Source organism: Stomoxys calcitrans, chromosome 2 (genome assembly GCF_963082655.1).
Source record: "Stomoxys calcitrans chromosome 2, idStoCalc2.1, whole genome shotgun sequence".
Lineage (NCBI taxonomy): Eukaryota > Metazoa > Arthropoda > Insecta > Diptera > Muscidae > Stomoxys > Stomoxys calcitrans.
The window spans coordinates 225,981,055-226,269,412 of record NC_081553.1 but is presented as its reverse complement, the minus strand read 5'-3'; the positions used below and the strand labels follow the sequence as shown (position 1 = coordinate 226,269,412).

General features: G+C 37.6%; 7 protein-coding genes and 1 long non-coding RNA gene across 17 annotated transcripts; 4 read left to right on the top strand and 4 right to left on the bottom strand.

Annotated features, from left to right (window-relative positions):
* Nucleotides 1-27,214: 27,214 nt before the first annotated feature.
* LOC106083215 (enhancer of split mgamma protein) lies at nucleotides 27,215-28,210 on the bottom strand. The gene has a single exon (XM_013246108.2). The coding sequence runs from the start codon at nucleotides 28,094-28,096 to the stop codon at nucleotides 27,452-27,454; it is 645 nt and encodes a 214-aa protein (XP_013101562.1). The 5' UTR covers nucleotides 28,097-28,210; the 3' UTR covers nucleotides 27,215-27,451.
* A 4,728-nt stretch (nucleotides 28,211-32,938) lies between these two features.
* LOC106083257 (enhancer of split mdelta protein) lies at nucleotides 32,939-34,169 on the bottom strand. The gene has a single exon (XM_013246171.2). It carries the CDS (start codon nucleotides 33,788-33,790, stop codon nucleotides 33,281-33,283), a length of 510 nt encoding a protein of 169 aa, XP_013101625.2. The 5' UTR covers nucleotides 33,791-34,169; the 3' UTR covers nucleotides 32,939-33,280.
* Nucleotides 34,170-50,867: 16,698 nt separating this feature from the next.
* LOC106083493 (neurofibromin) lies at nucleotides 50,868-142,010 on the bottom strand. Of its 5 annotated transcripts, none has more exons than XM_013246598.2 (25): nucleotides 82,776-82,879; nucleotides 81,815-82,036; nucleotides 79,815-79,961; nucleotides 79,217-79,743; nucleotides 79,048-79,153; nucleotides 76,169-76,635; nucleotides 75,782-76,103; nucleotides 75,161-75,713; nucleotides 74,843-74,990; nucleotides 74,328-74,774; nucleotides 73,710-74,261; nucleotides 72,998-73,132; nucleotides 71,404-72,072; nucleotides 68,886-69,112; nucleotides 68,406-68,820; nucleotides 68,154-68,345; nucleotides 67,827-68,088; nucleotides 64,784-66,607; nucleotides 64,458-64,724; nucleotides 64,074-64,343; nucleotides 63,914-64,012; nucleotides 61,820-61,909; nucleotides 57,329-57,531; nucleotides 56,911-57,266; nucleotides 50,868-52,004 (listed from the first exon to the last, which is right to left on the bottom strand). In XM_013246598.2, the coding sequence occupies exons 2-25, from the start codon at nucleotides 81,872-81,874 to the stop codon at nucleotides 51,997-51,999; spliced, it is 8,346 nt and encodes a 2,781-aa protein (XP_013102052.1). In that variant the 5' UTR covers nucleotides 81,875-82,036; nucleotides 82,776-82,879; the 3' UTR covers nucleotides 50,868-51,996. The 5 variants fall into 5 exon arrangements, with proteins under 5 accessions (XP_013102052.1, XP_013102036.1, XP_013102023.1 ...); XM_013246582.2 differs by lacking the exons at nucleotides 50,868-52,004; nucleotides 82,776-82,879 and adding exons at nucleotides 56,140-56,471; nucleotides 141,944-142,010; XM_013246569.2 differs by lacking the exon at nucleotides 50,868-52,004 and adding an exon at nucleotides 56,140-56,471.
* On the top strand, nucleotides 66,850-68,412 carry LOC106083547 (uncharacterized). Its single transcript, XR_009397407.1, has 4 exons — nucleotides 66,850-66,936; nucleotides 67,043-67,704; nucleotides 67,834-68,040; nucleotides 68,093-68,412. It is a non-coding gene; the product is annotated as an uncharacterized LOC106083547 (long non-coding RNA).
* On the top strand, nucleotides 86,048-86,524 carry LOC106083150 (enhancer of split m4 protein-like). The gene has a single exon (XM_013246010.2). The coding sequence runs from the start codon at nucleotides 86,048-86,050 to the stop codon at nucleotides 86,522-86,524; it is 477 nt and encodes a 158-aa protein (XP_013101464.2).
* LOC106083526 (uncharacterized) lies at nucleotides 97,760-122,842 on the top strand. Of its 3 annotated transcripts, none has more exons than XM_013246614.2 (5): nucleotides 97,760-97,881; nucleotides 118,174-118,555; nucleotides 119,611-119,787; nucleotides 119,935-120,049; nucleotides 120,961-122,842. In XM_013246614.2, the coding sequence occupies exons 2-5, from the start codon at nucleotides 118,429-118,431 to the stop codon at nucleotides 121,124-121,126; spliced, it is 585 nt and encodes a 194-aa protein (XP_013102068.2). In that variant the 5' UTR covers nucleotides 97,760-97,881; nucleotides 118,174-118,428; the 3' UTR covers nucleotides 121,127-122,842. The 3 variants fall into 3 exon arrangements, with proteins under 3 accessions (XP_013102068.2, XP_013102077.2, XP_013102084.2); XM_013246623.2 differs by lacking the exon at nucleotides 97,760-97,881 and adding an exon at nucleotides 98,219-98,465; XM_013246630.2 differs by lacking the exon at nucleotides 97,760-97,881 and adding an exon at nucleotides 106,700-106,760.
* Nucleotides 132,261-154,716, top strand: LOC106083516 (serine protease inhibitor 88Ea). Of its 3 annotated transcripts, none has more exons than XM_059364009.1 (3): nucleotides 132,261-132,652; nucleotides 151,261-152,237; nucleotides 154,072-154,716. In XM_059364009.1, exons 2-3 carry the CDS (start codon nucleotides 151,263-151,265, stop codon nucleotides 154,363-154,365), a joined length of 1,269 nt encoding a protein of 422 aa, XP_059219992.1. In that variant the 5' UTR covers nucleotides 132,261-132,652; nucleotides 151,261-151,262; the 3' UTR covers nucleotides 154,366-154,716. The 3 variants fall into 3 exon arrangements, with proteins under 3 accessions (XP_059219992.1, XP_059219995.1, XP_059219993.1); XM_059364012.1 differs by lacking the exon at nucleotides 132,261-132,652 and adding an exon at nucleotides 138,158-138,163; XM_059364010.1 differs by lacking the exon at nucleotides 132,261-132,652 and adding an exon at nucleotides 138,163-138,211.
* Nucleotides 154,717-162,690: 7,974 nt separating this feature from the next.
* On the bottom strand, nucleotides 162,691-187,953 carry LOC106083652 (transmembrane protein 165). 2 transcript variants are annotated; one of them, XM_013246801.2, is made up of 6 exons: nucleotides 187,893-187,953; nucleotides 177,260-177,599; nucleotides 175,646-176,083; nucleotides 169,275-169,967; nucleotides 163,329-163,511; nucleotides 162,691-163,260 (listed from the first exon to the last, which is right to left on the bottom strand). In XM_013246801.2, exons 2-6 carry the CDS (start codon nucleotides 177,440-177,442, stop codon nucleotides 163,081-163,083), a joined length of 1,677 nt encoding a protein of 558 aa, XP_013102255.2. In that variant the 5' UTR covers nucleotides 177,443-177,599; nucleotides 187,893-187,953; the 3' UTR covers nucleotides 162,691-163,080. The 2 variants fall into 2 exon arrangements, with proteins under 2 accessions (XP_013102255.2, XP_059218446.1); XM_059362463.1 differs by lacking the exons at nucleotides 169,275-169,967; nucleotides 187,893-187,953.
* Between the last annotated feature and the right edge of the window lie 100,405 nt (nucleotides 187,954-288,358).

Genomic DNA, 288,358 nt, shown 5'->3' with positions numbered 1-288,358 from the left:
ATCCAGATTTCCCTCCATAGAATTTTTTATTGTTCTACCGACTGTTTTACTGTTCAACGATTGTGTTATCCTCAAAGAAGGCGAAAATCTCCACACACCCAACAGGTTTGGGTTTGTGTCCTATGTGTCCCTGTAGTCCTATGTGTCCCGTTATGATACCGAGAGCTATACTGACCTCCTTATTACTTCCTTTCTGTAATAGCCTCGTCTTCTCACGATCTGGAACCCCCCACAGGATTTTCGCCGTCCTACCGACTATTTCGCTGTTCCAATGGTTGCATGCGCATTCGTCGCCCACGCCCTTACCTCGAACTGCGTCGACCCGAAAGGCTTCGGGTTAACCAAGTTTATTGACGGCAGTCCTCTGACCTTCACCGCCAAATCGTCTGCCCTTTCATTTCCCCTTACTCCGTTATGGCCCGGCACCCAAACGATGCGGATTGTGCCATCCTCAGGGAAGGTGTTAATCTCCTTTTTACACTGCAAGACTGTTTGTGGCCTTAACCTCCTGGTTGTTATTGCCCTTATGGTAATTTTACTGTCCCTAAAGAATGTTAACACTCGACGTCCTCGCATTAGCACCACACCACTTCAGGCATTCCGTGATCGCTCGGATCTCCTTCTGCAGGACCGTATTATGGTCAGGCAGTCTACAACAGATCTCAGTCCCTGGGTTCTCAATGTAGACCCCCAGGTCCACTCTGTCCCCTAGCTTTGATTCATCCGCGTAACATGATCTTCCAGATGGTAATACTAGGGTTCAGTCAATCCAAGACTGTGCCGCTGGCTGCAGTGCCTCGCACTCGATCTCAAGGTTCAACTCAGGCATCCAATCGGAAAATTCTTCCCTTCCTTCCAGGTTTCCCATAGTCGCCTCGATTATACCGCGATGATATGAGCTGCTCCCATCCTCAATCCATTCCCCCATCGCCCCATAGCCGCAGTGCCAATGGGTCGGATATCGAGAAAAGTCTCCATAGCCCTAGGGGGCATGGTCCTCATCGCTCCGCCTATGCCAAGACAACATGTTCTCTGAACCTGTTGTATGATCCTTATGTTGTACCTTTTATCCATAGCAGTCCACCAAACTACTGAGACATATGTTAGTATTGGTCTAATCACGCTCCTGAAGAGCCAGTGGATTATCCTCGGATTCGGGCACCATTTCGAGCCTACGGCCCGTCTACATAGTGCCCAACATCTGTGAGCCTTCTCAGTACTCTCCTAAATGTGACACTTTCAATTCAGTTTCCTGTCCAAGATCACACCTAAGTATTTGACCTTGTCAGATATCGAAATCGTGGTGCGTTAAATTGGTCCACCTTCGTCTTCCTCGTGAACAGGCATATTTTAGTCTTCTCTGGGTTAACATTGAGACCTCTGGGTCCAGCCCAGTCACATGCCATATGCAAAACCCTTTCGGCCCTTTTGCATAGCTCGGATCTTTACATAGTTGGGATCTTTACCCCTTAGAAGTATTATAACATCGCCTATGGGGTAAGGATCCGAACGAGCTATACAGAAGGGCCGAATAGGTGGTGCATATGGCATATGACTGGGCTAGACCCAGAGGTCTCAATATTAACCCAGAGAAGACTAAAATATGCCTGTTCACGAGGGAGATGAAGGTAAAGCAATTTAACGCACCACGATTCCTCAATAAGCCGATTTCGATATCTGACAAGGTCAAATACTTAGATGTGATCCTATGACATTAAATCGGGTAATAAATGTGCCTTTTATGGGCCCAAGAACTTAAATCGGAAGATTTAATGGGCCCAATATTGACCGATCTAGGCCATATTGAAAAAATTAATGTTGAAGAGCCTAGTTCAGCTCACTGTGCCAAATTTCAGCGAAATCGGTTATTAAATGCTCCCTTAATGGGACCAAGAATTGAAACTAGGAGATCAATATGGGGGCTATATCAAGATATAGTGTGATATAGTCCATCTTCCAACTTATCCTGCCTATGAACATAAAAAGAATGTGTGCAAAGTTTCAGCACAACATCTTCATTTATAAAGACTGTTGAGTGATTTCAACAGATAGACGGAGGGAACGATTTAGATTTTTACGACGACCAAAAAGTTATATACTTGAAAGGACCGGAAATGCAAACGGAATGACAAAATGAGTAAACCCCCATCTTTCGGAAGTGGGCATAAAATGTAAATACTTGTCACACATTGTGATCTACATATGTATATCCGCTGGATAAGACAATATCGTGTAATAATAAAAAAGATTCTGATTTACAATAAAATGATATCAGTTTTGTGGTTAATCAGCTCTGCAACAAGTCAAGAGTGTGGTCAAAAAATCCATAAACGATAACAAGTTCTTTAGCTATTTTAGATCGCGCTATCAAGAAAAATATTATAAAATTTCTAAAAATTCTGCATCGGTATAAACCTTATTTTTAGACATTTAAATTGCCTGCAAATAGATTCAATGCTATAAGTCACACCATTAAAAAGGCATTCCCTGTAATGAGTGTAAAATTAAACGGAATCAACTTGTGGTTAGTCAATCCTATAGATAAGTCATTTTAAGCTTGTGGCAAAGAAATACGTAATTGGTGATAAGTTTGTTTGTCATTTTATATTTAAAACTGCTTCATAATCGTGTATTTAGGAAGAATCTTTAAAGGTTTAACTTACTTTTATCTAAGAAATATAAAATGCCTGCATATGGATTAATGGGTTTGGAAAATATGATCTAAGAGGTATGTTAAGCCAAAGTTCTATCGGTAAGTGACAAGGTGGAGTAATACCTCGTATTTCTTTAAGATATGAACCTAGGAGTGCATTCAGTGATTTACACAAAGCTTAAAAAGACATATTTTAGACTTATAAACTGGTATCACAGAAGTCCAATGAGAGGACTTTATCTATTTAATCGAGTAGCTGTCCAGCAAAAAATATACTTTAAGACTGCGGAAGCTAATGCCCAAGTATTCTAAAGAACGGGTATACGGGTAACCTATATTAACCGCATGGGTAGGAAGGCGTAACCTTTGGTGAGACAATATATACATTTTTCAGGCCGTGGACTTACAAAATGGCCGGACTAGGCCCAATGATCATAGAAAACGCAGAAGCAAATAAAACACAAAACAGACTACTGGTCTTCGTCAGACCATATATAATTTACATTGGTATAACTCCCCTGGAGGCCTTTGCAGATTTGGTTCCAATAGTTCTTCTCTTATTCTAGGTGATACCAACATCCTAAGTTAAGAGTTAGTGTTTATTATATGGCCTGCCAATTCATTACCAACAGAGGCTTTGCTCTGTTGCTGTGTAACTGTGATATCATCATGACCTAAAAATTGCCTAATAGAGTCCAACTCTCACTTACAGTACAATTTGGACCAAGGATGGCCAAGACCAACCTCATAGCTCCCCTTTCTACTTTTGCAAGGATTTCTTAATGAAGGTGATACATGCATTTTAAGTTAAAGAATGACATTTTGAGGAGTGGATGAGATTTTCATTTCATTTAACCCTCCGGCGGTTGGGAAGGTCTTTGGGGACTTTTTCGAGGTCCCTGGGGACTTTTTCAAGATGGAGGTGGAGTAGAGGATAGCTCGAGGTTAAACAGTCCCAGAGATATTACCCCGTCTTGGGGAACAACCCTGTTTTAGTATACGGGCTTTCGATTTCCTATCCCTAAATTCCACAAATGACTGGCGACCACACAGATAGTTCGCGACTCAGCGTTATAGGCCTGGCTGGAAGGACATGGCCTGAAATAGTTTTGCATAGCTGATCATGTCAGTTGGCTTCCATAGGTCAAGTGACATGAGGACCGTCCTATCACATGGCCTGGGCTGATTGAAGACGCGGCTAAGGTGTGCGATGATGGCATGCAAAGCAGTTGCTGTGCTAAACAGTCTTCGAAATCAATGCTGATGCTCGGCGAATGAAAATTTTCCAACGAGGCTGGGGGGGAGTCGTCCCTTAAGCGTCTTGGCTACTGGTGAGAGAAGGGAGATCGGTCTGTACGACTCGGGTGCTTTGAAGGCGGGATCTCTCTCTGCCCACCTTCCAGACATCGGCTACTATAAGAGTGTTCAGAGACAGGTTGAGGACAGTTGTAAGGTACTTGAGTCTAGGTAGATCCAGATTAAGCATAAGTGTAGAGATTCTTTTGGGATCCAACGCCTTGGATGACTTGGAGCCAAGGATGAAATAACTTCATTCACGGTAAATTGTGATTGCTGTCCATCGGTTTGGAGAATGACTCTACTATTCTTGTCACTATCGGGATGCTCAATAAATTGACGGCTGAAGAAACTGGCGCATCTCTTCGGGTCTGTCACAGTTACGTTGTCAAAAGTGACTGAGGTCCTGTCATCCCTACGGAGGTGACTTAGCGGTACATCACAGCTTGCCTAAACTGGTACCTAAGCTACTTTACTAAGTGTTCCAACCACAAATTCAGCTTATGTTCGTTGACTGCCCTTCTTGAGACTTCTTGAGCCTCTAGAGGGCGCAATTCTTTTCCAATTTGGGCGAAATTTTGCATGAAGTGTTTTATTTTGACTTCCAAAAACTATTTCAAGTATGGTCTAAATCAATCCATATCCTGATGTAGCCGCCATATAAACCTGGTTGCCCAAAAAGTAATTGCGGATTTTTCATATAGTCGGCGTTGAAAAATTTTTTCACAGCTTGTGACTCTGTAATTGCATTCTTTCTTCTGTCAGTTATCAGCTGTTACTTTTAGCTTGCTTTAGAAAAAAAGTGTAAAAAAGTATATTTGATTAAAGTTTATTCTAAGTTTTATTAAAAATGCATTTACTTTCCTTTAAAAAATCCGCAATTACTTTTTGGGCAACCCAATAGAAGGCGCAATTCTTATCCAATATGGTTGAAATTTTGCGCATGACGTTTTGGTATGACTTCCAACAACTGTTCCAAATAGGGTCTAAATCGGTATACAAACCGATCTCCCAGTTTGTCTTTTGAGCCTCTGGAGGGCGCAATTAGTACTCGATTTTCCTGAAATTTTTGAGGTGGTGATTTTCTATGACTGGTGTTTTCTATTTGAAAAAAGTCATTCGAAGAACTTGACAAATGCGATCCATAATGGAGGGTATATACGCTTCGGCCCGATCGAACTTAGCACGCTTTTATTTGTTTCCAGACTCAGCTCGCTTATTCTGGGGTAAGTGGGGTCCGTGCAACGAATCCCATTACGCTCGCCGCGAAATTGGCCCGCAATTGTGGTATTCGACTGGCTGGCATAAAGCAAGCGACTGCTGCGTTAATTGTGTTAATGATTTCCTCTCGGCAACTAACACATTCGAGGGGGGTGTCAGTTCACTGAAGCGGCGACTGGTGGACTCTGTGAAGCCAGCCCAATCGGTCTTCTTCAGATTGATAAACGTCCGGCTCACAGAGGTTATGAAGTCGGGTGGTCGTTCAAAGTTGATTATTATGGGGAGGTGGTCTAATCACAAGAAATGACACCATGTCAGGATACGTCACTCAGGAAATCAGGGGATGCAATGGAAATGTCTGGCAAGCTGCTGCACTTCCTCGTCAACCTAGTAAGGTCATCCTCATTCAACGTGCAGAACGTAGAGCCTTCAATCTGCTGTGGCAAAGCTTTGCCTAGGGGAGAATGCCATTAAACTTGATGCGCATTAAAGTCTATCAGAATCTGGCGATTATGTGTCCAGACAGTAGGCCACAAATGTCTTATAAACTTGGCCATTAACTTGGTCACAGCTGCCAACCGACGGTATGTACACGTTGTGTAGCTCCATCTCGGCAGTACTGGACTTGACTGCTATCCCAATACATTGCATGTAGTAAAGGTCACTAGCGCCAAGGGCAGGCGGACTATACTTCACGGAATGGTGTATTACGAAGACCACAGACCCACCTCCTTACGTAGCACATTGTATCCGTGACAACTGGACAGGCTGCAGATGTTGGTGTCAACATTATTTCGTGGACCAATATGTCATTCCATTTCCAACACATCGAAATATCCATTTCCGACCCAATAAAGTATATATATTCTTGATCAGAGTAAAAATCTAAGATGTCTGTCTGTTGAAATCACGCAACAGTCTTTAAAAATAGAGATATTGAGCTGAAACTTTGCACAGATTCTTTTTTGTTAATAAGCAGGTTAAGTTCGAAGATGGGCTATATCGGACTATATCTTGATATAGACCCCATATAGACCTATCCGTCGATTTAGAGCCTTAGGCCCATAAAAGCCACATTTATTATTCGATTTTGGTAAAATTTCGGAAAGTGAGTTGTGCTAGACTTGTCGACTTCCTTCTTCAATTTGGCCCCGATCGGTCCAGGTTTGGATATAGCTGGTATATAGACCGATCTCCCGATTTAAGGTCTTGGGCCCATAAAAGACGCATTTATTGTCCAATTTCGCCGAAATTTGGGGCAGTGAGTTGTGTTAGGCCCTTCGACATCCTTCTTCAATTTGGCCCAGATCGGTCCAGATTTGGATATAGCCGCAATATAGACGGATCTCTCTATTTCTGATTTTGGGCCTATAAAAGGCGCATTTATTGTCCCATATCGTCTAAATTTGGGACAGTGAGTTTAGCCCCTCGACATCATTCTGCAATATGGCCCAGATTAGTCTAAATTTGGATAAAGCTGCCAAATAGACCGATCTCTCGTTTTAAGGTCGTGGGCCCATAAAAGGTGCACTTTTTGTCCGATTTCGCCGAATTTTGGGACAATGAGTTGTGTTAGGCTCTTGGATAACTTTCTGCAATTTGGCCCAGATCGGTCTAGATTTGGATATAGCTGTCATATAGACCTATCTCTCGATTTAAGGTCGTGGGCCCATAAAAGACGCATTTATCGTCCAATTTCGCCGAAATTTAGAACAGTGAGTTGTGTTAGGCCCTTCAACGTTCTTCCTTAATTTGGCTGAGATCGATTAAAGGTTTTGGGCCCATAAAAGACGCATTTATTGTCCCATGTCGTCGAAATTTGGGACAGTGAGTTAAGTTAGGCCCCTCGACATCTTTCTGCGATATGGGCCAGATCGGTCCAGGTTTTCATATATCTGTCATATATCCCGATCTCTCGAGTTAATGGCTGGGCCCATAAAAGACGCATTAATTGTCCGATTTCGCCGAAATTTGGGACAGTAAGTTGTGTTAGGCCTTTCAACGTTCTTCCTTAATTTGACTTCGATCGGTCCAGATTTGGATATAGCTGCCATATCGATCGATCTCTCGATTTAAGGTTTTGGGCCCATAAAAGACGCATTTATTGTCCGATTTCGCCGAAATTTGGGACAGTAAGTTGTGTTAGGCCCTTCAACGCTCTTCCTTAATTTGGCTGAGATCGGTCTTGATTTGGATATAGCTGTCATATAGACCTATCTCTCGATTTAAGGTCGTGGGCCCATAAAAGACGCATTTATCGTCCAATTTCGCCGAAATTTGGGACTGAGTTTTGTTAGGCCCTTCAACGTTCTTCCTTAATTTGGCTGAGATCGGTCTAGATTTGGATATAGCTGCCATATAGACCGATGTCTCGATTAAAGGTTTTGGGCCCATAAAAGGCTTATTAATTGTCCGATTTCGTCGAAATTTGGGACATTGAGTTAAGTTAAGCCCCACGACATATTTCTGCGATATGGCCCAGATCGGTCCAGATTTTAATATATCTGTCATATATCCCGATCTCTCGAGTTAATGGCTGGGCCCATAAAAGGCGCATTAATTGTCCGATTTCGCCATAATTTAGGACAGTTAGTTGTGTTAGGCCAGTCGACTTTCTTTTAATCTTGACTTCGATCGGTCCAGATTTGGATATAGCTGCCATATAGACCAATCTCTAGATTTAAGGTTTTGGGCCCATAAAAGGCGCATTTATTGTCCGATTTCGCCGATATTTGGGCCAATGAGTGTTAGAACTTAACGCCTTTTTACTTGTTATGTTAAAAGGTTTACTAAAATCTGATTTATTTTGTAACAAATCCTTGATCTTATCCTTATTGGATAACCTTAAATGTATAATCCTTCCTACCAACATTATTCAGTGGCTTTTCGTTGGATCATATTTTACAATAATGAATATTTTAGCTTCAACTCCATATCCTCTGCCTTTCTTAGATGATTGAAATCATCAATTTGTCGTACCTTTCAAAGGAGTAGCCCCCACACTACTCCAATCCATATACAATTTAGGAATTTGATCATAATGTCGATCATGGGCGGCAATTTAAACTGTTCTCGTCTAAGTTAGGTTTAGCTGGTTGCTAGCTAGAGTACTGTCATACTATATACCGGATACCATTCCCAAAGATTACCAACAACAACACATACTAGATCACAACACCGTCTGATTAGCCATTTGAATAATGTGTTTGAGTTCCCATGATTGTGATTCTACCGGCACGGTGGTTGATGACGATGATCATAATCATTGATCATCTTAATTACGGCCGTTAGTGTTAACGTCTCTAAATTATGTGAACAACGAGGTAGAGTGCAAGCCGCCACTGACAACAACACAAACCAAAAGTAAGCTCGGCCAAAGATACCCAAAACCCCTTGAACCTAGACCATGCTGCTTTCTTTATGGAAATTCCCTCATTCAAAGATTTTAGGCAACAGCAACTGCAGCATAGCCATAACAATAAAAGCAAAATCAACAGCAAAGCCCACAGAGAGCGCAAGCCCAACCACTCCATCTCATCTCACATCCCAGGCCATGCGGCCAAGCCAACCCAATCCAATCCCAGTGGCATATTGAGCGTGTGCCATTCATTGTCATGTAACAGCATCCCATATTTACAAAACGTAGCAGGCCAGCAACTGTGAGGCGCATCCCCTCCAAACAAAGTCATATTGACTTCCATTAAAGTCATGCGCTTAAGAGAACTAAGGCCAAGAGGTTTGCGGGGTGGCAGTGGAAATAATGCATGCATATGCTTATGATGATGATGGAGAAAAAGAAGAAGAAGAAGCAGAACACACACACACACACCAATAAACCGGATTTAATAAAAAGCCAAAGACTTTGTACATCCCGAACGGCAGTTTATCTGTCTGTCTGTCCGCTAGCCTGAATGACCGTGTGACCGTTCAACTGCTCGATCAGGCAACCAGCCGTCTGTCTGTCTGTCTTGGGGTTTCTTTGGCAATGGCTACAGTGGCTTAAAAAGAGGAAAAGAATAAATCAAAGCTGTAATACTCAAGGCTAAAGAGCATTGATATGGAGAAAAAAATCCATGCAAAATGCAAATTTGCCCATGAACATTCCATTAAGGAACAGGGGCAAACTTCTCACATATTAATTAGTGCTGTCCGATTCAAGTTTAAGCTCAATGATAAGGCGCCTACTTTTAACAGCCGAGTCCGAACGGCGTACCGCAGTGCGACACCTCTTTTGGGGAGAAGTTTTTACATGGCTGCCATACCAAATGGTACATTACCTCACAAATGTCGCCAGCATTAGAAGGGGATAACCACCGCTGACATTTTTTCGGATATTCTCACCAGCATTCGAACCAAACATTCAGTGTCATAGGCGGACGGTGAAAAACAACGAGAAAAACGAGCATGCCGAGTTCTCGCCAGGATTCGAACCCAAACTTTCAGTGTCATAGGCGGACGGTAAAAAAAACTAGAAAAACAAGCATGCGCGAGTTCCCAGCTTCTAAGTACAAACTTGGCAGCATAGTTTCGGATAAAGACCTCAATAGGCTATACATTCAGCATCGCCTCCAATTCAGCCAGCGATTACGGATTTTCCATTTCAGTCCCTACTCTATCTTGAAGTCATCTGTGAAGATGGGATATTGAACTTGACCTCCTCAAACACAGTAAGCAACCTTCTCTGCTGAAAATACGAATCCTGAAGAACCTATTTTAAATCGGTTCCGGTGCTAGGCGGTCCAAAGCCCTTTTTATCCTTCCCGGACCACTTATCATACCAAAAATGAAACTGTGACCATACACTTCCTTTTTTGCCATGGCCTGTTCCCTCGCTGGAAGCACAACCTTAGCGGTACAGGTTGAATATAGACCTTATTAGGCGCTTAAGAGAACTAAAAAACGCTTAAGAGAACGAAAAACGAGCATGCCGAGTTCTCGCCAGGATTCGAACCCAAACTTTCAGTGTCATAGGCGGACGGTAAAAAAAACTAGAAAAACAAGCATGCGCGAGTTCCCAGCTTCTAAGTACAAACTTGGCAGCATAGTTTCGGATAAAGACCTCAATAGGCTATACATTCAGCATCGCCTCCAATTCAGCCAGCGATTAACGATTTTCCATTTCAGTCCCTACTCTATCTTGAAGTCATCTGTGAAGATGGGATATTGAACTTGACCTCCTCAAACACAGTAAGCAACCTTCTCTGCTGAAAATACGAATCCTGAAGAACCTATTTTAAATCGGTTCCGGTGCTAGGCGGTCCAAAGCCCTTTTTATCCTTCCCGGACCACTTATCATACCAAAAATGAAACTGTGACCATACACTTCCTTTTTTGCCATGGCCTGTTCCCTCGCTGGAAGCACAACCTTAGCGGTACAGGTTGAATATAGACCTTATTAGGCTGTACATTCAGCATCGTCTCCATACCATACAGGTATATAGATATCAACGGTTTTCCATTCCGTTCCTGACTCTTTCATGGAGCGAATCATCCTCCAACACGGTAACCGGCAGCAAATTTTCCTTATTGGATATGCGTAGTCTGATAATTCTATCTTTTGTAGGTCTTGGTACAAATCACCTGGTACCAAGCCCTATTCAAGATACGATCACCAGAAGAACCAATTATCCTTCAACATTTATTGTATCCAAACTGAAACCATGACCATAGATTTCTCATACCATTTCCGACATTATATTGGAGCCTATATCAGCATCCGACGCCACATCTTCCTTGTTGGGAATGCTTATTCTGAAGAACCTATCTTGCATAGGTCGCGGCACCAAAAAAATCTTAGACCCTCCACAGCTTTCTTCGAGAACGGTGGCATTCTTGAGCCCTTTAAGCATCTTGAGTTCTCTCAGCCTAAGCTCAACCTAGGCAGAACCATATCCACTATACCCCTTAAAATGATGTACATTCAGCATTGCTTTCAATCCAGCCAGCCATTCTGCATCTCTTCCAATCCATTTCAGACTGTGAGTTCAGACGAGTTCCCTTAAATCTTTGAATATTTTTATACCCACCACCGTAGGAGGGAGGGGTCGCAGAAATCTAAGTCGATCTAGCCATGTCCGTCCGTCTGTCTGTTGAAATCACGCTACAGTCTTTAAAAATAGAGATATTGAAACTTTGTACAGATTCTTTTTTCGTCCATAAGCAGGTTAAGTTCGAAGATGGGCTATATCGGACTATATCTTGATATAGACCCATCCGCCGATTTAGGGTCTTAGGGCCATAAAAGCCACATTTATTATCTGATTTTGCTGAAATTTGGGACAGTGACTTGTGTTAGACCATTCGACATCCTTCTTCGATCCAGATTTGGATGTAGCTGCCATATGGACCGATCTTTCGATTTGAGACCTTGGGCCCATAAAAGGCGTATTTATTGTCCGATTTTACCAAAATGGGGAACTGTGAGTTGTGTTAGACCTTTCGACACTCTTCTTCAATTTGGTTTCGATAGGTCCAGATTTGGATATAGGTGCCATATAGACCCATCCGCCGATTTAGGGTCTTAGGCCCATAAAAGCTACATTTATTATCCGATTTTGCTGAAATTTGGGACAGTGAGTTGTGTTAGACCATTCGACATCCTTCGTCAATTTAGCCCCTATCGGTCCAGATTTGGATGTAGCTGCCATATAGACCGATCTCTCGATTTGAGACCTTGGGCCCATAAAAGGCGTATTAATTGTCCGATTTTATCAAAATGTGGTACAGTGAGTTGTGTTAGACCTTTCGACATCCTTCTTCATCTTGGCCCCGATAGGTCCAGATTTGGATATTACTGCCATATAGACCGATTCGCCGATTTAGGGTCTTAGACCCATAAAAGCCACATTTACTATCCGATTTTGCTGAAATTTGGGAAAGAGAGTTCTGTTAGGCTCTTAGACAACTTTCTGCAATTTGGCTCAGATCGGTCTAAATTTGGATAAAACTGCCATATAGACCGATCTCTCGATTTTAGGTCTTGGGCTCATAAAAGGCGCACTAATTGTCCGACATCGCCGAAATTTGGGACAATGTGTTATGCCCCTCGACATCTTTCTGCAATTTAGCCCAAAACGGTCCAGATTTGGATATAGATGCCATATAGACCGATCTCTCGATTTAAGGTTTTGGGCCCATAAAAGGCACATTTATTGTCGGATTTCGCCGAAATTTGGGACAGTGAGTTTTGTTAGGCCCTTCGTCATTCCTCTTCAATTTGGCTCAGATCGGTTCAGAATTGGATATAGCTTCCATATAGACCGATCCGCCGATTTAGTGTCTTAGACCCATAAAAGCCACATTTATTATCCGATTTTGCTGAAATTTGGGACAGTGAGTTGTGTTAGGCCCTTCGACATCCTTTTTTAATTTGTCCCAGATCGGTCCTGATTTTGATATAGCTGCCATATAGACCGATCTCTCGATTTAAGGTTTTGGGCCCATAAAAAACGCATTTATTGTTCGATGTCGCCCAAATTTAGAATAGTGAGTTGTGTTAGGCCCTTCATCATTCCTCTTCAATTTTGCCCAGATTGGGTGCAGATTTGGTTATAGCTGCCATATAGACTAATCTCTCGACTTAAAGTCTTGGCCCCATAAAAGGCGCACTTATCATCCAATTTCGCTGAAACTTGACGCAGTAACTTATGTTAGGCTTTTCGGCATCCGTGTCGTGTATGGTTCAGATCGGTCTATATTTGGATATAGCTACCAAAAATACCGAACTTAACGCCTTTTTACTTGTAAGACTCTCAGACTCCCTGCTATCCGCAGCTTTCCACCTTTGACCATCCTCAGCCGTCTACGATACGATACGATAAACTATTTACGATGGGACTGGCCGTAGTAGAGCTGGCAATATCGATATTTTAGTTTTTGACAGAATATCGTTTAATATTTTTCCTATCAAAGCTATCGATAAGTTCCACTATTTGAAAAATTGAAAAAAAAAAAATTAGCAACCTATCCTTTTCAATCATCCTTCGAGTTGAGTATTTCAAGTATCGTTCGTTTCGGCCCATAATGTGTTATAGCTTCCTTATTTAATCTGCCGATTTTACTACTTGAGCCTATAGAGGGCGCAATTTTCATCCGATTGTGCTAAAATTTTGTACAATGATTTCTCTCATGATTTTCAACTGTCTTTATTAAACTTGGGTTTTAATCGTCCTATGCATTGATATTGTTTCTATATAAACCGAACCCCTAATTTTTGTACCCTCCACCATAGGATGGGGGTAAACTAATTTCGTCATTCCGTTTGTAATACCTCGAAATATTCCTCTAAGACCCCATATGGTATATATATTCCTGATCACCATGACATTTTTAGTCGGTCTAGTCCGTCCGTCTGTCGATAGCACGCTTACCTTCGGAGGAGTAAAGCTAGGCGCTTGAAATTTTGCACAAATACTTCCCTTCAGTGTAGATCGGTTGGAATTGTGAATGGGCCATATCGGTCCATGTTTTAATATAGCTGCCATATGAACCGATCTTGGATCTTGGCTTCTGGAGCCACTAGAGGCGTAATTCTTATCCGATTTTCCTGAAATTTGGCATAAGGTGTTATGTTATGAGTTCCAACAAATGTGCTAAGTATGGTTAAAATCGGTCAATAAACTGATATAGCTGCCACATAAACTGATCTTGGATCTTGAATTCTTGAGCCACTAGAGGGCGCAATTCTTATCCGATTTTCCTGAAATTTGGCATAAGGTGTTTTGTTATGAGTTCCAACAAATGTGCTAAGTATTGTTAAAATCGGTCCATATACCCATATAGCATATGAACTGATCTTGAATCTTGACTTCTTGAGCCACTAGAGGGCGCAATTCTTATCCGATTGGGCTGAAATTGTCCATGAAATGTTTTGTTATGACTTTCAAAAACTGTGCTAAGCATGGTTCAAATCGGTGCATAATCTGATACAGCTGTCATATAAACCGATCTGGCATCTTGACTTTATAAGCCTCTAGAGCGCGCATTTCTTATTCGATATGGCTAAAATATTGTACAAAGGCTTCTCCCATGACCTTCAACACACGTGTCCAATATGGTCTGAATCGATCTATAGAATGATACAGCCAATAGCATAACAATTCGTATCCGTTATTCTTTGTATGCCTTAAAAGAGATACCGCGCAAAAAAGTCGACAAATGCGATCCATGGTGGAGGGTATATGAGATTCGGCCCGGCCGATCTTTGCACGCTCTTACTTGTTACTCTTCATTTTCGTTTTAATATAGGGGATACGAAATTAACGATAGTATTGGTGCTAGGGCTATTTCTTATTAGAAATATCGAAAGTTGCAAAAAATCGATAGTTTACCAGCTCTAGGAAGTACCCGGCCTGCTTAAGAATGAAAAGTTTCCTCGGCTTCAGGCTGTATTTTCAACATCGCTTTGAATCCAGTCTTTAGTTAAAAGATCCTGTGCGAGGGTGGGCCAGTCTTGGAACCTTTTCGATTCTTTCATGTACAGCTTTCCACTTGCGATGGACTCACTTCATACTGATCATCCTCTTTGGGGCAATAGAAGCACAGTGTCATAGGGGTTCCTTTGTCTGCATGCAATTTCCAAACCACATTTTAATTCCTTGTTTAACAAATTCCACTTCTCTCTCTCGCCGATGAAGTGCAACTTGCGTTAAGATCTGTTGTGCAGATCATATCTTAATATAACTCATTGGTAATCATCTTCTTCATCCAGTTTGTGTCTAGCACCCCACCCTATTCTCACTTTTAAAATCACTGTCTTGTGGTTTTGGCGTATGGCTATTTACCTTTATTACGTTACCCAAGTTGGCTAAGTGAGAGCGGAACTCGACATAGATCGTGTCCATAATCATTGTAATGTTAGCCCATCAACTCTTCCGTTCGAAGTTGACGATGATGCCGTCGCGGTCACCGCCGTTTTCGTTCTTCTCACCATTAGCAATCACAGCACTGTGACTTTTGGGGGAATGATGTTGTTGTTGTTGGTTGATTGGTTGGTTGGTTGGTGGCAAAGGGGTTTTCGGGAATAGAGGTAGACGACTTTGTTGTAGTGTTTCTCTACATGAGATAGCCCGTTTTCATGGGAGCGATCTAAGAGCCATTGTTCACAATATCATTCCAAGTGACTTTGTTCGCCTGTCTGTCCTTCCAAGTGTCTGTGTTGTGCGTTGGTACTCGTATACGGTAGGTTTAGCTTGCGTCTGCACGTCTTGTGTTGACTGTCGGTGTACTTTCTTGCCGCTTTAATGGGCAAAGCACAAACCACCAAGCACTACATGCGCCGCCAAGCCATAGTGGCACGGTTATGCCTGGCGATGATAGCAAACCAAACCAAACCAAACCCCAGCCAACAGCAAGCCAACCAGCCAGCCAGCCAGCAAGCAGGCAAGCAAACAACGGCAAACCAACAGCCAGCCAACAGTCAGTCATTCAGTCAACAACAATACACGGTCGTGATCTTGCCGTAAGTAGTCTTGAATCTTGAAATTAAAATTAAAAAAGGGCAGGTGTGTCGATCGTGTGAGAACCACGTTCCAAACCATTTTCTCACGATCGTCGTTTTGATATCACAACGTGGTTGTTGTTGTTGTTGCCTTTACTGCTGCCATACTTATCGAGCGGCCTTAAATGCATTATGTGGTGGTGCTGTCGACGTCTTCAATGTGTTCGTCGTCGTCGTCGTTGTCGTTGCCTTTGTTATTGTTGTTGTTACGGTTTTTATGGTTGTTGCTGGCGTTCCTTGTTGTTATTTGAATGGCTACAACAACAACACGTTCACTCGTCTTATTGAGAATACATAGGTAGATGATGATATGATGGGGTAGAGTGAGGTCGAGTGACGAACGACCTGGATTGTATATTTCGTACTCTACTCGTGTTCATGCAACAACAACAAGGGTGATTTCCTTGGAGTCTTGTTTTTTGTTGTTGTTTTTTTTCCATGTATTAAGGGGATAAAAGTTGGGTTAAACTAGAATAGACCCCGCTTTGTTGTCTTCGATTAACTGAGAACACCAAGAAATTTGTCTTGTCGCATTGTTCATTTCCTTTCAAACATTTTAGGCATCAATAATTGCCAGCAGACAATTGAGGCTTAACTCGTTTGAAATTGTGAAGAGAGTTAGAGGAGGGGAAGTTTAATGCCTAAGGGAAGTTATAGTTATAGTGGAAAGAACCTGAATTAAGAATTCATCATATAGAACAAAACCCTATAGGGCGTAGCTTTTCCATGGCCAGGCTGGGACAAAAGTCCCAGGCGTTGTAGACTTCAACGTTTCGAAGGTAACATGGATAAGTGGCTCGGAAGCCAGCACATACTACCATTGATGATAATTAGGGGAACCATAATGGTTCATATTCGGAACTGTATCGCCAAGGTTGTGTCGATTTGCATTGCGGCCCTCAATTTTTTCTTGAAGCCATAAGCCGCCTAATCTTTCTTGTTGGAAGTGCGGTTCCGGAAGATCGTTTTTCGAAACGGTGTCGGTGCCAGGTAGTCTATGACACTCCACAGCTTTCCCTGATCATTCAAATTCAGCATGTGGAGAATGCCCTGTCTAAGCTTAACATTTAGGGCTCAGTGTCAAATACAGACTTCAAAAGGCTGTGCATTCCGCATCTCTTCCAAAGGCATTGGATATAGGCGATTTCCTATCCCGTTTCTGACTCTTTGTTGAAGTCATCTGCAATGATAGAGGTCTAATCATGCTCAAAAACAGCACCTAGTGTCCAAGCTGTCTTTAAATGCGGCATAGTATGGTGGAGGGCCATGGATAAGAGGACTCGTACGAGGGAGTTCGAAAAGGTCCAGAGACTGGCCTTCGTTGGAGTCTCAGGGGCACTAAGATCCGCAAGGCAGGCAGGCCTGGAGGCGATGCAGGATATCCAGCCCATTAAGGCCTTTATTCGGAAATGCGCCACCAAGATCGCGCTTAGGCTGAGGGAGCTCAGCATGATGTTCCATCCTGGATACTATCGATGCGAAGGGTAAACTGAGGAGATCTCCGAATATCTGGCACCGGTAACGATTGGGATTAGATCATCCAGGTTTCGTTTTCCCGGTAGGGACGAATGGAGGGCGAATGCTGTGTTTGAGACCTCGATCATCACTGATGGCTCCAAGATGGAGTCAGGGACTGGATTGGGATCTACTCCGACGCACTCAATATCGGTATATCTCTGAGACTACTAGACGAGTGAACGGTCTTTCAGGCAGAGGTCTCTGCCATTACAGTAGCCGCAAGAGAAATTTTGGTAAGAGATCACTGCTCTCAAAACTTAGGATATATGTGGATAGTATAGCGTCGCTCAAGGCCTTGGGTTCGAAGACGGTGAGGTCGAGGTGTGTGGCTAACTGTTTGAAGTCCCTTGATAGGCTCCGACCTCACGATGTGCCGCTGATATGTCACAGGGGCACTGAGATCCGCAAGGCAGGCATGTCGAATGCTGTGTTTGAGAACTCGATCATCACTGATAGCTCCAATATGGAGTCAGAGACTGGATTCGGGTCTACTCCGACGCATTTAACATCGGTATATCTCTGAGACTACTGGACGAGTATACGGTCTTTCAGGCAGAGGTCTGTGCCATTACAGTAGCCGCAAGAGAAATTCTGATAAGAGATCACCACTCTCAAAACTTAGAATGCATGTAGGTGCTCAAGGGGCTCGGTGCTTGGGTTCCAACCTCCGGTGAGGTCGAGGTGTGTACCGTATTTTTTGGAGTCCCCAGACACGGAGGGATACTGGGCAGGGTGTAGGAATGCGCCAGGTGGGGTTCGTCAGCAGCGGGCGAACCAGTAACCGATCTCGCCTACGTGTTATTTGTCGAACTATTGAACATAGTAAAGAAGATAGCCAGAGGGTGTTGGTACGAGAGATGGGACTCTGCGGATAGTTGCCGGACCGCTAAGGTGATCTGGCCTGACCGGAGCAGAACAAAGGAGTTACTGGCGTTCGATAAACGGTCGCTGAACACATTTACAAGGGTCATAACCCGACACTGTGCCATAGCCCCAATGGAGTTTCACATGACTTCTGCAGGAGTTGCCTTGATGAGGATGAGGTTATCGAGCAATTGCTCTGTTAATGTCCGGGTCTGCTGTAACGTAGGCTCTCCTTTCTGGGGAAACTGTTGTTCTGCGATCTGGGTGGTATTGCGGACGTAACTTTGGGAGGTCTCCTGAGATTTTTGAATGAAACTGAATTATTCCGACAGAGGGTGCGATGAGATCCGGCGAAGGTACATAAGTGCTAGCGTGAGGGAGATGCTATTTTGCATCGGTCTCGGTACCAAGTAGACGGAGAACCTTCTCACTTTCATCGAGCATCTACAGTTGCCAAAACGAAACTGTTCTTAGTAAACAACCTTGGAAAAGTAATTTTGAATATAGATCTCAAAAGGCTGTATATTCAGCATTGATTCCAGTCCAGACCGCAATATAGATATCAAAGATAGTTATAGGTTTTCATTCCTTTAAAACCCTATTTTGATATGGTGCAGTTCCCAGGTGGTCTAAGGATCTCCTTAGCCTTCCCTGAGCGTCTGAGGGTTATTTCATGCAAATGTTGACCGTAACTGCGCCTCCAGTGGTCCATCCGCTTTGTCCAATTTTGGCATACTCTTTTCAACATTTTGGCCGGTATCTTACGAATAAATGCAATGCGTCAATTGAAGTGGGCTTGTCTGTATAGACATGAGCTTTAACATAGCCCCAAAAAAATAGTCTTAAGGCGTTAAATCGCACGATCTAGGCGGCTAATTGACGGGTCCCGATCGTGAAATAAAATGTTCCCGAAATCGTCTCTCAATAAGTCCATTGTTATGCGTGCTGTGTGGCATGTGACACGGTCTTGTTGAAACCACAGAAGTATGAAGAAGTACGATCCAATGATGCCACCAGCCCATAAACCGCACAAAACTGAGACTTTTTTTGGATGCATTGATAGCTCTTGCAATGCTTCTGGCTGATCTTCACTCCAAAATCGACAATTCTGCTTATGTACGTACCCATTGAACCAAGAAGGAGCTTAGTCGATGGAATGGAAGAAGAGCGCTTCTGCTTTCTTAGCAGAGCATGCATTTTGATTATAAAATTCAATAATTTGCAAGCGTTATTCGTTTGTCAAACTATTCAAGGTTAAATTATAGACCAAACTGGAGATGTTTGACAGTGAAACAAAACACGAAACGTGCGTGAGCTGTTTAAACCAGTAATAGTTAAAAAAATCACCCTTTTTAAGTAAGAACCTTTTGATATATGATCATATAACATCACTTTACTAACTATATAAGTGCACACTAACTTTAAATACCCGCTGTACCCTGTTAAACTTGTATTGATTTTTAGTCAAACGAAGATCCAAAAATTGAGATACCATCGATTTTCATTCATTTAATCAACTCGAATTTTGTTTGTACGATCTACTTAAACCGTATCCCTAGTTTTATCACACATTTTGTTTGTTTTTGTTGTTGTTCGTTTTGTTGTCCCCCAGCTACAAAGTAAAAGATATTACAAAAGGGTCCCTCATTGTTTCATTCATTCCTCTTCTTCGATATTTTTTTATGAGCGCCGTTTTTGCCTTTGATCACTTTTTTGTGATTATCAAAGTTGTTGATTAAACCAAAGGGGAGAGACGACATATTGACGATCACGATGGCAATGGTTTCTGGGCGATAAACTATTTCAACTATGAGTTATGCCATTGACACTTAATGTCCTTTACGTGGTATTATGCTGGAGTTGATCTTATCATGTTTTTATCGTTGATTTAAAACCTGTTACAAAAACAAAGCTATCAGTAAGCTGAACAAGGGGGAAATTTTTAACAATAAATCTAATTGTAAACATTTAATGAAATCATAGCTTTAATATAAGGGAACACATGGGGTCAATTTAAAGTAGAATGAGTCGATTCATATAGACTAATATTCCAGAGATTATAGAAGGAGCGCAGAAGATCGAGGCGCTTGGAACGCTGTTCTATGTTTGGCTATTGGTACAAGTGTTCTGTCATAGCCAATTGAAGTAAGATATTCAATAAAATACATTTACACTTCAGCAACAATTTTGTCTTCTGTTCTCACCGGCCTCATCTAATCTATGAAAACTCAATGGTTTAAACAGGATCTCCTGATGATAAAAATGGATTCATTAAATTTTGCAGTCGCAATGGCAAATGTTATCATTAAAGTTTTTAGTAATGGCAAATGTTATCATTAAAGTTTGGCCGAAAAGCCATGTCAAGAGAATTCGAAATAACATCGAATTCTTTTCACAATATGAAAGAAAAACTTAAAATGCTTATATGTCCTCAAAACGCAGGAGCAACACTGAGGTGCATGGATTGTTTTATCCTCAAGGTCCGAATTAGTACTTCTCGTCGAACAAGTCGCTTTAGGTCTAGCGAAGCCTGACGCAACCTCTCCACCAGTGAGGTTTCACTAGCAAACAACAGGCTACGGTCTGATACCACCATCGCAGCTGATGGGTGTTTAGAGTCCATTCCATATCTACTCTGTGGGGATAGAAATCTGTCCCATAACTGAGGAGCAGATGCAGACCATCAGCCACTTAAAGAAACTTTATATATGAAACTCTCCTAAATAGCTGGAATAAGTAAAGCGTGCCAAGTTTGGCCGGGCCGAATCTAATATACTCTCCACCATGGATCGCATTTGTCGAGTTCTAAAACAAAGGATAATGGATAGGAATTGCTATGCTATTGGGGCTATGTCAAGTTATGGTCCGATTCGGACCATTAATGAATTGAAGACCATAGTAGAAGCCATTGTGTAAAATTTCAGCCAAATCGGAAAAGCAATGCGCCCTCCAGAGGCTTAAGAAGTACAAACGGGAGATCGGTTTATGCGGGAGCTATATCAGGTTATGAATCGATTCAGACCATATTTAGCGTAGTTGTTGGAAGTCGGAACAAAACACCTCATCCAAAATGCCAGCCAAATGAGATAAGGATTGCGCCCTCTAGTGGCTCAAGAAGTCTAGATCTAAGATCGCTTTATATGGCAGCTACATCAAAACGATATGACCCATTTACAATCGCAAGCGACCTACACAAATAAGAGGTATTTGTGCAAAACATCAAGCACTTAGCTCTACTCCTTCGAAAGTTAGCGTGCTTTAGACAGACAGACGGACCGGCGGACATATGGACGAACATTGCTAGATCGACTAAAAATGTCGTGACGATCAAGAACATATAAATATATACTTTATGGGGTCTTAGACGAATATTTCGAGGTGTTGTTAACGGATTAACGAAATTAGTATACTCTCATCCTTTGGTGGAGGGTATGAGAACTGTCACGAAGAAATGTAACCTATTACGCGTAAATACCATGAAAAAAAGTAGAACACCAAGCAACCGTTTTAACAAGATCACCTGAACGTGGACCCATCAAATTTTGTAGGCGCAATGACAAATTTTGTCCAAATGTTTTTATATGAAGATGTTTGACCGAAATGACGTTAAGATGATTTTATGTAAGATTGAATTTCTTTCAAAATATGAAACAAAAACTTAAAATGCTTGTATATCCTCAGAATACATGTGCACCACTGTAGTTATTTTGGTCCTCACCGCCTAGTATTCTTCGTCAAAGCCTTTGCTGACGAGTCGCCTTAGGGCTAGTGATGCTTGGCACAGCCTCTACAGAGGTCATGGTTTCAGTAGTACAGAACCGGCATCTTGATTCAATAACATGAGGATGTGTGGCAGAAGCGCCAAGTAGCGATTATTTAATATAAAATCGAAATTCTTTTAACTTTTAAAACAGAAACTTAAAATGCTTGTATTTCCTAGAAACGAATGGCCATCATGGTGGTGTGTAGGTTATTTTTATGATCAAGGTCCGAACAAGCAGTCTTTCTTAGAATAATTTCCTGATCAGTCACTTTTGAGCTATTGAAGCCTGGCGCAGGGATCACGGTTTCATTAGCACAGAACGGCATCGTAATTCAAGAATGTGAGGATGTGTCACAGAAACGCCATGGCGAGGTGATTTAATGTAAAATTCTTTTAAATTATGGAACCAAAACTTAAAATGTTTGTATTTACTCAAAACGGTGGGCCATAACTATAGTTCGTAGATGTTTTTGATCCTTAAGGGCCGAACTTGCAGTCTTCGGTCAACAAAGGCAGAAGCTTTCGCTTTAGGGCTAGTCAAGCCCGGCACAGCCCTTACACCAGCCACTGCAGATAAGTAGTCTTTGCAGTCAACTCTTTGCCTACTCTTGAGCTTTAGATCTGCCTCTCCACTGGAGAACAGAAGTAGATCATTAACTACTTAGGGCATACAACTATCCGTAGCTAACTTGACAGGCAAGAAAAACTATCATAAAAAAAGTTTACGAATTGCGGGAAACTGCCACGAAAAAATTTACCTATTACGAAGTGAAGAAATATTATTGCGCAGAGAATTAAAAATACGTTTACTCTACTCAATCGTTTCAACAAGATTTCCCGATGCTGTACATAGACTCATTAAATTTTGATGAATAGCAAATATTATCCAAAAGGTTCTTGATCCAAGAATATGAAGATGTGGGGCCAAAATGCCTTGTTGAGATGATTCAAAACTTAAAATGCCTGTATTTCCTTAGTCCATTCTATATCTACTTTCGGGGGTTTGAAGTTGCTGTTTACCGAAGAACAGACGCAGACCATTATTAATTTGAAGCTAAATACTTGCTGTAGCTATACTCACCAGTTGGAAAACTGTTACGAATAAATGTACCTATTACGGGGAAAAGTAATGAAACACGTGTAAAAATATTGTTGCTTAGGGAATTAAGCATATTTCCACTCCTCCCAACGGTTTAAACAAAATCTCCCGATACTGAACATAGGCACATTTAATCCAACATTTTTTAGATCGCACACTCAAGTAGCAGTCTTTGTAAGTTGTGTTTTTAGTCGTCAAAGTTAAAAAAAGTTAAATTTTTGCGAGTTGATTTTTTGACATTTGTTTGCAGATCTACATTTCACTGCGGAGCTTCTCAACGCGCTCATTCTGTTTAGGCCTTAAGGGTTGATACTTTATTGGGCTTTTCACGTGAACCTGGTTAAGCATACACTTGAGTTTTTGAACTGTTGTTTGACTGGAAACACTAAAAAATTCACCTATTACGGTAAACTGTCATGAAAAAAGTACCTATTACAGGAAATTGTCACGAAAAATTTGTCTATTATGAGAAACTGTCGGTCAACAATGTACCTACTACTAGGTTAATTTTATAATTGGCAAAGATTAGTTAATTTAAGGCAGTAGTAGGAGAAATAATGAAATAAACTATCACACAAAAAATTTCAGCAGGTTGAACTGGCTTGCGCACGTAGTCTTATGATACCGAACGTCATCTCAATATCCGGATCCCCCCATAGGATTTTCGTCGGCCTGCCGATAGTTGCACTGTTGGTAACCCACGCCCTCAACTCGTACTGTGTATCCCTGAAAATCTTCGCGTTCTCCAAAATAACAGATAGCAGTCCGCTAACTACTACGGCTAATTTAATATACCTTTTACGAGATGGAGAACATAAACTCCTTACATTTTGTCGTTGGCAAAGTTTTGTAGTTAATTTGAGGCAGTAGTTGGAGTGCTAATAGAAATAAATCATCAGAAGTTGGATCGGGCTTGCGCCGGTAGTGTTATGGCGATGGCCTTTAGTTATTTAAAGGCACCAATAATTCGTCTTGTGTTACCGAGTATAATAGGCACACAGTATTTAACCCAGCCCCGGTGCCGTTCGGTTTCTCACGGCGTGTAAAACACACTGCTACAACAACAATCGTGGAACAGTGAAACGGTCGTTAGGACAACGGGGATTATGTTCGAGAGAAAAGAGATTAGTATTGAGAAGAAATGGGAAGGAGGTCAGTATGGGTTTCGGTATCATAACGCTATGTGGACTGGGCTTTAAAAGGAAAGTCCCTTATCATTGAACTTAAACTTGAATCGGACAGCACTCATTTAAATGTGATATGTTTGCCTTGGTTCCTTAACTGAATGAGCATGAGCAAATTTGCATTTTTACCACACATTCCATGCACTCCCATTTCACCGCCAGCAGGACGGCACAGGCAATCGGAAACAGATCTCGGTCCCTGGTTCCTCCTTGTAGACCCCAAGACAAACTCTGTCCTCTAGATTTGATCCATTCGTATAGCACGAACCCAATACCATACGTTATCCGATCCGAAACCTTTTCCTTTCCATTCAGGTTTCCTATCGCCACTTCGATTAAGCCTGGATGGTGTTACCTGCTCTTATTCTCTATCCGTTCTCCCATTGCCTTATTTAAGGGCCGGATCTATAGAATATTATACCCCTGCCCTTGTAGGCTAGTTTCCCTAAACTTGTTGGAATGTCATTTTGTTTAACTTTCCTACTCACCTGGAAATGGCACTTTCATTTAAATTTCGTATCTAGATCACTCCTAAGTATTTGACCTTGTGGGATATCGAAAAGTGCGGCCTGGAAATCTGCCCACCTTCGTCTTTCTCATAAACAGTGAGATCTCAATCTTTTTTGGATTTACATTCAGTTTTGGGCTAGATGTTTTTGAAGGTCCATTCGGCCATTACCGGGAGAAATTTAAAAATTTTTTCTACGGTGGTTATGCCTTTCTAGTGCTGGCGACACTTGTTAGGGATTTGTCTTAAGTAATCAGCCATCTAAACTTCTCTACTAATGGTGACACTCTGTGGCAAGCCTTTTGAACTCGGCAATAAAAAGGAGTTTCATTATCATTGAGCTTTAACTTGATCGCACAGGGTTCATTGATAGGACAGAAGAATTTTCCTTAAAGAATGTTCATAGGTAAATTTGCAATTTTACCCCCAAAAGGGGCCATAAAATGACTACTGTACCACTTTCTTCTTTATCTTTATGTCATGGGACCCACAATTTATCCAACGAAATCCTTAGCATTTGGTTTATCCAGCCTCTATGAAACCGATGCTGATTTAAGGATTGGATGAGTGTTGCGGTCCTCACATTGTTAAAAGCCATTTCGATGCCAATGCATACCGCCAAAGTGTACACCTTGGCATCGAAGGATTGTATTTGAGTTATTCACTTGGTATCCTACTCTTTACAATGACTTGATTGATTCTTTACGATTTGGCTGAAATTTAGAACCATGACTTGTGGTATGATTTCCAACATCCTTAAAAGGTATGGTCCGAATCGGTCTATAAACAGATATCACCCCTATATAAACCCATCCCCAGATTTTACTTCTTGAGCCTCTAGAAGCCTCAATATTCATCCGATTTGGTTGAAATTTGGAACAATGACTTGATTTATGACCAACATCCACGCCAAGAATGATCTAAATCGATTTATAAACAGATATAGCCCCATATATGAAACTATCACCCGATTTGAATTGTTGAGCCCAAAGAAGCCTCAATTTCCATCCGATTTAGTTAAAATTTGGAACAAAAACTTGATTTATGACTTTCAGTATCCATGCCAAGTATGATCCGAATCAGTCAATAAATATATAAACCGATCCTCCGATTTGACTTCTTGAACCCATGAAGCTTCTATTTTTATCCGATTTGGAACAAGGACTTGATTTATGACCTCCAACATCCACGCCAAGTGTGATCCGAATCGGCCTATAAACAGATGTTCGATCCCCGGACTTGACTTTTTCAACTCCTAAAAACCAAGATTTTTACCTGATTCGTCTGAAATTTGGCCGAAAAACTATGTTATGACTTAAAATATTAGCGCCAAGTTTTATCCAAATCGGTCAATATGGTGATATAAGCCCTCTAAGTACCGATATCCCAATATGACTTCTCGAGGCCAGCCCAGCTTTCACTTGTTGTTTCATACTCTCCCAAAAATTCAATAATTCCCTGCATTTTTAAGGAGTTATATGCATTTTAAGTTATTGTTGCAAATGAAGGATTTCTTGATCTTTTTAAGGAGTTACAGCCGTTTTAAGTTTTCTGAACAAAATTTAACTTCTTCGTTGGAGATAAGCTTTAGTCTTTTCAAGCCCTGGTCCCCATTAAATTTTCCCGAAATTTCTTTTTTGTTGCCCAGCGCCCTCTACATAATCGTCTGCCATTAACAGTCGGCCACAAAACACTGATTGGACACACCACTGCTGTTGCTGATGATCTTATCTTAAAGTTTTGTTTTTATTGTCTCCATAATTCAAATGCCTTGATGCCTTGCCATAATAAAAAGGGAAAATAAGATCCCTACCATGGTATATGGGACATTTTAGTATGGTACAACTTGGTACACACATGCATCTTATTGTTATCGGCTTTCGTCTCCTTGATATCAGATTTTTATATTCCCTTGTTTTTGTTTTTGTCTTCGGAGTTCTCTTGTGATCCTCTCTGCTTGGGTTTAGTATTGAGAAATGATTCTTCATTGTTGTTGGACAGTGATTGCAACATTTTCTTATGGATGCGAATGCATTTCAGGCATTGAGGGAGAGTAAAGAAGGAGCAGAGCATTGTGTGCACACGTGTTCAAGGGACAGGATGATGATGATGCCACATTTACTTGTTGTTTTTATTGTGGCCGCTGACCCTCAAGGCCTATGAATTGTGTGTGCAAAGGCATTTTTTTTGCCTTTTTTATCCCTCTAACTATGCCTTGGGAAATCAAATCAACAAAAGAAAATCAGGGGCACAAAATTAATCACCATGAAAATAAGATTTTCTCGTAAGAAACAAAAAAAGGGAAAACAATAGCAAAATGACTTTGAGGGAGAGAGAGGAAGGGAGAACTAGGGATTGATCTGTTGCTGTATTACAATGCAATGCCTTTGGAATTTCAAATTGTTTGGTCACTGCATGACGTAGCTGGTTTCTGGTTTTCCAGTTATGAGTCTTACTTTTTTTCTTTCTTTGGCCCCCACAGGAAGTTGTACCTTTTTAATTATATGAAATAAGAAAAGATCAGGGGGTTTTGTTTTAAATATGATATTAATTTAATTTTTTGTTAAAAAACATTTCTTAAAACTAAATAAATTAACAATGTTGGTTTAGGGTGAGGGTGTTTGTTTTTACTAAATTCTATCACATGATAATGGTCTTAAACACTAAAAATCCTAAATTTAAGAATGAGTGGGTTTTGAAAGTTTGGACCGGCTTTCATCATTCAATGCTCTCTCATTTATTTAAAGCTTTTTTTGGGGGCTGCTGTCCATTCAACCTGTCTTAGGTTTCTGGGTTGGCAACATTTCTGGAAGACTTGTACAAAGGTGCTGTGCTGGCAGGGCTGATTTACCAAGGACGCCATACATTTTCCTCATCCTCTTCGTCCACATCAATGCTGGTCACATCAATGCTGGGAGTGCTGGGGCAAGTGGTCAACAGCGAGTGGGCATGCTTCTCACTGCTTACACTGGAGTTGGGACTGCTGCTGTAGCTGGACACTGGAGAAATGGGCACAGTGTATTGCTGGCCTTTGAAGCTGGGGGCTGCTATCTGCACTGACAGAGGTGTGCTCAAAGGCAATGCAGGCTTTACAGGTGGCTGCAGTTGGTTAAGTCTTTGGCCCAAGTGAGTCATTAATTGAGTGCCTAGGCTGACATTTACTCCTGGCAATTCCGATAAGGAGCGGGAAACTTCATTTACTGCATGAATGTAGCCAGAGCGGAAACCTTCCGATTGCGACATGGTATTGGAGGCACCCTTGGCCTGGCGTTGTTGCTTCATCTTTTGCAAATGGGTTACAGTCAGCTCCAAGATGTCAGCCTTCTCCAAACGTGTCACATGTTCACCTTCTGATTCCAAAGTGGCCACCATCAAATCTTTCAGCTCATCCAGGCACTTGTTGATGCGGGCCCGACGTTTGCGCTCCAACATGGGTTTCATTACTTTGCGGTATTGATAGGTTTTGGACATTTCCGACATTTGCAAAGACATTTTGTCTGTATATGTGTGTGTGTGTGTTTGGTTAACAAAATAAAAATTAAATTTATAAAAAAACCAAGTTATCGCTTGAAGAGCATAAGACGTTGTGTGAGTACCACCAACCAAACTCAGACTTTTATACTGAGGCGCTCTCTAGATAAGCAATATGCACCCCTAGTGGCAAACACTCTCTTCTTATGCTCTGGTGTGGAGAGCCAGCCTCGAAACAATGAGAGTGTGCTGTGCTGCAAGACATTCAACAACCCCTATAACGCTATGTCTTTGCGCTTGGCTGTGGTGTGTCTTGGCATTTCTTATTGTCCCCCTTGGACTTTCTGATTGTCTGTAAAAATGCACCCTTATTGTGTTGCGTTGTGTTTTGTGTGCTGTGCTATTTTATCCTGGCTTGTGCGCCTGCTTAGGTATGTGTGTTGTTTACCTTTAAGGAAGGAAATTAATGCAAAGGCATGTCATGGCAGTCAGGACCTTTGCTAACCGTGGGAAACACTTTCGTTTCAACATTCTCACGCGAGTTTAGTTCGATCATTTGCTCACCTGGCCACGAGTAAGCAGAAATCCTTACTACCCTTCTTACTCTGCCACTCATTGTCTCATCAGACCATGGGAATATTTTTCTGCTCGTTCAACTTGAATCTCGGTTGCTTGGATATTAAAATAGACAGCTGTCGCCTTTTTGTGTTTTCCTGGGGAGGTATGCATGCATGCATCCATCGGAATCTAATTGTTTCCTGCCTGAATGCAACGGCACTTTTGCCATAGGTGATCCTTGGCCAAGGCATGCGTTCGGTCGTTGGTATGGATGCAAGGAAAAGTTGCGCTTGTGTGTATGAAGCAAAGTCCTGATGATGCTCTGCTGTGTTGCACTTGTTCCAGCCAACTCCTTAGTGCTGACAAGGGTTCAGCAAAAGATTCTTACATAGTTTTTTTTTGTTTTTGGGATTGCTTCGTTTTGGGCATAGAGCTTACACTCGTGTTTTGCGTGTGACCTTATGTATTCGCATCCAATAAGGGAATGCAAGTTTTTTTACATGATGATGATATGATGACCCATTGGGTGTTATAGTTATGGGCTATATCACTGGCACGTTATCGACCTTCGGCCTATGAAATGGGAAGATAGGCAAAAGTAAGACCCTAACTTTGGTGATCTAAACTGATAGATAATAGCCGATTTTAAGTGAAAATTATTCACTCACTACTTTAAATTTTGGACTTATTATTAATGAGCGAAAACTTTTTGGACAGCACTCAATGATGTCAGAAAAATCTCCCCACTGCAACTCCATGGGAGTTTAGTTCAACGAAATGCATAAATTACTCTACTACTTAGGGAGCAATGTTAAGAATCGTCAGACAAAGTCATTTGTTTTCAATTCAAATTTCTCCTATCCATAGTCCAATTTTTTATTAAACTCATATTTAGGGATATACAAGAATTTTAAGTTAAAAACAACTAAAAAGGCGTTTAGTTCGGCCGGTCCGAACTTTAGATACCCACCACCTCGGGTATATATATATATGTAAACCACCTTTCGTCAAAATCCGGTGAAAAATGCATATCTTATGGCCCATAGCAGCTATTTCGAAATATGTTCCGATTTGGACCAAATACTAATAAGTACAAGTCATTGATCAATTGTGTATAACAAAATATTGGTCTTTTTAGTAGCTATATCTAAAAATAAACCGATCTGAACCATATGCGACACGAAAGTGTCGAAAATCCTAATATAAGTCACTGTGTCAAATTTCAGTGAAATCGGATTATAAATCCGCCTTTTATGGGGACAAGACTTTAAATCGAGATATCGGTCTATATGGCAGCTATATCCAAAACTGGACCGATTTGGGCCAAATTGCAGAAAAATGTCGAAGAGCCTAACACAACTCCCTGTCCCAAATTTCGACGAAATCGGACAATAAATGCGCATTTTATGGCCCCAAAACCCTAAGTCGAGAGTTCAGTCTATATGGCAGCCATATCCAAAACTGGACCGATCTAAGCGAAATGGAAGAATAATGTCGAAGGGCCCAACACAACTCACAGTCCAAAATTTATGCGACATTGGACAAGAAATGCGCCTTTTATTGGCCCAAAACCTTAAACCTAGAGATCGGTCCATATGACAGCTATATTCAAATCTGGACCGATCTGTGCCATATTGCAGAAGTATATCGAGGGGCTTCACTTAACTCACAGTCCCAAAATCGGATAATAAATGTGCCTTTTATGGGCCTAAGACCCTTAATCGGCGGATCGGTCTATATGGCAGCTATATCCAAATATGGACCGATCTGGGCCAAATTGAAGAAGGATGTCGAAGGTCCTAACACAACTTACTGTCCCAAATTTCGGCGAAATCTGTCGATAAATGCGCCTTTTATGCCGCCAAAACCTTAGATCGAGAGATCGGTCTATATGGTAGCTATATCCAAATCTAGACCGATCTGTGCTCACTGTCCCAATTTCAGAAAAATCGGATAATAAATGTAGCTTTAATGGGCCTAAGTCCCTAAATCGGCGGATCGGTCTATATGGCAGCTATATCCAAATCTGGACCGATCTGGGCCAAATTGAAGAAGGATATCGAAGGGCCTAACACAACTCACTGTCCCAAATATCAGCAAAATCGGATAATAAATGTGGCTTTTATGGGCCTAAGCCCCTAAATCGGAGAATCGGTCGGAGATCGGTCTATATGAGGGCTATATCAAGATATAGTCCGATATAGCCCATCGTCGAATTTAACCTGCTTATGGTCAAAAAAAGAATCTGTGCAAAATTTCAGTTCAATATCTCTATTTTTAAAGACTGTTGCATGATTTCAACAGACAGACGGACGGGCATGGCTAGATCGTCTTAGATTTTTACACTGATCTAGAATATATATGGGGTGGGAAATGGATATTTCGATGTGTTGCAAACGGAATGACAAAATGAATATACCCCCATCCTTCGGGGGGTGGGTATAATTAGCGATCCGACACTTAATGTTTCCTATAAGATACATTGCACCTACAGAGGGCACAATTTTCATCCGTTGGGCTTCAATTTTGTACAATGATTTCTCACTTGACTTCCAACGGACATTATTAAATTTGGTTTTAATCGGTATGTGCATTGGTATTACTTCTACATAAATCAATTTCCTGATCTTTATACCCTACAGCACTACTGTGGTATTATAACTTAGTGCATTTGTTTGTAACACCCAAAAGGAAGACAGCTAGACCCATTGATAAGTATACCGGTCGACTCAGAATTGGTATCTTGTTCGATTTAGCTATGTCCGTCTGTCCATGTTGATTTCTGTACAAACTTCACTTCGCACTTTTCATCCGATCGTCTCCACATTTGGTACAGGCATGTTTTTCGGCCTAGAGACGAAGCCTATTGAAATTGGAAAAAAATCGGTTCAGATTTGGCTATAGCTCCCATATATATATTCGTCCGATTTGCAGTAATAATGCAATAAAATGGTAATTTGTTAACCGATTCCCTTAAAATTCGGCAGGAATGATTTCCTTTCGACTCTCGACATTACTGGTGAATTTCATAGAAACCGGTTCAGGTTTAGATATAGCTCTCATATATACATATAGCCCGATTTTCACTCCTAGAGCCACTGCAAGCTCATTTATTGACCAATCTTCCCAAAATGTTGTACAACGCTTTCCTCGACTACTTCCATAATATCTATAAAGTTTAGTCGAAATCGGTTCAGATTTAGATATAGCTTCCATATATATGTTCGTCCGATTTGCAGTAATAATGCAATAAAATGGCCATTTTTTAACCGATTCTCTTGAAATTTTGTGGGAGGGATTTTCTCTTGACTCTCGACGTTCTTGGTGACGTTCAGAGAAATCGGTTCAGATTTAGATGTAGCTGCCATATAAAAATATATATCGCCCAATTTTCACTCCTAGATCCACTGCAAGCGCATTTATTGACCAATCCTTCCAAATTTTTGTACAACGCTTTCCTCAACGACTAACACAATAAATGAGAAGTTTGCTTGAAATCGGTTCATATTTAGATATAGCTCCCTTCGGCATCCCTCTTCAATTTGACCCAGATCGTTCCAGATTTGAATATAGCTGCCATATAGACCGATCTCTCCAATTTAAGGTCTTGGGCCCATAAAAGGCGCATTTGTTGTCCGATTTCGCTGAAATTTGGGACAGCGAGTTGTGTTAGGTCCTTCGACATCCTTCTTCAATTTGGCCCAGATCGGTTCAGATTTGAATATAGCTGCCATATAGATCGATCTCTCGATTTAAGGTCTTGGGCCCATAAATGGCACATTTTTTGTCCGATTATGCTGAAATTTGGTACAGTGTGTTGTGCTAGGCCCTTCGACATCCTTCTTAAATTTGACCCAGATCGTTCCAGATTTGAATATAGCTGCCATATAGATCGATCTCTCGATTTAAGGTCTTGGGCCCATAAATTTCGCATTTGTTGTCCGATGTCGCCGAAATTTGGGACAGTAAGTTGTGTTAGGCCCTTCGCCATCCTTCTTAAATTTGGCCCAGATCGGTCCAGATTTGGATATAGCTGCCATATAGACCCATCTCACGATTCAAAGTCTTGGGCCCATAAAAAGCGCATTTATTGTCCGATTTCGCCGAAATTTGGGACAGTGCGTTGTGTTAGGCTCTAGGCCCTATTTTTTAATATAAAGTCTTTTGGTTTTTTATTTATGATTTTATTATTCTTATTATCCATAAAAAAACGATTTTATTTTTTTTTTTATATAAAATCACTTGGAAGAGCATGTGGGTTAATAACTACATATTGTATTTGTAGGTTCATAATTATTCCTGACATATAAAACTTATCCAAAAAACAAAACATTAAAGCCTTAGAGTTAAACAAAAAAAAATACTTGTCATTTGTATGGAGATCCTTAGAGTTGTACCATATCCAGAGCATCTTAAAACTATCACAGAATATCACAAACAAAAATAATAATGGAAGAGAAGAAATAACTAAAACTAAGTCCTTGAACACAACTGACATACATACATACATACGCACATGCGGAACACTCTCACACACACTCTCTCATATATCTCGTGAATGACTTATAAACTAATAAAGCTTCTTAATTATGAGATAGCAATAGTAAATTCGTACTTTCATGGATTTTTTTTCCTCCTTCCTTAGCTCTACCAAGGGCGCCATACATCTTCATCCTTGGAGGGTAATCCATTTTGATGGTGATTTTCCAAATCGCGCACCAATGGTTGGCCAGAGGTGCCATTGGTAAATAGGTGCTGCTTCAAATCCTTTAGCTGATAACCCAAATGCTTCATGAGACGGGTGCCAAAGCCACGATCAATGCCCGGCACTGAGGAGAATATTTTGGATACCTCATAGGCAGCCTGCGTATAGCCTTCACGAAACTTCTCCACATTCAAAGTTTTTTTGGCCAGAGGTTGGGCATACCCATCAGCCTTCTGCTGATTTCTGAGGTAAGTCACCGTCATTTCTAGTATATCGGCCTTTTCCAGCTTGTTGATGTGTTCTCCCTGCTCCTCCATGGTGTCCACTATTAATTCCTTTAACTCCTCCAAATAGAGATTCATGCGGGCTCTGCGTTTCCTTTCCAGCAATGGCTTGGTCACCTTGCGGTAATGTTGAGTTTTGGTCATAAATTTTTGCCCATCCACAGCCATGTTGTTTATATGACGATGACGACGACGACGAGTATGAGGTAGAATTATAACAAAATATTAGCAAGTGCTGTTTACTGTACGGTAGCTGAATTGTAAATGATGTTGCCCCTAAGCTAAGCGATCCTTTATGTACCACTTGCAACATACTCCATGGTTCCGCACATCCAGAGAGTAAAAGCAAGAGAGCAAAGTCGGCATCGTATGAATCGTAGCAAATCACTGTTGTGTGTGCCTGATTTGTGGCAAAGTGCACGAGACCTACATGTACGCGTTGGTTGCATGCACCAGCAGCAGCAGCAGACAGTACCTGCTTAGGTTCAATCCACCCTTAACATTTTAGCCAAAACAAAACACCAAGCCGGCTTGCAACCTGTCTGGTTTGTATGCTGCTTCATAGGAGCCTCTTCCGTTTGTTTTGAGCCCTTAGGGGGAAAATTTTCCTTAGCACTTTGCTCTGATTAAATGAGCAAGTGAATGTGACTGAGGAACTATCCAACTGTACATGCCGATAGTTCATAATCACCAGCATGCATGCAATGTTATAAATGTGAGGGATGGACGGACAGTGATTACCTTGCATGATTGATATGCAACAAATCCGTACAGGTCGAAGGTTTTTGCAGAGTTCACAGCGCAGGTATTTATATCAAGATCGCACAGTATTCCAAAATCATGGAAAGAGATCAAAGTCCCAAAATATGGAAACAAAAAATAAACCAAAATTCCTTATAGGGGTAAATCTGTTTTGAAAAATTTGAATTTTAAAGGATTTTCCATGGGTAAAGAATTGCTATCGTCGAATTCCAAAAAAAAAAATCCAAATCTTCTTATATAACAAGTAAAAGCGTGCTAAGTTCGGCCTGGCCGAACCTTATATACCCTCCACCATGGATCGCATTTGTCGAGTTCTTTTCCCGGTATCTCTTCTAAGGCAAAACATCTCTTCTTAGGCAAAAAAGGGTACAAGAAGAGATTTGCTCTGCTTTTAGAGCGATATCAAATTATGGTCCGATTCGGACCCGCTATATCAGGTTATTGGCTAATTTGAACCATATTCGGCACAGTTGTTGACAGTCATGACAAAACACGTCATGCAAAATTTCAGCCAAATCGGATAAAAATTGCGCCCTCTAGAGGCTCAAGAAGTCAAGACCCCAGATCGGTTTATATGACAGCTATATCACCTTATGGACCGATTTGAACCATACTAAACACAGTTATTGGAAATCATAATAAAACATGCATAATTTCAGCTAAATCGGATAGGAATTGCGCCCTCTAGAAGTCAAGACCCCAGGTCGGTTTATATGACAGATATTTCACCTTATGGACCGATTTGAACCATACTAAACACAGTTGATGAAAATCATAACAAAACACCTCATGCAAAATTTCAGCCAAATCGGATAAGAATTGCGCGCTCTAGAAGCTCAAGGAGTCAAGATCCCAAATCGTTTATATGACAGCTATATCAGGTTATGGACCGATTCGAACCATACTTAGCACAGTTGTTGAAAGTCATAGCAAAACACGTCGTGCAAAATTTCAGGCAAATCGGATGAGAATTGCGCCTTCTAGTGGCTCAAGAACTCAAGACCCTAGATCGGTTTATATGACAGATATATCAGGTTATGGTCTGATTTGAACCCAACTAACCACAGTTGATGGAAATCATAACAAAACACCTCATGCAAAATTTCAGACAAATCGGATAGGAGTTGCGCCCTCTAGAAGTCAAGACCCCAGATCGGTTTATATGACAGCTATATCAGGTTATGGACTGATTTGAACCCAACTAACCACAGTTGATGGAAATCATAACAAAACACCTCATGCAAAATTTCAGCCAAATCGGAAAAGGATTGCGCGCGCTAGAAGCTCAAGAAGTCAAGTTCCCAAATCGTTTATATGACAGCTATATCAGGTTATGGACCGATTCGAACCATACTTAGCACAGTTGTTGGAAGTCATAGCAAAACACGTCGTGCAAAATTTCAGGCAAATCGGATAAGAATTGCTCTCTCTATTGGCTCAAGAAGTCAAGATCCAAGATCGGTCGATTAGCAGTTATGTCAAAATATGGACCGATATGGACCCAACCGACCTACCCTAATAGGAAGTATTTTGTGCAAAATTTCAAGCGGCTAGCTTTACTCCTTCGAAAGTTAGCACGCTTTCGACAGACAGACGGACGGACATGGCTAGATCAGCATAAAATGTCATGACGATCAAGAATATTTATACTTTTTGGGGTCTCAGACGAATATTTAAAGTAGTTACAAACATAATGACGAAATTAGTATACCCCCATCCTATGGTAGAGGGTATAAAAATCAATTTTTGTTTGTGGTTTTGTCTGTTCCGTATTGACTCAAAAACGACTAAACCGATTTTTTTTGAAATTTTCACAGATGATGCATTATGTTCCCGTGGTGAAAATAGGGTACTTAATTTTTTGATATTTGAAGGGGGAGCGGACCTTCCCCCTTACACTAATATTCAGAAATGCCAGATCTCGAAGATAGGTGGTGTGATTTTAGCAAAATTTTTTGTGCTCTCTTATAGTAATCTAAAAACAAAAATTTGGTATCCAAATCTCGGATGGGGCACCTAGGGGGGCCGCCCCACCCCCAAAACCTACCAAATATATATATAGACCAATCACGACAATAGAGTCCTATATTGTCGTGATAGTGTATGAAATGGAAGGTATTTTAGATTAGGAAACGTATGTGATATCCAATTGTCAGACCAAGTGTTTGGGGGACCACCCCAAACCCCAAAACGCCTCTAAATCCGAAATTTTTATTGGCCATAGCAATATGGGACTCAAATAAAAGGTATTTGAGTGTAGAATATGAATTGGAATCTGATATCCAAATATGGGACCAAGTATCGGGGGGTCAATCCCCCAAACGGACCATCCCCCATTTATCGACCATAGAAATATGGGATTCAAATAAAAGGTATTTGAGTGTAGAATATGAATCTGATATCCAACTGTGGAAACAAGTGTTTGGGGGGCTGCCCCTTCCCAAAAACACCGCCAAAAAGGAAAACTTTACGACCTTAGCAATATGGGAAAAGGTGTCTATGGGGTCACCCACAAAATTTCCTTAAATGGGGAAAATAGGTTTAAAAAGTGGGATTTTATGTAAATGTCCAAATGTCCAATGTCCAAAATTTTGTTAAAAATCCCTTAAACACCCTCAAATGAGGAAATATGTGAGGAAGCCAGTAGAGCAAGGAGCTAGCGTGTTCGCCTATCACGCTGAACGCCTGGGTTCGAATCCTGGCGAGAACATCGGAAAAAAACTTTCTGCTGTTTTTTTTCCCTCCAATGCTGGCGACATCCCCAAAAAGGTATCGCACTGCGACACGCCGTTCAAATTGGACTTTAAAAAGGAGATCCCTAATCATTGAACTTAAACTTTAATCGGACAGTCCTAATTAAAATGTGAGAAGTTGTTCCTTAATGAAATGTACATGGACAAATTTGCATTTTACAACGCATGATTGAGAAGCTAAGATTTTGTAGTTTTTTTTTTAATTTCTATGTTTTTCCCAAAATTCCCTAAAATTATGAATTATGTTTGAAAAATAATTATGTTTGAAAAAGTGTAATATTTTAGTACTTATTTTCGATATTTTTCTGGCAAAAACTTCCTTCTGTCGAATTCCCAAAAATTAGGCGAAAATCCCCAATCCCCTGATATGGGGAAATAAGTTTGAATATGTGGAATTTTATAATATTTTCCTTATTTTTCGGATGTTTATGATTAAAAACTTGCTAAAATCAAATTTCTAAAATTTTGATAAAAATCCCCAAAATTCCCTTAAAAGTGGAAATATTTTTGAAAAAGTGATATTTTATAGGTCTCTCCACATTTCTCTGTTGCTTGTAATAAAAAAAAACTTTAAAATTTTTACAAATACTCCCCAATATTCCCTTAAATTTAAAAAATTTTTTATTTTATTAAGTTAGGATAGGAAGAGTGGCAGTCCTTTACAGAATCACTTAGACAATTTAAGTCCATTGTGGTAATACAGTAGCGACAGACCGAGGACTATGGTGGGAATCGAACCCACGATCCCCGCACTGTTATTCGAGCACGCTATCAACTCGGCTGCCGGGTCGCCTTTTTATTTTGTTGTACTTGGAAAATTTTTTTAACTTAACGGTACCAAACGTACGTTTCTCCGTTTCCAGTAATATTTTTCATATTTTTTTTTTATCTACCTCCTTTATTTCGCACCAACAATTATTTAAGCCAAATTTCAAAGTTCTAGCTCTACCCGATCGTCCTATGAAAATTCCATCTATTTCGTACCTTTTTTGGTACTTTTTAGTACTTAAATGTCTAAAAGTTCAAAAACTCATTTTGCCCCCCCCCCCCCCCCCCAATTTAGGCTGCCAAATTGTACCTAAGTACCAAAATTCAAAGCTCCAAAATTCAATTTAAAAAAAAAGCGACCAATTGCGGTACTAAACGTACTATTTCTTCCACTACCAGTACGATTTTGGGAAATGTTTGTCTTAGTTTTTCGATACGCTCTTTAATTGGAGCCCAAAATCATAATTTTAGCCTTATCCGTTCGTACTTTTTGGTACTTTTTAGTACCTAAACGCCCCGGGGAATTCCGGTAACAGAGTTGGTAGCATGCTTTGATTACCAGTGCAGGGGTCGTGGGTTCGATTCCCGCCAGAAGCCTTGGTCTGTCGCTACTATGGTATCACAATGGACTTAAAATTGTCTAAGTGAGCCTACCTTAGTACCTAAACGTACGAATATCACAAAATCACGCGCCTCCGACCTTTAACCGTTTGGGCTGGGCGTTGATAAATCAGTCAGTCAGTCACGGAGCTCTTTTATATATATAGATATATGGCCCCCATATAAACTATATATATGGCCCATTTGCAATCCCCAACGACCTACATCTCAACCATCCTATGGTGGAGAGTATAAAAATGCAAAACTCTTAATCTCCATATTTTGAAAAAAAAAATCCCCAACTGTGGAAAAAATTTTACAAACATTTCCAAATATTTGACAACTACCCTGAAAGTAAAAATTTTTTAAATGTAATTTTTTAGGAAAAGTCCTTAAATTCCCTTACTACAAAAATAAAGTTATGTTGACAAAATTTCTTCGAAATTCCTTTAAAATGAAATTTTTCAACCTAGCTCTTAATTTTAGTATCAGATTTAATGATAATCTTAAGATATTTCTAGGGGTGAAAAAAAAGTAAAATTAACATACCTGGTTGACTTAAATACCTTTAAAAATTTAATATGCCATTTGCCATAACCAAAGGTGTCTGTCTGATATAAGTACGTCCCCAACCCATTATGTATGCATGTAGATCCGATATGTAAACACCCTGAAAATCAAAACACTCCCATTTGATGAAAATCCAACTTCAAATACTGTGCTGCACACCCTAACAATAACAAATACTCTGCCAGAGCCATTCTCGTGCTTTTCTTACTTCAAGATCAATAAAGTCGTCGATGACGTCTTTCGTTCGTTGTTGGTGCTGCTGTTGTTGTTGTTGTTGGATGTAATGTCATTGTCGTCTCGTGTTAAACTGCATGTCTACCCGAACCGAACGAGGTGAGCGCACACTAAAAACTCATACAATGCAACGTAATATTGAATGTGCGTGTGTGTCTTACTTCCTCCCCAAAAACTGTAAATTGCAAATATCCCCGAGCAAGCGAGGTCGGCTTAACATACGAACGACACACGCATGGCTTGATCTCACAACAGCACAACGAACGAACGAACGAGCTCAGAACACAATGGAGTATGAATGAATGAATACATGAATGAGAGAGTACAATCAGCGCTGCTCACCCAAAGCCCCAGCCAAACGGACACACCACACCGCCGCATGCAATAAATGTAACCCAAACGGCAAGCAAGCAATATGCAGCAGTTATAATATCTATGAAAAAATAAAACAACAGCAGACTGATCGATTTTTATAAAGGAAATCACTTGTCGTTCTTACTGCGAGAGAGGGTCACCAACATTACTACCACCACCGGAGACGACTACTACGACGAAAGTAAGTTGGGATCGTGAGAAAGTGTGCACCCCAAATTCCCACACTTTGAATTTTGTTGGGTTTTCTGTTTGCGTTTTGGAAGGAACCAAACAACCGAGTGACATACGGAAGATTTTTGTGATTTTAACTATTTGCGCCGAGTTAATCACCTGCTTCAGCAACCTTTGTTGTTTTCCTCATTCTTATTGTTCTAAATAGTAGATTTCACTTCTTATAGGTGTGTGCGTATAGTGAACGCATGCGCATCACCAGCCGTTTGGTGCAACAGAGATTATAAGATCATTTTACATGACAGCACCAGGATAAAGGATGTCAGAATGATGTTTTTTTTAATTCAAAAGGCTGGAAATGCGTGGGAAGTTTCTTTTTGGCTTCTAGAAGTTTTAAAGTGACAATAAGAAGAGGAAATTGTAGGCGAATTTTGTATCCACTGTATTTTCAAAAAGAAAATTTACAAAAAAATGCATTTTCTATTTTAAATATGAGGGGACTGCTATATAAGTTTCTGTTGCCAGAACGTTTTGACGTACGACCTTTTTTTTAAAGTAAAAAAAGTTCGGCCGAGTTTGACAAGTACAGTTTGACAAGGCAAAGGGTAGTTTTAGTACACATTGAAAAGGCAAAAGGTAGTTTTAGTACACTTTGAAAAGTCAAAGGGTAGTTTTAATACACTTTGGAAAGGCAAAGGGTAGTTTTAGTACACCTTGAAAAGGCAAAGATTAGTTTTAGTACACTTTGAAAAGGCAACGGGTAGTTTTAGTACACTTTGAAAAGGCAAAGGGTAGTTTTAGCACACTTTGAAAAGGCAAAGGATAGTTTTAGTACACTTTGAGTAGGCAAAGGGTAGTTTTAGTACACTTTGAAAAGGCAAAGATTAGTTTTAGTACACTTTGAAAAGGCAAAGGCTAGTTTTAATACACTTTGGAAAGGCAAAGTCTAGTTTTAGTATACCTTGAAAAGGCAAAGGCTAGTTTTAGTACACTTTAAAAAGGCAATGGGTAGTTTTAGTACACTTTGAAAAGGCAATGGGTAGTTTTAATACACTTTGAAAAGGGAAAGGGTACACTCAATGTTCAATTTTAGCCAACTGAAAAGGCAATGGGTAGTTTTAATACACTTTGAAAAGGGAAAGGGTACACTCAATGCTCAATTTTAGCCAACTGGACAAAAATTGCAGCTTATAAGAGCTCAAGAAGTCAAATCAGGAGATCGGTTTATATGGAAGCTATATCAGGTTATAGACCGATTTGGACCGTACTTGGCAGAGTTGTTGAAAGTCATAACGGAACACCACGTGCAAAATTTCAGACAAATCGGACAAAAATGGTGGCTTGTAAAGGCTCAAGATGTCAAATCGGGAGATCGATTTATATGGGAACTATACCAGGTTATAGATCGATTTAAACCATACTAGGCACAGCTGTTGGAAAACATGACAGAACGATACATGCTAAATTTCAGCCAAATCGGACAAAAACTGTTGCTCCCACGGGCTCAAGAAGTCAAATCGGGAGATCGTACTTGAATGCTAGAAGTCATAACACAAGTCTTTCGTACAAATTTCAGCCAAATCGGATAAAAATTAAGGCTCCTGGGGGCTCAAGAAGTCAAATTATGGGATCGGTTTATATGGGGGCTATATCTGTTTATAGACCGACTAGGATCGTACTTGGCATGGATGTTGAGTCATAACACAAGTCTTTGTTCCAAATTTCAGACAAATCGGATGAAAATTTGAGGCATCTAGGGGCTCAAAAAGGCAACTAGGATCGTACTTGGCATGGCAGTTGTAAGTCATCACACAAGACTCCGTTACAAAGTTCTGGCAAATCGGATGAAAATTAAGGCTCCTAGGGGCTCAAGAAGTCAAATCGTGGGACCGGTTTATATGGGGGCTATATCTGCTTATAGACCAATTCGGATCATACTTTTCATGGATGGCGGAAGTCATAACACAAGTCTTGTTCTAAAGTTCAGCCAAATCGGATGAAAATTTTGGCTCCTAGGGGGTTCAAGAAATCAAATTGGAAAATCGGTTTATATGGGAGCTTATCCAAATCTGACCGGATATGACCCATTTGCCATACCCAACGATCTACATCAATTTCAAGCGGCTAACTTTACACGTTCGACCGCTATGGTGATTTCGACAAATGGACGGACGGACAGGGCTAGATCGACTCGGACGATCAAGAATATATATACTTTATGGGGTCTAAGACGAATATTTGGAGGTGTTACAAACGGAATGACTAGATTAGTATACCCTCATCCTATAGTGGTGGGTATAAAAAAGCTCATATCGATTAGTCCGAAAAATGTTGAAAAGATACAACAGCGGTGCTTCAAAATACGTTTTTAAGATCTGACATTCATTGGTCTCTGTCTTCGAGGGATTATCAAACCATGACTCTTGCTTTCTACCCCCATATTGCAAATTTTGCTCGTGAACATTCCACTAAGGAACAGGGACAAACTTCTCACATATCAATGAGTGCAGTCCGATTCAAGTTTTTAAGCTCAATGATAAGGGGCCTCCTTTTTAAAGCCGAGTCCGAACGGCGAGCCGCAGTGCGACACCTCTTTGGAGAGAAGTTTTACATGGCATAGTACCTCACAAATGTCGCCAGCATTAGGAGGCGAAAACCACCGCTGAAAATTTTTTCTAATGGTCTCGCCAGGATTCGAACCTAGGCGTTCAGCGTCATAGGCGTTCAGCGTCATGCTAACCTCTGCGCTACGGTTGCTTTCTATTCGTATCGTTGTTTTTTTTTTATAAAAACAGAAAAACAAAATGTTTCTTACATTTTCTTAAGATTTTGTTTTTTTTTCTTTTTTTATTTAACAAACATTCTTCTTATTTTCACCTGCCATCATTGGCTCGTCATCTTTGATAACATAAATAAATCGAAACATTTAACGAACATATGAAGCTCGGTGTTCGCCATTGGCCTGCATTATTCATAATAAACATATAATTCTGGTAAGATACTTTGCGTTACGTTACGTTACGTTACAGATTCAACACTTATATTACACATACATAAAATGATTACATAAAGACATTTATAGTACACGCACACAAACATAAGTGTTGTGCATAGAGAGCTTTTCTATAGAAAAATGATATACATACATAAAAGGATTTAAAGGATTACAAGGTAAAATTTAAAGTAATATAAATTCCACCAAGGATTTACATAGAATGAAGTGAACTTCAGTTTTGACATCTTAAGCTGCTAGAAGGGTTCACTAATAGAAGTTTACGTCACTTGTGTGCCTCTCCCATGACGAAAAAAGAACGAACCCGTACACTCTGGCGGCAGCCCTTGCCACTGAAGGATTCCATCGGGTCAATCCGCTACGTACAACCGGCTGCCATGGGATCGCTTTTGTAGGCTCATTTAGGCTAATCCTGGAAATCAAATATTTTTACATGGGAACTGTTTATGGGGTCTTTTAACTTTTTGTTTTCGGCAAGTATGGTAACCAGGATTTACTAAATAAAGTTACGGAAAGCAAAAAGGTGACATTAAATTTTTTGAATTATTGATAGTACTTGCCATTGAGGATGTCAACTTGTTCCGATTTTAAGTTCAGACCTTTCCAAGTTTGTTTTCGGGAAGTGACTTTACGTAGTCTCCCATCCAGGATTCACTAATAGAAGGTTAGGTCACATGCAAAAACACAAAGTGGATAGGCCCCATAAACATCATTAAGGATGTCAAATCTGACGATTGAAAATGTCATCATATAGGAGAAAACGTAAACAAAGAATGAATGTAAAAAGAGAACAAGTTGACATCCTCAATGCCAAGTACTGCCAAATATTAAAAAAAATCGCTTGGCTTAACCTTATTCAGTGAATCCTGTCTCCCATCTGTGACATTCTTAAATCGGCATATATTTGACATTCTCAATGTTCATGTGGCCTTTTCACTATTTGTTTTCGGCAGGTTACTTATATGGAACCATGGTAACCTGTTGTTAATGGGTTCTGTCTAACAATCCTTGGTGATCATTTTATAAACTTTAGTTTGGCTTTCGGTGAAATAACGCAAAAATACGGTCTAATAAAAACAAAAAAGGGGAGTTTAAGTGTTAACTCATAATCACTTAAAAATTTATCTAAAAATTAAACATTTCGCCATCATTCATTCATTTGCTCTGCCTCAAAGCCAGTTTGTTGATAGAATGATACGAGTACATAGAGATTAGTAACTATTTGGTTTGTTAGAATTTCATGTTCGTTAGTTTTTTTTTTTTTTAATTTTTTACTATAAATTAAAACTTAAATTAATTTGCAGAATGATGAGATTGGTGTTTGTTGACATTTTCTTTTGCAGTTTTTGTTATGTTTTTGATTTTTCTTGTATTCGTTTTTGTGACAATTAATTTCTATTGGCCATATACATATAATAGACTCTTTCAAGATTGAAATGTAGTAAAGGGATTAAGTATGACAAAACACTTTAATGAAAAAATATGTTTTCATTGCATTTAATTGTAACATGAACTCAATTGTCTATGTTAAGATGCTAATAGACGACATGTATTTGTTGTATGGCATGTCACTTCCATGTGAATTTCCTTAGGAATGACAGATACGAGTAGAGGGCGCTCTAATCGGCATGTATTTGCCATATGTAATGAAGTTTTTTATCTTCTTGCTTGTTTGCTTTAATTAAAAAAAAAAGGATTTTATATTTATTCCGATTACCGTTTTTCACATAAAATGTTTCACACACAGAAAAAAAAATAAAATCGGTTTTAATCACGAAATTAATTGATTAAATTAATTTTTTTAGTATGTCTGGGGGTTTAACTTAACTCACTGTCCCAAATTTCAGCGAAATCGGACAACAAATGCGCCATTTATGGGCCCAAGACCTCAAATCGAGAGATCGGTCGATATGCCAGCTATATCCAAATCTGAACCGATCTGGGCCAAATTGAAGAAGGATGTCGAAGGGCCTAACCCCACTCACTGTCCCAAATTTCAGCAAAATCGGATAATAAATGTGGCTTTTATGGGCCTAAAATCCTAACTAGGCGGATCGGTCTATATGGGGGCTATATCAAGATATAGTCCCATAAAGCCCATTTTCGAACTTAACCTGCTAATGGAAAAAAAAGAATCTGTGCAAAGTTTCATCTCAATATCTCTCTTTCTAAAGACTGTAGCGCGATTTCAACAGACAGACGGACGGACATGGCTAGATCGTCTTAGATTTCTACGACGATCAAGAATATACATACTTGATAGGGTCGGAAATGAATATTTCGATGTGTTGCAAACGGAATGACAAAATTAATATACCCCCACTCTTTGCTGGTGTGTATAAAAACATAAAGTGGATAGGCCCCATGAATATCATAAAGATTGTCAAAATCTGCCTATTGTGAATGTTAACAAATGTCAGTAAACATTTTTTGCTCTTACAAAATTCAGCATATTGCACATCCACACATTATTTTCTCTTTTTATTTCGCATCTTTTCCAAATACCCATTATTTCGGCTAATCGCTTGGCTTAACCCTGTTAAGTGAATCCTGCTTCTACATGTAAGTCCAATGAAAATAGATTTCGCTTGAATTAAAAACAAGTAAAAGCAGATTCGGGCGGGCCGAATCTTATATACATATCCTCCATCATAGATCGCATTTGTCGAGTTCTTTTCCCGATAACTCCTTTTAGGCAAACAAAGGATAAAAAAATAATTGATTTAATATTGGAGCTATATCAAGTTATAGTCCGATTCGGACCATAATTGAATTGAATGTTGGAGACCATAGTAAAGACATTGTGTAAAATTTCAGCTCCTTTAGGGGCTCAAGAAGTAAAATAGAGAGATCGATTGATATAGGAGCTGTATCAGGCTATAGACCGATTCGGGAGAAGCCGTTGTACAAAATTTCAGCTAAATCGGATAATAATTACGCCCTCTGAAGATTCAAGAAGTCAAGACCCAGATCGGTTTATATGGCAGCTATATCAGGTTATGGATCAATTTGAACCATATTTAACGCAGTTGTTAGAAATCATAACAAAACACCTCATGCAAAATTTTAGCTAAATCGGATAAGAATTGCCCCATCAAGTGCCTCAAGAAGTCAAGACCCCAGATAGGTTTATATGGCAGCTATATCAGGTTATGAACCTATTTTAACCATGCTCAGCACTGTTGTTGGAAGTCATATCGAAACACGTTGTGCAAAATTTCAGCCAAATTGGATAAGAATTGTGCCCTCTAGTGGCTCAAGAAGTCAAGATCCAAGATCGGTTTATATGGCAGCTATATCAAAACATGGACCGATATGGCCCATTTACAATCCTAACCGACCTACACTAATAAGAAATAAAAATTGCAAATTTTGCCCATGAACATTCCAATAAGGAACAGGGGAAAACTTCTCACATATCAATGAGTGCAGTCCGATTCAAGTTTAAGCTCAATGATAAGGGGCCTCCTTTTTATAGCCGAGTCGGAATGGCGTGCCGCAGCGCGACATAGTACCTAACAAATGTTGCCAGCATTAGGGGGCGAAAGCCACCGCTGATGGTCTCGCCAGGATTCGAATCCAGGCGTTCAGCGTCATAGGCGGACATGCTAACCTCTGCGCTACGGTGGCCTCCGCAGTATAAGAAGTATTTGTGCAAAATTTCAAGCGACTAGCTTTACTCCTTCGAAAGTTTGCGTGCTTTCGACAGACAGACGGACGTACGGAGATGGCTAGATCGACTTAAAATGACGATCAAGAATGTATATACTTTATGGGTTCTCATACGTACATTTTGAGATGTAAAAAACAGAATGACAAAATTAGTATACCCCCATCCAATGGTGGAGGGTATACAAAAAATAAACATTTATTCCGACCTCCTTTTTTCATAAAATGTTTTATATGTATCAGACTATGTGTACAACTTTTACTTGTTCAAATTTTGACAAATTTTGTTCAGCGATGAGGCTCATTTCTGGTTGAATGGCTACGTAAATAAGCAAAATTGTCGCATTTGGAGTGAAGAGCAACCAGAAGCCGTTCAAGAACTGCCCATGCATCCCGAAAAATGCACTGTTTGGTGTGGTTTGTACGCTGGTGGAATCATTGGACCGTATTTTTTCAAAGATGCTGTTGGACGCAACGTTACGGTGAATGAACACATTTCGAACCGAACACTGATTTTGGTAATAAAATTCAATGATTTGCAAGCGTTGCTCGTTAGTAAGTCTATTCATTATGAAATGTCAAAGCATACTGAGCATCTTTCTCTTTGACACCATGTCTGAAATCCCACGTGATCTGTCAAATACTAATGCATGAAAAACCTAACCTCAAAAAAATCACCCTTTAACTCTTAAACAGATCTAGAATGCTTAGCAGTCTATGGCACAAATAATCAATTAGACATGTGCTAAAAATAAAACATGAAATGAACATTTGCGTAACAATTCTGTGGTGGTTTGATATAATGGTTATCATTTCATACGAATCAAATCATATGCTTCTTCTTCTTTTGACCATTCACAATAATAGCTGCCGTAAACTTTTGATAACATTTTCTTTAAATTCATATATCAATGATTAATGCATAGCGTAGAAGAAAGAGTCTATTATTCAAGTCGATTTATACCGACTTTGCATTTTTCTTAGGTGTTTTGAGTAGTACATACATACATACATAGATATTCATTTGTTTAGTTTGTTTTTTTTTTTATTTAAATATTAGTTTTGTCTTTCGTAATTCTTATTTCAATATAGTTGGTATATATATATATATAGATCGCAAAATATTTCTATATTTGTTTTTTTTTTTTGTGTTTCTTTTGTTCGTTTTATTTTTGGTGCTTTGTTTCTTTGTACGAGATTTTTTTTGTTTCTGTTGTTTTTTTCTATTAAACTTAAATATTCGTCATCGATTTTTCTATATAAGGTTTTTCTTTTATTTTGGTTTTTTTTGTGCATTAGTTTAAAACTTACAATATCAGAAATAAAATAACATTTAAAGGAATAAGAGTAAAAATTTAAGTTTGCATTTACCTTGAGCTTGGTTTTAGTTTATCGTAATGGTCTAAATATTTTACAATTACTTTTTTGTAAAAGTGAAAAAAAGACGTTAAACACTGGCAAAAAATTCACATAATAATTATTAAAACAAAAATAAATAAAAAAAAAATAATAAATAAAAAAAAAATAATAAATAAAAATAAATAAAAAAATTAAAATGAAAATAAATAAAAAATTCTAATAAAAATAAATAATAAAAATAAAAAAAAAAAAAAACAAAATAAAAAAATTAAAAACAAAAAAAACAAAAAAAATAAAAAAGAACAAAAAAATAAAAATATATATATAAAATAAATAAAAAATTCTAATAAAAATAAATAATAAAAATAAAAAAAAAAAACAAAATAAAAAAATTAACAACAAAAAAAATATATCAAAAATTAAAATTAAATATAATACCTCTATTGGGAGTTCATTGAAAAAAAAATGATATCATCCGAAATCGATTAACCTCGATTTTTTTGTGAATGCAGTACCGTATGGTATGCAAATTTTGCCCATGAACATTCCACTAAAGAACTAAGGCAAACTTCTCACATATCAATGAGTTCAGTCCGATTCAAGTTAAAACTCAATGATAAGGGGCCACCTTTTTATAGCCGAGTTCGAACGGCGTGCCTCAGCGCGACACCTCTTTGCAGAGAAGTTTTACACGGCATAGTACCTCACAAATGTTGCCAGCATTAGGAGGGAAAACCACCGCTGAAAACTTTTTTTTTAATAGTCTCGCCAGTATTCGAACCCAGGCGTTCAGCATCATTGGCGGACATGCTAACCTCTGCGCTACGGTGTCTTCCTTATGGTATGGATGATGTAAAGCATTTATGGGTCGATTATGCATTGCAACCCAACTTCAGTTGCCCGTTGGCACTTGGCAAATTGTTTTAGAAATTTCCATTTCGGCATTGCATTACATATTTTTTTTTACAATTTATTTAGTAGCTGGATGTTCAATACACGAATGAAACTGGCAAACATTTTCAACTTTATACTAATTTTTATTTCATGATTTTATTTGCTGGCAACGCAACTATAGTTGAGTTACCAGCCTTAATCGGCTTCTTAATCCATATCGTACGGTAGTATTTTCACAAAAACATGAACTTAGTTCACTATCAATACCTATGATATCGATTTTTCGTTTGGCATAGAATTAAACTCTTGAAACCTATTCTTCATTCCAACTTTCAGGTAATATGCAGATCTCAACAATCTATCATTTGGTCGCTTTCTACAAATCGGACCCTTTTTATACCATCTACTCCAAAAAGTTTTTATATTAATTTCTTTATTCCGTTTGGCATTGTGTTATAGCCTCCAACAGCTCTCTCAATCGTTTCACATTCTTACCAAGGGATACCCTCAAAGCCAAATATATGTTGAACACTGTCTTCCAATTTTTTTCATAGATACAAATTTTTCCAAAATGTATTTCTATTTTGTCTAATTTTATTTTTGTCGAAAATTTTGTCAACATTTTATGGAACATTTTGCCGAAATTTTATTTTTATGTAAAATTTTGTCAAAATTTAATTTTATAAAAAACTAGCCGAACCGGGCCCGCTCCCCTGCGTTTTCTTTAACCCTCTAAAAGCTTCGCCCTGAATGCGGATATCGAATTCGTGCCATTGTAGCCTTTGACGCTGAACACGTTCGAATCCTGGCGAGAACATCGGACAAAGCGGTGTTTATCCCCTCTTAATGTTGGCGACATTTGCAAGGTAGAAGGCCATGCATGGTCATTCAAAAAATTTTCCCCAAGGAGGTTCGGATTCGGCTATACAAAAAGGTCCCTTATCATTGAGGTTAAACTTGAATCGGAAAGCACACTTTGATGTGTGAGGAGTTTGTCCCTTCTCGATTCCTGGTGGTAATGTTCTTCCTTAGGGTAATGTTCTCATTAGGGGAGGTATGGCACCTCAGACATTTCGACTCAAATATGGATATCAAATTCGTTCTTTATTCCCAACGGAAATGAAGTTCAGTTTAGGGGGTGCTTTAGGGCGTTCCCCAAAACACTTGGCTCCGAAATTGAATATCAAATTCGTTTTCTACTCTCAAATACCTTTCATTTGAGTCCCATATTGTCATAATGGGTCATATAACCCATTTGATGTATCTTTAGGAGGAAAAGCGCCACATAGACTTGAACGAAAATTTTATTTTATATTTTCAATATGGGACTCAAATAAAAGGTCTTTGTAAGTAAGGTACTAATCTGATATAAAAATTTGACCACAGGTGACAGTTGGCCGACCAGCAACCCAAAAATACCCTAAACGGACATGAAATATTGGGAGAAACGCCCCACTCGAACGGGCATGGTTTCAAATGAAAGGTATTATGTAGCTTAGAGGGGGAACGCCCCACCCAAACGGGCGTGTTTACCGATTGGAACAATATGGGTATCAAACGCAAGGTACTTGGAAGTAGAGTACGAATCTGCTAAAAATTTGGCTTCAAGTGTCAAAAAAAAACTAATGTATGTGGGGGCTACCCAATCCTCCAAACAGATAGGTGTGTCGATCGAGACAATACGGGTAGGTGTGTCGATCGAGACAATATGGTACTCAAAGGTAAAAGGTCTTTGGGAGTAGAGTAGAAAGTTCAGAAATTTAAAATAGGTCGACTTAGATTGTAAAGTAAGACCGATGGGAACAATATGGGATTCAAATAAAATATCTTTGAAAGTAGAGTACCAATCTGACATAAAAATTGCCCGACCAGCAACCCAAAAACACCTTAACGGTCATGAAGTTTAGGGAGGAACGACCCACTCGAACGGGCATGTTAACCGGTTGGGACAAAATGGTTTCAAATGAAAGGTATTTTGTAGCATAGAGGGGGAACGCCCCACCCAAACGGGCGTGTTTACCGATTGGAACTATATGGGTATTAAACGAAAGGTATTTGGAAATAGAGTTCGAATCTGCTTCAAGTGTATGTGGGGGCTACCCAATTCCCCAAACGGATAGGTGTGTCACAATCGAGACAATATAGGTAGGTGTGTCGATCGAGACTGTATGGGTAGGTGTGTCGATCGTGACAATATGGGTAGGTGTGTCGATCGTGACAATATGGGTAGGTGTGTCGATCGAGACAATATGGGTAGGTGTGTCGATCGAGACAATATGGGTAGGAGTGTCGATCGAGACAATATGTGTAGGTGTGTCGATCGTGACAATATGGGTAGGTGTGTCGATCGAGACAATATGGGTAGGTGTGTCGATCAAGACAATATGTTACTCAAATAAAAGGTCTTTGGGAGTAGGGTAGCGAGTTCAGAAATTTAAAATAGGCCGACATAGTTTGTTAGGCAGTTAAGATTTTTTCATTATTTTCTTAACATTTTCTGCATTATTTCAAACCAATTTAGCCAAACTTCCCAATATTTAATACATAAAAATATTTTAAAAAAATCATAGCTTTTATACAAGAGAGAAAAAAAACAATTAACATAAAAGTATGCAAAATATAAATAAATTTTAAAAAAATAAGTCATCATAGTACATTTAATTTACCTAAATTACAATTATATATTATAACAGCAATAAATAACAGTATTTGTCATAGTATCTTTTAAAAATACATACATACATACATTACATAAATTCCTTGAATCGATTGGCACAGTTAGTATATAAATTTTGAGATTCCAAGTTGTGGGGGTCGAAATGGAGATGGATTGGGGGGTAGGGGAGGAAATTAAAATGTGTGCCATTATTTATTTATTGTATTGTTCTTTGGTTGTTGTTGCCGTTGCAGGTTTGTCTAATAAATGAACCAAAATTTTGGGAATTTTGAGTTCATTTATACCAACGCATTTTGACGTGCTTAAGATTGATTAGGATAAGAGGATTTTTGGTTTTTGAAAAGTTAGGTTTTTAGATCGCCAATCACTATTTAGTAAAGGGTAGTTGTAAAGGGTTTTGCGTTTCGTTGTATGCCCTCTAGTTCAAGTTGAAACTTTTCAAAATTTAAAAACATTTTTTAAACAAATTGAGAAAACGTAGAAAATTTCTGAACATTGTACGTCTAGTGCGTGGCTGGTTGGTTGTTATTCATGCAGCTGAAATTAGATTGTAAAAAAGATGAGGATAGAGACAAATAATAATCAATCTTATACAACAAATTTTTAATTTCAAAAAATAAATTTTTTAATCTGTTTGTTTGTTTTTGTTTTGCTCTGATTAAAGCTTTTTGAAAATTCCCAAATCTTTTTTCTGTTAAATTAAATTTACTCCATTTTTATTTTAAAATGGTACAGTTGTATTTAGTTTGTTGTACATAAATGGATGGATATATTGCGCGCGCTTATGTTTTGTAATTGTGGGTGTAAGTGTTTGGGTTCTAAAACCTTTTCTTTCAAGCATCATAAAAAGCCAAAAATTCAATAACATTTATATTATATTACTTTTATATATAATAACAACTACATAGATTCGTTTTTAAATTGTTCTTTACACAAAAGCCGTTTTTTTTTTATATATAAAATTTTTGGTTCTTATTTTTGCTATTGTTGTTATTAAACACCATGCATTATTTGTATTAAAAAAGGTGTTTAAAATAGAAAGCTATAAGTATTAGTTTTTAATATTTCCATGTAAAGGAAATCTTTTCTAGAGCTACCAAGTAAATAAAATTTTGCGCAATTTTTTTGTGTTTTTCCTTAAATGCTATAAAAAAAGGTTGACAAAAAAAAATAAAATAAATGCATTTTAATTTTTTTTAAGTTACATCTTCTTTGAATATTTAGTTTTTGTTTAGTTTTTAAAATAATATGTGAGCATTAACCGTCTTAAGAAATGATTAAGGATCTAAAATAAATTTCCCTCGGCCACCACAAGTATGTGTAGAGTAAAATCGGGAGAACGTCCCCCCCAAACGGACATGTAGATCGATCGGCACAATATGGGACCTAAATCAAAGGTCTTTGGTAGTAGAGTAAAAAAAAAAAAAATACAGATAGAAAAGGGTCTGGGGACCGCCCCACTCTAAAAACCCCTAAAATGATATTTGGCTTAAGGGGAACGCCCTACCCAAACGGACATTCAGACCCATCGCTACAATATGGGTCTCAAATAATTGGTCTTTGAAAGTAGTTTACAAATCTGGTACCCAATTTGGGTCCAAGTGTCTGTGTAGCCGCCCGAACGCTAAAAACCTCCAAAATTGGCATATAGCCTAAGGGCAAACGCCTCACCCAAACACGGAACAATTTGGGAGAGCTGTGAGCACCACACACAAGCTGGAACATTGAGGTCCGATCTGGTGTGATGTTCATTGCTGTCATGAGAAGCTTAGCTGCGAGCTACCGGGCGCGTCCGCAGATTGCGGATAGTGGAATGCTCCATACGGAGTAGCTGTAACTGCAGTCGCGGACAATCAGCGATATCGAGCGGAGAGTCTCAGTGAGAGGTCGGGTGTCACCGGCTCTTGCACAAATACTGAGTGCCTATGAGGCTCGATATGACAAAGCGAGTTATTGGCGCCTTTAAATAGCCAATGGCCACCATGTTTTCGCGACGATCGGTGCTTTGGACCGCAACGAGCTTGCTCACCTATAGGAGCTTGGCGAGGATCGCCATCTCCACATGACAATGTGGTTACAACAACATCATAATTTTAACTGATAAGTTTGCCTCTGTTTTTTAAAGGAATGTTCATGGGCAAATTTTAACTGAGCTAATAATACTATGAAACAGTTTCTGGGTCATGATCTTCGAAATTCGAACTTTGTGTGATAGTATAAGGTCAGAAGGGCAAAACTCAAAAAGGGTTAGAAGGTCTCAAACCAAATATTTGTAAGGAGCTTCTAATGTAGCATTAATCGAAGATGGGTCAACCAATCTCTCACATATAACTTGAGTATAGTGGATTGGAAGTGTTGAAGGTATCCAGGAAAGTAGAGCGCATTCAAAGTTGGACCCGTATTTTACGAGTTTTCTTTGATTCAAATTTTATAACATATTTAAAAAATTTATTGATACTATACTCCACTCGACTGACCCAACTGCTTGATGAAAGCACTCCTTGTTCCGATGATATAATGGCGCAGTGGCAAACTATTGCCCATCCCATGGAAAATGCTTGGCTACCGGAAGCCTCCTCCAAGAAACTCATGGTACGACCAAGAGTATCGAGATGTTACTGAAGCCAAGAATGCGGCATATAGAGCAACCCTGCGATCAGTAGCAACGCGCCTGTTGAAGGAGGGTATCAGGAGAAAAGGAGAGAGGAGAAACGTCTATTCCGCAGAAAGAAAAAGGAAATGGAAAAACGTGAGTGTGAGCGAATTGAGAAAGAACATTTTACTCAACTGTTGGTGTCCGGTGTTGGCGGCGAAGAGGATACCGCAGAACCAATCCCGGATGATGGTAAAGAATGTTTACCTTCTAGTCAGAATGAGGCCCAAGTAGCAGTGACCCGACTAAAGAACAACAAGGCAGCAGGAGCCGACGGGTTACCTGCTGAACTATTTAAGACCGGAAGCGATACGCTGATAAGGCGTATGCATCAGCTTATCTTCGCAATCTGGCTAGAAGAACACATACCTGATGATTGTAACCTTAGCATACTATGTCCCGTACACAAGAAAGGAGACAAGACGGAATGTGCCAACTACAGAGAAATAAGAACCATCCCCATCGCATACACGATACTCTCGAGCGTACTGTGTGAAAGATTAAAACCTAAAGTCAACGAGATAATTGGGCCCTATCAATGCGGCTTTAGATCTGCTAAATCCACCCTGGACGAGATATTCGCACTGCACCAAATCCTGGAAAAGACCCAAGAAGGACAAATCAACACCTACCATCTCTTTGTTGACTGAAAAACCGCCTTCGATACTCCTTTACGTTCAAAGGTATTTCAAGCCATGTCTGAGTTTGGCATCCCTGCAAAATTACTAAGACTCTGCAGGATGACACTTGCTGATACACGTTCCTCAGAGAGAATAGGAAAGAAACTCTCTTCAAACCATTTAATACCAAACGAGGTTTTAGACAAGGAGACAGCCTATCGTGTGATCTCTTTTATATTCTGCTGGAGATGATTATACGATATGATATATCTGACAAGAGATATATCATATCATAGGTCGGTAACCGGAAGTAGTAACAGCTGCCTTTGAAATAATCGAAAGAGAGTCAATGAAAATGGGTCTGGCAGTAAATGGAGATAAGACGAAATGGATGGTTTCAACTTCTAAAACGCCTTGTACAACCGAGCAGATAAAGAAAATGGAGAAAGTTCCGTACCACAACTTTGAGATAGTCAATAACTTTATCTACCTAGGCACCGCCGTAACCGAAACGAATGACACCAGTTTTGAGATAAAGCGAAAAAGAATACTGGCAAACAGATGCTACTTTGGACTAAGTTTAGAGCAGTTTAGAAACAAGGTCACCTCTCGACTGACGAAGATTACCCTATACAAGAGACTGACACTACCCGTTTTGTTATATGGTTCTGAGGCATGTGTACTTGTGAAAGCAGATGAGGCAGTGCTTGGAGTATTTGAGAGAAAGATTCTTCGTAATATATATGGACCAGTTTGCGTTAATGTAGAATATAGGCGACGTATGAACCACGAGCTGTATGACGATGATAGCATAGTTACATGCATCAAAATACAACGGCTGCGTTGGTTAGGTCATGTTGTCAGAATGGATGAAGAAGCTTCAGCACAGAAGTCTTTTGAAGGCAAACATGGTCGTACACGCAAACCGGGAAGACCAAAAGCCGAGATCAAGTGGTGGAAGACACTTCGAAACTTAGAGCCAGAGGTTTTTGGAATGAGCGCACAAGATCGAGGCGCACGGAACGCTATTCAACGTTCGGCTAGTGGAACATATATTCTGTCATAGCCAATTAAAGTAAAGTAAGTTGATGTTATCGATATTTAAGAAGAAATACTATCGAATGGAGCGAATATCGATGATTTGTCAGCTCTACTTGAAGTGTTAAGACCAAATTTTTATCATTTCAAAACTAAACAAAAAAAATAAATATTCAAAATAATCTAAAAAATTTGCTAAAATTATAAATAGTTGTTTCTTTAACAAAGCAGCATAACAATAGTAGTGTTTTTGTTTTATTTTCTATATATAAACATTTGAACTATCAAAACTACGAATCAATTAATTTTCAAAATACATATGATGGTGGTTTCTGAAGGTTAGTAGCAAATTGTTTGTTGTTTTATGTTTTACGTTTTTTTTTTTCTTAATTTTTTTTGGTATATGGCAGTAGGTGGTATATGGTGGAGTTGGTGGTGGTGGTGGTAGTTTAGGTGGTGGGCATGATGTGATATCTATTTTGTTAGTACTCAATTAGTTGGTTAGTAGCAGTTTGTTAGACTAGTTAAGGATTTAGAGAGCGTGTGTCTATTATCCAGAGTTGGTTCATTGTTAATTGTTATGTGATGGACTTTCGGTGAGACGGTGCTTGGCGCGTGCTTTGCTGTGTGATGCACGGCGGAGAGAGCTTACACTGCCCCCAAATTCATGATCTAATGATTCCGATGAGAAAGCTACAGATACAGAAATAAGAAACGAAAAAAAGATAAAGAAACAACTTTACAACAATCTCAACAACACAAACACTATGATGATGAAGGTGAAGGTAGTGGCGGTGGTGGTGGTAGGCCACCCCTTAACTGAGGCATTAGTACAACATTATGATTGTGGATGTTTTGATAAGTTAGGTCAAGGTTAGGTTTGCAGGATAACTTTGGGCAGCTTAAGGGTTATGATGTTTTTGCTTGGCTCTGGGATTGTGGGGTTTTTGTGCTGTATTTACAATAAAAGCTTCGAAATTTCTTTAAAAATTTTTGGTGGCATATGCAACTACTTTTTTTTAACCCAAGCGTATGCATAAACAATCCAATGGATAAATCAACAATAAAACGAACCAAACATATATAGGCATGAGAATTTGTGCTTTTCGTTAGGGGTTTCTTGGATATTAACCTTTATCCGTTGGTGAGCCCAGCGTTAGACTGCTGAGGCTGGAACTGAGATTGTAGGGCCTTACTAAAGGAACTATGGGTGTTTGTTGTTCATCGCCTGGCAGGCAAGTCTCCACCATGGCCTCCAGGCAATTGACAAACAATTCCGAGGATTCACCCATTACATTGTATTTGGTAAAGGGTCCGGCAAAACGCCATAAACCACCAAAACCACAACTTTGTAGAAAATGTAGTTGCTGCTGTGAAGGATCCTCGCTGGCCAACATATTCTGTATGATATTTTGTACTGAATTCAAGACCACCTGATCATGAGACACCGAGAGAATGTTGTTGATTTTTTGGTCCAATAAGGAGTGGCTGTAATAAAAAAAAAAGATTCATAAAAAAAGGATTACCAAGAAAAAAGAATTCCAACTTACATGACAGGAAAGACTTTTGGAAACACCACCGAACCCTCCGCCAGATATTGGTAGAGTACTCGAGTCTCATTCTCATCGGAGGTATATTTGACCAATGTTGCCAATACGGTAAGTACCAAGGCTTGTATGGATAGATCGGGCAATACTTCTGGATCCAGCAAAACATTCGATTCATTTGAGACCGAGGTGCGTGAGCCACGTTCCTGCATGGTAGAAAATAAATTTTGTTTAACAATCTCTTGACTACTAATCATGACAACTACTTCACTACTTAAAATGAATATTGAAAATTGGCAATCATTTTAAAGGTTCTCTTCTTGGCCAAGGAATTTGTTATTCTTTATAGTTTTTTTTGTTTTCATGCAAGATAGTGCCTATTTTTGGTTACATAAACTTAAAAAAACAATAAAACTTTTATGTGCTTACTAAATTATTTAATGCAATTGCAGTTGAATGTAATGCTGTGAGTATGAGTGATTAATGTGTGCGACAGTGATTGAAGTGTAGGAAGTATGGATTTGATCCTTTAAAACTGGGGAAGAGTCTTCATTTTCAATCATCTATAGGGAACTACAGCTTTTGATGTGCTTGTGGTTTTAGGTGGAATAGAAACGTGAACGTGTGCTTAATAGAATCCTAACATAAATAAATCCCTTACATTTCCCTAATAATGCCACTATTTTAGGTTAGTTAGATTAGGTTAGGCTGAATGCGTAGCCCATCACTCTGAGTTCACTCAAAGGCCAGTCTAGTGAGAAGAAGTATAATGGATCAAGAGACGCGAGAATGATGGTGGTACATTGAACCGCACCCCCAACACCAATTGCGCATTTATTTATTCAGAACTGTTTTCTGTCACATCTATGCACCACTCTCTCTAGTAACCACTTACTGTTTTATACTTCTTGGCAGATTTATTTTTTTATATCCTTTTTCTTAAATAGTCTATTCACCACATTTGCAAAAGTTTCCGTTTAGTTGCCTTACCATTGACGATACCCTCGTGTAGACTGCACGATTGGGATTGTAAATGGGCCAGATCGGTGCATGTTTTGATATAGCTGCCATATAAACCGATTTAGGGTCTTGACTTCTTGAGCCCCTAGAGGGCGCAATTCTCGTCCGATTTGACTGAAATTTTGCACGTGGTGTTTTGGTATCACTTTCAACAACTGTGCTAATTATAGTTGAAATCGGTTCATAACCTCATTGATTTCTTGAGCCGCTAGAGGGCGTAATTCTCATCCGATTTGGCTAAAATTTAGCATGAGGTGTTTTGATATGACTTCCAAAAACTGTAATAAGTGTGGCGCAAATCGGTACATAACCTGATATAGCTGCCATATAAACCAATCTGGGATCTTGACTTCTAGAGCCTCTAGAGAGAACTATTCTTATCCGATTTGGCACAAATTTTGTACAACGGCTTCTCCCATGGCCTTCAACAAACGTATGCAATATGGTCTGAATTGATCTATAGCTTGATACAACTCCTATATAAACCGATATCCTGATTTTGCTGCTTGAGCCTCTCATCCGAATGGACTGAAATATTACACAATGACTACTAGCATGTTCAGCATTCAATTCATTTATGGTCCGAATCGGAGTATAACTTCATATAGGTCCAATAGCATAACAGTCCTTATTCATTATTCATTGTTTGCCTGAAAAAAAGATACTGCGCAAACAACTCAACAAATGCGCTCCATGGTGGTATATAAGATTCGGCCCGGCCGAACTTAGCACGCTCTTAGTTATTTTCTTTTATTTCTTTCTTTTTGCTGTGACTTTTGACTTTTCCGGCAGAGCTGCTAGCTTTGAAGAAAAATAAATAGCTTGACATTTGTTATCAAATTTTGAGAGCACAAAAATTTCTCTGTAATTTCAATCCTCTTTATGTAAGTGCCATACAGTAAGCAGTCTCAGTCTCTCTCTCTCTCTCCTGCATATAGTTTATCTTAGTTTTCTCTGCACGTGTGTGGGGGTTACACGTGCAGAGAAAACTGCACAAGATGTACAAGCCATTTTGCCAACTAATTTTACTGTAAGTGGCTAGTCGGCAAATTTGTCAGTGTATATTTGTGGATGCCCCAATTATTTCACTGACTGTTGTGTTTTTTATTTCGTCAAACCAAAAACACAAGGCCAAACATCTAGACAGACAATGTATGTACGAGTTTTGTGTCCTTATCATCGTTGTTGTTGTTTATAGATACATTTTCATACATTTTCAAGTGGAGTCAAGCCTGTAGGTGAGCAAGCTCGTTCTGGTCCAAATAACAAATCGCGCCGGAATAAGGTGGTGATTGATAATTAAAAGTATTAAATGTCGCCAATAACTCGCCTAGTCATTTCAGGCACTCAGTATATGTGCAAGTGCAGGTGCCGACCGGCCACACACTTAGACTCTCCGCTTGATACCGCTGATTGTCCGCGACTGCCGTTGCAGCTTCTTCGTATGGAGCCTTCCACTATCAGCAACCTTTAGACGCGCCCGGTAGTCCGCAGCTAAGCTTCTCGTGACAGCAATGAACACCACACAAATCGGTACTCATGGCTCTAGCCTGTGAACACATTTTTACACATATCATCAAACTGTCACTGCCAAGTTATTTAGTAAACTCAATATTTTCTTCATGGTAAAGTAACAAACAACGTCTGCAAATCATATAAATATACTACCAAAATTCGGAATCAGTGACCGCTACTTTTAGAACAAAATTATCTACAGTGACGAAACTCATTTTTGGCTAAACGGGCTCGACAATAATCAAAATATGCGTTTTTGGTCAGGTGAAAATCCACATGTGCTTCACGAATCAACACTTCATCCACAAAAAATAACTGTTTGATGCAGTTTGCATGCGGGCGGTGTCATTGGGCCATACTTCTTAATCGACGGTGCTAATCTTCACGTTACCGTGATTAGATAAGTTTAACTAACACACCATGCTCCCCGATTATTTTGGACCTGAATTGGAAGATATGGACCTGTACTGCATGTGGTTTCAACAGGAGGGTGCCAAAAGCCATACAGCACACGTTACAATCGATTTATCTAAAAGCAAATTAGATGAGCGTGTTATCTCAAGAAATAGCACAGTCGATTGGCCGCTGCTTTCGTGTGATTTGACGCCTCTAGTCTAATTCCTTTGTAAGATCAGCCGTAACTCTCTTCTGCCATTTATTTGAATTAAACAGCTGCTCAATGCTGCGAATTTCTGCTAGGGAAAAAAACCTCCAGTAGAAATTTTCAGGCTCTCAATTACCAAACTCTCAAAACCTTGCTTGTTCTCACGCACTCTCCCGCTCTCTTCTGCTGGCAAATAAAGTATGCGAACGACTTCCAGTAACAATTTGTGCAAATTTGCACAAATTTTTGAGTACACAAACACATTTAATGCAATCACACTATTGCCCTTGAACTCTACCACGAATAAAATCCAAATGCTTTTGGTGGCTTGTAAACAATAGAGTGTGCTGTCTATAAAATATATATACCAACTCTTGGTAACACTTCGTTACCCTGTAGTCTAACAGCCTTCTCTGATTTAGCTTGAGTTCAGTTTACCGCTATCGATAACATCATTGATTGCACTGCCACTATCATACGTGGAACAAACTCTCTATCACTCTCTCGTTAAACACATGAATACATTTTTATGTATGTACCTGCAAACATTTTCTTTAGCGTGAGCCGCCAAATTAGCACACAAGGAAGTTGAGTACCCAAGTGCAGATGATAAAAAATTATTTAACGAAGCATGAATGAAAGAATGGCGATACTAATGTGTTTTGTTGTTCTCAATCATGAAATCTCTATAGACTATCGTCCAGAAGTACTCAAAAAGTGACAATTCAGCGAGGTAGCCCCAAATGTTTGTAGAGCATCTCCCTAACTGCGACTGCTTTAATCGTATATACGATTAAACGAATTTTGTATTCTCTTCACTGAAGTTTTACTTTGTAGTCAATCACATTTTTTTACAACTTCGTTATAGCATACTCTCTTTCTCAAAAAAAGTCTTTCAATCACATTTGCATTAGTTTACCGCTATCGATAACATAGTAAACTGCACTGCCACCAATATGCGTAGCTTAAGCTTCATTTAATTTAATAACTATCGATACCATCGCAGACTGCGCTGCCGCCATCATGCGTGGGCATCGTACAGCAAACGTATATCACGGTCTCTCTCGCAGATGTTTGTATGTATTTACGTAACTGTGATTTGTTTGAATAATAGAAATGAATCTGCTCTCACATTTTTATCTAAGAGAGAGAGAGGGAGAGAGAACTTAAAACTCTCCGAGAACCTTAAACTAAACAAAATGATTTTTTAAACCTCATTTAAAGTGTCTTTCAATTAAAGTGCACACATATGTTATTAGTGTAAACACAAAACTAGAAGATCAATAAATAATACGCCATAAAAATGTAATAGAATTTGAAAAAAGAAAGAAAGTAATAAATAAAACGTTGTATACCTGACGATCTTCGATTCCACTCGCATTATTTGGATCTTTGGTGGTTGGTACCGAAAAGGAGCGTTGAGTTTTGAATAAAACTCTCGCATTCTTCAGTCACAGTTTTTTTTTTAGTTTTAATTTTTTGTATTTCATTCAATAACACAAAACGCCAATAAGAGATAGATTATATTTTGCATGCAAATAAAACAAAAAATAAATAAAAATAAAAACATTTTCAATTTAGAAATTATTTCAAAATTCAGAGAGAACACAAACACGCAGGATTATGGATTCATATAAATATATGAGGGCATGATGATACAAGGAGACATATGCATTAGAGAAATAGAGTTAGAGATCGGAAAGAGAGATTGAGAAGAAAATAAAATGCATGAGGTTAAATTATAGCGCAAAAGCCAAAAACACCAATTTTAGCAAGCACAGAAGATATACAATTTTATGATCAAATTATAATTTGAAGTTTATTTAAAATTAAAAAAGAAAGAAATGAAATAATTGGATATTATATTATTGTAGAAAAATTTATTTTAAGTTTATTGTATATAAATTATGGGATTTATGGAACAAAATCGATAGTATATTGCAGCAGATAGTACTTTTAAAAAGGAACTACAATGTTGCCTTATTTGGGGGCTATCGGTCAAATAATTCAAGAACCAAAGATGAATTTTTAAAAGGAAAGCAACTAGCTGTTATCCCATACATACCTAACCAGGTTTAACCAGAATATTAACCTTTTCGTAATGCAACCTGCGTCCGCCACCCTTAACACCTGAACAAGGTAAAGTACTAAAATGTGCAGAGGAATCTCCTGACATCTTCAAAAATATGGATTAGGATCCAACGTTTGAAGTACCTAACATATCGTCTCCCTATAAATAATGTGATCCTAAAGTACAAGTCGATTTACTTGATAGATACCGAAATGACAAGTTTTAATCTGGTTGGTGAAAGCACAGCTCACCGGGGCAGGGCCTGCCACAGAATTTTTTTGAAAGTTTCCTACAGAAATGAATTTTTGGTAAAATTCCTATAGAAATGAAGTTTTGGTAAAATTTCCTATAGAAATGAAATTTTGACAAAATTTCCTATAAAAATGAAATTTTGACAAAATTTCCTATAAAAATGAAATTTTGACAAAATTTCCTATAAAAATGAAATTTTGACAAAATTTCCTATAAAAATGAAATTTTGACAAAATTTCCTATAGAAATGAAATTTTGACAAAATTTCCTATAGAAATGAAATTTTGACAAAATTTCCTATAGAAATGAAATTTTGACAAAATTTCCTATAGAAATGAAATTTTGACAAAATTTCCTATAGAAATGAAATTTTGACAAAATTTCCTATAGAAATGAAATTTTGACAAAATTTCCTATAGAAATGAAATTTTGACAAAATTTCCTATAGAAATGAAATTTTGACAAAATTTCCTATAGAAATGAAATTTTGACAAAATTTCCTATAGAAATGAAATTTTGACAAAATTTCCTATAGAAATGAAATTTTGACAAAATTTCCTATAGAAATGAAATTTTGACAAAATTTCCTATAGAAATGAAATTTTGACAAAATTTCCTATAGAAATGAAATTTTGACAAAATTTCCTATAGAAATGAAATTTTGACAAAATTTCCTATAGAAATGAAATTTTGACAAAATTTCCTATAGAAATGAAATTTTGACAAAATTCCCTATAGAAGTGAAATTTTGACAAAATTTCCTATAGAAATGAAATTTTGACAAAATTTCCTATAGAAATGAAATTTTGATAAAATTTTTAATCTTCTTATCAAGGATTTGGGGCTGTTAGCAATAGATACTAATATACAAAATTAAATTCTCATCTATGGTTCTTGAATTGTTTGGCCTATATAAAAACTTCTCCCAATTATATAATTGAAGTTATATGGAGTTATAGACATTCATTATTACGACACTAAAATATTGATTTTTAAGAGGTTTAGATTATAATCAGACATAATAATACATAATAATAACTTCAAAGTTTTAAAGTAGGTTGGTTATATGTGTATAACTGAAGGGAAAGAATAAGGAGTATATGCCCATTTTTGATATGCTACTTACCGGAGGAGCAGGTACTTTATGATGGCGGGCATAGTTCAAAGCCGATTGATCCAATATGTCCCATGATTTTTGACGTCTTGATAAGGCCATGCCAAATTGCTGCAAAGGCAAAACCACAAAATTATTCGTAGTGTAAACCAAGCGGGCTTGAACTACTTACATTTTGAGTTCCACCATTAGTGGCAGCAGCTTCACCACCACCACCACCATTCTCTGCGGGAAATTCGGCAGGCCAACGAGGTAGGGCATGTTTGACATGACATCTGGATCTCACTTCTTCGGATACCGCAACCAAAGCAGTTAGATAAGCCACACTATCTGGGGTTACCTCGAATTTATCTCGCCTCAAAGGTTTGGCTATAATACCCAGCAACATGGTGAGAATGCGGGAGGTTCTCGATACTGTGGTGGGTGTGGGATGTCGAAAACCCTGGAAAAACAAACATATCTCAATGAATTTCCAAGTTTTCATCTTTCTGATGTTTTAAGTTTGCCTCTTTAGTTTTTTTCTTTTTACGTTTTTTTTTTGTTCTTCATTTTTTACCTTTATCAAATGTCCGGCCAAAGCAAAATGGAAATTGCTGCGGAACGATAGACCCACTGCATGATCCAACTGTTTGAAATGCCATTCCAGTTTTTCTCGCGTACACATCATGACCTCGGCAATGTTGGCATTGTCAAAACATCCCTGCGACTTAAGGGTATGCAAATTCTGTTCCAATAAAGCCAAACCGGCTCCATATAGATTACCCTCATCCAATTGCAGCACAGATATGGCCACCCAAAAGAGATTTCGATGTATAGGAGATTCCTAAAACAAAAATTGTATTTCCTTTTTTTGTGCAATTTCTCCTCTTTTGTGCTACTTACCGGCCTCAGCAGCGGCTGTATTCTGGTCAGACACATTACAATAGCCTCTATTAGTGTTATGTCGTTGAACGACTCCACCGCTTTTACCAGAATCCTTAGCAACTGCTTAACCTCTTGGTCGGTAACACTTTTACTTATGCAACCAAAAACTATTAGCGCTCTGGGCTGCAGTGCTGGATTATAGCAAAAGGCAAAACTACGCGCCAATGAATTCCAGGTTTGCAACCATTGACAATCGGGAACATCACGCATGCAAGACTCCATTATTTCTAGCAAAGCATCGGTAATAACTTCTAGGGACGGCAATGATAGACGTTCTCTATCCGGCGGCAAGGGTTGTGAGACGCGTTCATTTCCCAGCCACTTGTCGGGGGGATGGCGACAACTCGAACGGAATGCTGTTACAGCAGCCGATTTTACCTTGCTAATGCCAAATAGCAAATAGAACTTGGGCAAGGAGAATTCGTCCAGCGATAGGCGCAAAACTCGCTGAGCCTCTTCGGAAAATATCGGCTTGGTGCAGGTACATAGCGAATGTATGATATTTATAACTAAACCATGAGTGGAAGCCCTCATCGACAGCGATCCGGAACAAACGAGGAAGGTGATGGTGTGGAAAAGATAGGGCAAATGGTTGGCCACATCTAGACAATTGTTGAAGGACAACATGAGTAAGTAGCGTCCCAAGATGGCAATGTCATCCCACATGACATGTTGCTCCAGGTACGGGGTGGGGTTGGTACAGGTCTTGTCCATGACACGACACATGCGGGTAATAACCTTTTTCGAGACCAATTGCACATTGGCCGAGGCCAATGCTACAGCGGTGTCAGCCATAATTTCCACTTGGGGTGACCCCAAACCATAGATTATGGACTTGTGCAAGAAATTATCCAAAACCATGTCTATGAGCTCGGGTATTTGACCCACAGAACCCCATATTTTGGCTTGCACTGAGGGATACATTTCTTTTTGTTCGATGGTCAGACATATCAGCTTATCCAAAATCTGCGACACCTTCAGTTTCTTGGCATCATCATTGGATTTGCAAAATTTCACCAAATTCTTTAACCAGGGCGTCATGTATTCCAAGCATAAATGCTTTAGCTCTATAGTACTGCGTTGAAAGCCCTGTATGCACTCCTCTAGGAATTCCAAAGTCAAATGAGGTTCATTGGTGGCCAATTTTTCGCTGACTGATTTAATGAATATGGTATTGTTGGAGGGTATACACAAGCCCTGGGTCTCTAACAACTGACCTTCAATTTTCAAATCGAAGGTGGCTGTCAAAGCACATAGCAAATTGTAAGCTGCGGTACGCAAATTGGGATCCGCTGAGCCTAAATTGAGTAAGGCCATATTTAACAAAGTTCCAGGAACATCTTTGGGCCTGATTTTCTGATGCACAGTCACCGAATCTGGTTGACTTAGCTCCCAGCGATTACGTATGTGTATGATGGCTTGCACAATATTATCGCAGTCGTTGTGTATGAAACTTAATTGGCCACTTTCGTTGGCTATGGACAAAGTGAATTGATTATCATCGACCAGACACACCTCCTCAATCTCAGAGGCATAGTAGACATCGTTGAGTAAGACGGAATGGGCCAAAACTTTGGTCTTCTCGGCCGAAGTTATTTGCAAAGCTGTGGGACCCACTTTAATGGCAACTTTGGTATCTTTGTGACTTAGTTTCAGAGCATTGGTAAACACTTTGAGATCTTCATCTAGGGATAGAGTGGCACCGGGTAACTTCTGTTGATCTGCTTCGATGTAGTCATTCAATTTGTTTGGTGAATCCAAAAACATTAGTTTGCGATTACCCTGTAGTAGTAGTAGTAAGAGAGAGAGAGAGAGAAAAGTGCAGCGGTGGAATACGCCGGTTAAATCATTTTGGCAAATGTGTTTGTTTTTTTCTAATTTTTGCTGATTTCAGGCTTAAAAATAAGTTTTGGACCTTGACGTTTTCAGACATTTATTGCAAATATTTTTGTAGAATACTGGGAACAACTTTAATGCAGTTTTAATTGAATTTTCACTTGAGTTGAGACCAAAAAGTCTGCTTTGCAAAGACTCTTGAGGGTTAAAATGTTACACAAAAATATCCCACCAGATGGCAGCAGTAATAGTTGAATACACTTTAAGTCGCAAATGTAAGTAAATAACCTTGGAACCTATTTCTACTGGACGAAATTTTTATTTTCCCTAAAAGAGCATCGAAATTAAAAAAAAAAAAAAACTATTCTTTATTGATTACAGTTCTTTGCTTTTCAATGTTGGTTGACAAGCACGGCTAAATTATTTAAAGGTTGTCTCATCAACATAATAACCATATGGTAAACGCGCCATCTTGTCATCAAGCTGAACGATGTTTTGCCACCACGCACAAAGCATTTTGTGTACGTGTGTGTGTACCTGTGCAGAAAGATTGCGTACATGAGCGGGAAATATGCGAGAAAGAAGATAACACCAAAGAGAATGCAAACAAAAATCTGAAATCTTAATAAGTGTGTTCGTATACTCAAAAATTTGTGTAAATTTGTACAAATTGTCACTGAAAGTCGTTCGCGTACTTTATTTGCCAGCAGAAGAGAGCGTTACAGTGCGTGAGAGCAAACTAAATGCTGAGAGTTTGGCAATTGAGAGCTTACAAATTACTACTGGACTTTTTATCCCAGCAGAAATTTAATTCAAAGAGAGTAAAGATTATTCTCCTCCATTACTGGAGAAGTACGAGAACAGACTTAATACCGTCAAATCTGGCCAACTATTAACCGCCTTGGCTGACAAGGATCAAACTAACAACAAAAACCAAATATCATATTGGTCAATTGACAGCGATCATTCACAATAGATCGTGTGGAAAGTGTTTGTTATCAACGAGCTGTATTTTATATACATATGCATAAATAGTTAGGATTGTAAGTAATCTTGTTCTAAAACCCCCAAATGTTGGAAAAATCGCCTTAAATTGGAACATTTCTCGATTAAAAGTGATTTTGTCCAAGTTTTACACTATGTTGAGGTTTCTTCTTATTCTTACCTTTAAGGGAGCCAATATGCGGTCATGAAATTTCGTATATTCCCTTACCCAGGAATTACAATTGTAAATATAAACGGCATGCACATTTTCATAGGCCACAGCAGGCAGGACATAGAACCATTTCTGAAGAAATTCTGTGCGGAAGCGATTATCGGAGTTAACATGGGTAAAATCGATGACCACCTCAAAAGTGGAGTGGCAGAAAGGTTTCAAGGTAAGTATGACATGATAAATCAAAAGATCGCCATTAGTTTCACCAATTCTAGAGGGAAGAAAAAAAACAGTTGCTTAGAAAATGCATAGAAACCTTAACAGAGCTTCACTTACTTGTATCTGCGCGCAATGTAATAGAACACCGGATATCCAGATTTACTGCTGCCAGCCTGATAGAAAATATTCATGGCTTTTAAGGCTTTAAACTCTTCCTTTTCATGCATTTGATGTTTGACCATAATCTCTTCGAAATTGGTAGAAGACATATCAATGGAGCTCCAACGTGGATAGGAGGAAAACATCATGCTATCAAAAAAAATCACAATTAATAACTTTTCTTTGGAGTAATGTATCATGGAAGCATACTGTGAATCCACTGGCTTGTGTTCTGGCGGCCCTAAATATGCCAATAATGTTGCCATCTTATCAAATGGCCTTCTTCCCACTGCCTTATGATCCCGACTGCTGGATAAATAATCCCCAATTTTCTCTTGATGTGTCCACAGCAGACGATGCAAAGCCAAAACATTGGCATCCGATATAAAACTCATGCTATGCGATGTTTGATCCACTGTCTCACAATCGGAGGCTATTTGTATGAAAAATCTACGACCGCTCTCAAAGTGATCACGCAGAAAATCATTGAAACACAACATGTGCTGCTCTTTGGAAAACTCCACATGATTGGCTATGTTTTGCAGAATTTTTGACATTAACATAAGGCCACGTTTCACAGAGCTGGGCACTTGTTTGCCCACTATGCCCAATTCTTGGGGAGAAACTAAAAGAATAAAAGGAAATTAATCAAAATGAACTTTAGGAGAATTTTTATTTTGGTTTACTCACCTATGGCAGGATTTATGAAACGCAAAAATATAACCGTACCCACTGCCCCTATATTATTTTGCAATAAATTTGGAAATCGTTTACTCAAAACCTGATAAAGACAATGACACATTGATCTCAGTTGAGGAGGAAAACGATCTGCTGAATTTGTTATGGCATCAAAGACTTTTTTTGTCAAAGCTATTAGATTGCGACGATTAACGTCCAAGTCATCTCCTGGATCAAGCCTGCAAAAAAATTAAAATATCATAGTGTGGAATAAGTTAAGGGTCATCATTTGGGTGGTGGATAACTATAAGTTAGTATAAAGATACTTGGTCAGTAGAGCAGTATTCCTAGAGGGTTTTTGCTTTGCTTTAAAGTCTACTTCGATTTCGGTAGCGGCCCAAGTATATCTAAAACTCATCGATTAAAAAGATTTCTGCCCATTTCCGATGTTGGGACCATTCTTTATATCGGCAAACTGTAAACTACGCCACCCAGTAGACTGGGTGCAGACTTTCGTAATTTGTACAGGCTCACGGGCCCTATCGAGCGTTCACAACATCAACGTTGTCTAATGTCCATCGACGACCAAATCCACGTTAACTGACACTTTTGCCACTTTTCCAAGGATGGCAGCTACTTTTTGCGATGACCAGACGATGTTATCTATGTCCTCGATGTAGAGAAGCAACATGTGCTTTTTTGTGCAGCCAGATAGCGTAGCTGATGTATGCGCCTAATCGGATTGTCGTCTCCAGTCGTAAATAGTTTTGCTGGTAACCCAAATGAAATGCCTTGTTGTTCTTCAGATGGGTTAGTGGTAGGCTTACCTATTTTGACTAGGCGATATAGGCAGATTGACCAGACAAGCTGATGCATATGCCCAACAGTGTGACGACTCCGGTCTAAATTATTTCGTCTAAAATAGTCCTTCTTTAGATGGTTTAGTGCACCGCTTAACTTATTTTAACTACAAACTTTTCCCCAAAGAGGTGTCGCACTGCGGCACACCTCTCGGACTAATCTATAAAAAGGAGATCCCTTATCATTGAGCTTAAACTTAAATCGGACTGCACTCATTGATATGTGAGAAATTTGTTTCTGTTCCTTAATGGAATGATCATGGGCTCATTTGCGTTAGGTATAGCCGGATTGGCTGCTGGCCGCAGAGGCTGGTATGACCTTATGACGCAGAACGCCTGAGTTCGAATCGTCGCGAGAACATCAGAAAAAAATGTTTCGCGGTGGTTATCCCCTCCTAATGCTGGCAACGTTTGTGAGGCACTTCGCCATGTAAAAACTTCTCCCCAAAGAGGTGGCGCTCTGCGGCACGCCGTTGGAACTCGGTTATTAAGAGGTCTCTTACCATTGAGCTTAAATTTGAATTGCACATCACTCAGTGATTTGTGAGAAGTTTTCCCCTGTTCCTTAATGGCATGTTGTTGGGGAAAATTTTAAATTTTCAATAGCCTCCTTTCCAGACGACTCCGGTCTAAAAAAGTTTAGCTGGCAACCCATCGACTCCTAATGCCTTGTTATTTTTAAGCCGGGCTAATGCTATGCTGTCCTTATACTGACTCAAAGTTATAAATTATATACCGTCATCAGGAATTTTTCTAGGGTATCCTCGCCGCTGCCTCTATCGGTTACTAACAGCTGGAGAAAATGTTCTTTCCTTATCAGATATTCCTAAGCACTATGAATATCTATATCTGTTACCTGATTTCCTTTCTTGTATCTGCTAGAGGATGCGCCTAAATCAAAGCTATGGTTTTGACGTTTGGTAGGTTTTCGGGACAAAATTCTGAATATCTGGATTCGCTCGCACTGCGGCCTATATACTTCTCTCTCCATTTCTGCCGTTATCCGCCAGGCGTGTTAATACTGACTGGAGAGTTCTGTCTGCCGCGTTCTTTTCTTCAGTAATATTTCGCTTCTCCTTGTCTTAACAAGGGATAGGTTAGGAGGTTGGAGCCAAGACCTTAGTCTAGACATACATGTAGCCAAGGATAAGGTCCATTGTGATTTCTCAACTTGCCTCATCTTTTACCGTTTAGCTCCTCTTCGAACAGTCTGTTAGCGTATTTTCTGGTGCCACCAGGATGCAAGGCAAACGCCTCAGGGAGGCTTTCTCTGAGGCAGACTTGGCGATTTTGACGATGTTTTCCACGGTGTGTGCATATTATAGCGGAGGTGAAGGTCCATTTGGAGTTTTCAACTTGCCTCATCTATTTCCGTTTATTTCTTCTACGAACAATCTGTTAGCGTATTTTCTGTTGCCACCAGGATGCAAGGCAAACGCCTCAGGGGAGCTTTTTTCGAGGGAGACTCTTGGTATCCAAGTACGGTTTGACGATATTTTCCATGGAGTGTGCATATTTTAGCGGTGTCTTCATCTACGATGGAGGTTGAGAGAATCGGAGAACTTTCAACCCTCCGGTGTACAGCTCTGCTAACCTAGTACCTTTTTTCTAATTTCGTTATAATCCCAAGTTCCCTTCCCTTTCCCCAAATTTAAAAAAAAAACTCTTACCTGGCAGGATCCACTTCAAAACAGGTATTGGGATTATCCAATAATGGTCGTATTAAGGGCTCCAACAACAATTGCAAATAGGCAGAACCATAAATTTTGAAGCAAAATGCCATTATCTTACTGCCCAGGGAATTGCCACGGAATAGGGTCTGCATGCAATCCGAAACCTCCACTTCTCTATAGAACATATTCCACAATAAAGGTGATAGTAAATGCTTGGCATCGAATAGAGTGACCAGCACCCTAGCCAATTCATCCATTTGTGAGCCATTTGTTACATTTGCCAAAGCCATGGCTATAGGCAATTCTCCTTTATCGCTGATCATGGTAACCAATTGCACAAGCTGTTCAAAACGATCAGCCAATACAGTCTCAGCCAAAGTATCAAACTCAGTGCCTTGTTGCAGAATTTGTGTTAGTACTTCCATAAAGGCAGCCCTCGTTTGCAAATCAGGATTGTAGCCCAAATCAATGGAGTGCATAAGTCCTGAGTCAATATTGGCACCCAAAAGATTTGACATGGCTTGTATGGTGGCATTGCGTAAAGCCGTTAGCTTGCCAGCAGCTAAACGGGGGCGAGGTGGCAACAAAGGGGGATTGTTGAGTTCCTTTTCAGCTTCAGAGCTATCAATGCAATCGTTTAGGAGATTCATAAACAAGGTAAAGTATCTGGAAATAAATGTATACAAATCAATATCAGTATATTTTAAACTCTTGAAGCATGTTACACTGATTAAAATCTTTTTTAATGGCACAATCATATGTTTTTCCTTTATAAAATCAGCTGACCTTTGCCATTAATACGGATTTAATGAGCAGTGGAAATGGATTATAATAAATAAATAATAAATGTGTTCGTATTTGAATTTGTGCAAATTTGCATAAAGTGTTACTGGATGTCGTTCGCGTACTATATTTGCCAGCAGAAGAGAGCAGGATTATGAGCGAGCAAAATTTTCATGGTATGTTAATTATGATCTGGCAAATTGATACTGGAGTTTTTTTCCCAACAGAAATTCGCGGCATCGAACAGCTGTTTTTATAAAAACCAGCTGTTTAATTCAAATAAATAAAAAAAAGAGAGTAAAGGCTGTGCCTAATCTCCTGCAAACTTTTACTGGCAAATTTTTAGTAGAAAAGTACCCGAATAGACCTAATAAGTGTGTTCATGTACTCAAATTTGCACAAATTGTTACTGGAAGTCGTCCGCATACTTTATTTGCCAGCAGAAGAGAGCGGGAGAGTGCTTGAGAGCGAGTAAAATTTTGAGAGTTTGGTAACTGACAGCTGGCAAATTGCAACTGGAGTTTTTTTCCACCAGAAATTTGCAGCACTGAAGAGCATTATTATGAAAACCTGCTGTTTTGTTTAAATAAATAGAAAGAGCGTAAAGACCGTTCTTGTTCCCCTGCAAATTTTAACTGGAAAATTACGCGAACAGACCTAATGCCAAAACATTTTGTCACTTCATCGGAATCAGCTGTTTTCTCTATAGGAAATCAGCTGATTTCGATTAATTGACAAAAGCAGAGATTCCCAAACCCCTGGACAAATGGAGAGTGGTTTCGAAACTTAACAAAATTCCTTTACTTACTTGAGAAACAAAGCACTTTTGGCATCCATCAAGTCGCCACGATCAGATTCCTCAGGTTGCAAGGGTAGTCCTCTCAGCAAAGCAGCCACAGCTTCCATGCAAGCTTGATCCAGATCACGGAAAATCAAAGAAGTGCTAGAATTGAAAAGAAAACTTTTGAGAATATGTTTTTATTTTGTTAGACCTTTAAGGTTTTAAACCCAAAAGAGGTCAATGAAAGTGATTGGACAGCAGAATGTTAAAAGGAGACATTGGTATTTTTAGTTCATCTGACATCATAACCGTGTAAAACTGTTGCATGGGGGATGCCCCAGATACTAGTAGTCTTATAAGGTAATGCATGACAGTTCATAGCCAGGATGCACTTATAAGGCGAGGTCATGCGAACAGCTGAATACAATTGTACCGTACCAGGGTTCATAGCTATAGGTATGTATACAAGGTAAACTTATACAAGGTAAAGTCACTAGCCCAACAACAAAAATAAATCAACGATACAATTCTGTGGAGATGGTGGTACAAATTCACACTATGCTGTGAAGTTTCTGTCTACTGTACCACACCGCAACGAAAATAGCAAATTTTATCATATGGGCTATGACTTTTTGATAGATAACATTCTTTAGCGTGTCCCAGCTATGACTTCCCCACATGCAAGTATGTTGGTTCAACAACAACAATTCCTCATTATTTATGTCATTACAAAACTTACTTGGTTATCATCGAAGGATCTGTGGAGCTGGGTGGAGCTATCTGATGTGAGGTACCCATTACCCAATCTGACAAATATTCCACCAATTTATTGCGAAATTTCATTTCTTGTCTAAAGGCCAAATCATCTCGACGTTTCATCATAACTTCAACCAATTGGCACAATTTTGTTTTAATACGTATGGCATACACGGTCATATCCAGGTGACGTACATAACGCACTATACCCAACATCATGCCTTCAATGCTGGTTACACCCAGATTCTCAGAAGTTGAAGGCTGCTCATTATTGGGATCTTTATTGGGTTTGGGATCCAAAATCGATTTCATTATATAGATAATGTGTTCAATGAACTGAGTGTTAATGTCAGTGACACTAACTTGACCATGTTGATCGAAGAAGGTCTCCACAATGGCGCGTATCTGATCGAATAAAATGGGATAGAGATAGGTGGACATTTCTTCACCCACCAGTTCTTTGACATTTTTTTGTATATTCAAGCCGATTTTTTCATTGCTGCAAACTAATAAACGCAATAACTGGCCTATGAATCTGGAAAAGAAAGAGATAGAAGATGTTATATACCATTAAAAAGCCTCGAACTCCAAAAACACTCACTGTGTCACTGGACAATATTGCACTTCCTGCTGTGGCCCTTGAGGCACTGCTGCCAATGATATAGAGTTGGGGTTGAGTGAACCCCTGCCAGAACTTGAAGAACTCGATAGGGAATGTAAAGAGTTTTGAGCCAATGAAGGCAATGGCTGCTGAAATGAACCCAAGCTTTGTGAATATTGATGAAATGGCGCCTGATTGGCCAAGGCCTGCAGTGAGGCCTGTGCCGCCACCACTTGCTGTCGTCGCTTTATCAAACAAACACCGCCCAAGGCCAATAGAAACCATGTCATATTGGCCCATTCGGTTATTTGTTCCTCTATATCATGTTCAGAACTTTGATGACTGGCTCGTCGTTTTCCCACACCTCGATGAAACAGTTCGGCCTGGCCATCCTCAGTTTTACACTTGGGATAGGTTTGTAACATTTTGCTCATAATTTCCCAATTTCTGTATGAGAGAAAAGAATAAGGGATTAGTCAAAACAATCAAATTATTTGAAGAGACTAAAGGCATACCTAAAGGTCTCTTCCCATGCCGGCTGCACACCATGCACACAGTGTTCAATCTTCCTTAAGAGCTGCATGATACGTTTCTGCAAGTGTAGCCGGTTCAAAACATTTCCATGGCTATTATCATAGAAACAGATGCGTGAATCGGTGGCGGCTAAGGAAAAACACAATAAAAGACGTTAAAACATTTAAATTTTTGTACAAAAGACCCATTAATGAACAACAGGGAGTTTTCTCTCACATCAGGGAAAGCTGTTCAATCATAAGTCATTCATTTTCTGAGTTTTCAAACTCTTATTCTTTACTTTTGCATAAAGTTCCTACCTGATGATAGTTGAGCCAATTCCTGATAGATCATATAGTTGGGCACCAACATGGCCACTGTCAGCTCATCCGAACCACAGCATATTTCAGCCTCTTCGCACAACAAACCAAAACAGGAGAGTGATGTTAGTACAGCATCCAAATCCACCGACCATAGATACATGAAAAATACCACTTCCAGTTTGATATGAGCCTGTTTACATATGGCTATTTGGCTGCCAACATGAGCATAATCTTTGTGGCGCTGCAAAAAGGTGTTGCGGCATATAAGTATCTCACGCAGCCATTTTAAAACATCCGTATAATTGGCTATTTGATGTTGTATGAGTTTTTGTGATATGGAGAATAAAACTTGAGAGCTCACATCCCAAAATGTATTAATGGGAGCTTCGGGATTCCAAACTTCAATCTTTTCGGGAGCATGCAAAGCCAAAAGAGCTTCCATGGCCTCTTGGGCCACATCTGGCATGGAGGGTTGGTGGACCAAACTAACCAGACCATTAATGAGCTCCAGAGTGGAACTTTGTACTTCAAGTGCTACTTTGCCTTGGGTCTGTGGAAAGAAGAAAAACAAAATGGAATTACTTAGTAATAAAATGTAAGTGGGAAACTCATACTCACATTCAATAACAAGGTGGGATCAGCATGTATTAAACGTACTAACAATAACAATAACATTTTGTGTGCCGGCCCTTCTTCCGACCTGGCCAGGCCCTTTTGCGTATCCTTTGTTTTCAGGGTTAGCGAGGTAATCATTCTCAATGGGGTATGGGCTATATAACCTTGTGTGGCTTTATTTAAAGTATCGGTGAATAAGGCTCTCATCTCGGCAGAACGATAATGCACCACATCCGTTTGGGGCCACCAGGGAAGACGGGGCTGGTTGACAACACGAAAAGGATTTTTACTTTGCAAACGAAAATCCACATAGATGTGAGCCAATCTGTAAGGCATACAAATTATTTGTAGTGGTTGTTTCAAAACATCCTAAGGCTTTCTTTTTCTTACCTCAATAGAGAACACACTATAACAAAATGATAAGCCTGTGGCGAATTGAGATTCAAACATACTTTCAAAGCCTCTATATTATGTGGATTAATGCGAAAACATGACACCCAACAATCAATCATCAATTCAATGTCAGCAAAATTGTAGCCCTGGCCACGCGAAAAAGGCTTCACCGGATTAAATAGCAAAGCTTTGATATCATTGATTATGTATTGCACCAGCTTGAAGATGACATTGTTGGAATCGTTGATATTGACATAGGTGGCTGCTTTGCATAACTTTACACAGGCTATGGCTGCAGATTCGGTAACTAATTTCGAGGGGGAATGAGGACCTAGGCCTCGCTTAACACTTTCAATGAACTGCTTGGCCGAAAAATCCTTGTCACGTGATTGTGTCTTGGAGGCAAGCTTTTCTTTTTCCTTTTCACCTTGTTGCAGCTCATTGACGGTTGCTTCCAAGCATACCTGTTGAGAAATAACAAAAAAGCATGAGAGTATGTGATAAATTTGAAGTATGGGAAGATTTTGTTGACATCGCCTTTTGTCTATTAGAATCCCAAAAGGCCAATCAAAGCAAATCTCCCCACATTTTAAAGATAGCTAAAGGATTTCAACATTAGCTTATTGAGAGTTGCCGAAATGTCGTCAGCGTGAGTGAGGTGATAACAATTCCTAAACAATTTTGAGGATGTTCTTGGCAAAATTTGAATCCAGGCGTTCAGAATCATAGACGGTCATTCTTACCTCTGCGCCACGATGACCTACCAGTTAGCTGACCGTTTGTTTAGTCTTGGCATAAATTTACGCCTAGGAAATTTGCCTTGCCTTAATTATATGCTACCACTTTAAAGTCTTTTTATACCCTCCACCAAAGGATGGGACGTAACTAATATAGTCATTGCGTTTTAACACCTAGAAATATTGATTTCCGAACCTATAAGTCATCTAGACATGTCCGTCCGTCTGTCAAAGAAACGATATACCTCGAACGCGTAAAGCCAGCTGTTCGAGAATTTGCGTCCTAGTTTTTATTGCCCTTATGGCAATTTTACTGTCGATAAAGATGTTCATACTCGACGTCCTCGCACCACACCACTTCACGCAGGACCGGATCTCGCCTGCTGGACCATAAAACAAGTCCCTGGGTCCTCAATGCCTCACACTTAATCTGTATGTGAATGAGTCGGAAATCTAGAATAGTCTCCAGTGCCATAGTGGGCGTGGTCGTCATCGCTCCGCCAGGACAACATGTTCTCTAAACCTATTGTATGGTCCTTATGTTTTTTTCTCTCCATAGCAGTCTACCAAACTACTTAGGCATAAGTAAGTATTGGTCTAATCACGCTCCTGTAGAGCCAGTGGACTATCCTCGGATTCAGGCCCCATTTCAAGCTCGAAGGCTGAATCCTAGGGAGCCTCAGCAGTTTGGTGGACTGCTATGGGGAAAAAGTGTCCAACATCTGTAAGCCTACTCAGCACGCTCCTGAATGTGACACTTCCAATTCAGTTTCCTGTCAAGATCACACCAAAGTATTTGACCTTGTCAGATATAGAAGTTGTTTTATGAAGGAAAGGTAGTGCGTTAAATTGGCCCAACTTCGTCTTCCTCGTGAACAGGCACATTTCAGTCTTCTCTGGGTTAACATTGAGACCTCTGGGTCTAACCCTCCTCAGTCAGCATCTGTAATAGGCCATTTATGGTGGTCACCCATAGGGGCGGCGATAAAATGCCCCCTGTGGCGTCCCTTGTGCCACTTTCTCCCTTATATTTATGCCATGGAACACACAATTTATCCACCTGTTCCTTAGCATATGGTTTATCCAGTCTCTAAGGACCGGGTGCAACCGGTACTGGTCTAAGGATTGGATCAATGTGTCAGTCCGCACATTATTAAAAGCCCCGCCCATGTCAATACATACCACCAGGGTATACGTTTTGGCATCGAAGATTTCTTCTATTTTATGTACAACCTCGTGCAGGGCAGTCTCCACCAAACCTTCCCTTGACATAGGCATGCTGTTTGTATTTGAGCATTTCGCTGGATGTCCTACTCTTTATCATGGTGTACACAATACGTTCCATGGTTTTGAGTAGAAAGGGTGTAAGGCTTATGGGTCTGTAGGCCTTTGGTGTCGCATAACTTGCCTTGTCGGGCTTGGGCATAACCAGCACCCTTGCCTCCTGCCAGGCTTTCGGATCATATGCTAGTCCTAAACACGCTGTGAAAATATTGGCCAAATGAGGCGCCAGATAGTCTGCCTCTTTCTGTAGTAACGCCGGAAATATTCCTTTAGGTCCGGGTGACTTAAATGCTTTGAAGCTTGAATTGTAGTCCGAATTGGTGTTTTGAAATGACTTGCAAAATCCATAGTAAGTATGGTCCAAATCAGTCTATAACCTGATATAACTTCTATATAAACCCATCTATCGATTAGTCTTCAATGGCGCCGTGAAACTTCATTATTGGTCTGGTTTTGTAAGAAATTTGGTAGGTAAAGTACACATATCCCCTTTTAGCTAAGTACATTTGTGTAAATTTTAGCCGAATCCATGGTGATGGCTTCGCAAGATTCGATCCGGCCAAACTTGGCAGGTTTTTACATGTTTTCTGATGTTTTCCTCTGGAATTGAAGCTAGGCATTTATTCTCATAGGCTGATATGCCAAACTCTGCGCTATACAGGCTCCAAGTAAAAATAAACATCTGATGTTTAGCCAAAAGACCGGGTATTTTGAGCTTGAAGAAAGTGAAAGTTGCGTTCTCTCAAGAAAAGAGTAGTTTTATATTGCCTAGATTCAAGCCGAGCTCTCACTAACTCTCTCTCAGCATATGCTAGCAATTTATTGCCCTTTTGTTAATTGCTTCGTTATACTTACAGGATTTAATATTAAAAGCAACATTTGCAAAGGCCATACAGTTGTTTTGCTCTTTTTATTCTCTCCTTTATAGGCCTCAACAAAATCCAATAACGGCTCCCAGCAACTGAAACAAAAAAAACTCTTCCCTATAACTACTCCACAACTTATAATGACTTCCAATACTTACGTCGAGATATCACGATTCATGCCTCTTTGTAAATCCTGAAATTCCTGTGGATGATATTCTATCCAATTCCATATGGCTTTCTCTATAGAATTTAAAAGGATCAAAGGTGGTGCCTTTTTTGAACGAAACTTGGTTATGGCCTCCTGCAACAATTTGGTCAATTTAATCATATCCATATCAATGTGCTGTATCAATTCAATATCAGAATAATCAGGATTTTCGTCAGAGCAAGAGGTCAACTCCTGAATGCGAGCCGATATACGATTGAATACCGCAGAGAAATGATTTTGCGATAAGGCAAACAACACTTTGGAGGCCAAAATTTTCAATTGGGCCGCATTGGGATTACTGTCACTTTGTACATCTATAAATTGGGTGATTTCTCGCAGCAATAGTTTAACATTCATGGCTTCTTCGAAGCGGGCGGTATCTTTTGTTTGATTGGTTAGGCATCTTTCGAGGGTAGTTAGTATAATAATAAGAGATTCAAAGTAACAACGATCGGTCTCATGACGGTTTTGCATGGCCTAAAAACAAAACAAAAATATTTTAAAAAATTCAGTTTGTTGTAGAAGTTTAAAATAATGTCTAAACTTACTGCTTCATTAACACGTTGCAGCATTTTAGTCAAACCCGATATGACCAGGGAGAAACGATAACGTGATATATGTATTAGACAGCCCACCAGTTGATCCTGGCTCATGCGAGCCTGGGTGCCATGGGGTCCATTTGTTTTGTTGGGCAGCTGAAAGGAGAAAAGGCCATTAGTGAAAAATTAAATATAAATCTACATTTTGCCAAATTTTGATTGTTATAAAATATTTAGATGAAAATTTTTTTCTAATTGACCTCATCTGTACTGCTGTTGTAAGCAATTCGTTCACATGTCCAGTCTATTGTGAATGATCTCATTTTTTGACACTTGTTTCTCAATTCATCTGTAAGTATGGGTCTATGTTTGTATTTATTTATTATTTTATCCCGTTATGTTTTTCACAATAGAAATAGACATCGACAACCACATTTATAGAAAATATAGACTAATTCTGATATTTTTTATATATATATATATATTTTTTTTTTTTTTTTTTTTTGATATTTGCAAATGCAAATTTTGCCCATGAACATTCCACAAAGGAACAGGAACAAACTTACAAATCAATAAGTGCAGTCCGATTCAAGTTTAAGCTCAATGATAAGGGGCCTCCTTTTTATAGCCGAGTCTAAACGGCGTGCCGCAGTGCGACACCTCTTTGGAGAGAAGTTTTACATAGCATAGTACCTCACAAATGTTGCCAGTAAAAACCACCGCTGAAAATTTTTTCTGATGGTCTCGCCAGGATTCGAACCCAGGCGTTCAGCGTCATAGGCGGACATGCTAACCTCTGCGCTACGGTCGCCTACCTTACCTATTTATTAATTTGCTCATTGGCAAGTCATTTATTTTAAAACTTGGCAATGCTTTACGACCATAAGGGACCAATATTCTCTATTAGATTATACCAAATACAAATCCATGGCAGCCTTTTGTACGTACCGGATTGTCCCGATGTTGTCCTTCAACGGCAAGGGCTGACGCCTCAGTGTACAACAACAACCATATACATTCGATTGTTCTTCACGAAATCCAGATCTAGAAATTTTATGGCCTTAATTCAAACAAAATCACTGTACTTTACTAACAGGGGCTTATGGGAACGATAAAATATACCAATTGGTTTTAATAAAACTATGGTAAACTCCACTCCAAATGATCGCCAAATGTCACGCCCACTCTCCTGAACTCTTTTTTCTATTAATTCGATCATAAAATTAATTATATTCTATTAATTCTTTTAATAAAATTAAGTGACAAAATGCTACTGCTATTTGAAAATAAAATTTGAATACAAATTATATGAAGTTTTCAATTAGGCCATTTATGACCACTTTTGGTCATATTAGGAAATTTTAATTTCATTTTAAAAAAATTCTGCCAGCGAAACTGTTAAAAAAGTAGTTTGTCAAAATGCTAATGCCGTTGAATGCAAGCTTAAATCTCCCAGATTTGAAATTTCCTCTTTTTTTCATTCTAATACCATCCATATGGCAACACCACCGCTCAAATGCCCACATAGATAAATTATACATGTATTTCTTGTCTCTGTTGCCCATGACTGTATGCGTGTATATGTGTGTGACAAGGCCACATTGGTTTGTTTACAAACAGCAAGAGGAAGAAAATATCCCAAAAAAAAAACAATACACACACGTGCACGTTCATTCATAAATTCATGGATGTTGTGTTTCATTCATGAAATTCCCCCCCGCATAGCGCAAAACGTAAACAACAATTTCCCAAAACAATCTCACTTTTTTTTTGTTGTCTCATCTCTTTTGGCACATATTCGCGTGCCTTCGCCCTCATACGCCAGCAGCAGCATTCATCAAGATTTTATGAATCGATGGTGTGGTGGAGATGGGGTGCTTGAGAGCATACGTTTTTCTTTTGTTTTTTTCATTCTTATTTATTTTAATATTTTTGTGGATTGTTTTTGTGTTTTTTTTTTGGCAAAATGTATATGTATGTATACGATTGAATGTACATTCATAACTTACCTGATCTTCGAAACGAGCCAAAAGTGAATTGGCCCATTCGCCTGGTTTTTGAGTGCCCATGATGAGGATTTGTTTTTTTTTCGTTTATAAATTTTTCAAATTTAAATTTTCAGTGGAGCAGCATGTATTCTCCAAAAACAAAAGCTAAGCGAGTATATCATCTTCCATCCTAGGTGGTAACGAGCAATTCACATTAAGTTCCTTTCAATGACTTTGGGGAGCCTATATGTATATAAAACAATGAAATACAAATAAATTTGCTACATACACTTTTTAAAATATTTTTTCAGCGGCATTGTATTTATTTTTTATCACTGTTTTCCTTTTGTTTAGAAAAAATAGCTCCATTTTATTAGATATGTAACATCTCTAAAAAGGCGTCGTCAACTCGTATACCCACTAAATTTGCGTTGCGTTCAACAAGGTCAGTGAGGGTTTGATGATTTCTTCAAGCTACTCTTATATGTTAGTTGTTAATGTTGCAACAGTTAAGTTCTCTAAAAAGACACACCTACGCACTCTTTGTTGCCTTACATATTTTTTATTAAATAATTTCACAATTTTTTTACATATTCTCATAGGCCTTTCACAAAAATTTTGCAATACATATTGCTGCGTATATTAATGTGATCTTCTTCTTCCTTCGAATCGTTTGTCCTTAAAGGCACCTGCAGATTTTTAAGGCGTCCTTGCAAACTCCCATTTGTAGGCAATGTAGAATAATCAGAGACACTATTTCCATTCAACAAAACAGAAGAATCTTCTGCGCCTTAAAAATCACTAACTTATTTTGTTTTCTTCATTTATTTTTCACATTTTTCCAAAAGAAATCTTTTTGGGCAAGTACCAAATGTCAGGCAACACACAAGCAAGCACAGAAAATAGGTACACACTAACTAATGTATATGGACTTTTTGCATCATCAGCAATTTTCCCAATTTTCTTGTGGCCTTTGGCTTACTTTCAATAAATATTAACACTTTAAAACACTCTTAACACCGCCGTTAACCGAGGAACTTATAATGTAAGAATAATTTTTATTTTTTTACTGTTTAAAAGTTGTTTTGCAAATTCCCGTACACCCGTACATAGGGACTAAAAGTCGACTTTCGACTAATCGATTAATCGACTTTGTGTAAAAAAGTCGAAGTCGACTTTTACTGAATAAAAAGTCCAATAATCGACTTTGAAGTTAAAAGAAATCGAAAAGCCAAAAAATGTCGAAAAGCAGAAATGGATTTAGTTTCAAAGCGACTCCTTCGACTTTTTTAGCTATGGCTACAATAGTATGGAAGGGGAAGAAGGGCTTTATCACTTAAATTTATTTATTTATTTTTAATATTTAGTATATTACTATACAATCAAATTAAATATTTAACATTTTTAGGGGTCGATTATGGATGACAACTCAACTAGTTGTCAGTTTCATTCGATATCAGTGTTTTAAACATTCAACTACTAAATAAATGTTAAAAAAGTATGCATTAAAATGCAGAAATGGACATTTCTGTAACAAATTTGCCCGATGGCAACTCAACTGAAGTTGTTTTCTCTGTTTGAATTGCTTGTTTAAAACTTAAATGGATGGCGGAATGGCTGTTCACCTTTAACATTTAAAGGGCGGTAATATATTCGCTTTTAGCGAAAATTTTTCATGAATATTTTTTTAAATAATAGATTTTGAAGCAAAAAAACTTGATGATATCATTCAGTAGGACATTCCCTTAGAGATTTTTGTAGTACATTGAGTAACCGTGAAAAACCTGTGTTTTCACCGGTGAAAAGTGAACATATTACCAGCCATAATTATAAAACTCGACTTGTAATTTGAGGCACCTGGCAACCCTATGGTTGTTTTTGTCGTTTTACAAATTCTTGTACACCCGCACATATGTTGCTGGCTGCGTAGTTTGGATGATTTTTTACCTCCTCCTTTTTGGGTTTCATTCATTCTTCATTCATGACAAAACAACTGCAGCCAACTTCAGGTTTTCTACAACAGCTGATGGCATGTAATGGGGGTAATTGAGCTGAAGGCATCATATGTTTTATTAATATATACAATAAAATCTTATAAATTGCATTCAATGTTCATAATATATGAGTTCTAAGAGTTTTAAAAGCAATATTCAATAAATAAAAGTTTTAATATAACATATTATGTAGATTGCAAAGTTGAACAGTAAAATTATGCTGCAACATATACATATACTCGTTAATCAGTTTTGAATCCAAAAACCGTTAAAGGCAGGGTAGGGATTTCGATAACACTTTGTAAGCAAGTGGAATAAACAAATTTGAGTTGAATAACTACGTTGTTGGAAAGAACGGCAAAAAGGTTTTAAAGGCTTTATTTCATCCATACCATTTGGATTTGTTTTTAAAAAACTGTATGGTAGTGATAAGAAAACATTTGAAGATATTTTCCTGCTTAAAACCCCACCAAATGGACACAAAGACAATATGGGCATTAAATTAAAGGTATTTAGGGTAGGTAGATATCAATATTTGTACTCAGCAAAAATATTTGGGTGTAAGCTGCGATGGACAAACACACATGCTCAAACTGTTACACACGATTATGCACGTACACAGGAATTGAAGCCCGTGGGCTTGGAAATAGTATGAAAATTTATGAACGTGTCCATGAGTGGTGTAAAGTATGAATTGGGTATTAAAGTTTATGATTTATGGGCGTCAAAAGAATGGTATTTGAGCATAAAGTACGAATCTGCCATAAAATTAAGGTTCCACGCCCCTTAACACCCATATGTAAATATTTATCAACCGCGGCAATGTAGGGGTAAATGTAAGGTATTTACAATACTATGAAATTTTTTATGCAAATAAATTTTGATAAAAGTTTTCAACAAACTCCAACAAAAAAGCCTAAAAAATTTTTTCTTGAAAAAAAAATTCTAAAATTTTTCAACAACTGTGTCAAATAAGGTTCAAATCGGTTCATAACCTGATATAGCTGCCATATAAACCGATCTGGGATCTTGACTTCTTCAGCCTCTAGAGGTCGCAATTATTATCCGATTTGCCTGAAATTTCGTACGACGGATTCTCTCATGACCATCAACATACGTGTTTATTGTGGTCTCAATCGGTATATAGCCCGATACTGCTCCCATATAAATCGATCTCTCAGTTTTACTTTTTGAGCCCCCAAAGGGCGCAATTCTTATTCGAATTGGCTGACATTTTACACAAGTCTCCAACATATAATTTAATTGTGGTCCAAACCGGATCATATCTTGATATCGCTCTAATAGCAGAGCAAATCTTTTCTTATATCCTGTTTTGCCTAAGAAGAGATGCCGGGAAAAGAACTCGACAAATGCGATCCATGGTGCAGGGTATATAAGATTCGGCCCGGCCAAAGTTAGCACGCTTTTAGTTGTTATATTGGGTTGCCCAAAAAGTAATTGCGGATTTTTTAAAAGAAAGTAAATGCATTTTTAATAAAACTTAGAATGAACTTTAATCAAATATACTTTTTTACACTTTTTTTCTAAAGCAAGCTAAAAGTAACAGCTGATAACTGACAGAAGAAAGAATGCAATTACAGAGTCACAAGCTGTGGAAAAATTTGTCAACGCCGATGGGGTCTTGAATGAATATTTCGAGGAGTTGCAAATGGAATGACTAGATTAGTATAAACAAATTTTGATTTTTTTTATATCACTATCTACTGTATCTATACACTATATACTCAACTGTCGTATTTTGCATATACCCATAAGCCTGAGTCTGCTTATCATTGTGCCTTTTGCCTTTTTTTATCTTAACTCTGGGAAATTTGCCAAAAATCATGTTTCAGTTATATTTTCGTAAACAATTTGTTTGTTTGTCTTATTTCGCTTTAAACCCAAACAAACTCTCGAGTCAAAATTTCTCTGATAAGCTAAGGTTTGTTATTATAGTGTGTGTGGTTAATTTTCCTAAGCCGTTGTCACACTGCGCGCAGGCCACTTCCAAATATTCCCACGCGGGAAAAGCCAGACAGATAGGCGGGTAAGTCAGATGGTGTGGTTTTCAAACAATCATACCTGCATGTTTGTCAAAAGGGCAATTCCTATAAAAGTAAGAGGGATATAGGCAGCAAGAGACAGTCTTTTACAGATATACGTAAGCAAAGGACTTAAGACTCTGCATCATTAGGAAAAGTTCAAAAAAAAAAAAACAGTTGAAATGCATTTAAAAATCCTGGAACACAAATTTGATAAAATGAATCTTAGCAATAAAAAAGTTTCCTTGAGCATAAAGAAATTAATGAAACAATTGTTTAAGCGACACAAATGCCGAAAAGGTGCCAATGTGAAACACTGTAATAAAAAGGACAACAAGGAATCAATGATGCCTTTGGCGAGTAGGCTTGATGGCAGTCATTATATAGATCTTAAAAGTGAAAACAATGAATCTTTCTGTACCTCGGAAAACAACTATACCATTAGTCTACATACCAATGAAGTTTCTCTTCTATCCACCGACTATACCATCTGCGATTACCTATTTCCCCAACAACCCTATGAATTGGAAGACTTCGATATTAGTATCTTAACCACAATCCCTGTACACTTTCTACATACCCAGACGGGAGCATTTTTTTGGACTTCAGAAAGTGAACTACCACCTGATAATGATTTGGTGGAACCATTGGCTTGCTCCACCTATAATCAGCTGGCATGCATGCAATATCCTTGATGTAATGATGAAAACTATTTGTTAAACATTAAAATGGACTTGTTGTTGTTGTAGCAGTGTGTTGTACACCGAGGGGGCAGCCCTTGCCGATGAAGGATTCCATCGGGTCAATCCGGTACGTACAACCAGCTGTCATGGGATTGTGAAATGGACTTAATTTGGTTAAGTGTTTTATATATAGTGAATAATTTTTCAATGTAAAATATTATCGGTTCAAAGTTTGTCATTATAAACTGAATTTATGTTAGATGAAACATACATCAATCATTGCCGCATGATGTTCTAGTTTTCTGAGTCCCCATAAGGTAGAATTATTAGTTGTATTGTTATTAGTAGCTTGTGTTTAATGAAATTAATAAGTTAATAAGCTTCAATAAACGGTAATATTTTCGGTTATTAATAAAATTATGAATGAAGTAAAGAATTCCTCAATATGTGATATACTTCATAATAACCTTATTTAAATGTAATGGAACAATGCACCAAAATATGCCTGTAACCAAGTATGTATAAATATAATAAACTAGCTGACCCGGGCCCGCTGCGCCTTCTTTTACTTTATATTTAACAAAAGTTTCCTCGGAATATTTACTTTCGACAATTAAAAAGCGTTTTAGTGAAATACCATGCTATGAAAATAGTATATCGCTGGACTAACAGTTTAACAATATAAGTGCCTTTATCTGAATTCCATATGATCTTTATTGGTCTACCAATTTAAGTTTGGATATAAGGTGTACTCAATTCTTAAAATACTTTACTTCAGCCCGATATTCTCATAATGTCTGACTTAGGGGTGTTTTCAGGGGTGAGGTGGACTTCCAGACACTTGGCCCTGAAAAGTATCAGCATGCTGCTCTTCTCTCAAATACCATTTATTTAAACCCCATATTGCCATTGGTTTTGAGGGGAGCTTACAGGATGAGGCATCGCCCAAACACATGGCCCCAAAATGGGTTATCAAATTCGTTTTCTAATCTCAAATACCTTTCACTTGAGCCACATATTGGCATGGTCGAAAAATGTTTTTCCTTTGGGGGTGTTTTGGGAAAGCGGTGATGCCCTAAATACATGGACCTAAATTTGGATATCAAATACGTATTCTACTCCCAAATACCTTTATTTGAGCCCCATATTGCGATGGTCACTAAAAAATTGCTGTTTGTGGGGTATTTTGGGAAAGGCGTAGACACCCAGAAACGTGATCCCACATTTGGATATCAGATTCGTATTCTACTCGCAAATACCTTTCATTTGAGTCCAATATTGCCATGGTCGGTAAATATGTCCAATTTAGGGGTGTTCTGGGGCTTGGGTGGTCCCCCTAGAATTTGGTCCGAAAATTGGATAGCACACAAAATTTCGCTTAAATCGCACCACCCATCTCCGAGATCTGGCGTTTCTGAAAATTTGGGTAAGGGGAGGGTCTTATATGTTGGAGACCTGTGTAAAATGTCAGCCAATTCGAATAAGAATTGCGGCCTTTGGTGGGCTCAAGAAGTAAAATAGAGAGATCGATTTATATGGGATCTGTATATGGCTATAAACCGATTCAAAACATAATAAACACGTTTGTTGATGGTCATGAGATGATCCGTCGTACAAAATTTCAGGCATATCGGATAATAATTGCGACCTCTAGGGGTCAAGAAGTCAAGATCCCAGATCGGTTTATATGGCAGCTATATCAGGTTATGAACCGATTTGAACCTTATTTGACACAGTAGTTGAAAGTAAGAATAAAATACGTCATGCAAAATTTCAGCCAAATCGGATAGGAATGGCGCCCTCTGGAAGCTCAAGAAGTCAAGTCCCCAGATCTGTTTATATGGCAGCTATATCAGGTTATGAACCGATTTGAACCATACTTGGCACAGTTGTTGGATATCATAACAAAATACTACGTGCTAAAATTCATTAAAATCGGATAAGAATTGCGTCCTCTAGAGGCTCAAGAAGTCAAGACCCAAGATCGGTTTATATGACAGCTATACCAGGTTATGAACCCATTTGAACCATACTTGGCACAGTTATTGGATATCATAACAAAACACTACGTGCCAAAATTCATTAAAATCGCATAAGAATTGCGTCCTCTAGAAGCTCAAGAAGTCAAGACCCAAGATCGGTTTATATGACAGCTATATCAGCTTATGGACCAATTTGAACCATACTTGGCACAGTTGTTGGATATCATAACAAAACACGTCGTGCAAAATTTCATTCCAATCGGATAAGAATTGCGCACTTTAGAGGCTGAAGAAGTCAAGACCCAAGATTGGTTTATATGACAGCTATATCAGGTTATGGACCAATATGGCCCATTTACAATCCAACCGAACTACACTAATTAGAAGTATTTGTGCAAAATTTCAAGCGGCTAGCTTTACTCCTTCGGAAGTTAGCGTGCTTTCGACAGACAGACGGACGGACGGACAGAGGGACGGACATGACTAGATCGACATAAAATGTCGCGACGATCAAGAATATATATACTTTATGGGGTCTCAGACGAATATTTCGAGTAGTTACAAACAGAATGACGAAATTAGTATACCCCCCATCCTATGGTGGAGGGTATAAAAATCAATTTGTGTGTTTGTCTGTTCCGTATAGACTCAAAAACGGCTGAACCGATTTTCTTGAAATTTTCACAGATGGTGCATAATGATCCCGTGGTGAAAATAGGGTACTACCCTCCCCCTTACCCTTATTTTCAGAAACTCCAGATCTCGGAGATGGGTGGTGCGAGTTAAGCGAAATTTTGTGTGATTTCTTATAGTAACATTAAAAAAAAATTTGGTATCCAAATTGTGAATGGGGTACCTAGGGGAGATGCCCCACCCAAAACCTACCAAATATATATATATAGACCAATCACGACAATATGGGACTCAAATGAAAGGTATTTAAGAGTAGAATACGAATCTGATACGGAAATGTGGGACCAGGGGGGGACCACCCCAACCCCCAAAACACCCCTAAATCGGACATATTTACCGACCATGGCAATATGGAACTCAACTGAAAGGTATTTACGAGTAGAATACGAATCTGATATCAAAATGTGCTACCAAGTGTTGGGGGGCCGTCCCTCCCTCAAAAAACACCCCTAAACAGGACTTATTTACTGGCAATCGCAATATGGGGCTCAAATAGAAGGTTTTTGAGTGTAGAATACGGATATGATACCCAAATGTGGAACCAAGTTTTTTGGAACCGAAGAGCATAAATTTACTAGCATAGCAATATGGAGCTCAAATGAAAGGTTTTTGTAAGTACCCCACGAATCTGAAAAGTTTCTAAGGGGCCAACCTACCCCATAACACCACCCAAATAAGAAGTATTTGCTGACCATTGCAATATGGGGCTCAAATAATAGGTACTTTAGAGTAGAATACAAAGCTGATATATATTTTCAGAGAAAGTCACTGAATAGCCGCCCCATCCCCCAAACCGAACATGTTCGCCGACTAACCAAATATTGGGTGCAAAATTAAGATATTTTGGAGTAGACCACGAATCTGATATCAACATTCGGGACCAATTGTCTAGGGGACGTCCCACCCCCATAACAATCCCAAAATATGACGTATTTGCTCACCACTTACTGTTTCATGTTTCAGTGAAATCTGGTTATAAATGCAGCTTTTATGGGCTCAAGACCATATTTCGGCAGATCGCTCTATATGGCAGCTATATCTGAATATAGATCGATCTGACCAATATTTGAGTCGAATGTCGAGAGGCTTAAAACAACTCACTGTTTTTAATTTCATCGAAATCGTATAATAAATGAGCCTTTTCTAGCTTAAGACCGTAAATTGCCAGATCTGTCTATATGGCAGCTATATCAAATATAGTCCGATTTGGCCCATTCAAGAATTTAACATGTGTATAGAAGAAATAGGAATCTGTGCGAAATTTTTCTCAATTTTTGAAGACTGAAACGTGATTATAACTGACGGACAGACACACGGGCACCGTTAAATCGTCTTAGAATTTTACGATGATCTGAAATTTATATACTTTTTAGGGTCGGAAATGGATATTTCGATGTGATGCAAATGGAATAACTAAATAGATGGGGCCCTCGGGCCCGAGCCTCTCACACAAAATGATTTTGTCTGAAGAAAAAATGTATTAATTTTACAAATAGTGTTCCGTTATGACTTCCAATAACTGAGCCAAGTACGGTTCAAATCGGTCTATAACGTAATACAGCTCCCATATAAACCAGTCATCTGATTTGACTTCTTGAGCCCCTCTAAACCGCAATTTTTGTCCGAGTTAGCTAAAATGTTGCGCATAGTATTCCAACAACTGTGCCAAGTACCGTCCAAATCGGTTTATAACGTGGTACAGCTCCCATTTAAACCAGTCTCCTGATGTGACTTCTTGAGCCCCTGGGAGCCTCACTTTTTATCCGAGATAGCTAAAATTTAGCATGTAGTGTTATGTTATGACTTCCAACAACTGTTTCAAGTACGGTTCAAATCGGTCTATTACCCGATAGAGCTCCCATATAAACCGATCTTTCGATAACTTCTTGAGCCCCTGGAAGCCACAATTTTTGTCCGATTTGGCTTAAATTTTCGCGGATAGTGTTAAGTTATGACTTCCAACAACTGTGCCAAGTAGGGTCCGAATCGGTCTATAACCTAATATAGCTCCCATATAAACCGATCTACCGATTTGACTTATTGATCCGATTTGAATGAATTTTTGCACGAAGTATTTTGTTATGATATTCAACAACTGTGCCAAGTATGGTTCAAATCGGTCCATAACCTGATATAGCTGTCATATAAACAGATCTGGGGACTTGACTTCTTGAGGTTCTAGAGGGCGCAATTCCTATCCGATTTGGCTGAAATTTTGCAAGACGTATTTTATTCTTACTTTCAACAACTGTGTCAAATAAGGTTCAAATCGGTTCATAATCAGATATAGCTGCCATATAAACCGATCTGGGATCTTGACTTCTTGAGCCTTTAGAGTGCGCAATTATTATTTGATTTGCTTGAAATTTTGTACGACGTATCCTATCATGACCATCAACATACGTGTTTATTATGGTCTGAATCGGTCTATAGGCTGATACAGCTCCCATATATATCGATCTCTCTATTTTACTTCTTGAGCCCCCAAAGGGCGCAATTCTTTTTCGAATTGGCTGACATTTTACACAGGTCTCTAGCATATAATTTAATTGTGGTCCAAACCGGACCATATCTTGATATCGCTCTAATGGCAGAGCAATTTTTTTTATCCCTTTTTTGCCTAAGAAGAGATGCCGGGAAAAGAACTCGACAAATGCGATCATTGGTGGAGTGTATATAAGATTCGGCCCGGCCGAACTTAGCACTCTTTTACTTGTTTTCTTCTAACATCCCCTTATAATTATAATTAAGCAGCAGCCATTTTCAGCAAACAACAGACTTTTTGGCAGTCAGCCTGCTGGTCTGAAATTCCAGAACTACTGCTACAATAGCAGCAAAATTAACTACTAATATTCAGCAGACAGTGTTGGCTATTTTCAGCAAACTTTTTTCTATGAGTGTGCTAAACAAATTGACATACGAGTATCCTTAGTTATCTAAGAATATGTAAATAGTAAGATACCCCGTTTGTCCTCTCTTCAATACACAACACGGTTTTTTTTTAGAAAAGGTTATGATTTACAACACAATTTGTTCCGGTCATTCACCAGTGTTATTTGCTATTACATCCTTAACCACGTAACTAGTCACGCTTGACATACATAAATGAGTCCTTGACAGGTAATAACAAAAAATATCAACTAAAAATTTACAGATATGAACCTTATCAATGAAAAAGATGCCTTTTTGATAATAAAACATAAAGGTGAGTAAAATAGGGACTTTCTAACATGACTGTGTCAAAAAACCCATTAACGTTAGTGACGACCTGTTGACACTAATGTGACACTCTAAGGAATTGTAAATCATGTCCTTGCCACAGGTAGAAATATTTACACTCAGGGATCAATCCTTTTTCGCAAGTGCAGTAAAAAGTTCAGTTTTTTCTCAATAGGAAAATTCCATTACCAAAAAAAAAAAAACAATTTTAAACTATGGTAGTTTTAAAGGCTTCGAAATGAAATACGACTATTTGGAAAATATTTCAATTTTTATGTTAAAACCAGATTGTAGGCATAAAAAAGAAAAAAAATATTCAAAAACAAGTAAGAGCGTGATAAGTTCGGCCGGGCCGAATCTTATATACCCTCCACCATGGATCGCATTTGTCGAGTTCTATGCGCGGTATCTCTTTTTAGGCAAACAAAGAATATTGAATAAGAACTGTTATGCTATTGCAGCTATATCAAGTTATAGTCCGATTCGGACCATAAATGAATGCTGAACATTGTACAAGTCATCGTGTAATATTTCAGTTCATTCAGATAAGAATTGCGCCTTGTAGGGGCTCAAGAAGCAAAATCGGGAGATAGGTTTATATGGGAACTGCATCAAGCTAATGATCGTTTCAAACCATATTAGATACGTATGTTGAGGGTCAGAAGAGAAGCCGTTGTACAAAATTTCTGCCAAATCGGATGAAAATTGCGCCCTTTAGAGGCTCAAGAAGTCAAGATCCCAGATCGGTTTATATGGCAGATATCTGAGGTTATGAACCGATTTGCATCATACTAAAAACAGTTGTTGGAAGTGACACCAAAACACTACGAACACTACGTGCAAAATTTCAGTCAAAACGGACGAGAATTGCGCCCTCTAGAGGCTCAAGAAGTCAAGACCCAAGATCGGTTTATATGACAGCTATATCAAGACATGGACCGATTTGAACCATATTTAGCGCAGTTGTTGGAAGTGATACCAAAACACCACGTATAAAATTTCAGTCAAATCAGACGAGAATTGCGCCCTCTAGAGGCTCAAGAAGTCAAGACCCAAGATCGGTTTATATGGCAGCTATATCAAAACATAGACCGATTTGGCCCATTTACAATACCAACCGACCTACACTAATAACAAGTATTTGTGCAAAATTTCAAGCGGCTAGCTTTACTCCTTCCTCCCATTTACAATACCAACCGACCTACACCGACGCTTAACTCCTTCGAAAGTTAGCGTGCTTTCGACATGCAGACGGACGGACGGACATGGCTAGATCAACTTAAAATGACATGGCGATCAAGAATATATATTCATTATGGAGTCTCCGACGCATATTTCGATGTGTTACAAACAGAATGACGAAATTAGTATACCCTCATCCTATGGTGGAGGGTATAAAGACTGTAGCGCCGGTATTCACAAAACTTAATGTTGCTTTGGTATATGTTTACTTTATAGAACTGTCAAATAAATCTATTTAAGGCCTCATTAAGTTTTGTGAATACGGTAGAGCTTGAAAAACATCAATGGTACTATCGATATTTAATATTTTTCCGATGGATACTATCGGAAAATTCAATTTTTTTTAAAAATTAAACAAAAATGAACTATGCAACACTAAATGTATCTTTTAAAATGCATTGCGCCTATAGAGGGCGCAATTTTCATCCGATTAGGTTAACATTTTGTGCAAAGATTTCTCTCGTGACATCCAACTGAATTTAGTTATTTGGTCTGTGAATTATTCGATCTCCTGATTTTTAGTTCTCATTTTTACTTGATATATTTCGATAACGATAGTATCGATACTATTGATATTTAATATGAAATCTATCGAAAATATCGAAAGTTGTGATACGGCCGTTAGTTTTTAAATTAAATTTTGTTTTGAAAAAAAAGTTTTCTGTTTCTTTGTCTTACAATTCAAAAAGAAAATTTAGATTGCCTTTCTAAATACCCAACAAATTCCGTTAGGATCGAAATTATGAAGTTTTGAACAAGGCATTTCGTTTAGGGATATTTGGCTGCATGGCGCGGGGTATGATACTTAAGTCGTATCTAAGTCGTATGTTAAGTCTTACAACAATTGTTGTTAGAATGTCGATGCCTTTTAGATGAATATATGCCGCCGCCAAGTATAAAACACCTCCAATATATAAAATCTTTTCTATGCTTTCACTGCGTTTGCGCAGATATTTGTACTAAAATTAAACAGAGAGCTTATGAATTATTTTGTTTACAGAAGTAGTAATTTATAGAAAGTGTAAGTGTATTCATGTATGTGTATAAATGCTTCCAATTGCCTTTGAAGGTATTTGTTTGTTATAAACGCGAGAGTGAGAGCCGATGTTGAGCTTTTTACTAAAGATATCCTTGTATGCTAAGAAGCTTACTAAAGCATTGTAAAACAGTGATGCCCTATCGTTATTTGGGAATGAAAATTGGCACTAAGCTGGAAAATTTGAATTTTCAAGAAATTTTCTATAAAAAATCAAAGTTAATGAATTTTCTTATAAGCATAAAAGTGTTATAAAACTCTTATAAAATTGTTGCCAAAAAATGTTCATGAAAACTTCTTACACTGAAAAAAAGACAGAGAAAAATATAACAATTTTTTATCACCAAAAAATCGATACAAATTTGATAGAAACTTTGAAAAGTTTCATCAAATGGAGGCAATTTTGTTTTCTGTGTACGCGCAGAAAAAAAAATTTACTTACTAAGTTGGCTGCCACAGAGCGTTTAGTCCTTTAGCCGAACTTAGAATTGATTTCCAAGTGTCTCGATCTTCTATGTCGCTTCTTCAATTTCAGGCACTTAGTTTAGAAGACCACCGTAGCGCAGAGGTAAGCATGTCCACATATGTATGATTTCGTATAATTTTTGAACGATTTTTTTCGGAAAAATTACCTATGACCTTTGAACTTTAAACCTATTTGTTTTTGGCGTTGAACTAATTTTAAAAAATTTTCTACAGTACAAGCAAAACTTTTCATATCGTAAAAATAATAAATTTCTGACGACTTTAACATCTTTTTAGAAAAACATGGAGGTATAGTTGACTATTCAAAAAAAAAACGTCTCATGCTAAGTTTGTAAATATTGAATCAAAATTGTAAAGATCGGACCAAAATTAAAATTCCATATCGGATGAAAGTTTGTACATGGGACCTATATCTAAATCTAGACCGATTTTGACCAAATTCATTTCACACGTATTAAGACGTCAAATAAAACACCTCATGCAAATTTTTTTCAAGATCTGACCAACATGGTGGCTTCTACAGTCTTTAAAAGCCATATCAGATGAGAGATATATATGGGAGCTATATCTAAATCTGGACCGATTTTCACGTTTTAGGATGCCAAATTAAGCACCTTGTGCTTAATTTTGTAGAGATAGATCGAAAATTGTGGTTGTTACAGCCACATCGAATGAAAGATATATATGGGAGCCATATCTAAATCTCGACCGATTTTGACGATATTTTTTACACATATGTAGACGTCAAATAAAACACCTTATACTAAATTTTGTAAAGATCATACTAAAATTGTGGCTTCTTCAGCCTTAAGAGGCCATATCGGATGAAAGATATATGTGGGAGCAGTATCTAAATCTGAACCGATTTTGACGAAATTTTGCACACGTTTTAGGACGCCAAATAAAGCACCTTGTGCTTAATTTTGTAGAGATAGATCGAAAATTGTGATTGTTACAGCCTCAAAATTCCACATCGGATGAAAGATCTATATGGGAGCTGTATCTAAATCTCGACCGATTTTTACGATATTTTTTACACATATGTAGACGTCAAATAAAACACCTTATACTAAATTTTGTAAAAATAGGACCAAAATTATGGCTTCCACAGCCTTAAGAGGCCATATCGGATGAAATATATATATGGGAGCTATATCTAAGCATGAACCGTTTTTTTTTCAAAATCAATAGCATTCCTTGTCCTTGGGCCAAAGAATTGACATGGGCAAAATTTAATGAAAATCGGACAATAAATACGACCTGTACATTGATCACAAGAATACATGGACAGACAGTCGGACATAGCTAAATCGAATCAGGAAGTGATTCTAAGCCGTTCGGTATACTTAACAATGGGTCTAGCTCTTCTCCTTCTTAGCGTTGCAAACAAATGCACAAACTTATAATACCCTGTACTACAGTGGTGGTGTAGGGTACAATAAAATCTTGTGGTGAAAATGAGATATTTAATAATTTCGATAAAACTCAAGAGGGAGGGGACTGTCATCCTGTTATCATTACTCACTGAGTCTCATTTTTGTCCATTGTAATACCACAGCAGCGACGGTAAAAATACACTTTATAGGGCGCACCCCCGATTTTTTTAATTTTTGTTATTTTTATGTAAAATGAAGGAGAAGCACCCTAGGCGAAAGTTTTTTCTTCAGAGATCTTTTAGAACTTAATTAATTTTCTTTGCATATCTGTCGTAATCTACTCGTTAATACCTTTCATTTTATACCCATATTATCTATGTTAACAGCGTTAAAAATTCTCAAGACCCGCAAGTCCTTCCCGGGTCCAATTTTCCCCGGAAATATTTTTGCATATTCGTAACGTACTCGTTAATACCCTTTATTTGATACCCATATTGCCTAGGTTTAGGAGGTTCAAAATTCTCAAGGCCCTGTACGTCCTTCATGGGTCCATTTTTTGGATATGTTTTCGCATATTCATAATCTACTTGACAATACCTTTGATTTGACACCCATATTACCAACTTCGAATAACTTCCCCCAAAGGGGGTTTTTTGGCCCCTTTTCCCAAAAAAAATGACTTCTGATTCGTGTTCCTAAGGTCAACCCACATATACAGACCAAATTTCAGCGAAATCGGAGGAGAGCCCTACCCACGACCCCCGCATTTGTAATACGAGCACGCTACAAACTCGGTCTATCGGCGATCTTGTGGGAGCTATATCTAACTCTGAATTTATATAGTCTATTTTCAATCCCCAAAGTAGTGTCTGCAGAAAATATCCAGCGTTTAGCTTCAATCGTTAGAACGCTATCGTCGTTTTGATATACGACTAAAAAAGGGTTACGGAAAACCTTAACAAACTCCTTCCTACAGCCTAGAAAATCTGGTATTATTTGATTTCCTACCTTGCTAGGGCTTTTTGGTGGCAACATTTTAGTACAAAACTGGCAAAGAAGCACCGCCTTTCTCTCGCTTTGCTCTGTCTCTCACACATACACACACCGTCAATGAACACTCACATCTCCCTATGCTTTCTGGCATATCTCGCATACCATTCATTTTACAACTTTAGTAATTTTTCGGCATTTCAAATGAGCGCAGCGCGACGGAATTGAAACTCAAACATAAACGAAAGTTAACGTATCAAGAACAAAAAAAAAACATATATATATAATCAAAAATATATATCTTATTAAAGAAGAAGTGAAAATTTGCCCTTAAATTAATCAAATGTAAATAAAAGCAAAATCTTTTTGAAGTATTTTTTTAAATACCCACTATCTAAAAAGTTAAAAAGCCTAAAGTGTTGGAATTTTTTTTTTAAAGAAGAATACCTACATTTTCAATTTCTATGTGGCCTGAGTAATTGTATTAACTGTGAATTTTACGTGTTTCCTTTCGTTTATTGTGGTGTTTCTTTATTCTTAAAATTCTGTTTCTGCTTCCTTCCCTCTCCAATTTATGTGTGTGAGGGGGGATATTCATTCGTGTTTACTGTTGTGTACGTGTGATATATGTATGAGAACAAGGAATATTGGTAGTCGTTTACAAGTGCACACACAAACAGATACTTGCGAACGCAGCATGTAAAACTTTTGAGGGGGAGGTGGGAAAAACAAAAAAAAAGTTATCGGGGATTGACTGTAAAAACAAACCGAAGTTGTTGATCTTTACGTGTCGGTATTCGTTGGCAGTTGAAGTTGCCTTAGGTTAATGTATGCATGTGTGTATGCATACCAACTCATATTCCCTTTTCGAAGAGGGCCCTAAGGGACATCCTTTTTTTCCAATTTCACATGCATACATGAAGCTTAATGTGAGTATGGTCGTTCTTTCATATGCTCCCCCTCCCACCACACATACCATATACATACATATGTATATGGGAAGACAATATATTTCAGTGTGTTTGGGTGCCAGTGTGTCTTAAATCCACAATTACCGTTGTAAGCATATTCGAACAAGATATTAGCATGTGTGCGTGTAAATATTCTCACTGCGCCATCGACTCCATCGGTAAATGTACATTGCTGCAATACAGCCGCAAGTCCTGTTATCCTCAAAACAAACAAAAAACGAAAACAACGACAGACCAACAACAAAACAAATAGGCCGCTGCGTAGACGACAAACCATTCTCATCATCTTATTCGACCTGTCCCAGCTGTTGTGTGTATGGGCATGTGTGTGTGTGTGTGGGTTGATGATGCGACGCCGTTGTCGTTCTTGTTCGCGGTTTGAAATTATTTTAACCTACTTTTTCGGCAGAGGTTTTTATGGCTTTGGCTCTTTGCTCCTCTCCTTTTAGAACGGTGTAAGTGAGTGAGTGAGTGACTGGTGGAGAAGGGAGTAGGTGGGTGAGTGTGTGTGTGTGTGTGTACTGTGATGGCGTTCATGAGGCATAAGCACGAACGAAAGCACTTTGTTGTACATTTCGAAAGACTATTAACAAACACCTGCAATTAAATGTCAAATATTCATGAGCAAAAGAAACGGATAACCAATGTGCATTTACATCTTAGAAGAAGAAGAAAAGGAACAAGAGAAATACAACTATAGTATTGTGTGCTTATCATACTTACATACAAGCTTACATACTCAAAAACGTGCTACAAAGCCAGACATGAAAACGAATTTTATTTCAAAAGGACTTTGATTAAAAATTTTTGATTAAGATTTGTTTTTAAGATTTAAAGCCCAAAAAGAAAACAGAATTTGTTTTTAAATAGTCAAAATTTTATATTTTGGGTAAAATTGGACGAGGGAATTTTCTAAGAGGGAAAAAGTGAATATCTATAAAGACCCTGGACGAGTAATGTATTGCCTATTAATTTTCTCCTTTCCCGGCACTTTGTACTTTTCGTACTAGATTTGGTGCGTTTTAGGTCACATAAAACGCGAAAAGGTACCATCTAGTGCCAAACGAAGAAAATGCATTAAATGGACGCTTTTGCTAATTTGATTTTTTATTATGAAAATCACAGTTTTGATGATGTTTTCTGCCGCGGGGAGTATTATACAAGTCTATTTCATTTGGCATAAATTTTCCCACAAAAATAACATTAGGGAACAGAAAATACGATTAAAGTTTAAGTTCAATAATCAGGGACAATTTTTTGTCTAACTTGAACCGCGTGCTGCTTTAACCGCTATTACACGGCATATACACCCAAAAACAACGTTTGAGACATTTTTACGAGAAACAAAATACTTTTCTTATAAAGTTTTTATTTTATTGTAACTATGTAACGTTTCGCCTCAACATATCAAACGGTAGGCATAAACGCAGCATTATTGAATGTAACTAACTTTGTTTATAGTAAACCCTTTAGCATCATAGCCTAAGGTAAAAGCATCTTTGTTTTGTTGTACAACCAAAAACTCTTTAATGGCAAAAGTGTTCCGATAGCCGCAAACGATTATTTGTTTACCGGACCAATAATTATTCTCTTGTGCCTCTCCAACTAGAGAGAGGGAGAGGGTGAATATTTAAACTCGGACATTGACAATTCTTTAAAGTTTCGCTATATGTACGTCTAATACAATTTCGCCATTGGTACGTCCAATGACCAAAATCATTAGAGCTTATAATATAATTATGTATCATAACCTGTGTTGCCACTCAAGAAAATTATTTTCTACCAAAATGTAAGAAAAATCCAACCAGACGCGATCAAAACTTACCAAATGTTCTATAAACCAAGAATGCAGAGTATGTTGACCATTTTGTAGTTCCATTTTCAACACATCAAAATAAACATATTTAACCCTATATAGGTATATATCGATGGCTAAATATAAAAAGGCCCCAAATCAATATCTTCCAAATTGGCTTTTTTTGTTTATTGTGAAAGAAAAATGTCGGATGCACCTGGCCTCATTTCAGATGGATACAATTACAAATAACGTCCTCCGAGGCGTCGATCTCATGACACCACCGACAGATGTCATCATTTCTGATGCCAATACGAGACATATGTTTACATAACTTATTATGTCCCGTTATAATTCCGATAACCATACTCAGATGTGCCTTTTCCATTGGCAACAGACTATCTATGTTCGATTTCGAGCGTACGTTCCCCAGAAGCTTTGTTTGTTCACATCTGGATGTTGAATTCCAGCGATTTAACCATGTATCCTTGTAAAGCTTCTAAATTCCATGGAAAATTGTCGATAGTGGTGGGTATACAACCAATATTGAAGCAAGAGCAAGGCTTGCACCCGATGTCGCAAGCATGTCCGCCTTTTCATTTGCTATGACATCCTTATGTCCGGGAACCTAGCAAAAAGCCAGATTCTGATTCCCCTGAAGACAATTTTAGGACCTCTCGACAGCGACCCAAAAGTTTAGACCTTATACTCGTGCCAACTAAAGCCTTCAATGCTTCTTGATAATCCCTGCCGCCCTAGTTATCACAAAGACCTCTGCCTGGAAAATCCTGCAGCCATCACCCATGCCGTTAGAGTCGGTATCCTAATATATAGTCGGCACTCCGCCCCTACTTATAGTCCGTCTGCAGTTCTTTCAATGTGCTGTCCTGTATACAGGTATGGCTAACTGGAGTTGTAATAGTCTAATCAGAGTCCTCTCTAGCGACTCCTTAAAAAAAAATCGATCCGCCGAATTCCCATCATAACCTCTAGGGACCTTGTCGTAGTAGAGTGCATAGCCGGAGTCATGAATCCCAATCCCTTCATCCCTTACCGTCCACCAAACATGACAGCCATACGACAGAACTGGCCTTACTGTCGCCGAGTACAGCTAGTCCATCAACCTAGATCGTAGACCCCACTTACTCCCTGCAAGCTTTTGTGAAGAGTAAACAGCCGCAAAGACCTTCTTTGATTAGAGGCCATTTCGTGAGCAGTTAGGTTAGGTAAAGTTTAAATGGCAATCTGCCATCAGACTCACTTAGACGTTTTCGACCATTGTGATATCACAGGAACAGAAGAAGGAAGATGCCTTCTAATTCCTACCGTTGAATCATCCAGATCGCTTTAAAAAGCCCAATAACTTGCGAATGTTCACATCCGCTTAATCAGGCAGATTCTCAAAGAAATGAGAACCTAATGTGGAACTCCTTCTAACTGCTAGTGCAGCACACACACACAGAAGGTGTTCTATAGCCTCTTCTTCTTCGATGTCCCTACAGCTTCTGCAAAAGTCGTTGGAAAACATGCTGGCATCCTTCAGTCTGCCAGCATGTTTTCCGATTAGACAGTGAGCTGTCATGATGGACACAATGACTGATACATCTGTTCTAGCAGTAGACCTCTTCAAGTCTAGATGAGGCCACATAGTTTTAGAATGCTCGCAGCCCCCTCTTTGTGACCATCTATCATTCGTTGCCCTTCGGGCCTGGTCCTGAAAACTTAGATTACATGTCGCTAGAGGCATATCCACAGATTCCATTGTCCCTGGAGGGTGTAAGGTAGTTCCTAGTCTCGCAAGCTCGTCTGTTTTAGAATTCCTTGGGATATCTCTGTGGTCCGGCGCCCAGAACAGGTGATTTTAAAACTGTTCAGCCATCTCGTTGAGAGATCTGCGACAGTGGAGGGCGGTTTTTATGTTCAGAGATACGTTCTCTAGGGATTTAATGGCTGCCTGGCTGCCTGGCTGTCTGAGAAGATATTTATGCCAATCGTCGTTTTGACATTATATCTTAGCCATTCCACCACTTCCTTAATTGCAAAGATCTCTGCTTGATATACACTGCAGTGGTCGGGTAACCTCTTCGATATGACCAGTTCTAGATCTTTAGAGTACACCCCAAAGCCCACCACCTGGTCGTTTAGTTTGGAACCATCCGTTTAGAAGTCTATGTAACTTCTGTTACCAGAGATATCGTAGCTCCAATCGGTTCTATCATGAATAGTGGTACAGTAATTTTTTATCAAAAAGCGGCTCAGGTAGGGTGTAATCCACACTGCCTGGAACATCGGATATTGTATCAAGGATAACACAGTGTCCGTAGCCGCCGCATAACCAATGAGAAAGCTCCCTTAACCTCAAGGCAGTGATCGCTGCAATTTGGGTAGCAACAATGTCCATAGGCAAAAGATGTAGCATTAAATTCAGTATACCAGATTGTGTCGTCCTTAGTGCGGCTGTGATGCACAAACGAGCCATGGGCATTGGATCTGGTTAAGTATTGGGAGTAGGGGGATTTTTGAAGCGCCGTCCACCAGACCTCAACTCCATATAGCATAATAGGTCTGACAACTGCAGTATATACCCAATGCATGACACGCGGTCTAAATCCCCAACCGCGTCTCATGCATTGGGTATATACTGCAGTTGTCAGTTGTTCGTGAGCATTTAATTACATTGGCAATTAATTGAAGCGAAATTTTTATTGTAATATTTTGCTCATAGAACTCAGTACCACTTCTACGGAATGTCACCAGTTTTTTTTTGTAATGCTTTTTGACAATTGTTCGTGCGAAAAGTCGAGGTCAGTACTAGGCTTTATGCCAAAATTCCTAATGCATCTATACACACACTAGTAACCATGTAAACCTTTTTGTCCTCCCCGATTTATTTTTCTATTCGCATCTGTTGAAAACATTTGCGCAATAATAAAAACAATGAACTGACATGAGCGGAAATATTTCTTAGGTGAATTTCATGGATTTCAAGAAACCATACACTTTGTTGGATTTCCAGTTTAGTTTGTTTGATTGTTTGTATCTCAATTCATTATTTGTTTATATTATTTAAATTAACGACAGTGTTTACAATTCGTTTCTGGAAAATGTCGAACCACATAAAGGGTAAACAATTTGGTGGGAATGAAAATGGAAAAGCGTGTACTTTGATCGGATTTTGTTTACGTTATTGAGAAACGAATAATCATTTCTTAAAAGATTTATGCCGATTACAGACCATGTGCCGCATAACCAAAAAGATCAGTAGAGACTGTCCTGCACAAGCAGGTTCGCATTATGATGCATCAAACACCAGTAGACAATAAATACATCAATCTGTCTTGTTAGAGTACACACAGCGCTCTAATGCTGCCGTTTAACATGGCCTATCGCGGGGGGTTATTGCAAATTTGCCCATGGACATTACATTAAGGATAAGCGGGGAAACTTCTCTAACGTATATCAATAAGTTCTGTTCGAATAAAGTTTAACTTGAAGAAGAGGTTATTAACTTAGACATATTTAGGCTGATCGAATGTCATACTAAGATATTTGTTTTCTGAGTGAAGCCTCGTACTGACTTCCTTCGCACCGAAAATGCCTATTAAATTATAAGCACAGTTGATTGCTGCCCATTTCGAGAGCATTTAATTACATTGGCAATTAATTGAAGCGAAATTTGTATTGACGCAGCGACATGTCGCTACTATTTTGCTTTGCTCATAGAACTCAGTAAAACTTCTACGGAATGTGTTCGCATTTTCTTTGCGACCATTTTTATAACGCGTTTTGACAGTTGTTGGGCCCGAAAGTGGAAGTCAGTAATAGGCTTAAGGCGAATAAGCTAAAACATGTGCAATAAAACAATTAAAACCATTTACTCCTAGTGTAATATGAATGTAAGATTGAGTTAATACTAAAATGTCATGTAATTATGTTTAAAACAAGTTCTTTGAATAACTTTTTAAAATCGAAAAACACCACCTCCAAGATTTCAAGCAAATCAAGTTAAAATTGCGCCCTCCAGAGGCTCAAAAATTTAAACTGGTCAGTTTATATGGCAGCTATATCCGGTTATATACCGATTTAGACCATACTTGGAACAGTTGTTGGAAGTCATACCAAAACGTCATATGCAAAATTGCAACCACATTGAAAAAGAATTGCGTCCTCTAGAAGAGGAAAAGGTCTAATCGGGAGATCGGTTTATATGGCGGCTATATCAGGATATGGACTGATTTAGACCATACTTGATACAGTTGTTGGAAGTCAAAATAAAACACTTCATGTAAAATCGGCCAAATCGGTTAAGAACTGCGCCCTCTAAATGCTCAAGAAGTCAATACCCAAGATCGGTTTATATAACGGCTATATCAGGGTATGAACCGATTTGAACCATACTTATAAAAGTTGTTGGAAGTCATAACGAAACATGCCATGCGAAATTTCAACGAAATCGAATAGGAATTACGCCCTATAGAGGCTCAAGAAGTCTAATCGGGAGATCGGTTTATTTGGCGGCTATATCAGATTTTGGACTGATTTAGACTTCACTTGACACAGTTTTTAGGAGTCATACCAGAACACTGCGTGCAAAATTGTAACCCCATCAGTTGATAATTGCGCACGGTAAACGCTCAAGAACTTAAGACCCAAGATCGGTTTATATGGCAGCTATATCTGTTTATCAACCGATTTAAACCATAATTGACACAGTTGTTGGAAATAATACCAGAACACTACGGGCAAAATTGTAGCCCCATTGGATGTGAATTGTCATGTTGGAAGTCATAACGAAACACGTCATGCGAAATTTCAACAAAATCGAATAGGAATTACGACCTCTAGAGGCTCAAGTCTAATCGGGAGATCGGTTTATATGGCGGCTATATCATGTTATCGACTGATTTAGGCTATACTTGACACAGTTGTTAGGAGTCATACCAGAACACTTTATGCAAAATTTCAACCAAATCGGATGAGAAATCCTATAGAAGCTCAAGAAGTAAGGGCACAATATCGGTTTATATGGCAGCTATATCAAAACATGATCCGATTTTGCCCATTTACAATCCCAACTGACTTAAACTAAAAAAGCATTTGTGCCAAATTTCAAGAACCTAGCTTTACTCCTTCAAACTTTAGCATGTTTTAGATAGGCTAGATCGACTTAAAATGTCATGACGATCAAGAATAAATATACTTTATGGGGTCTGAGGCGCATATTTCGAGGTGTTAGAAAAGGAATGACGAATTAGTATACCCCCCCCCCCCATCCTATGGTGGAGGGTATAACAATTATGATATTTAGCTAAAGTATTTTGCAACAATTTCGAAAGCTGAAGAGAACACTCTGCTTAAGTTTTCTGCTATTTGCGGCATTTTTCATTTAACACATTGTGTCATTCTTAATGTACATGGAGCCTTTCCACTTTTGGAGTTCGTTTAGTTTTTAATACAAAAGAATTGTACAATGAACAATCTGGGTTCATATTAGGATTCACTAATAGAAGGTTAGGTCACTTGCGAAAACATAAAGTGGATAGGCCCCATGAACATCATAAAGAATGTCTGCGATTGAAAATGTCATCAAATAGAAGAAAACGTAAACAAAGAATGATTGTAAAAAGTGAACAAGTTAACACCCTCAATGCCAAGAACTGCCAAAAATTAAAAAAAATGATATCGGCTGATCGCTTGGCTTAACCTTATTCAGGAATGTTGCCAACTTTTATTTAAAAAAACTTTTGACATTAAAATTTCATCACACCCAGCACGCTGGACTTATGTTTATCACGATTATAGGTAGTTAAGCCTTTTTTGCACATTTCCATTTTGCCATGAATATTCCATAAAAGAACATGGACAAACTTCTTACATATCAATGAATGCTGTCCGATTCAAGTTTAAGCTCATTAATAACGGCCCTCCTTTAAAAGCCGAGTCTGAACGGCGTGCTGCAGTTCAACACCTCTTTGTAGAGAAGTTTTTACATGGCATACTACCTCAAAAATGTCGCCAGCATTAGGTGGGGATAACCATCGCTGAAAACTTGCTGATGGTTTCGCCAGGATTCTAACTTTTGCGCTACGGTGGCCTCTTTTAAGGCTTTATTGTTGACAACTGAAGTTCAAAGACAATCTTTTTTTTATCAAATATACATAAGTGTCATTATACCAACTACACATTTTATATACACCCTTTTTCTATGAACAAGTACGAAAGGTATAGTACAGCACCTCACACACAAAACAGCAATGAGCAAAATTTTATGGCAGAGAGTACTTCAGTGTGGTTTTTCTTAGTGGTGTATACAAAGTGTCTATTCATGTTTCAGACTTTTGATTATTGACTCAGCAAGGCGCGACCGATTTTTTTATAAACAAAAAATTCACAATTGATTTCAAAGTATTTATATTTACTTTGCCAACACTAACAATGATTGTTCTGTGATTCACTTGGTAAGAAGAAAATGCAAAGCAGATGCCAGACGGTCGTATTTATAATAGTTTTCTTTACTTGCGAATTGATTGCCATTCCAATGTTTGGATTGGGTGAAAGGGTGAATAGTCATCAATTTTAATAAGTATTTATGTATTGATAAATGATAACAATATCAAGCCAAAATATGCTATGACAAACAAGTAAAAAGTCGTTAAGTTCGGCCGGGCCGAATGACCCTATGACCCTAAATCGGAGGATCGGTCTATATGGCAGCTATATTCAAATCTGAACCGATCTGGGTCATATTGGCGGAGGATGTCGAAGGGCCTAAGACAACTCACTGTCCTAAATTTCAGAAAAATCGGATAATAAATGCGTGTTTTATGGGCCTAAGACCCTAAATCGGAGGATCGGTTTATATGACAGCTATATCCAAATCTGAACCGATCTGAGCCATATTGATGGAGGATGTCGAAGGGCCTAAGACAACTCACTGTCCCAAATTTCAGCAAAATTGGATAATAATTGTGGCTTTTATGGGCCTAAGACCCTAAATCGGCGGATCGGTCTATATGGGGGCTATATGAAGATATAGTCCGATATAGCCCATCTTCGAACTTAACGTGCTTATGGACAAAAAAAGATTCTGTGCAAAGTTTCAGCTCAATATCTCTATTTTTGAAGACTGTAGCGTGATTTCAACAGACAGAGGGACGGACATGGGTAGATCGTCTTAGATTTTTACGCTGATCAGGAATATATATATACTTTTTAGGTTTGGAAATGAAAATTTCGATGTATTGCAAACGGAATGACAAAATAAATATACCCCCATCCTTCGGTGGTGGGTATAAAACCAATAAAATTGGCGATGAACTCAAGCATCATTGGAGTACAGAACATTCCCCAATTTGGAAAAGAAGAAATAAAACAAAGGGAGGTGAGTAGGGTTTGTAAAGGGTGATTTTTTAGCTATAATCTTTTTGGCAACACTAATTAAAGCAGCTCACGCCCGTTTCGTGTTTTGTTTCACTGTCAAACTTCTTCAGTTTGGTCTAAAATTAACCATGAATCGTCTTACAAAAGATCGCCTAGATCGTGAGATTCAACGTCTTAAGATTGTTTTTTGTGGAGCATTTATTTGGGAGATACCGGCCAAAATGTTGGAAAGAGTATGCCAAAATTGGACTAAGCCGATGGACTATTTGAGGCGCAGTCATGGTCAACATTTGCATGAAATAATCTTCAAACATTAAATTCCTATAGCTCATAAAAAATCACCCTATACTTCGAAATTTTGTGCGAACATAAGTAGCACGGAATTCCGAACTTAAAATTTTCTTTTTAGAGGTTAGTTTATAGTGTTTAGAGCGCACAACAAGCCGATTACTGGCATAGGCACCCTCTTTTCAATCTAACCTAACCTTATAGAGGTTTCTTTTGTAAGCGAATTTAATAACAATTATATATTGCGTAAAATACATTTGTTTGCTAAGTGTACGAGTTTCGCTTGGAGCTATTGTACTTGCAATATCTTTGCATGTTCATAGTTGAGTAATCTGGTCGACTCCCCTTCTTCCTAATTAGCCACAATAGATATCCTGTTTCAAAACCCAACATCCATCCGAAGGTTACATTTTATTTATCTGTATATTATTACCTACTTTGGAGCTTAATCAATAATTTTTATCCTTTATGTTGAGAAGATGGATGGATGTATGGGTGTTTTAGTTACACATCTCAAATATGCGTTAAGGACAAATGGGTGTATAACAAATGTGTTGGGTGTGTCAAACACGCTGTTTGCGTGTGTGCTTGCATGCTTGTGTATCCTGTAGGTACTTCAAGTTAATATTCTCATAGACAAAACACATCAAATATGATGGCAATTTTCTTTTATTCTTTGTCGTTCTCTCCCTCCTTCTTCTGTTTTTCTCAAAGATTCCTTTTTACTACAATTTGTACCAATTTAATCCTTTGTAGGAAAATTACACTAATAAGGATTAACGGTAACCCCGGTGTTTTGTGGGGACAATATATGGACGGATGGTTTCACCTTCTTCTTCTTCTACTCCCATCCACTCATGTTGGTGTCTTTGAGTCCTTTGTTATTAATGGAATTCATTAATAACTGATAACTCAAAGGATCCCAGGGACAGTGATATGTGGGTATAAAAGTTTCGAGGATAGTGATGATGTTAGCAGGCTTGGTATACAACCACGAATGATAGAAAATAAAAACTTTTCTGTTAGAGTGGGTGATGCCTAGGACATAACCCGGATTCATCAAAAAAGGTTACATAAATTTTTTTTAATTTTTTGCAGTACTCGTCTTTAAGGATTTTTTTCTTGAGCTTCTAAAGGCCGCAATTCTTATCCGATTTGCCTGCAATTTTGGTTATAACATTGATAAATGACTTGCAACTAAGTATGGTTTAAATCATTCCATAACCTGATATAGCCGCCATATAAACCGACCTCCCGATTAGACGTCTTGAGCTTCTAGAGGTCGTAATTCTTATCCAATTTGGTTGAAATTTTGCATACATCGTTTTGGTATGACTTTCAACAAATGTATGGTCTAAATCTGTTGATAACCTGATATGGCTGCCATATAAACCGATCTCCCAAATTGACACTCTCAGACATTGGAGGACGCATTTTTTACTCGATTTGCCTGAAATTTTGGAGGTTGAATTTTTCGATGACTTCTAGGTAAATGATAAATATGGTCCATATCGGTCAATAATTTGATGTAGCTCATATATTTATTGAAAAAGTCTTTCAGAGAACTTGACAAATGCGATCCATGGTGGAGGGTATATAAGATTCGGCCCGGCGGAACCTAGAACGCTTTTACTTGTTTTTATCTTCTTTATCGCATATTCTCTGCATATTTTCTGCAAACGTACAAACACGCGCGCACACAAATTTCTTTGTTTGTGTTGGTAAAATGTCGATCAGCTTGAAAACAAGATGGCGATTTCACCATATGGTTTTTATGTTGTTGTACAATTAAGACAACCTTTAAATAATTCAGCCATGGATTACATCTAGCTTTTACTTCATCGAGCATGCATGTAGACATATGTCGATAAAAAAAAGTACAATACATATGAGAGTAAATGGTGATTAGAGTGCGCTCTATTCGTTTTTGACGTACATAAGACAAGTCTTATGAATACAAAAAATGACAGCTCATATGACAAGTCTTATCGTCGCTTAAGAAAACGTAAACAAAGCATGGATGTAAAAACGTAAACAAAGAATTAATGCATTCAGTGGCAAGTACTACCAAAAATGTATGACAGCTTATTTTTTCCACAACCTTAAGCTGGGTATTCTGTTGAGCTTATCCAGCGGAATGCTGTCACACATCATATAAAAAACCATAGTGGCAACCCTTGAAACCTTTGCCGGCATCTTTTTTGTTATCATACCCACCACCAACATAAGGACCATACAACAGGTTCAGAGAACATGTTGTCCTGACATAGGCGGAGCGATGAGGACCACCCCCGCCAGGGCACTGGAGACTATTCCAAATATCCGACCTATTGACATACAGATTAAATGTGAGGCAGCCACTGCGGCTATGAGACTTAAGGCAATGGGAGAATGGCTTGAGGATGGGAGCAGCTCATACCATCGCGGTACAATCGAGGCGACGATAGGAAACCTGCAAGGAAGGGAAGAGATTTCTGATCGGATACCTGAGATGAACCTTGAAGTCGAGTGGCGGTGAAGGCTAGAGGACTACCGTCAATAAACTTGGGTAACCCGAAGCCTTTCGGGCCGACGCAGTCCGAGTTAAGGAAGTGGGCGACGAATGCGCATGCAACATTGTGGAACAGTGAAACGGTCGGTATTATGGCGAAAATCCTATGGGGGGATCCAGATCGTGAGAAGACGATGAAAGGAAGCAAGAAGGAGATCAGTATAGCTATTGGTATTATAACGGAAATCATAGGACTACGTACGTACACTTAGGTACAATCGGTACGACAAGTGATAGCATGTGTAGGGCATGCGGGGAAGAAGATGGGACGTTGGAGCAATTCCTTTGTCATTGCCCGGCTTTCGAGTCTAACAGATACCGACACTTAGGTGGAGACACAATACCAGGCATGAACCAACTTAGGGCAGTGGTATTGAAAACAATTAAAAATTTTGTAAGTAGCACAAAATTCTGAACTGTCAAACTTCTGGACACTTCTCAATTGAAATTCTAGTTTTTATATGCATTATCATGTATAGCAGCCACAAGATCAAATGATTTATGATTATAAACGTGTAAATTATAAATTAAAACAACTAAAATGTGGAAAAGTAACAAAATAAAAAAAATTAAAATTCAAACCAAGCATTTGACGTTCTAGTGGGATTTGGATACAACTCTGGAGTTGAACAATTTCATCAGCAGGGCAAGTGAACCAACCTTCTTAAATCAACCATGAGTGCGAATATGCTAATGGTTTGGTCAGGATGCACTTATAAGGCGATATCATGGGAGCGGCTGAGTATTTTTTTTTCTTATTTTTTTTTGATTTTGCAATAACTCTAAATGTCAAATACTTGTTAACACAGTTGTGATTTCGTTTTATAAAATCTTAAAACGAAGTTTTATTTGATTCGATATTAAGCCTAGTACTGGCTTCGACTTTTCGCTCGAACAACTGTTAAAACACATTATAAAAAATGGTAACGAAGAGAAGAAACAAAGTTCTTTCAGCAAAATACAAGCGACATGTCGCTGCGCTAATACAAATTTCGCTTCTATTGATTGCAAATGTAATTAGATGCTCACAAACTGGGTCCATAGCTGTTTCATAGTTGTTGCTTTCGATGAGTGGCTTTGCTCGACTTTTGCTTGTATTATGTCGTCCAATAGAAAGCGGCATATTTCGGTACCAATTCAAAGACAATTTTCGTGTGAATGAAGTTAGTACTAGGCTTTAAACATCAAAAATGTGTTATAAGGATGCAAATACAAATATTAAGTACATTTGAAGAGGATAAGTTGTAAAACGAAGTTTATTTCTTAAACCATTTTGAGTCAAGGTTGTTACCATGACATAATTAACAGGTAGTGTATCGTAAACAGCTGAGTACAATTTTTTCTCGCGAAGTGCACTATCTGTCAATGAGTTTTGGTTGTGTGTGTGTATTATAGTTAAGAACCAAAATACACACAAACAACGAAAAATGGCGCGAAACAATAACATACACAAAATCAGAGTTGCACTAATCACTGATTTTGATAGATAGTGCACTCAAAATTGTGTTGTTGGGTACCTGCCACTGAATATAGCTTGGTTGTTACCAATCAAGGTAGTTTCGTTGCGGGTAGATTTTTATTGTTATGCTAATGACACTACCTCTTAATTGTCCCATGGGTATGGTTTAATTAAGGTGCCATCACACTACATGTTCTTGTCTTATGTCATGTCAAATTTTGCCTTGTTAAAGTTGCTCACATAGTGTGAAATGAATGAAAATAATACATGAATGTTACTTTTCAAAATAGCACTGTTATTTTTTTTCGAAAAAATGATGAATCGTATGTAAATTGCCAATTTTGACAAACATAATGAAATACCAAAACATGAAAAGTGACGTGTCATAACACAAGAACATGTAGTGTGATGGAGCCCTTAGGAACTAGGATTGAGTTTAAATTAGATTTTTTGCACTATTGCAAATGGAATACCCTCATATCATCTGGTTTGATACATATAACAAAAAACATTCTCTATAATACCTATTTGCAAGTCATCGAAACATTTGCTCTACTACCACAAAAGCCCTCCTTTATGGGGTGTACCCACATTATTAAGAATAAAAGCACAGAAAGAAATGCTTATATCATAGAATGATGAGTATAATAGAATCCGCATACAAGTACCCTTCAGACTAACTGACAATTTTGCCAGAACAATTAACAAGACATAAGCCATTACAGTTATTGTATTAGAGAATGTCATTCGTTTATGCCACCATTTGTTATGTCTTTTTGTTGCTTTGTATTTTATGGTAATCTCAAATGTCATTCTCAGATCGTCTGAACTGGCCTTAATTGGTTTCATGTAGTACGCCGCTTCTGCTCCTTCTGTTAGCAGAGGCAGCAAAATTCTCCACCTGCTCCTCCTAATTTCCTAACTGCTTATGCCATTTCGTTTAATTAGAAAATCTCATTTTGAAGGTGTTTATGTTAATGTGTGTGTGTGTGTATGACTGTGCGTCTCGGTTAATGTAACGTAAGCGTGCGTGCGTGCGTATCGTTGTGGCGCTGTTACCTGTGCTTGACGACGTTTTAATCCAATTCGTAAAGGTGCTTAACAGACAAGGATGATGACGATGATGATGATGATGAAGAAGGAAAGCAGGAAAGCGTGTGCGCTTATTACAATCATATTAAAAACTTTTCCCATTAAATTTAAATGTATTTGGCATTTTAGATAGACTTCAAACAAAAAAATTAAAAAAGGAAGAGATGAGCAAATGACATCAAAGTAGATTTAAGAGAGTTTTCCCTAAAGCAGAGATACAAAAGATAAGGCTGTAATAAATTGTTGGCATGTTTTAAAAGTAATTAGCTGGAGAAGTCCCATAAAAAATAAAAAAGGGTTATTCAAAAAAAAAAAAAAAAATGTCGAGACGATCAAAATTAAGGTATACTGTGATTTTTAAGAAGGATAAGTCAATTAATTGTTGATAAAATTAAATTGTACTTGAATCTTAAGGGGTGATTGGGATATTCAAAGAAAAACATAGCACAAAATTGATGAATGCAAGCCAAAAAGTGGGACGAGTCCAATAAGCTCCCAATTTAAGGTGAAGACCAAATTGACAAAGTTCGAAAATGTACTTGGTGGAAGATTTGGACAGAATGTTTTGGATTGTCCAGGCATAGAAGACACTGATGACAATCTCGATGGGATAAAAACTGCAATAGAGGAAATCAGCAGAAGAAAAGCCCTAGATGACCGGGGAAATACGCAACATTGTGAAGAAGGTTTGCAAACTTTATAATGAGATACGCCGTAAAAGAGCGGTCATTTACTGAGGCGTGTATTATACACAACCAAAGAATAAACAGGACGGTAAAGTGCAACCCCCGGAAGCTTTTCTGCGAACAGGTCGATGACCAAGATGATAAATTTTCTCTCAAAAACCCATGTACAAACTGAGACGTTAGTAGATGACATCGGAGTATAGGCCTAAAAAGAATGAGAAACGTCGCGTTGAAAAATGCAACTCTGCAACCAAATGTTAAAAAAGCAACTCACAAAAGTTAAAAAAGGTTTTACTTTCACACACAAAAACACTACTTCACGTAAGGCAACATAAAATGACTATCAATTTCAAGCGTCAAAGTTGAACATTTTTTAACTTTTCAGCAATGTTTTTGGGGAATTTGTGTGCAGAGTTGCATTATTGCAACGCGACGCTCAAAACCAATGCTCTGCTCCACGCGCTTATTCTGTTTTGGCCTTCAAAGCGGAGACATTTTAAGGCTTTTTGCACAAAGTGCTAAGGTACACACGCAGACATTGGAATTTAAGAACGATGAGGTTAATCAAGGGATCATCATTACGGATATTATAGCAAAGGAAGCCTTGAGGATCATTCAACTGTTTAAGTAATCAGAATCTAAAGCAAATTATCCGGAATTACTTCAGAAGAAGACGGATTACGTGGTGCTCCCTCAAGCCACTATATTAAGAATCACTTAAGAGCGTGCCTAGAACTCACATATACTCCGAAGACTGGCAGGAGGCATGGGTAGTCTTATTCATATTCATTCGGTTGATACCACCCTGCACGAAATTATGCATAAAATAGAAGCATCCTTCTATGTCAAGATGCACACCAAGATCCGCTAAATAAGGTAGGCAGGCACAATATTTTTTTGAACAAGATGACATCCATCGAGGATGTCGTATAAAAAGGTGTATACCCACCACCACAGAACGGGGGTATACTAATCTAGTCATTCCGTTTGTAAAACCTCGAAATATTGATCTGCATGGGGTCGCAGATCAATATTTCGAAAGTAAATATATTCTTGATCGTCTCGACATTCTGCGTCGATCTTTCCATGTCCGTGCGTCCGACTATTGAAATCATGATAGCGGTGGAACGAAAAAAGCTGGCCATTTGAAATTTTGCACAGATACTGCTTTCTGATGTAGGTAGTTGGGGAATGTAAATGGACCATATCAGTTCAGATTTGGATATAACCCCCATATAAACCGATCCTACGATTTGACTTCTTGTGCCCCTAGAAGCCTCAATTTTCATCCGATTTGTCTGAAATTTGGGACAAAATCTTTTGTTATGACTTCCAACATTCATGCTGAGTATGATCCATATCGGCCTATAAACAGATATAAACCTCATATAAACCGATCCCGGATTTGACTTCGTGAGCCCAAAGAAGCCCCAATTTTCATTCGATTTGGCTGAAATTTGTGACAAAATCATGTGTTAGACTTCCAACATCTATGCCGAGTATGTTCCAAATCGACCTATAAACGGATATAAACCCCATATAAACCGATCCCCGAATTTGACTTCTTGAGCCTAAAGCAGCCTCAATTTTTATCCGATTTAGCTGAAATTTGGAACAAAGTCTTGAATTCTGTCTTTCAACATCCATGCCAAGTATGATCCGAATCGGTTTATAAACAGTTACAGCCCCATATAATCCGATTGAATGTTTTCCACACGAATAGCAGAATGTATATCGTGTTGTGTGGATGTTTTGGTGGCAATCCTGTTTTGACTCAGTCTTGTCATTTTGGGTTATGCCGCCTGATTTTTGATCGTTCTGAATGAGGTGTGACTGCGGGATGTTGCATCACTTGCATCTTGCATCATCCCACTAGGTGACCTATTACGGAACGGTTTGGAGTTCAACTGGAAGAAGTTGGACTACGTGGTCCTTAAAGTGGTACCATAGGAGTCAAGAGTCCCTGAAACTTCGGTTCCAGCCTGGCTATGGTGAGGCCCTAGTTGAGAGCAACGTGGAGTCTGTGGTTTAGACCTAAAATTGCAGGAAGGGCATTTCGATGCTCGGTGTGTTGAATGTTATCAACCGAGTGTCTTGACCTATAGATCGGAGGGAGTTTTAGATGATGCTCCGCTTCTAACCAAGCGGAAGATCACGTCCAAACAACTTGCGGTAGAATTGGTACTCATGTTTCAGTCATGTATTGGGGAGTTCGTAGACGCATTATATTCACCCGGGGTTAAGAGCCCTGCAGGATTAAACTAACAGGGCAAGTGCCTGCATAAAACACCACTAGGACTTATCTGTCAGGCTGAATGTCCGACTGTCTGTAGGTCTCACCGTCTGTCTATCCGTCCAACAGTCTGTCTGTCAGTATATGCGTCCGTCCGTCTATCTGTCTTTTCGCCTTTCTGTTTGTCTGTCCGCCCGTCCTCCCTCTGTCTGTTTGTCCGCTCGTCTGTCCGTCCATCCGTTTGTCAGTAAAGATAGACTGACAAACGATATCTGTCTGTTTGTCCGTTAGTCTGTCTGTTCATCTGTCTGTTTTATTTATCTCTCTACATGTCCGTTTGACTGTCTTTTCGTTTGCCTATCTGTCTGTCTATACGTCTGCCTGCCTTTCCGTCCATCTATCCGTCGAAAGCAGATTGATTTAATTATTATCCGATTAGGCTGAAATTTTGCATTTGGTGCTTTTTACGACTAACAGCCCTATGGGAGAAGTTTGCCCCTGTTTCTTAAGGGAATCTTCATGGGAAAATGAGCATTTGCAACAGTCATACCGTCTACATCGGTCCATAACCCTTGTATAGATCCTTTGGAGGGCCAATTATATCCGATTTGGCTGAAATTATGTAGCGATTTCCAATATCCCCGAAATGTATGACCACAACTTGATATCGCTCCCATATAAACCGATCTCCCTACTAAACCTCTTAAGACTCTAGAAGGTACAAAACTTGATATAACTTTTGTTAAAAGCCTCTAGAGGGCGCACTTATTATTGGATTTGGCTGATATTTTGTTTTGCCTTCTAACAGCCATGACAAGTACGGTTCATATTCGTCGATTATGGAGGGTATATAAGATTCGGCCCGGCCGAAAAAACGTAGCATATAGAATCTTTGGTTATGGGTATATGCAGTGGTTGGTATAGGGTATTTTATGAAAGGCATCGCTCGACTTAAGCCTTTCCTTACTATTACTAGTTCTTGTCTGGAACTGCTGGCCACTATAGTTTCCTTATTACAAAAATAGTTTAATATTTTTGAAGGATTTTACGAGCTCTATCTTAAAAACAATGAATCAACCCGATCGGCCCATAAATGAGTTTTTGGCAAGCAATTCAATATTGTACATGCTCGAGGTGACCTACTTCCAAGCCTCATGGATCACCCTCTGGATCCCCTAGGATTCCCAAATTATGCATAGTTATTGGAAAACATTCAACATTGACTATGAAAAGTTTCGTGTACATATCTTTAACCGTTCAAAAGTTACCCACTATTTTCTAAGATTTTTCGATTTGGCAACACTGTGAGTTAGAACATTTCCTATTTAAATTAGACCTCACAACAATCCGTTTAATGGGCCAGATGTGAAGGGTGATTTTTTAGCTATTATCTTTTTGGCAACACTGGTTTAAACAGCTCACACACGTTTCGTGTTTTATTTCACTTTCAAACATCTTCAGTTTGGTCTATAATTTAACCATGAATCGTCTTTCAAACGAACAACGCTGTAAATTATTGAATTTTATTATCAAAATGCGTGCTCTTTTAAGAAAGTCCATCGTGTTCAAATTGTGTTCAGCGACGAAGCTCATTTTTGGCTCAATGGATACGTAAATAAGCAGGATTTTTGAGTTTGGAATGAAGATCAGCCAGAAGCATTGCAAGAGCTACCAATGCATCCAGAAAAAGTCCCAATTCGGTGCGGTTTATGGGCTGGTGGCATCATTAGACCGTACTTCTTCTAAGATGATGCGATGCGTGAATGGTGAGCGCTATCGTGAGATGATATGCAAGAGCTTGACTTGCATGACATATGGATTTAACAAGACGGTGCCACTTGCCACACAGCACGCTTTCGGGACCTGCCAATTGGCCGCTAAATGGTGCGATTTAACGCCTTTAGAGTATTTTTTGTGGGGCTATGTTAAAGCTCATGTCTATACAGAGAAGCCCGCTTCAATTGACGCATTGGAAGACGACATTGAAGCATTTATTTAGAATGATGATTCTGTTCATAACAGGAGGTTTTTACAAAAAACTTTTTTTAAATAGATTTTATTTTAAAAAATATAGATTTTATTTTAAAAAAATTTTGTTTTAAAAATATTTATTTTAAAATTATTTACTAAAAACATGTTTATAAGTTATTTATTTTAATTTAAAAATTTCTCTTTCTTACAGATTAAATCTTCAGACCATGTCCTCAACGTGAGATAAACTCATAGCTAGAATGAATCAAAGATGCGCTTCAAGTCGCCGTCGGACGATGGAGCATCGTTGAAAAGTCTCGAGCTTATTAGAGAGCCGTTGCATATGCGTTCAAAACATTAGTCTTTAGCATTTCATCAAATCAGACATATCTTCCAAGCATTCATTGTGCATACCGTTAAGAGAGAACCACCACCCCACCCACATATATTTGCAAATTGTGTTACCATGATGGCAGCTCCTTGTTTGAGGAGCTGTAACTACAACAACAAAACGATGCCTTTTAAAATGTGCCCTTTGGCCATATGGGGCTTACTATCATTCATCATTGTACTGATGACATTGGTAACAAGTGGTAAGTGGATAAGAGAAGGGGATATTCCATAACAAGTTGGACAGTTAAAGAAAATAGATTTTTAACTGCCAGATTTATGTAAAGCATACATTTTGGAATATTTTTGGTACATTTTTTATTTAAATATGCTCAAGTTCAACATCATTAAATTGCAACATCTTAATGTAACGATATGCTGTTACAGCTTTTTTGACTATTTTGTAGTTACTAGAATGAGTGAATTGATTCACTCAAAATATATTCATTAACAGGTAGTGGCAGTTGCCCAACAACAAAATATTGAGTGCACTATCTGTCAAAATCAATGATTCGATTATTAGCAGGTTATTAGTTGTGTGTGCTGTTGTTCCTTACTATAATACACGCACACAACCAAAACTCGTTGACAGATAGTGCACTTCGCGAGAAAAAATTTTACTCAGCTGTTTACGGTACACTACCTGGTAGTTATGTCATGAACTCACTCAAGCATCTGCTATGTTTTATTTTAGTCCCATCCAGCACAAGTTACATGTTCTAAATAGAGTTTCTGTGCAACGCTGTACTGGATAATAATCGATAGCATGCGATAACAGAAAATAATAATCGATCAGTGGCGATTTACACTATAAAAACTAAAATAAAAGCCATTTGAGTAAATCGGCTGATTGTTGTTTAACACATAAGGGCTTATTTAAATATTCTCTTCTTATAAAATCTGGCATTCTAAATTGAATATCCAGGATTCACTAATAGAAAGTTAGATCACATGCAAAAACATAAAGTGTATAGGCCCCATGAACATCATTAGGGATGCCAAATCTGCCAATCGATATAGGAGAAAATGTAAACAAAAAATGAATGTAAAAAAAACAAGTTGACATCCTCAATGCTAAGCACTACCAAAAATTAAACAAAAAAGTTATGTCGGCTGATCGCTTGGCTTACCATTATTCAGTGAACCCTGTTGAATATCAGAGAGAAAGAATATGCATCAAATCTAGAGTTTCCAGTTGGTTATGGAATTCCCCCTATTTTAACCATTTTTCATTTTTGTTTCAACATCTTCATTTCAGTTCAAAGTATTGACTGCTTCAAGTGTGTTTCGAAAAATGGCGCCAACAAAGCCTGTGATGATCCTTTTCACAACAATTATTCCACAGCCATATTGGAATCTCCATGCATGGGTGGGCGGAAAGGCCGTAATGGTTTGTTTCCCGCAACGGCATGCATTAAAATCGCAGGATACTATGGTGAGTGTAGTGGTAGTACACAGAACATGCAGGACACGTTGTCAAAAGTATCCTGTCTGTGTGTGAGTTGGAGTGTATCAAACAGCATTGGTTAACAACCATCGTTTTTTTGCATTGTTTTTTTTTTTTTTGTTGTTTCGCTTTCAGATGACACTGGTGAAACTATCACCGTAAGAGGCTGTGCCCTGGACAGTGGCACCTTAACCACTGACACGGAAATCATACGCATGTCACACTGTGGTAAATTCTACTATGATGACAGGTAATATAAATGATGTCATTTACGATATGACCAATGTATATTTATGAGTGAACACACAAATGGGTTTATAGCGAATTGAAGTTAAGGAAAAACATTAGGGTGGGGAGTAAAAGAAAATTTTTAAGTAGAGAAATGAAACAATTAAAAATGGTGATGGATACCCACCTCCACATTTTGTACAAATGCGGTGAAAATGAATCATTTAAGAACCCATAGCAGCTTCACAGATCACAGATATGGTCAGATCTGGATCAAACTTGGTAGGGATGTCCTGGAGTCTAAAAAATTTCGGCGATATTAGGCAATAAATACGCTTTTATGCAGAAAGAAAAAGGAAATGGAAAGACGTGAGTGTGAGCGATTTGTGCCCGCAAATTCTACCAAAGAATTAAACATCAAACCGATGGCTTTGTTGCAGGCACATCCTCCTGCAGAGAGGATATGGAAAGAACATTTTACCCAACTGCTAGTGGGCGTTGGCGGCGAAGAGGATACCGCAGAACCAATCATTGATGATGATATGGAATGTTTACCTCCTAGTCAGACTGAGGTCTAAGCAGCAGTGACCCGACTAAGAACAACAAGGCAGCAGGACCCGACGGATTACCCGCTGAACTATTTAAGACGGGAGGCGACACGCTGATAAGGAGTATGCGTCAGCTTATATCATCAGCATATACAACAAAAATTAAGAAATTTTAAAACAGATCAAAAATACCAAAATAAAAAATATGTCCACGAAAATTTCTTGCAAATAAAATTTGTATGAGTAATTTCTTTAAATTTTCACCAAAAGTTTCCATGAAAACCAAAAGTCAACAACTTTTTTCTTAACAATTTTCTACAAAAACCAAATTTCAAATCTTAACACTTGCTCAATGCCTTTTCTTCTTCTTTTATTACCCATACAGATATGTACATGGCTGCCTGCAAAGCTGTAGTGATGCAGATGCCTGTAACAGTGCCACATCACAACATCATTATCATCGTCAGCACATATCGTTAGGAAGAGTGAAAAATTTGTTGATATCATTAGCTCTGCTGGCAATAAATCACTGTCTCTTTGCTACAAGGTAGCATTATTATAGTGGGCTCTAGACAGCAGCAACAACAACAACAACAAATACCCATCATCACCATCAACACCATCGTTCGGGTGGTAGTCGCCGTCGTCGTCGTCGTCATCATAGTCGTCGTTGTCTTCATAGTTCTCTTATAGGAATAGTAAAGAAAAACGATATAGCCCTAAAGCATGGCTGAGCAACATAGCAAGCGATACAACAAAAACATAATAAGAATTTATTTATGTATAAAGCCATATATGCAAACAACACCACACGCATTCACACACACACATACATTCATATACCCTGGCAATACACTTTTTCCCATACCCAAGTAGTTTTGAGCAAAAACACACTACATGCAACCCAAGCTTTGGCTTGTGGGAAACCCAAGACAAACTATAGGAAACGCACACACACACATACACTCACAGTGGCAAAGGTACAACTTGAGAGAAAGAGAGAGAGAGAGAGAGAGCGAGTATGATGTTGTTAACAAGAAATCAACGGAAACGGTAACATGAAACAAAATGAAAAATCGAAAAACAAAAAGATTGCACATATTTCACTTGTCGCACCCAAAATAAAAACATTGGCCCCATGCAACCCCAGCCCTAACTCGTTCACCCACTCATCGTATTTCTTGGTTTGATGATTTATTGTAGTTTTAAATGTTAGTAGAGAGTTCAAAAACTCGGATTTTGTTTAACCGATTTCTGAAAATCATTTTGTTTTAATTGGAAAGTTTGGACAAAAAAATTATTTAAATTTGTTTAAAATATTTCTTTATAATTTTTTTATTTATCATACTTTTTAAATTTAGTCTTTGTTAAATTATTAACAGAATTTTTTCGATTGTCATTTTTTTAGAAAATTTTATCGAAACTTAATGTACAGGGGGTGGTGTGGACCCACATGATCATGGTCCCGAAAGTGGGTATGAATTTCGTGCTTTACTCCCAAATACCTTTCATCTGAACCCCGTATGCCATGACGGGCCAATATGTATGTCCGATTAAGCGGTGTTTTCGGTGGTCCCCCAGATAATTAGCCCTGAAAATAAATATCAGAATAATACTCTACTCTCAAATACCATTTATTTAAACCCCATATTGGTTTAAGGGGAGTTATTGCCCAAAAATTGGTTATCAACTTCGTTTTCTAATCTCAAATACCTCTTGAGCCACATATTGACCTTTAGCCACATATTGCCATTGTCGGTAAATTTTTACACTTTGGAGGTTGTTTTGGGGAAGGGGCGGTGCCCCAAATACATGGTCCCATATTTGTATATCAGAAGGGGTAGACCCCCAGAAAATTGATACCGAAAATGGGTATCAATTTCGTATTCTACTCCCCAATACCTTTCATTTAAGCCCCACAATGTCATGGTCGGTAAATATGTCTAAGTTAGAGGTGATTTGGGGAGTGAGGTGGTTCCCCAAAAACTTAGACCTGAAAATATGTCAGCATCGTGCTCTGCTCTCAAATATCATTTATTTAAACCCCATATTGCCATTGGTCTCACAATAAGATATCAAATTCGTTTTCTAATCTCACATACCTTTCATTTAAACCCCTTATTGGAGAAGTCAGCAAATATGTCCGGTTTGAGGTATGGGCCTTAAAACTGTCTATATCGAGCTCCACTCTCTTTAAGACCCAAATTGTTATGGTGAGCAAATACGTCCTACTTGGGGGTTTTTATGGGGGTGGGACATCACCCAGATAGTTGGTCCTGAATGTTGACTTCAGTTTCGTGGTCTACTCCCAAATACCTCTCATGTCGGCCCCATATAGGTATACATGTTCTATTTGGGGGATGGGATGGCCACTCAGTGACTTGTTCCTTAAAGTATATATCAGACTCGTGTTCTTATTTGAGCCCTATATTGTAATGGTCAGCAAATACGTCATATTTGGGTTGTGTTATGGGTGTGATGTGATCCCATAGACACTTTTTTCGGAATATTGATATCAAATCCAGGCTTTACTCCCAATGACCTTTCATTTAAGCCCCATATTGCTTTGGTCATAAATTTGTTTCCTTTGGGGGTGTTTTTGGGGAAGGGCGGCCCCCAAACTCTTAGTCCCACATTTGGATATCCGATTCGCATTCTACTGGCAAATACCTTTCATTTGAGTCACATATTGCCATGGTCGCTAAAAATGTCTGATTTAGGGGTGTTTTGGGGGTTGGGGTGGTCCCCCAAACACATGGTCCGAAATTGGATTTCAGATACGTTTTCTAATCATAAATACTTTTCATTTGAGTCCCATATTGTCAAGATTGGTATTTATATATGTTTGGTAGGTTTTGGGTGGGGCTGCCCCTTAGGTACCTCATCCGAACTTTCGATGCCAATTTTTTTAAGGTTACTTAAAGAGAGCACATAAAATTTCGCTTAAATCGCACCAACCATCTCCGAGATCTGGTGTTTCTGAAAATTAGGGTAGGGGGAGGGTACTCCCCCCCTCCCTCCCCCCGTTTCATATATCACCGCGGGATTATTTTGCAGCATCTGTGCACCAGCTGTGAAAATTTCAAGAACATCGGTTCAGCAGTTTTTGAAACTTTAAGGAGCGCACAAACAAACACAAATTTATGTTTTTATATAAGATTTTGTCCAAATTTAAAAAAAAATCATTTTTATAGGAAATTTTAAGTTTAGTTTTTAATTTTTTTTTTTCCAAAATTATTAATTTTTTTTTTAATTTGTCCTTTCATAAAAAAGTATCCCTATACCATCCGTTCTGATAACACTATTTGTTACTTTCAATTAAAGCGCCCTGTATGCAACTCAAGCTGAATTTTCAGTAGCAAAGACATGGTGACAAAAAACTATGCATTCGTTTGACCAATCTGCCACACATTTTTTGCTGATAAAGTACCCAATTATCAAAATTAAGCCTTATTTTGTAGAAATAAAACCATTACGTGGTGCAAAAAATAATCAAAGCAATAGTTTTTTTGCAATGAAACCAAAACAAATATCCAATGCTTTCAATGTCACCCTGTAACACAAAGCAAATAGAAAATTTCGCTTAGGTTATGTCAATAGGTCTGTTCGCGTACCTTTTCAGTAAAAATTTGCAGGAGAGTAAGTACAGCCTTTACTCTCTTTTGCTATTTATTTGGACTAAACAGCTGGTTTTTATAAAACAGCTTTTGATGCTGCAAATTTCTGCTGGGAAAACATCTCCAGTAGAAATTTGGCATCGCTCAATTACCAAGCTCGCACGCTCTTACGCATTCTCCCGCTCTCTTCTGCTGGCACACGACGTACGTACTTCCAGTAACAATTTGTGCAAATTTGCAGACATTTTTAGGTACGCATACGGCACTTCTTATGGCAATGAAAATTTCGTTTGAGGTGCATACCGCCCTTAAGACCAAAATGTCTCAGAAAACAAAACACAAGTCTCAAACAATTCATCTCTGTCACTTGTTCTTTGCACAGAGACCAACCGCTCGTAACTCTGTAGAAATTAAAACGCCTTTGCTTGCCACACACAAAATAAAACTTTGAAGAATTTAGTAGCCCCTCTACGTAGACAGCCCAGCCATCTCCAAACACAAATTGCCGGCCATGGGAGGGAAACATTCATTAAGGGCATTCGAGCATCCAAAATGAAAAGCGAAAAACACCGCCTGCCATTTATCATTCATTTGCAAAATGTCAATCGATTTCATTTAGATATAAACTTTCGTATTTATACCAAAAAACAAAAACCGAAAGGCAAAAAAAATGAAAACAAAAAAAGGATACAAAATTTAATGTGATTTAAATTTAATGCAAACATTTACTAATGATATATCACTACAAACATTTATGCATACCTTCAAACATACAGACCTACATACATACATCAGTATGTGTTCGTATATAGATAATATATAAACAAATCAAAATAAAATGCAAATGTCATTTAAAATAGCCTAAGTAGTCCTTAAGCGTTACACAACTATCCTGCATGAAAGATGATCTTATGCTACTAGGTTAGCATTGAAATTAAAATGATACCGTATTAACATAGTCTTGAATGGCAAGTACTCACAAATAGAATTGTTTTTTAATCATTTCTTTCTTAAGAAGACAACAAGGCAGTTGTATTGAAATGTCGTATAAAATGTTAGCCTCTATACAGGGTGATCCTTTTGATATTTACAGTTATTTTTCTCAAAGAAATGCCTAAAAAATGTTGATAAAATTGTCTATAGAAATAAAATTCTGATTTTTTCTTCATTTTTATAGAAATGAAATTGTCGCAACATTTTCCCTAAAAATACATTATTGACATTTCTCAGAGACACAATTTTCTATAAAAATTTAAAAAGTTTTGTGCTAAAATTAAATTTTGACAAAATTTTTCATAAAAAAAATGTTGATCGGAGATTTTCTTTGTAAATGAAAAAGGAAAGCCAGAGATAGCAACACACACCAAACACTACGGGACGCGTTTCGTCTTTGGTTAGAGGACTTTTCTACCATATTAGGTGCGATGGTTTCAAGGGCCGTGCGTTGGTATGTTGTTTTGAATCGTATTAATTGAGAAAACACCTCTATGATACAATTACCACATTAACCACGCTCGACAACCCTGTCTTTTAGCTGTAGTTTTTCCCAGTGCATGTATTTTTGTGTAATGACAGATTTTTTTCTGCGACAATTACACTACTTCCGTGGCACACATGACTTCGAACGCTAGACAAAGGCAATGGCTCTCGCTGTTGCTCCGTGTGCCTAGGCTCGAATCCCGGCCGGACTCTGACGAATTATTTAATTTTCAACTTTTTTGCCGGTTAGGCCGAAGATCATAAATAGATCATCATAGAGGAAAATACTCTTAACAGCATAGTTTCAACCCAGAAGACATACCTTTTGATAAAATTTTCTATAAAAATGAAATTTTGACATATATTTCTATAAAAATTAAATTTGGAAAAGATTTTTTCTTTTTTTAATTTCAAAAATTAAAAAAAAATCTATAAATCAAATTTTTATAGAAATTAAAAATTGACGAAATTTCCCATAAAAAACTAAAAAAAAAAATTTATTTTTGGAAAATTTTCCAAAAAATTAAATTTGGAAAAGATTTTTTCTTTTTTTAATTTCAAAAATTAAAAAAAATCTATAAATCAAATTTTTACAGAAATTAAAAATTGACGAAATTTCCCATAAAAAACTAAAAAAAAAAATTTTTTTTTGGAAAATTTTCCAAAAAGAAAATTATACGAAATTTCCCATGATAATCAAATTTTTAATATTTAATTTTCTATAAAATTTAAATTTTCTAAAATATGTTAAAGAAATTTTCTACAACAAAATTTTCCATAAAAATATAATTTTGACAAAATTTTTACAAAATTTTCCATAAAAATATAATTTTGAGAAACTTTTTCATTAATATAAAATTTTCCATAAAAATAAAATTTTGACAAAATTTTCCATTAAAATAACATTTTGACAAAATTTTCCATAAAAATAAAATTTTGACAAAATTTTCCAAAGAAATTAAATTTTTATACAATTTTCTATTAAATAAAATATTGAAATTTTTTTTAAATGAAATTTAAAAAAAAAAACTTTTAAAATAAAATTTTGAAAAAATTTGCCACAAAAAAGAAAATTTTGACAAATAATTTTATAAAAAAAAAATTGGACAAAATGTTCTATAAAAATTAAATTCAAAAAAAAGTTTCTAATTAATTCAAAATTTTCTATAAAAATAAAATCCAGACAAAATTTTGTATAAAAATTAAATTTTGACACAATTTTCCAAAGAAATAAAATTTTTATAAAATTTTCTTTAAATGAAAATATTTTGAAAAAAAAAAATTCTTTAAAATAAAATGTTGGCAAAATTTGCTAAAAAAAAAGAAAGAAAATTTTTGACAAAATGTTCTATAAGAATTAAAAGAATTAAATTAAATTATTTAAAGAATTAAATAATGTCTTTTAGATTTTCCAAAAAATAAATTTTGACAAAATTTTCTATTAGAATACAATTATGCTAAATTTTCTATTAAAAACAACATTTTGATAAAATTTTCTATAAAAATAAAATTCTGACAAAATTTTCTATGAAAGTAAAATGTTGACAAAATTTTCTATAAAAATAAAATTTTGACAAAATTTTGTATAAAAACAAAATTTTTGACAAAATTTTCCTTAAAAAAAATTTTTTTGACAAAATTTTCTATAAAAATTTTTTTTTGACAAAATTTTCTATAAAAAAAAATTTTTGACAAAATTTTCTATTAAAATAAAATCTTGACAAAATTTTTTATACAAATAAATTTTTGACAAAATTTTCCATAAAAAAATTTTTGACAAAATTTTCTAAAAAAAAAACAAAATTTTTGACAAAATTTTCTACAACAAAAAATTTTCTATAATAATGAAATTTCGACTAAATTTTTTCGAAAATGAAAATTTTGAAAAAAAAATTTAAAAATAAAAGTAAATTTTAGACAAAATTTTCTATAAAAAAAATTTTTTGACAAAATTTCCTATAAAAATAAATTTTTGACAAAATTTTCTACAACAAAAAATTTTCTATTATAATAAAATTTCGACAAAATTTTTTGGAAAATGAAAATTTGAAAAAAAAAATAAAAATAAAATTTTGAAAATTTCTGTGGAAATAAATTTTTAACAAAATTTTGACAAAATTTCTTTGAAAACAAATTTTTACAAAATTTTCCCAAAAAAAAAATGTTCTTAAAATCTCCTATAAAATTAAATTTTATATAATCTTCTATAAAATTAAAATTTTTATAAAATGTTCTTTAAAAATTTAATTTTGGCATAATTGTCTATTAAAACTTCGTTTTGGCGAAATTTTCTACAAAACTAAAATTTTGGAAAAATTTATAAAATATGTGTAAATTGCAAATTTGCCCACAAAGGAGTTGGGGCAAACTTCTCACATATCACTGAGTGCTGTCCGATTCAAATTTTAAGCTCAATGATAAGGGGCCTCCTTTTTATAGCCAAGTCCGAACGGCGTGCCACGGTGCCATGCCTTTTTGGAGAGAAGTTTTACATGGCATAGTACCTTACAAATTGGATCACCCTGTATCCTTAGGGCTAATCACATTCAGTTAACATAATCTAATTACAATATTTTAAATATTTTTTTCTTTAAAATTTAGGTTGCATTTAAAACCAGATCACATAATCTTTAAGTATAAATAGACAACCTCCCCTTATTGTTATATAAAACATAAAAACAAAAACTTAAAAAAGCCTACGTAAACGATAAACAAGGTAAACATGAAAGGACCAAGTTTCATAAAATTAAGCCCCAAGTTGTTAAAATTTGTAGACGAAGTCTTTTTAAAACGACAACAAACCAAAACCCCCCATACACATACAACAGACATCAACAGCAGAGGCTTCATTCAAACCAAAAAACGATATGAGCTTCGAAAGGTTTCTTTTATAAGAGCAAAAAAAACAAACACAACAATTAGATCAAAATCTTACATTTTGTTGAAGGACTATCGTCTGAGGACTTAACAAACCCAAAAAAAAATTTCCTTTAAACAAATAACGGAATTCTTCAAAAATAGTTAGCATTTTCAAATATGAAAAGAAATCAAATTAAAAAAAAAAACCAATAACGGAAATCAAAAGCACTTAAGCAATGTCAAGTTACACAAAAGAATTAAAACAAACAAAAAAAACAAAAGAAAAAAGTTCGCATAAGTTTTGCCTATTTGCTAGTCTAGAATTAAATTCTGTCTGATTGCTGTGCAAGGAGAAGGTGTGCGATAGGCGGGCGGCCTGACTGATATGATCAACGATTTGGTTTAAACCGCCTAATGTAATTAGACATAACGTAACGTAACGCAACGTATCACATCAGCATTCAAGAGACAGTTAAGTGTAAAAGCTCAGCTGACATGCATTTTTAATTTTTACCATTGAATTTATTTGGAATTAATTTCCTTTCCCTCCCCCAAATAATTCTGCACCTTTTCAATGTATTCGATTTGAAGCTGATACTGACCAAAAAAAAAAAAACTTTAATAAAATGCAATTTTCTAATGATGTACTCTTAATCAAACGAATGGAAAACTAAAAATTAAAAAAATTGAAAATAAATCAAAAATTTGCATAAAAACAAAAACCCAAGTTTATATTTCTAATCCTAGTCTTTAAGAACTCTACTAACAAGCGATCAGCATTGTTATCGAATTACGTTTAGTCAGTAAGTTAAACAAAAAGAAGAAGAAGAAGGAGAATATATATACATACCTAAAGAAAATAAGTTATTATTGTATACCTTCATACATATTATTGTTTGCATTTAAGAGCATTTGCTTATGAACATGATTATTAAATTAAAGAAAAATGAAAATAAAACAAACAATTCATTAAAAATTTATATATGGTTTGTGTTATTATTTTATTATTAAAGCGTCTATGATAAATTAAACAAGTAAGAGAGTGCTAAGTTTGGCCGGGCCGAATCTTATATACCCTCCACCATGGATAGCATTTGTCGAGTAGTTTGCGTGGTATCTCTTTTTAGGCAAACAAAGAATAATAAACAGGAACTGTTATGCTATTGGAGCTATATCAAGTTATAGTCTGATTCGGACCATAAGTGAATTGAATGCTGAACATTGCAGAAGTCATTGTGTAATATTTCAGTCCATTCGTAAAAGAATTGCGCCGTGAAGGGGCTTAAGAATCAAAATCGGTAGATCGGTTTATATGGGAGCTGTATCAAGGTATAGATCGATTCAGACCATATTAGACATCTGTCTTGAAGGTCATGGTCAAGAAGTCAAGATCCCAGAACTGTTTATATGGCAGCTACAGCCAAATCGGATGAGAATTGCGCCCTCTAGAGGCTCATGAAGTCAAGATCCAAAATAGGTTTATATGGCAGCTATACCAGGTTATGAACCGATTAAGACGGACGAGAATTGCGCCCTCTACAGGCTCATGTAGTCAAGATCCAAGATCGGTTTATATCGCAGCTATATCAAGTTATGTAACGATTTGCTCCATACTAAGCACAGTTGTTGGAAGTCATAACAAAACATCTCAAGCAAAATTTCAGCCAAACCGGGTGAGAATTGCGCCCTCTAGAGGTTCAAGAAGTCAAAATCCGACATCGGTTTATATGGTAGCCATGCCAGGTTATGAACCAATTTAAACCATACTCAGCACAGTTGTTGAAAGCGATTTCAAAACACCACGTGCAAAATTTCAGCCAAATCGGATGAGAATTGCGCCCTCTAAAGGCTCATGAAGTCAAGATCCAAAATCGGTTTATATGGCAACTATACCAGGTTATGAACCGATTAAGATGGACGAGAATCGCGCCCTCTACAGGCTCATGAAGTCAAGATCCAAGATTGGTTTATATGGCAGCTATATCAAGTTATGTACCAATTTGCGCCATACTAAGCACAGTTGTTGGAAGTCGTAACAAAACATCTCAAGCAAAATTTCAGCCAAACCGGCTGAGAATTGCGCCCTCTAGAGGCTCAAGATCCAAGATCGGTTTATATGGTAGCTATACCAGGTTATGAACCGATTTAAACCGTACTAAGACAGTTGTTGGAAGTGATACTACAACAACACGTTCAGTTAAATCGGACTAGAATTTCGCCCTCTAGCGGCTTAAGAAATCAAGATCCAAGATCGGCTTATATGACAGCTACACCAGGTTATGAACCGATTTGAACCATACTTAACACAGTTGTTCAGCCAAATCGGATGAGAAGTGCGCCCTCTAGAGGCTCAAGAAGTCAAGATCCAAGATCGGTTTATATGGCAGCTATACCAGGCTATGAACCGATTTAAACCATACTAAGCACAGTTCTTGGAAGTAACAGCAAAACATCTCATGCAAACTTTCAGCCAAATCGGACTATAATTGCGCCCTCTAGCGGCTCAAGAAATCAAGATCCAAGATCGGTTTATATGGCAGCAACACCAGGTTATGAACCGATTTGAACCATACTTAACACAGTTGTTCAGCCAAATCGGATGAGAATTGCGCCCTCTAGAGGCTCAAGAAGTCAAGATCCAAGATCGGTTCAAATGGCAGCTACAATATATCAAATTATGGACCGATATAGGATGAGCCATTTACTCTCCCAACCGACCTAAACTAATAAAAGTATTTGTGCAAAATTTCAAGCGGCTAGCTTTACTCTTTCGAAAGTTAACGTGCTTTCAACAGACAGACGGATGGACATGGCTAGATTGACTTATGGGGTCTTAGACGAGTATTTCGAGGAGTTACAAACAGAATGACGAAATTAGTATACCCCCATCCTATGGCGGAGGGTATAAAAAAGAAAGGAGAAATACTTTGAAGGAGTCTTCATGTTTAAAAAAATTTTGTTATCCCTACCAAAACAGTTATCTATGTAACTATGTATAAATAAAAATACATGACGAATTTGAACTTCGCACATAGACTGGTTGGTGGCGCTTGTGAATATGGAATATAGCGAAATTCTGCTCTCGGTGGTATGCAGTTTACGTCCTTTGCATTTTCTAAATATGCATTATTTCCTTTCCGTGAATGAAACTATGGCATGTATCTAGGGTTTCGGCAGTCGTAGTAGCTTCCAATGTGTGTATCTTTATTTCTTTCCATTTTGCTGTAAATTTGACTTTTTAAATTTTTTTTTGGCAGAGCTGCTTGCTTTGATGAAAAATAAAATAATTACCGACACCTATAAGCTTGACATTTGCTCCAAATTTTGAGAGCACAAAAATTTATGTTATTTCAGTCCACTTTGCACCTACATATAAGCTTGACATTTGCTGCCAAATTTTGAGAGCACAAAAATGTCTCTGTTATTACAATTCTCTTTACAGTTATTGATAGGCGCGGCAAACCACTTGAAAAGAGTTTAGGGCAAATTAACAATACCTATAGGTTAAGCATCACCAATTACTAACTGTAAGGGAACCGTTATGTGGCAACACCTTGCCGAAACGCATTATGTTAACATTTGCTCAAAGCTTACCACCAACACACATGATTAAAGTTTAAGCTTTGCTTTGGTTTGGTTTATTCAAAATCACAATGCACAAATCTGGCCACACCGGTAAAAACAAAGCTTAATGCTTACCTCGGACATTGATCCACCACCGTGATTTTAGTTAAGCGCGATTGGTCGACTAGACAAATAGTATAAGCGGCAAAGTAATTTCTTTTTAAACAATTTTCGAGCAACTGCGTTGTTGTTGTCCGAGGTCTCGTCTCCTCTTTGAGTGTTAACCCAACAAATCTCTGTTATCAATCACTAACTTTGTTTTGTGTTAAAGTATTTTTGTGAGTGTTGTGTTTCACATAGTCATTTTGATTGTTTGCTGCTTTTTTTTGCAATTGAACAAAAAGGAGAAAAAATCATTGTACGCGGACCGGTTTAACGGAGCTCTCGATCGTGTGCTTATATCATCATCGCGTAAAATACCCACCACAATCCTCAAAATAAACATTGTCGGGAGTACAAAAGACGTAGCTGCAAACCGATTCGCAGAGAAGAAAAAAAGTAAATTTCGCAATTTTTGTAATTTTTTTTTTATTTTTTATTATTTTTATATAGCAATGGCTTTTAGGCAACAAAACAAAATAAGGCTGTTGTCGTCGAAAGCAAAGTGTAGTAAATTGTGTTGAGCCAGCCAGACCCGCTACTTTACATGTGCATGTGTTGGTTTGTGTTGCTGTTTGGTAAATAAAATGTAATTTTTTCTCAGTTTGTGGTTAATTCCACTAAGTTGAGGTTTGCTGTTGGATCGTTACCACCAACACCAAAAATTTGTTGTGGTGATAAGTGTTGCCGCAAACATTTTTTTCTTTTATAAATAGGTTAGGTTATAGTGGCTGCCTGCCATCAGATTTACACAATTTTAGTAGACCAAAGACTTTGTAGAAATCAAACCCATGACCGCCAAACTAATATACTGAGCACGCTACCAACTCGGCAAAGGAATTTAATAGGAACTGCAGATGTGCACGTGATTGATTTTTCATTCAGGCAAAAAATTATTCACGCTCACGAGACAAAAATTTTACTCACGCACGACTCACGAAAAAAATTACGACTTACGAAAAACTTGCGAATCACGATTGAAAAAATATTTAACCATGAAACGAAAAATATTTTTTTCATACAAACGTCGGCGATAACGTAGGAGAAAATAGGCGAAACTCTGCTTATAGTGAATAAAATGGCATACAAAATTATATTAGCAACCCTTCAAAACCATTAAGGCTACCATTGTCGGCTTCAATTTTTTATATTTTATTGGTTTAAATGATTAGTTCTTTTTATTAATTTCCGAAAAAAAAATATACAAAACAATAACGTGTTTTGGTATGGAAACAAAAACATTTGATTGTTTTCAAATTTCACTCTCGAAACAATTAAACAAGTTTCCGAAAGCAGAATAAATATCAACCCGATACCAAGTCCTAATTTTTTTAAGAGCCGTGACATCTATCTCATGGTTTGTGATTTTCTCGTGAGTCGTGATTAGCTTTGTAAGTCGTGATTCACGCACGAAGAAGAATTTTAATTCAATCACGCTGACGCACGGCTACGTGATTAGATTTTGATCTCACTTACAAATCACGGGACTCACGCGTGATACGACTACTCACGTGGACACCTCTAATAGGAACTTTTATTAAAATTTAACTTTTTTAAGAAAATTTAGTTTTTTTTTTAATTTCCTCAAAATTTTAATTTAATAGAAAATTTTTGTAAATTAAGATTTTTATAGAAAATTTTACAGAAAATCAAAATTGGTTTTGGACAAATATGTTTTCTATAGAAATTTTCGAAAAAAAACTTAAAAACGTTTATTGGGCGCACCTCTGATTTCGTTGATATTTGGTATGTAGATGTGAGTGGGAGAAATGTACGCCTATGAAACTGAACGTCTGGGTACGACAAAATTAGAGAAAAATGTTATCGGTGTTTATCCTCTTCCTAATGCTGGCAACATTTGTGAGGTACTATGCCATGTAAAAACTTCTCCCCAAAGAGGTGCCGCAATGCGGTACGCCATTCGGACCAGGGCTGCGGAGTCTAGGTGGGAGGCATGTACGCCTATGAAGCTGAACGCTTGGGTTCGAGAACATCAGAGAAAAATGTTATCGGTGTTTATCCCCTTCCTAATGCTGGCAACATTAGTGAGGTACTATGTCATGTAAAAACTTCTCCCCAAAGAGGTGTCGCACTGCGGTACGCAGTTCGGACCAGGGCTGCGGCCAGGAGTAATTAGCCAAAGTCGGAGAGCGGTGCGAAGTTGAGGCAAGCGTGCTCAGCTCCGAACCAAAGTCTGACTCCGGCCTTTAAAACTCGACTCCTCAGCCCTGGTTCGTACTCGGCTATAAAAAGGAGGCCCTTATCATTGAGGCAAAAATTGAATCGGCTATCACTAAACGATATGTGAAAAATTTGCCCATGTTCCTTAATGGAATATTCATGGGGCAAATTTGCATTTGCAGATGTGGTTTGGGCCCAGGAACACGAATCTGAAGTTCGTTTCCGGGATAAAGGTCCGTGGAACCTCCGAGTGACTAAAATCCCACTCGATGGGAAGTTTGCAAATATAGGACATGAAACGAATAGTATTAACGAGTAGATTACAAATATGTCAAAAATTTGACCCGGGAAGTACCTTTTGAAGAAAGTTTTGTGATTATGAATCCTCTAACCTAGACAATATAGGTATGAAAAAAAAAATAATATTTATTTATTTTATGAGATAAGAACAAAATAGCGCCACAGGGATATATTTTTTAAATTCTTAGAAAAAATCTAATTCTTATCAACTTATTTTTTTAAATATTGCTAAATTTCGTCAACATTTCAAATTTCTTCACAAATTTGAATTCACAAAAACTTTTCTTTAAATTTTAATTTCATAGTAATTTCCACAAAATTTAAGAAATTTCCACAAAATTAAAGAAATTTTAAGAAAATTTTGATTTTTGTTGAAAGTTTTCAAACTTTTTTTCTTAAAAAAAATTTAATATTTAATTCTTGTGGGAAATTTCTCTAAAAACTGATTTTTTTATTTTTATACCCTCCACCATAGGATGGGGGACCTCGAAATATGCGAGACGCATCTCTCCGTCTGTCTGTCGAAAGCACGCTAGCTTTCGAAGGAGTAAAGCCAAGCGCTTGAAATTTTGCACAAATAATTCTTATTAGTGTAGATCCGTTAGGATTTTAAATGGGCCAAATCGATCCATGTTTTGTTATAGCTTACGTGGCAACCGATCTTGGGTCATCTTTTTATTAGTGTAGGTCGGTTGGGATTGTAAATGGGCCAAATCGATCCATGTTTTGATATAGCTGCCATGTAAACCGATCTTGGGTCTTGACTTATTGAGCCTCTAGAGAGCGCAATTCTCGTCCGATTTGACTAAAATTTTGCATGAGGTGTAGTGTAGGTCGGTTGGGATTGTAAATGGGCCAAATCGATCCATGTTTTGATATAGCTGCCATGTAAACCGATCTTGGTTCTTGACTTATTGAGCCTCTAGAGGGCGCAATTCGATTTGACTGAATTTGACTGCAATCCGATTTGACTGAAATTTTGCATGAGATGTTTTGGTATCACTTCCTACAACTGTGCTAAGTATGGTTTAAATCGGTCTATAACCTGGTGTAGCTGCCATATAAACCGATCTGGGATCTTGACTTCTTAAGCCTTTAGAGGGCGCAATTCTCATCCGATTTGGCAGAATTCTGTACAACGGCTTCTCCCATGACCTTCAACATACGTGTCTAATGTGGTCTGAATCGAGCTACCGATCTCCCGATTATGCTTCTTAAGCCCCTACAAGGCGCAATTCTCATACAAATTGACTGAAATATTACCCAATGCTTTCTACAATGTTCAGCATTCAATTCATTAATAGTTCGAATCGGACTATAATTTGATATAGCTCCAATAGCATAACAGTTCTTATTCATTATTCTTTGTTCGCCTAAAAAGAGATACCTCGCAAAGAACTCGACAAATGCGATCCATGGTGGAGGGTATTTAAGATTCGGTCCGACCGAACTTAGCACGCTCTTATTTGTTATTAGTATCGTTAAATTTTATCAAATTATCATTTAAAAGAAAAATTTGTCGTCACAGAATATTTTGGTTAAATTTGATTTTCATAGAAATTTATAAAAAAAATTTTATTCGTAGAAAATCTTAATGGTTTCTTATATGTTATGTTTAAGTTTGGTCTTCAACGAAAATTTCGTGATTTTTTTTTAAATTAGCGTTAACATTTTCGAAAAACAATATATTTATATTTTTCGCCAGAAAGTTTTGCCAAATTACATATTCACATAAATTTTTTTAAAATCGAATAGTTTATAGAAAATTAAGTCAAGAGCTTATGGTGATTTCTAATGTTGCACTTATACGGGACAACATTTTGCAAATGTCGCCCCAACCCTCTCATAGTGTTACACTTTTTGCATTTTCCATGAAATATGTTCACATGTCCATACGTTGTCATTTCGGTCAAATAATATGCTAAAAATCGCATCCTCATCTTCGGATGAAGGAATTTTCTAGCAATGCATCTAATATGCCGTTAGCTAAATCAAACGCTTTCACTTTTTCCATTTTATATATTTATTTTTTATAAGTTTAAGTGCGACATTCTCCACCGTAGACTTGGAACGGTGTAAGAAATGGAACATTTTTCCACTCTCTGAAGGCAACACCATTACAAACGAAAACTACAACCGGTGGTGGGATTACATTTTTTTTTTGGACAAACGAACACAAAATTTTGATTTCAGTGCAACATGTCAAAAAAAATGCTTGGCTTTTATGCTTAACCGAGATCACTATTAGGCTAGGTTGGGTTAAAAAGAGGTTGCAGATATTCATCCGCCTCATGCCACTATGGACATACACCTTAGCCAGTAATCGGCTTGTTTTGCGCTCTAAAAACTAAAAGAAATAAAAGGTAACCTAGAAAAAGAAAATTTTAAGTTAGGAATTCCGTGCTTCTTACAAAATCCTTAATTGTTTTCCATACCACTTCCCCCAAGTTGGTTCATGTCTGGTATCGTGTCCCCACTTAAGTACCGGTGTCTGTTAGCCGCGAAAGCCAGGGGATGATATAGGAAATGCCCCAACCTATCATTATTTTCCCCACATTTCACCATAAGTTCTAAAAAATAATTCGAGAAAAAATCAGCTAGATTGGCACCACTGGTCTATAAGCCGACCGCAAATAATTATTGCCATGAGTTGAGTACAATCTTTAAACACACACTTATATATATATATGTATGTGAGTACGTCATTAATCTCTTCATAATAATTATAAATACGGTTTCAAGCTCAAAATTACAATATAAAATGTAAATAAAAATAAGTGAAATGTTAAACAGTGTTACAACACCTACGCTACACTTCTCTATTAAACGCGTTTATAGTAAAAATCGCCTCGATTTTCTGCGCTCCAATTTCTGACATTCAGTGAAAACTTGATACTTTACCCAAAAACTTGGTGAGTTTTCGGCTATAACTACACTCACCAGCGTATTTTTTTATTCATTTCTTACCATTTTATACCACTGATATGCAAAAGCTTGACCTATTTTATAAAAAGAGTTTTCTTTGTTAAACCTCCATATGTGTAATCTCTATTTAAGTTTCTTTACAACTGTGTAATAAGTGGTTGAGTTTTGTAATTGGCTCTTCTTTTTTCTCAACCATCTGTTGATATCAATGTGTGTGTGTACGCGCCACTCATGCTCATACATATTTATGGGAAAACCCCAACAAACAATGATTCGGTTTTTATGACGCAAGCTTAAACTTTGAGTCGGACGGACTGCTTGCTGTTTGTTAAGGTAATTACCTTATACGGGTAAACCTACAATCAAAACCAAGCAAAAGCTTGTTTTTGTAAAGACGTCTCAATTTGCTCTCTTTTGTTCGTGCGCTCTTTCAACTTATTTTGTTGCATTCTCTTTTTAGCCAAACAACATTCATCAGTTGATCATTGGACATGCAGTTGAATTGTAAGAAGAGAACAGTGGGCGCCAAAAGAAAGTTTATACTGTTAAGTTGTGCGTGGTAGACGAAGTGTGTAAGATTAGATGTTAAAGGGGTTATGATAAGATTAGATTTGATTATATCTGTATGTAATCAGGCTCACTTAGACTCACTTACATTGGTCACTGAATCCGTATTTATGGCCATTTTGAGATTTAAGTGCTAAATCCTGTGTTTTTCGCAGGTTTAACCATACAAAAATAAATCCCATGTTTGCAGGAATAAACCCGATTTCATGGCTGGATTATCGATAAAAGTACCAAAATATGCAACTGTTTTCAAGAACTTGTGTATGCCACTTAAACCCCAAAAAACCCAAAGTAAACGGACAGGATTTGTTTTTGGATTTAGTTAAATCCAGATCATAAAAATTTCAATGTAAACTTTAAAAATTGAAAATTTTTCCATTTAAATTTAACTTTAAAGGTGTTTTATTTTCCCATTAAGCGTATTTTCTCGCTTAGTTGGTAGGGTGAAAAATGCTATACCCGATTAGCTAAGAGGCTAATCTTATGGCCTTTTGCTATCGCCGTTTACTAAACATATGGTGTCATTATTCAAAACTAAGCTATAGTCGTTACAACCCTTTACACTGCAATTGTCAATGGCCTACTACTTATCTAGTGCAAAAATATTTAAAAATTTTCAATAACTCACTATTAATTATTGTACTTTCAATAAGGAAAAATTCCTATTTGCTTTGTTTTTACTTGTTTCAAGTAATGCCATAAAGTTTTGCATTGAATTGTTCACAATAACGAATGAGATTTTAACACTTAAATTAAATAATGACACTGGAAATACCAGCACTTAAATGAGATAATGTCGAACAATAATGAAACGAAATGAGACTGGAAAGAATACAAACCGTTAGTCTCAATTTGATAAAGCAATAGGAGTGAGTGTGCTAAAGGTAATTGTTTAAATTAGGCTGCATCAGTTGTAAAGTTGAAAGGTTAAGGACAGTATATTTAATAAATGAATAAAAGTGGACCTAAAAACATATTAACTCTGCATTTCTTATGCGCGATATCTTTTAAAGTATCATCAAAATCCGACAAACAATTCTTTTTAAACTCATTTGAATATCTGACAAAACATGGTATACTTTTGCGACAATGTACTTACTTTACATTTATTGGCTATGACAGAACTTGAATCGGACTGCACTCATTGATACGTGAGAAGTTTGCCCCTGTTCCTTAGTGGAATGTTCATGGTTAAAATTTGCTTGTTTTGAAGAAAAATAAAATAATTACTGACACCTATAAGCTTGAGATTTGATGTAAAGTTTTGAGATGACAAAAATGCTTCTCTTTTTCTCATCCTCTTTGCACTTTTACTTTCACAACCAGTGCTGATTTGATTTGATTTATTTATTGACATTACTAGTACAACAAGATGAAATATCTTATAATTGACTGTACTAGAATTAAAAGTGAACACACAAAAAATGCAAACGATACTTAAAGAATAATTATAGAGTAATTATGGTAAGAATTAACATTATATAGGTTGAATATGAAAAACGATTATATAAATCAAGCATAAAATTTAAAAAGTTCAGTTTTAAAGGCGGAAGCATTGCTTAACAATTGAATATTATTGGGGAGCGAGTTCCAAAGACGTGGTGTGCCTATGTAGAATTGTCGTTCTGAAGAAAGTTTTCTAAATCTGGGTAGAATTAGTTTTTTTCCTCTATTGGATCTTGCGAACTGTAAACGATTGTACAGATAAGGAGGTACTTGTGTATAAATTATTTTATGCAGTTGTAATAGACATTTGATTTTAAGATAGTTGTCAAATTGGACATTAAAAATTTGGTATGAAAACTCCGAAATTCTTTCCCTTCTTCCTTTGTTAAAGACATATCTTGCAATATTATTATAGGCAACATTAAGTGTCCTTGTGTCATTATAACCGCAGCATGCAAAAACTTCACATCCATAGAGAAGCGTTGGGATTAAATACGTTTTAGCAAGCAATAAGCGAATATCTTGAGGAGTCGATGTACGTAATTTCCATAGGTTTCTCAACATGCCATGAATTTTGCCGGAAGCTCGATTTATGTGGTTAGTCCAATTCAACTTGGTGTCAACTTACTGTTAAAAGTTAAAAGTCTGCTGCCAACCGGAAAAACTTAACTCATAAAAAATTATCTACTATTTTGCTCTTTTCTACAAAGGCGGGATTTTGCGGCACATGTCTGCATTATTGGACGAAAAATTAAATATCGGAACATGTTGAGGCAATAAAAACAAGTAAAAAGGCCCACCACCTCGGATATATATGTAATTCCCATATCGTCACAATCCGGTGAAAATTGGATACCTTATACACCCAAATTCGGAACGGACATTGAGTGGTCTAATAAATATAAATCACTGTTGAATTTCGGGTAATAAATAAAGCTTTTATGAGCTTCAGACCCTTAGCCGGCATATCGGTCTTTATGACAGTCGAATGTTGGGAAGCGTAAAAATAGTCATTGTTTCAAATTTCAGCGAAATCGGTTAAAAAAATAAAGCTTTTATGGGTTTCAGACCTTTTATCGGGAGATCGGTCTGTACGGCAGCTATATCTGAATATAGTCCGATCTGGACCATGTTAAGATCAGATGTCGGAAGACCTAAAATAACCCACTCTTTCAAATTTAAGCGAAATTGGGTAATAAATTAAGCTTTAATGGGCTTCAGACCCTTTACCGGCAAGATCGGTCCATATGGCAGCTATATCTAAACATAGTCCGATTTTATCCATATTTACGTTAGATATCGGGAGGCTTAAAATAACCCACTGTTTCAAATTTGAAATCGGGTAATAAATAGACCTTTTATAGCCTTCAAACCCTTTATCGGCAAATATATAAAAGGCAGCTATATCTAAATATAGTCCGAACTGAACCATATTTGGGTCGGATGCCGGGAAGCCTTAAACTACTCACTGTTTCTAATTTCAGCGAAATAGAATGAAAAATAAAGCATTTATGGGCATTAGAGCCTTTATCGGCAGATCGGTCTATATAGCAGCCATATCCACATATGGTCCAATTTGGCCTGTTCAAGAACGTGCATCAAAAAGGGGTATCTGTGCCAAATTTCAGCTCAATATCTCCATTTTTGAAGGCTGTAGAGTGATTACAACAGACGGACGGACAGACACACGGACATCGTTAATTCGTCTTGAAATTTTACGACGATCCGAAATATACATATATACTTTGTAGGGTCGGAAATTGATATTTCGATGTGTTGCAAACGGAGTGACTAAATGAATATATCCTCTATCCTACGGTGGTGGTGGGAATAAAAAGTATAAAATTTTAACCTAAATTTTCAAAACATCAAATTGTTCAATAAACCACTACAAAATAAATCTCTTATACTTAGTTCTCTTTGTTCTGCATCAGTACTTTAGAAAAGTATTTTTCGCAGTTGGTAACAACACTGAAGTGGTTACCAATAAATAATTGAAAATATATTACAATGTAATGCAATGTAAAGATTATACTTTTGTCACATTTAGCACATTACAATGACTTACAACTTGAATTGAGTTCAATTTAAAAATAAAAATATTTGCCTTGAAGCAATTGCTAAAGACCCCAAGGATTTGCGTAAGTGGTGTCAACACAAAATTTATCAAAAAGAGAGCTACTTATTACTGTTATAACAGCTCTTTTGTTAGTATTGACTACCTATAATAAACAATGAATGAATCATAAAATCGCTTTTTTGTGGACTTACCAATTATCAATGATAACCTCCTTCTGGCATGCTTAAAATTCCAACTTTAGTTGCTTTTGCGTAATTCAATGGAATTGTGAGGTTGTTGTTGTTGTTGTTGCTTTTCATGATGATGATGAAGATGTGAGTGACATTTAGGCACACATATGCAATGCTTTGTTGTAGCTAACAGCCGCTCTTTGTGAGTTGTGCAAAAGTAGCCCAGTTTGACAGCTTACACTTTTTTTAGCTATTGTAGATGGTGTTGTTGCTGCTTTTGCGATTACGCAATTTATTTGTTGACTTTAAGGTCTAATTGTTGAAATTTATTTGCATTTGTTTTGTCGCTGGTTTGGAGGTGTTGGGCTTTTCTGTCTGAAATTTTATTTTCGTCTGCATTCGTCCATGAGATTTTTGAGGGTGATGACTCACCGTCAACCATCCGCTAGACAGACTAGTTTGCCGGCATTACGGGTGTGTGGGTACGCATGAGCAGCAGTAAGGCATCCATGGTTTGGGTTTTTTTCTTTGGAGTTTGGTAGATAGGAAATGCGCTTTTTTTTGTTCGCGCTTGGTTTAAAGTTTAAATTCAAGCGTAACCAGTGTTAAAATGCCATAATGGGAAAAATGAGAAAGTTTAAGCATGAAAACAAAAAGATTAAATAAAAAATGTTAACAGGGGGTCAACTTAAAAAAAGGAAGTAGGTACATAAAAATGTAGATGCAGACACACAAACACATGCTAGTATGTATGTATGTTAGTTTTATACCATAATTATTAGCCGGAAGAGTTGTTTGGCCAATTATTGTTTTCATCACAATGAGAACAACCATGATTTTGCGCAGTATTTTTGCATTTGTAATGGTTTTTTGTTTTTTTTTCATTTAAAAACAGAGCGAAAGTTTAGTTAGGTAGGTACAACAAAAGTTACATTCGTCTAAATGCTTAAGCTGTATTTTGAAACCGAATAGATGAAAAATTACATAGAAATCGTATCTATACCCGCAGGGCGCGTCATCAATTAAATCGCTGAAGACATATAGCCGACAGCTCATACAAATCATAGGTGACATTTTCATATAGTTGTCGCGGAAATCATGCATGACATTTTAAGCGACATTGTGAACGAACATGTCACCATCAGTGTTACCGTTTTTGGTATATCCCTACCAAAATTGATAGGTTTTTCCAACATATAAGTACCAAGTTATTTACTGAAAAAATCGCCGGGGATAACTCAAAATTATTTCACTTCTTGTCGTTTCTATGTATTCGTTAAGAGTGCAGAATAAAACTATGGATGTTGAGGAGCCAAATTCTGTTACAAAGGTCTCACTGCTTCAAACTTCAAGAAAAAGGGCGTACACCGAAATAAAAATTGATACCTATGGTATCAATGGTATCGATAATACAGTAACACAGTAAATTAATACCACAAAATACCGTATGGTATGCTTCACATCATCCATACCATACGGTAACATTTTGGTATTACTTTACTATCAATACCGTTGGTATCAATTTTTCGTTCGATGTAAGCTCTGATATTGACTATAACTGGCACGAGTGTTAAGGGATTTCTTTCAAATTTAGTAAATTCTGGGCACGTTCAATCCCTTCAATCGGAGAACTGGGCTATATTGCAGCTGCATACAAATATGGTCAGATCTGGCCCATACTCAGAAGTTGAGGGGTCCATGCAACTCTCAAACCCTTAGTTCGCTTTATTCAAACTCGGCACGTTTATGAATATAACAAGGATCTGGTGCGCATACTTTGTAGGGTTGAAAATGTATGATTTGATGTCTTGCAAATAAATGGAATGGCAAAATGCCCAACTCCTGGATGGTAGGCATAAAAATATATATTGCATTTTTGGCTAGGTAGTACTTTTAATTAAATTTCGGTGGGAAATATTTTTTTTAAGCGGCAACACTAGTCATCATGTCTCATGATAATTTAAGTGATGGGTCTGTTACTTTGTCCTTTAGAGAGCGTCTGTTTTTTCGAAGAAAAAAATTTAAATTTTAAACTTTCCAATAAAAAGAAATTGTGCTGACTTGTTTGTGAACATGGTTAGTGAATTCGTCGACAATAAAATTTTATAACATAATTTTATATCGGTGAGAAAATTCAAATCGTTTTAAATAAGTCTTTGAAGACATTGTCATGGTAGACGTTTGGACTGCTGGGTATTTAATAGAAATGAATGTTTGTTCCTTATAGAATCAAAAACGGCTGAACCGATTTGTGTAGGTTGATCTGGAAGAAGCAATAGGCTATATAATTTTTTATATCGGAGGCGGGGCTGACCCTCCCCCTTACCCCAGCTGCACCGCCCAAAATCAAAAGTGGACCGATCTGGGCAATATGGGCAAAATTGAATGAAATATATTCGAGAGTAGAATATCAATATGATTTAAAAAATTGGGTCCAAGTACCTATGACCAAAACCACCCAAAAAAAAACGCTCGAAATCAAAAGGGGAACGATTGGGACAATATGGGACTCAAATGAAAGGTATTCCGGAGTAAATTAAGAATGTGATACTAAAACTTCAGTTCAAGAGCCTAGGTGCCTCCCCCAAGCGCAAAACTGTCTCATAAAGTGCTGCCCGAAATCAAAAGTAGACCGATTGGGACAATATGAGACTCAAATGAAAGGTGTTCTGGGGTAAAATATGAATGTGATACTAAAAATTGAGTTCAAGAACCTAAGTGATCGCCCCAAGCCCAAAACTGCCCCTAAAGTACGGTCTAAAATCAAAAGTAGACCGATCGGAACAATAGGGTACTTATATTCGGGAGTAGAGTACGAATATGACTTTAAAAATTGGGTCCAGATACTTAGGCCGTGTATGTTCTGCATGGGCTTGTTCTGTATAGACCCAAAAACGGATGAACCGATTTTCTTGAAATTTTCGCAGATGTTGTAGAATGGTCCAACCGTTTAAATGGGGTACTTAGGGGTCGATTAGGATGGCAACTCAACTATGGTTGCGTTGCCAGATGATAAAATAATGAAATATAAAGAAGCTTAAAGTTGGAAATTTTTGTCAATTTTATTTAATATCAATGTTTTGAGTGTTTAACTACTAAGTTCATAAATTTTAAAATAGTATGTTGAATTGTTCGATATCCTTCCCCCTTACCTTAATTTTAAAAAACGCCAGATCTAGAAGGTTATGGGGCGATTCCAGCGAAATTTTGTTTGTACTCTAATAGTAACCTAAAACCATCAAGTAAAAGCGTGCTAAGTTCGGCCGGGCCGTATCTTGGGAACCCACCACCAGGATTCTGCTAAAATATGAGAGCATATCTGGTTATAGACCGATTTGGACCGTACTTGGCACAGTTATTGAGAGTCCAAACACAACACTATGTGCAAAATTTCAGCCAAATCGGACAAAAATTGCGGTATCCAAGGGCTCTAGAAGTCAAATCTAGAGATCGGTTTATATGGGAGTTATATCAGGTTATAGACCGATTCGAACCGTACTTGGCACAGTTGTTGGAAGTCAAAACAGAACATTATGTGCAAAATTTAAACTAAATCGGACGAAATTTGGGGCTTCCAAGGGCTCAAGAATTCAAATCGGGAGATCGGTTTATATGAGGGCTATAACAGGTTCTTGACCGATTTGGACGTTACTTGGCACAGTTGTTGGAAGTCATAACGGAACACTATATGCCAAATGGGATGAAAATTGTGGATTCTAGATATCAGGTTCTTGACCGATGTGAACCGTACTTGACACAGTCATTACAGAACACTTCATGCAAAATTTCAGCCAAATCGGATGAAAATTGAGGCTTCCAGGGGATCAAGAAGTCAAATCGGGATATCGGTTTATATGAGAGCTAAAACAGGTTCTTGACCGATTTGGTACTTGGCATAGGATCGTATTTGGCAATCGGATGAAAATAGTGGATTCTAGGGGATCAAGAAGTCAAGACCCCAGATGGGAGCTATATCAGGTTCTTGACCGATGTGAACCGTACTTGGCACAGTTGTTGGAAGTCATAACAGAACATTTCAAGCAAAATTTCAGTCAAATCGGATGAAAATTGAGGGGATCAAGAAGTCAAATCCGTACTTGGCACAGTCATTACAGAACACTTCATGCAAAATTTCAGCCAAATCGGATGAAAATTGAGGCTTCCAGGGGATCAAGAAGTCAAATCGGGAGATCGGTTTATATGAGAGCTATAACAGGTTCTTGACCGATTTCGACGTTACTTGACATAGTCGTTGGAAGTCATAACAGAACACTACGTGCAAAATTTTAGCCAAATCGGACAAAAATTATGGCTTTCAGGGGCTCAAGAAGTCAAATCGGGAGATCGGTTTATATGAGAGCTATAACAGGTTCTTGACCGATTTGGACGGTACTTGCCATAGCTGGTGGAAGTCATAACAGAACACTACGTGCAAAATTTCAGCCAAATCGGACAAAAATTGCGGCTTCCAGGGGCCCAAGAAATCAAATCTGGAGATCGGTTTATATGGGAGCTATATGCAAATCAGAACCGATATGACCCATTTGCAATCCCCAACAACCTACAACAATATTAAGTATATGTGCGAAATTTTAAGCAGCTAGCTTTACGCGTTCTACCGCTTTCGTGATTTCGACAGACGGACGGAATGACATGGCTAGATCGACTCAGGATGTCAAGACGGTCAAGGGGTCCTACATCAATATTTCTAGGTGTTACAAACGGAAAAACGGGGCTACCGCCTTACCCACAATATGGGACTCAGATGAAAGATATTTGGAAGTATAGTTCGAATCTTATACTTACATTCAGGACTATGCGTCCGGGAGTCAATCCTACCCTCCAAACAGGACTTATTTATTGAACCTGGTAATATGCGACTCAAAATTAAGGTATTTAGGAGTAGAGCACGAGTTTGACATCCACGTTAGAGGCGAAAAGACGGAGGGGCCGTCCCAACCCCAAAACACCTCCAATTATTACTTTATAGCCTACCATGGCAATACAGATCTCAAATAGAAGGAATTAGTGACTGAAAGAAGGCGCAACGGAACGGAGTCCCGTTTAGCTGGTATTCTATAAATACAAAAGTTCAAAGGAATATTCTCAAAAGAAAAAATTGAAAGACTTTTTTTAAGATTACATTTAAAGAAAATTAAAAATTTTACAAAATGTAATTTAAATTTAATTTGTATATTTTTCTCAGAATACAATTCAGCTACAGTCTCTATTTATCATTGGCAGCTACGGTAAGCTGTCAATTCCCATTATTTTATGCAGTTAAATAAAAATTATAGACAGATTACACCAAGTCCACTATTGACATAACAATCAACGCACATGAGTTGCAATTATTTGTCGGTAGTTGATCTAAGATTAAAGAAACTTCCTATGCATTAGAATAATTAACTTTCACTTGTGGTCTAATACTGGGAATTCTGTACAACAACAATTTATTCAGAAACGTGCTTCAGTAACTAAAAAAAGTAATTTAGTATTCCCAGCCCATGTGTGTGTGTAATCGATGTGGAATAATTGCCATTCATCAGCTAGGTATGACATTAAAATTATTCTGCGAAACACTTTCAGATTCTGATGGTGATGAGCCAAAGGGAATTCCGCAATATTTCTAATGCTGCTAGGGAGTTCACATTGAAGGTTGAGGAGCTTTTGTTTAACTAAGGAAAAAAGTCAGTAATATCCAAAAAACAAAAAAACTACTAATATTTCTATCGAATCATGCTAACAACAAACCACAAGCCAAAAACTTATTGTTCGTATCAGTATATCTATCCACTATGGTATTGATGAGGTCAATTCAAATCACGTCTCACATTTTTAGCTTAAGTCCATACATATGACTGCCCATGACTGGATTTTGTTTTTTTTTCTTTTCTTGGGGGGAATTTCACATCAACCCACACACAAATAACCTGAGAGGGTTTATTCACTTCACAGACATATCATGTCAAATGCATCTTATTCCAATAGCCAGACCGCCAATACTCCAGCATATCTAAAAAAAATTAATTTAAAATCACGTTCCACTAATCCAAACATAGCTTACTTCACGGTACAAGGTCAATAGCAAAGTGTGTGCGTTTTTTTTTTGGAGCAGTGGTTCGATTATTGATTGATCGCTCATTTAATATAAATCGATAAATTTGTGGGGAATTTTTAAAGTAAATATATACACAGAGAAAAAATGTCAAAGAAAATATTTGGTTTATATGCAAATGCTAATTTGTCCATGAACATTCCATTAAGGGATAGGGGCAAACTATTCATACATCAATGAGTGCTATCTAGAGCTGGCAAACATCGATGGCTCTATCGATATTTTCTTTTTGGTCTGAATATTGATTGATGTTTTTCCTATCCATACTATCGACAAAGTTCAATTTTTTGCAAAATGAATAAAAATATATATAATATACTAGCCGAACAGGGCCCGCTCCGCTGCGTCTTCTTTAACCCTCTAAAAGCTTAATAGAGTGGGGACACTTCGCCCTGAATGCGGATATCGAATCGTGCCATTATAATCTTTGACGCTGAACGCGTTCGAATTCTGGGGAGAACATCGCACAAAGCGGTGTTTATCCCCTCTTTATGTTGGCGACTTTTGCGAGGTAAAATGCCATGCATGGCCATTTAAAAAATTTTCCCCAAAGAAATGTCGCACTGCGGGCGCCGTTCGGAATCGGCTATAAAAAAAGGTCCCTTATCATTGAGTTTAAACTTGAATCGGAAATCACTCATTGATGTGTGAGAATTTGCCCCTTCTCTATCCCTGGTGGTAATGGTTTTCCTTAGGGTAATGTTCTTAGGGGAGGGATGGCAACTCAGACATTTCGTCTCAAATATGGATATCAAATTCGTGCTGCACTTCCTTTAAGTTGAGCCCCATTTTGCCATGGCCGGTAAATATGAACCGTTTGGAGGGTGTTTTGGGGCTGGGGCGGCCACCGGCACTTTGCACTGAAAATAGATACCAAATTCGTTCTTTATACGCAACGAAAATGAAGTTCAGTTTAGGTGGTGCTTTAGGGTGTACACCAAAACACTTGGCTCCAAAATTGGATATCAAATTCGTCTTCTACTCTCAAATACCTTTCATTTGAGTCCCATATTGTCACAATGGGTCAAATAACCCATTTGACGTATCTTTAGGAGCAAAAGCGCCACCTAGACTTGAACGCAAATTTTTAGGTCATATTCATAATCTACTCCCTAATACCTTTCATTTGAGTCCCATGTTGTCACAACGGGTCAAATAACCCATTTGACGTATTTTTAGGAGGAAAAGCGCCACCTAGACTTGAAAGCAATTTTTAATGTCATATTCGTAATCTACTCCCTAATACATTTCATTTGAGTCCCATATTGACATAAACTTCGAATATATTTGTTTAGAGAAGTTTTGGGGTTGGGGGGGCCCACTGGGTACTTGGAAACAAATTTTAATACCGTATTCGTTTTTCGGTTTCCAATAACTTTCATTTGATACCCTTATTGTGCCCATCGGACCACTTTCGGATATGGTTGGCGTTCTTGGGGTAAGGGGGAGAGTCCGCCTCTACCCGATATCTAAAAATTACATAGCCTATGTTTCCTTCCAGACAAACGAACACAATCTATTGAAATTTTAAGAAAATCGGTTCAGCCAAGTATCATATTTATATGCCAGATTCGAAATATACTCCCGAATATCTTTCATTTCAGTCCCATATTAAAATAAACGTCCAATATGTCTGTTTGGGGGAGTTTTGGGTTGGGGCGGCACAATGGGTACTTAGACTCAAATTTTAATTTGATACCTTTAATGTCCCAATCGGTCCACTTTTGATTTTGTGTTGAGTTTTTGGCTTAACCCTCACCCGTCCCCCTTCCGATACCGAAAATTGTATAGCCTACGTTTCCTTCGAGACCAACCTATACAATATGAGAAAATATTGAGAAAATCGGTTCTGCCGTTTTTGAGTCTATACGGAACAAACAAACCAAGTCCCATATATGCGCGATTACCTAATGTGCCCATTTTGGGCGTTTTTGTGGGGGTGGGTGTTACCCCCTATACTTAAACATGAATATGTATGCCAGATTCGTTATCTACTCTCGCATACTTTTAATTTGATACCCATATTGTCCATATCAGTCCACTTTTGATTTTGGGTAGTGTTTTTGGGGTAACGGTGGAGGGTCCGCCCCCTTCCGTTATCAATAAATTATAAAGACCATTTATACTTCCTGACCATATTCGTAATCTACTCCCGAATACCTTTCATTTGAGTCCCATACTGTCATGATTGTCAAATAAACCTATTTTAAGGGGTTTTGGGGCTGGGGCGGCCCCCCCCAGGTACTTGGACCCTACTTTATGAAATTCGTACTCTACTCTTGAATACCTTTCATTTGAATCCCATATTGTCCCGATCGGCCCACTTTTATTTTTGGATAGTATTTTTGGGGTAAGGGGGAGGGTCCGCCCCCCTCCCGATATCAAAAAATTATATAGCTTATGTTTTCTTCCAGACCAACCTACACAATCTGCGAAAATTTCAAGGTAATCGGTTCAGCCGTTTTTGAGTCTATACGGAACAAACAAACAAACCGACAAACAAACACAAATTTAATTTTATATATAAGATGATGCATTGCGCCTATAGAGGGCGCCCCTTTTATCCGATACGAAACAAACAAACAAACCGACAAAGAAACAAACAAACACAAATTGAATTTTATATATAAGATGACACAATGTGCCTATAGATGGCGCACTTTTTATCCGATTGGGCTAAAGTTTTTACAATTATTTCTCTCATGACTCCCAATGGACTTTTCGGTCTGTGCATTAATATTGCATCTATATAAATCCATCTTCTGATTGTTACTTCTCATTTGGAATATTAACGATAGTATCGATACAATCGTTATTTATTATTGTAAATATCGAATTTTGAGTTTATCGATAGTTTGCCAGCTCTAGTGCTGTTCGATTCAAATTTAATCTCAATGATAAGGGGTTTCCTTGTTATAGCCGAGTTAGAGATCCCAAAGTCGACTTTCGAAACGAATTAGCTCACCTATGGAGCTTGAGGAGGATCTCTACCTTCACATACCAATTGGTGGCTAGAACAACTATTTCGTTTTTGGCCTATAAACTACATGACACTGAAGTATTATTTTTTTGAAAATTTTTTATCTTAATTTCTTGTTTTTGAAATTGTATAAAAAATTGTTCAAATTCCAAAAAATTTGTATTTCCCTGCATTTTTATAAAAAATTAAAATCTAAACTTACTTAAATTTTCATAAATTATTGTTTCGTTTCTCTTTCAGCCATGAGGATCTTTACGTGTATTCTACTTTTTACCGTCTCAGTGACAGTTGGCTGGGCCGAAAACCTGTGTCTGGTCGAAAATAATGCTTTGGAACTACCAAAAACCATACGGGCCGATTTGTATCGTGGACAAACAGAATTCACCTTAGCCATGCTGGAGGCCATACAAAAGGCCACTCCCAATGAAAACATTTTCTTTTCACCCTACAGCACATTCCATGCCCTACTGTTGGCCTATTTTGGAGCTGATGGCAAAACTGAACAAGAATTGGTTCAAGCCCTGCGTTTGCAATGGGCCAAGAATAAGAAACACGTCAACCGAGGCTATCGCCTAGAGAAACAAATGCGCTATACTCGCTCCAAGAAAATGCCTTTGGAATTCAGTGCTGCCGATAGAATTTACTTTGAGAAGAGCATCAACCTGGCCGAATGTATGAAGGAGAATTTTATCGATGAATTGGAATCGCTGGACTTTAGAAATAAGGCCGAAGAGGGGCGCAAGGAGATTAACAATTGGATTGCCAATATAACACGCAATGAAATTCCCGAAATGTTAAGCCCCGGCGATGTCAGCAGTGAAAGTCAAATGGTTTTGGCCAATGCTGCCTACTTTAAGGGACAATGGTCGGATAAGTTTGATGCCAATGATACCACCCAAGAGATTTTCTACACCACACCCAGCCAACATTCGTTTGTGTCTATGATGCATAAACGTGGCACTTTCAATATGGCCGTTGATGACAATTTGGGAGCGTATGTTTTGCAAATGCCCTATTTGACCTCGCAGGATGAGGAAGCAGATTCTGAGATATCCATGATTATCATATTGCCTCCCTTCATAGAGGGTGCCTTGGAGAATGTTTTGACCAAATTGAAGCCAGAATCATTGGAGAATGCTTTGAAAAATGCCTCACCCAAGGAGATTGACATCTCATTGCCGAAATTTGAATTTGAACAGAATTTGGAATTGGTGCCGGTGAGTGGAAATTGTTTTAGTTTTAAGTGAGAGGGAGAGGGAGAAATAGAAATAGAGAAAGAGAGCGAGATTTGAAGATGAGAGTTAACATTAAGTGTGTTCGTGTAATCAAAAATTTGTGCAAATTTGCACAATTTGTTACTGCAATTCGTTTGCGTATAATATTTGCCAGTAGAAGAGAGCGGTAGAGTGCGAGAGAGGAAGCTAAATTTTGAGTTTGTTAATTGAGAGCTTGCAAATATCTACTGGAGGCAGATATTTGCAGCATCGAACAGTAGAAAATTGCAGCATTGAACAGCTGTTTTATTAAAACCAGCTGTTTAATTTAAATAAATAGCAAAAAAAAACTTTAACGGAAAAGTACGCGAACAGACCTATTAATAGAATAAATGATTTTTTTATGTGCCCACCAAGTATAAGCTCAATATTTTAATTTTTATCCAGCCATGTCCGTCCGTCCGTCTGTCGAAATCATGATAGTCCGGCACGGGACAGCTGTGGGTACTGTCACGAGAAGCTTAGCTGCGAGCTACCGGGCACGTCCACAGAAGCTGTAACTGTAGTCGCGGACAATCGCAGAGGCCGAGCGGCACCGGCTCTTGCACGAATACTGTGTGCCTATGATGTATGTGGACATAGCGACCGTCGTCAAACTTCATATGTGTGCAAGCTTGTTCCGGTCCCAATCCCATGGCAGCCGGTTGTACGCACCGGATTGACCCGATGGAACCCTCATCGGCAAGGACTGCCGCCTAAGTGTACGTGTTTGTCTTTTTTCGTCATGGGAGAGGCACATACCGGAGTGCCTTCTCCGCACGCTTCTGGTCCGTGCCGGGATTGAAAAGAATCCCGGGCCCTGGTTCTGTTCGGTTTGCCAGAACCGCATCCATCATCGGTCGGTGAGGTGTAACCGGTGCATGGAGTGGTTACATTTCCGATCTTGCTCTGGCCTCACTTCACTACGGGAGTATAATCATACTGGTTATGTCGCAAGGTGCTGTGCGAACATCAGTGGGTCACAAGCGTCGTCGTCGTCGCCTTCTGCGTCCTCATCGTCGGACTATGTGACCCCACCGACCTCTCCCGTACGGCAATTTACGCAACGGCAGCATCCCAGCCCAAAATGCTAGGCCAGTGCCGGGAAGTGTATCGTTTTTGCAGTTAAACTGTAACGGACTTCGTGGCAAGATCGATGAGATTGTGGACTTTATGAGTCGGAAGAGCATATTGGTCGCAGCGATCCAGAAGACTAAGCTGACCAACACCTGCAGCTTGCGAAGTTGTCACGGAAACAATGTGCTACGTAAGGATCGCTCAAGGAATGGAGGTGGGGGATTGGCCTCAAGGCCAAGAACGACCGCCTCCCATTATACCCCAAGAAATTGACAACACAGTTTTTGTTTTATTTACAAAAAACTTGTAGCGCTTTTCTTGAAAAACCAAGTCCAAGAAGCGCGGATTAGGTTTTGAATTTAGATCCATGGTTTCTTCGGAAAATTTTACTCAGAATTTTATGTAGATTATGATTTTGCTCTACGATTAAACATTTTTTTCCATCCACACAAATCAACCCGACCCAATGTGGTCGCAGATTAATATTACCAGGTGTTACAATCGGAATAACTACATTAGCGTCCTCCCCTATGGTGATAGGTATAAAAAGTTAGTAGTTTTGCCAGTTGGTTTCCCTTTGTCTCACTCTCATATATTTCAAATCTAATTTTAAACTTTTATTTTTCTCTCTATTTCTCTCTTTGCCTCTCTCATTTATTTTAAACTTTAATGGACTTGTATAAAACTTTCTAATATTCTATTTTTCTTCTTCTCTCCCTAGATCTTGCGTAAATTGGGCATTAACACTTTGTTCGATCACAGCGCCGATTTACGTGGCTTCTCCGCCGAAACAAATCTGATGTTTGGCGATGCCAAACATGTGGCCAAAATCAAGGTGGATGAGGAGGGAAGTACCGCTGCTGCCGCCACTGTTGTCTTCAGTTTCCGTTCTTCACGTCCTGTGGAGCCCACCAAATTAGAGTGCAATCATCCTTTCATGTTCCTGATCTATGACAGCAAAGTCAATGCTGTTCTCTTCACTGGCATCTATCGTGATCCCAAAACACAAAAGTGAATAGACAAACACACACACACACACATACACAACTCTTAAGGCAATTAGGACCAGAGAGAAATTCTCAATTGCTTATGTCAACTGATTGAGTTGAATTTCTCTTAGTGTTGGTTACCCCCTACTCTCTTGACATTTATTTTTTGTATGTATACATATTTCAATTTAAATCGTTGCCCTACCTATCTCTGACTCTTATTTTTTACTATTTTATTGTTTTTATTTAATTTTATTTAATAATTTAATATGTTTTTATTTTGTCAATATAAATTATAAAAAAAAACCATGATTATTAGGGTAATTTATATAACAAAAACAAAAAAAAACAAACCAAATAAATGAATGACAATCATATTTCCGCGTTCGGTTTTTCATTGTTGACTATGACTTGACTGTGAAAGATCCAATACAAATATTGTAGAAATGGAGTGTGTGTAGAGGCATTGCATGTTTGGGGGCCTATTAGAAAATAAAATTAAGCAATTAGTCTTTCTATGAGTTCATGGAATGAGAACGGAAGTTGCAACGGTCACTCATTATTTGGAATATAAACATGGAGGGAACATTTTTCTGCGGTATAACACCTAGTTCACATGACGACAGGTGTAATCAGGACAGAACAAGAGTTCCTCATATTGTATGTATGTCGGAAATACACGGTATGTCAATAGTTATGTTCTACTGGAAAAAGATGCCTTTAAGTTCGTAACATCACCGATTTGGTGATTTGATTTGAAAATAACTACTTGCCAAGTATGCAAACAAATTTAATGTTCAAAACCGCAAAAATGTTTGCGTAAACAGTAGTTTGTGTCTGCTGAAATGGGACTGCTGTTTCAGCAAACATAGGGATGTTGTATTAGCAAACATTTTGGTCAGTTAAATCAGCAGACAAAATATGCTGGAAAAAAATTTTAGGCCACTTATTTGGTTATGTTTAGAAATTTGTTAAAAATGTCGTTGGAAGAGAATATTTTAATTTGTGGAATATTACTGTAAAGGAGCTACCCAATCCAGTCATTGGTATACATTTCGAAATGTGGCTGAGCCCGCTCGCATTTTTTGCTATTGCTCTACAAATGTGCACTCATAGAAATTTTTTAGTAATAAACACAGCAAAAATATTTGCTGAAACAGCAAACATGGGACAGCAGTAATTTGTTGCTAAAACAGCAAGCATTTCCTGCTGTTTTCAAATTTTGAAAAGTTAAAGAAAGCTCAAAATTTCAAAAATATTAAAAAAAATTGTATATTCCATCTGATTTATATACTCACCACCGAAGGATGGGGTATATTCATTTTGTCATTCCGTTTGCAACACATCGAAATATCCATTTCCGACCCTGTAAAGTATATATTTGGTTGCCCAAAAAGTAATTGCGGATTTTTCATATAGTCGGCGTTGACAAATTTTTTCACAGCTTGTGACTCTGTAATTGCATTCTTTCTTCTGTCAGTTATCAGCTGTTACTTTTAGCTTGCTTTAGAAAAAAAGTGTAAAAAAAGTATATTTGATTAAAGTTCATTCTAAGTTTTATTAAAAATGCATTTACTTTCTTTTAAAAAATCCGCAATTACTTTTTGGGCAACCCAATATTTGGTCCAAATCGTAACATATTTCAATATAGCTGCTATGGGGCATAAGGAGTGAATTTTTCACCGGATTTTGACGAAAGCTGGTTTACATATATATCGGAGGTGGTGGGTATTCAAATTTCGGGCCGGTCGAATTTAACGCCCTTTGACTTCAATTCTCATTTTTACAAGCACATAACTAAAGAATATTTCAAATTTTTAACAATTTTCTAATTTTTGATAGGATTTAAATAACAGCAGACGTAAGAAATACTCCTTTTTAATAAATGCTCTTGAACAAAAACTTAAAGACGAAAAATGTCAACATGTTCAACATTTAATATCAACCGACAGTGTTTGCTAATATCACCAGACAAATTTCTGGGTGTGTACATGACTGGCATGGCTTTTTGTTTCTAAAGCGGTATATATAAACGTCCACTTGAGAAACATATTTACATAATTAAGCAGCAGTCATTGTCAGCAAAAAACAGAGTTTTCAGCAGTCAGCTTGCTGCTCTGAAATTGCACAAAATAGCAAAATTGCACAAAATAAAAATTGGAAAAAATAGTAAAGTAAGAAAAAAGGGGTGTAAAATTGTGGGAGGAAAAAGCTTGCAATCCTTGTTTAGCCTTTGGCTTATACGGGAAATGACATTTGCATGAGGAGGTAGCGTTCCTCATCAAGCTCCTATATGTGAGCAAGCTAGTTCCGGTCCACAGGACCGATAGCCGCGGAAACGTGATAGCCATTGGTAGTTTAACCCTTTCAGACCCCCCGTACACGATGGTGCTATCTGACTTTAATATGTCACAGATACTTCAAATATTTATTTACATGTAAAAACCGAAAACCTAAGTCACACAAACGTGTTATGATCCAGGGATCAAAATATTTTTTTTTTGTACTTTTCACACTGCTGAAAATTTCATACAAATCGGTGGAAAATTTTCTGCAGGTATGAAAGGGTTAAAGGCGGCAAGAACTCAGCTTGTCATATTGAGCATCATAGGCACTCAGTATTTAAGTGAGAGCCGTTGACGCTCGGCCTCTCACCGAGACTCTCCACTCGATACCGCTGATTTCCCGCGACTGCAATGACAGTTACTCCGTATAGACACACCCGGTAGCTCCCAACTAAGCTTATTGTGATAACAATGAACATCGCACTGATCTAAAGGTCAAGGTTACAATCCGTGTGGTGTTCATGGTTATCCCGTGCCGGGAGGTGTCACCTTCAAAAAGTTTTTGCTTTATTCATCCAGCCGCGCAAAAAATGCAAAATCATCGTATTTGATCATTTTATTTATTATTTTTAATTATTAAAGCGCGTGTTAAATCTTAAAACATACCAAACGAAATTTCACTGACCGATGTTAAATATTCTGGCTGTACTGCTGTCACCAAATAAAATCTCCACTTAATTATCTTCTAACTAATTTGGATATGAAAACTCAAAACATCATGCTATAATTATATAAAAGGTACAAAAAGTTGTAATACAACTCTGTTTCACTAAACTGTCAAAGCAAACGTAGACACATACAAATGTCAAAGAATTGACATTTCTATGTAATTATATAAAAATATTTGAGAATGTTGAATTCATTAAAAAAACGGCATGAAGGAAGTGATTGAACGTTAAATGTTCGCACTTCTAAGAAAAAAATCCTGAATGCTTTGTGATAATTAAGCGAATAGTTATAAAAAACAAATTAGCCATTTTCCTACGCACGGTCCTAAAGCTAATTGCAATAATCTTATATAAAGGGTGATTTTTTTGAGGTTAGGATTTTCATGCATTAGTATTTGACAGATCACGTGGGATTTCAGACATGGTGTCAAAGAGAAAGATGCTCAGTATGCTTTGACATTTCATCATGAATAGACTTACTAACGAGCAACGCTTGCAAATCATTGAATTTTATTACCAAAATCAGTGTTCGGTTCGAAATGTGTTCATTCACCGTAACGTTGCGTCCAAAAGCATCTTTGAAAAAATACGGTCCAATGATTCCACCAGCGTACAAACCACACCAAACAGTGCATTTTTCGGGATGCATGGGCAGTTCTTGAACGGCTTCTGGTTGCTCTTCACTCCAAATGCGGCAATTTTGCTTATTTACGTAGCCATTCAACCAGAAATGAGCCTCATCGCTGAACAAAATTTGTCAAAATTTGAACACATTTCGAACCGAACACTGATTTTGGTAATAAAATTCAATGATTTGCAAGCGTTGCTCGTTAGTAAGTCTATTCATGATGAAATGTCAAAGCATACTGAGCATCTTTCTCTTTGACACCATTTCTGAAATCCCACGTGATCTGTCAAATACTAATGCATGAAAATCCTAACCTCAAAAAAATCACCCTTTATAAAAAACCAATTTGTGTTTGTTTGTTTGCGTGTTCCTAACAGACTCAGAAACGGCTAAAACAATTTTCTTGAAATTTTTACAGATGGTGCATAATGATCCCTTGGTGAAAATAGGGTACTACATTTTTGATATCTGAAGAGAGGGCGGACCCTCCCCCTTACCCTAATTTTCAGAAATGCCAGATCTCGGAGATGGGTGGTTCGATTTAACAAACATTTTGTGTGCTCTCTTATACTAACCGACAAATAAAAATTTTTGGTATCCAAATTTCGGGTGGGGTACCTAGGGGGCCGACCCACCCCCAAAACCTCTCAAATATATATGTAGTCCAATCACGACAATATGGGACTCAAATGAAAGGTATTTAAGTATAGAAAACGTATCTGATATCTAATTGTCGGACCAACTGTTTGGGGGACCACCCTAACCCCCAAAACCCCCCTAAATCGGACATATTTACTGACAATGGCAATATGGAACTCAAATGAATTGTACTTGCGAGTAGATTACGAATTTCATATCCAAATGTGGGACCAAGTTTCTAGAGGTCCACCCCTTCCCCAAAACACCCCTCAAAGGGGGCAAATTTACGACCATAGCAATATGGAGCTCAAATGAAAAGTCTTTGGGAGTAAAGCACGAATCTGATATCAAAATTCGGGAAAAAGTGTTTATGGGCCACCCCAACCCCATAAAAAACCCCAAATAGGACGTATTTGCTGACCATTGCAATATGGGGCTCAAATAAGAGGTATTTTAGAGTAAAACAAGAATGTGATATATATTTTCAAGGCCAAGTCACTGTGTGACCGCCCCGTGCCTCAAAACAGCCCCCAAAACGGTCATGTTTCTCAACTATGGAAATATGAGGCTCAAATGAAAGGTAATTGGGAGTAGACTACGAATATGATATCAACATTCGGGACCAACTGTCTAATCGACGTCCCACCCGCAAATAGGACGTATTTGCTCACCATGGCAATTTAAGTTTTTAAGAGAGTGGAGTTCGACATTGATAGCTTTTAGGACCCATACCCCAAACCGGACATATTTTCTGACTTTTGCAGTAAGGGGTTTAAATAAAAGGTATTTGAGATAAGCAAACGTATTTGATATTAAATTTTGAGGTCAATGGCAATATGGGGTACAAATATATGATATTTGAGAGTAGAGCAAGATGCTGATATCTTTCCAGGGCTAAGTGTCCCCAAAACACCCCTAAATCGGACATATTTACCGACCATGTCAATGTGGGGCTCAAGTGAAAGGTATTGGGGTGTAGAGCACCAAATTGGTACCCACTATCGAAACCAATTTGGGAGTATAATACGAATGTGACTTCCAAAAGTGGTACCATTTAACGGCACCGCCCCTTCCCAAATGAAAGATATTTGAGATTTAAAAACGAATTTAATAAACAATTTGGGGACAAGTGTCTTGGGGACGCCTCATCCCATAAACTCCCCTTAAATCAATGGCAATATGGGGTTTAAAAAATGGTTTTTGAGAGTAGAGTACGATGCTAATATTTTTTCAGGGCTAATTGTCTGGGGGTCCTCCTCACCTCACAAAACATCCCTAAATTGGACATACATATCTACCGATCTTGGCAATTTGAGGCTCAAACGAAAGGTATTTGGGAGTAGGGCACGAAATTCATACACACTTACGGGACCACGTTTCTGGGGGTCCACACCACCCCCCTAACCCACCAACCACCACCCTGGGCCACTTCCCACTACCAAAATCCATATGAGAATATCGGGCTCCAATAGTATTTTAAGCTAAAATAAGCGAATTCATATACGAATAATGATCATATGGAATTCAGATAAAGGCATTTATATTGTTATACTGTTTCTCAAGCTATATAGACATACTATTTTCGTAGCATGGTATTTCACTCAAAGCTCTTTAATTGTCAAAAATAAATATGCAAATGCAAATTGCAAATGCAAATTTTGCCCATGAACATTCCACTAAGGAACTGGGGCAAACTTCTCACATATCAATGAGTTCAGTCCGATTCAAGTTTAAGATCAATGATAAGGGGCCTCCTATCTATAGTGGAGTCCGAACGGCGTGCCGCAGAGCGACATCTCTTTGAAGAGAAGTTTTACATGGCATAGTACCTCACAAATGTTGCTAGCATTTGGAGGGGAAAACCACCGCTGAAAATTTTTTTTTGATTGTCTCGCCAGGGGTTCGACCCTTGCGTTCAACGTCATAGGCGGACATGCTAACCTGTGCGCTACGGTGGCCTCTGCATAGGGCGCACCATCAATTTCTATACAACTTGGAACAGGAAAGTTTTTAATTGAAAATTTTTTGAATTTTTTTTCCAATACTTTGATATTATCATTTTCTTCATTGATGCAGTTTCAATTAAAAAAATTAATTGGATCCATTGATTTCGTTATTGAAACCGATTTTTTTTTTTCTGTGTACTTACCTATTTTTCCACATAAATATCTTAGCACTATTTTAATGTTATGGTCTAAACAGCGGCTGTATAATCTCTAAAGTGTTTGCAAAATATTTCTTTAGTCCGCTTGTCCTTGTTTTTGATTGGAGAATGGGCGCAAAGGGGACTGTTGTTCAAATATCAGGTTTCGCTGCGGATTTTAGTTAGCCACTCATCCATTAGGGGCAATGTTTAAACCTACGACTGTATACAATACAATACAATGACAGCTGCTACACAACGCCCCACCTTTTAGCGTTATAGCGACATCTCTACCATCTCTTGGCATTTCCTGTAAGGCAATATTATCGACTTTGCACTTGTGTTTGTTTTAATGAAGATTTTAACTAGCCTCTCATCCACTGGTGACAAGGTGTTTAAACCTCAGACTTAATACAAAGCAACGGTCTAGTATTGTGTCGTTTTATGACAACACAAAGATGGTAAAGAGTGACATCTCATGATACTTCAAGAAGGGTAGTATTATCGAACTTTTACTTCTATAGTTGTTGTTATTGCTGCAGTTTGTTGTGTTCTATCTTTCGTCTGCTTGATTCTGTTGAGTGTCAAGACCCATGAACTCTGCGACTAAGATGAGGTGCATTCAGAGGGATCTGGATCTGAGTTGAGTGGGTCCGGCTGGGCAACAGGTAACGTGTATTGTGTGGTCCCTGTTCACAATCGGGACATACATCATGCACATACATCTTTAACACCTTGTCGCCTCATCTACTGGTGACAAGTTGTTTAAACCTCAGATTGAATACAACGCAACGGTACAGTATTGTGTTGTTTAATGACAGCACCCAGCCTTTGGGGGTTGTAGTGACATCTTTACCATCTCATGATACTTCAATAAGGGTAGTATTATCGATCTTGTACTTCTATAGTTGTTGTTGTTGTTATAGCTATTTGTTGAGTTCTATCTTTCCTCTGCTTGATTCTGTTGAGTGTCAAGACCCATGAACTCTGCGACTAAGATGAGGTGCATTCAGAGGGATCTGGATCTGAGTTGAGTGTCGCCTCATCCACTGGCGACAAGGTGTTTAAACCTCAGACTGAATACAAAGAAACGGCACAGTATTGTGTTGCTTAATGACAGCACCCAGCCTTTGGGGGTTGTTGTGACATCTTTATCATCTCATGATACTTCAAGAAGGGTAGTATTATCGAACTTGTACTTCTATAGTTGTTATTATTGCAGCAGTTTGCTGTGTTCTATCTTTCGTTTGTTTGATTCTGTTGAGTGTCAAGACCCATGAACTTTGCGACTAAGATGAGGTGCATTCAGAGGGATCTGGATCTGAGTTGAGTGGGCCCGGCTGGGCAGTTAAATAGGTAACGTGTATTGTGTGGTCCCTGTTCACAATCGGGACATACATCTTGCACGTCGCTATCAATCATTGGTCCAGAAATACTCTGGTTTGCCGGGGGAGGTAAATTTCTTCGGGAAACAATGGGAGGCGGTCGTTCTCCAAGGACTACATTCACCCGGTAGCTATTTACCGCATCTATAGTACATTTGCCAGTGTGTAAACTGCATCTTCTCTAAAGATAGATCCAACATTAGGGGTACAGATTCGCAAATCATGATACTTAAAACCTTGGGCAGTTGCTGTAAAATTAGATGGATCTTTTTTTGATAATCTTCCATTTTCACGATTTTTAACGGTACCAAAAATCAGTCTACAGCTTTTACCTTTTCACACCAGCAGTCTTTGTAACCTACAAAAACGAAGCGTTTCAAGAAATATAAATGTCTAATGCATGTATTGTAGTATGTAAGAGCTTCCTCCAAAACTTACCAGAGATAACTTTTGGATTGCATTTCAGGTGTAATCAAAATGTTACTGCTATACATCCTGAATTCGTTTCCTTTTCCATATAACAAATAAACACATTTTGCTACGTTATGTTTGGATTTTTGTTTTCTTTATAAATAACACCATTTAGTTTGGTTTTCTTTTTTGTTACTTATAGGCTATAATCCTGCAGAATACATTTGATGCACTTTCCTTCTTAAAAACGTTGTTTTCTTCTCTCTTGCAATTGTTTTTATACACATACAAACATATAATAAAAACAAAAAATTATCTTAATTACAAATAAAAAAAGAATAATAAAAAAATATTCATGTAAATTGATTTTCTAAGCAGGTAATAATAACTCCTAGGGATGATTTGCGTTCGTCCTTACAAAAATAATATACATGTGTGTTTGTGTTTGTCGGGGATTGGTAAGTGGGTTGTAGTAATGGGTGGTAGGGTGTCCACCATCTGTTGTCCCCCAGCAGAGGCAGATTATATATCATCCGGTTTTACTATAAGGGCATATAGGGCAAAGCCAAGGAACACTATACCGCCGACTATGGTAACGGTACGCACAGATATTTTAGCCGCTACCATGCGGCCACCAATCACAGCCAAACCGGTGCAAATGGAGTGGCCAATTACACCGCCAGTTATAACGCCATAGACGTCCTGAAATTATAAAAACAAAGTGTTTAATATTTCCAAGTTGCCAATGTTGTAGCTTTATAAGATCCTACCTTGCTTGTAGCCAAGATAATGGTGGTCAATTGGGAGCGATCACCCCACTCAGCCAGAAAAGTCATAGTAAATGCTTGCATAAAAACCCTGGTGGTTAAATATGCTGCTCCCTTTTTGGTATTCTTACGTACTACTCCACTTTCGGGATCCTGTATAAGGGTGGCGGAAACATCACGTTCCAGCTAAAAAAGAAGACCGTTTACACAAACAAACCAAAGATTAGTCAAAGTTTTCATAAACTACAGCTAAAAAAAAACAACAACGCTAAAAAATCACACAAAAATTAAGAGTGGGGAAATTATTTTACAACAAAAAATAATTTTATAAAATTATGAAATTTACATAAAAAACAAAAACACAACAACACAATAAAATTAGAAATAGACAAGTATGTATATATGTATGTGATCGGTGAATGGAGACTGTTTGGATGTGGGTGAATGAAACCAGAGCTGTAAAAATTTATTTATAGTTTTTGAAAAAAATAATGAGAATGGGCCTGGCTTGGTGGCCACCGTAGCGCAGAGGTTAGCATGTTAGCGCCTATGACGCTGAACGCCTGAGTTCGAATCCTGGCGAGACCATCAGAAAAGATTTCAGCGGTGGTTTTTCCCTCCTAATGCTGGCAACATTTGTGTGGTACTATGCCATGTAAAACTCATCTCCAAAGAGTTGTCGCACTGCGGTACTTCGTTCGGACGCGGCTATAAAAAGGAGGCCCCTTATCATTGAGCTTAAGTTTGAATAGGACTGCACTCTTTGATATGTGAGAAGTTTGCCCCTGTTCCTTAGTGGAAAGTTCATGGGTAAAAATTACAATTTTATGGGCCTGGCTTTGGTACTGCCGTGAGGAAGAAAGAAATCTGGTAACAGATAGAGATATTGGGTTGCCCAAAAGTAATTGCGGATTTTTCATATAGTCGGCGTTGACAAATTTTTTCACAGCTTGTGACTCTGTAATTGCATTGTTTCTTCTGTCAGTTTTCAGCTGTTACTTTTAGCTTGCTTTAGAAAAAAAGTGTAAAAAAAGTATATTTGATTAAAGTTCATTCTAAGTTTTATTAAAAATGCATTTACTTTCTTTTAAAAAATCCGCAATTACTTTTTGGGCAACCCAATAGATATAATTAACATAGAAATAGATTAGTATAGGCAAGAATATTTTTCCTGGCTGTTTGTTTTTGATAATGGCGGCGACGAGAATACGAAAAAAACGATCCCCGATTACGGTATTAAATGTGCTGCTTCAACAAGACAGCAAGAGCCGATAGGTTGCCAGCAGAACTAGTTAACACCACAGGCGACATGATAATGAGGCATATGAATCAGCTCATTTGAGCAATTTGGTTATCTGGTCTCGGCATACTACGCCCCGTACACAAGCAAGGAGAAGAGAACCCATAAATGTAAAGTACCATAAGGAAGGGATGGGAATAAAGAGGTTTGTAATAATCTGTTAGTATTCAAAAGAAATAATAGTCATTTAAAAATAATCACTCCTTTGTATGTTACATTCGCTTGGCCATTAAGCTCTCGACTTAAATACACTAAAATATGAATTGATTTAAACGACCGACAGTAACAGGCCAAAACAGATAAACAGAAGAAATTTTTATATTGGACAAATAATGATATGAAAAAAACCATATAGGAAGGGAATAAAACAAAAACATTCATTTCATTGTGAGTTCGAGATCATGTGGTCTAAAGCCGTTCCAAGGAATTGTCTAATAGAAATCCTGGCTCGAAATCCATGTTGTTCCGTATACAGCTACTCTGTATAGGGAACAACAACAAGTGAAAAGTCTCAGTGAGAGGCTGGGTGGCACCCGCTCTTGGTTAATTACTGAGTGCCTATGAATAACAGCGCCTTTAAATAACAAAAGGCCATAACATTCCTGCGGCGATTGGTTCTATGGACCTGAATAAGCTTGCTCACATATGGAGCTGGACGAGGACCGCTATTTCCCACACACAAATATGTGGCAACAAAAACAACGAATGACAAAACAAACAAAAAAAAATAAGCAAAAGCGTGCTAAGTTCGACCGGGCCGAATCTTATATACCCTCCACCATGGATCTCATTTGTCTACTTCTTTTCCTGGTATCTCTTTTTAGGCCAACAAAAGATCAAACAAGTTATAGTCGGATTCGGACCATAAATGAATGTTGAACATTGTAGAAGTCATTGTGTAATATTTCAGATCATTCGGATAAGAAATGCCCATGTGGGGGCTCAAGAAGCGAAATTGGGAGATCGGTTAATATGGGAGCTATATCAAGATATTGATCGATTCAGACCATATTAACCACATATGTTGGAGGTCATGAGAGAAGCCGTTGTACAAAATGTATGAGAATAGCGCCCTCTAGAGGCTTAAGAAGTCAAGATCCCAGATACCGATTTGCGCCATACTTAGCACAGTTATTAGAAGTCATAACAAACACAAAACACAAAATTTCAGCCAAATCGTATGAGAATGGCGCCCTCTAGAGGCTCAAGAAGGCAAGACCCAAGTTCGGTTTATATGGCAGTTATATAAAAACTTGAACCGATTTGAACCATACTTAGCGCAGTTGTTGGAAGTGATACCAAAACACCACGTGCAAAATTTCAGTCAATTCGGACGAGAATTGTGCTCCTTGAGGCTCAATATTGGTTTATATGGCAGCTATATCAAAACATGGACCGATTTGGTCCATTTACAATCCTCACCACACAAGCGGGCATATTGAGGTCCGATCTGTGCGGAGTTCAATGCTGTCACGATAAGCTTAGCTGCGAGCTATCGGGCGCGTCCACAAGTTGTGGATAGTGGAATGCTCCATCCGGAGTAGCTGTAACGGCAGTCTGCAGAACAATCAGCGGTACCGAGTGGAGAGTCTCAGTGAGAGGTCGGGTGGCTCCGGCTCTTGCACAAATACTGAGTGTCTACGATGCTCGATATGACAAGGCGATTTATTGGCGCCTCTAAAATAACCAATGGCCACCCTTTTCTTGCTTGATGATGATCGCCACCTTCATGGTAACCTTGCTGATTATACACAGAAAAAAATATGGCGAAAAATTTTTCAATTACAAATTTAATTGAAATAGTAATGTTTTCAATTAAAAAAATTAATTGAATCAGTCATTTTGTAATTGAATTCGGATTTTTATACCCACCACCATAGGATGGGGGTATACTAATCTAATCCGTTTGTAACTTCTCGAAATATTGATCTAGAACCCCATAAAGTATATATATTCTTGATCGTCTCGAAATTCTGATTCGTCTGTCTGTCGAAAGCACGCTAACCTGCGAAGGAGTAAAGCTAGCCGCTTGAAATTTTGCACAAATACTTCTTATTAGTGTAGGTCGGTTGGGGTTGTAAATAGCCCATATCGGTCTATGTTTTGATATAGCTGCCATACAAACCGATCGTGGATCTTGACTTCTTGAGCCACTAGAAGGCGCAATTCTTCTCCGATTTGGCTGAAATTTTGCATGAGGTGTTTCAAAATTTGAGTCTAAGTACCCATCGGGCCGCCAATTTTATCGCCACTCCTATGGGTGACCACCATAAATGACCTATTACGGATGCTGACTGAGGAGCGATTTGATGTTATAATACTTCTAACTGGTAAGAATCCGAACGAGATATGCAGAAGGGCCGAAAGGGTCTTGCATATGACATATGACTGGGCTAGACCCAGAGGTCTCAATGTTAACCCAGAGAAGACTGAAATATGCCTGTTCACGAGGAAGACGAAGGTGGGCCAATTTAACGCACCACGTTTCCACAATAAAACGACTTCGATATCTGAAAAGGTCAAATACTCAGGTGTGATCTTGGACAGGAAACTGAATTGGAAGTGCCAAATTCAGAAGCGTACTGAGAAGGCTCACGGATGTGGGGTACTATGTAGACGGGCCGTAGGCTCAAAATGGGTCCTGAATCCGAAGATAGTCCACGGGCTCTACAGAAGCGTGATTAGATCAATACTTATTTACGCCTCAGTAGTTTGGTGGACTGCTATGGAGAAAAAGAGCAACATAAGGATCATACAACAGGTTCAGAGAACATGTTGCCTTGGCATAGGCGGAGCGATGAGGACCACGCCCACTAGGACACTGACTATTCTAGATATCCGACCCATTGACATACAGATTAAGTGTGATGAACGCCTTCTCTGAGGATGGCAAAATCCGCATCGTTTGATTGCCGGGCCATTACGGAGTGAGGGGGAATGAAAGGGCAGACGATTTGGCAGTGAATGCCAGAGAACTGCCGTCGATAAACTTGCTTTCGCGTCTAACAGATACCGGCACATAGGTGGAGACACAATACCAGACATGAACCAACTTAAGGGAGTGGTATTGAAAAAAATAAGAATTTTGTAAGTAACACAGAATTCCGAACTGAAAATTTTCCTTTTAGAGATTACTTTATATTGGGTTGCCCAAAAAGTAATTGCGGATTTTTCATATAGTCGGCTTTGACAAATTTTTTCACAGCTTGTGACTCTGTAATTGCATTCTTTCTTCTGACAGTTATCAGCTGTTACTTTTAGCTTGCTTTAGAAAAAAAGTGTAAAAAAAGTATATTTGATTAAAGTTCATTCTAAGTTTTATTAAAAATGCATTTACTTTCTTTTAAAAAGTGCGCAATTACTTTTGGGCAACCCAATTGTTTTTAGAGCGCACAACAAGCCGAATACTGGCATGAGGCAGATTAATATCTGCTTCCTCTTTTCAACTTAATCTAACCTAGCCTTTTTCTTGTTCCTTGTACCAAGGTAGTGTTGTCTATTACGTTTTACCGTCAATTCTACTAACAAGTTCGTATTCGATTATCGGTATCAGCTGATTTTATAGACGAAAAACACAGGTTACCGATGAATTACCCGGTGGCCTCCAGCAGGAGATAATCACCGCTGAAAATTTTTTGATGTTCTCAACAGAATATGAATCCAGGCGAACATGCTTATCCAACTTCATTATAAATGGATCAAACAAGATGATAAACATAAAAAAGGCTTTGACCCATTTTTGAAAAAACACCATCTTTGTGACCCATTTTTAGTAAATGTTTCTTTTTTTTATCATTTTGGCCCAAATTGAAAAACATTTCGTCCACGCTTTAAATGAATGTCAAATTTCCATTCAGTGAAGAACTTAATACCGCATATGAAAACGTTTTTACAGATTTTTTCACTATTTTTTATATGGAGTTTCACTGTGAAAACTGAACTTAATACCCATCTTAACTTAAAGCAAACATACACTAATATAAAAATTAATAATTAAAATTAAACATTTTAAATTTAAATAGAGTTTAACAAAATGAGAAATTGTTTAAAAGAAAAAATTTCCCCCTTCAAGGTATCCCAAATGTCTCACCTAAAATGTTTAAAAGTTTGTTAAAGTTAAAATTTTAAACAACTTCTGTCAGATTGTTCGTCAAACAAGAAACTATAACCGCACACACACACACACATACACACATAACATAAATGAATATAAAAAAATTAACAAAAACAAAACATAGTCAATATTTGTATGTATTAGAGTTTAACCATTTCCATATGAAAACCAATATCATTTAAACTATTATTTATAAATACTATGGGTTTATGTCGGTAATGCCGGAATTATTTGTATGTGTATGGGTGCCTTCAATTCGTATCATAACATATGAACGAAAGGCTACAAACCTATTAAAACAAAAAACGAACCGAAGACCATGACATTTGTGGGAGGTTGTTGGTTAAGTGGTGAATGAATGAATGTATGAATGGATGTCGGGTGGGTTGGTTGGATGAATAGCTCGAGATTGAATGCAGTTACATATTTACAAAATGTAAAAAATAGGAAAAATAACTCAAAAAAGCGTATTGGTATATAGAGAGATAATATGTAATATGTATAAAGAAAACGCCTTAAGATCTAAGACGCTAACCCGTTTTTTGCTTCCGCCGCCAAATTGTTTCAAATCGCCATTGGACTGACCAGCAGTGCCGTTTAAACTATCGATACTGTTATTGTTGGAGTTGATGAGGGTCTTGTTGGTGGTGGTGGTGGTGGAGTTGTTAAGCATATGGCCGCCATTCAATTTGTTCGAGGATGGAGAATTGTGTATATTGGATGTCGAGGAGTGGACCATCACATCACCGCCTGGACCTTTGGAGGGTGTGCCACCACCACTGCTGCCGCCGCCGCCAGCATTGTTCGATGTTGCATTAAATCTAAGCTTATTAGTACTAGAAGTATCATCACAATTAGTTTGATTCGTTTGATTGGATAAGGCGGACGCCGATAATGTCGGGCTGCTATGGAAAGTGGTCATTTTGATGTGCTGCTGTTCATCGCTCCCCTTGAGGAAAGCATCAGCCTCGCCACTCTCAACATTAACATCGTCATTATCAACGTCTTTGTTCAGTTCACAGCCGTTGTTGTTGCTACTAATGCTAGTTGTTGTATGATTCGATGACAGTTGTTTGCGTTGTCGGTGTTTCATCTCGGGATTCTTGGCAGTGGACAAAGCAGTATTGGTTGTGGAGGCGCCAGCGCCGCGTTCCAAATCATTGTCCTCTTTGTCAGAGTTGCTATTCTTGCGTTTAGCATCATCACTGCCACGTTTCGAGCGGAACAGCTATGCGAGCGTAACGTGTGAATGATAAATACATGGTGAATTCATGGGTGGAGGTGAACAAAGGATTTTAGCAGCCAATTGTTGTGGTTTTATTAAAACACACATACGCGCATACACAAACACACGAATAATTTTGTTGACAAGAAATTTGGAAAAGGCAAGAGTTGCATTTGGAGAGCGAAAGAGGTTGTCGAATTAGATGATGGTTGTGTTTGGTGGTGGAATTTGAAGCAGCAGTAGGCGCATTACATTTTTTGGTTGGTGATGTGGCATTTTGAAGGATTAGGGTTATGCACAGTGGGATGTTCATTGGTTCGATCATTCATTCCAAACAACCGACGACCGACCACACACATTTCATTTTCATTTAATTTGTTTTTTTTCGGAAGAAGAGTAGGAACAGTTCAACGAAATAACGAAATATATGAAAAAGAAAACAATAAATAAAAACCGCATTAAAACGACTCGTACTGTAGAGTTCACAAGAGGTTAACCAAAAAAAAAGTGTTTTCACATTAGTTTTTGTATATTTTTTTTGGAAAGTGATGACTGTTTGCTTTGTTTTTCGTCGTTGGTGTAGTCTCTCCTCTCATTAATCAAACACAAGAAGTTTAAAATGCATTTAAGGCTGGTGAAGATGGTTGGGTAGGCGGGCAGGGCAGATGGTTGGACAGTAGGGCTAGTAGGTAGATAGGTAGGCTGTTTTGGTAGGTGCTTAAGTGCATTGCAGGAAGCTGGAGCAAGGATAGTGGTTTATGAACAGAAAAAAGCTAGGTTCAGAGGCGTAAGGAAGTTGGCAGTTGGTTTAGGGCAAACTCTTTTTAGCTTAATAGGATTTGTTTTCAATTTATTTTATTTGTAAAAAGGCATTTTTGTTGCAAGTTGTGGAAAGTGGATTTATTATAAAAATCTTATGACAACATTATTAGTCCCAAAAAATAAATACCTATTTGAAAAACAAATTTTAGCTATACGCAAAATTTCAATAAAATTTTTTTAAAGACAAAATTTTAATAATATATTTCGCGAGGATTACATTTTACTACAATATTCTCCTAAGACAAAGTTTCAGTGCTATATGATTTTATAAATTCAGTCATTTTTTTTTTTTTTGAAAGTAAATTTTTCCTCAATACAGATGACTGAATTACAATGACATTTATCCAAAATACAAAATTCTAATGTAATTTTTCCTAAAGACAAAAAAGAAAATTTCAATGAAAATTTCCCTATACATAAAATTTTAATGAAACTTTTCCTAAAGATTAAAGTTTTATGAAATTTTTCCTTCTTAAAGACAAAATTTTAAATTTTTCTTAAAGACAAAATATTTTTCTTAAAGACAAAGATTCCATGATTCTTTTCCTAAAGACAAAATATCAATGAAATTTTTCCTAAAAACAAAATTTTAATAAAATTTTTCTTAAAAAAACATTTTTATGAAATTTTTCCTAAAGAAAACATTTTAATGAAATTTTTCCTAAAGACAAAATTTTAATACAATTTTTTCTGAAGACAAAATTCTACTAAAATTTTTCCTAAGACAATTTTGCAATAAAATTTTTGCTTAACACAAAAATGTAATAAAATTTTTCATAAAGACAAAATTTCAATGAAATTTAACCTAAAGACAAAAATTCAATGAAATTTAACCTAAAGACAAAATTTTGTTCATAAAGACAAAGATCCATAAAATTTCAATGAAATTTTTCCTAAAAACAAAATTTTAATACATTATTTTCTAAAAAAAAACATTTTATTGAAATTATTCCTAAAGAAGACATTTTAATGAAATTTTTCCTAAAGAAAATATTTTAATGAAATTTTTCCTAAAGACAAAATTTTAATACAATTTGTTCTGAAGACAAAATTTTTCCTAAGACAATTTTTAAAGACAAAAATGCCGTGCGCCATCACACCTAATATGGTTGAAAAGTCTTCTAACCAAAGACGAAACGCGTCCCATAGTGGTTGGTGTGTGTTACTGTCTTTGGCTTTACTTTTCCATTTGCATCTCCGATCTTTGAGATCGTCTCGAAAGAGAAAAAAACAAAAATTGTAAAATTAAATTTTCTTCGCCCCAACAGGCAAAAAACTTGAAAAAGGAAAAAAAAATTCCCTACCATTTCCTAGAACAAATTTTTAAGAAAAGGTTCAAGTAAAAAAATCTCCAAAATATAAATTCTAAATATCTAATACTATGTTCAGACCCAAGCTGTTTTGAGCAAACGACTCGTATTCTCTTTAAAAGACTCTAAAAACGACTCGTTTTTCCTTTACAATTTATAAGTGCAATCAGGGATTAGTGCAACCCTGATTTTGTGTATGTTACTAGTTCGCGCCATTTCTCGTTGTTTGTATGTGTTGTGGTTAACTAATATAATACTCACACACAACTAAAACTTGTTGACAGAAAGCGCACTTCGCGAGAAAAAAAATTGTACTCAGCTGTTTACGGCACACTACCTGGTAATTATGTCATGCGAACGCTGCTGGTTGCTGCGTAATGTTGTCTTATCTTCTAAATTACCTTGAAAGAGTACGGGACACCAAATTTGTTAACAGGAGGTTTATACCCGCGACAAATTAATGTTCCCGTTAGCTAATATGCACTTTATTTTTTCTACGAGAAACCTGCCCTAAGCGAGTACAACATTTCTATGAAATTTTCTTCTTTTCTCCTATAAAGGCAAATAATTTAAAACAATTGTACCATAATATTCGAATGCGATTGCAAATCTTTAAATTAAAATATGTTAAAATGATTATAGAATAAATTATGGCCTCATTATGTCCACATGGCTTTTTGTACATGTTCATAAGTATTACGCACATGGCTTTTAAAACTCTTATCTTAACTTTGAATAAGCATAATAATCACTGATAAAGAATGATGATTTCCAACATTGACGTTCGAATGCGATATTCAATGAAAGTTGGTGTTTATTTTTAGCACGGTCTATTTAGACGGGTCGATTCTTGGGTATCCATACTCCATGGGTTTTGCTAAAAAATTTGCATATTTTATGACACAGGATCGGTTCATATGGAGCCAATATGTATGTATCTAGTTATGGACATACGCCGGAATTTTGTTCTGCTTGTTTTTTTTTTTTTTTTTTTTTTTGAATGTTGTCTTTTGGGCAAACTAGCACTGTTGAAAAGACCAAACTGTGTTTGTGCGATTACCATCAAACATCAACTAAATGAAATAGCTTTGAAATAGAGCCGGCTGAACGAAGAAACAGGAAGTTGCTTACACTGTCCGTGTGCTTTTATCGTTTTTGCTATGCCTGCGGGCATAGGAAAAAGTCTGTCTATGCTTTAGGCAGACTATAAACATTTTTTATATATAGAAAAAATTTTATCAAAATTTTGTTTTAAGAACAAATTTAAAAGTTGTCTTTAGGAAGTATTTCATTAAAATTTTGTCTTTAGGAAAAATTTCATTGAAATGTTGTATCTATGAACAATTTCATTGAAATTTTGTCTTTAGGAAAAATTTTGTAAAATTTTTGTCTTTAGGAAAAATTTTATTGAAATGTTGTCTCTTTGAACAATTTCATTAAAATTTTGTGTTAAGCGAAAATTTCATTGAAATTTTGTCTTTAGGAAAAATTTTGTTGAATTTTTGTCTTTAGTCTTTAGGAAAAATTCATTAAAATTTTGTTTTTAGGAAAGAATTCAGTGAATTTTTGTCTTTACGAAAATGTTGTCTGTATGAACGAAATTTTGTCTTTAGGAAAAATTTCATTAAAACTAAGTCTTTAGGAAAATTTTCATTGAAATTTTGTTTTTAGGAAAAATTTCATTGAAATTTTGTCTTTAGGAAAAATTTTATTGAAATTTTGTCTTTAAGAAAAATTTGATTGAAATTTCGACTTTAGGAAAAATTTCATTAAAATTGTGAAAAAATCATAGAATCTTTGTCTTTAAAAAATTTTTATTAAAAATTGGTTTTAAAAATAAAAAAATTAAAAATTATTTTTTAGACATAATATTTAAAAAATTTTCTCGTTAAAGAAAATTGATTTAAAAGTTTTGTCTTAATTGTTTTAAAGAATTCTTGTCTTTAGACATTTTGTAAAAAAAACAATTTTATAAATTTGGAAAATTATTTTTTGTTAAAATTTTTTAAAAATGTTGTCTTAAGAGACAATTTTTTTTTTAATTTTGTCTTTTTTCTAAAAAAAAATTGTCTTTGGAAAATGGTTTTAAAAACTTTCACCAGTATTTAAAAAACTTTATGTAGATTTGAAAAGGCTTATTTGACAAATTTCCAGAACTGTCAAACAAATGCGATCCATGATTAGCACGGTCTTACTTGTTTTCTATCTTGTCTTTAGCTTTTTTTTTTTAATTTTGTTTTAGAAAAAAATGTTTAAATTCGGTCTTTAGAAAAATTTTTTTTAAAATTTTGTCTTTAGAAATTTTTTTTTCAAAAATTCAAAACTTTTGTTTGTAAAAAATCCTTAGAAATTTAATAATGATAGAATTTTTTCTAAAATGTAGAGAATTTTTTTTTTAAATTTGTTTTTTTTATATGATATACATTTAACTGTTTAAAAATGTTGACTTTAGAGATATTTTTTAAAAAATGTTGTCGTTTTTTTTTAATTTATGTCTTTAGAAACTTATTTCTTTGCGAAATTTCCATACTTCTGAAGTAAGTTGTATATTAATCCTAAATTTCTATTCTTTGTTTTAAAAGAGAAAATTATGACCAGTTCTTAGATTTTCAAGAGCAAGTCGAAGATTTTATACCACTTTCCACATTTTTTCAACTAGAAATATTTAAAAAATTTTAATTCAATTTCTTTTATAATAAAAATTCGATTTTTTCCTATCCTTTAATTTTGTAGACATAATGATTGCATGCCCCGATTAAAGTTCAGATACCCTGCCAAACATATACAAATGCATGTATTTGGTGTTAAACAGCCAAAAGGGTTAACATAGGAAACATGCATTTTGAACTTAGCAACTGAAGTATGTGAAAGAAATGGGTGTTAATAGCCCCCGAGATAGATAGGAAAGGATTGGGGTTATTGGATTAAAACAAAGGATAAATGGAAGAAAGGGAATAATGGTACACAGTACGTACACGGTACACATTATGTGTGTCATTCAATTTTGTTAGGCCCCGCTTAGATGTTGTTAGTATCGTATAGATAACTCTGGTATATGGAGATTATCCAAATTTTCTTGAAAACAAATTTACAGCAGTGATTTTTTTTTTGTTATGTTAGTTTCCTTTAAGACTAAAGCATACAAACTTAAAAGAATAAATAAATACAAAAAAAGTAATTAATTAAAACCTTACCAAAAAAAGGAAAATAAACAAAAGAAAAAACAAAAACTAAACAAAACAATAATCAAATATTTACACTACAACAAAAGAAAAATAAACGTTTTTGCAATATAAACCAAACAAATAGTGTACTACTGGAAATGCGTGTGTTTTTTCTTTGTTTTTCTTTTTTTTTTTTTTTTGCAGATAAGAGAAGAGCGAGAAAGATTTTTGATTTTTTCTACATGCACAAGAATACGGATAAAATAAATAAATGCCGCCGACTGTGACTGATGGCGGCGGGACTGATTCATTTGGACTACATTTTCTTCAAGTGTTTGCACTAGCTTTGATATGGCAAATAATCGGAGTAACACAACAGACTTACCTCATCTTCACGTTTGCGCAAATCCGCTTGCACCTCCTCCATTTCCTCTTGGGCATCGGAGTCCTTCATGAAGTAGCCCTCGTAGATCATTTTCAAACCGAATATCGCAAACAATGCAGTTGAAATGTAATATGTATAAACCTTAGGAATAATAGTAGCAGCCATTCCAAACACCACCGAGAGTACGGTCATAAGGGCCAAAGCGGATATGGCACCGGTAAAGACAATTAAACGGGGATGGCGCATGGCCATTATGGCTGCTATGAAAAAAGTCTTATCACCTAGCTCTGTAAATAGAATTACAGAGATCGACGCTGTGAAAGCGTCGAGAAAGCCGGCCTTGACTTTAGATTCCTTGGTTGGATCGATTGGTGGTAGATCATTTGCAACATCGAATTTCTCATCCTTAACATAGAGCGGTTCATCTTTGGACATTTGCTGTAAAAAATAAAACAATACAAAGTGAATATGAGGTTTAATAGGCTAAGTTTGGTTAGGTTAGGTTGAAAAGAGAGTTTAGATTTTAATCCGCCCCTTGCCACTATGGACATACACCTAAGCCATTAATCAGCTTGTTGTGCGCTCTAAAAACTATAAAGCGACCTCTAAAAAGAAAATTTTAAGTTTGCAATTTCGTGCTACTTACAAAATCCTTGTTTTCAATACCACTCCCCATGTCTGCTATTGTGTCTCCGGTATCCGTGATTCGCGAAAGCCGGGCAATGACAAAGGAAATGCTCCAACGTCTCATCATCTTCCCCGCATGCCCTACACATGCCATCACTTGCCGCACCGATTTTACATAAGTGAGCTCGTAGCCCTATGTGTCCCGTTATGATACCAATAGCTATACTGACCTCCTTCTTACTTCCTTTCAGCAATAGCCTCGTTTTCTCACGATCTGGATCCCCCCATAGGATTTTCGCCGTCCTACCGACCGTTTCGCTGTTCGACAATGTTGCATGAGCATTCGTCGCCCACTGCCTTAACTCGGACTGCGTCGACCCGAAAGGCTTCGGGTTAATCAAGTTTATTGATGGCAGTCCTCTGGCCTTCACCGCCAAATCGTCTGTCCCTTCATTTTCCCTTACTCCGTTATGGGCCGGCGCCCAAACAATACGGATTTTGCCATCCTCAGAGGTTTAATAACTTTGACAATTTCTTAAAAATTGTTGATGCAAATTTTCCATGGTGGGACACCAACTGGTCCACAAGTTTAAGCACATTACATGGCCATCCACTCACTTATAACATTTGTAAGGCTCTACAACCATATAAAAGTTATCTATGAAGAGATTACGCCTTTGGTTCCACATGTGGTTATTTATAATAAATTAAATTAAATACCCATACCAAAATTAATCACTCGTGGCAACCTTATTAACCCCAAAGTGTCTCATTATAAAAATGTATAAATATATCCTAAAATCATAGCAGAAAATCTCAAGCACGCAATTACTTTATTTCCATTGTATATCAAATGGCCACAATAAAACCATTTGCAATTTCTTGTTATCTATCTCTCTTGGCAGTATACAAAAAGTTAAGGCCATAATCATATCATACAGGTACCAGGTTCTTTTTTAATTTGATGATATATTCTTTTATACTTACCGAGGGTATGCCCATTTCCATAGCCGTTTCATCATTATTTTTTGCAGCATCTATCTCGGCCACACATATGGTGGAGAATGTCAGTACTGCCATCAGGGCCAACAGCATGTGTAACTTGGCCGATCTCTTCAGGTAGACATTGTGTCTGGTGGTTTGCCAAAAATATGACTGATTCTGCGACATGTTGGTGTGGAGGTATGTGAAAGTATTTCCGTGGTATTTAAATATCACAGTGCAAATAATAACTGCTTATCTATTAATTATTGTATTTTTTCTTTTTAATTTTTATTAAAGGGGAAGCTTCTGTCTCGGGAACTCTAGAGTTGTTTCACTTTGAGTGCTGAAAGTAGAAAGGAAAATAATTTTAATAAGAATATGAGTTTTATTTAGCTTCGGCTATTTCTTGTTTTTTGGAATCAACACATTATCACAACAATCCCTTCTCAGTTGGTGGAGTGTCATGATAAGATACATCTACACCCTCAACAACACCAATCATCATAGGCGTCCTCATCGTCTCTACATCCCACCATAGAAAACGGCGCCTTCGCATTGTTTAATTTTCCCCGAGCGATATTAAAAAGGCAAACAGCTAACAGCAAATCGTAGTATGGCAAAGAAAAGTGACGAAATGGTTTATGTGTTGGTTTGCGAAATCACTGCAGTGATCATATCAACGTATGGTTATATCTGATGTTTACAACAATAGTATGTGTAGTTCAAATTTGAGTATATGAATGAGAGAAAGAGAGAGAGAGCGACAGTGAGAATGTTTATTGTCATTTCACGATAAAAACATATCGATTTGTTATGAGATTTGTAGATTTTTTTTATTTCCTTGTCCAAACAATTTAATCAATCGATTTTCTACTTATATAACATACAGTGAGTGCCACATATAAGAATTGGCACAACCATCAACTTTTAACTTGGCCGTAATTTGTCAGCCCCGTCTCCCAGTCCACTCAAAAAAAAAATATTTTTCTTAAGAACCCCCAATGCAGAAATTTTTATTCCAATTTTTTTTTTGCTTTTTTTTATCTTATTTAACAAAAACTAACGCGATTTCATCGCACAAAAGTATTGCCACATTTACATGTTCTGCTATATTTTTTCGTAATTGTTGCCAGTTGGCAACTCTTTTTGCAAAAATATTGGTTCCTAAAATTGTCTACTGTGTTGCTTTGTTCGTTGCAAATTGTTCCTAAAATTATCTACCGTATTGTTTTACCGTTAATTTAAGTTTTTTGTTAAAAGAATAAAATTAAATGCAGAAAACACAAAAAATGGCTCCGATTGTAAACGATTGTATCTGAGCGAAAAATTATAATGCATCTTCACAGCCAAGGAAAATCGTTTGCTGAGATCGGCCAAATGATGGACAGAAGCCGTGTCACAATTCGAAGCCTCGTCAACAGGTTTGAAGGAGAATCAAATTTACAAAACGAAAACGCTCTCGACGTCCCCGGGTTTTAAGTGACCGGGAGCGGCAAAAAACAAGTGCGAGAAATTCAAAAGGACCCCCAAAAAAACATCAACACAATTAACAGCTGAAGTTGAAGAGGAGACTGGAAAGAAAATTCATCCCTTGACTGTCAGAAGTATATGTAAATATTTTAAAGGAAATATAAAAAAAGCGAAGAAAAACTGAATCTACCTAGGTTATTTATACAATGACCCCAAAATGAATATCACACATGTCCTCCCACATCCTCTGCAATCCTCAGGCCTCAAGCCCATTGAGCATTTGTGGGAGGAACTGGTTAGACGTGTAAAAAGGCGGCCCATTTCCAATAAGTCCGAACTTAAGCAGGCACTTATAGAAGAATGGCAAAAAATAGGGGAGGAAACTACGAAAATAGAGCAATTATAGATTTCTTAAGTGCTTTGATGGAATCATCCTCATCGGAGAGCTACGATGAAACCAACACCGTTTCTTTGAATTTGTTAAGGAGGGAAGATGCTGCCTTGGAATTGAGTGAGTCTAGCTGGGCAGTTAAACAAGTGACGCAAAGTAGGATTAGAAAAAAATAGTGCAAATTAGTCTGCCAATTGTGAAGGGATACAGATATCTTCAATGATAACAAAGTGTCCGTAGCCGCCACATGACCAAATAGAAAACTCCCTTAGCCTCACATCAGTGGTCGTAGCAATTTATCTAGCAACAATATCCAAAAGCATTAGATGGTTAGTCCAAGGTATCTTTGTCAGAACTGTACTTTTGTATACGGTGATGGCATGTAAAGCAGTTGTAGTCCTTTACAGCCTTCGAAATGCATGCTGGTGTTCGGCGAATGGAAAATGTCCAACGAGAGGAACGGGAGGAGTAGTCCCTCATGCGTCTTGACTACTGATATAAGAAGGGAGATCGGTCTGTACGACTCCCCCTTGCTCGTGTCCTTTTCAGGTTTCAGTAGCGGGATCAGACTGTCCGTCTTCCAAACATCGGGTACTATAATAGTGTTCAGGCTGACGACAGTTGTAAGGTAATCGACTCCAGGCAGATCCAGATTCTTCAGCAACAGTGCAAATATTCTGTCTGGAACCAACGCTTTGCGCGACTTGGCGCCACCGATGACATTCGTAGCTTTGTGCACGGTTTTTGTTATTGTTGCAGCAGTGTGTTGTACACTGAAAGACTCCATCGGGCCAATGAAAGACTCCATCGGCCAATGCGGTACGTACAACTGGCTGCCATGGGATTGCACGGTAATTGGTCATGGCTGATCATGGATATACGAATGGCTCCCCTTCTAGGCTTTTCACTCTCGGATCATTAAATTGACGTTTATCTAAGGAAAATACCTCATAAGCATGGCCAATATTTTTTATTTAAAAAAATTTGTTTTCCAAGCAAGCAAATAAAAAACCAACCAAAACAAAAATCAGCTGTTTTTCTGCATATGGAAGTCGTTCGCATACTTTTGCTTGCAAATTTTTTAAAGAGAGTAAATTGGCTTTATGTCTCTTGCAAATTTTTACTGGAAAATTAAGTGAATAGAACTTTTAGCTGGCAAATTTTGAATGCGAAAATAGGCGAACAGACCCATGATCTAGAGTTAGAGGTTTAGAGCTACAAATTAAAGTCTCAAGATCATAAGGATCTAAACAGCGTTTATAAAACCAGTAAGGAAAGGCAAAAAGTCAGGCGGAGCCGACTATATAATACCCTACACCTAACCTACAGTTATAAATTCGGGCAAAATATAAATATATATGTTTATGAAAGCTATAGCTAAATCTTAACCGACTTTCAAACTAATCGTTTGAAAATTGTTGTAACTACGGACATATAGTTTCAAATCCGGCGATAAATTTGTATGGGTGCTACATTCACATTTGAACCGATTTTGATGAAATCTTGCATATATGTTAAGATCAGTAACAAAGCTGTCCGTTTTTGTAGATCGGTTGGAAATTGTTACTACGCCCATATAAGTGCAAATCAGAAGATACATATATATATCCAAATCTGTACAGATTTTGATGAAATATTGCAAATATCTTACCCGTGCCAAATTTTGTGGGGAGCTATATCCAAATCTGAACCGATTTTAATGAAATTTGATATGCAGATATGTTAAGATCAGTAACAAAACAATTCGTGCCAAATTTTGTGCAGATCGATTGAAAATTGTTGCCACTACGGCCATTTAAGTGAAAATCGGAGGATACATATAAACGGGAGCTATATCTAAATCTGAAATCTTTATGAAATTTTGCAGATATGATAAAATCAGTAACAGAACAGTCCACGCCAAATTTTGTGCAGATCGGTTGAAAATTGTACCCACTATGGCCATTTAAGTGCAAACCGGGCGATACATATATATGGGAGTTATATCTAAATCTGAACCGATATTTACCAAAATCAATAGCATCGTTCTTGGGCCAAAAAAGTGATATATGCAAAATTTCGTGATAATTGGACAACAAATACGATCTGCATTTTGATTACAAGAATACATGGACTCACAGACGGACATGGCTAAATTGAATCAGAATTCAGAGTCGATCGGTATACTTATCAATGGGTCTAGCTCTTCTCCTTCTTAGCGTTGCAAACAAATGCACCAACTTATAATACCCTGTACCACAGTGGTGGTATAGGGTATAAATGTAGGGGACCTGTGGGAAGCTACATACACATGTGAAACACGTGACGTATAAATGCTCAGCTGTATGGTCACCAACAGCCATTCATGACTTTTCTGTGTGTTTATCTGTTTATATGAAATAAAATTCTTTTATTTTTAAACGCTTTTTCTTGTATTTGACAACGAGCCTATATTTCCCTTTTTTGCAAATAATTTTCGGCCTTAGCACACATGTACATGTCAACATGAATGTGATCTTGTTTGATTTTCAATTTTTGGGAAAATCTTATCGATTTTGATTTCAAATGGACGTGACTACTTGAAATTGTTATTGATTGCTTTAGCCCATGATTAGAGAACTAAAATATGTCCTATGATAAGAAAAAAGTCTACGTACAAAATCTATTTTTGTATGGGCCAACATGTTGTCTCGTTGTATGTCTGTGAGTGTGTATGTTATTCATTCAGAGTTATTCCCCCTCCAGAGTTGTTCCCCCACCCCCGTCCACCACAAAGCCACAAAACCCATTCTGAGTTTTATCAATCACTTGTTTTCATTGCCATCAACACCACCGCCACCAACATACGATGTGGTGATTTAAAAATGGCAAATTGATTCTATTACTGCTGAATGCTTTTAATTCTGTTCTCCCCCTTCGCTCCTCCAAGAAGAAAGTGGGTAAGCAAGCAAATAAAAGCAAATGTATATTTTTTTATTGATTTGAAATAACAAACCAAAAATATAGCGTCATGTGGTTGAGGATTTTTGATTTCCTTTACTTGCTGCGAATTTTGCTTTGTTGCGAGGAGCAAATTTTGAGTATCTAAGAGTTTTATGCGTTGCTCAAAGGTTATTTCCAAAAATATTCATTGAAAAGCAAAAATGCTACCTGGCGCCAACACGAAAGAAAAAACGTAAAAGCAGGAATACGATAAAATCTTTGAAAATTTCTTCATAGGTGCTCTTGAGAAAGCATTGGCAACATTCTTCTTCAGTATGCTGGACTGTTGTTGTCAATTCCTTCTTAAATGTTGCATCAGCTGCTGCCCTCCAGGCGCCTTCTGAGTTTCCTAATTTGCCACAAGCATGCAATTTGATACAAACTCGAATGAAATACCAATTCACATCAATCCCATGGCAGCCAGTTGTACGTACCGGATTGACCCGAAAGAGTCCTTCATCGGCAAGGGCTGGCGCCTCAGTGTACAACACACAGTTACATTAACAACACCCGGCACGGGATAGCTGTATGCACCACACAGGCTGGACTTTGAAGTCCGATCTGTGTGGTGTTCATTGCTGTCACGAGAAGCTTGGCTGCGTGCTACCGGGTGCGTTCACAGGTTACGGATAGTGGAATGATCCATACGGAGTAGCTGCAACGGCAGTCCCGGACAATCAGCGGTATCAAGCGGGGTCGGGTGGCACCGGCTCTTGCACAAATGCTGAGTGCCTCTGATGCTCGATATGACAAGGCAAGATACTGGCGTCTTTAAATAACCAATGGCAAATCTGTTCCCTCGGCGATCGGTCTTTTGGACCGGAACGAGCTTGCTCACCTACAGGAGCTTGACGAGGATCGCCATCTCCACATGAAAGTGTGGTTACAACAACAACATCCAATTCACACAGGTAGTGTTTCATTCATAGTTCTGCCTCTACACTTTTGATGGAATCGAGTTAAGGAGGTTTTTGCTTTCAGTATACCCCCAGCCTTTAGCATCCAGCTTACGCCGAGGGCCTTGTTGCAACATTTAAGTTTGACACCACAAGCCGACGTGGCTGTCATGTTGTTGAAACAGTGTGTTGTGTTTCATTCTTACATCGGCTGGTTTCAGTTAAGTATCCAGATCTAAGAACTCGCGCATAAGTTGTAGTTCATGCCAAGGGATCTGGTTTGAAGTCGACTAAGATTGGCTAGGCAGTTGAGCAGGTGGCGTATGTCGTGTTCTTGTTGTAGCAGTGTTTTGTACACTATGGTAGCAGCCCTTGCCGATGAAAGACTCCATGGGGCCAATCCGGTACGTACAACCGGATGCCATGGGATTGCGTATATTGTGTGGTTCCTGGTTACAATTGGGACATACATCTGAAATGCTGCATCAATTCTAGCACTGTAGGAGTTGAGGCGGCTGTATCTGCACTCTCACTCGTTAACTTTTCATCGCTTCTGCTACCGTGTCTGGTACTTTGTCAGTACCACAAGTGCTGCCGGCAAGCGACTTGAGGAACTTGTTGCTACTCCTGTCCTTATTGTTGTTGTTATAGCCACATTTGTATGTTGAGTAAACGATCCTCCTCAAGTTCCATAGGTGAGGCTCGTTCCGGTCTATACGACCGATCGCCGCGAGAATGTTATGGTCATTGATTATTTAAAGCCGCCAATAACATCGCGTATTAAAGTATTTAAGCAAGAGCCGGTGCCGCCCGTACTCTCACTGAAACTCATCTCGAAAGAGAAATTAACACATCATTAGAAAAATGATCTTCGCCCTAACGGACAAATAAAATTGGAAATTAAAAAATTCGGCTAAGCCAGCCCGTGGCTCGAACCCACGACGTTCGTACAACAATGAACGGTTACCGTTGTCTTAACGTTCTAAGCCATCAACACAACTTCCAAACGATGCACAAAGCCATGTGTATACCCTGTAAAAAACCCCCCTCCTTACCAAGGGGTCGAAATGCGTCAAATCATGATTGGTGTGGTGTATATCCTGTGGCTTTGACAAATTTTTTCACAGCTTTTGGACTCTGTAATTGCATTCTTTCTTCTGTCAGTTATCAGCTGTTACTTTTAGCTTGCTTTAGAAAAAAAATGTAAAAAAGTATATTTGATTAAAGTTCATTCTAAGTTTTATTAAAAATGCATTTACTTTCTTTTAAAAAGTGCGCAATTACTTTTTGGGCAACCCAATAGTATCTCTAAATTCCACAAACGACTCGGGACTACAGAAATAGTTCGTTGTTGCAGCAGTGTGTTGCAAACCGAGGCGGCAGCGCTTTCCCATGAAGGATTCCATCGGGTCAATCCAGTAAGTATTACCGTCTGCTATGGGATTGAGTTCGTAATCTAATCTTTTAGACCCGGCCAGGGGGAAGGTATTAGCGGTGTCCTCAAAAAGCCATATCGAAGGCTATCGAGAGGTCTAGAACCACAAGGACCATCTAATCGCATGGTCTGGCCTGGCCTGATATAGACCACTATTAATGTGTGTGGCATTTAGAAATTTCAGACAAGTGTCAATAGACACGAGTCAAGCATCTTGCCTACCCGGGGAAAGAAGGGATATCTGTCTGAACTCAGCACGGATGCGGAAGACTTGTTTAACTTTGTCAACGGCAAATTTTGATGGTTGTTCATCGGCTCGGAGACCACGAATACGACGAACTCCTCTCCTCCTTGCCCTCTCACTTTTGGGATGCTAAATAAATTGGCGATTGAATAACATCCATCTCTTCAGATCAGTCAAAGTTGCGTCGCCAAAAGTGAATGCGTTCCTGTCATCGCTCTTGCAGGGATTCGAAAGTGATTTAACAGTAGATTACAGCTTGCTCAATGGCCCCAAGAACAAGAAGAGTTTTTAAGGAGTTGCGAACTTAAAATCTCTTCTAGGAAAGCTTCAGGGGAACTATTCATCATCTAGATGAAAGAGATCTCAAAGGAACTTTAAGTCAATGGGCAAAGAATTCCGACAGTCTCTCCTCGTCTTCAGCCCATGCTACTGCAGTCTGTAATAATGAAAGAAACAGAAACAAAACCCTCAAATCTTAAGCAGGCAGCAGTTGGGGTATTGGCAAAGAAACCGTAATGTTCGACAAGTACTTAATTAAGCAGAACCAACGTCGGCCGCAGCATTGCAGTGGAGAAAGTTGCAGAGCTGTCAAAACGTAGACTTAAGCATCATCAGGGGTTACCTGCTGTTGACAAAAACTCATCTACACGAGGAAATCAAGATCCTTGTGAGCTTCTCTCTTAACTGTTTCTAATGAGCTACGAACTGTGACAAGAAGCTAAGCTGCAACTGCAGAAGCGGACAATCAGCGGTATCGAGCGGAGAGTCTCAGTGAGAAGTCAGTCGACACCGGCTCTTGCACAAACACTGAGTGCCTATAATGCTCTTTTACTGAGTGCCTATAATGCTCTTTACCGACAGTAAACCGGCAATAACAACCAGGACGGTGAGGTCACGAACAGTCTTGCAGTGTAAAAAGGAGATTAACGCCTTCTCTGAGGATGGCAAAATCCGCATCGTTTGGGTGCCGGGCCATAACGGAGTAAGGGGAAATGAAAAGCCAGAAGAATTGGCGGTGAAGGCCAGAGGAATGCCGTCAACCCAAGCCTTTTGGTTAACCCAAAGCCTTTCTGGTCGACGCAGTCCGAGTTATGGGAGTGGGCGAAACGGTCGGTAGGACGGCAAAAATCCTAAGGGGGGTCCAGATCGTGAGAAGACGAGGCTATTACTGAATGGAAGTAAGAAGGAGGTCAGTATAGCTATTGGTATCATAACGGGACACATAGGACTACGAGCTCACTTATGTAAAATTGGTGCGGCAAGTGATAGCATGTATAGGGCATGCGGAGAAGATGATGAGACCTTGGAGCATTTCCTTTGTCATTGCCCGGCTTTCGCCTCTAACAGATACCGGCACTTAGGTGGGGACATAATACCAGACATGAATCAACTTAGGGGAGGGGCATTGAAAACAATTAAGGATTTTGTAAGCAGCACGGAATTCCTAACTTAAATTTTTCTTTTTTAGAGGTCGCTTTATAGTTTTTAGAGCGCACAACAAGCCGATTACTGTCCATAGTGGCATGGGACAATGGATTTAAAATTTTCTAAGTGAGTCTGGACTGCCACTCTCACCTAACCTGGCATGGGGCGGATTAATATCTGCACCCTCTTTTCAACCTAACCTAACCTACCTAACCTAGGCTATTCCAAGCGATCTGACTGATGCTCATTTTTCTCTTGTTCCTGAGTTATCGTAGAGGAATAAATTGTCTAAGTGACAATTTGCAAACTTATTCTTACATAACTTGACCATCACCATGTTAGGCAGCCTTTCCTATCTCTCCTTAATAAAAGAGAAACCAAATCAACATTTTATTAAGGCTTTGAGCTAACACACAAAAACACCTTGGTGTTTTCGGTCTAGTCTAAAGCAGTTTATGTGCAAAACTTGTGCGTGTTTGTATGCCTTTAAGTAACCAAGTCAGGGTCGAGCTGTTGTTTTCTATTTTGTAGCCGGCTCAGCCATTAAAGCGACAAAACATTAAAACATATGTTTATGTATTGTATTAGAAGAACAATACGAATGCATGCATTTTTTTTGCTTAAGATATCTGGCAGAATTATTTCATACAAATACCTACTATAATTTCCTTTTAAGACTATACCAAGAATTTGCTTGCTGGGACTTGGTTTTTGGAAAAATACAACAACAGTTTAATGATGTATTTGCAAATAAACGTTTTTTGTGTTTACATTGAGTCACCATCGGCGAACACAGCATTTACTGAAAAACTCAGAGGTAGTTCAAGTGCTTTTGCATTCATCAACAGGGGGTTGTGTGAGGTGGAAAACGAAGAAAAAGTGGTTAACACGCCAATGAACGATTGTTTTCTGGGGTAAAGAACTTTCAATTGTGCTTAACAGCTAGAATTGTGGAAACATAAACAAAATAGTATTTAAATTAGGAGCTGTTATTGTATAACCCCCCCCCCCCCACTCATCATTGGGGGAAATACATCATACATGTATATTGAATTGTATGGCCATTGAGGTCCACATTTGAAGAATATATCCCAATATACAAATCTATTAATAAATAAATTCCACATACATACATATATTGCAAATTATTTTATATTTAATAAACATCAATTTGCGGCGACCCTCTCTCGCTCTTTCTCTCTCACTGCCTTTCACTATTGTACTATTGTGCCGCTTAATTATTATTGTGATTTGTTATAATTGTTTAGCAAATTGTTGTTGAATTGTAATTTGTTGTTTGCTCGTTATTAATGCTTGATTCGTTAAGCTGCGTATCAGCGTATCAGCAACAAATCACATGGCCACCAGTGGGCTGTGAGCTGGAGCAGGGACGGACATTAGGTTCTAGGTGTACCGCCATAACTATGACAATTGATTGTTGTTATTGTTGTGTCCGTTGACGTGGTGCTGACGTCAAAGAAATTTTTTCTTTGCCATTTTTTTGGGGGCCATTGAAATATGGCCAAAATCAAACAAACATAACCACGAAATAAGCAACATATGTTCCACATTTAATTCACTGAACACACAACACTTTTCACTATATAAACAAATTTGTTGCAAAACACACAATGGCAGTGCTTTTTTCTATGATTTGCCATACACAGCTTGCTTTTTCTTAACACGATGGAAAAATTTTTTTTAAACCGATTGTATTTAACTGAATGCTGTTTAGCTAATTGCCTTTTGAATCAATCAAGCGGTTGAATTAATGCATTCTAAATCATATTTTCATATTATTAATTAAAACTCACTCTTACTCGACGCCTCTCAAAGTGTATAATAACCAGTGAACGAAGCCGCGGACATTTCAACAGCGACGGCGGTTAGGCGAAAATCTTGTTCGGCGGCGGCACCGCCGGCCTGCTTATATGCTGAAACAGAATGAGCGCGTTGAGCTTTGGTCGCGTTACAAAAATGCACACAAATGCCAAGATATATTAATTTACAGGTAGTAGGAATTGTCCAACAACAAAATATTGAGTGCGCTAGTTGTCAAAATCAGTGACTAGTGCAACTCTGATTTTGAGTATGCTACTAGTGGCAATTGCCCAACAACAAAATATTGAGAGCACAAGTATGCTACTAGTTGGAGCCAATATATATTCATTTACAGGTAGTGGCAGTTGCCCAACAACAAATTGTTGAGTGCACTATCTGCCAAATTCAGTGATTAGTGCAACTCTGATTTTGTGCTTGTCAAAAACGGTACATCGTTTTTTTTTCTTTTCTTTAATTATATATTTTATTTTGCATAATTTTCTTCTCTTTTTTATAACTTAATTTCGGACAGAATGTGTTTCTCAATATCTATCTAGTAATGATTACACATTTCTGTGTAAAGTTGGGTATGCACCTCTAGCGAAATTTTCGTTTGCAACCAATACATTTATGTCGCTACTTAAAAATAGTTGTGTGAATACAAGATGGCAACAAACATCGATTTAAAATGTTGGCTGAATTTTAATAATTTTTTTTATTTGCAACTTATTAAAACATATTTTCATTCATAGTTGCAAGAAAAAATTCGCCAATGCCTAAAATTTCACCTTGTTATGTAAAGAAAATTTCATTTTCGGTTACGATAACCGTACCGGTAACAAAAATTTCGTTTTGGATATGTCAATGCATTTCTTATGATAACGAAAATTTCGCCAGAGGTGCATACTGCGTTTAAACGGCAATCGATAGACCAAAAAATCAAATAATTTAAATTTTTTAGCCATGACTTATGGTTATGTGTACATGTGACTAATACACCCTTATTTTCACCAATAATATTACAATGACCACGCATCATTATTTGTTTGCTCAAATGTTAGCCAAGCCCTAAGACCTTATTATGTGCCCGATCCCATGGCAGCCGGTTGTACGACGGGTCAATCCGCGATGGATTCCTTCATCGGAAAGGGCTGCCGCCTCATTGTACAAACACTTCTACAACAACAACACCAATATTATATGCCATGTAAAATGAGCATTACGATTGCCGATTAGCAATATCAGTTATCGATAAAATGAAAATCGAGATTGAAAAAGCTTTTGTTTGTTTTTTGATTATGGCAACACGGTCGGTGAATTTATTTATTATTGAATTTCGTTAAAAGTAAGTTGTGTTGCAATTTAGGAACAAAGTGGCTAAAATAATTTTGTCTGATTGTTGGAGCGATCTTCAACGTACCATGTCAAGTGCTCAAAAAGCCGTATAAGTTTGTGTGCATTAAAAAAGTGTGACTGTTGTGTGTGAAAGTTTTGTTTCTACAATCATACAAGAGAGCTCTAGGAGTCTTAATTGAGACCATGTAAATCCACTATGGACCAGTCATTCATACGACGAAAAATCAGGAATTCAAAGCCACAGATCGACACCTTTCATTTATTTATCGACAGCAAAGCAGTGGTCGATGTTCACCCATAAGTTTGGAAGTTTTGGAAATTTGAGATTGGCGTCTATGCAAAACTAATAAGACTTAAGTGACAATCGATAATCAGTCAAAATGGAGAACATCGTAGAGTGTTTCAGAGGTTGAATACAAGTGGATAGCCTATTATGTCAACTTTTCTATGCCTGATTTGAAACGCCAATGTGAATAGTAATGACACACACTTTAACAAACGCATATTGCATGCTTGCCGATTAAATGGATAAGGTCCTGAAGCCTTTGACATTATTGACCAAGAATCTGCCAAAGTGAAAAAAACCTTGTTGTGTTCATACAAAGCAATTGCCCGGTCAGTGTTTAATTAAAGTGAAAAAAAACCTTGTTGTGTTCATACAAAGCAATTACCCGGTCAGTGTTGAATTATGCGAAGGTATTAGACGAAGCCGATTATGTGAAGCCGGTTGCGGACTCACTTGCTGAGCGAAGCACAGCCGAATAATATTGAAATCTTTCATAATGCTTGTAGTAGTAGCCACATTTTCATGTGGAGTTGGCGTTCCTCGTCAAGCTCTTGTGTGTGAGCAAGCTCGTTCCTATTCAAAGGACCGATCGCCGCGGGAACAAAGTGGCCATTGGTTATTAAAAGGCGTCAAAACCCCGCCTTGTCATATCGAGCATCATAGGCACTCAATATTTATGCTAGAGCCGGTGCCGCCTGACCTCTCACTGAGAATCCGTTGTAGCTACTCCGTATGGAGCATTCCACTATCCGCAACCTGTGGACAAGCCCGGTGGCTCGTCAAGCCAATTTTCTCGTGACAGCAATGAACACCCCACAGATCGAACCTCCCATGCAGCTGTGATGCTACCCTTAGAACTGCTTGCTTCATCAGAGGACAACGATCCTACCCTTGCGAATGCACAACTTCATGCTGTCTAAGCAATATAGCGCAGACCATCTCAATCACCATCATGTGGTTAGACGTTCACCGCTTAGAGATATCTGGTTGAATCTATTATCATTAGAGCATAGATGGGCAACAACATACAAGAGATTCAGCGCTATAAGAAAAAACCTCGGGATGAGGTGCTTCAAACGGGTCTAACTAGCATTCAGGCGGACACGGTAGCTGAAGCGGTAAACAGCTACCGAGTGAAAGTAGTACTTGGAGATCTATCGCCACCCATTGCACCTGAAGAAGTTAATTGCCTTCCTGCAGCAAAGTGAACTCCTACAAAGCCAGGATTTATCCCAGCGTGTTGAACGAGTATCACGATTGTAATCAGGTACGTCAATACATGCTCCACCTGTAGAACTGCTCACTCAATCTTACTCGACTTAGGACCAGAACTAAATCGCAGAGTCCATAGATCTGGAGGCATAACAAAACCCTAAACGTGAAAAGACAAGCGGCTACCGAAACGGGGCAGGGCATTACGGTAATGAAGAATCAGCGCAAAAGACCGAGGTGATTTAAAAAATTACTTTGCTTGCCCCTGGAATCATAACCACCTGAGTAAGTAATAATTTTGAAATAATTTTATGGAATTGTTTCTTTAGCGATCAGTAACCTTATAGCTCTCATCTACACCTATTTCATGATGTGACCTCTTTAGAACTAGAAGAACCCACTTTTTGATATTTTCCATGATGAGTATTGAATGTCTACGAACAGGACCAAAGGCACTTGATTTTGCCCATATAAACTAATGTAACAACTTACTTTTTTTAAACACATTGAAAGTGCGATATGTCCGAAATTGTGCAGGAGATGCATTGTTATTACTTCCAAAATAGATCCAAAAAACTCCCATAAAAACTGATTTTCCTGATTTGGATTCTTGAGCTTGTGCAAAATTTGCCCATGAACATTCTAATAAGGAACAGGGATAAACTTCTCACATATTAAAGAGTGCAGTCCGATTCAAGTTTAAACTCAATCATAAGGGCCTCCTTTTTATAGCCGAGTCCAAACGGCGTGCCACAGTGCGACACCTCTTGGGAGAGAAATTTCACATAGCATAGTACCTCACAAATTTTGCCAGCATTAGGAGGGAAAAATCACCGCTGAAAATTTTTTCTGATGGTTTCGCCAGGATTCGAACCCAGGCGTTCAGCGTCAAAGGCGGGCATGCTAACCTCTGCGCAACGTTGGCCTTGAGCTTGTGCTGTTTGGCATTTTATGTTGGAGCTTCGAATATAGTATATCTATATTATTTTAAATAGATGACTTGATTGATAATTTCCTTCCAGCGTTTTAAAATTTTCTTCTTTCTTCTTAAGTTAAGTGTCAGTGCTGCCAACGTTAAAGTATAAAGCATTTAGCGGGAAAACTTTGACATTACGTAACTCACCCCATATTGCTACAGGGTGCTATAAAGAATTTTTCATTTACCACATACCGTTAGAATTCAGTGTTTAACTCATCACAGGGTGAACAGTAAGAAAAATATTTAAAATTAAAATCTAATCAAAGACACAGGGTGAAGGTTTGAGACTTTGGTTTATTGCCTCACAGGGTGTGTACAATGAATTTTTTTGAGATTCATCTAAGACTTGGGGCAATGGTTTGCAACGTTGCTAAATCATTGTGTAAATTGTAATAGAGTATGACAATTGTCGTTGTGTACAACGTACATGTGGTAAACGACAAAAATAGCACAGGCGCACTAAAAATAACGGTGAATACCTTATAATGACAGTTGACAGCTGCATTACAGTGAATATAAACAGAGAGCAGAGAGGCCGAGAGATAGAAATGTGAAGAAAATCAAAGTTAACCCCTCTTCTAATCAAATATTAATGTTGACATTTTAACCATCAACCCCCCAAAGAAAACGCGAACGACAAAGTGCAAAAAATTACAGAAATAATCAAACGCATAACTGAGTTGTGAAGAAAAACGGCGGTATTGAGTGGAAAATCTAAAGCTAAGGAAAATCCCAAAGATTTATGTGGTCCTGGTCAAGTGACCCTCATTTGTGAAGGAGTCTGTCGTGGTAGTTGGAAGAAATAGCGATAAATTGGTGTGTGGAAAACCCCCTGCCGCCAGCCAAAAAAAAAAAGAAAAAATTGCAAATTCTGTGCCGTGGTCTATACATTATTAGAGAATACTTTTAGACTAGCAAGTCAAGGGATTCAATGAATGGGTAGTGAAAGCAGAAATAATATTAAACATAATTGTCTTCTTGTCCCTTCCGACTTCTTTTATTCAATGTTGGCCGGTTCGAAAAGTCTCAAAAGTAACAAAAAAACGAAGCCAATTTTAGAGCATTATTTTTACTATTAAACATCAGAGATTATAAATCCAAGCATATCACTAAGCTTAGCATACAGTTTTCATATATAGAAGAACACAAAAAAATAATAAGAATTAAGTAATATCTACTTTTTAACCTCTGACATTTAAGACGACCGTGTAAACGCATATCAATTATTTTGAATAACGCCTTAGGCCATATATTTCCTCTGAAAAAAAAAAAACCGAAGTAAAAAAACCAATGTGGTGGTGTAGTAAGGAAACATCCCTATAAGTCAATTCATATAAAAACAAAATAGCAAATGTCTTAATAAGATTCATAAAATAGGCTATTATTATTAAAGTTAAGTGAAAACAATAGCCCCATAGCAAAAAATAGTGTAAGCCTAAAAGTATACTATGCAAAATCATATTCATTAAGGAGTTGTAAAAGGCATGAAAAAATCATCTTACACCAATAAATAGAAAGTCTTGAAAAATGCTTCTAAAAACCTCTTAAGGATAAAAAAAATGGAATAACCCCAAAACGGAATTCATAAAAGAGCCATTGAAAGCAGCTAAAAGGAAATAGAAAAAAAACCATAAACACTCTGTGAGTAACAAAACAAAATCATAAAAAGAGACCAACGTTTTTGTTAGCGGCACAACGAAAACTAGAGAGTGGGAGAGAGAGAGAGAGAGTGTGAGAAATGCCATAAAAACAATTTGAGGTGTAAGAAAAATAATTTAAGAGAATTAAAGTTGCGAAAAGAGAAAAAATTAAACAAAATTTTAACATATCAAAACACATGAAATAAAAGCGTCACATGGAAGCTATCGAGTAAATAAAGTAAGTTAGATATTATTTTTATTAAATAATACAATCCAATTTCAAAGATATTTTAATAATTAAGATAAGATAAAGTCGACATTTGGTATTTGTTCGAAATTTACCAGTGAATCTGAAAATATTCTACTTTTATTACTCGATCCTTGATTTTAAGCTAGCGGGGAAGCCATGGACCATAGTTTTTGTCTGATTAGGCTGAACTTTTAAGCAATGATCGTTTATACCCCTCAAAGCCCACACCAAGTAGTGCCCTAATTAGATGTAGCCACCATATAAACCGGTCATATTTATATTTTGGATCGATTCTAAGGCGATTTAACGATGTCCGTGTGTCTGTCCGTCTGTTGTAATCACTCTCTAGCCTTTAAAAAATGAGACACTGACCTGAAATTTTTTCCACAAATCCATATTTCATTAATACGCAGAGTAATTTCTGGAACGGGCCAAATCGGATCCTATTTCGATATAGCTGTCATATAGACCGATGTTCTGGTTTAGGGTCCTGAGCTCAAACAAGTAAAAGCGTTCTAATTTCAACGGGCTGAATCCTGGGAACCCACCTCCTCGGTGGTGCTTAAAATTTATACAAAATAAATTTAGTTGAAGAGCATAATTTAATTCTACATACCAAACTTCTTTCAAACCAGCAAAAATTTAGGGTTCTAGGAACCGAACAAGGATGATAAGTAGACCGGTTTACTTGGAACTATATCAGGTTATAGACTAATTTGGAGCGTATTTGGCACAGTTGTTGGAAGTCGTAACAGAACATCGCACGCAAAATTTCAGTAAAATCGGACAAACATTGGGGCTTGTAAGGACTCAAGAAGTCGAATCAGGAGATCGGTTTATGTGGGAGCTATATCAGGTAATAGACCGATTCGGACCATACTTGATACAGTTGTTGAAAGTCACAACAAAACACTACACGATCAATTTCAGCCAAATCGGACAAAAATTGCGGTTTGTAAGGACTCAAGAAATAAAAATCGGGAGATCGGTTTATATGGGAGCTATATCAGGTTATAGACCGATTCGGACCGTACTTGACACAGTTGTTGAAAGTCATAACAAAACTCTACGCGCTCAATTTGTAAAGACTCAAGAAGCCATTTGCCCATTTCCCCAACGTCCTACGGAAGCTCGCCCGCTTTACAATTCCCTGGGATATCTCTGTGGCCCGGCAACCAGAACAGGTGAATTTTGAACTGTTCAGCCATTTTGATAAGAGATCTGCGACAGTCGAGGGCGGTTTTTTTTTGTTCAGAAATACGTTATCCAGGGACGTTATGACATTATATCTTAGCCATTCCACCAATTCCTTGATTGCCAGGATCTCCGCTTGATACACCCTGCAGTGGTCGGGTAACCTTTTCGATATGACCAGTTCTAGTTCTTAGAGTACATCCCAAAGCCCACCTGGTCGTTTTGTTTGGAACCATCCGTATAGAAGTCTATGTAACTTCTGTTACCAGGGATATCGTAGTTACAATCGGTTCTGTCAGGAGTAGTGGTACAGTAATTTTTATCAAAAAGCGGCTCATATAGGATGTAATCCACACTGCCTGGAACATCGGATATTGTATCAATATCAATGACCAATGAGAAAGCTCCCTTAACCTCACGGCAGTGGTCGCTGCAATTTGGGTAGCCACAATGCCCAGGGGCATAAGATGTAGCATTAAATTCAGTGCATGAGATAGTGTCGTCCTCAGTACGGCTGTGATGCACAAACAAGCCATCCTTTGGATCCGGTTAAGTATTGAGCAGTAGGTGAACTTTTGAAGCGCCGTCCACCAGACAACAACACCATATAGCATTATAGGTCTGACAACTGCAGTATATTTCCAAAGCTTGACACACGGTCTATACACCTCTTGCAGGTGTATAGGGCAAGAGTTGCCTTTCTTGTCCTTTCCAAAATGTTGGTCGCTGCAATCTGGGTAGCCACAATGTCCAGAGGCATAAGATGTAGCATTAAATTTAGTGCATGAGATAGTGTCGTCCTCAGTGCGGCTGTGATGCACAAACAAGCCATCCTTTGGATCCGGTTAAGTATTGAGCAGTAGGCGGACTTTTGAAGCGCCGTCCAACAGACCACAACACTATATAGCATTATAGGTCTGACAACTGCAGTATATACCCAATGCATGACACGCGGTCTAAATCCCCATCTTGTGCCAATGGCTCTCTTGCAGGTGTATAGGGCAAGAGTGGACTTTCTTGCCCTTTCCAAAATGTTGGTCGCTGCAATTTGGGTAGCCACAATGTCCAGAGGCATAAGATGTAGCATTGAATTCAGTGCATCGGATGGTGTCGTCCTCAGTGCGGCTGTGATGCATAAACAAGCCATCCTTTGGATCCGGTTAAGTATTGAGCAGTAGGTGGATTTTCGAAGCGCCGTCCACCAGACCACAACACCATATAGCATAATAGGTCTGACAACTGCAGTTTATACCCAATGCATGACATGCGGTCTAAATCCCCAACTTTTGCCAATGGCTCTCTTGCAGGTGTATAGGGCAAAAGTGGCCTTTCTTGCCCTTTCCAAAATGTTGGATTTTAAGTTCAATTTCCTCTCCAGCAAAACACCCAGGTATTTTGCGCTTTCTGTAAATGGAACATTCTCTTCAGCCAAGGAGACAGGTTTCACTGTAGGCAAATTGTATCTGCTGCTGAAAAGAACTACTACTGATTTGCACGAAACTCCAACTCCTTCATGATTGATGTGAAAGTACCTTCAATGTCAAGATACGCTACTATTGTATATTCCTTGACAGCGAGAGAACCCTCTATGTAGCCGACTAGGTCCTGAAGGGCTGTTTCAGTTTCAGAATTTATCTTTACTATATGCATGCTATGAAGGCCACCGTAGCGCAGAGGTTAGCATGTCCGCCTATGACGCTGAACGCCTGGGTTCGTTCTCAAGAATCTTCACCATAAAGGATGACAGACTAATAGGACGAAAATCTTTCGCCTTCGTGTGGTAGGGTTTTCCTGCTTTCGGAATGAAAATGAACTTCGTGTCCCTCCATCCCATAGGTATATATGACATTCTGATACAAGCAGAGTATGTCTCGCTAAGCCAGGGAACGAGTCTATCAGACACAGCTTGTAATTCAACCGGTGATACATCATCAGGGCCTGGAGTCGAAAATTCTTATCGCTCAAAGGATTTTCGGCTCAGGCACAATTTCCCTAATAGCCTCCGACGAATGCATACCAGTGATAAGCTCTTCGGGCGCCACGTTGTCCTTTGGAGAATTTCCCGGGAAATACGAGTAGTTCAGGGTACATTTTTAGCGAAATCCCCAAGATTCAGACCGGTCGAACTTAGCACGCTTTTACTTGTTGGATATATGTTAATTAATGCCTTAAACTTGTTATACCCTACACCACCACTGTGGTACAGGGTATTATAGATTTGTGTATTTGTTTGCAACGCTAAGAAGGAGAAGAGCTAGACCCATCGATAAGTATACGGATCGACTTAGAATCACTTCCTGATTTGATTTAGCTATGTCCGACTGTCAGTCTGTCCGTCTGTCTGTCTGTCCATGTATTCTTGTAATCAAGGTACAGGTCGCATTTGTTGTCCGATTTTCACAAAATTTTGCATAAATGTCTTTTTTGGTCCAATGACGAACGCTTTTGATTTTGAAAAAAATCGGTTCAGATTTAGATATAGCTCCCATATATATCTTTCATCCGATGTGCCCTTTTAAAGCTGTAGAAGCCACAATTTTGATCTGATCCTTATAAAATTTGGCATGAAGTGCTTTTTGTGACGTCACAATATGTGTGCAAAATTTCATCTAAATCGCGTCAGATTTAGATATAGCTCCAATATATAACTTTTGTCCGATTTAACCTATAAAGACTGTAGAAGGCACAATTTTGGTGCGATCTTTACAAAATTTGGCACGAAGTGCTTTTTGTGACGTCCCAATATGTGTGCAAAATTTCATCTAAATCGGTTCAGATTTAGATATAGCTCCAATATATAACTTTTGTCCGATTTAACCTATAAAGACTGTAGAAGGCACAATTTTGGTGCGATCTTTACAAAATTTGGCACGAAGTGCTTTTTGTGACGTCCCAATATGTGTGCAAAATATCATAATAATCGGATCAGATTTATATATAACTCTCTAATATATCTTTCATCCGATATGGTCTTTTAAGGCTGTAGCAGGCACAATTTTGGTCCGATCTTTACAAAATTTGGAATGGAGCTTTTTTTTTAACTACCCAAAATGGTTTATAAAATTTTATTGAAATCGGTCCAGATTTAGATATAGCTCCCATATATATCTTTCATCCGAAATGCCCTTTTACAGCTGTAATAGCCACAATTTTGGTGCGATCTCTACCAAATTTGTGCCGTCTCAATATGTGTGTAAAATTTCATCATAATCGGATCAGATTTATATACAGCTCCCATGTAAATCTTTCATCCGATATGCCCTTTTAAAGCTGTAGTAGCCACGATTACGTCCGATCTTTACAAAATTTGGCACGAAGTGCTTTTTGTTACGTCCCAATATGTGTGCAAAATTTTATCATAATCGGATCAGATTTATATATAGCTCCCATATATATTATCCATCCGATATGGCCTTTTAAGGCTGTAGAAGCCACAATTTTTGTCCGATCTTTACCAAATTTGGCATAGGCCATGTTATTCAACGTCCTCATATGTGTGCAAGGTTCCATAAAAATCGGTTCAGATTTAGATATAGCTTCCATATAAAGGGTGATTTTTTTGAGGTTAGGATTTTCATGCATTAGTATTTGACAGATCACGTGGGATTTCAGACATGGTGTCAAAGAGAAAGATGCTCAGTATGCTTTGACATTTCATCATGAATAGACTTACTAACGAGCAACGCTTGCAAATCATTGAATTTTATTACCAAAATCAGTGTTCGGTTCGAAATGTGTTCAAATTTTGACAAATTTTGTTCAGCGATGAGGCTCATTTCTGGTTGAATGGCTACGTAAATAAGCAAAATTGTCGCATTTGGAGTGAAGAGCAACCAGAAGCCGTTCAAGAACTGCCCATGCATCCCGAAAAATGCACTGTTTGGTGTGGTTTGTACGCTGGTGGAATCATTGGACCGTATTTTTTCAAAGATGCTGTTGGACGCAACGTTACGGTGAATGAACACATTTCGAACCGAACACTGATTTTGGTAATAAAATTCAATGATTTGCAAGCGTTGCTCGTTAGTAAGTCTATTCATGATGAAATGTCAAAGCATACTGAGCATCTTTCTCTTTGACACCATGTCTGAAATCCCACGTGATCTGTCAAATACTAATGCATGAAAATCCTAACCTCAAAAAAATCACCCTTTATAACTTTCGTCCGATGTGAACTATTAAGGCTGTAGAAGGCACAATTTTGGTCCGATCTTTACAAAATTTGGCATGGGCCGTGTTATTCAACGTCCTCATATGTGTGCAAAGTTCCATGAAAATCGGTCTAGATTTAGATATAGCTCCCATATATATTTTTCATCCGATATGGCCTTTTAAGGCTGTAGAGGCTACAATTTTAGTCCGATCTTTACAAAATTTGGCATGGGCCGTGTTATTCAACGTCCTCATATGTGTGCAACGTTTCACAAAAATCGGTTCAGATTTAGATATAGCTCCTAGATATATTTTTCATCCGATATGGCCTTTTAAGGCTGTAGTAGGCACAATTTTGGTCCGATTTCTACAAAATTTGGCATGGGCCGTGTTATTCAACGTCTTCAAATTTGTGCAAAGTTTCATAAAAATCGGTCTAGATTTAGATATAGCTTACATATATATTTTCATTCAATATGGCCTTTTAAGGAGCCTCAATTTTCGTACCATCGTAAGAAATTCGTATAAAGTTCTATTCGATATTTCAATAGCTATGCAAAATTAAAGTCTGACTAAATTCGGATATAAGTGCTATCTATCAAAAGTATTAGGTATACTCGGTGGTGTAGGGTCGGCTCCGCTCGACTTTTGGCTTTCCTTACTGGTTTTTAATTATATTTTATTTTGTTCTTCATTTCAGATTACAACTTACAAGGACCTATATATAATATATTTAAAAGAATATAAAAAAATAACATTAAACTAAAGAGCAAAAACGTGAGAAATTCGTAAAAGTCGCAAAACCCAAGCATTTTATACAATAGCAGCTTAAATCATAACCGGCCTAAAAACATCCTATGACATTAGAAACTGTTTTGAGCCTATAAGAGAAAAAGTAATATTTTCATCCCCTTGTCAAAGGTTTTAAGAGAATTGAAAGAGAGAAGATTATACTTTGAAAGAGAGGCAAAAGGAAAGAGTGCATTTATAAGGAGACTCATTTTGTCCATAGAGTGGTAAAATGGCATAAAACTGGTGAATGAGAAAACAAAAACAAAGAAAGAATAAAAAAACAAAAGAAGAAACCAAAATTAAAAAGTTAAGAAAAAATCTTGGATTTCAATGAAACAAGAAGAGTTATAAAAAATCTATAAAATATTATAGTTACTTAAATTAAAAACAAAAAGAGAAAAAAAATCGGGCAACTATATAAAGATTTTCAAACTATAGCATAAATTAAAATATGCTAAAAAAATGTATATTTAACACAGATTAAGTGCGTAAAGTGTTGGTAATTTGAAATCTGAAGTATTTTAACGGTAGCTCAGCTGAAATCTTCAACCTTAAACATATCCACAAATAAACCTACATACTTAAAATAATTTAAAAAAGTGGCTAGTCAAAAGAATAATAGAATAAAAACTAATAACATAATAAACATTATGAAATAAAACCTTAAATAGTTTTTAGATGACTTCAATTTAACAGCAAGTCCAAATTGTAACGAAACATATCATGTTCTAAGCCTTAAGTTAAACTTAAAATTTCTTGAAATTCCAAGAAAACTCTAAAACCTCAACACATCAATGAGTTAGTCCAAATAAAATAAAAACCTAAATATCGCATACATATCAAGCTCTCCAAGGGCATTCAAAAAAGCGTATATTTAATAATTTTTATCTACAAATAAAATAACATAATTAAGAAAAATTTTAAAATTAAAAAAAAAAAATTCGTCGCGAAGAGTAATATTTATAAAAAATCTAAACATATCAATTTATGAGTGCTAACTAAAAATACTAAAAAAAACTTTTAAACCAACATATCATTTTTATAAGAACTTCAAGAACTATAAGAACTTTTGAAACAAATCGTCAAGGAAGATTTCTAATTGTGGAAAAAAATCATATTCCTGTTATACCGAATAATTTGTGGAATTTCACCAAGATCTGAGTAAGTAACAAAACAGCTAATATTTATATTTACAAATAGAAGTAATCTAATTAAGTATAATAATAACTATCCTTTAAGATCTTTAGTAAAACATCCCGCGTATAAATTGTTTTCTAACACACTAAAATAAAATATTTCCAACTTTCCCTGAAATGCGCCCAAATTTAAAATTGGAACCAAATTGTGATTAACAATTTGGGTTGGTTTTGTGCATAAGTTTGTACATTTGTCTGCAACGCCAAGAAGGAGAAGAACTAGACCCATTGATAAGTATACCGATCGACTCAGAATCACTATCTGATTCGATTTAGCCTTGTCTGTCTGTCAGTCTGTGAGTCCATGTATTCTTGTATTCTGGTAATCAAAGTGCAAGTCGTGTTTGTTGTCCAACCATCACGAAATTTTGCACATAGAATTTTTTTTTGCCAAACCTGGACAAACGCTAATGATTTTGGTAAAAATCGGTTCAGATTTAGCTCCCTTATGTATGTATCGTCCGATTTGCACTTATATGCATGAGGTGTTCTGTTACGACTTTCAAAAACCATGTCCGCCCGTCTGCCGAAAGCACGCTAACTTCCGAAGTATAAAGCTAAGCGCGTGAAATTTTAGATTGGTTGGAATTGTAAATGGGCCATATCGGTCCATATTTTGATATAGCGATTTTTTGAAAATATTTTTCCATTTCTCTGAAAAAATCAGCCGGCGGAAAATAATTTAAAAAAATCTAGCGATTTTTTGAAAATCTTTCCCAACTTGTTTGAAAAAAGTAAAAAATTTTCAAAAAAAAAACGTGAGTCTAGCGTGCGTACGATTTTTGCCTCGTGAACGTGCGTGAGTCGACATAAAAAATTGTGCGAAAAATTGTGTGAGTGAAAAATCACTCACACGCACATCTCTAGTCCACAGCCTGGTTAAGTTCGAAGATGGGCGATATCCGACTATATCTTCATATAGCCCCCATATAAACTGATCTCCCGATTTAGGGCCTTAGGCTCATAAAAGCCGCATTTATAACCCAATTTCGCCGAACACAGCTTGATCGCAGCAAGTTATGTTAAGATCATTGACATCCGCACCGAGTATGGTCCAGATCAGACGATATTTGGATATAGCTGCCATATACACCGATATCCCTATTTAAGGTCTTGGGGCCTTTGCAAATTCAAATTTGCCAGTGAACATTCCATTAAGGAATAGCATCCCATTTAGGGCCCATAAAATCGTAATTTATTACCCAATTTTACTGAACTCGGACCCACTACCCAAAATTAAAAGTGGGGACAATTTGAGTATCAAATAAAGGACATTAAAGAGCAGAATACGAATTTGGTTTAAAATGGGCTTTAATTTGTTCTAACCTAGCGGTTCCCTTAACCTGACGCGTCAAGACACCGTGCACTCCGCTCGGTGGCCCCTTCGTGTCGGTTGTCGGTTATGGCGTTATCAAAGATGGGAAGGTTTCCCGCTTTGCATAATTAGAAGGTACCGACCAGACAGAACAGGAATCGGATATCATAATGATTTGCAGATCGTTGCCTGAGAAGGTCAAATCCTTCACCATGCCTGTTTAAAAACTTATCTGGCTGGGTTCGATGCTTGACTTATAGTACTGTTGTTGTTGTAGCCACATTTTCATGTGGAGGTGGCGATCCTCTTCAAGTTCCTGTAGGTGAGCAACCTCGTTTCGGTTTATACGACCGATCCCCGCGGGAACATGGTGACCATTTGGTTATTTGGTAAGGCACTCAGTATTTGTGCAAGAGCCGGTGTAGCCCGGCCTATCACTGAGACTCTCCGCTCGATACCGCTGATTGTCCGCGATTGTCGTTGCAGCTATACTGTAAAGAGCATTCCACAATCCGCAACCTGTGGAAGCGGCCGGTAGCTCGCAGCTAAGCTTCTCGTGGCAGCAATGAACATCATACAGATTGGAGCTCAATGTTCCAGGCTGTGTGGTGCTCACAGCTATTCCGTGCAGGGCTCATAGTCCTCCATCTCCATTTGGCGCTTTTAAACTTCGCTGTATGGCGCTGCAGTGTTGTCCCAGAATAGGTAACTATGCACCAGAATAGGCTGCTACGCCAGAATAGGTGACTCTGACCGTAATGACTCATTTGTTGTGTGATTAAGAGGAGCCGGTCTTGCTGTTGTTCAAGCGGACGGCCTGCGGACATTCAGATTGACTTTTAACAGATGGACTGGTTGTGGGAATTGCCAACTTTAACGAAATCCTTACTAATTTTTCGTAATAAATTGCTTGGGAATTTCGACAAGTAAATCCATTCTGGACATTCCCAAGCTAATGACATTCGGGGAGCTTTACATACCAAAAAAATACATCTCCTATTCCAAAATTGGAACTAAATTTTAAAAAACCCAATAGTTTACAGATAATAGACCTTTAATTAAGAACTCTACCGCAAAATTGATCTATAACATGCTCTTGCAAGAGCTTCGAGTATCTCATAATCCCCTTGTTATTGAGTCCCACATTTCAATTGTAGACTATTTAAAGAGGATTAATTTCTATTTTTAAATTACTTTCGAAAACATTCTAGCACCTTTGCTCCCATCCATATTTGCCAAAAATGACCATAATGTCCACAGAGTTACTTGGGTGTATGTTTATTTTTATTGTTTTCTGTTATTCGGTTACGGTTGTTGCATTTGTTGGAGTTTTCATTTTTTCCCAAGCACTCTTTATGGTCCATTTTTTTCAGTTTATGGTATATAATAGCACATAGCATTTATTGTGGGTTACTAACTTCATTCATTGGCTGAGAAAGGAACGAAAGTCCAAAGGAATACAAGTTCAAATAGCTGCAGGTAAAACAAAAAAGTAAAGCATACTTTTAGGTGACATTTGTCAAAAAAGAATTAAAGCCATGAATTGAAAGTTTTCATTTTGCTGGGGAGTTAGAGCGGAATTCCTAAGAAATATGAGTAGGAAATTATGATTTAAATTTTAAATGAGGTGAAATATTAATGTCGACTTTTGTAACTTTAGCCAAAGGCAGGTAATTTCTGTAATAATAACAAAAATAGCCTTAAGTCTGCCCAGGGGAATAACTCTTAAACTTTTGGGGCAATAAATAAATGAATTTCTAAAACAAAATCTTGTGGCTTATGTTTGGTTGGTTGGTTGGTGGGTAGGTGATATGGTAATAAGTTTTTAAAACCATTATGGAGAGTTAACTTAAATATTTTCGGGAGAAAAAAAAAAGAAATTTCCTGGGATTAATACCAAACACTTAAAACAATGACAACTTTTATTTCCCCAACAAGTTAGGTTAAACTTTTGGGGTTTTCAGCTGTAGCCAAACGTTGTTTAAATTCTCAAACGGTGCGTTTGCTTTGTCGCTCATATTTATCTTAATTTCTTGGCAAATTGGTATGTGCGGTCTTTAAGCCATTACAAGTGCTCTTGCTCGTATACTCGTACATCACAGCCTCATTTGGAATTCGCATTCCATTAACCCTTTTTGCCAAAATGAAGTTCCACTTCTTTACATCTTCATTTTGTGGGGCTTTCTTGAAGCGGCTGGCTAAATCCAAAAGGCACCCTTAGTACACAACCACAAAGCAATAGAAAGACATGGGCGTAGAAATGGAATTATCCCCAAAGTGAAGGTAGTAAATGATGATTTTCGTACATCTAGCTACTAAAAAGTACCATATAATACAAATTTGTGAATTTTTGCCCAGCCCGAAAGGCAAGGGGTAGGATTATAAAGATGCTCTCAATAAGGTTTGAACAAAAAAAATTTTCAAATATCGTACCAGATGTGGTACAAAACTTACGTAAGTGCCGCAATTGGTATCATTTGGTACTTTTTCTTAACGGATTGAGGTAGAGCACTCAAATATGAGAAGCGACTATATTTGTACAAAATAGTACAAAAACGTACAATAAGGTACCAAATACATCAAAATGGTACTTTTTTACGGATTGGGCAAAAGCTCTCAAAATTCCGGTACAGTTACACCTGGACAATATATATTGGGGGTCTAAAAAGTTTTTCCGAAAATAGTACATTTCGGTACTTAAAGTTCAAAATAGTACTCTCTTTACTGATTAAGCTAGATTTATCTAAACTGGAATACATGTACATCTCGGCATTACATATCGGTCGGTTAGATATTAGATTATTCTATAAATCGTACTTTTAGGTATTAAAAAGTACAAAATAGTACAAAAATTTACTTGCTTAACGGATTGGGCTGGCGCTCCCTACATTGGGATACACACATTGCACAACAACACATTGCAAATCGTTGCTTTTAAGCCATCATAACACTTTGGTATGACAGTATAACACATTGCAAATGGTTGCTGAATACGCTAAAATGACTAAAGCTATAAATTTCTAATCAGTTGACTTATATTTTTAAATTTTTAAGCCAGTATAACACTTTCATATAACAGTATAACACTTTGCAGAATAAAATGTTGGTACAACATATTGCAAATGATTGCTGAATATGCTGAAATGACTAAAACCATGCATTTCTGTTTAATTGCCTTGTATTTTTAAAATTTTAAGCCATTATAACACTTTGTTATAACAGTATAACACTTTGCAAATGTTTGCTGAATATGTTACAATGAATGTGACTAAGTGATTCTTCACTTGACTTCTTTGCTTCAAATTGTGGAAATGTTTGTTGTTGTTTCATATTGCTTCTGTTGTTGTACATTTAACTTTCCCCAAATGTCTCCCCTCTAGCCTGCCTTCAATACTACGCCACTGCCTACACCCACATCACTAAACCGTATTTGATGGTATGACATTGGGTGTTTCTTGTAAGTGAGTGGGAGTGGAAAAATCCAATGGGGCCTTTAGAAAGGAAAACCTTGGCATAATCCAATTGCTTAAATATTTGGAAAAACTGTAAACACCATGCAAAGTACTTCTACTTAGCAAAAATTTTTCTTTTGCAATAATGTAGACTTGGCGTTGTAGAAATTGTTTTGGCACTGCAAGTTGCCTTGTTTGATTTGGCGAAAAGAGAGGGGGGCTGTGAGAAGAGCGTGGCAAGTCAGGGAGTTTGGTGAAAAGTTTTTCGGTGTCCTTTTTACGTTTGCATGTGGCAATGTGCGGTGGGCAAGAATGGCAAAAGAAGTGAGGAATATAAAAACATGTAAATTGGGTCGTCAAACGACAGCCGCAGTAATTGAAAATTAAATTTCATTTTATTGCCAATGTTAAACATTTTGTTAAGCTTTTACACACACACACACACACTCATACCGACATAATTCCCTGCTTTTGCAACTTGGGCCAAAAGAAACTTAAAAACTTTGAAGGGTAATATACACGCGCCTGAACGAACACACATTAACACCAACACACAATTGAAAGTAATCTGGCAGAAAAACCACGTAACCAACCAGAAAAACTTAGAAAGTTCTTAGACTCCTAAAGCGATGAAGCATAAACTGAGACATAAGCGTTTTCAAATTCGATTGAACATTGTTTTTTTTTTTGCGGCCGGATGCAGGATGTCGACCCTTGCCATGAGCTTAGAGAAAATTAAACTTTTCTAATTGAGGATGGAGTAGAGGGTAGAGTAAAAATTACATGAAAATTTACTCAGGACTTTCAAGCGTTTGTAAAGGTAGTAAAAGGGTTGCTTGGGTGTTTTTGAGAAAACTGGAAAAACAATCGCTCCGCTTTACAACTAATGCATTGTGAAGCGATTGAAGATGGAGTCACTTAGTAGTAGTCATTTTAGCACGTTCAACAACCTTTTGCAAAGTGTTATACTGCTATACCTCAGTATGTTGGTATGTTTTCAGACTTAAAAATTTAAAATTACATAAAAATAAAATATTCGAAATTTATTTATTACGAAATGATGTGGAGAAGTTAAAAATACAATGTAATGTTTTGAATGCTTTTTGTTGGTATTGTGCAGAGGACAAGGAATACCAGAAAAAAATCTGTGACACCAAACATACTGCTTACCCAAATTTGCACCGACTTGCATTGTTAGTAGGAAATTTCTTAAGACTTTTTCAAGGGCCTATAACCCCTTCTAGGAAAGCTAAGTACTTGTAAAAAAGGCGAAAATTGTAGACATAGCGAACTTTGCCACAGTTTATGCAAAAAAAGTTAGCATTAAATCAACTAAAGATAAGTAAGGTAAGGCAAAAGTCGGGAGGTGCCGATTACAAACTACCCTACATCTACCATATATACATCAATATATTGACGCAATATCTACTTCTGATTTCTATCCAAAACTGAATCCATACCAAATATCAAATATGGAGATATCAACCGTCACAAAAAAGTAGTTGGGTCAAATTTCGTAAGGATCGGTTAGAAATTTAACATATTATTGCACTTAAGATTGATTTTTTAGCTATTATATTTTTGGCAACACTGGTTTAAACAACTCACACACGTTTCGTGTTTTGTTTCACGGTCAAACATCTTCAGTTTGGTCTATAATTTAACCATGAATCGTCTTACAAACGAAAAACGCTTGCAAATAATTGAATTTTATTACCAAAATGCGTGCTCTGTAAAGAAAATTCATTGCGTGCTTCTTCTATTTTACGATTCGCATTTTTGGCTCAAGGGATAATTAAATAAGCAGAATTGTCGATTTTGAATTGAAGTTCAGCCAGAAGCTACCAATGCATCCAGAAAAAGCCACAGTGTGGTGTGGTTTATGGGCTGGTGGCATCATTGGACCGTATTTCTTCAAAGATGATGCGAATCGTAACGTAACTGTGAATGGTGAGCGCTATCGCCACTCACAGTTTGATGCGGTTTATCACAGTTTGATGCGGTTTATAACAGTTTGATGCGGTTTATGGGCTGGTGGCATCATTGGACCGTACTTCTTCAAAGATGATGCGAATCGTAACGTAACTGCGAATGCTGAGCGCTATCGCCATTCACAGTTTGATGCGTATTATTACAGTTTGATGCGGTTTATAACAGTTTGATGCGGTTTATTCTTTTATTGAGATCTCGATCCTCTATAGAGCGCTGTATTATCTGATTTGACTTAAATTTACAGATGATAGTTTGTTACGACTTCCAACACCCGTATCTGACCTATTGTCTGTCTGCCTATTGGTCCGACACGTCTATCCGTCCGTCTGTCCACCTCTCTGCTTGTCCATCCTTCTGTCTGTCTGTCTGTTCTTTTGTCCATCTGTCGCAAGAACGAGTACAACTCGCTATCCGAAATTTTACCCAAATATTTCTTATTGTAGGCCTGTTGGAATAAGAAAACTGCCCATCGTTTCATGTTTAGGTGTAGATTTGTCCATCCTTCTGTCTGTTCTTTTGTCCATCTGTCGCAAGAACGAGTAAAACTTGCTATTAGAAAATTTTCCCAAATATTTCTTACTGTAGGCCTGTTGGAATAATAAAGGTGGGCATTGTTTCATGTTTAGGTGTAGATCCCCTTTCCTGATTATAGTTCTTGAGTCTCTAGAGGGCGCAGCTCTTATCTGTTTTGGCTTTTATTTTGCAGGATGACTTCTGCTATGACCATGTAAGGTCCGAATCATTCCATAACCTGTGGTAAAGGGTGTATAAGAAACTCCCCTGTCGAACTTAAGGCTCATCTATTTTATCTCTCATTTTACTGTTAATGAATAAAAGTTTGCCCCCCTCTCATGCCATAAAGAATGATTTTACTTTTTTTTGTAATTTTATTTTTAATGCCACCATAAAAGAGAGGGTGTCGTGAAAAAACTTCCCATTTTCTTCTTCGTATCAATTGTTGTGGCATATGTCTTGAATTTTAAAAATAACTTGGAAAGTCACGCACATCCCACAAAGTTGTTGAAATTATAATTAATTTTTAATAGAATTAACAGACGTGTAAAACTCCATCCCCCCCCCCAACACACACAACCCAAACCACTTTTTGTATTTAAACAATTGAAATAAATTGTGTATTCTAAAAACTATTGTCGTTTGCGATTATTCACACTACATTTGCTAAACGATGTCTCCTTTTGTGAAGAAGGTGGCAGGCAGAGGGATTGGGGAAGTTAAAATTTCGCCCTTAAGAAAATGTTATGCAAGTCCATTAAATTTTATCATTATACGCTAGCGCAGCACCATCACAATCACCATCACCAGCGTACAGTATCATAAATCGAACTGGAACTGTCATTAAACCTTAAATTTAGTGGACTATCAGGCAGCAGCACCAGCAAACCAACATCATAATCATCATCAGTATGGTCGGTGATAGTAAAAAAACCCCCTACTATGGCTACCCTTACCTATGGCCATGCACCAATTTTGTAGCCAATACCTTAAAAATGTGCCATACAGCTAGGAACACCAGTTAGGAAACCCGCAGTCATGGGTTTAGAGTTGTTATCCTTGCTCGCCTCCTTCCTTCCTTCTCTTTGCCAAACATAATAAACTTTTAATAGTTTTCTTCTACTCCACTATAATTGGTTCGTTCGGTCATACCCAGCACCAAATGTCCTTAGAAGCATACAAATAAACTTGAAAAGTATAAAAACTGCTTGGCACTCACTTGCTCCTCTCAATATCTTCCTTACCCCAAATGATGGTATAAATTATTTAAAAAGAAATGAAAACGATGATGCTGATGGCGATGAGCATGAGCATGACTATGGGGACAAGTAGAAAATTCAACATTTTTAACTTGCAAAATCGATAATGCGAAAGAAAAACTAACAAATTGACCAAAAAGACGAATTTGTTGTGGTCAATAGGTTAAAAATTAATCGTAGAACTTTAAGAAGAATTAAGAAAAAAAATGTGCTTTTCATTATAGGGGTCGGTATTGAGATGCAACCAAAGTATTTTACTAAAAACTCTTAAAAAGAAGAATAAAAACAAGTAAGAGCGTGCTAAGTTCAGCCGGGCCGAATCGTATATACCCTCCGCCATGCATGGCATTTGTCGAGTTCTATGCGCGGCATCTCTTTTTAGGCAAACAAATAATATTGAATAAAAACTGTTATGCTATTGGAGCTATATCAAGTTATAGTCCGATTCGGACCATAAATGAATGCTGAACATTGTAGAGGTGATTGTGTAATCTTTCAGTTCATTCGGATAAGAATTGCGCCTTATAGGGGCTCAAGAAGCAAAAATCGGGAGATAGGTTTATATGGGAGCTGTATCAAGCTATTGATTGCTTCAGACCATATTAATCATGTATGTTGAAGCTCATGAGAGAAGCCGTTGTACAAAATTTCAGACAAATCGGATGAGAATTGCGCCCTCTAGAGGCTCAAGAAGTCAAGATCCCAGATCGATTTATATGGCAGCTATATCAGGTTATGGACCGATTTGCGCTGTACTAGGCACAGTTATAGCAAGTCATAACAAAACACCTCGTGCAAAATTTCAGCCAAATCGAACGAGAATTGCGCCCTCTAGAGGCTAAAGAAGTCAAGATCCCAGATCGGTTTATATGGCAGCTATACGAGATTATGAACCGATTTGAATCATACTTAACACAGTTGTTGAAAGTGATACCAAACCACCGGACGGGAATTGCGCCCTCTAGAGGCTCAAGAAGTGGAGACCCATGATCGGTTTATATGACAGCTATACCAGATTATGAACCGATTTGAACCATACTTAGCACAGTTGTTGGAAATCATAACAAAACACTTCGTGCAAAATTTCAGTCAAATCGGACGAGAATTGCGCCCTCTAGAGGCTAAAGAAGTCAAGACCCCAGATCGGTTTATATGGCAGCTATACCAGATTATGAACCGATTTAAACCATATTTGGCACAGTTGTTGAAAGTCATAACAAAACACCTCATGCAAAATTTCAGCCAAATCGCACGAGAATTGCGCCTTCTAGAGGCTCAAGAAGTCAAGACCCCAGATCGGTTTATATGGCAGATATATCAGGTTATGGACCGATTTGAATCATATTTGGCACAGTTGTTGAAAGTCATAACAAAACACCTCATGCAAAATTACAGCTAAATCGGGTAATAACTGCGCTCTCTAGTGGCTCAAGAAGTCAAGACCCCAGATCGGTTTATATGGCAGCTATATCAGGTTATAGACCGATTTGCGCCGTGTTTAGCACAGTTATTGCAAGTCATAACAAAACATCTCATGCAAAATTTCAGCCAAATCGGATAAGAATTGCGTCCTCTAGTGGCTCAAGAAGTCAAGATCCCAGATCGGTTTATAAGGCAAAACTAAATTCAAAAAATTTTTTAGTAAATTTTGAAAACAAAATAGAGGAGCTGTATGAATATCAAAATGTTTTCAAAATTTTAATTGTCACCTTTCTTCAAAGTTATGAGCAATGGTGTTTTCTCATTTAGACTTTTTTCGTCTAAGCTCATAACATGGATGATTGAATGAGTAATTTGTCGAAAAATATCCCTAAAGAGGAATGGAATCCCAGAAACTGCTGTCCAGTTAACTTTGCGACTAATTTTTTGAAAACATTTTGATTTAAAACCAATGGGGATTTTACTGTGTTAAGAAAGTTCATCGCGCGCCTCTTCCATTGAGCGACGATGCTAATTTTTGGCTCAATGGGTACGTAAATAAGCAGAATTGTCGATTTTGGAGTTAAGATCAGCTAGAAGCATTACAAGAGCTATCAATGCATCAAGAAAAAGTCACACTTTGGTGCGGTTTATGGCCTGGTGGCATCATTGGACCGTAGTTCTTCAAAGATGATGCGAATCGTAACGTAACTGCGAACGGTGTGCGCTATCGCCATTCACAGCTTGATGCGGTTTATCACAGTTTGATGCGGTTTATCGGCTGGTGGCATTATTGGAACGTACTTCCTCAAAGACGATGCGATTCGAAGCGTAACTGTGAATGGTATTCAACTTTTTTTTGCCTAAAATGCAAGAGTTGGACTTGCATGACATGTGGTTTCAATAAGATGGTGCCACATGCCACACAACACGTGCAATAATGGACTTATTGAGAGGCAAGTTCGGTGAACACTTTATTTCACATTCGGGACCGGTCAATTGGCCACCTAGATCGTGAAACTTAACGCATTTAGACTATTTTTGTGAGGCTATGTTAAAGCTCATGTCTATACAGAAAAGTCCGCTTCATTGGAAGTCAAGATCCGAAATCGATTTGTATGGGAGCTTTGGTTATGAACCGATTCGGACCGTACTTGGCAGAGTTGTTGGAAGTCAAAATAAAACACTTGGCGCAAAATTTCAGCCAAATCGGATAATAATTGCTCCCACTAGAAGCTCGAAGAACTCAAGATCCGAAATTAGTTTATATGGGAGCTATATCAGGTTATGAACCGATTTGGTCCATACTTGGCAGTGTTGTTGGAAGTCGAAATGAAACACTTGGTGCAAAACTTCAGCCAAATCGGATTAGAAATGCGCCCTCTAAAGGCCCAATAATTCAAGATCTGATATCGGGTTTATATGGCAGCTATACTAAAACATGCATCGAGTTGGCCCATTTACAATGGGTTGTTTTCAAAACCCACCATGCCAGTGGATCGGTATTTCTGATATGTCATGCGTCTTTATCAACATCTCGACTCAAAAATCTTGAAAGTCTTTAGTGATACCATAGTAGCATCAGGCCGAACACTTTGCTGGGAATCGAACCACCCTCCACCCTTGCAATGGCAATATGAACTCGCCACCAACTCAGCTACTTGGGTGTTGCTGCAATTTAAGTTTGTTCAATTACAACTTTATGATTTTAAAATCTAAGCCCAGCCATCAACATATATTTTTAGATTCTTATTACTTCCTGTCAACCTGCTCTCCTCCCCCTAACAATTTTATTAAAGTTAATAAATTTGCTAATATACCAGAAAATGATGACACAACTTCCCTCTACATTAGTAAGGTTTTTTTTTATATAATTTTTAAGAAAATTAATTCCATTTAATGGAATGAATTTTAATAAATACTCAAAACTGATACAATTTTGTGTGTGTGTGTGTTTGTGTGGGCCTTTATGTGGTTTTTGTTTTGCCGCGTCTGGGGAAATTTCTCTAAGTAATGCCATGAAATGCCAAAAACAAAAAACGCCAGCTTCCAGCATAGTCAACATTTCATATGATTTCTGGATTCCTCATCGGCTGGCAATGTCATGTGATGGCATTTGATGTTAATGTATCGAATTTTTCATTACATTAGATGACTGACTGACTGACTGACGACTGAGTGACTACCTAACAAACTGACATTCCTACATTGTTGGACCACAATGGTGATAATTCCAATGATGCTTTTCATGATGTTGATACTTTTCAGAGGACTTTGCTTTGCAGGACTCATATTTAAGTACTTCAAATATGCTTAGCCTATTGTGGAAGGATGCCTAAGGCGGGAAAAAATGGAAAACAAGTATAAGCGTGCTTAGTTCGGCTGGGCCGAATCTTATATACCCTCCAGCATGGATAGCATTTGACAAGTTCTTGGAGGCCAGTCCGGCCCATTGTGCATCCTAGTTTAAAACTTAGTATGAAGAAAAGGAAAAAGTAAGAGACTTGGTGAAAAAGTATGATGATGATATACACTGCGCTTTGCTTCTTCCCGAAGGGGAGACAGTGAGATGACGAGATATGAAAAAATGCAAGAAATATACACCGGAAAAAAGTTGGCCCAAAATTTAAGATTTTTCCTTATTCGTAGGATTTTAGCCTACCGAGCCTACCGTGGATCGCCCACACTTCAACGTCAACGTCAACGAGATATTCCTTGACCACACTTTATCCCAAGTCAGCATTAATAATTCTGCCGCCAAGCCTATTATCCGTCCACCGAGAAACACTCGGGTGGATCCTGCGTGCGATCCAGGTGACTATCCAACCTATCTTCGCATTGTTAAATGCCCCCTCAATATCAAGTATGGCCGCCATTGTGTATTCCTTCTAATGCAGAGAAAGTTTGACCTCTCCTACCATTTCATGTAGGGCCGTCTCCATCGTCCCACGGAAATTCCCCGGTATCCAGTCCCTCCCTCACCTTCAGGTGTATCAGTCTTTCTAGTATTTTAAGTTGAAACGGTGGCAGACAGATTGGCCTATAATCCTTCGCAGTACTGTGTGTTATTTTCCACCTTGGAGATAAATACCACCTGACCTCCCTCCATACCAATGGTATGTAGGAAAATGTCAGACTTGTCCCGAAAATCCGTTCCAGTCATTGCAGAGTGAGTCTAAGGGACTCTTGCAGCAGTACCGGAATGATGGCATCTGGTCCAGCCGATTTAAACGGCTGGAAGGTGTGAATCGCCCACACTTTCTTCTCCTCGTCAACGAGATTTTCTTTGACCACACTTTCTCCCAAGTCAGCATTAATAATTCTGCCCCCAAGCCTATTATCCGTCCACCGAGAAACACTCGGGTGGATCCCCGTGCGATCCAGGTGACTATCGAACCTATTTTCAGATTGTTAAATGCCCCCTCAATATCAAGGAAGGCCGCCATTGTGTATTCCTTCTAATGCGGAGACATCTTGACCTCTCGTGCCACTTTATGTAGGGCCGTCCACACCGACCTTCCTTCAGGTATGCATGTTGTGTCCACTGAAATTCCCCGGTATCCAGTCCCTCCCTCACCTTCAGGTGTACCAGTATTTGCAGTATTTTAAGTAAAAACGATGGCTAATAATCCTTTGCAGTACTGCAGTCAATTTTCCCGATTTGAAGATCTCCCTCCATGCCCAGGTTCGTCCTGAAAATACATTCCAGCCATGGCAGATTGATATCAAAAGACTTTTGCAGCAGCACCGGGATAATGGCATCTGGTGCGGCCGATTTAAACGGCTGGAAGTTGCGAATCGCCTACAATTACTTCTCTTCGTCAACGAGATATTCCTTGATTCGGCCCTTGTGTGTGGCTGCCTGATAAATGAGTCAGTAGTTCCACCGTCTCCTGATTGTTCTAGGTGTGAGCTTCGTCTTCTCTCCTCTGAGAACTTGGCATGCCAAGATCCACGGAGAGAACTTTGAGCAATCTAAATGCTTCACTAGTGTCCTTTGATTCTCCGAAGAATTTCGCCCAGGACATCCTTTTTAATCTCAGCATCTGCTTTTTGGAACTGACTAGGGCCTCACGATATTTATTTGTCCCATCCCTCCGCCGTATTCTCCCTCTTCACCTTCCTAAAGAGCAAACTGCTTTCTTTCCTTCGTACCATGATTAGATCGTCTTACTCGGCGGTACCTTAATGACAAATTGTCCATGAAATTTTCTGAAATTACCAAATTTCAAAGGCCTTTAGCCTAAGGAGAAGACTTTAATGAATTTAATTTCTTATTTAAAATAATACAATAAATCGCATTTAAGATAAAGATGATAATTTTATCCTCTGTAATATGCAGCCATGCAAATTTAATTTTCTGCAATGATATCCTCACAAACTTATCCTGGACGAGGGATCACTTTTGTGAAAAGATATCAACAGCTGGGCAATGAATAAAGTAAATATTATGAATTGTTAATAATGCATCTGTGTGGTGTACTTGTGTGGCGAGTTGATTATGATGAAAATCCTAATGAAAAATTGATTGATTGCTTTTAATTTAAACAATTCGTTATGGCTAGAGAGTCTTAGTCTGCTTATGTTTGTTTAGATTTTATCAGAGCCATTATTGTTTGCCTGCACTTATAAATAATGCATTGTCATTAAGTTGTGGTTGTCCTGTGAACCTATGCACCAAGATAGGAGTAAAACTATACCGTAATTGAAGTCTATGCTAAAGTATGCCAATAATTATTCAAGTGCCACAAGAGACATAAAGTCCATTGGGTATTGGTTAGTTTGTTATCAAGCAAGAGTATGGAAATATATGTGAAATAAATAGGGATAAGTCGTATTAAGGGGTAAATTTATAGAAAAAAACGAATTTTTGTTGGAGGAAAAAATTTCGTCGAAATTTTGTCTTAAGAGAAATTTTTATGGAAACTTTGTCTTTAGAGAAAATTTCATGGAAATTTTGTCTTTAGAGAAAATTTCATGGAAATTTTGCCTTTAGAGAAATTTCATGGAAATTTTGTCTTTAGAGAAAATTTCATGGAAATTTTGTCTTTAGAGAAAATTTCATGGAAATTTTGTGTTTGGAGAAAATTTCATGGAAATTTTGTCTTTAGAAAAAATTTCATAGAAATTTTGTCTTTAGAGAAAATTTCATGGAAATTTTGTCTTTAGAGAAAATTTCATGGAAATTTTGTCTTTAGAGAAAATTTCATGGAAATTTTGTCTTTAGAGAAAATTTCATGGAAATTTTGTCTTTAGAGAAAATTTCATGGAAATTTTGTCTTTAGAGAAAAGAAAATTTCATGGAAATTTTGTCTTTAGAGAAAATTTCATTAAAATTTTGTCTATAGAGAAAATTTCATGGAAATTTTGTCTTTAGAGAAAATTTCATGGAAATTTTGTCTTAGAGAAAATTTCATGGAAATTTTGTCTTTAGAGAAAATTTCATGGAAATTTTGTCTTTATAGAAAATTTCATGGAAATTTTGTCTTTATAGAAAATTTCATGGAAATTTAGTCTTTAGAGAAAAGAAAATTTCATGGAAATTTTGTCTTTAGAGAAAATTTCATTGAAATTTTGTCTATAGAGAAAATTTCATGGAAATTTTGTCTTTAGAGAAAATTTCATGGAAATTTAGTCTTTCGAGAAAAGAAAATTTCATGGAAATTTTGTCTTTAGAGAAAATTTCATTGAAATTTTGTCTATAGAGAAAATTTCATGGAAATTTTGTCTTTAGAGAAAATTTCATGGAAATTTTGTCTTAGAGAATATTTCTTGGAAATTTTGTCTTTAGAGAAAATTTAATGGAAATTTTGTCTTTATAGAAAATTTCATGGAAATTTTGTCTTTAGAGAAAATTTCATGGAAATTTTGTCTTTAGAGAAAATTTCAATGAAATTTCCAATTTTGTCTTTTAAAGAAAATTTCATGGAAATTTTGTCTTAGAGAATATTTCTTGGAAATTTTGTCTTTAGAGAAAATTTCATGGAAATTTTGTCTTTAGAGAAAATTTTGTCATTAGAGAAAATTTCATGGAAATTTTGTGATTGGAAATTTTGTCTTTAGAGAAAATTTCGTGGAAATTTTGTCTTTAGAGAAAATTTTGTCTTTAGAGAAAATTTCATGGAAATTTTGTCTTTGGAGAAAATTTCATGGAAATTTTGTCTTTGGAGAAAATTTTATGGAAATTTTGCCTTTAGAGAAAATTTCATGGAAATTTTGCCTTTAGAGAAAATTTCATGGAAATTTTGTCTTTAGAGAAAATTTCATGGAAATTTTGTCTTTAGAGAAAATTATTTCATGGAAATTTTGTCTTTAGAGAAAATTTCATGGAAATTTTGTCTTTGGAGAAAATTTTATGGAAATTTTGCCTTTAGAGAAAATTTCATGGAAATTTTGCCTTTAGAGAAAATTTCATGGAAATTTTGTCTTTAGAGAAAATTTCATGGAAATTTTGTCTTTAGAGAAAATTATTTCATGGAAATTTTGTCTTTAGAGAAAATTTCATGGAAATTTTGTCTTTAGAGAAAATTTCATGGAAATTTTGTCTTTAGAGAAAATTTCATGGAAATTTTGTCTTTAGAGAAAATTTCATGGAAATTTTGTCTTTAGAGAAAATTTCATGGAATTTTTGTCTTTAGAGAAAATTTCATGGAAATTTTGTCTTTGGAAGAAATTTCATGGAAATTTTTGCATTTAGAGAAAATTTCGTAAAAATGTTGTCTTCAAAGAAAATTTCTTTAAAAAATTTGTTTTGTGAGAAATTTTCTCTTAACAATTTTTTGAACAAATTTCATCAAATACTTAAAGCTGAGTGAACACGTGGGCGCCATGGTGTTTCCCTCCTCCATGATATAATGAAATACTGATTCCCTTGATTAGCTTCCATTTAGAAGCTTATTAATTTGCATTTTTGGCAATTGGCCATATTTCCTGCCGTATTTGTTTACTTTCTCCCTATAAGGATATAAAAATTACGATGTCGTTGACCGTTGAGTGTGTTTACCTGTTTCTTCCAACACACACATTCACACAAACATACATTCGAGTACTCTGTGTAAAGAGATCACACCACCAAAGCCAATGTTAAGAGTTATAAGCTTTCATAAGTTTTAACACAGCAGAAATATAACAAGTAATTATAATGTATTAGCATAACTGGCCATTAAGATAATGGTAATGAATGCAAGGTAATGGCCCCCAAGGGGAACTTATACCGCTGATGGCTTCCATGGCATATAAAGGCTACTTACTTTTGCACATGCACACACACATACATTGAACATCTGTAGAACCTCTCACACACTCAGTTACCGATTGGTATTCTATTAACGGGAGAACGGATGGTTGACGTGTGTGTTGTACAATACGATGGTTCTAAGCTCTAAAGGAATGTCTAATAACCACAGAATATTTCTTACAGGGAAAGGAGGGCGCCACAAGGTGTTTAGAAGTTTGAAAGTGTTGAGTTTTTTCTATTACTAATGATTCACTTCTAGGGCAAGCAACGTCCACAACTCTATCATGAAATGTGCAAACAATCAAAGATTATTCAAAAATCTAACAGTTTTTTCGCTCCACTTTGATTTAAAACATTTTCGATTAAATGCTCAACAACACCACTGAACATTATCTCTTTCTTTCATCTCAATTTTGACCCGATGAAAGCATTTGGTTTATTTATACTACTACTAGTATATACCTATACATAGCCAGCATCCCGGTGGTCCGCTTCGCTAACCCCGTTTTAGATACCCTTCTTTTTAGTGTAGCACTTCCAAAAACCTTGGTAGTCACTCAGTTCATCAGATTATGAAGTTTTGTAATAATTGCGAAAAAATGTCAGAAATCTGTCCCCTTCTATAAAGAAAGTACTAAGAAAAATAAGAAATCGGAAAAAAAGTCGCCCAATATATACTGTCAAGGTATAATTAAATCCCAATTTTGAGCGCTTTAGCTCAATTCTTAAAGAAAGTACCATTATGTATGTTGCAGTACCTAAATGCACGATTTTGATTTTCTGGACGCCAATAAATTTATATTTTGTACATTTGAGTACCTAAATATACAAATAAAATATATCTTCTAGTTGCCCAATATATTCTTTCAAGGTACCAATTACACCACAATTAGTACGTGATCTTCCACATGTCGTATTTTTGTCATGTCTGCGATTATGTTTATCAAATTGCTTAATTCTAGCTGTCCCGTTCGCTATAGGCGAAGATAAAGATATTTCGTACTATTTTGCACTTTTTGGTACCACAATGTGTGAATTTTTTATAGATCATTTAGGCACTCACCATATTTTTCCTAGTTGTACCTGCATGCCAGATTTCAGATCTCTAGCTCCATCTGTAAAGAAAGTCCCAAATGGTACCAAAATGTACGAATTGTTAATAGAATATTAAGTCACACATCATATATTTCTTAGTTGTACTTGGATGCCAAATTTTAGACCTCTAGCTCCGTCTATGATGAATGTACCAAATGGTACCAAATTTGGTTCCCAAACTGTGCGAATGGTGAATAGATCATTCACCCACCCATTATATATTTCTTAGTTGTACCCCACATGCCAAATTTGAGACCTCTATAGCGCCATTTGAAAAGAAAGTACCAAATAGTAACAAAATGTACGAATTTTTAATAGAACATTTGATCACCCACCATATATATCCTCACCCACCATATATAATGTCAGACCTAAAGCTCCATCTGAAGAGCAACTTACTTTTTTTAGTACCTAGTACTTTTTTTAGTACCTAGTACTTTTTTTAGTACCTAGTACTTTTTTTAGTACCTAGTACTTTTTTTAGTACCTAGTACTTTTTTTAGTACCTAAATGTAAAAATTTCCCAAAATTCTTATAGTCACCCAATTTAGGTTGCCATAGTGTACCTAAGTTCCAAAATTCAGAGTTCTAGTTCAATTTATAAAGAAAGTACCAAATAGTACCAATAGCGGTTCTAAACGTACTATTTCTCACACTTCCGGTACGAGTTTCCAATTTTTTTTCACCAAATCTTATTTTTTCGAGACGCTCTTTAATTTGAGCCCAAGAACATAATTCTAGCCCTTTCCGTTCGAGCTGTCCAAATATGTACCATATCGTACTTTTTGGTACTATTTAGTACTTTTTGGTACAACACTGGTTTAAACAGCTCTCCCACGCTTCGTGTTTTGTTTAACTGTCAAACATCTTCAGTTTGGTCTATAATTTAACCATGAATCGTCTTAGAAACTAATAAAGCTTGCAAATTATTGAATTTTATTATCAAAATGGGTGGTCTGTTATGAAAATTCATTGCACGCTTCTTTCATTGAGCGACGAAGCTCATTTTTGGCTCAATGGGTACATAAATAAGCAGAATTGTTGATTTTGGAGTGAAGATCAACCAGAAGTATTGCAAGGGCTACCAATACATCCAGAAAAGTCACAGTTTGGTGCGGTTTATGGGCTGATGGCATCATTGGGTATGGGCTGAAATTTATGTTTTTTTTTGAAAAACTTTCCTATAGCTCTTTAAAAATTACCATTTATAAAGATTAACTGATACTCATGTAGCGCCTTTGTTTAACATAACCTCTGCCCGAAAAATCGAAATACACCACGCACTTGACTTTTTCACCACTAACTAACTATTCCGCATCACTCAATGCGTTGTTAGTACGGTCACACCACATGTGTTTTGACCACTTATGTAAATGTCAACTGTTGGTCTCTCTCTCTCTTTCTCTATCAAAATACTGGATGGGAAGCAAGTAAGAGTAACATAAGATTTCATGCATTTTTCTAATTTTTTTATTGAAAACCTTTCCTTCAGCTCTTAAAAAATCACCTTTTTTATAGATTGACTGATACTCATATAACGCCTATGTTAAACATAGCCTCTCCCCGAAAAATCGAAATACACCACACACTTGACTTTTTCACCACACCTACCTATTCCGCAGCATTCAATGTAGTGTTAGTACGGTCACACCACATGTGAGTTGATTACTTATTTTTGTTTATGTCAACTGTTGGTCTCTCTCTCTCTCTTTTTATAAAAAGACTGAAAGAGAAGCAAGTTAGAGTAACGGATCTTTATTATGATATGGGTTTACACAGAATTTCATTAAATAAACGATTTATTGTTACATTTTGTACTCACAGTCACACAAATACACATACAAATGACCATATAAAAGTTGTTCCAGAAAAGCTTAAATTTTGTTACGTACATCTTTTAGCTGGTAAGGGTATGAAATACCTGCTCTTCTGTCTGGCTACAGCATTTCGAAATTAACCCATTAAGTAGCAACACGGCACAGCGTATTTACTTTAATTTCTCCATCAACTTTTGCAATATAATGCAATTTCATAAGAATTCTTTACAACTTTACCTCATTAAAAATTAAACAATTAAAGTGACCTCATTGCCCTCCACAGGGAATCAATTAAGGTTTTCCACATCATTTTCACCACAAAGCAGAGAGCTGTTGCAATTGCCGCTGCTGCTGCTGCTGCTGTTGATGCATGGCTTAATCAGGTCAAACATATCAATTGTCATTGGTACATTAAATATTTAAACAATTTGCAATTATTGCCATTGTGCTGCCATAAATTGGCAAATATTTATGTTAATTTTATGATGTTGTCAAAGGTAAAATAATAAATCAATTATTGTGACATAAAGCATAGAAGGACAGAGAACAAATGAAAAAGTTCAAAGTTAGGCCGGGCCAAATCTTAGGAGCCCACCACCTTGGCTGGTACTACAAATTTACGCAAACGAACTTTGTTGAAGGACACATGCATACTTTGGACGTGCAAAATGTATTCAAATTCACCCAAAAATGATAGCTCCTCGGTGCTAACAAAGACTAATCGGGTGATGGATTTATATAGGACCATACCTAGCACAGATATTGGAAGTTATAACAGAACACTACGTGCAAAATTTCAGTCAAATCGGATAATAATTGCGGTTTCCAGGGGTTATAGATCTTAAACCGGGAGATTGGTTTATATGGGAGTTATATTCAAATCTGAAAATTTCAGTCAAATCGGATAACAATTGCGGTTTCCAAGGGCTCTAAATCTCAAACCGGGAGATCGGCTTATATGGGAGTCATCTCCAAATCCGAACCGATATGGCTCATTTGCAATGCCCAAAGACCTACATCAATAATAATTACCTGATCAAAATTTCAATCGTATATCTTTATGGTGATTTTGACAGACGGACGGACAAAAATTGCTAGATCGATTTTGAATATTAAGACGATCAGGAATACTATGTGGGGTCGCAGGTTAATGTTTCGAGATCCAACATGAATGACTAGATTAGTATAGCCCCCATTTTATTGCGGTGGGTATAGAAAATAGCGATGAATTCAGCGCTTCATGGTATTGCCTACAGTATGCACCCCGCAATGTAAGTGCTTTCAATTTTCTAAAAGAGTTTTGTTGGGTCCACGCAACTTTTCCAACTTTTAAGATTAACATTTATTCCATTTACCTGTGCTATTATACATCGAAATCATTTGCAATAGTTTTTCCTCTTTCTATTTTTTGGTATACCCTTCACCATAGGATGGGGGTATACTAATTTCGTCATTCTGTTTGTAACTCCTCGAAATATTCGTCTCAGACCCCACTATGTTTATATATTCTTGATCGTCGTTACATTTTATGTCGATCTAGCCATGTCCGTCCGTCTGTCTGTCGAAAGCACGCTAACTTTCGAAGGAGTAAAGCTAGCCACTTGAAATTTTTGAGCCGATTATTGGCTTAGGTTTATATCCATAGTGCCTTGGGGCGGATTAATATCTGCACCCTCTTTTTAACCTAATCTAATACCTCAAAATATTTGTCTTAGACCCTATAAAGTATATATTGGGTTGCCCAAAAAGTAATTGCGGATTTTTCATATAGTCGGCGTTGACAAATTTTTTCACAGCTTGTGACTCTGTAATTTCATTCTTTCTTCTGTCAGTTATCAGCTGTTACTTTTAGCTTGCTTCAGAAAAAAAGTGTAGAAAAAGTATATTTGATTAAAGTTCATTCTAAGTTTTATTAAAAATGCATTTACTTTCTTTTAAAAAATCCGCAATTACTTTTAGGGCAACCCAATATATTCTTTTAGCCATGTCCGTCCGTCTGTCGAAGGCATCCTAACTTTCGAATGAGTAAAGCTAGGCGCTTGAAATTTTGGACAAATACTTCATATCAGTGTAGGTCGGTTGGAATTGTAAACGGGCTATATTGGTCCATGTTTTGATATAGCTGCCATATAAACCGATCTTGGATCTTGACTTCTTGAGCCACTACAGGGTGCAATTTTTATCCGATTGGGCATGAAGTGTTTTGTTATGACTTTCAACAACTGTGTTAAGTATGGTTTAAATTGGTCCATAACCTGATATAGCTGCCAGGTTATAGACCGATTTGAACAGTACTTGACACAGTTGTTGAAAGTCATAGCAGATCACTATGTGCAAAATTTCAGTCAAATCAAAAAAAAAAAAAAAATTATTGCGGCTTCCAGGAGCTCCTGATTTGACTTCTTTCAAATCGGGAGATCGGTTGACATGGGAGTTATATCAGGTTCGTAATGGAACACTATGTGCAAAAACTTCAGCCAAATCGGACAAAAATTGTGGCTTTCAGGGGCTCAAGAAGTCAGCTATATCAGGTTATAGACCGATTTGGACCGTACTTGGAACAGTTACTGGAAGTCATAACAGAAAACTATGTGCGAAATTTGTGTCATATCTGACAAATGTTGCGGCTTCCAGCGGCTCCAGAAGTCAAATCGGGAGATCGGTTTATATTGGAGCTATATACAAATCTAAACCGATATGGCCCGTTTGCAATTCCCTTCGATCTACTTCAGTAAGAAATATCTGTGCAAAATTCCAAGCGGCTAGCTTTTCGCGTTCGACCGCTTTCGTAATTTCGACAAACGGACACTGCTAGATCGATTCAGAATGTCGAGACGATTTAGAATATAATCACTTTAATGGGTCCTAGATCAATATTTCGAGGTATTACAAGCGGAATGACTAAATTAGTATACCCCGATCCCATAGTGGTGGGAATAAAAAATGAGTATTTGTGCAAAATTTTAAATGGAATCATAACCTGACATGACATTACTGTTAGCTGACAACATGGTTTGTTCATGACACAACATGGCATGTGTTTGACGTTACATGGCCCGTACGTGAGATGACATGATATGACTGGTTACTGACATGACATGACCAATACCTAACATGACATGGTATCTGACATAATATGACATGTACCTGAGGTAACATAGCCAGTACCTGACATGACATAATGTGACTGGCACTCTGATATAACATGACCGATATGTGATACAACATGACCAAACTATTCCAATCGATCTACATCAATAAGAAATATTTTTTTTATATAATTTGGAATGGTAAGCATCTGTTATTGAAAGTTGTGTTTTTGTGATACATAAACAGACGAAAAACCAGATGGACGGACATCGTGGCTTACTTCATAGGGTCTTGACTCCAAATTTTGAAGTTTTACAAAAGGAATGCAGTAGTGGGTATGCCCAACTAACAAAAGTTTAGGAGTTTAGAAAGAAGCCGATTACTGGCTAAGGTGTATGTACATGGTGGCATGGGGCGGATTAATGTCCGCACCCTCTTTTTAACCTAATCCAATCTAGCCTAGAGAGTAACTATGTTAAGTTTGATTGTTTTGATACAATGACGAATTCTTTTCGCAAAGAGAGAAACAATGATAGATTCTACAAATGCTTTGCTGCCACTTTGTCTAATGTCTTCTATGTATTTGATATACTATTACATTTTAAATATTCCCCTTCTCCGCCCCCTTAGCCACGCTAAAAAAACCTCTCCAAAATAACAACAACAGCACTTCAATTGACAATGACAGTTTACAAGCGAAAAAGTAGAGGGGAAAAAGAGTCAACGCAAATACGCAGTGTTTCCTTAGAAAATTGGCTTAACAACTTATAAACGCATTAAGTCCATTAAATTGTTACTGTCTCAATGAATTGGCTGGGATTTCGACATTCAAGACGTTTAACAGGCAAACAATGATACATACACATTTACACATACACATATACACAGTGTGTAGAGTGTGTGTCTTACCCTCACTATACACCATACTCATGAAAACAGAACGACAATACTGCTGAAACACTGAACGTAAGTCCTTGCCAGCACTAAGTTGTTTTAGATGCAGTACTTGACACATTTGAATAAATAACAGAATACACGAAACCAAAAATGAAAAAGACAGCAGTGACAACAACAGTGTGGAAAAGAGAAAGAATAAAAATTCCTATACTACTTACGAAGAGAAAAAAGTACAACTGTTGTTGTTATTGGAATTTTGTAAAGGAAATGTTGAAAATTGCATTGATTAACCTCATTATATTGAATGCCGCATGTGGCTGTGTACATAGAGTCCCATGAAGGATACCTAGGTTGGGAAGGTAATGGGTGCGAGGAAGGAGAAAAAGTAAAAACAAAAAAAATTCAGAGGGCCTGTTGGTAAGTCCGTCAGTATTTTTGCCTGTGGCAATTACAAAACAAAAATCTCAAAAAATCAAGTGGAAATTCCCGGAGAGAAAAGTAGAAAAGGATGATTTAGTCGTGATTCGTCCCTATAATCTTCCTTCCGACCTCGTAGAAGTGAGGTCACGTAGAAAATATGTATCCGGGAGTAGTCGGCGGGACACATTCGAGTCGTGGATGTTCCCACATCAAATAGCGTTGTAAGCGGCCGATATCTAAGAATATTCTGACCGAATATCCTTAAACCATGGATGGCAATTAAATTATTTTTTCGTTGTAATATGGATTCCACCAATTTCTAAATTGCTTTTGAAAATCGATGATGTATTGTCTTAGGGCGGATGGAAATAACTCCGATGCAAAAAATCGCATTCCTAGAAATTTGTGGACGAGCTGGTCAAGCCGATCGTAGCCGTGAGATTGAATGAATCGGAAGCGGAATCCGTCGCTGCAGATTCGAGACCAATGTATTTGAACCTCCGTTCTGAAACTATTGCCAGACACCGGGACTAGAGGTGTACACGTGTGCTGTTGTGTCATGCTCGAGTCACTCGATTTATGAGTGATTGAATTAAAATTCGTCGTGCGTGAGCGTGAGTGAAATCATGCTCACGACTCACAAGACAGTAACGACTTACGAGACAGTCACGACTAACGAGACAGTCATGAATCACGAGACACACGACTTACGAGATTCTCATGAAACACGAGACGCTCATGACTCGCGAGAAAACCACGACTAATGTTTAAAAAAATACCGAAAAACCAAATTTTTGCAGTCTCGCAAATCATGCGGTATTTTAACCTACGTATCTGTCTATAGATGCATAAGTTGTTATTATCTCGTAAGTGTCTCGTGAGTCGTGATTTTCTCGTGAGACGTGATTTTTTCGCAAGTGAGTGCCTTGTGAGTCCTGATTTTCTCTTGAGTCGTGAGTGCCTCGTGATTATCTCGTGAGCGCCTCGTGAGTCGTGCGTGAGCAAAGTTTTTCTCTCGTGAGCGTGCTAGAAAGTGAGTCGATAGTAAAAAAAGTCGGCCGTGAAAGTGCGTGAGTAGCATTCTTTTGTCGTGAGCATGCGAGAGGTTGAATGGAAAATTTCTCATTACGATATCTAGATCCCCAAATCGGTCGTCCGTTGAATCCAAACTTATTTGCCATCCAATTGGTAATTCCATCGTCTATTTTTCCTTGCAATTGGTGCCGACATTATCACCAAGTCTGGTGATACGATTTCAGTCGCTCCATCTTACCTGGTCCGTTTGGTACTCGATTCTTGCTCAACACAGAACCAAATATGCGAGTCAATGGTGGATCATATGTCATGAATATGGAGATGTTCACCACTGTTCACTTAACCGAAACTCATTGATCCGTTGAATCCAAATCTATTTACCATCCAATTGGTAATCCCATCGCCCCATGCTCATTGCAATCAGTGCCGACATTATCATCAAGTCTGATGGTACGAGTGCACCCTGTCGGTCCATCTTACCCGGTTCGTGTGGTACTCGATCCTTGCTCAATACAGAGACAAATATGCGAGTCAACGGTGGGTCATCTGAGCCTAACCACGTTCAATCTTGACGAAATCCGATTCTGTTGCATCTCGGTCCCCTCGGTGTATATTTCGGCGCAGTCGTTAATAGTAACGGCTAGGGTGACCGAACTGCGAATTGTCTATACGTCGATGGAACCGATATCGGAAAGGCTTAAGGATGCATTCTTGGGGTTGTCTCTAACATATTCTTCTTTCTTTAGACCTGGTCGTGTGGCGTTAGTTCTCGATTCTGTTGTCTTCGCAAAGTTTATGACGAGTAGAGACCAGATTTCACCAGGACAGTGAGGTGGGCGCCAAATCCTCCCTAGGGACTGTAGCAATGCAAATTTTAGAGGTTGTCACTAGAATAAATAGCCAGCTGGGTTATCAGCAATATCGTCATATACTCTGGGTACCTAAAACGAAAGGGTAACGAGTTATCAAAAATTGCAAATTTTGCCCATGAACATTCCACTAAGGAACTGGGACAAACTTCTCACATATCAATGCGTGCAGTTCGATTCAAGTTTTAAGCTCAATGATAACGGGCCTCCATTTTATAGCAGGATTCAAACCTAGGCGTTCAGCGTCATAGGCGAGTTATCCTAAGCCATATATTTACAAAAAATTTCAAAATATATGAAATCGTACATAGGGACTGTGGGAATGTAGTTTTTTGGGGTCATGGCTATTATAAATACCTTGTCGGGTTATCAAAAATAATACCAGATACTCTCTGTATCTAAAATAAAAGAGTTACGAGTAACCTTAAGCCGAATTCGGACTGCATTTATCAAAAGAAAATCAATCGTAGATAGGAACAGCAGGAATGCTGTTCTTTTTAGGATCGTAGCTACAATGAAATACCTCGTCGTGGTAAAAGTAAAATCGCCAAATAAATATGTACCTTATATAAAGAGGTAACGAATTATATTTACAACAATTTTTCAAAAGAAAAGAAATCGTAGATATGAACTATAGGAATACAGTTTTTTTGATCGTCAGCACAAACTTCAAACTTTAGCTTTATGACTTTTTCTTATGTAATAAAAATTGGAATCTAAGTGTTTAAGGAAGGTTACGAGTAACCTTAAAATACCTAGCATGGTAAAAATAAAATCGCCAAACAAAAATACACCTTAAATAAAGTGGTTACAAATTATATATACAACAATTTTTCAAAAGAAAGAAATAGTAGATAGGGACTGTAGGAATACAGTTTGTTTTTTTCGTCACTAAAAAAATAAATGTTTAGCTTTTTGGTTTTTTCAAAGGTTTTTGGCTTTAAATTGTAATTTAAGTGTTTCAAGGACATTTGCTTAAAGGAATTTTCTTCTGTTTTAGGTTTTTCGATCAAAGTGCATCCAAATCAAGGAGTTTTTTAATTCACAGCATTTATGGCTCTTTTTCAGAAAGTTTTCAAGCATGCTTTTAGGCTCTTTTTGACTGAATATTATTGTAGACATTTTCATTTGCTCTTTAAAGATCTTTTATAGAAAAAATGGTTTTTATTTCCTTTCTTTGGGTTTCCCTATGTCTGTCCCATGCTTTTGAAAGAAAGGCAGACGGAACTTAATCATATTGTATATGTGATTGTTTGTAGTATATGTATTTCTCATTATAGTTTTAAGCCATTATCTCCGCTGTTATTCAACCAATTAGCTCGATTAACACATTCACATACATTTCATTCTATAAAGGGAAGGAGGCTAGCCAATGGTAATAATGTCTGTGAACCAATACAGCTGTGAAAATCCGTGCTATCCAAGCGATTGGCGGCCGTTGCCGCAAACTGATAATTTAACTGGCATAGCACAACTCGCCTGACTGCCTGCCTGGCTAGTCAGCAGAATGACTACCTAACTACCTTACCATCCAACTCTGGGCCTGAAGGCAGTATTGTCATCGTTATATTTGAGTGTATACAGCTGTACTCTCTACGCTTTTAGTCACACCAGATTCATGTGTATGAACGAGAAGAAGAAGAACTTCTTCTGTATGGCATGGAAATGCTATTAAATATTTGATATGCTTTAATTGATATAATTTGAATTTTCCATTTAAAACGAAATTATTTTCTAATTATTTTCTTTTATGGTCGATGGTGTATGTGTGCATACAACACATAGTACAATACCATTGCAAGTGCTTGTTTGGCAGTGGCCTTATATCAAAAAAAAAAAAGTTCTCGAATTTCGCACTTGTTCGAAGAACTTCTGATTATCAAATTGTGTCAATTGTGCATTTTGAGCTTATACCTTTGGCGTGAACTAAAATAAAAAAAAAAACAATAAACTTAATTAGTGCAGTAGATCAATAATGCAATTTTTTGGAATTGAAAAAGGTCAAATGAAGAATTGGGTTGGCATAAAATGGTTGTCTAGTAAGAAGACCCAGTCCTATATAGACGGACTGCAGACGGACTGTTATGTTATGTTATGTTATGTTATGTTATGTTATGTTATGTTATGTTATGTTATGTTATGTTATGTTATGTTATGTTATGTTATGTTATGTTATGTTATGTTATGTTATGTTATGTTATGTTATGTTATGTTATGTTATGTTATGTTATGTTATGTTATGTTATGTTATGTTATGTTATGTTATGTTATGTTATGTTATGTTATGTTATGTTATGTTATGTTATGTTATGTTATGTTATGTTATGTTATGTTATGTTATGTTATGTTATGTTATGTTATGTTATGTTATGTTATGTTATGTTATGTTATGTTATGTTATGTTATGTTATGTTATGTTATGTTATGTTATGTTATGTTATGTTATGTTATGTTATGTTATGTTATGTTATGTTATGTTATGTTATGTTATGTTATGTTATGTTATGTTATGTTATGTTATGTTATGTTATGTTATGTTATGTTATGTTATGTTATGTTATGTTATGTTATGTTATGTTATGTTATGTTATGTTATGTTATGTTATGTTATGTTATGTTATGTTATGTTATGTTATGTTATGTTATGTTATGTTATGTTATGTTATGTTATGTTATGTTATGTTATGTTATTTTATGTTATGTTATGTTATGTTATGTTATGTTATGTTATGTTATGTTATGTTATGTTATGTTATGTTTTAAGCACCATGCATTATTTTGAACTCTACAAAAAATATGTGTAATCTTCCCACACTTGCTGCATCTAATACTAACAACTGGTATTCCCTATCCAACTGCATACAAAATCCCAAACCCAATTTTGATATGTTAGTATTGATAATGGAATGCACACACAGTGGCACATAAACAGTGAGAGGAATGTGTTGGTTGCTTTATACACAGTAATCAAATGAATTTATGTCTAACATACTTTGGTCAATAACCATTACCCATGGTTACTTCGGTTTTATCTTTCCATTCTGACGTTCTTTAACTGTATGTGTGAGTGGGTAAGGTGGTAAATGTTTCGTTCTGTTTTTTTCTGATAAATGAATCTAGATGGACATATGTATATGCTAACATCTATGCATATGAAAGGACATTAAAAATAATAACAGTATTAGATATGAGAAATTCTACAATAAATGTTTGAAGAAAAACAAGTAAAAACGTGTTAAGTTCGGCCGGTCCGAACCTTATATACCTTCCACCATGGATCGCATTTGTCAATTTCTTTGCCTGGTATCTCTCTATAGGCAAACAAAGGACCGATTCGGATCACACTTGGTTTGGATATTGGAGATCAAAACGAATAAGAATCGCGCCTTATAGGGGCTCAAGAAGTAAAATTAGGAGATCGGTTTATATGGGAGCTATATCAGGTTATGGTCCGATTCAGACCATATTTGGAACGTATGTTGAAGGTTATAGCAGAAGTCGTTTTAAAATTTTAGCCAAATCGGATAATAATTGTGGCCTCTAAAGACTCAAAAGTGTAATCGGGAGATCGGTTTATATGAGAGCTATATCAGATTATAGACCGATTCAGGTCATGTTTGGCACAGTTGTTGAAAGCTGTAATAAAAGACTTGATACAAAATTTCAGCCCAATTGGATAACAATTGCGCCGTCTAGAGGCAGACGGACGGACATGGCTAAATGGACTTTTAATGTCAAAACGATCAAGAATACTTTATATACTTAGTTGGGTCTCAGTTCAAAATTTCGATGTGTTACAAACGGAATGACGAAATTAGTATATCCCTTCCTATGGTGGAGGGTATTAAAATATATGTCATTTATCAGGTATTGTAAAAAGAATAATATAATGTACGTAGTTTTCCTATGAATCCAGGTGCAGTCAAGAGAGAAAGCACAACACCCATTCTTTTTCAATTTGCTGGATCCTTGCCTCCCCTGCTGAAACTTTCATTCAACTTAAACAACACTGTCTCGTCTCGTAGTCTTTTCCTATTGCTTTAATGGAATCGGAGATAGGGAAGATTTCTGCTTGCAACAGTCTGATATTGATGATAAATCTTCAAAACAACCTTTTGATACAGATAAGGTATCATTAGATATTACTCCCCTACCGCTCCTTTCCACGTTTACTTTAACATGTTTTAAACAATATGATTATTGGTAGAGGAGAGATCAAATTTCCCCCTTCTTCGTTCCTTTTGCCTTTATACTTTCTTAGAAATAAGGAAGGAAGAAAGAAAAAAAATAAAGGAAGGAGAGGAAGGTTGAGAGAATAAAGAAGGAAGAAAGAAAAATGAAGGAAGCATGCCGAAATGAAGATAGGAGAAAAAGAATGTTACATGTTCCTTCTTTTTTCCAACTTCCTTCTTTTGTTTTTACCTCCTCTTCCTTTTTTCCTCTCTTCCTTCCCTCTTTTTTTCTTTCCTCCTTCCTTCTTTTTTACCTTCCTTTTTCCTCCCTTCTTTCTTCTTTCTTACCTCCTTCCTTTGTTCTTTAATTCTTCATCCGTTCCGTTCCTTCTTCACTACGTTTTCCTTCCTGCTTCCTTCCTTCTTTCATTTTTCCTTCCTTCCCTGTTCCATCTTTCTTCCTTCCCTTCTTTTTTCATCCTTCGTTCCATTTTCCTTCTCCCATCTTTCTCCCTTCCTTCTTTGTTCCTACCTTCATCATTTTCTTTTTCCTCTTCCTTTTTCCTTTTTTCTTCCTTTCTTCTACCTTCCTTTCTCCTACATTCCCTCTTCTTCCTTCTTCCTTCCTTCTTCCTTCCTTCCGTCTTCCTTCCTTCTTCCTTCCTTCTTTCTTCCTTCCTTCTTCCTTCCTTCTTTCTTCCTTCCTTCTTCCTTCCTTCCTTCTTTCTTCCTTCCTTCTTCCTTTCTTCTTCCTTCCTTCTTCCTTTCTTCTTCCTTCCTTCTTCCTTCCTTCTTCCTTCCTTCTTCCTTCCTTCTTCCTTCCTTCTTCCTTCCTTCTTCCTTCCTTCTTCCTTCCTTCTTCCTTCCTTCTTCATTCCTTCCTTCTTCCTTCCTTCTTCCTTCCTTCTTCCTTCCTTCTTCCTTCCTTCTTCCTTCCTTCTTCCTTCCTTCTTCCTTCCTTCTTCCTTCCTTCTTCCTTCCTTCCTTCTTCCTTCCTTCTTCCTTCCTTCTTCCTTTCTTCTTCCTTCCTTCTTCCTTCCTTCTTCCTTCCTTCTTCCTTCCTTCTTCCTTCCTTCTTCCTTCTTCCTTCCTTCTTCCTTCCTTCTTCCTTCCTTCTTCCTTCCTTCTTCCTTCCTTCTTCCTTCCTTCTTCCTTCCTTCTTCCTTCCTTCTTCCTTCCTTCTTCCTTCTTCCTTCCTTCTTCCTTCCTTCTTCCTTCCTTCTTCCTTCCTTCTTCCTTCCTTCTTCCTTCCTTCTTCCTTCCTTCTTCCTTCCTTCTTCCTTCCTTCTTCCTTCCTTCTTCCTTCCTTCTTCCTTCCTTCTTCCTTCCTTCTTCCTTCCTTCTTCCTTCCTTCTTCCTTCCTTCTTCCTTCCTTCTTCCTTCCTTCTTCCTTCCTTCTTCCTTCCTTCTTCCTTCCTTCTTCCTTCCTTCTTCCTTCCTTCTTCCTTCCTTCTTCCTTCCTTCTTCCTTCCTTCTTCCTTCCTTCTTCCTTCCTTCTTCCTTCCTTCTTCCTTCCTTCTTCCTTCCTTTTTCCTTCCTTTTTTCTTCGTTCTTCCTTCTTTCTTTCTTAGCTCTTCTTCCCTCTTCTCTTCTTTTTTCTTCCTTCTTCCCTCTTTCTATTTCTTAAAGTTTTCTTACGGAAACCCGTATTGTAGAATTTCCCCGATAAAAGCTCTCATTTACACATACACACACACCTCCCCATAGTGGGTGAATTGACTTTGTTTTCGTTTTTTTTTTCTCTATGTCGAAATAAATTTATATGCAGCCATGACAACCAAAAAAAAAACAAAAAAAACTCAAGCCAAAATCGGCCAACAAAACTTTTGAGGCAACCTAAATACTAAAGCTACTCATTCGTCAACTATCCAGTGTAGTTGCAACCCTGCAAACCCACACACTGACAACTACCAAATAGAAACTTGAAAAGTCATGGAGTCATGGTGGTTTAGGACATCAACATCAACACCAATACCACAATCACTAACAACCATTACCAATACAAACACATCGACTCTATAAGCTATATTTATTTAATTTTTTTTTTGTTTTTTTTCTTTTTCAAAAAACAACACGCGATGTTTTTATAAAATATTTAGATGTGCGTGAGAGGCTTAGCCAAAGTTTTAAGGGATTGAGAGGAATTCATGTTTTTTTTTTTGGTTTTTTCCAAGGCAACCGTTAAATCAAAATTCAAATTTCCTCTGCCGTTTATTGTGATATCACGAAAGGATTTGTGAATAACATTAAAAGCATTTAAATATAATTTAATAACAGGTTTATGACGCGGCAAGTGATTTAAGCGACCGTATGGGAGGGCGGTCATTCACCTCATTGTGCGGGAACTTGAAAATTTATTAATTTTTGATGATGTATGAGTACATAAAAATAACATAAAATAACAATGTCTTGTTTGAAGAAAAATGAATACATTAAAAATAATAAACGAGTAATTGACATGGGCCAAAGTGGTTAGTAGTTAAAGAAAAGGCCACAAAATAGAGTTTTATGTGTAAGCCCAATGTATAAAAAGCACTATTGGGCGAAAATTCCCGAACGTTTTGGGCTCCATGTGATACCGCTATTGATGAGGAGGTTGACCTAGCGAAAAATAAGGAGGTGTGACCAAAGGGAAGGGTACTTAAACTAAAAAAAGGGTACTAAAACTACTCTTTCCCAATGAAAAGGGTACTTAAACTACCGCGTAAATGAAAGGTTACTAAAACTACGGTACTTTTCCAAAGGAAAAGGGTACTAGAGGCTACACTTTTTTGAAGAAAGGGGTACTCAAAATATCCTTTCCATAAGACAAGGGTTCCAAATTAACCCTTTTTCAAAGGAATGAGTACTAAATTTGCCCTTTCATAAAATAAAGGGTACTAAAATTGTACTAATACTACACTTTCTTCAAAGAAAGAGTACTAAAACTGTACCAATGCTACCCTCCCAGTGAACCAAATTTCGGATGTCAGAAATTTCTGTATAGATTCTAAACTCTTCCGACAAGATCTTACCGAAATCGTTCCGAATTCTGTTTGATTTTCTGAGGGTTTTTTCTCGACAGTTCTGAATGATTTTTTACCGATTTCTGAACGTCTTCTCGTAGGAGCTTTTTTTAATTCTTCATCCGCCACTTCGGAAGGAATTCTGAACGATTTCGGATTTCGGTCAGGAGGATTTTTTTTCCCGACATTTCTGAATGAATTCTGTACGATGTCTGAATATCCTGTCGTATGGGTTTTTTTAATTTTTCTTCCGACAGTTCGGTAGGAATTCTGAAGAATGTCTACTCTGTTGCGGATGTTTTTGTGCTGTCTTTTCCACATATTTATTTCTTTGAACCGTTAGGATTTTTTGTTCCCATAGTTCTGATGGAATTCGGAACCACTTCTGAACTCTGTGTTGATTTTTTTTGTGCACATTTTTTTGACGGTAGAAATTTTTCCCTACCGTCCGGTAGGAATTCTCAATGATGTCTGAACTCGTTATCAAAAGTTTTTGTCTTTTTTTGTGCAAGCTTGTTTGCATTTTTTTTGTTTGTGAGCCGTTGAATACCATCGTTGCACATAGGCTAGCATGCTCGCCTATGACGCTGAGTGCCCAGGTTCGAATCTTGGCGAGAGCTATAAAATAAAAAGAGAGATAATAAAAAATTTTCAGTTGTGATTATTTCATGCTGGTGACATTTGTGAGGTACTATGCCATGTAAAAACTTCTCCCGTTTGGACTCGGCTATAAAAAAGGAGTTTCTTTAGGGAATAATCAAGATTAAATGTGTAATTTTAACCGATGGAAAACTTACTCGAATACTGTAAGAATTCTTTCAGGATTCTGTTAGAACTCGATAAGACAAATCGGAAAGTACAACCAACGACGAGTGGGCAAAAACAACCAACGACGAGTGGGCAAAAACATTCGAATTCTTAAGGAATTCGAATACACATTCGGTCAGAAATCGATAAGAAAAGTAGCAAAACACAACCGTTTTCATTAAGACTCAACCTCAGAATTCGGTCAGAAATCGTTGAAATAAGGGGTACTAAAACTACCCTATCTAAAAAGAAAGGGTACTAAAACTACCTTTTCTTGAAAGAAAGGGTACTTCAATAGCCCCTTCATGAATAAAAGGGTACAAAAACCACCCTTCCTAGAAAGAGAGGGTATTAAAACTACCTTTTCTTGAAAAATAATACCAAAACTACCCTTTCTTGAAGAAGGGGTACTAAAATTACCCTTTCTTGAGAGTTATGGTACTAAAACTACCCTTTCTTAAAATTAAATGTACTAAAACTACATTTTATTAAAATAAAGGGTGCTAACACTACCCTTTCCTGAATGAAAGTTTACTAAAACTACCCTTTCCTTTCTTGAAAGGGTACTAAAACTACCCTTTCTTAAAAAAGGATACTAGAACTACACTTTCTTGGAATAAAGGGTACCAAAACTACCCTTTCGTGAAAAAAGTGCATTAAAACTACCCTTTCTTCAAAGAAAGGGCACTAAAACTACCCTTTCTTCAAAGAGGGTACCAAAACTACACTTTCTCGAAAGAAAGGGTACCAAAACTACCCTTTCTTGAAAGAAAGTGTACTCAAACTACCCTTTCTTGAAAGAAAGGGTACTAAAACAACCCTTTCTTAAAAGAGGATACTAGAACTACCCTTTCTTCAAAGAAAGGGTACCAAAACAACCCTTTCTTGAAAGAAAGGTTACTAAAGCTACACTTTCTTGAAAGAAAGGGTAATAAATAAAACCCATTCTTGAAAAATAGAGTTCTAAATCTACCCTTTCGTAAAAGAAAGAATACTAAAACTACCCTTTCGTGAATGAAATGTTTCTAAAACTACCCTTTCTTTAAAGAACGGGTACTAAAACTACCCTCTCTTGAATGAAAGGGTATTAAATCTACCCTTTCTTAAAAGAAAGGGTACTAAAACTAGATTTTCTTCAAAGAAAGGGTACTAAAACTACTCTTTCTTGAATGAAAGGGTACTACAACTACCCTTTCTTGAAAGGGTACTAAAACTACCCTTTCTTGAAACGGTACGAAAACTACCATTTCTTGAAAGAGAGGGTACTAAAACTACCCTTTCTTGAATAAGGATCCTTTAACTACCCTTTCTTGTATGAAAGAGTACTAAAACTACCCTTTTTTGAATGAGAGGGTACGAAAATTACCCTTTCGTGAAAGAAAAAAACTAAAACTACCCTTTATTGAAAGAAAGGTTACTAAAACTACCCTTTCTTGAAAGAATGGTTACTAAAACTACCCTTTCTTGAGAGAAAGGGTACTAAAACTACCCTTTCTTGAGAGAAAGGGTACTAAAACAACCCTTTCTTGAAAGAAAGGGTACTCAAACTAGCCATTCTTGAAAGAATGGGTACGAAAAATTACCCTTTCCTGAAAGAGAGAGTACGAAAACTACCCTTTATTAAAGAAAGGGTATTAAAACTACTTTTAGTTGAAAGAAAGCGCACTAAAACTACCCTTTTTTTGAAAGAACGGGTACTAAAACAACCCTTTCTTGAAAGAAAGGGTACTAAAATTACCTTTTTGGAAAAAATGGCACTTAAACTACTCTTTCTGGAAAGAAAGGATACTAAAACTATCCTTGCTGGAAGAAATGGTACTTAAAATATAACTTTCTAAAACTGCCTGTTATTGTAAGAAAGGTTGCGTCCAGAGTAATCATCCATTTATGGTTTCGCTCCTTAACTGAACAAAGGCGTTTCAATCGTTTCTTTAAGTAAATTAAATATGTTCTTACCCAATTTTCCTTTAAATTAATAATTTATCTGAACCAAAAGAAACTAAACAGATGGTCTCTTTGGTATATGGCTTATTTCCCTTACCAATTGCTAGCAAAGAAACTTTTGCCCATACTCCACGCTGATACTAGAAAGGAAGCCTAACTAACTTCTAGCAAACAAAGTGACGACTGATGAGTACGAATACGTCTACGACTACCTGCCATCATAAGCTTAATGCCAATCGTTGTTATTTTTAATATTGCTTTAGTTCATTCTCTTTGGTTTTTCTTGTTGTTGCTGTTGTTGTTGTTTTGGTGTAATTGCTATTCTAGCTTCAGCACTAAATAGTCGGTCAATTGCTAGGATACGCGTTCCCTGGAAGGCAACACCCAAAACAAAGCCAACTAAGGCAAGCCAGAGCCTTAGCGAATAGTCGTTCAACGGACGTAAAAGGTACCGAGTGGTTTGTTAATCGAAAACGAAAACGGCCATTTTTCCTACTATCGTCCATTTGTTGGACAAAAGGAGTGATATCGATATACCAAGCCAAGCATAAACAACAAAAAAAAAATGGAACTAAATTAACTAATGATAGATAAAAGTAATACCAACACACACACACACACACACACCGTTACTAAAAGTTGGTTACAGTAATAGGGGTGACAAAACTCCTAGGAAACTGAAAAGGGGGAGGAACACATCATCCCCCTCTACGGCACTAATAATAAAAAAATCAATAATCAATTTTGAAGTAAAGAAAACCCAATATGAATACCAAAATGGTAATTAAAAGACCATAAAATGTTTAGTGAACCAATTTTTCTAAAGTGAGTGGTAAAGAGGAGAAAAATTTCCCATTACAAATTCAATGAATGAGTGTGGAAGTGTGGGAAATAGTGCATAATGTGGCCTAATTGACTACATCGAGGACTACTCTTCATGACTAACACCAACAACAGCTTGTCAAAATGTCATTTGGGCAAAAAATCCATAAAATAAAGACTTTTACCAAACGCTTTTGCATGATTATATCGGTGAAACTCTCCAAAGAACATTTTAATAATTTTAAATGAACTTTTTTAACAATTTCCCTAAATATTTCTTTCTATTCATGACTTGAAACAAAAAAAAAAAACACAAAAACTTAGCAATATGGCTTCTATATCGTTTACGAATCTCCCTCAGCGATTACTTGACAGCACACTCAAATACAATTACGAATGACAGTGTGAATGTCTGGGAAAATAGTTCGCATAGTCCTTGTCATGTGTGTACGCTGAGCGTGTGTGCGTGTGTATGACATGAAATTACGTGATTATTATGCCTGTACTTGTCTACGAGTACCCCCAATAGTGTCTCCGTGTGAGTGAGGGCATGTGTGCGCCTGCAAATAGGCAATAAATTCAATTCAAGTAAGTATAACAAGCATGAATACCCATTTCTATGCAAACTGCCTCTTGGCTGCTGTTTTGGACTATATTTTGAGGGTTTAAATAGAAAAATAGGTTTACAGTTTTAACTTTGGATCTTTGGGATTGCCTTTAATTTATATAAAATCATTGCTTTTTATTGATATATAAACTTTCCTCAATACTGAGTGGCATGCCTGTTTCCCTGGGCCGCTTAGCAAATGTAGGTTGCCTGTTGCTTAGTAACGCTGATTTTGACCATAACAAAATTGATTTTTCAAAGTAATCGCTAATGCATGACAAAACGAGAAATTTTTATATTAAAACAACGTACGTACGAGGTACAAGGTATAAGGAAACCTCAGTTGTTGCCCAAGGTTCAACTTATGGAATGTCAGCTACAAAGAGGTGCTGGGAATAGAGATGCTAGAAAACATATTTTTGGCTACTTTGGCAGATGTAATTGGCGTTGTCATCACGATAAAAACATAGGCGAGGAGCAGCCAGAACTACACCAAGTCAAGATCAGAACCACATGCTGGTTGCCATTCCACAATATGTGTGTTGTGGAGTACTTAGACCAAACAAGTTTTAAGCCCTAACCCCTGGACGAAAGGTCCCCATATTTTGCGCTATATCCGAGTTAAAACCAAAGTGGTAGAACCAATTTATGCGAATTTTTGGTTTATATTAAGGTACAAACCAACCCAATGTACCAAAAATACAAGTCACATATTTAAATTCGGAGACAAGTAACTGGGGGGAACGCCCCTCCCAAACCGGCATCTAGTTACACCGATGAGATATGGTATATTAATGAAAGGCGTTTAAGAGTACGGTACGAATCTGATACAAAAAGTAGGGACCAAGTGCCAGGGTGGACTGCACCCCCTCCAAAAACTCTCCGAAACGGGTCAAGTACCTAGGGGGAACTCCCCTTCAGAACGGGCATATAGACATACCGGTACCATGTGCGATAATTATGAAACGCATTAAAGAGTAGTGTAAGAGTCTGATATAAAAAGTAGGGACCAAGTGTCAAGGCGGGCTGCCACACGCCAAAGTCAGGGGGGACTGCCCTACCCCAAAAACTCTTCGAAACGGCTCAAGTACCTAAGGGAAACGCCCCTCCAGAACGGGCATATAGACATACCAGTACAATGTGCGATATTTATGAAAGCCATTAAGAGTTGTGTAAGAGTCTGATATAAAGAGTAAGAACCAAGTGTTAAGGCGGGCTGTGACACCCCAAAGTCAGGGTGGACTGCCCTACCCCAAAAACTCTTCGAAACGGGTCAAGTACCTAGGGGAACGCCCCTCCAGGAACGGGTATATAGTCATACCGGTGCAATGTGTGATATTTATGAAAGGCATTTGAGAGTAGTGTAAGAGTCTGATATAAAAAATAAAAACCAAGTTTCAGGGCGGGCTGCCCCACCCCAAAAACTCTGCGAAACGGACATATTGGCAGAACGACAGAATATGGGATTTAAATTGCGTTATTTGTGAGTAGATTACTAATCCAATATACAAAATAAAGGGCTAAGTGTACTATAAGTCAAGGTGCCCGACACTTGGCCCCATTCATTTGGGTTGGGGCGGTCCCCCTGATACTTGCCTCTTAAATCTCTTAAATGCCATTCTTTTGAATCTCATATTGTACCGGTTTTTTATATGCCTATTTGGAAGGGGAGTTCTCCATAGGAACTTGACACCAAATTGGAATATGGAATTGGTATTTGTGGGTTATTGTTAAGCAAACTTTGCCCATGAACATTCCATTAAGAATCAGGGGCAAACTTCTCACATAGGAATCTCATATTGTACCGATTTTTTATATGGCTGTTTGGAAGGGGCGTTCTCCATAGGAACTTGACACCAAATTAGAATATGCAATTGGTATTTGTGGGTTATTGTTAAGCAAACTTTGCCCATGAACATTCCATTAAGAATCAGGGGCAAACTTCTCACATATCAATGAGTGCTGTCCAATTCAAGTTTTAAGCTCAATGATAAGGGGCCTTGCTTTTATAGCCTCATCTCTTTGTAGAGAAGTTATTACATGGCTGCCACACCAAATGGTATAGTACCTCACAAATGACGCCAGCATTGGAAGGGGATAACCACCGATGAAAATATTTTTTAGAAGTTCTCGCCGGGATTCGAACCCAGACGTTCAGTGTCATTGGTGGACACGGTACCCTCTATGCTACGTTGGCCTTCAAAGGTGCAGACGAAAATTCGCATATCCCATCCACCCATATTTGATATATCTCGAACATACCGCGAGAACTGTGGACTCTTCGTCTTCTTTTTAGGTCATATTAAAAGAATTCTAAGAAAAGTTTAACCTGAGAACTCTTAACCCTCAGGGATCTTATTTCTAACAATATAGTATTCCTCAATCATTATAATATGGAATGAGAAGTGCTAGCAGGGGTTCGTCCGAGGCAACCCTGGAGTGATGCCGATTTATCTGCATCACTTTTAGCCTTCTCGCTCGAAACTCTTTTTGACTTCGGAAATGGCAATCTTGAAATCCAATACTGAGCCTGCACTCTCTACTCCTCAGATAGGGTTCTGAGTCCTCTTCGACATTTACTTTTCTTTTAAAAAATCCGCAATTACTTTTTGGGCAACCCAATATTATGGGAGATTTTATACCCACCACCGAAGAATGGGGGTATATTAATTTTGTCATTTCGTTTGCAACACATCGAAATATCCATTTCCGACCTTATAAGGTATATATATTCTTGATCAGCGTAAAAATCTAAGACGATCTAGACATGTCCGTCCGTCCGTCTGTCTGTTAAAATTACGCTACAGTCTTTAAAAATAGAGATATTGAGCTGAAACTTTGCACAAACTCTTTTTTTGTCCATAAGCAGGTTAAGTTCAAAGATGGGCTAGATCGGACTATATCTTCATATAGCCCCCATATGGACCGATCGGCCGATTTAGGGTCATAGGCCCATAAAAGCCACATTTATTATTCGATTTTGCTGAAATTTGGGACAGTGCGTTGTGTTAGGCACCCTTTTTCAATTTGGCCCAGATAGTTCCAGATTTGGATATAGCTGCCATATAGACCGATCCTGCGATTAAGGGTCTTGGGCCCATAAAAGCCACATTTATAATCCGATTTTGCTGAAATTTAGGAAAGTGTGTTGTGTTATGCCCCTTGACATCCTTCTTCAATTTGGCCCTGATCGGTTCAGATTTGGATATAGCTGCTATATAGACCCATTCACCGATTTAGTGTCTTGGGCCCATAAAAGCCACATTTATTGTCCGATTTTGCCGAAATTCGGAACAGTGAGTTGTATTACGCCCTTCGCAATACTTCTTCAATTTGGCCCTGATCGGTCCAGATTTGGATATAGCTGCCATATAGACCCATCCTCCGATTTAGGGTCTTAGGTCCATAAAAGCCACATTTATTATCCGATTTTGCTGAAATTTAGGAGAGTCCGTTGTGTTATGCCCTTCGACATCCTTCTTTAATTTGGCCCTGATCGGTTCAGATTTGGATATTGCTGCTATATAGACCGATCTCTCGATTTAAGGTTTTTGGCCTATAAAATGCGCATTTATGGTCCCATGTATCTAAAATTTAGGACAGTGAGTTGTGTTAAGCCCCTTGACATACTTCTGCAATATGGCACAAATCGGTCCAGATTTTGATATAGCTGCCATATAGACAGATCTCTGGGTTTTAGTTTTTGGGGCCATAAATGGCTCATTTATTGTCCGATTTTGCCGAAATTTGAGACAGTGAGTTGTGTTAGGCTCTTCGACGTCCTTCTTCAATTTGGCCCAGATCGGTCCAGATTTCAATATAACTGCCATATAGACCGATCTCTCGATTTAAGGTTTTGGGGGCCATAAAAGGTGTATTTATTGTCCGATTTCGACGAGATTTGGGACAGTGCGTTGTGTTAGGCTTTTTGTCATTTTTCTGCAACTTGGCGCAAATCGGTCAAGATTTGGATATAGCTGCCATGTGGAGCGATATCTCGATTTAAAGTCTTGACCCCATAAAGGCGATCCGATTTCAATGGAATTTGACACAGAGACTTATGTTAGGCTTTTGCAACATCCGTGTCGTATATGGTTCAGATCGGTTTATTTTTAGATATAGCTACTAAATAGACCAATATTTTGTTATACACAATTGAACAATGACTTGTAGGTATTAGTACAATGTACTTTAGTGTTTCCCAAACATCCCATTGCGGAACAAATTAGAGGGGAAGTAACTTCTCACAATATCAATTTAGTGCTGCCCGATTCAAATTTAAGCTCAATGATAAGGGGACCTCCTGTTTAATGCCGAGTCCGAACGACGTGCCACTGAAAATTGACATCTCTTGGTTGAGAAGTTGTACATGGCTGCAATACTCACAAATGTTGCCAGCATTTGGTGAGGGGATAACCACCGCAGAAAAATGTTTTAAGGTGTTCTCGCCGGCAGGATTTGAACCCGGACGCTTGGGCACGATAGGCGGGCACGCTAACCTATGCACCACGGTGGCTCCCGCTTATTAGTACTTGGTCCAAATCGGAACATATTTCAATATAACTGCTATGGGACATAAGGTATGAAATTTTCACAGGATTTTGATGAAACGTGGTTTACATATATACTCGAGGTGGTGGGTCGGCCCGGCCGAACTTTGGATTTCAAATTTATATATTCAAATTGTGTGAAGATTGAATTCTCTGTGTCATCTCCATCTATGATTCATTTATAATCATTTTATGACAATAAGGTGACCTTTTAATTCCGCTCATCATTATGGTTGATTTTTGCTCCAACTTAAATGGTCGAATTTCTTGAGCTTAATGTTGACAACATTAATTAGTAGCAAAACAGCAAACAAATTATATTTAATTGCCCGAGTTGGTTTGGTATCCTGGCTAATGCAATAGGTTTTTTTGTTTTGTTTCTTGTTACCAACATTGTGTAACAAGTTCTTATTTATGACATTAAATAGCTGCAATGACATCACCTCATTTTGGTAAACCATTATAAAAGGCATTTATTACAGCCAAATAAAATGGGTAATACTACGTTAGCCTGATGTGAGTTTAATAATGGTGCTATTCTAATAATTAATTTCATTTTTTTTTATGGGCTAATGTATGAAGAACGAAACCTTAAAAGCTCCTAATGACCTTGGCCGTAACAAAGTCATTATTTTAGTTTGGTACTAAAAGAACAGGACTTTAATCATTGATTGTGACTTTGTAGAAAAATCTTTTTAATTTTTTCTCAGTGTATTTTTTGTGGTCATTTATCAATGTCAAAAATCTGTTTTGCCTTTTTTGTTGGCTTTTAGTTTAAGTAAAATTCCCTTTAATACGAAGTCAAATCAAAGCACCACAAATCGATAGTGGGAGTTGACTTAAAGCAACTCCCACCTCTTCGTACACACACACACACACTCACACACACACTGAGAGGAATTGGGATGTTTGAAACAAAATCATTTATTTAATGAATTTTTCCCCTGTTTACCCACAATTATAGGGCGAAGAGATAGTTGGATAAAAAAAATGGAATTCCAAAATTAACACAAACTTAGAAAAAGAAAACGTGGGGGTTACAGCAAATTGAAAGAAATTAGAAAATAAGACCAACTTTTTCATTTGAATATACTCAAAGGCAAGAATGTGGATACTCTTCAATTTTCTGTATGGCTGGTTGGTACTCACGTTGGAGTTTCGAAAAGTTAAAGCAGTGGCGTAGGAGTGAAATTGTATGGGGGATTGACAATTTTAGTATGACCTCTATACTATACCCTGATGAAGGTTTAAAAGTTAAAACATACTTGTGAATAAGGGGTCAAACAACCCTAGCTAATGTCGCTAAGGACAGCTTGGTGATGATATTGGGTTGCCCAAAAAGTAATTGCGTTTTTTTTTAAAGAAAGTAAATGCATTTTTAATAAAACTTAGAATGAACTTTAATCAAATATACCTTTTTTACATTTTTTTTCTAAAGCAAGCTAAAAGTAACAGCTGATAACTGACAGAAGAAAGAATGCAACTACAGAGTCACAAGCTGTGAAAAAATTTGTCAACGCCGACTATATGAAAAATCCGCAATTACTTTTTGGGCAACCCAATAGTTGTTCACAAGGCAGAAGAACAGGGCTGCATACCTAAAACCAATTGGAGTGGGATAGCCAATAGACTGTCGTCTGAATACTGTCATGTCCTTGGGGAGGGCCTCCTCCAGTTTGTGACGACATTGCACCGTTTTATCGCTCGTCGTGGTTGCCTTCATTCAATCTTTTCCGACAATGGCATGAATTTGGTAGGTGTATCGCCAGAGTTTAGTAGAGATTTAAAGGCTTTCGTTCAGAGTAGTAGTGAATCGGTGTCTTCTACTTTCGCACACTCCAAGGCCTATCATGGCGATTTATTCCAACTGGCGCGCCACACATGGTTGATCTATGGGAGGCCGGTGTTAAGAGCTTTAAGCTCCATTTTCATAGACAAGCTCCAGATCTTAGAGACAAGTTCGAGGAATTATCGACAGTTCTTGCTTGGATTGAGGCTTGTTTGAACTTTGACCCCTTTGTCCCTTCTCTGATGATCCCCAGCAATTATTGGGTTGCCCAAAAAGTAATTGCGGATTTTTTAAAAGAAAGTAAATGCATTTTTAATGAAACTTAGAATGAACTTAAATCAAATATACCATTTTTATACTTTTTTTTTTAAGCAAGCTAAAAGTAACAGCTGATAACTGACAGAAGAAAGAATGCAACTACAGAGTCACAAGCTGTGAAAAAATTTGTCAACGCCGACTATATGAAAAATCCGCAATTACTTTTTGGACAACCCAATAGTTGCGCTAACCCTGGGACATTTTTTGATGGATGGTCCCATTTTCGCTCCTACGAAACTTCCGGCTGCAGAGAAATCTTTGTTTTTGTTCTACCGTTTATGTGCAAGCCCTCGTCCCCCAGTTTTGTTTCAGGTCGAAGGAGGAATACCTCAAGAATCTGCACACAAGGTTATATTAGGTTAGATTTAAGTGGCAGTCTGCCATCAGACTCACTTAGACGTTTTCGTCCATTGTGATACCATAGGAACAGAAGAAAGAATATGCATTCTATTGTTTGCCCAAAAAGTATTTGCGGATTTTTCATATAGTCGGCGTTGACAAATTTTTTCACAGCTTGTGACTCTGTAATTGCATTCTTTCTTCTGTCAGTTATCAGCTGTTACTTTTAGCTTGCTTTAGAAAAAAAGTGTAAAAAAAGTATATTTAATTAAAGTTCATTCTAAGTCTTATTAAAAATGCATTTACTTTATTTTAAAAAATCCGCAATTACTTTTTGGGCAACACAATAGTTCCTACTGTTTAACCACCCAGATCGCTTTAAAAAGCCCCATAAAACTTGCGAATGTTCACATCCGCTATATCAGATAGGGTTTCAAAGAAATGAGAATCTAAAGTGAATCTCCCTCTGACTGCTAGTGCGGGACACACACACAGAAGGTGTGTGTGTCCCCCTACTACTTCTACTTCGCTGTCCTCACAGCTTCTGCAAAAGTCGTTGCTGGCAACCTTCAGTTTGTCAGTATATTTCCCGATTATACAGTGACCTGTCATGACGGGCACAATGACTGAGACACCTGTTCTAGGCAATGACAGCAACGCGGTAGAAGTTTTCCATTTTAGATTAGGCCACATAATATTTGAATGCTCACAGCCCCCACTTTGTGATCATCTATCATTTGTTGTCTTGCGGGCTTGGTCCTGAAAACTTAGCTTACATGTCTCTAGAGGCATATCCATAGATTCCAGTATCCCTGGAATGTGCAGGGTAGTTCCTAGTCACGCAAGCTCGGCCGCTTTACAATTCCCTGAGATATCTCTGTGGCCCGGCACCCAGAACAGGTGAATTTTGAACTGTTCAGCCATCTCGTTGAGAAATCTGCGACAGTCGAAGTCGGTTTTTGTGTTCAGAACATGAGATAAAAATGGAGATTTCCTGAGAGCGATTTAGCCGAAGATGATTTAGTGGTCATAAAACATGAACAGCTTCCTCCAATGTCATGGAAGTTAGGCCACGTAGTATGCATTTATTCTGGAGTTGAAGGCCATAATCGCATCGCGGACATATGTACCGAAAACGGCGTTGTAAAACAACCCAAAACTAAATTAGTAATCTTCAGTCGAACTCTTCTTAACAAAATTTTGTCTCGCAATGTCATGGAGAAAATCGCTTTCTTTGACGACGGTTTGGAGAATTTTGATAAATTAATGGAGATGTCAGAGGATGGGAGACGTCAGGAGCCTATTGCTCCCGTGAATCAGGCGACAATTTGTAAGGCCCCTTTGGTCAATGATAGTTTGCAACAGCCAGTAGTGGTATCAACGAAGGCTGCAAAAATTTCAGAATCGGTTCAAAAGCGCTGTAAACAAAAGTTGTCCGCTTTTCAGTGTAGACTTTGAAGTCGAAAACATGCCCCTCCGCTTTTGTCACACATTTACAAATTTTTCCCCTGAACATCACACATTTACAAATTTTGCCCATGAACATTCCACTAAGGAACAGGGAATGTTCTCACCTACCAATGTGCAGTGCAGTCCGATTTAAGTTTAAGCTCAAAGATAAGGGGCCTCCTTTTTATAGCCAAGTCCGAACGGCGTGCCGCAGTGCGACACCTCTTTGGAGAGAAGTTTTACAGGGCATAGTACCTCACAAATGTTGCCAGCATTAGGAGAGGAAAACCACCGCTGAAAATTTTTTTCTGATGGTCTCGCCAGGATTCAAACCCAGGCGTTCAGCGTCCATGCTAACCTCTGCGCTACGGTGGCCTCCATATTTAGATCTATGAAATTCGAAAAGAGTTCACGTATTGTTGTAAAGTTTTGGTATTGTTTTCACTGTCTGGCTCTTTCTCATGCAGCCAGAGTAAGGCTAAGCCCAAAAAAGTGTATGAAGTGGATCGGGGATCATTACAGCCTGTTGCATGCCCACAAGTCGATAAATGAAGCTTGCCAAAAACAGCTAGGTTAGCGGGTTGCTTCTGACTCTCACTGGGATTCGCGTTTGCGTCGGTCAGAGCATATTTCGCTGGATACGAGCACCATTGGAGCCCTTACGATGCAGATCGTAGTATCTTTGTTACCTAGTATGGTTGTTAACGTTTTGACGACTATAGGATAGGTCTCGGTCTCGGTTCGTGCGATCATAGACAGTTGTGCGAGACAAAACGAGGTGTGCTCTTCGATGGTACTCCCAGTTTTCCATATAGACGAAATACAGATGCGTCAAAGATGCACACTCGGTGCGTAGATCTACACCCGGGCTACCTGTGGCCTAGTATACCATGTTTGGCTGGGTTCTAGCTGGCTTATGTAACTGCTAAACCCTTGCAGTTTTGTTGGAGCCCCTACTAGCTCACTGGGGTCCCCCTGACCCATTAACTGGATACAAATTTTGGATTCCCAACTGACTCATCTGAGGTCCTTACTGGCCCATGAATTGAACATGGAGTTCGTCCTGCGATTCAAAGTGTGAGAGCAGTGCAAATATCGAGTGGAGAGTTAGTTTCACGCTCACAGCGACTTTTACGAATTGCAGACTGGCTGCTGGCCTATGATCGAAATCAGCCGAAGCAGAAGGGAAAGTTCAGTTACGGCAGCCGGCAAGAAAAGGTTCTCATAGAGAATAGTCGGAAGGCGAAATTGGCTTACCTTTTTCTTCCAATTTCGCTTCCTGACTATTCTCTATGAGAACCTGTTCTTGCTGGCCGCCCTAACTGAACTTCCCCCTCTTCTTCTGTTGATTCCGATCATAGGCCAGCAGCCAGTCTGCAATTCGAATAAGCCAGTGTGAGCGTGAAACTAACTCTGTAGGCCAGTAAGGACCTCAGATGAGTCAGTTGGGACTCCAAAATTTAGTCTGCCCATGCTCTGCTATTCAAATTACAATTTGAATCGCAGAACATGGGCAGACCAAATACAGAGTGTGCGGTGTGTGCCATTTACTTGTACACAGAAAAAAAAATTGCAAAGAATTTATTTTTTTCTGCGTACATTCAGTAAATCAATTTCGGGCAAACCCCGACTTTCTGCCGAACATCTTTCTGCAGGAGTAAAAGGGGTACAGTTCTTTTCGGCTTCTTTCTCCGAATATCTTTTGCAGGCCAAATTCGAATCGAGGACTAGGCCCTTTTTGACAACTGTAGGATAATCGCGTCCAAAGACGGGAGTCTTAAAATCGGTATCTTATATCTCCGAGTGAAGAGGACCAGCTCCGTTTTCCGTAGGTTAATTTTCAACCTATTTCTCTAAGCCCATCTCTATAGCCGCCCCAGTGACTTGTCAAAATTTTCCTCGCATCAGTAGTACGACGTCGTCCGCAAAAGCTATCACGTCATCCCTGTTGAAGTCCAACAGGATTTCGTTTATCACTTCAAAGGAATCTACGGGATCTCCCTGAGGCGTTCCCCCCGTAACAGACATTCTGACCACACTATCTCCCAAGTCAGCGTTGAGAATCCTGTCTCGCAGCATACAATCTGTTCTCCAGGAGATACTCGAGGGGACCACCGTGCGTTCCTTAGCGATTATCGGCCCTATTCCTGCATTATTAAATCCCCTCTTAATGCCCTGTGTTTTCCTTATATGGGAGAGATGTCTCGACGCCTCGACTTCTCGTAAAACTTGAAGGACCGTTTTCACCGATCAACTCTTGAGGCATGCACATTATGCCCCACTGAAGTTCTTTGGCCTCAAACCCTCCCTCACCATCAGGTCTATCAGTTTTTCCAGTTCTATGAGTAAAAACGATGGCAGACTGATGGGCCTGTAATCCTTCGTGGTAAAAATGTTCCACAAAAGTATTGCTCGCTGTTTTATAAGGCATATTGCCCAAGACCCTTTGTACCCCAAACCCAAGGTTAACTTAAGCCGAATTGTTACAAATATTTCCCAAAAGGGAGAAATCCCCCTACTTTCCCCCCTTAGCCCCTTTTTATACCTACTCCCCTGACTTATGGTGTAAATGGTCGATGCACAGAGATTTTCATACTCCTTAAAGCAAAGATTTCATTAAGATTTCAAGTCAATTAAAATACAAACAAAGTGTTGAGAGTGTATGGGTGTTTCGAATAGTTTAGTCAATGATGATTTGATCCTATTTTTTTTGTTTTTGTTTTTTATGTCAAATAAAACAAAAAAATCTGTAAGAATTTTGGGAAATTCACATTGCATTCAATATTGACTTTCGTTGGGAGTTTCCTCTAAACTCTTGGACAGGTGTTGAAGACAAATTTTGTATTTTGAACTTAAGTTTGTTAATGTAGAGATGTTGTTTCCAAAAATGTTTAACTTGAGGGAAACTGGCTGTGGGCCAAATTATTGGATTGCCCAAAAAGTAATTGCGGATTTTTTAAAAGAAAGTAAATGCATTTTTAATAAAACTTAGAATAAACTTTAATCAAATATACTTTTTTTACATTTTTTTTTCTAAAGCAAGCTAAAAGTAACAGCTGATAACTGACAGAAGAAAGAATGTAATTACAGAGTCACAAGCTGTGAAAAAATTTGTCAACGCCGACTATATGAAAAATCCGCAATTACTTTTTGGGCAATCCAATAGAATTTGTGTTTAAAAATAAGAATAATTAGGTTAGATTAGGTTTAAGTGGCGGAGGCCAACGTAGCGCAGAGGTTAGCATGTCCGCCTATGACGCTGAACGCCTGGGTTCGAATCCTGGCTAGACCATTGGAAAAAATTTTCAGCGTTGGCTTTCCCCTCCTAATGCTGGCAACATTTGCGAGGTAATATGCCATGTAAAAAAATCTCTCCAAAGAGGTGTCGCACTGCGGCACGCCGTTCGGCTATAAAAAGGAGGCCCCTTATCATTGAGCTTAAGCTTGATCGAACTGCACTCTTTGATAGGAGAGAAGTTTGCCCCAGTTCTTTAGTGGAATGTTCATGGGCAAAATTTGCATTTGCAGGTTTAAGTGGTAGTCTGCCATCGGACTCACTTAGACGTTTTCGTCCATTGTAATACCACAGGAGCAGAAGAAGGAAGATGTCTTCTAGTTCCTACCTAGTTGAACCATCCAGATCGCTTTAAAAAGCCCCATAAAACTTGCGAATATTCACATCCGCTTAATCAGATAGGGTTTCAAAGAAATGTGAACCTAAAGTGAAATCCCCTCTGACTGCTAGTGCGGGACACACACACAGAAGGTGTTCTATAGTCTCTTCTTCTTCGATGTGCTCACAGCTTCCGCAAAAGTCGTTGCTGCCAACCTTCAGTGTGTCAGCTTGTTTTCCGATTAGACAGTGACCTATCATGACAGACACAATGACTGAGATGTCTGTTCTAGCCAATGACAGCAAAGCAGTAGATCTCTTCAAGTCTAGGTGAGGCCACATAGTTTTGGAATGCTCACCGCCCCTTCTTTGTGACCATCTATCATTCGTTGTCCTTTGGGCCTGAATTTGAAAACTTAGCTTACATGTCGCCAGAGGCATACCCACAGATTCCAGTATCCCTGGAATGTGTAGGGTAGTTCCTAGTCTCGCCAGCTCGCCCGCTTTTCAATTCCCTGGGAAATCTCTGTGGCCCGGCACTCAGAACAGGTGTATTTTGAACTGTTCAGCCATCTCGTTAAGAGATCTGCGACAGTCGAGGGCGGGTTTTGTGTTCAGAAATACGTTCTCCAGGGATTTAATGGCTGCCTGGCTTATGACATTATATCATAGCCATTCCACCAATTTTCTTAATTGCAAGGATCTCCGCTTGATAAACACTGCAGTGGTCTAGATCTTTAGAGTACACCCCAAAGCCCACCTGGTCGTTTAGTTTGAAACCATCCGCATAAAAGCCTATGTAACTTCTGTTACCAGGGATATCATAATTCTAATCGGTTCTCTCCCTAAATCTCACGGCAATGGTCGCTGCATTAAATTCAGTGCATAAGATGAAGTTGTCCTCAGTTCGGCTGTGATGCACAAGCAAGCCATCCTTTGGATCCGGTTAAGTATTGAGCAGTAGGTGGACTTTTGAAGCGCCGTCCACCAGACCACAAGACCATATAGCATAGGTCTCACGACTGCAGTATATACCCAATGCATGACACGCGGTCTAAAACCCCAACTTGTGCCAATGGCTCTCTTGCAGGTTTATAGGGCAAGAGTTGCTTTTCTTGCCCTTTCCAAAATGTTGGATTTTAAGTTTTTAAGTACAAGCACAGTAAATCTCCCTAAGCCAGGGTACCAATCTTTCAGACACAGCTTGTAATTCAACCGTTGATATATCATGAGGGCCTGGCTACTTAAAGGAGTCGAAACTTCTTATCGCCCATAGGACTCCGACGAATGCATGCCAGTGACAACCTCTTCTGGCTCCACGTTATCCAATTTCCCGCGAAATGTGTATCAACGAGTAGTTCTAGTGTTGCCTCACTAGACATTGTCCATGCATGCTCTGACTTTTGAATATACCCCACCGTAATAGGTCTCGAGGACAGAATCTTCTTTAGTCTAGAGGCCTCAGATGTATCCTCCACGGAGATGTAGCATTCTACCCATGATTTTTTTTTCTGAGCCTTTTTCAGCTCGCCCTTATATTTTCTTAGCTTAGTCTTATAGATGGCCTCAGATGTATCCTCCACGGAGTTGTAGCATTCTACCCATGATTTTTTTCTGAGCCTTTCTCAGCCCGCCCTTAGCTCCGTCTTATAGATGGCCTCAGATGTATCCTCCACGGAGCTGTAGCATTTTACCCAGGATTTGTTCTGAGCCTTTCTCAGCTCTCCCTTATATTGGGTTGCCCAAAAAGTAATTGCGGATTTTTCATATAGTCGGCGTTGACAAATTTTTTCACAGCTTGTGACTCCGTAATTGCATTTACTTTCTTTTTACTTTTTAAAATCCGCAATTATTTAAAAAAAAAAAATCCGCAATTACTTTTTGGGCAACCCAATATTTTTTTTTAGCTCAGTCTTATAGATGGCCTCAGATGTATCCACCACGGAACTGTAGAATTCTACCCATGATTTTTTTCTGAGCCTTTCACACCTCGCCCTTATATTCTCTTAGCTCAGTCTTATAGATGTCCCAATTGGGTGGTGCTCTTGTGGCTTTCGCTCTGTTGAAGAGGTTTCTGCAGTCCTTCCTTGAACCATCCAGCTCTGGGGTCCACCATGGGGGTCGCTGTTTGCCCCTCGGCTTGGCACTAGGACATGCTGACACAAGCGAGTCATTCAGGGCCTTCGTGATCCGCTTGATCACTATGTCTATAGCCTCCGCAGTTTCCAATTGCTTTTCTGCCCTAGAAGGCTTGGGCGTGCAAATCATTCGCACCAAACCTCTCAATAAACCTGAGAGCAATGCGTCTTCTTACTCTTTTAGAGGTTGCGGCATATCAACACGCTCTTTAAGAGTAAGAAGACGCATTGCTCTCAGGTTTATTGAGAGGCTTGGGGCTAATGATTTGCGCGTCTATGCCTTCTAGAACAGAAAAGGAATTGTTGGTGGCCGATGGCCTAGGCAAATTATGGGCATGCGAAGAAAAAAAAGGTTCGGCCCCTGTTGACCAGTCGCCTGTCGGCTAGTTGAGCCTGGAGCAGCCGCTTCACCAGTCGAGATTTCATTAGCAGACAAGATGCTACAGCTGATAGCACCACCGCAGCTGTTTGGTCTTTGAAGTCCACTCTAAGCCTACTCCCGGGCTCTAGATCTGCCGCTCCACTGGATACAGACGCAGATCATTAACCGCCTAAAGGATACCTCAATCGCAGCTATCCTTGAGTAACTTAAAATTTTCTTCCAAAAATAATGACCTATTACGAGTTAGAGGAAAATTCTTGCGGCGGAAAATTCTCCCGAAAATTGCAAGAAATCTTCAGTAGATAATGAAAGAAGACTTAGATGACACGAAGATAGAGACAAGGATTTTCCCCTTTTCGAAAATTTTGTAAATATTCGTCTAATAAATTTGCCATATTAAGGAAAGGATAGAGGCCATCTTGGCACAGAGGTTAGCATGTCTGCCTTTGTTGCCGAACGCCTGGGTTCAAATCCCGGCGTGAACATCAAATATTTTCAATGGTTGTCATATCTATGAAAATGCTGACTATTGCGAGGTATCCTGCCATGTTAAACATTCTCCACCAAATGGTGTCGCAATGTGGCACGTCATTCGGACTTGGCATAAAAGGGAGGCCCCTTATTATTGAGCTTAAAACTTTAATCGAACTGCACTCATTGATAAGAGAGAAGTATCCCCTGTTTCTTAATTGAAAGTTCATGCGAAATTTAGTAGTAGTAAGTGAAAGGTATTTGCAAGCAGTATGCCTATATGACACCTCAATATGGGTGAAGTGTCCATGTACAATACCCCACCTCCTTACCTTACCCCGCTTATTGCTAGAAATTATTGACAATAAAAATTATTGCTATGCAATCGAATGAGTAGACTTTCCATATCAACTGATTTTTCTTTTTTTCTTCTCCTACTCTTTGGGTTTTTTTTTTCTTCTTTTTCAAAGACCTAAGGCGACTATCTCAGTAATGGTTCGTCGCCAACATACCATAAAGGATCCTCTTATGGTCGTCAAGTGTATTTAAATGTCCCTTTTCATTGCTTTCTTCGCTTGAACTTTGACCCATATATGGAAACGTGTATGCAAGCACATCTAAGCTGTGGCCCACACACATACCCAACTCACATTTCCACCCACACAGACAGACACACAAACACCATGGACTCTTGCAAAAGAAAAAGTGTTCAAATGTGAAAAAAGGGAATAAGGACGGCATTAAAACAGGATAAGGAAATGCAGAAACAAGCGGCGTAATAATCCCAACTAGTGTGTAACGGCTTGTGTTTTTGGGCCAAGTAGGGGCGAGTGGGGGAGGTGAAAGGACCAAACGACTGGCAGATGCCACTAAACAAAAATACCTACAACAAAACCAGGAAAACACTCAACAAAGATTTCTGTGTCTTTATCCAATTCAAAACAACAACAACAACAAAATGAATGGGCAGAGAGGAAACTCTAAATGAAGAAACAGAAAATTTAAGGCTAGAAAAATTTCTTAGCCAAAGGCCTTTTTGGGAACCTTAGTAGGCGAAAAGTTTGGATTTTTGAAAAAAGATTTGAATACATTCAAGGAGGCCACCGTAGCGCAGAGAATAGGTTAGGTTGAATGGGTTGCCCACCAAAGGTGAGTTCACTCGGAGGCTAGGTTGGTACCCTAGAGAGAGAAAGGGAAGAGAAAGAAGATGTTAGACTTATACACGAATAAAAGAAACACAGGAGGAATGGAGAAACCGAGCGGGGGGGGGGGGGGGGGGGGGGGGGGGGGTGAAGAAACGCCCGTCCCCACGCAAGCACGGATGTACCTAAGTCGGAGATCATTGCACTCCCATCGGAACCATCCTTTTCGTTTAACAAACCTCAGGAGACATACCAGAGGTAGGTTCTCAAGTTCACCCAGATTACAGAAGAAACGACTCTTCAGAAAGAAGAGCCTACTTCCCTGCAGACCAGGACATGAACACAGCAAAGTGCTCAATAGCTCATCCTCATCGAGGCAACTCCCACAGAAGTCATCGTGCGGTATCGCCAGTCTCCGATTATGACCCCTGTCAAGGTACTCATCGACCTCTTATTTTATTATTATTTATTAATAGATTTTTGAGTACACAATGATAGAGGTTTGAAATTCTGTGTTGTTGTAAATCTATAAAGCTGGCATAGCAAGAATGCTGTTAGCCATATAATTCATTGATATTACCAAAGGTTGGCTGATTATAGTATGTTAATCTATGTTATATAAAGTTGTTTACATATTGGAGACTATAAAAAAGAGAAAGTGCTATTTTAAAAGTTAAATTCATTTTGTATAAAGTTTCTATATTTAATACAATTTTCTAAAGATTTGTATAGAGATAAAAAATTCGTGCCATTCAATATGCTTATTACTTCGTTTACATTAAGTGTGGGCTTATTAAAGTAAATAATTCTGAGATTTGTGTATATTGGGCACGAGCCGATAAAGTGGAAGGTGTTCTCGGTTTCGTCTGTGTTACAAATTGAGCAAACGCCATCGGTATTGTCTCTGAAAGATCTAGCATTTAAATTAAGTAACCCGCCTCTAGCCTTTACAATGATACTTGTAGCACGTGAAGATAAGTTCGCAGTGAGTTCCGGTATCCTGGTGTATTCAAGCTGTGGGTAAAGGTCATGGAACTGTGAGCCTTTTGCCCTAACCTCAAAATCTAATCTCTCCTTTGATTTAAGTAGTTCTATACCTTCTTTCCAGTACGAGGGTAAATGTGTCGCGTTGTAGTGCAAAGAAAATTGCAGAGATTGGCATATATTGGACCATTCTTCTGCCCAAGACATATTCAGTTCTATGATCTTCAGCGCAAGAATACGTGGTAATCGTCGACAGTCTAGTTGGAGTACTCTGTCAATGTAGCAAAAATGTGTCTTCAATGTAGAACAGAAAAGTGAATTGAATCCAGTTTCCAGATATAACATGTAGTTAGGCGTATTGTTAGGCAGATATAACATTTTCTTAATAAAGAATCTAAACAATTTCTCCACGTCCTCATATCTTACACATCCCCAAATTTCTGCGGCATAACACATTATAGACTTTGAACACGATTCAAAAATTTTAAGTTTATTAGCCTTCGATATTTTTGGGTGATTAATATATCTTGACCAAGTAGAATTTATCGCCATTTTAGACGCAGTGAGCTTGTTCTGAAGATGTTTTCTAAAAGATAAGTTGTAACTTAATTCGACACCAAGGTAAGTGTAACTATTCACAATTTCGATATTCTGATTCCCAAACCGCCAATTCAAGTTTCTAGCGACTCTTGTGCCCTTCCGGAAAATAAGTATCTTAGATTTGGCAAGGTTTACCTTCAGACTCCATGTCAAACAATACTCCTCAAGAACGTTAATCATATCTTGTAACCCTTCTGCAGTTTCAGACAGAATGACAATGTCGTCTGCATACAAAAGAACTTTAATGTTAGTATCTGCTACGTTCACACCTCCTGGTAAAGAATCGGGTAAGTCATTAACATATAAAGAAAACAGTACTGGGCTGAGTGTACAACCCTGCTTCACTCCTGTTTCCACCGAAAAGTAATCTGAGAATGCATTTCCGTCCCAGATTTTACTCGTAGTATTTTCATACAATAGTTGCAATATCCGCACAATCTTCGTAGAGAGTCCATAGCTTGACAATTTATAAAATAAGCTGTTTCTGGGGATCAGATCGAAAGCAGATGAGAAATCTACAAAGAAAGCGTAGGTAGCCTTGTTCTTCAAATTATTCAAATTAACAATGTTAACCAGATTGAATATATTGTCAAGCGTGGAGTACTCTTTTCTGAACCCAGACTGGAACTCATTTAGAATGTCATTTCTTTCTATCCAAGCAGATATCCGATTCAAAAGCAAAGAGTTAAAGATCTTACAGTTAGTGTTTAGAAGTGAAAGTCCCCTATAATTAGCCGCAATGTTAACGTCACCTTTTTTAAACAACGGTATCAAGGTAGATTCTCTGAAAGATAACGGAATCCTTTCATTAAGGAATATAGTGTTGAAGACAGCCAATATTTCTTCTAGAAAATTGCGAGGAGCGTATTTATAGAACTCATAAGGGATTCCATCCAGCCCTGGAGACTTATTTCTTCTAAGCCCTTTAATAACAAAGAATAGTTCACACAGTTCAAAGGGAGAGTCAAGGAATGGGTCGACGTAATAAGGCAAACACCAGTGTATGTTCTCGGATTCCTTTCGGTTAAGTAGTAATGCCTTAAAATGTACCATGTAATCATCAGCATTAAGATTTCCTTTTGAATTTTGTGATCTATTCTTCAATGAATTCGACAAGTTCCACCAATCCTTGCTACTCGTTACTCTGTCCAGTCTTCTGAGGTTCTCATTATAATATTCCAATTTCTTCCTACTACATAGTCTTTGAAACTTGGTTCTCGATGAATAGTATCTTTTCTTATTAACATCAGTATGGAGAGCCCTAAACGCTTTAAGGTTCCTGCGCATTACTGAACGCAAACGGAAGCATGTCCAATCAAACCACGGCTGTTTAGGCTCAAAAAATTTCCTGTTTGTGTTTTTGACATGTGCCTGTCTAATCTTTTGCGTTATACCGCAGATCATGTCGTCCACAGACATATCTGCACGGTAGTATCCATTCACTGGGGTGTTACCCAGATTTAACCCGTATTGAGTCATATTTCTATCGCTCCAATAAAGTCTTCTAGTATCATTCTGTTTAGTCACATTGCTAGAATGCTTTGGGATTTTAAGCTGGAGACAGATGGGCATGTGGTCTGAAAACGGCTTAGCAAGTATTGCAAAATTCTCAATATATTGCAACAAATCAGATGAGCAAATGCAGTAATCTATCAATGAGCTTCCCATTACACCAAAGAAACTAAGTTTTCCATCCAAATCACCTAAAGTCCTTCCATTTACCACAATACCACCTATGTCCTCAATCATATTCAAAAGCCGTCTCCCTTGTGTATTTATATTCTTATCTTTAGAGCACCTAATTACATTTATATGAGGTTGGTCCCTGATTATATTTTCGTCCAGGACTTGTTGTTCACCTATTCTTGCATTTAGATCTCCCATAATACAGAAGCTGGTTGGATTTAGACTGCTCAAAAATGATACAAACTTATCTGCATCGTTCTTCCAGCTCGTACTATTCAGATAGGTCGGGATAAGTTGGAATAAATTTCCGTCAATATTCACAGATAGCATTGTATGGCTATTGCATTCGGTAAAGTTTAGCTTGTATTTCTTTTTCATTTCTCTTTTGTAACCGAATAGGCAACCTCCACTAGCACGACCCGATTTATGTATTTTAATTGCTTCAACCCAGTGTAGACAATAATTTTGAAAAAATGATGAGAAATAAGTTTGTTTATTAGCAACAACATGGGTTTCAAACAAAAAGAAAATATCAAACTTATTTAAAAAGGTTATAAAGTTTCCAAAATTTAGCGATTTTTCAAGGTTACAAACGTTATAAGCTATTATATGGCACGAATCAGCTAGCTATTGTACATAAGGATTGTTATCGTTTTTATTTAATACTACGTTTTCGTTGCAAACAACCTCACAACTAAAACCGCATTCAGCTAATATATCTTCTAGAAATTTTACATCGTTTGTAGCGGAAGAACGTATCTTTCCATTGAACCAAGTAAAGCGTTTATCGTTGATGTAGATACAAAATTCACCAAGCCGTACTTTTACATCTTTTTTATGCTTAGATATTACTTTGCTAACTTGCCTGAGATTGTATCTAATAGACTGTTCAGCTGCAGTGTAATCCTTCTGAATAAAAATTGCTTGTCCCTTAAGGTTACTTCTAGCATTTAAAACCCTTTGGACTTCGCTGGCGGTACCTAGTGTAAACACAAAAGATTTTCCAGAGGATAGCATTTTGGTGTATGTGACGGTAACATCTACATTCAACACGTCTTTACAGATGTCGGCGAGCTTCTTTTTTGCGGCCGGGATATTATTACAGGATAGTCCACTCACCATGATATTTGTGGTTCTCGATTTCTGGTCAACTAGTTCTAGACGGTTTGTTAATTTCTTTATGTCTTCCTTTAATTTAGAATTCTCATGTTTTAATTCTTCAATTTCATGTTTGATATCCGTCAGATCTTCTTTCTTTGCTACACCCTTCAATTTGTCGTCCAGGACTTCGCATAGTTTGCTCCATGTAAACACGTCTTGATGACTGCATACACTCATATTTAGGGACGGCGCGTATTTTTTTGGTGTATGTTCTTTATGATCAGGTGATGTCGATAAAAGAGTGCGCTTGCTGCTCATTTAGTATTGCAGTGCACCCTGTGTTTTTCGATAACGATTATTTCTTTTACCAGCTGTATGATGATTATCGATTTGTCCGGCAGTTATAGGTTTGATAGAGCAGTCCAGCTGTTGTTTGTATTTTACTCCTTGTGTTAGTGAAAAATGTGGGCGCCTTCCAGTGATTTAGAAATAGTTTTGCAAATACTCATCGACCTCTTATCGAACGCCAGCAACTCCAATTCGCCACGCCAACTTCCTCTTCTGGTCGATGACTGGCCATAGTGCCTTTGCAGTCCAGCAACCATACACCGAATCCCACCACGCGACCGACGTCGCCCTGGCCATATCCTCTACTGTGTTCAGTAGCTCGACAAATGGCACGTAGGCAAGACTGGGCCTCTTCTGGCGTACTCGTCCGCCCTCTCATTCCCTGGAATCACCTCATGCCTAGTAACCTATATCAGCGCCACATCATGGGCCCGGAGTCTATTCAGGGACTCCAAAAAATCCTCCACGCATCTCGACCTCACCATCTTCAAACCTAAGTCTTTGGACGCCGCCATATAGTCCACATAAATTCTGAGTTTTGAGGGCGGTAAGTCCCTTACCAAAATTTCTCTTGCCTCTCTGCCTCTGCCGTACACTCGTCCGGCAGTCTCAGAGACATACTGATATCGAGTGCATCAGAGTAGACCCCCAATCCAGACCCTGACTCCAACTTGCAGCCATCTGTGTAGATCAAGGTCTCATTCTCCTCAAGTACACTATTCGCCCGTCTTGAGAGGGACATCTCAGGAAATCAAATCGCGAATGACCTCACTCCAGTCGGCACTGGTGGCAGGTAGTCGGAGGTTTCCCTCAGTCTACCCTCCGCATCCATAACACCAAACATCGAACAACCATCCACCTTCAGCATGCCGAGCTCCCTCAGCCTAAGCGCGATCCTGGCGCGGTTCCAAAAATAGGGCCCAATGGGCTGCATATCCAGCATCGCCTCCAGGCCTGCTTGCGGTGCGGATTTCAGACCTATGTGAGCGCCACATCATGGGCCCGGAGTCTATTCAGGGACTCCAAACAATCCTCCACGCATCTCGACCTCACCATCCTCAAACCTAAGTCTTTGAACGCCACCATACTGTCCACATGAGATGTGAGGGCCAAACCTTCTCTTGCCTCTCTGCCTCTGCCGTACACTCGTTCGGCAGTCTCAGAGACATACTGATATTGAGTGCATCAGAGTAGACTCCCAACCCAGTCCCTGACTCCATCTTGCAGCCATCTGTGTAAATCGAGATCTCATTCTCCTCAAGTACACTATTCGTCCTCCATTTGTTCCTCTCAGGACATCGAATCGCGAATGACCTCACTCCAGTCGGCAATGGTGCCAGATAGTTGGAGGTCTCCCTCAGTCCACCCTCCGCATCCATAACACCAAACATCGAACTGTGGTCGCAACCATCCACCTTCAGAATGCCGAGCTCCCTCAGCTTAAGCGCGATCCTGGTGCAGTTCCAAAAATAGGCCCCAATGGGCCATATCCAGCATCGCTTCCAGGCCTGCCTGCGGTGCGGATTTCAGTGCCCTTGTGGTACCGATGCCGGCCACTCTCTGGACCTTCTCGAACTCGAAAATTTTCTATGAAAATTTATCTGACGAAAAATTTTCTATGAAAATTTATCTGACGAAAAATTTTCTATGAAAATTTATCTGACGAAAAATTTTCTATGAAAATTTATCTGACGAAAAATTTTCTATGAAAATTTATCTGACGAAAAATTTTCTATGAAAATTTATCTGACGAAAAATTTTCTATGAAAATTTATCTGACGAAAAATTTTCTATGAAAATTTATCTGACGAAAAATTTTCTATGAAAATTTATCTGACGAAAAATTTTCTATGAAAATTTATCTGACGAAAAATTTTCTATGAAAATTTATCTGACGAAAAATTTTCTATGAAAATTTATCTGACGAAAAATTTTCTATGAAAATTTATCTGACGAAAAATTTTCTATGAAAATTTGTGTGACGAAAAATTTTCTATGAAAATTTATCTGACGAAAAATTTTCTATGAAAATTTATCTGACGAAAAATTTTCTATGAAAATTTATCTGACGAAAAATTTTCTATGAAAATTTATCTGACGAAAAATTTTCTATGAAAATTTATCTGACGAAAAATTTTCTATGAAAATTTATCTGACGAAAAATTTTCTATAAAAATTTATCTGAAGAAAAATTTTCTATGAAAATTTGTGTGACGAAAAATTTTCTATGAAAATTTGTGTAACGAAAAATTTTCTATGAAAATTTGTTCTGACGAAAATTTTTCTAAGAAAATTTGTTCTGACGAAAATTTTTCTAAGAAAATTTGTTCTGACGAAAAATTTTATAAGAAAATTTGTTCTGACGAAAAATTTTCTAAGAAAATTTGTTCTGACGAAAAATTTTCTATGGAAACTTGTCTGACGAAAAATTTTCTATGAAAACTTGTCTGACGAAAAATTTTCTAAGAAAATTTGTTCTGACGAAAAAGTTTCTATGAAAATTTGTTCTGACGAAAAATTTTCTATGAAAATTTGTTCTGACGAAAAATTATTTAAGAACATTTGTCTGAAATGGTCCATATCGGACCATATTTAGATAAAGCTGTTATATAGATCGTTCATCCGAATTACGGTTTTATTACATGACCGACTCACTTATTACCGATTTCGCTGAAATTTCGAATGGTACAATCAAAATCGGCCTTTAACCTGATAAAGCTACCATAGAAAATATTACAGATTGTCTCTACAACAAATATTTTTGAAGTTTTTGTTACATTTTTATAAAATTTTGTTACAATTGTGAGGCCTTTACACTTCAAACCAACGCCAAAACGGCCCCGACTAAACTAAACCTCCTACTAATAGTCCTAGGTATACCTCGCATCATCCCACATTCTCACAGCAAAACCGACACTTCAACTCATGCTCCCTTAAACAATGACACACTGACAATCGCTGTAACTGTGAATACCCAAATGTTTGAGTTGCTGTATTCAAATGATTGCCTACGTCAGGTATGCTTGGCAACTATGACTCCTTGCTGCTGCTGCGTTGCTTAAAACTCTGTGACTCTACACATGATGAAGGAATAACAACAACAACAACAAAAAGAAAACGAAGAAGTGGTACCAGCAAGTACCAACAACAACAACAACTGTTATGAATGAAACTTTTTGTGACTGTTGTTGTAGGTGAAACGAAACTCCAACCACTTAAAACGATAACGACTACAAAAATATGTACGATCTGCTTCTTTCTGAGCTCATCGTAATGCAAAGTAACGATGAAAACGGAAAAAGTTTACATTGAAGTTAAGAGGCGTCTAATAGCAGCACGAACGAACGGAACCAAACAAAATGTCACGAGTGGGGAATGGAGCAGGAACAGCAAACATTTCCATAGCCCATTCGCTATGCCTGCCGTTCTAGATCCTTATAAGTAGGAAGCAAAGGAAAATCAAAATAGGAAATAGAATATTTAAGTATGTGGGTACATGCTCATACTTTTATGTTTCACATGGAGGTGGGTACAACTGTCATATGACATAGGAGGGTCATTCGGGTAGGTTTTTTATTTGTATCACAAAATTGTATTGTATTGTATTGTCTGACAAAAAATTTTCTATGAAAATTTGACGAAATTTGTCTGACGAAAAATTTTCTTTGAAAATTTGTGTGACGAAAATTTTTTGTTGAAAATTTGTCTGACGAAAAATTTTCTATGAAAATTTGTCTGACGAAAAATTTTCTATGAAAATTTGTCTGACGAAAAATTTTCTATGAAAATTTGTCTGACGAAAAATTTTCTATGAAAATTTGTCTGACGAAAAATTTTCTATGAAAATTTGTCTGACGAAAAATTTTCTATGAAAATTTGTCTGACGAAAAATTTTCTATGAAAATTTGTCTGACGAAAAATTTTCTATGAAAATTTGTCTGACGAAAAATTTTCTATGAAAATTTGTCTGACGAAAAATTTTCTATGAAAATTTGTCTGACGAAAAATTTTCTATGAAAATTTGTCTGACGAAAAATTTTCTATGAAAATTTGTCTGACGAAAAATTTTCTATGAAAATTTGTCTGACGAAAAATTTTCTATGAAAATTTGTCTGACGAAAAATTTTCTATGAAAATTTGTCTGACGAAAAATTTTCTATGAAAATTTGTCTGACGAAAAATTTTCTATGAAAATTTGTCCGACGAAAAATTTTCTATGAAAATTTGTCTGACGAAAAATTTTCTATGAAAATTTGTCTGACGAAAAATTTTCTATGAAAATTTGTCTGACGAAAAATTTTCTATGAAAATTTGTCTGACGAAAAATTTTCTATGAAAATTTGTCTGACGAAAAATTTTCTATGAAAATTTGTCTGACGAAAAATTTTCTATGAAAATTTGTCTGACGAAAAATTTTCTATGAAAATTTGTCTGACGAAAAATTTTCTATGAAAATTTGTCTGACGAAAAATTTTCTATGAAAATTTGTCTGACGAAAAATTTTCTATGAAAATTTGTCTGACGAAAAATTTTCTATGAAAATTTGTCTGACGAAAAATTTTCTATGAAAATTTGTCTGACGAAAAATTTTCTATGAAAATTTGTCTGACGAAAAATTTTCTATGAAAATTTGTCTGACGAAAAATTTTCTATGAAAATTTGTCTGACGAAAAATTTTCTATGAAAATTTGTCTGACGAAAAATTTTCTATGAAAATTTGTCTGACGAAAAATTTTCTATGAAAATTTGTCTGACGAAAAATTTTCTATGAAAATTTGTCTGACGAAAAGTTTTCTATGAAAATTTGTCTGACGAAAAATTTTCTATGAAAATTTGTCTGACGAAAAATTTTCTATGAAAATTTGTCTGACGAAAAATTTTCTATGAAAATTTGTCTGACGAAAAATTTTCTATGAAAATTTGTCTGACGAAAAATTTTCTATGAAAATTTGTCTGACGAAAAATTTTCTATGAAAATTTGTCTGACGAAAAAATTTCTATGAACATTGGTCCGACGAAAAATTTTCTATGAAAATTTGTCTGACGAAAAATTTTCTATGAAAAATTGTCTGACGAAAAATTTTCTATGAAAATTTGTCTGACGAAAAATTTTCTAAGAAAACTTGTCTGACGAAAACCAAAAATTTTCTATGAACTGAAATGAAAAATTTTTTTTAAAGATAAAATTTGGTAAAATTTTATCAAAATTCTTCTTAAAAAATATGTTATCATAAAAATTTTTCTCAAAAACAAAATCTGAAAAAATTTTCTTTAGGAAATGATTTAAAAAAAAAATGTTTTAACAGAACTTCTTTAAAATTTTTCTTAAGACAAAAATTCCATAAGATTTCCTTAAAGACAAAATTTCTCTAAATAAAAAATTTCCGCTTATATAAATTGTGCCTCGTTCCACCATGAACACATGAATGTCTATTAATGCATATTTCTGTTATTAGCCCAAAGCATTGTGGAAACGTGTTCACAATCGTCATGACAGCTGTCCGGATTGACGTTTGAAGAAGAAGGAGAACGAAAAAAAAAAAGAAAATCTTGCTAAAGTATGAGAATTCATACTTAAGACGCAGATAATTCCTCAAAAGATGAAAATAGCACATATCGCCATTGTTAGGTAACAATAAGCTAACAAATAAATCTTGAAAATAAAAATAATAATAATATGACAAAAAATAGAAACATTTCCTATGTTTGCATATTTTATTTATGATTTTTCCTCAGAAACAGCCACAATAACAGAGTGACAAATAAATTATTTAAAAATAACTTTAAGAAGGGACATCTCGAACACACAAGAAAAAAATATCACCCAGGAATTTCTAAGGAGATCCCTAAGAGGCATGACAATCATTCAATCATGAACGGTTCGGGAGGCAAAAATTAATCATTTGATGGCTACTACATGGAAATTGCAGCAATCAGAAAAAATTACTTTCTTAACAAGGTCTTTTCTGCATGACTTGTAAAGAAGAAGGATGAAAAAAAAAAAATAAAAACCTTAAACTAAATATTTTCATTTACGAGGGTAATGCTTCGTCAAATTTAAGAAAATTTTCTTAGAAAATTTTCATAGAAAATTTTTCGTCAGACAAATTTTCATAGAAAATTTTTCGTCAGACAAATTTTCATAGAAAATTTTTCGTCAGACAAATTTTCATAGAAAATTTTTCGTCAGACAAATTTTCATAGAAAATTTTTCGTCAGACAAATTTTCATAGAAAATTTTTCGTCAGACAAATTTTCATAGAAAATTTTTCGTCAGACAAATTTTCATAGAAAATTTTTCGTCAGACAAATTTTCATAGAAAATTTTTCGTCAGACAAATTTTCATAGAAAATTTTTCGTCAGACAAATTTTCATAGAAAATTTTTCGTCAGACAAATTTTCATAGAAAATTTTTCGTCAGACAAATTTTCATAGAAAATTTTTCGTCAGACAAATTTTCATAGAAAATTTTTCGTCAGACAAATTTTCATAGAAAATTTTTCGTCAGACAAATTTTCATAGAAAATTTTTCGTCAGACAAATTTTCATAGAAAATTTTTCGTCAGACAAATTTTCATAGAAAATTTTTCGTCAGACAAATTTTCATAGAAAATTTTTCGTCAGACAAATTTTCATAGAAAATTTTTCGTCAGACAAATTTTCATAGAAAATTTTTCGTCAGACAAATTTTCATAGAAAATTTTTCGTCAGACAAATTTTCATAGAAAATTTTTCGTCAGACAAATTTTCATAGAAAATTTTTCGTCAGACAAATTTTCATAGAAAATTTTTCGTCAGACAAATTTTCATAGAAAATTTTTCGTCAGACAAATTTTCATAGAAAATTTTTCGTCAGACAAATTTTCATAGAAAATTTTTCGTCAGACAAATTTTCATAGAAAATTTTTCGTCAGACAAATTTTCATAGAAAATTTTTCGTCAGACAAATTTTCATAGAAAATTTTTCGTCAGACAAATTTTCATAGAAAATTTTTCGTCAGACAAATTTTCATAGAAAATTTTTCGTCAGACAAATTTTCATAGAAAATTTTTCGTCAGACAAATTTTCATAGAAAATTTTTCGTCAGACAAATTTTCATAGAAAATTTTTCGTCAGACAAATTTTCATAGAAAATTTTTCGTCCGACAAATTTTCATAGAAAATTTTTCGTCAGACAAATTTTCATAGAAAATTTTTCGTCAGACAAATTTTCATAGAAAGTTTTTTGTCATACAAATTTTCTTACAAAATATTTCGTCAGACAATTTTCTTTGAAATTTATTTTGCACAAGGTCTGAATAAGTCCTTGAAGGAATAACTTTTTATAAATCTACCTTTTGATGTCTATCCTTCACATAAAATTGACTTCCATCCTAAGTCTTAAATTTCTTTGAGCCAACTCATAAAAACTGTCTTAAATGACAATTGATGGCCAGAGGCAAGCATGTGTTATGACTATGAATATTGCAGTTTGAATAAAAATAAATTTTGCTGAAAAAAGCCTTCAAAGTGTTTTGCCTAAAAGTATGCAACATAAAATAAAGCATAAAAAATTTAGAATTTACTTGAAAATCTCTCTCTCTCTCTCTACATACTCAACCAGCCAAGGCTGCACACATACAACCATATGGATAATAGTAATGCCTAAAGAAAATTAGAAAAAAAGATTGGGAATTTTCTTTTGGTTTGTCCTTTTTGTGGATAACACTCTTTTGAGGTTTAGCCAGTGCAAAAATTATTTTTTTTGTTGAATTCCCCATACTAAAGGTAAATTTTGAATTCTTTTACGTTGAAGGGAAATCAAAATTTTTTCCTTTATAAGCCTTTGCCTACCCTTGAATGGCATACACTACAAGACTGCTCACAGCGTTGGGCTAAATGTAGGTCCTCTGGTCAATCTATAAGGATGGCCTTAGCCGCAAAGGAGCAAAAACGACAAAAATACCGAGAGTTGCATATAAACCTTTATGCATTGCCATGGAATTTTTCTCTATGCCCCCTTAACAAACTAAATTTTCATGATGCATACAACTGAAATGAAAAAAAGGGAAACAACAGCACCAAGCTGAATAACATAGAAAATTACTATGGTGGCCTATGTTCAATTTACTATATGTTCATTCGACTGGGAACTCCATTTCCTTAATACCTGAAGGCAATGGACAGTGGTTTGTAAGGGGTTTAGAGGAAACAACTTCATAGTAAGATTAGTATGGCCAAGAGTTGCTGCTCCCCCTTTCTTAAACTCAAGCCAGAAGATAACTCAAAACTAAAACAACTTGAGCACGTTCATTGGTTAGTGAAATTTGATAAAAAATTATGTTTTTTTATTTATTTGGGTCAAAGATTTATTTTAAGGATTTGTTATTTTTCTTTTGAAATCAATCTCTCAACCTTTTCTTCATCCCACTGTGCATTGTTTGGTGGTTGCCTAGCATATTCTATGAGTTTTACTTTTTAAATTGATTAAGTAGATTTGTTGAATGAGTGGCACGATATTCGTCCAATATATGTATGTACATATAAATACAAATAAAACACTTTTAACGAATTGCTCGTTTTGTTTTGCTGCTGTTGTGTTTGGTGCTTTGGTCGGGTTTAAAGCTCACCTGGATGGCATGCAACTATTTTGGTTAACACAAAACACAATGGCCCCAGCCAATGAATAACCAACCAGACAAACCATTTGAAACAAAAAATCTAAAAACAACCAAATAACCAAAATAAGAACAAAAAGAGTATCCATTTACAGGTGTGTTTTCCCAAAATGCAGCAAAATGGACTTGAACACGAAACAATACTAATAGCAGTGGTAGATTTTTTTTGGAGATTTTAGAAGAAAAACTATGGGTAAAGTAGTGGGTATGTTAGGAAATTTGAAGGATGTGAGACATTTTTCTTTAAGTATTTTGACAAAGGATTTAAAAAAAAAAAAATAGTCTGACGAAAAATTTTCTAAGAAAATTTGTCTGACGAAAAATTTGTTAAGAAAATTTGTCTAACGAAAAATTTTCTAAGAAAATTTGTCCGACAAAAATTTTTTTAAAAAAATTTTTCGGACGAAAAATTTTCTAAGAAAATTTGTCTGACGAAAAATTTTCTAAGAACATTTGTCTGACGAAAAATTTGTTAAGAAAATTTGTCTGACGAAAAATTTGTTAAGAAAATTTGTCTGACGAAAAATTTTTCAAAATTTTCTAAGAAAATTTGTCTGACATCCAAAATTTTCTAAAAAAATTTGTCTGACATCCAAAATTTTCTAAGAAAATTTGTCTGACGAAAACTTTCCTTAAAAATTTTTTCATCCGAAAAATTTTCTATGAAAAATTTGTCTGACATCCAAAATTTTCTATGAAAATTTGTCTGACGAAAAATTTTCTATGAAAAGTTGTCTGACATCCAAAATTTTCTAAGAAAATTTGTCTGACATCCAAAATTTTCTAAGAAAATTTGTCTGACATCCAAAATTTTCTAAGAAAATTTGTCTGACATCCAAATTTTTCTAAGAAAATTTGTCTGACATCCCAAATTTTCTAAGAAAATTTGTCTCACGAAAAATTTTCTAAGAAAATTTGTCTCACGAAAAATTTTCTAAGAAAATTTGTCTGACGAAAAGTTTTCTGTGAAAATTTGTCTGACGAAAAATTTTCTATGAAAATTTGTCTGACGAAAAATTTGTTAAGAAAATTTGTCTGACGAAAAATTTGTTAAGAAAATTTGTCTGACGAAAAATTTGTTAAGAAAATTTGTCTGACGAAAAATTTTTTAAGAAAATTTGTCTGACGAAAAATTTTTTAAGAAAATTTGTCTGACGAAAAATTTTTAAAAATTTTCTAAGAAAATTTGTCTGACATCCAAAATTTTCTAAAAAAATTTGTCTGACATCCAAAACTTTCTAAGAAAATTTGTCTCACGAAAAATTTTCTAAGAAAATTTGTCTGACGAAAAATTTTCTATGAAAATTTGTCTGACGAAAAATTTTCTATGAAAATTTGTTCTAACGAAAAATTTTCTATGAAAATTTGTCTGACGAAAAATTTTCTAAGAAAATTTGTCTGACGAAAAACTTTTTATGAAAATTTGTGTGACGAAAAATTTTCTAAGAAAATTTGTCTGACGAAAAACTTTTTATGAAAATTTGTCTGACGAAAAATTTTCTAAGAAAATTTGTCTGACGAAAAATTTTCTAAGAAAATTTGTCTGACGAAAAGTTTTCTAAGAAAATTTGTCTGACGAAAAATTTTCTAAGAAAATTTGTCTGACGAAAAATTTTCTAAGAAAATTTGTCTGACGAAAAATTTGCTAAGAAAATTTGTCTCACGAAAAATTTTCTAAGAAAATTTGTCTAAAATTTTTTGAGGGAATTTTTCAGACGAAAAATTTTATATCAAAATTTTTTTGACATTTAAAATTTTTCAAAAAAAAGACATTCTCCCTCATAGTCGACCATTATCATTTTTTCCTAATTTTTGAGCTTTTGAATTCCTTTGTATCTAGATAAAATTTAGAGCTTTAATTTGCTATGCGGTTTCACACTAACAAACCCCATAAAAGGAGTTTTAAGCAAACATTTTTTTTATATGATAATTTTGTTTTTTTAAGAGAATACAAATTTAATCAAATACCAGCTCTCAACAAATCGCTGCCTCCATGGGTGCTTACATTTTTAAAAATGCTGTAAAATTCCGCCTTGAGTGTTGTTGGTTGGTGGCTCTCTGCTGCCCAGTTTGTGGTACATTTTGGTTTCGTTTAAAAATTAACTTTGTTGGCCGTGTAACTTTGTTCATTGATTTCATGGCATTTCGGTTGGTTTCTCCTGTTTGGTTTTGTTTTCTGTTGTTTCCTAGGGAACTATGACAAGCTCCACTGCTCTTGTTTGGCACAAAGAAACTTGGCTTTGGGCTATAAATTTGTTTGAATGCTTCTATAAATTTACTATACATCAATATTTGAGTGCCCAGTTGTGGTGGCTATGAAATAAAATGTGAAATAAAATTAAATTTTGCACTAACTGCAAGGGCATACACATGGTTAGATAGTCAAAAGGTGTTTCACAAAAAGAGGATAAACAAGGCAATTTGCTAATTACTTTGATAATGGCAACCAAAGATCTAAGTAAATGAAAATCAAAACAAAAAACCAGGGGATAGTTACAATCTCGGTCCGCAAAATAAATTGGCCAGCTAGGGAGTACTTTTAGCATAGTATCGTTAAGAATTTTTCACATCACATTACCTTAATAAAATCCTCTTAATTTGGCTAATTTATTTTATAATTTCTTTATACTTTCAGTTGAACATCTCCAAATGATATAGACATTGTCGTCAAGTCCCTCTATGCAGTTGACATCAATCAAAAAAAGGTAAGTTTGAACTTTGGAAATCTTCACCTTACAAAGTGCCACATCCAATGACATATCCTATATCACACATGTCCACCATTGCATTCCAAATCTCATTCATTTCCATTATCTTTAGGATTTACCTGTAAACATTGTCCCTAATTCAAACTAAGATAAGCCCAGCAAATGTCAACCTTTAACCCATGCTGCGCTACTATCTATGCAGACTATCTATCTGCTCTATACTCTACAAAAATTGCCATTGCCATTGTCATGGTAAATTGCAAAAAATTGGTCAAAACTGAAAATTGATTGTCTCCATTCATATCAAAATAAATTTTACATGATCTTCAAGTCCACTTAAATATGGAAAAAAACAAAAGAAACCAAGAATAGTTGCAACAAATGAAGAAAAATAGCATCAACAAACCTTAACTCAACGAAGACAATTCAGAAACAAAAAGAAACCAAGCAAAATGAAATGAAAATCCCATGAAAATCCATAGACTTAGGAGATGTGTCGCCCTAATTGGGGGTAGGAAAAAATATTTGGCCAGGAAAGAAAAAAAAATATTTTTTTAAAAATTATATATTTTAAGGTTAAGTTCTTAAACGGACCAAATTGGAATGTACGAGTATTTGGGTATAGCTGCCATAGAGGCCAATCGGCCCATTTAGGCTCTTAAGACCATGAAAGTCGCATTTCTCGTCCGATGATTTGGAACAGTGAATTGCACTACTGTCCCCGATATCTAAACCGCTTACGGTCCATATCGGACCATGTTAAGATATATCTGCAATTTAGACCGATCTATCGTTTTATGGGCTTGGGCCCATAATAGGTCCATTTATTAAACCCATTTCGATCTGATTTGGAGCCATGTACTATGCCTCCTGATGTCCGGACCAAACAAGATGCAGATCGGACCATATTTCGATATAGCTGCCATATAAACCGATCTGCCGATTTTGGGTCTTACGCCCATAACAACCCCATTTTTTACCCGAATTTGCTGAAATTGAAAACGGTGAGTTGTAGTAGGCCTCCCAACATCGGAACCAAAAACGATCCATAACGGTTCATATTTATTGGGTTGCCCAAAAAGTAATTGCGGATTTTTCATATAGTCGGCGTTGACAAATTTTTTCACAGCTTGTGAGTGTGTAATTGCATTCTTTCTTCTGTCAGTTATCAGCTGTTACTTTTAGCTTGCTTTAGAAAAAAAGTGTAAAATTCATTCTAAGTTTTATTAAAAATGCATTTACTTTCTTTTAAAAAATCCGCAATTACTTTTTGGGCAACCCAATATATGTAGATATATAGGCCAATTTAGGGTCATAAGCCCCATAACTACTTGAGTTATTAACCAATTTCGCTGAAATTGGGTACATCCTCCCGGCATCTCAACCGAATGTGGTTTCGATAGGACCCTTTTTTGATATCGCTGTCTGATAGACCGATCTGCCGATTTGAGGCCTTAAGCTCATAACAGTCTCATTTTTTATCCCGTTTCGCTGAAATCTAGAACAGTGAGTTGGACTCGGCCTCCCTTTGTTCGAACCGGAGATGGTACACCTAGGACCATATATCGACATAACTACCGTATATACTGATCTGCCGATTGCAATTGCAAATTTGCCCCTAAATATTTCATTAAGGAACAGGGACAAATTTCTCACATATCAATGAGTGCTGTACGATTCAAGTTTAAGCTCAATGATAAGGGGCCTCCTTTTTATAGCCGAGTCCGAACGGCGTGCCGCAGTGCGACACCTCTTTGTGGAGAAGTTTTTACATGGCTTCCTTCCAAATGTCGGAGTAAAACTAGGTCTTTGAAATTTTGCATAAAAACTTTTTATTAAAGCAGGTCGGTTGGGATTATAAATGGGCCAAATCGGTCCATGTTTTGGTGTAGCTGCCATATGAACCGTTATCGGATCTTGACTTCTTGAGCCTCTAGAGGGCGCAATTATTGTCCGATTTGGCTGAAATTTCGCATGAAGTGTTTTGGTTTGACCATCAACAAATGTGCAAGTATAACCGATTTCGGATCTTTACTTCTTGAGCCGCTAGAGGGCGCAATTATTTCCCGATTTGGTTGAAATTTTGAATGAGGTGCTTCAGTTTGACCATCAACAACTGTGCAAAGTAATCGGTTCATAACCGAACTAAGATCTTGACTTTTTGAGCCTCTAGAGGGCGCAATTATTATCCGATTTGACTGAAATTTTGCACCAAGTGTTTTGTTACAGGTTCCAACACAGTTGTTCGTATGGTCCAAAATGGTTCATAACCTGATATAGCTCCCACATAAACCGATTTCAGATCTTGACTTCTTGAGCCAATAGAGGGCGCAATTATTATTGGCTGAAATTTTGCATGAAATGTTTTGGTTTGACCATCAACAACTGTTCAAAGTATGGCTCAAATCGGTTCATAACCTGATATAGCTGCCATATAAACCGATATAGGATCTTGGCTTTTTGAGCCTCTAGAGGGCGCAATTATTATCCAATTTGGCGGAAATTTTGCACCAAGTGTTTTGTTACATCTTCCAACAACTATTTTTAGTATGGTCCAAATTGCTTCACAACCTGATATAGCTCCCTCATTAACAAATTTCCGATCTTGACTTCTTGAGCCCCTAGAGGGCGCAATTATTGTCCGATTTGGCTGAAATTTCGCATGAAGTGTTCCGATTTGACCATCAATAACGGTGCCAAGTATGGCTCAAATCGGTTCATAACCTAATATAGCCGCCATATATATCGATCTCAAAGTTTGACTTTTTGAGCCTCTAGAGGGCGCAATTATCATCCAATTTGGCTAAAATTTGGCACCAAGTGCTTTGTTACATCTTCCAACAACTGTTTTTTGGTATGGTCCAAATTGGTTCACCACCTGATATAGCTCCCACATAAACATATTTCCGATCTTGACTTCTTGAGCCTCTAGAGGGCGCAATTATTATCCGATTTGGCTGAAATTTTGCATGAAATGTTTTGGTTTGACCACCAACAACTGTGCCAGGTATGGTCTTAATCGGTTCATAACCTGATATAGCTGCCATATAAGCCGATATCGGATGTTGACTTCTTGAGCCGCTAGAGGGCGCTGAAATTTAGCATGAAGTGTTTTGGTTTGATCAACAACAACTGTGCCACATATGGTCGAAATCGCCTCATAACCCGATATAGCTCCCATATAATACTATTGGGTTGCCCAAAAAGTAATTGCGGATTTTTTAAAAGAAAGTAAATGCATTTTTAATAAAACTTAGAATGAATTTTAATCAAATATACCTTATTTACACTTTTTTCTAAAACAAGCTAAAAGTAACAACTGATAACTGACAGAAGAAAGAATGCAATTACAGAGTCACAAGCTGTGAAAAAATTTGTCAACGCCAACTATATGAAAAATCCGCAATTACTTTTTGGGCAACCCAATATATAGGATCTTGACCTTGTGAGCCGCTAGAGGGCGCAATTATTTTCCGATTTGACTGAAATTTCGCATGTAGTGTTTTAATTTGACCATCAACAACTGCGATATAGCTCCAATATAAACCGATCACCCTACTATATATCGGGAGCCTCTAGAGCGAGCAATTCTTATCCGATTTTGCACAATGAATTCCACTTTGGTCTGCAACAGGCAAACCAAGTATGGCCCCAATGGGTTCATAACTTAGTATAGCTGAAATGCTAGCATCATTTATGGTTAGAATTAGGGCGGTATCTGATCGCCTTCGAACCTCTTTCTTTCGTTCTTGATTAATGAAAACATCTTACGACGGTCCAAGAATTTCACCTCTCGCGTCATAATACTAATGCCCCCAAACTCTATTATCTATTAATCATTACCTCCTGATCTAACAACCAATGAAAGTAAGACAGAAGACTTATTTCATTATTCCATGCACAAAATATTCAGGCATTTGAAGCCTGCTTTAAGCACTCTAATTTGTTCAAAGTAATTGTACCGGCTCACAACAACAATCGGTGAAGAGCACTTTCTGAGTTGCATTGTTTGACTGCCAGTCTATAGCGGAGTTAGGGGGGAATGAAAGAGCAGACAATTTGGTCTTGAAGGCCAGAGGACTACCGTCAATGAACTTGGTTAATCCGAAGCCTTTTGGAGCGAAGAAGTCCGCGTTAAGTGCCGTGGGCGACAAACGCGCTGTGGACACTATGAAACAGCGAAAATGTCGGTAGGTCGCCAAAAATCCTATGGGGAGATCAGGATCATTTGAAGACAAGACTATTACTGAAAGAAAGCAAGAAGGAGATCAATATAGCTTTGGGAATCATAACGGTACACATAGGACTACCAGCTCAGAAAATAGGTGGGGCAAGTGGTAGCATGTGGGGAAGATGATGAGACATTGCAGCATTTCCTATATCATTGTACGGCGATTAAAAGCCACCAGCATTTAGGTGGGGACACACGAGGTTCCTTTATATACCCTCCACCATAGGATGGCGGGTATACTAATTTCGTCATTCTGTTTGTAACTACTCGAAATATTCGTCTGAGACCCCATAAAGTATATATATTCTTGATCGTCGCGACATTTTATGTCGATCTAGCCATGTCCGTCCGTCTGTCCGCCCGTCCGTCTGTCTGTCGAAAGCACGCTAACTTTCGAAGTAGTAAAGCTAGCCACTTGAAATTTTGCACAAATACTTCGTATTAGTGTAGGTCGGTTGGTATTGTAAATGGGCCATATCGGTCCATGTTTTGATATAGCTGCCATATAAACCGATCTTGGGTCTTGACTTCTTGAGCCTCTAGAGTGCGCAATTCTTATCCGATTGGAATGAAATTTCGCAATGAAATTTTGCACGACGTGTTTTGTTATGATATCCAACAACTGTGCCAAGTATGGTTCAAATCGGTTCATAACCTGATATAGCTGTCATATAAACCGATCTTGGGTCTTGACTTTTTGAGCCTCTAGAGTGCGCAATTCTTATTCGATTGAAATGAAATTTTGCACGACGTGTTTTGTTATGATATCCAACAACTGTGCCAAGTATGGTTTAAATCGGTCCTTAACCTGATATAGCTGCCATATAAACCGATCTTGGATCTTGACTTCTTGAGCCTCTATAGTGTGCAATTCTTATCCGATTTGAACGAATTTCTGCACGAAGTATTTCGTTATGATACCCAACAACTGTGCCAAGTATGGTTCAAATCGGTTCATAACCTGATATAGCTTTCATATAAACAGATCTGGGGATTTGACTTCTTGAGCCTCTAGAGGGCCTAATTCCTATCCGATTTGGCTGAAATTTTCCATGACGTATTTTATTCTTACTTTCAACAACTGTATCAAATCGGTTCATAACCTGATATAGCTGCCATATAATCCCATCTTGGGTCTTGACTTCTTGAGCCTCTAGAGGTCGCAATTATTATCCGATATGCCTGAAATTTTGTACGACGGATCCTCTCATGACCACGAACATACGTGTTTATTATGGTCTGAATCGGTCTATAGCCCGATACAGCTTCCATATAAATCGTTCTCTTTATTTTACTTCTTGAGCGCCCAATGGGCGCAATTCCTATTCGAATTGGCTAAAATTTTATACAGGTCTCCAACATATAATTTAATTGTGGTCCAAACCGGACCATATCTTGATATCGCTCTAATAGCAGAGCAACTCTTTTCTTATATCCTTTTTTGCCTAAGAAGAGATGCCGGGAAAAGAACTCGACAAATGCGATACATGGTGGAGGGTATATAAGATTCGGCCTGGCCGAACTTGGCACGCTTTTACTTGTTAGTATTTATAGCGCACAACAAAGCGATCACTGCTGGCTTAGGATTAGTATCCGCCCCCTGAGTTCAACCAAACTGCAGAAATTTTAGTAAAATTTGTCTGTCTGTCCGTCTGTTTGCTTGTCTGTCCGACCGTATTTTTGTCCGGCTTCTCCTGGCTTGTCTGTCTGTCCATATTAATTTTGCCTTTCTTTACTTGTTTGTTGCAAAATTTTCTCAAAATTGTATTTCTATATGCCAAACCCATCCTATTAAGGCGTGTTTTAAAAAGGCGGACTCATTGAATGAACAAAAAATTTAATTGATTAATTTTTAATCTAATTTTAATTAGGGAAGTCGCACATTATTCTATAGAATTTGATAGAATAGTTCTGTTTGTGACCCCAACAAATTCGCCCTAACAGGTGTGTGCTGTTATATTGGGTTGCCCAATAAGTAATTGCGGATTTTTCATATAGTCGGCGTTGACAAATTTTTTCACAGCTTGTGGCTCTGTAATTGCATTCTTTCTTCTGTCAGTTATCAGCTGTTACTTTTAGCTTGCTTTAGAAAAAAAGTGTAAAATTCATTCTAAGTTTTATTAAAAATGCATTTACTTTCTTTTAAAAAATCCGCAATTACTTTTTGGGCAACCCAATAGTTTCTCACTTATTTCCTCCTCTAATATAAGCGACATAGTTGAATGCCTTAACAATAACCACCGCAAAAATTACAAAAACAATAGCAGCAGCAACAACAACAACACGATTGAGTTCAAAAAAATGTATTCATGCGGTTTATTTGGCGTTTGTAGCGCCAAAGCTTTCGTTAGCATCGGGGCAATTGGTGGCGGTAGTGATGGTGGTACTTGGAATCAGCGAAAAAAAAACTGAAGTGCTGTTATAGAAAACAAAACAAAAATAAAAACAACAATGGAAACGATGAAAACATTTGGAGAAAAACTGAAAAATCAGCAACAAAACAAAAATATTGGTAGCAAACGTATGACGGAACGGGCCAAGAACGAGAGACATAACTACAGACTACATTTTTGTATATAGATGGACAGACCCTCATATTGCTATACATTCATAGGTACTGTATACAGCAATCACACACTGGGAGCGCAGTGAATGAGAAAAACAAAAGCAATGAAAAATTCCCTGACAGCATCATTGATGATTCCGGTTTCGTGTGAACTAAAACTGGTCTCACTCCCATGCCAGACATCCAGCCAGCCAGCCAGTCAGCCAGCAGCTACCCAGCCAGCCATTCATTCAACCGTAGAGCATACCACCCGGTACAATGGAACCTTATGTGCCATAGTATTGAAATGAAAAAATCAAAATCAAAACAAGACTCAAAAAAAAAAATGACGATAGCTAGCATTTGCTAGTGGCGCCTTTGGAGCTGTTCGTTTGCGAATTTCTATGAGCTGGTGTTAGATATGCCATGGTTTGGTGTGGTCCCATACCTTATTTTTGTGTTTTTGTTTTGGTTTTTTCATTTTTTTTTGTTTAGTTTTTCCCATCCCTGTTATTGTTAGTTGAAATTGGCCAAAACAGAATTGCTTTTAACTTGGTTTTCCTAAAATTAGTACATTTGCAACAATTTGGCATAGGGATTGAACTAATCTGGTCAACATGCGAAATTTGTTTGTTTTTGGGGGTTTTGCGGTTTTTCCGAGAGTTTAATTGCACTGACTGTTGCAGAACATTGGCTAGGGGAAGAATAGACTGGAGGAGAATACCTGGGGTTTGATTTTGGTATGAGTTGTTAAGGGTTGTTTTCATTGGATATTGGGTTAGGGGGTGTATTCCCAAAAAATGTGCGTCTAAATTGATCCACTGCTTCTATATGATCAATGTCTAGTGCTATGGCACAGTCATTTTCCAGGCCTGCCCTAGATCTTTGAGGTACTGGGTGCAGAAACTGATCAATCGATAATTCTATTCAGTCTTAGTCATCACTACTGAGGTACAGGGTGTTATAACACACCCAAAGGAAGAACATTTGCTGCCTTGTCTGTCTTGTTAATCTTACCCTACTGACAGACAAGACAGTTGTCTGTCTGTCTTTCTACCCCTCTGTCTCTGGGTATGGCAAACTGAACGGAATCCATTCAGGGTGTTAAAACTTTGTGACTTCGATTATAACACCCTAAGGATCTTGTCCTTCTGTCTTGTCTGTCTTGTCTGTCTTGTCTGTCTTGTCTGTCTTGTCTGTCTTGTCTGTCTTGTCTGTCTTGTCTGTCTTGTCTGTCTTGTCTGTCTTGTCTGTCTTGTCTGTCTTGTCTGTCTTGTCTGTCTTGTCTGTCTTGTCTGTCTTGTCTGTCTTGTCTGTCTTGTCTGTCTTGTCTGTCTTGTCTGTCTTGTCTGTCTTGTCTGTCTTGTCTGTCTTGTCTGTCTTGTCTGTCTTGTCTGTCTTGTCTGTCTTGTCTGTCTTGTCTGTCTTGTCTGTCTTGTCTGTCTTGTCTGTCTTGTCTGTCTTGTCTGTCTTGTCTGTCTTGTCTGTCTTGTCTGTCTTGTCTGTCTTGTCTGTCTTGTCTGTCTTGTCTGTCTTGTCTGTCTTGTCTGTCTTGTCTGTCTTGTCTGTCTTGTCTGTCTTGTCTGTCTTGTCTGTCTTGTCTGTCTTGTCTGTCTTGTCTGTCTTGTCTGTCTTGTCTGTCTTGTCTGTCTTGTCTGTCTTGTCTGTCTTGTCTGTCTTGTCTGTCTTGTCTGTCTTGTCTGTCTTGTCTGTCTTGTCTGTCTTGTCTGTCTTGTCTGTCTTGTCTGTCTTGTCTGTCTTGTCTGTCTTGTCTGTCTTGTCTGTCTTGTCTGTCTTGTCTGTCTTGTCTGGTTGTCTACGGAGCATTCCATAGTTAATTGATGGACCGACATGCAAATTGTTCGAAAATTTACAAGGTACCCCGACGGTGGAGATCTTAGGGTCCTCATTTTGAATCTGGCTGGGTGCACAAGGCCCTTATCCTGGTGTTACGGTAAAATGACCTACGACTGCCTATAGAAATCCTGACTAGTCATTCAAACGCTAGAACTTTGATGTCACTCCGGAAAGAGGCGGAGGCGCTTCTCTGTAGGTCTTGTGGTAATGGGGAAAAAGTTGGAGACGGTCGAGCAACTATTGGGTTGCCAAAAAAGTAATTGCGGATTTTTTAAAAGAAAGTAAATGCATTTTTAATAAAACTTAGAATGAACTTTAATCAAATATACTTTTTTTACACCTTTTTTCTAAAGCAAGCTAAAAGTCACAGCTGATAACTGACAGAAGAAAGAATGCAATTACAGAGTCACAAGCTGTGAAAAAATTTGTCAACGCCGACTATATGAAAAATCCGCAATTACTTTTTGGGCAACCCAATATTTTGTCACTGCGCTGCAATTGCGGAGGGAAGGCACTATACAATAGGTGACAAATTCTTTCCTCACCAGGATTCTCTTGAAGCACACTGCCTTCTCGTCATGGTGGCCTAAGCTGATGCCGTAGGTTACAGGATGTCCCTGGCCATTTGGCTGATCTAGGAGGAAAGGTAATATATTATGGGTGAAAAACTTTTGACTGGAGTCGTTCAGAAGTAATGAAGAGGCCAGAAGTGGCAGAGTGGCTCCTTCGGTGTGGTTATGTGCGTTGGTTTGGCTTATTCGGTTCATCCTTTCTTCTCTTTACTCTACTCTACTCTACTCTACTCTACTCTACTCTACTTTACTCTACTCTACTCTACTCTACTCTACTCTACTCTACTCTACTCTACTCTACTCTACTCTACTCAACTCTACTCTACTCTACTCTACTCTACTCTACTCTACTCTACTCTACTCTACTCTACTCTACTCTACTCTACTCTACTCTACTCTACTCTACTCTACTCTACTCTACTCTACTCTACTCTACTCTACTCTACTCTACTCTACTCTACTCTACTCTACTCTACTCTACTCTACTCTACTCTACTCTACTCTACTCTACTCTACTCTACTCTACTCTACTCTACTCTACTCTACTCTACTCTACTCTACTCTACTCTACTCTACTCTACTCTACTCTACTCTACTCTACTCTACTCTACTCTACTCTACTCTACTCTACTCTACTCTACTCTACTCTACTCTACTCTACTCTACTCTACTCTACTCTACTCTACTCTACTCTACTCTACTCTACTCTACTCTACTCTACTCTACTCTACTCTACTCTACTCTACTCTACTCTACTCTACTCTACTCTACTCTACTCTACTCTACTCTACTCTACTCTACTCTACTCTACTCTACTCTTTTCTACTCTACTCTACTCTACTCTTTTCTACTCTACTCTTTTCTACTCTACTCTACTCTACTCTACTCTACTCTACTCTACTCTACTCTACTCTACTCTACTCTACTCTACTCTACTCTACTCTACTCTACTCTACTCTACTCTACTCTACTCTACTCTACTCTACTCTACTCTACTCTACTCTACTCTACTCTACTCTACTCTACTCTACTCTACTCTACTCTACTCTACTCTACTCTACTCTACTCTACTCTACTCTACTCTACTCTATTCTACTCTACTCTACTCTACTCTACTCTGCTCTGCTCTGCTCTACTCTACTCTGCTCTACTCTACTCTACTCTACCCGGGCTCTTACTGAGACTCTCCACTGCAATATCAGCGACCCCGTGTACGAAGTATCCCACCATTCGGAACCTTTGGACGCGCCCGGAAGCTCTCAGCTGAGCTTCTCGAGCTGACGTTGAACACTGTGTGGTGCTCATAGTCATGCCGTGATGGATACAGAATTTTACTGTACTACAGTACAGTACTGTACTGTATTTTGCTGTAATTTTTATACTGTTCTGTTGTTGTCGCGATCCTCGTCAAGCTCCTGTAGGTGACCAATCTCGTTCCGGTCCAAAGGACCGATCGCCGCGAGAACAGGGTGACCATTGGTTATTTAAAGACGCCAAAAACTCGGCTTGGCATTGAAGGCACTCAGTATTTGTGCAAAAGACGGAGCCACCCGACCTCTCTCTGAGACTCTCCGCTCGATACCGCTGATTGTCCGCAACTGCAGTAACAGCTGTTCTGTATTTCACCGTAGCGCAGATATTAGCATGCTGAACGCCTGGGTTCGAATCCAGGCGAGAACATCATGAAAAGTTTCGGGGATGGTTATCCCCTCCTAATTCTGGCGACTTTTTTTTGGAGGTACTGTACCATTTGGTATGGCAGCTATGGTAAAACTTCTCTACAAAGAGGTGTCGGACTGCGGCACGCCGTTCGGACTGGGCTATAAATTGGAGGCCCCTTATCATTGAGCTTAAAAAAATTTTAATCGGACAGCACTCGTTGATACGTGAGAAGTTTGCCCCTATTTCTCAAAGGAATGTTCATGGGCAAATTTGCATTAACGTACTGTATTTCACTGTACTGTATTTCACTGTACTGTATTTCACTGTACTGCATTTCACTGTATTGTATTTCACTGTACTGTATTTCACTGTACTGCATTTCACTGTATTGTATTTTGCTGTACATAACTTCACTGTATTGTATTTCACTGTACTGTATTACACTGTACTGTATTTTACTGTACTGCATTTCACTGTACTGTATTTCACTGTACTGCCTTTCACTGTACTGTATTATCTGTACTATATTTCACTGTACTGCATTTCACTGTACTGTATTTCACTGTACTTTAGTTTGAGGTACTGTACTCTTCTTCCCTTTTCTCCTTACACCATCTCCCTTCGCGTCTCATTTCCACCCAACGTGCTCTTCAACCCAACTTAACTTCTCGTCCAGTAATGAGTGCTATCCGATTCATGGGATCTCCTTTTCATATCTGATTTCGAATAAAGAAGTTTAACCAGGCTGTATACCTCACAGATAGCAGCAGTCTTAGTGAGGGGATAACTACAGCTAGAAATTTTTATACCCACCGCTATAGGAGCCGCAATTTTTGTCCGATTTGTCTGAAATTTTGCATGTGGTGTTCTGTTATGACTTTAAACAACTGTGCTTAGTACGGTCCAAATCGGTCTATAACCTGATATAGCTCCCATATAAACCGATCTCCGGATTTAACTTCTTGAGCCCTTAGAAGCTGCAATTTTTGTCCGATTTGGCTGAAGTTTAGTGTAGTGTTATGTTATGACTTTCAACAACTGTGCCAATTAGGGTCCAAATCTGTGTATAATTAGATATAGCTCCCATATTGTAGCAGAATCCATGGTGGTCCCCAAGATTCGGCCCGGCCGAACTTAGCATGCTTTTACTTGTTTCTGAAGCCTTCGCCATGATTTGACCGCAGTACTTTAGCATCAAAGAAGGACATGCTAACTGCTATTCCTCTGTGGCCTTCAACATGCCCTCTCATATAGATCTACTTCTAACGCTAAGTTTATTTGATTTTTATGAAAGAAGAACCAGCTTTTGATAACTCCGTCATATAAAACAAGTCTCTAATTTAGTGTCAAGACAAGCTTCGCTTGAAATCTATGGTGTAAGAAGTATATAAGACTTAATGCTGTTTTTACTACTTTTGTAGTACACTGAGAGAGATAAAATATACCCCCTCTTTGAATTACCTTCCTTTATTAGAACTCAGCCAACAACAACAATCCTTTCCAACCGAAATCATCAACAGGTGCCATTTTTTCTTATATAAAGGCGACGCATCAGTTACAGCCCCCCAATTTGTCCCTCATCACTTGCATCGTAAACATTTGCCAAGCCTCAGTGCCCCCCAAAAAGCCCCGTTGTACTTAGGGAAGACTTTCATGAGGCATACACTCGAAAGCTCTGTAATTTCAGGCCTGCCATAAAGATGAGCTTGGATGAAGGTGTAAAAAGTACTTCTCATTTTACTGCCCGTCGTCTGTTACCGATGATGTTACCGTTTTATTGGACAGCCGGCATTTTTGCGGCATTGTTGTAATGTTTCTTTGCAAAACTGACCAGCGATTTAGAAGCACTCAACCGTCAACTATGACTGATGAGTTGGGTTTTTTTTTTTGCTGTGTGTATGGTGCGCATTGTACGCCTGTAGGTTGTTGGCAGACGCCATGAAGTATTCACCATGACGTACAGCCATCATTTCATATGGGCAAATTTGCAATTCATAAAAAAAAACTGAATATTTCTGCAGCCCGTTTCGCACATTCTAACTTAAATGTGAAGCAACACATTGGCGGTGAGGTGTCTTTCAGGCATCACAACAGAAGCCCCAAAAGTAACAACGTGCAGTAACATTGGGCAAATGCTAGGCAATGTCTGGTTTAGTTCGACTACGAAACGGGTAAACGGTTTTGGTTGGAAGGGAAGCTAAAAAGGTTAGAAAATGAAAACTTCTAACAAGTTTCGACTGAAAAAGACTAAAGATTTCTTGTCTTTGGTGACCCCTAATGAAATCCTTTGGAGAATATTTCTTCTCTTGGCATTGTCTTCCTAAAGGGGAATATTTTGGGTAAAATATCAAACAAACTCATAACAAGTAAGAGCATGCTAAGTTCGGCCGGGCCGAATCTTATATACCCTCCACCATGGACGCATCTGTGGAGTTCTTTGCGCAGTATCTGTTTTCAGGCACACAAAGAATAATGAATACGGACGGAGAAGGAGCTATATCAAGTTATAGTCCGATTCGGGGTTAAAGAAGCAAAATCGAGCGATCGGTTGATATGGGAGGAGCCGTTGTACAAAATTTCAGTCAAATCGGATGAGAATTGCGCCCTCTAGAGGCTGAAGAAGTCAAGACCCAAGATCGGTTTATATGGCAGCTTTATAAAAACATGGATCGATTTGGACCATACTTCGCACAGTTGTTGGAAATGATATCAAAACACTATGTGCAAAATTTTAGTCAAATCGGATGAGAATTGCGCCCTCTAGAGGCTCAAGAAGTCAAGATCCCAGATCGGTTTATATGACAGCTATATCAGGTTATGGACCGATTTAAACCATACTTCGCACAGTTGTTGGAAGTGGTATCAAAACACTATGTGCAAAATTTCAGTCAAATCGGACGAGAATTGCGCCCTCTAGAGGCTCAAGAAGTCAAGATCCCAGATCGGTTTATATGACAGCTATATCAGATTATGGACCGATTTGAACCATACTTCGCACAGTTGTTGGAAGTGATATCAAGACACTATGTGCAAAATTTCAGTCAAATCGGATAAGAATTCCGCCTTCTAAATGCTCAAGAAGTCAAGACCCAAGATCGGTTTATATGGCAGCTATATCAGATTATGGACCGATTTGGACCATACTTCGCACAGTTGTTGGAAGTGATATCAAAACACTATGTGCACAATTTCAGTCAAATCGGAAGAGAATTGTGCCCTCTAGAGGCTCAAAAAGTCAAGACCCCAGATCGGTTTATATGGCAGCTATATCAGGTTATGAACCGATTTAGACCATACTTCGCACAGTTGTTGGAAGTGATATCAAAACCCTATGTGCAAAATTTCAGTCAACTCGGTCGAGAGGCTCAAGAAGTCAAGACCCCAGATCGGTTTATGTGGCAGCTTTAACAGGTTATGGACCGATTTGGATTATACTTCCCACATTTGTGGGAATTGATATCAAAACACTATGTGCAAAATTTCAGTCAAATCGGAAGAGAATTGCGCCCTCTAGAGGCTCAAGAAGTCAAGACCCAAGATCGGTTTATATGGCAGCTATATCAAAACATGAACCGGTTTGGTCCATTTACAATCCCAACCGATCTACACTAATAAGAAGTATTTTTACAACATTTCAAGCGGCTAGCTCTACTCCTTCAAAAGTTAGCGTGCTTTCGACAGACAGACAGACAGACGGATGGACGAACGGACGGACGGACAGACAGACGGACGGACGGACAGGCGGCTAGTTCGACTTAAAATGTCACGAATATATATACTTTATGCGTTCTTAGAAGCATATTTCGAGGTGTTACAAACAGAATGACAAAATTAGTATACCCCCATCCCATGGTGGAGGGTATAAAAAGTACAAAATAATAGTATAAAAAAATTCTTATTTTTATACCAAATTTGGTTGCAGTATTTCATTAACTTGTCTTATGTTGACAGATTTCTTTTCTTCGGAGACTCATAATGACATTTGATGTAGAATATTTCTTGCTTTGGCTTCATGGCTCAAAAAGGAATTATTGTGTGAGATATTGCCACATTTGGAAAATGTGTCAAATACTTTGAGAGATATCCACAAAAAATTTTTGCAACATATTAACAATTTCATACGGTAATATCCTCTAAGTTTATTATAAATATGCGTTTACTTTATTTTGAAACTGGTAGTGAAATTTGGTTTAGATTATCTTTTCCTTTGACACCATCCATCTAAAATGAAGTTTTAGTTGCCTTTCAGCTAATCCATTTAAAAAGGTACGCCATAAATTTCTGCAAAAAAATTGTTGGTTGTTTTTTTTTGCCAAAATTGCTCTCAATATTTTCTTGGCATATGTTGAAATTACAGATTTCTGGTGTTCACAGTTCTGAAGTAGAATTTGATGAAGAACATTTTTGTCTTTAATTACATCCTTCTAGAATGAAGTATTTTGGAGAAACTATCCAAAAATCATTTCTTTAACCCTAAAAAGTGTTTTTCGTTATTAAAACCGGTTTTACATTTCGAGAAACTATCCAACTTTGAATTTTGTTTCGGCTTTAGAAATCTTTCATATCGCTGGATTTGCCTTAAATGGTTTTAAATTTCATGTTGCATAAACTCATTCAAACTGGCTGACGATATGCATGTTTCAGTCGCTTTATAGACTGCTTCAAATGTTTTTCTATTTTTTTTTCAATTTTTTTTTAGTTTTTTGTTTCCTCTTCGCCACTTATATAAGCCACGTTAACTGCACATTGAGTGTTGTTCCATCGCTCATGTGTTACTAAAACGGTTTAGTTAACTCCAAGTTTGATGGTAATTGTGGCGGCAATGTTTCCAACTTACTTTGATGGTCAAAATCATAATTCAGAAGTGAGCCAGTTAGTCAGATCTAAACAGGCCATAAAAGGAGTGCTACCTTAACATGAATTTTTACAGGCAGTTGCAGGGAATAATGCAGTGCCTACGGTTAGAAAATGAGCTAAAATGTTAGTGGTTTAATGTTTAAATGTGTGGTCTAGATGGCGATAAAAATGACTAACAAAGAAAAAAAAAAAAACAAAACTCTGAACTCCAAATTAAATCTTTATACATGTTGTTTGATAGAAAGATTGGTTATTAAATTGGAATTGTGTGTTACATTATTTTAACTTGTATGATGAATTTAATAAATTTAGGCTAAAATTTAAAATAAAATTTGTAATTCTTACTGTCCCTATATAATATTTATTTTTTTTTACATTTTGTGATACATCATTGGGACCGGTGATACATCATCAGGGCCTGGCGACTTAAAGGAGTTGAAACTTCTTATCGTCCAAAGGGTTTTCAGCTCAGACACAATTGCCCTAATAAACTCCGACAATGCTTAATGCTTGTTAAGTTTTAAATTTAAATATGCACTGCCAGCTTGGTTTGATGATTTTAATGGTTTCAAGATCTGATAATGATCCCAGAAAAGACTTTGATTGCTGGTAATGCCATTGCAACTCTTTTCCTATGCCTTTCGTAAAAGCCATGCTTATTAGGAACGAAATTGTTTTTATCTTATAAACTCATCTCTTTTGAAGACTATATTGTGCATGCAATTGGTTTTCTATAGCAAATGAAAGTATTTTTCCATTCATTCGCTAAGAAGGTGTGACTGTTGAAAACTAAAAAAAAAACTTTTCTCATTCCATTTTCATTAGTTTGCAAAAAGTAGAAACCACAACCTATCTCGTTTATGATGATTCATCATGACAGCATACACACACACTCACACGCAGACAGACATTGAAAGACCAGAATATCTTTTTAATTTGAATATTTGATTTTGCATAGCTCTCTCTCTCTCTCTGTCTAGTGCTACTGAAACAGGAAATCATAAATTTTATCACAATAACGAACAGCAAATAGTAGATAATGCCAAACTACACAAAAACGAACAATGGCAAATCATAATGATCACCGACAGTCATGCATGCACACACACACACACACAATCAAAGTCATTGGATGATTTTCATTTGACGAAAATAATTGCAAATTATAGAAAAACTGACAAACGCACACACACACACACACTGGCAATTTGAGAATGGATCTATTTGAGTATTGCCATATGCTGTATATACTCGTAAATCTAATGTATCACTGGTAATTAATCTGAGTATCTTTGAGATACGCCATAACCTCAGAAGCACACCGAAGCAAACACACATGCATGTGCATGCACTTTAGTTATATGCATATGTGGTTCAGTGCGCTTGGCAAACACTTAATTGGCATAATTTAGTCTTGAGTATAAAATATTGAAAGAGAAAATTCATTTGCATTTTTAAATAATGAACAAAACATTATCACTACAATTGCTACAGTGTACAACAGAAATTTGCATAAGAAAATCGTGTGATATTTGCATATGAATTAAACTTTCGACTAATCTTCCTAAACGCTCTCTCTTTCAAAATATGTTCTTGAGAAACGGGAGGCACAAATTGGACCGATATTTGATATT

Coding starts and splice junctions, on each gene's coding strand:
- LOC106083215 (XM_013246108.2), bottom strand. CDS start 28,096: ATGTCTTTGCAAATGTCGGAAATGTCCAAAACCTATCAATACCGCAAA.
- LOC106083257 (XM_013246171.2), bottom strand. CDS start 33,790: ATGGCTGTGGATGGGCAAAAATTTATGACCAAAACTCAACATTACCGC.
- LOC106083493 (XM_013246582.2), bottom strand. CDS start 81,874: ATGGGCACTCAAAAACCAGGCGAATGGGCCAATTCACTTTTGGCTCGT. Junction 76,636..79,047: donor TGCTTTTAATATTAAATCCT/GTAAGTATAACG, acceptor ATTTCTCAACAG/GTATGCTTGGAAGCAACCGT. Junction 66,608..67,826: donor GCATATTGGCTCCCTTAAAG/GTAAGAATAAGA, acceptor CTACTACTACAG/GGTAATCGCAAACTAATGTT.
- LOC106083150 (XM_013246010.2), top strand. CDS start 86,048: ATGAATCTTAGCAATAAAAAAGTTTCCTTGAGCATAAAGAAATTAATG.
- LOC106083526 (XM_013246614.2), top strand. CDS start 118,429: ATGATGGCAGCTCCTTGTTTGAGGAGCTGTAACTACAACAACAAAACG. Junction 118,556..119,610: donor GATGACATTGGTAACAAGTG/GTAAGTGGATAA, acceptor TCTTCATTTCAG/TTCAAAGTATTGACTGCTTC. Junction 119,788..119,934: donor TAAAATCGCAGGATACTATG/GTGAGTGTAGTG, acceptor TTTCGCTTTCAG/ATGACACTGGTGAAACTATC.
- LOC106083516 (XM_059364009.1), top strand. CDS start 151,263: ATGAGGATCTTTACGTGTATTCTACTTTTTACCGTCTCAGTGACAGTT. Junction 152,238..154,071: donor AGAATTTGGAATTGGTGCCG/GTGAGTGGAAAT, acceptor TTCTCTCCCTAG/ATCTTGCGTAAATTGGGCAT.
- LOC106083652 (XM_013246801.2), bottom strand. CDS start 177,442: ATGTCGCAGAATCAGTCATATTTTTGGCAAACCACCAGACACAATGTC. Junction 169,968..175,645: donor TGCGCAAACGTGAAGATGAG/GTAAGTCTGTTG, acceptor ACGCTCGCATAG/CTGTTCCGCTCGAAACGTGG. Junction 163,512..169,274: donor GCGGCGGAAGCAAAAAACGG/GTTAGCGTCTTA, acceptor CTTCTTTTTTAG/CTGGAACGTGATGTTTCCGC.